Source organism: Leucopleurus acutus (genome assembly GCF_964270905.1).
Source record: "Leucopleurus acutus genome assembly, chromosome: 2".
Taxonomy (NCBI): Eukaryota; Metazoa; Chordata; class Mammalia; order Artiodactyla; family Delphinidae; genus Leucopleurus; species Leucopleurus acutus.
The window spans coordinates 116,927,491-117,215,848 of NC_139143.1; the positions used below are offsets into that span (position 1 = coordinate 116,927,491).

A 288,358-nucleotide genomic window follows, 5' to 3' on the forward strand; every position below is an offset into this window, starting at 1 on the left:
ATTGGCCTCCTTTGTCCGTTAGGCAAAAGCTGGAATTTGTCCTTAGGACAGAGGTTTTCCTCCTTCTGGGGGTTCCCTCTAGTGACTCTCTGGGTTGTACAGGTGTCAGTCAAGTGCCTTCTCTGGTTCTGGCCGTGATGAAGTTCTCTGTATGCAAAGAATGTACTTCAGATCAGGGTGTTAGGAGCAGAAAGTCTTCGTTACTGAATAATTCCAGACAGCCACTTAATAGGAAACTACATAAGGGGCTCTTTTATAATAAATAGGAGGGGGAAAATGTGATTGGTGCTTGAACTTGAAAAAGAAAACTCAAAATTATGAAATTAGACTTTGAAAAAGCTTATATTGAACACAATTTCAATTATAATTACATATACACATTCTTAGGCCGAAAAAAATACGCCCTTTATTTTAGGGAAAAATTTGCAAATATTTGTACAGTAGCACTGCGTCCTTTGCCTTGTATTTTACTTTCATAGCCAATCTTACTTGATGGGCTATTTTTACAAAAGTATAGAAGAGCTTTATGAGTTTTCCCAAAGACTTCTCATAGTGGTTTGATAGATATATTTTTCCTTTTGAGGTGCCTCTGGGGTCACTCTCTCTGCTGACTCTCAATTTTTCCTGTTGTTAACTGGCACACCCCTATTTTTAATGGCTATGATTTGAGCAGTTCTCCAACTTCATTCTCCTCGATCTTTTGCAAGATTTGAAATTTGACTCTGAAATAGATTTGCTTAGCTTGCATTGTCCTATCAGATGTTTATAACAACCCACAGACATCAGGAGACTACGCCGAAAAGGGCTTCGTGAGACGGGTGGGGGATAGGCCGTGGTGGCTGTCCATGAATAAATATTGTTGTGTTATCATGACTTTCATTTCCCTACACAACCTTGTAACTACAGGGACTCCAATAATGAATATTTGAATAACCTCTCTAATTCTGTTTATTAAAAGAATGGGAAAAGCACGACATCTCTACAGGAAGAGATGCTATTTTGTGGTTTGAACTCTTCCCTTTCCCCACTCCTTCGTCTCCTGGCCTTTTAGAGGAGGACATCCAGTGACGTCAGCCTCTAGTCTAGTCTAGGCCTTAAATCGGCAGTTTGGAATAATTCCCAAGTGTTTGCATGAGGTTCATGGAAGTTCACCAAGGAGGAGCTTGAACAATGATGGGAGGCTGAGGCTCTAGCTGAAAAGAGTGTTTGCTTGCCTGGGTGTCCGTGGAGCCAGAAATGAAAACAGTGAGAATGACAACAGAAATAACATAATCGGTGTCTTTAACAAGTAAGAAATAAAGGGTGTCATTAGAAAATACTTGTATTTGTTCCCTGCCCCACTGCCCATTTAGGCCAACCCTGTGAGCTATTGTGCCCTGCATCCCTGTGAAATCTCAGGCGCCCTGTCCTTTCAGTTGAGATAATTACGTCTCTGGTCACTTCTAATCACAGGAACAGACACAGTTCAGGAACTAACATGTCCAGTTCCACCTAACAATTCAAAAGACCAACTCACTTCTCCCTCCTGCTTCCAGCGTGGGAGGCAGAGGATGGAGGTCGAGCTCCAGGGGATGGAACGTAAGGGCTCTTTGAGACTGAAGGCGGGGGTGTGCGAATGACTGCCCCTGGGTTGGGCGTGGTTATCTTTGACCTTGGCAGAGCGAGGCTCTGTAATTTCTTGTCGAAGCCCGGACAGCTTAGAGAGTGGAAGTAGAAAGAGGAGATCTGGAAAATCCCCTGGCAGTCCAGTGATTAAGACTCTGTTCTTTCACTGCCAAGGGCCCCGGTTCAATCCCTGGTCAGGGAACTAAGATCCCACAAGCTGCGTGGCGTGGCAAAAAAAAAAAAAAAAAAAAGGAATATGTATATATATTTTTAAAAGGGTAGTTTAAAAAAAAAAAGAAAGAGGGGCTCTTATGTCCTCCTCCACCCAGATGCTTATACCCCCCTTCAGCCTCTGGAGCTCTGCAGACCATTCCCCACCCATTTTGGGGTCCCACTGCCCCTACAGAAAGTCCTCTTCGACCTGGAAGACAACTCCAGGCCTCCTTCCCATTGGAACCCTCAGGTCCTTGGGAAACGTGCTCACGGACTGCTGGTGAGGGAGGGGTGCCATTGAACACACAAAAAATTCTTTTGAAAGAAATTTTCTCTCCAATCTTTACCAATGTTTTGGCCTCTGAATCTTCTGATGGTCAGTCAGCTAATGGTTGGAACACCAGCTCTAGGCCAGCTCCTCTGCACATCCTGCTGTGGTGGCCAGCATCAGACTACAAAAAAGGGAAGAAATTGGCACTTGTCTTAAGCTGAAACTACAACAGAAAGGGTCCGTTTTACCATCCTTTCATAACAACAAAAATAACGATAGCAATAGTAGTTGTCCTCCCCTCCTGTCCCTATAAACTACTGACTATGCTAAGGGCTTATAGGATCATCTCATTTAATGCTTACAACGATTCCATGAGGTAGGTACTATTATTAGCCGTATTTTAGAGATGAAGAAAATGAGAGAGAAGTTAATTTGCTGCACATCACACAGGTGGTAAGAGGAGAGATTCACACTCATATATCTCTCACCACAGAGGATTTTGGAATTCAGAACTTTGACTCTGTCAAGGAGACTCTACTCATGAAAACTGTTGGGGCCAATTAATCGCACACTCACTCCGTGTGGTAAGTTTGGGACCAGCTGAGGGATCAAAGCATCCGCTCTGTTGCTGGAAAAGCTGGGTGGGGGGGATGCAACTGAACTTATAACCAAACAAGACTTCCTGCCCCTTCTCCTCTGACTTGATCTTACTGCCCTTCACACCATCCACGCCCACCAGTCAGATGCTCACTAATGGAGCCCCCCCAGGTGCACTTGCCATGGGGGGTGGGGGGATGCATGCACAGAGGGGTGGGCAGTCCCCCTGGGGTTCAGCAGATCTCAAAGGCAGACACGTGTTCCATTGCCCGTCCAATAGAAATCATGTTCCAGGCTTTCCGGGTTGTCAGGCCAGCCAGTCACATCACCTGCTCTGGGAGGACAAAGGGAGGGGCTGAGAGACATGAGGAGTTCCAAGAGGGTTGGTGTCCTAGAACCAGGTCTCTGCTTAGCGAGGAGGATTCTGAGGTCAGAATGGGCCTAGAAACAAGGGAAGAAGCCGGAATTGTTCACGTATGTGCCATTGGCTGTAAGGGGCTGGCCTACAAATAGGAAGTCACCTGGAAGAGAAGAGTCAGCAGCAGCAGAAGGAAGTCTAGGACTTTTCCTTGCTTATGTGACATGTAGGATGATGCAAGGTGTCAACAGCAAACTAGCACTCGCCGTTGGCACTTGCCAACTACCTCTATAAGGATTAAATCATGTGCTGCTGCAGCTGGTGATTTTCAACACCCCCTGAAAGGAGTTCAGGGTGGAGAGCAGAAATGAGGCCCTCTGTGCTCTGGGAAAACTGGCAGAATGTGTCTTCAGATAGTTAGATATTTTCAGGAGCCGATATCGTCCGCCCAATTCTTGTATCTCCTCAGATCTAGAAAAGCACTAAAATCCTTCATGGTGATGACTGCTCCTCGTGACTTAGCAGAAACCTTCTGCAAAAAAATGTGTGCTTGATTTTATGTACTCCCCCTTCACCAAAATCACCTATACACCGGCCTTCGCCCCTGTCTCTTAGGAGCAGTTTCTCAGAACTCTCTGAAATGCTGCCTCCCGGGCTATAGTCCTCATTTTGCCCCAAATAAAACTTGACTCACAACTCTCACGTTGTATATTTTTTTTAAGTCGACAAAGGGTCAGGCCACAGTGTTCCCATTTTCCACTGCCCCTTACCTCTTGGTTAGAATGTGGTACGTGGCACAGGGACTGGTAGCCATAGAATGTGAAGTTGTGTCCACGTTCACGGAAGCACTCAGAGGTTTTGCGCATCTCCTGCCTCTTCAGCAGAGGCCCAGTGAGCTAGAGAATCGCCGCACCCTCAACCCCAGCCCTGTACGGCTGCTGCAACCAACTGCCACAAACGTAGTGACATAACACAGATTAATCATGTTATAGTCCTTGAGGTCAGATAGCCAAAATGAGTCTCACTGGGCTAAAATCAAGGTGTCATCAGAGCTGTGTTCCTTTCTGGAATCCATTTTCTTACTCTTTCAGCTTCTAGAAGCTGCCCATATTCCTCGGCTCATGGCCCCCTTCTGACTTCAAAGGCAGAAACAAGTCAAATCTTTTTCGCATTGCATCACCTGACACTGATTTTTCTTCCTCTTCCATCTTTTAAGAACCCTTGTGATTACACTGGGCCCCCCCTGGATAATCCAGGCTACTTTCCTGATTTTAAGGTCAGCTAATTAGTAAACTTGATTCCATCTGCAACCTTAATTCTCCCTTGCTGTGTAGCATCACACACTCACAGGTTCTGGGGATTAGGGCAGGGACATCTTTGGGAGGTCATTATTCCCACTAGCGCACTCCCCTCAACCTTGCCAAGCAGCAGCTGGCGTGCACGCGCGCACACACACGCGCGCACACACACACGCGCGCGCACACACACACACACAACATACCTAAATACTCCTAAAGAGGAAATTTGAACAATGAGCTCATTCATATCTACTGGCTTCTGCATCTGTTACATATGGTCCCTCCTCTAAATAAGGCTGATTTTTACTTTTTCAGACATTAAAGATTCACTGCTTGGTGATTTTTAATCTTATGTTAAGTTGGAAAGGCTTTAACCCAATTAGGAACAGCACGTCGCATTCAGATGTGATCTCAAGCCAGTTCTTTCTTTATTCCCATCGATGTCAGCCGAGCAGAGCCCATCCTGCCTGCTCTCTCCTGGAGCTGTACTCCGGAGGGTCTGCCCCAACTCCCCGCAGCCACATCTACAGTGTTCAGAGCTGCTTCCTAGCAGTGGAAGTGTTAACTGCATGATTAAAGATCATGAGAAGAAAGAAATATTTTATATTTTTAAAACCGCACAGTTATCAATCTTTATTATAAAAAACATATGTGCCTCCCCTTCTGCAGTAGACGTGTTCCTCGCTGGGTATATGTAAATCAAATTCTTTATAAATTGAGTCATATTTTAAATGCACTAGGGGAGCTGCCTATTTAAAGGGATCCTGCTGTGAATCTTTTTGTCAAGCCAAGAGGCTGTTTGTGATGCTAATTTTCACCCCTTAATTTGTCTGCTTGTAGGTGCAGATTTTCATAAAATCCCCCCAATTCACAAACCGAAGCAAGGCACACCTGTATCCTATATTTCAAGGATATCTTTTTCATAAGAGCTCGGAAAGCTGTCAGGTGGATTACCTCATTTATCTTCCAACATTCTTCCAAAGGAGTGGAGGGCCGTCATTATTATCCTCGGAGGAGGTGTAACTCTCTCTAGCAGCCACTGCCTTGCGGGAGGCCCCATGAAAGGCGAAGGCTGCTCAGCTGAGAGCCATTTATTTTCCAATTAACAACAGGCTCTGGTCTTGGGAGGAGCGCTTGGGGAGGTTTTCTTTAGAGCCCAGAATGTTCCTTTCGCTACTCTTTGTCACTACTGTCCAGAGAGAGAAACTGAGGAACAAAGAAATTAAGTGCTTTACAAATGTCTGAAATGTCTGTTGAATGCCCGCTCTGCACAAGACACGGTGTTGGAGTTGGGTGGGGTAAGCGTTCAAGATGGCCAGCAGGGCCTGACCTAGAGCTGACCACACAGTGTGGGAGTCAGGCAGGTGCTAATGACGGCACCCAGAATGCAGCATTGGGAAACGTCGAGGCCTTCAGCTTGCCCACAGTTTTCTTCTCCCAAGGATTTTATAGATATGACCTCATTTAATCCTCACAACACTATAAGGTAATGTAGGCTTTGGTTTTACTCTCTGTAGCACGGGAAAACTTAAGAGATTGGTGATTTTCCGAAAGTCAAACGGCAGGTAACTGGCAGAGCCAGGGCTTGGATTCAGGTCTGTCTCATTCCAAAGCATGTGCTTCACACGTCACTGTTATTGAACATAGGCGCAAGCAGTGGGTTGTGTGGGTATAGTGGCAGGAACAATAGATTCTGACCCTCCGGATTAAAGAAACTGTCCCAGAGAAATGCTGTTTGATCCAGGCCTTGAATGGTGAGAAGGATTTCCATAGAGAATTGGGAAAAGAAACTGGGCAAAGGCATGAATGTATATGTGAGTGGTCTGGTGTCCCCAGGTTACAAGAGAGCTACAATAGGGCTAAAGAAGGCTGAGAAAGAGGTAGGGGTATATCATAGAAGGTTTTGAATGCTTCTTTAAAGGAGCTGAAACCCTTTCCCACAGTGGCGGGAAGCCACTGAGACTTTTTGAGGGAGGGAACAGATTCTCTATGGGAGACAATTCTGTCATCAGTGTGAAGAATAAGTTTGAACCAGAAGATCAAATCTTGATAGATAGTATTCTCTCCTCCAACAGAGAGAAAACAAAACCTGGTAGACACTGCCCGAACCCCTGGTGAGAAAAGGGGCGGTCAGAACTGGACGCGATGTTGTCCAACTCCTCGTTTCTTGCCTGTCCTAAGCTGTATGGCAATAAGCTGGGCTCCGGAGGCACCTCTGAGGCATGAGAGGCAAACGTAATCATACTGAACTTCATCTCTTCTTCCAAGACACAAGTCTGTTAGACTACCCACATAGAGTTCCAAGGTCTTGGAGCTGCCAAACCAGAGAAAGAAGATGGAAAAGCTGGTGGGGTCTGAGGCCATAAGAAGCCTCAGGTCCCCTTTCCCCATCCATACCCACCCAAATTTATAAATCTTTTTTTTTTTTTTTTTTCGGTACGCGGACCTCTCACTGTTGTGGCCTCTCCCGTTGCGGAGCACAGGCTCCGGACGCACAGGCTCAGCGGCCATGGCTCACGGGCCCAGCCGCTCCGCGGCATGTGGGATCCTCCCGGACCGGGGCAGGAACCCGCGTCCCCTGCATCGGCAGGCGGGCTCTCAACCACTGCGCCACCAGGGAAGCCCGATAAGTCTTTAACATCCACCCTTCAAAGCATCCGTGCAAGGTCGTGAAGGAGGAGTAGAATTGGAATAAGGTGTATGTTTTCTGTTTCTATTTTTTGGCCTGCAGCATAATTCTTCCGTTTGTTAAAGACCTTGGGGCTCCTGGAAGAGAGGAAATTTAAGAATAAAAGCCATTATAATAATATTGCTATTAGCAGCCGTGGGTTTGGCATGAGGCCTGGGCCACCCAGACTCCAGAGGCCTAAGTGACTAAATGGGAGGCCCCATCTGACTCGGGTGGGTCTGATGTATCAGCGAGGGAGGTGCTGAGAAACCTCCCCGACACACACAGGGAATGCTGGTGCCAGGGGAGGTGTGTTGCCGGGGGTCGGTAGGGAGAGGCGGTAACAGGGGATATAACCAGCTTCATAGGTCTCTGGACAGTTCAGAGCAGGTACCACCTACAAAGTGAACTCTGGGGGCAGGAGGCCCTCCTACTCACTTGCCAAGGTGCCGCCCCTCCCTGCCCCAGGGTGCCGGACTCCCACCCCATGAGGCAGAGGTTTTAGTCCTTTGGCTTCAGGCCATGTATACACTGCAAATTTCCAGCTCTGCATCCCCACCCTGGGGGGCAGGTGGTGGTTAAATTCACTAGCCCTGGATATCTCCAAACCCTTCTTTGCAGAAAGGCCCTCGGTATGGTACATAGAGGAAGAGAGTGTGGGAGAGCGCACAGACGCTGGGAGACTAGACTTTCCTGGGTCCCCACTTTGGATTGAGGCCAAGTCTGCTCCAAGCAGCACGTGGAGGGAGGCTTTGCACCTTCCACCTCCCCAGAGCAGCCTGGACCACCTCCTGCCATGATGTCTGCTGTGCAAAGGCAAGGTTTGTACCTGGTGTCCCTACCATAACTGGAGTGCCCTGGGAGAACTCCTAAGATGCCCTTGCTGGCCCAGGAACCCAGGACTCAGACTGGCCTGCACATTGAAAGCAGACCCAAAGCACCTACAGTGATTTTCCAAACACTGAATCTGGTTACTCTTTAGACAGTAACAACAACAAACTACTGTTTATCTACTGGGGTACGAGGTATGAAGTAAGAAATAGAGACTTGGAGGAAGCATTTCAAAAAACCAAAATGGCCTAAGCATGCCCCTCCCAACTTCTAGTTGCAAGCCTTCCCAGTGGAGGCCTTTGCTGAGTTACAACCACAGCTGTGGCCCACATGGATGAGTGCCATAGCTCCAGGGTCCCACTTCTCCTGTTGCCAAGCCCTGTGGGGCTGGAGGAAAGAGGCTGAAATAGAATGTGGCAAGACTTTCAAAACAGACCTTCTCCCCCAGCATCACAGCTGTCAGAGCCTGTGTCCCACAATGGTCGAGAGCTAGAAATTTGCACTCAGACATGGATTTGAATCCTACTTCACCACTTCCCAGCCATGCGATTGTGGGAAAGCGACTGGACCTCTGAGAGCCTCATTTTCCTCATCTGTACAATGGGGCTAATAGTAGTATCTTCCTTGGAGTTTTAATAGGATGAAATAACATATGCAAAGCACTTAGCACAGTGCCAGCGTATAGGAAGTGTTCTGTACATGGACAGCACTTTCCTTCTCTCAAAAAGAATGTGTTGAAGAGAACAAACACATTGTACCCAAGGGCTCAGTCTGCTGCTTTGCTGATCTCTAGAGCCTGTGGAAGGAAGGTTTTGCTACGCAGGATGGGGACCAGTTCTGATTTCCCTGGAAGACCTCTGAGCTATGGACTAAACCTTGGTTTGGGCTCTTGCTTCAAGGAGGAAAGAAAAAAAAAAACGCAGACGAAATTCATGAGAAACAGGTGGGCACTTTTGTTTACTCCACACCGCTGGAAGAGTCCACGTGTGACCACAGGCTATGGATCTCGCCCAGTGAAGAGAGCACTAGGGATTTCCAAGGAGCTGCAGGTATTCCCACTCTGCCTCAAGCCATGGCTGCACGAGTATCGCAAGGCAGGGAACAAGGAGCCCCCCTGCCATTAACTCCATCACAGTGAAATATCAAGAGCGAACAAAGAACTTGGGCCAGGAACGATCCGGGTGCCACGTGCTTACTCTGGATAGCTATTTTGGACCCTCAGCTGTATTCCCGGATTTCCTGACTTGGACATTCTAGAGGCCACTTTGAGGACCATCCCTCCTGTTCATCTCACCCAGAAAGCAGAAACTCGTTAGATGGGGCAGAATTTGTGCCTTTCTCCAGAAGAACACATCCAGAGACCTTTGTCTTCTTAGTGGCCACCTCTCCCCTCCCCCAAAGGGTATTTCAGAAAGGAATTTACCAACATGGAAAATCTAAGACTATAGTAAGGAAGCCCAAATAGGAAGCAGGTGATGTTGGAGCCAGACAGGCCTGGGTTCAAACCTTAGCTCACAACTTCTTTATTATGAGAGGCCTTTCACAGGTTACTGAACCTAGGTGAGCTCGTCCTCTCATCTTTAGACCAGTGCTCTAGTCCGGTGGGTCTTGAAATTTAGTCTGTGTCAGAACCACCTGGGGGACTTGTTAACACGCAGATTGCTGACCCTACTCAGAAGGTCTGGCGCCTAAGCGTCAGCCTTTCAACAAGTTCCCAGGTGACGCTGATGCTATGGTCCAGAGACAGGAGTACACTTTGAGAACCACTGCGACTAACTGTTAATCTGTATCGGAGCCTTTGCTCACTTGGGAGAGACAGGAACATAGCAGGAAAGACATCAGAGTCTGGTGGGCAAGAATCATGAGGGCTGGGTTAGCCCCTCTTCCTCTCACTAGCTGTGTCAGTTTTCTCAGTTGTAAAATGAGGGCAATGACACCCACCTTTCAGGTGAGAGTATAACGGGAAGATAAATATGCAAGTGCCTCGTAAAGTATAACATGCTATACAATTGTAAAGTATTAATTAAATATGAGGATTATTCTAAGGGTTAAAGCTCATAGCGCACGGAGAGGTCTGTAGTGCAGTGACCGGCACATAGTGGGGCTCAATAAATATCAATTAAATGAAAGAAAACCCAGTACCTAAAAATAGCCACTGACTCCATGCCAGAGATTTAGGTCTCTGTCATACGTTAAACAAAAAATGGTAATAAAGTTACAACACATGAAATTCATATTCCAGTCGTGGGTGGCGGAGACCTCCTTCTTGGCTTCTGATCCAATTCATTATTCAAATCCTTTTACCATCGAGTGCTCCACTGCTTAATGTGGAACCAACTGTGGATCTTGATAAGAGGAAAAGACTGGGCTCTGTTTCCACTTTGCTCTTGGCAGTCCTCAGGCCTCCAGGATAACTTTCTTACAAAATGAATAGGGTTGGCTCCCAGAGAGACCAATCTAATCTCATCTTGTCCACTCAGAAGATCCGTATCAAACCTTACAGACTGTCTGACTGCAGTAAGGGGCACCTAATTCCATCTGGATTTGGACCAGTGTTTAAATAATCAAGTAGGGGACCATCAGCATGGTAGAAATAGAGAAGCAAAACTATAACTGGCCCACTTTTTAAACACTGTTCTCGTCTAAAGTTTTCTTTGAGAAGCCCCCGTATGAGAGACAGAAACAGAGCACGAGTGAGAAAGCAAGAAGGGAGTTTAAAAGTCCACCGCCTCCTTTAAAAACACATACGAAAGAATCAACATCTTGCGTTTTCACTGTTTTACGGGCATGACGGTCTGATCAGATAACCGTGCTCTGCCGAGAGACCTAATTACCAGTACTCTGGAGAATTTAAATTACTTTTCAAGGAAAAAAAGAAAAAGTCTCTGGTTACTCTTGGTTGAATAAAATGTTACTTATTTCCCCTCAGCCATTTTCAGAAAGGCTCTGCTCACTTCAAATGGAATTACTGGTGAGCTCTGTTACCCAGACAAGGTACACTTCAGCCAGTCAGTTTCGAGAGATGCTTAAAAAATATCGGTTTCTAACACGTAAGACTCTGAAAACACGCTGCATTGTTTTTTTATATCTCAGTCTGGCTGTGTTATTAAGGGAACACCCAGAGTCAGTAAAACAGATACAAATTGAATGTTATTGCCACAAACACTATAAATAAATCTCTAGGGATGCTATGTGAAATACCCTGATGTAGGCCAAATTGGTTCATATTTGCGAAGTAAAACCAAAGGTCGGATGTCAGATCACTTGGGTACTGGAGGTCTACCTAGGCCAGATTCTAACACTCAATTAGATACAGGTTAAAGCTTTCATTTGCTACTTTTTGCTTTAATTTGCTACTAAAGAAGGTACAATCTTTTCAAAAATCACAAATTGAGTGTTTAGGTGTCAAGAAATTCTTTGATGTCAAGTTTCTACTAAGAGACTGAATGCTTTAAATTGGAAAAAAGGAAGAAAGAAGGAGAGGGAGAGGGAGAAAGGGAAAGAACTGAACTGTGGTTCTAGAATCCCAGGATAATCAGTCTTGGATCTGCCTGACTCCAGCCTCTCAGTGGACTGCTCAGGGAGAGGAATTTCTTAACATTCTTATAGTTCAAACTATGTGTCATTATGTTTCCTGTTTATTGGCAGGGAGGAGGGGTAGTACTTAGCAAAAAATCTGGACAGAGTCAGTCTTACTGTACTTAGAGCTCATCCTGTTTCTTTTCCAGCATCACTGTTAGGCTGACAGCTCTAGTAATCTAGTTGCCCAAACCTTTGACTGAAACCCTAAAATGAAAATCAATCCAACCAGGTTTTCTCTATTTCCCTATAAACTCTCTCAGTGATAATGATGTGAAACATTTCCAGGCATGACATTCATTTTGAAGCTTCAGCTTCAGGGAAGTCACACAGATAAGGGAGAGGCTAAAGTTGATTGGTGTGTTTCACTAGATGCCTTTGACATCAAACCACAGGGCGATACGGGTGCTTTTAGGGAAATTCTTTGCCAAACCCTAACCCAGGTCACAAGATCTGAATGAGCAAAAAGAGGCATGGGAATGAAGCATTTAACAGTGAGACAGTGAATCCTGTCTTTGTGGTGCAAGGTTCTCCGGGCAGACACTGGTCTGTTTTATAAACTTTCACCTGGAAAACAATCACCATTGCATAATTGGGGCAAAGGCAAAGGATGTTGAGCATCTGTATAGATGCTGTTTTGCAAACCCAAATATTGCCCCCATTCTCCATTTACTGATCACATCCCATCTGTCACCAAATGTTGGGGTTTCTGGCACTGAGATGCATCTGCTTCTCCCCAACCTTTCACCACTTCCTTGACAACTGCAGTAAACTCCTTAGAGGTTCTCATGTCCCCAGCTTTCAGCCCGAGAGCACGTTCTCTACACTGCTGCAACGATCTTTCAAAACTCAATAGTCGGGCTTCGCTGGTGGCACAGTGGTTAGGAATCCGCCTGCCAATGCAGGCGATACGGGTTTGAGCCCTGGTCCGGGAAGATCCCACATGCCGCGGAGCAACTAAGCCCGTGCACCACAACTGCTGAGCCTGTGCTCTAGAGCTTGCAAGCCACAACTACTGAGCCTGTGCACCACAACCACCAAAGCCCGCACACCTAGAGCCAGTGCTCCGCAACAAGAGAAGCCACCGCAGTGAGAAGCCCGTGCACCGCAACAAAGAGTAGCCCCCGGTCGCTGCAACTAGAGAAAGCCCGCACACAGCAACAAAGACCCAACACAGCCAAAAATAAATAAGTAAAATAAATAAATTTATATTAAAAAAAACAAAACAAAACTCAAAAGTGACTACCTCATCCTCTGCTTTCAACCCACACAGGTTAAAATATGAACTACTTATCTTTAGCACTCAAGACTGAAAAATCTCCTTGGGGAAAACGGCAGAAAAACACAGTAAGCTCCCCAAAGGACACAGCCCTCAGGTTCCTCCGCTCTAAGGAAGGGATAAATCCTAGAATGTTTAGATTAAACTAACTTTTGTGGGTTAGGCTGGCCCACATGTATGTTGGTTCCACATGGATTTCAAACAACCAGCTTATAATGGATTCTGAGAATACAACCCATTTGTTAGATTGGGACCACAAATAAAGCATTGTTTTATTTGTCTTTCTCATTGTTTAAATGACTTTGGAATTAAAATGTAATAGAATTAAAAATTATGTCTGAAGATCAACAATGTCTCTCACAGTAAAACCTTATCATTTTAACCTACGAACCCAATTAGGCGTCTAGAGAAGTGTGAGGACAGATTCATTTGTCATGAAATGAAGCCTGTCGTAGAGATGAAGATGGAAATCTACATTTTAGAGCAAAGTAATAGGTACTAGGTGTCTAGAACTTGATTACCCGAGTGAGGCTGGTTCTTCTGCTATTTCAAGGTTATAACTAAGAGATGAAGCTCTTAAGTGTTTTACAAGGTCCAGGGCACTGGGGGCTGGTGCAGGTCATGTATCCTCAACCACAAAAAGAGGTGGTTTATCAGTAAGAATGAGATTTTTGCACGATGCTTTGTATTTCTTCTTTACACCCTCTCTTCTCAACAAAGGCCATGCCTCTTTTGTTCATCTTTCCTATTCCTCACGCCTGGCATATGTTAATGAGTGACTGAGTGGATACACACTGCAACACAGTAGGTCCAAATAGGTGGTTCCTCATCTTTTGCTTTCTTGTTTAAATGTTAGCACTTCTTTAACACTTACTATATAACAGGAACCAAGTAAGTACTACGTTTACATATACATTATCTCAGTCCTCAAACTAACTGTTGATATGAGTTATTCCCATTTTGCAGATGAGACAGTTCAGACGTGGGGAGGGTTAATTTGCTCAAGATCAAATAGCTAGTAAGTGGTGGTGCTCCAGAGCCCATATTCTAACCACCATACAAACTGCCTGTTTCTCACAGCCAGTCATAGAACTCTCTATACCTTGTGATTGCATCTTTCAAGTGACTTTCAGTTGTCCAGTTACGAGAATCTCCAGAAGCGATATGTATATGGTGAAGGACTGGGGGAAAAGGAGGCAAGTACTGACTCTTATGGAAATACGGGAAATCAAATAAAGTCTGAGACCTGTTTTCAAGGTAAAACGCAAAGATAACAAAGGTTTACAAAAATGGATATGGTGATCTCACCAAGCTGGTCATCTGGTTTTGAATAAACATAGGACCAAAAGGTGGGAAGAAAGGAGTAACAACTAGCCAACTCTTAGGGATGATCTTTTCATGAAATCCCATTGTCCTTGTTTTCAGACCAAAACATAATCTATTCAAGGGACTTAGTATTCTCTCTCATAGAATGAAACAGGTGAAAGGAAAAAAAAAAATCTTTGGACATTTTTCCTTTTGCTTCCCCCTCACAGGTCTTATGAACTAAATATATTATCAAGAAATCCAGGGCTTCCCTGGTGGCGCAGTGGTTGAGAGTCCGCCTGCCGATGCAGGGGACACGGGTTCGTGCCCCGGTCCGGGAAGATCCCACATGCCACGGAGCGGCTGGGCCCGTGAGCCATGGCCGCTGAGCCTGTGCGTCCTGAGCCTGTACTCCTCAACTGGAGAGGCCACAACGGTGAGAGGCCCTGCAAGAGCTAGTGATGATAAGAGTACAGGGAAAATATGCAGGTTCAGGCAACAATGATTATGTACTAAGTTTATTTTTCAGATATTCCAAAACCTTGGAATTCTAACATGATTAATTAATTTATAACTAAGGCAAATGTCCTCTTTTCTCACAGAGTTGAAAGAATGCAAATCATTCTACTCCAGGTATCCTGATTTTATTATGTGTGTGCTACTTTGCAGTCCACAGTGTCCAAGTATAATAATATGTGGACACAGCGACTTCTGGAACAAGCAAGCTTTCCTTTAGAACAATCAGCCACCCCCCTTTTCTCATAGAAAATTTGTAGGTGGAAACAACAGCAGGTATCAGAATGAAGAATAGCTATGCTATTCTTGACGTAAGTAAAAGGCATTGGTAGGTTATCAGTAAAAAAGTAAAATTCAGGGGCTTCCCTGGTGGCGCAGTGGTTGAGAGTCCACCTGCCGATGCAGGGGACACAGGTTCGTGCCCCGGTCCGGGAAGATCCCACATGCCGCGGAGCGGCTGGGCCCGTGAGCCATGGCCGCTGAGCCTGTGCGTCCGGAGCCTGTGCTCCGCAACCGGTGAGGCCACAGCAGTGAGAGGCCCGCGTACCGCAAAAAAAAAAAAAAAAAAAAAAAGTAAAATTCAGTGGTATTCAAAAATATTTATAAAAACATCTTCTCTAAAGTGACAACCAGTATTCAGCAGGGTCAGAAGGGCAGGTCACCTTCCTGACAATAGTCTAACCCAGCCTATAAAAGCTACCAGTTATTAGTCTACCCTGGGCCAGCACTCTGCATCTACCTTGTCCAACCTTTACAAGGATACTGTTCTCTCCACTGACTGAAGTCACACTGCTAAATGCAGGTCCATTTGACTCTCAAATCCATGCTCTCTGTTCTGCCTCTGTGGGTACAGACCAAATTCCCTGTTTAGACATTGTACCACTGAACTGGTATTTTATTCAACCCAATATCATACGATGCTTGCTTAGAACAATGAGTCAGTGGCTGAGAACTGGAAATCTATGTTAATTGAGAGTTTCTTCTTTAAGGGTGAAAAGCATAATTATCAGAAATGTGTATTCTCAAAGAAATATTATGGACGTGTCTAAACTGTGCAATAAATGTTAATCAGATTAACTTTTTTCTTTCAAATTTCCTTTTTATTCTAAGTTGATAGCCCTTTCCTCATTTCCTTTTTAATTCTAATTAAGAGTATATCCTAAGTATACCTTGTAAATCTTCTATCTGAAATTTCACTGCCAATGGTGAAGTACAAAGCAAAAAGCAGCAAAGGCCTGTCAGTCTGCAAGTCACAAATATGCCAGAAAACCATGACAGACCAGTGATGATGCGTACCTTTCTGGTGGCAGTGATATCTGAGGGTTGAGTTGATGACGCTGAACACTGAGTCCACTTGGAAAACATCCTTCAGCGTCAAGGCTGTGGAAGAAAATATTAAAACAGGACACCAAACCATTTTTGCCCTTCCCACTGAGTGTTTATTTTATAGCTTTTGCATCAGGTAATCAATTGAAACACTTCAACAACAGAAAGCTGGCAGAATGTTAAGGAAAAGGAGTGATTATCTCTCCAACAGATGTGACAAAATGGTTTCAAGTTGGAAACAGTATTGCATAAATGAATCAACTGAACAGCGGAAGGGGAGAGAAGAGAAAGCAGAGACACAGAAAGGAGTGAGCATCTTCCAACATGGATTATGAGGAAAAAAGGCACTCTTCAGCTGTCTGTGTACTTATAAAATAAAAGTCAAAATATACAATCCATGTTTGTCAAAATTCCATTTGACACTGCTTTAGAGATGCTCATACACCTGACTCTCAATAGAAAGCTAAAGAAGCTGTCTGAAAAATAAGACAGCACCAGTGTGTCTAAACCATAGGCTTACCAGTGATGTGTTTTAAAGAGATCATCACCATCAGGGTCCTTTTATAAATAGTACTGGAAAGGTCACAAAGCTGCATGAACTTAAACTGTAGAATAAATCTAACTGATCGCCCATTTCATTCTTTAAAATTCCCACTCCAGGAAATCAGAAAGCGAGCTCCACTCCAGAGGAGCTGAATTGGCAGTGCATCTGAAACAGGGTTGCTTTTTCCCTCAAAAGGCTGCCTGAGCAGCAGTTTAGTTGGCATCATCCAGCAGCTTTGCATAGCATAAATGGATGCAAAAATTTAACAGCAATTGCCTTGCTTCCTCTCAAAGCAAATAGCACTAATTTATGAAGAGTCAAATTGTCAACTCATGAAGTAGAAGCACCTGGGCCTCTTAAAGACAAACTTCATAAAAGGTTACAATACCGGGTGCTTCTCATAATAAAGGATTCTAGGACCGTAGGTGTGTTTGAGAATGATCAATGGGAAAACCCAGAGATGGTTTACACAGATGTTCTCTATGTAGAATTTGAATGTAAATTAAAATACCAGCTATGCATTTGGGAACCAGCCTTTAGTTAAATTCTTTAGAGCTTTTAGAATTTTTATTTCATTTTATTAGAAAAAGAGAATCATTGTCTACAAACTATCTTCTTTCTAACTATGCAAATACAATGAGCAAATCATCTGCAATATCAAAATACTGTTTGTAAATCACTGATGGCACAAACAATTTTAGGAATCTCTGATAGGACATAATATTGAGAAAGAGCAACAGTGGACTTCAAATTATAGGCATTAATTGAATTTTACGAATAAAATGCAAAGTTTAAAAGTCAGTAAGTTTTTCTCTGATTTTCAGTAATTGAAATCCAATCATCAGGAATTCAGAATCACCCAATATGTTCAAAGTTGCACAAATGCGTATGGATGATAGAAAAGTAATCCCCATGCAATATTTTAAGTGTTGCTATCAGATATATTTAAGTGATACTTTACAGATTAAAGTTGGGTAAAATCAAAATATATCCTCCCCATTACATTTTAAAACAGTCACAATAATTTATCAACAGTTGCCATTTCACAGCAATTAGAAAATAGGAGTTGATACAAGTTGAACAAAAAGGTACTTTTTCCTCTTTTAGGAAATAAACATATATAGATATATATATGTACACATACACATATAACATTATCTTTTAAAATTCAAAGTGGTTAATTTGCTTTTGTATTATAAAAAAAAATTTTTTCCCTATGTTCAAAATACTGAAAAAGCACAAAGGCTGAAAAAAGAAAACCACATTTGCCACTTTAAAAAAATACATTATTGTCTCAGTGGTTCTATTTATTTGATTATAAAGTTAGGTATTATAAGGACTCTGCACTTGTCAGATTCCTAGGACTGTACTGGACCACATGGAATTAAATCTAACCCTTCCTCAGTCTCCAGGAAGGATACTTTTAACCCACCCTAAAAGATGAGAGCATAAATGCCCCTATTCTGAACTGTTAAACCGGGAAAGAAAACACACCCACCTGGAAACAATCGAAGTCGTAAAAGTTTATGAAACCGTGGGAGAGACTGCCTGAATCAGAAAGCTATTCTTTGGATAGAAGTTAGTTTTTGGAAGTATATAAACTCTTTTAGGCCACTAGAGTACAGATTCAAAAGTGATTTCTCCATAAATAATAATCTGTTACAGAGGTTTGTAAAGTACAACCCATGGTCCATATCTGGCATGTCACCTGTTTCAGTAATAAAGTTTTATTGGGACACAGCCATGCTCATTCATTTATGTGTTGTCTATGACTGCTTTTGTACTAGTATGGCAGAGTTGAGTAATTGTGATGGAGACCAATGGTGTGCAAAGCCTAAAATAGTATTTACTCTCTGAACCTTTATAGGAAAAGTTCACTGACCCCAGATCTAGTGCACTATGTGCTACTCTAGTTACCTAAAAGAGTTGATGCACCTCAAGGGGATTTTAGCTGGACTCCAAGAATAACCGCATACTAGGGTTCCTTAGCAGACAAACGTCAGATGCCCCATCCTGAGGTGGTGCTTTACTTTGGGCAAGGAAATCATTTGTATATATTCTCAACAAATACCTATAAAAGGTATTAAATACACCAAAAAGAAAGCCAAGTAAGAAAAGTATGCCTGTTGATATTCCCTTAATATTGTCCTATTATTGGGGGGAAAGGGTGCTACAATGACTCTTTCTGTCAACTTCCTTCAGCTTTTCTTTAAATTTGTCTACAAATGTCTTTTGATAAGTAGCGCTCCCTCCTCCTTCTATGCAATTAATAACCTTTAAAGCCACCTGACTAAAATGCTTACCTAGTTTGGTGAGGCCTTGTTCGGGGATATTTATTTAAACTAAACATATTAAAGATTATCCTTTTAGAAAATGTTTCTAAAATTCTTTATCTCTGCTCCTCTAAGAAGTGGAAGAAGGTAAAGAATGCACGGGGAGATCAAACTCTGCAAAGTATACCTTAAAAACCAGAGGTATAAAATAGCTACCCTTTCTGAACGATAATGTAAAATAAAAACAGAAAAATCTTCCAAATTTGAAGAGCAAATTTTCCCTTGCCCTGAGTCAGCTAATGAAATCTTTTTTCAAACAGGGAACCTCCTGAACTCAAGCAGCTGCTCAGGAAACTGTAAGAGTTCACAGGTGTTTCAATATTTCAATAGTTGTTGAAACAGGGAAGATAAAACACTGAGAAGAGATTTATTAGACACAAATTTATATCAAGAGATTAACTGTTTTTTCAACCAGCTTATAGGTGGACTCTTCTCCTTCTTTGTTAAAAAATGAATGGTATGAAACTATGTGTTAAAGATGTTTCCATAATACCTTACGTTTATATAGCGCCTTACAGTTTCAAAGTGCTTTCACATGCCATCTCATTTAATCCTCACAACACCCCTGTGAGGTAGGTAGGACAGGTATTATCATCCTTACTGCAGGATGAGGAAACTGAGGCAGAGAGCGATTAAGTGACTTGCCCAAGATCACACAGCTGGTAAGTGGCAGAGCCAGGACAAGAAATCAAGTTTTCTGACTCCTCATCCAGTACTCTTTCCACTATAACTACTGCCCCCAATTATGAATAATGTACTGTGTATCAAAATTGAAAGGTTATTGAAGTTCACTGTAGTGATGTCTTAACAGTAAAGTTAAATGAAAAATACAAGAACAGTAGGTCTGATGGTTTTACTTGACATAATAAAATTGGTGCAAAACCACTTTTTGTCTAATTACTTATAATCTTTTGGTCCAAATACATAAAATATGCAATATTTACAGCATTTTCCAATTTTTTTCGTAAATGCAATGCTTTAAAACACATTATAAAGCACCTTAGTAAAAATAGTCTACAAGTAAAAGTACAGAAGAAGTAGGAAAATCCTACCCATACCACAGCTCACTAAATGGAGTTATAATATGGACTCACCAATACCTCAGTTTACACCTTTACAAATAACCCATGGAGAAACAAATACTAAACTTACTTTTTTGATATTAATGTGTGGAAGCCTTAACCAAAACTTCAGGCAATGTTAACATTCTTTGAAGTGTTTCCCCAATCTTAGATACTGGGGAGACAGGAATGAGAAATACTGCTTTGATTCTTTTTACAGTATTAATAATGGTTTAAATTGATTTTTAACACTAATCATCATTTTTTTTAAGAAAATTAAAATGACCTACATAAATATGGGCAGTTCCAACTACAGCAGATACAGTCTTCGCAAACGTGATCAAACATTTCAGTAAATTTCATGGGACGTGATTCACAGAAACAAAGTACACACCGCCAAACAGTTAATAACACTATCCAGTAGAGGTGTATAACCCAAACCTCCAGGTGAAGGTGGAAGTAGCAAATGGATTCATCTTCATTCATGGTTAGTTGAAAAAAAATGCTTTATCAAAAACAGAGTATCAGAACTTTTTCTGAAATTGTATTTCATTATTTAGCCATCAATTAGACCTGCTATGTGTTTATTTTAGATGATGTGTAGGTTTTGTTCAGGCAGGAGGTTATAACTCCCACCAAAATTTAACCAGAAAAAAAAAAAAAAAAAAAGGCTGAAACTTAAACTTCCTAGACCACTGACATGCCAGCCAGAATCTACTTCCTTGACGTCACTGTCTGTATCCTAACTCAGTTCAATACAAATTATCTTACACACCCATCAGCAATCCAAGTTGTGGAGCTGAGAACTAAGGTGAAGACAGGGTCAAAGTTGTAGTTCAAGAATCTAACTGCCACACTTTGTACTCAGTTCGATTTAGGGTAAATCTTTTCATAGAAAAAGTTCTGTGCAAGGATGTAGAGGTCTCCATCTTTTTCTCGTACAGCATGGGCTCTGATGAATTGGAACTGCTCTAGTGCAAACTCATAGAACTCATTCTCCATTTTCCAAATGTCAGATTGCTGTAGTTTTGCAATGGTTTGTTTAGTAGGGAGTTTCTTCTCTGTGGTTTTCCTAAGATGAGATTTCTTTCCTACTTACAAAGGAAAAAGAGAAAAGGTAAATAAATTCTGAGAACACACAAAAGATCAATGCCTGTTTATTTGAAGAGACGGTTTAAGTTAGTATGACACATGGAAGAGCATAATTGTTTTGTCTTAATATCATTCAGGCAAAAACAGTGCCCTAATCATACTAGAACTGTGATTTATTCCTTTGTAATGCAAATCCTTACCCTTGTTAAAGACTTAATGAGATGTCAAATAATAAAAGTAAGAATCGTGGACTTCCCTGGTGGCGCAGCGGTTGGGAATCCGCCTGCCAATGGAGGGGACACGGGTTTGAGCCCTGCTCCGGGAAGATCCCACATGCTGCAGAGCAACTAAGCCCATGCTCCACAATTACTGAAGCCCGCGCATCTACAGCCCGTGCTCCGCAAATGAGAAGCCCGCGCACAGCAACGGATGAGCACAACGAAGAGCAGCCACCGCTCGCCGCAACTAGAGAAAGCCTGCGCACAGCAAAGAACACCCAATGCAGCCAAAAATAAATAAATTTATTTTTAAAAAAAGTAAGAATGGCCACTCGGTAAAGTGTAGGCTGTCACCTTACATGCTGTATTCTCAAATGCTTGGTGCTCTGACTAGTTTGTTTTTAAAGACATGATAAAATACCTATTTTCAAACTTAGTGCTGATTTCTCATAACCTATTCTCTATACCTATGTGTTAAAAGCTAGGGCACATGCATACTCTAGGAAGAGTTCCTCTGATTGTATCTTACCAACTAACAGAAAAAAAAAATCAGAATTAGATTGGACCAGCACGGTCACTTTCAGACATGTAATACTGTCACAGCTGCTGAAGCATTCTTTTAGGAGCACTGTGACATAGCACAGGATCATTACCAATGTGACTCAGTCTCTCCATCCTACCCCTACCTAAATAGCACTAGACATGTCTAAAGGGTGGAATGTATGGCTGGCACTACTGAATATCACACATTTCTAAGGCTGGCCCTGTAGTTTGTATCTTTCCATTATACCTACAATGCCTTTTAATTATAATCTCGTGCATGTTTATTCATTAAACAAATATTTAATGAATACCATCTGTGTGCCATGTACTGTTTTTGTATTGAAAATGGTGAATAGAAACAGACAATATACTTGCCTTTCTGGAGTTTTATTCAACAAACTTCAAATCACACATATTTTGCAAGTGGCAAACAAAGTTAAGGACAGCTTGAAAAAGAAACCCATCCTTATATACCTGTACGATAGAGCTCTGTAGCACCCCTGAAGAACCGGGGCAAAGCTGCCTCCAATAACATGATAAAATCTTCAAGCTCTTCAGTAACTCCCACCAGAAAGTACTCATTAACTAGGTTATATTTGGCTTGATCCATAGCCCACCTGCTTCCTACATTCCTAAAACCAAAAAAAAGGAATAAAAAAATTGATTGTGAAATCTGCTAAATACTTTTGATGCCTTTGACACTGTATATTATGGAAAAAACAGATAAACACATGTCCATCCAAAGCCTTAATGCCCTTTTATTAATGTCCTTTGGGAGGCACACCTGTTTCTAATTTCCTTTGCCTCTGTCCCCAGTTTCTGCTCAACTACACAGGGCTAACTCAGATTTTAGTAGAGCACACTTAATTTGAACAGTTAAGAAATGTGTATACATATCCTCCCATCTGATTTAGTATGAGTGCATTTAATTTTTGTTAACTACAGTTGTCCCTTGAACAACATGGGTTTGACCTGCACAAATATCTTTCAGTAGTAGATACTACAACACTACATGGACCATGGTTGGTTGAATCTGCAGATCGAAGGAACCGTGGATACAAAGGACTAACTATAAATTATACCGGGATTAACCCCCACCTTGTTCCAGGGTCAACTGTACTCTAAACTTCGTTCATTTTAAGAGCTCTCTAGGAAGGTCTGATCAATTTTGTGTAGCGATTATTTTCATTTAATTTATGAGTTTAGGTTTTTTTTTTGATATTTCTTATAAACAGAAATAGGATAAGAAATGGCTCTGCTAAGAATCTTTTATTTTTATTTTTCACGTTTTTAGCTAATGGCTGTTAATAGAGGTTTGGCCCTAAATAAACTATGCCTTTGGGTTCTTTTTAGCACTGACATTCCCTAACCCTAATGCCAAGTTCTGCCTTTAAGCAGTGTGATATTGAGCTGATGACTTCACCTTTCTGAGCTTGTTTTCTCAGCCATTAAAAAGCTGGCGTGGGTGGTGGGAAGCTGGGGAAGCAAACGAGTTGATTTCCCAGGTGCCTCCCAGTTCTATGAATCGAGGAGGCATACTAAAGAAGTTGATTAAAATCTCCTCAGTAATGTCCAATGGAGAGATATACTCTCTATTGCTCTAAGGTAGGGGTGGCAACCTTTCCTCTAAAGAGCCAGAGAGTAAAGCCGGAGATGGGTCTGCGGGTCATATGGTCTCGGTCACTTGGTTACTTAACCCTGCTCTTGCAGTGTGAAAACAGCTACAGACACTAAGTAAATAAATAGATGTGGTTGTCTTCCAGTAAAATTATTTATAAAAACAGGTAATGGGCCAAATTTGGTGTCCGGGTTGTAATCTACTGATCCCTGTTGTAAGGAAATGATTAAACATTGAGAAGACATTCTTTCTAAGCTTCCAATTCTTACATTATTACAGTTGACCTTTGAACAACACGAGCGTTTAGGGGTGCCAACCAGACCCGATCCCCCATTCCCCACTTGAAAATCTGCATATAACTTTACAGTCAGCCCGCCATATCCCCAGCTCCACATCCGAGGATTCAGCCAACCACGGATCATGTAGTACTGTAATACCTCTTTATTTTAAAAAATCTGCATTTCAGTGGACCCGCGAAGTTCAAAGCTGTGCTGTTCAAAGGGTCAACTGTATTATGCGTTGATACAATCTATTGAGTAGGGCCTTAAGGTTCTCAGTAATCTAATACTATATCTCAAATAATGATGGAAAGAACAGAAGGCATTCCTTATATCGCTCATGGTTTTAAGGAAGCTACTAACTTTGAATGTGTTCCTGTTTTTTTCTACTTTTCCTATTAAAATGATTGATTAGAACAAATACGTACCATTATTTTTTTAAACTGAAAACTCAGCACATTCTGAGGAAATAAACTCTATTAAAGATAAAATATCGTTATTTTACCTTGGCTTCTCTCAAAGTCAAATCAGTTTAACAGTAAATCCAGGTGAATAATTTACCCACTAAACCTCTTCTTGATCTAAAATGGATGGCTCAAACAATAAGCTTAGGAGAAAATGAGGTTTATGAAAGGAACCCTGACCTCTAATTAAGACCACTGCTAGAACATAGCAAGACACATAACACCAAAAACAAAAAAGAATTAAAAACCAGCATCTGAGAAATCATTGCAAGCATGTTTTACATGAAGAATCTTTTTAATGCACTTAAAGGTAACTAAAAACTAGGTATTACTTAATTACATGTTATTTTTGGTCTGGTCTTTCACGAACTTCCTTACACCTAGTCCTTGACTAACACACTCACCCTTGTGAAAGACAGATTATAGACATAATAAATAGATTACTGATTGAAGCTAGCTTTATCTCCCTACCAGCATTCCGAGCTGTGGCCACAGAAGAATGGGATTTGAAGCCAGAGCTTCTCCGGAGCACAGTCTGAGCCGCCCTCAGCTACACATTCATCAAAGGTCTGGAAAAAAGACAAAGCAGCACATGTAAGCCATAAACCCGAGCCTCACCTACCAAGTATCTTAATGTGGTAAGTTATTAAATAAATGGCAGTGGATGGGACGAGTAGTGAATTAAAGTGATAGGTTACAAAAACATACTTGAGATACTGAGCAAAGTCAAACATGGGTTGTTCTCATGTCGTTGTTTTATACCAGTGTTTATAAGAATTCTTCTACTATATGAATGGAACATCCCCCAGATAACAACTTATCCTTGAAATTAAGTACTGGTTTATGTTGAATTTGTGTATTTATATTTTCTATCCCCTTACCGAAGTAAATTAAATAAAAACAAGGTTAAAGATACTCTTTGTGAAACAATTATTTGAAAAGAATATAAAGTAGGACTACACTTAAGTCTTTTCCCCTTTTCTCATTAAAACAAACAAAAAAATCATTGTACAAAGCAAAAGTGACCCTGGATACTTATGACTTGCATGCCCTCCTCTCCAAATGCGTCTGACTAAATTAATTAAAAGGGCAGGAGACTCACAGGTTATGGATCTAAAATTAAATCAACTTCACTTTCTTTAGTACTTACTGTCTGTCACAGGCATTTTTACAGTAGGCGTTATCTATTTGAAATGATATTAAGATGCCAGAGAACAAACTTAAGAGCTCAGGCTGTTGGAGTAGACATCTATAAATACCACCTGTTATTTCTGAGAAGAGGGGGTATGTAAAAGTAGAAAGAGAACGCATCCAGAGTCCAGACTCCTGAGTTTCTAGAACCAGGTGTGACTCTATCTTGAGTAAGTCTTTATGGCCTCCAAACCTCACTTTCTAATCTATAAAATTAGATAAATTCAAAGGTCCCTTTCAACCAAAAATCTAGTAAGAATAGGACCCCAAACCCTTAGATCTGACTATGGCTAGAGGTATAGTGGAATAATTATCTTTATTCTGGCAACATGTAAGAGGCAACAGCAAACTGCAGCCCACAATTGATTTGCCCATTTCTTTTACAGATGACCTTCACCATGATATAGGAAAAAGATTTATGACTTGGGTTTGAATCTTGAACCCAGAAAAACTTAAGTTCTGTGTTAGTTTCCTCATATGAAAAAGGAGGACATAATCTTACTTTGAGGAAGAAATAAAATCATGGATCTAAAAGAATCTACCACAAAGAGTGGTTCACTGTAGGCACTCAATAAATGGGATGTGTCTACGTCTGTCTTTCTCTCCCCACCTCTCCTCCCTAATAGTCAAATACAATGTTCTGTTGGTTCTTGTTCTCCTTGACCTCCACAGCATTGTCTACTTCTTTGAACACTCCCCTTTTTGGCTTTTTGTTGGTTCTCTGTACCTTTCTGAATGTACTATCACTATCTTCTTTTAAGGCATGTTTTGGTCCTTCTACCAAGTATGGAAACTCAGCTGTCTTCTCTTTACCCACTCCCTTCCTTAGCTTATTCACACTTCCTTGGCTTCATTTATAATTTCTAGGCAAAAGACTTCCAAATTTGTACCCCCAGATCCATCACCTCTTACCTATCTTCTGATACCTAGTATGCCTTTTCATTTGAATTTCCACTATTACCTCATATTCAATATTTCTGGCAATAGGATGACATTGCCCCTTGTAATTCAGACTCAAGATCTCAGCACGTTTCTTTATTTTTCCTCTCCCTCACTTAACATCCTTGAGGTAATGTCTTTCCAATGCATCTTTTTTTTTTTTTTCCCCAATCTTCCATCAGGATCTTGCCATGTCATGTCTCCATTCTTACAATCACTTCCTAATTGGGCTCCCTTCCCTCCCTTCCTTCAATCTGCTCTTAGACTACCAGATTACTCTAAGTAGTCACTTCTAACATCCTCTACTCAGAAAACTTCAATAGCTTCCAATATCTTTTTAAAAAGAGAAATACAAACTCTTTATCCTGGCTTTAAAGAATGCTTCATAATCTGACCTCAGTGTGCAAGTCTAGCCTTATCTCCATGTATAACTTCCATCTTTACCAGATTAACCTGTTTTACAGTTTCTCAAGCATGTCATATGTACCTGCAAATCCATATATTTTGCTGACTACATTTTCTTCCTCTGAAGGTGCTTCCCTCCACCAATCTAGTTTACATGAAGACTATCTTTCCAATGACTACTCTGGCCTAAAGTCACTCATTTTTTTTTAACTCATATAAATGAATTAAATACTGCCTTGTAATAGCCAGCTCTTAGGATCCAAGTATGTTATTTATATATACATCTTTATTTAAAGAACTTGCTCCATGTACTTTGGAAAAAAAATTGTATTATGTTCTCTCCTGAACTATAGAAAACACTTATTGGAGGGATCATTGCAGTATAGTATGCATTTGTGTCCTCCACAGCATACAATATCTTGCTATACCAACTGTTTGCACAATCACTGTGTCCTCCATAGCATACAATACATTGTTATACCAACTGTCTGCATAATCAATATTTGTAAATGGCTGGAAAGACTGCACTTTGGAGATTTTGCATGAGCATTAAAGGTACAATTCTAGTTGAGATGAAGACAGGGGCAGTAAAATTTTTTCATGAAGCATTTTGACAGCTCCTTAGAGTTCTGTCAAATTCTCTTAGGATTTCTCCCCCACCCCCCAATACACACACACACACACACACACACACACACACACACACACACATCCACATCAATCTATCTATTTTTTTAAGTGAAAACATCTCAGTTTACACTTAACACTCAATCAACCCCATTTCAATGGCCATTACGGTATGTCTGAAATTTACTAGATGGTCTGATTTAGATTTGCTGGTCTAAGTCACTTTCTAAAAAGTGGTTTTACTATCATTTATGCCACCTCGCAGCTCATAAAAAGAAAACAACCTATGTATCTATCTCTACCGTATCTCAGGTTCCAATAAACCCAGTGGTGATATATCAGAAGGTTTCTGATTTCACACCTAATCAGTTTCAAACAAATCCTAAATCACAGTACAGTGCTTCTGAAGTTCAGAAGAGGTGCTCTGCTTCATTATACCTTCATCTGAATAGAGTATCAGATGAAAAAGAAATGAATTACTAAGGTGATTGTGAGTGAACTCATAAACTGTACCACCACTGTGTGTGTGTATGTGTGCGTGTAAGATTCAAAGACAAAAAGATTTTGCTTAAATGTGTTGGGTTGGCCAAAAGGTTTGTTCGTTTTTTTCCGTAAGATGGCTCTAGTAGTGCTTAGTTGTCTTTAACTTCATTCGAAACAATTTTGTCAAATTGTATTGTGACAGCTGTCATATCAGCGTGCATTTTTAAAAAACATCAAAATTGGTGAATTTTTGTGTGGTCATTTTAATATTGAAGATGGAAGAAAAAAGCAACATTTTCGGCATATTATGCTTTATTATTTCAAGAAAGGTAAAAACGCAACTGAAATGCAAAAAAAAAGATTTGTGCAGTGTATGGAGAAGGTGCTGTGACTGATCGAATGTGTCCAAAGTGGTTTGCGAAGTTTCATGCTGGAGATTTCTCGCTGGACAGTGCTCCACGGTCAGGTAGACCAGTTGAAGTTGATAGTGATCAAATCGAGACATTAATTGAGAACAATCAAGGTTATACCACGTGGGAGATAGTCGACATATTCAAAATATCCAAATCAAGCGCTGAAAATCATTTGCACCAGCTTGGTTATGTGAATCGCTTTGATGTTTGGGTTCCACATAAATTAAGCGAAAAAAACCTTCTTGACTATATTTCCTCATGCTATTCGGTACTTAAACGTAACAAAGATGTTCTGTTTTTAAAACAAATTGTGGTGGGCGATGAAAAGTGAATACTGTACAATAATATGGAACGGAAGAGTTCGTGGGGCAAGTGAAATGAACCACCATCCACCTCACCAAAGGCCGGTCTTCATCCAAAGAAGGTGATGTGTATATGGTGAGATGGAAGGGAGTCCTTTATTATGAGCTCCTTTCGGAACACCAAACAATTAATTCCAACAAGTACTGCTCCCAATTAGACCAACTGAAAGCAGCGCTCGACGAAAAGCGTCTGGAATTAGTCAACAGAAGACACATAATCTTCCATCAGAATACCGCAAGGCCACATATTTCTTTGATGACCAGGCAAAAAACTGTTACAGCTTGGCTGGGAAGTTCTGATTCATCCACCGTATTCACTACACATTGCACCTTTGGATTCCCATTTATTCCGGTCTTTACAAAATTCTCTTAATGCAAAAAATTTCAATTCCCTGGAAGACTGTAAAAGGCACCTAGAACGGTTCTTTAAAAAGTTTTGGGAAGATGGAATTATGAAGTTGCCTGAAAAATGGCAGAAGGTAGTGGAACAAAATGGTGAATACGTTGTTCAATAAAGTTCTCAGTGAAAATGAAAAATGTGTCTAATATTTTTACTTAAAAACCGAAGGAATTTTTTGGCCAATCCAATAAGAAAATAGGACAGTGAAAGAGGCTGCAGTATTAAAAGTTCCCATAGAGTCACTATATGGAAAATTTTGGAAATTTAAATATCCACTATTGGAATTAAAACTGGTTAATGAATGAGCATGCAGGATGGCTATTTTGACCCAAGTTCTCTAGTTAGCCAACTCCTTCTTCCTGTGTTCTAAAATACTGAAAGTATTTTAGTATTTCAAACAAAATCTGTAGATAATCTTCAAGTTTATTTTTGGCCAGTAGTTTAAAATCTGCTGGCCTACTCTGGCAGTATAAGGGCTACCACCAAAATCCGTTCTTCCCTTCTTCCACAGTCACAGAGTTTAGCTTCTCTTGCAGTTAGGTATGGCCATATGACCAAGTTCTTGCCAGGAGACTGGGGGCAGAAGTGATGTGAGCAAGTTCTGGGTCACTTGGTTAAAAGGAAATTGGTGGGCCTCTAACTTCCCTCCTTCCCATGAGCTGGAAGGCAGATGTCGTGGTGACCCAAATTAAACCGAGCACATAAGGGCAAGCCACTGAAGGGCAGCAGAGTAACAATATGGCAGGAACCCAGCTCCCTGAATGACTGTGTGCAGCAAAGCTGCTCTAAAATCCTGGGCCCCTCACCTTTAGGCTTTTATGTATGACAGAAAAAAATCTACCTAAGCATTTTAATTTCTTTGTTTCAGAAGCATCTACCCTAATTCACCTGCCAAATATTTTATTAGATAATATAAAAGTGGAAAAATAGTTTGGGTTTTGCCTCCTTTGTAGTTCCTTCTTATCATTTGGCAAAGGTGTTTCACTCCTATCAACTTAAAAGAAACAACCCAAAGACAGGCCATAGCAAGGAAGATGTAAAGAAAAAAAAAAACAAATACAAATAATCAAAAATTGGCGAACATACATGATTGTGCTAGATCTTAATGTAAAACAGAAATTCTCCTTTTTCTATCTTTTTAAAAATTTTTTTCATACTTTATTTTTTATTTTATTTATTATTATTTTTGGCTGCATTGGGTCTTTGTTGCTGCACGCGGGCCTTCTCTAGTTGCAGCAAGCGGGGGCTACTCTTCATTGCGGTGGGCGGGCTTCTCTCATCGCGGTGGCTTCTCTTGTTGCAGAGCACAGGCTCTAGGCGCAAGGGCTTCAGTAGTTGTGGCACACTTCTGTGGCTCAGAAGTTGTGGCACACGGGCTCAGTAGTTGTGGCTCGCGGGCTCTATAGAGTGCAGGCTCAGTAGTTGTGGTGCACGGGCTTAGCTGCTCCGCAGCATCCTTCCTGGACCAGGGCTCAAACCCGTGTTCCCTGCGTTGGCAGGCAGATCCTTAACCACTGTGCCACCAGGGAAATCCCTCCTTTTTCTTTATAAATATGTGATGCATAAAGTAAACCAAGCATTTCCTAGTGAGTGAAATCAAGTTAACGAAACTCAATACCATCTTGACCACATACAGCTCAATGAATCAATCCACTGGCGTCTTAATCAAGATGAACTTCTCCACTGACTCCAACAGTGACATCAGCGCTTGGGCTTCTCTACTCACAGCACAGGAGACGATTGTCAATCAAATGCTGCCCACCAGAACTTTCCCACTCATTTGCTAACTTCTATTCACTTTCTCCTGAACATTCTGACCACATTTCAGAAATAGAATTTTCTATAAATAAATGTTTTACTCTTATAAAATTTCTTCTTAAAATAAAAAGCAAAAACAAAACTCAGTTCAGTACACCACAGAAACAAAAAGTTATGATGAGCTTTTTCACTTAAACACCATCTATGCTTAGAAAGAGCAATTCTTGGTGAACTACATACAAATGTTTTTAAAAGCAGGAAATATCAAAATATTCTTTAGACTATTTAGATTATTAGTTTAAATTCCTAGAATTGTAGGTTACAATAAACAAAATTTGATGCTTGATAGTGATGGCAATTATATTTACATTCCAAACCTTTTCTACAAATGACCTTGCTTCATATTTTATACAGAAAACTGAAGCTGAGAGTGAGCTCCCTTGATTCCTGCTTAGATAAAACCTTATCTGCAGCCCCTACTGCCCTTATCTGTAAAAAAGTATTTCCTCCTATCTTTAAATACTCTTTCTCACTCCCTTCTGAGACCCTGCTTCACCAATTTTTCTCCAGTTTTTCCATCATAACCCCTTGCTCTCTTCAGGTACATTAATATGCCCAAGTATCTGTCGCCTTTAGTAAAACATTTCTCATATTTTTTGCTCCCTTCAAAGCCAAACTTCTATCTCAAGAGTAGTCTTTCCTCTCAGTCTTAACTTCTCACGGTTACTCCTCAACCCTTTGGATTCCACATAAACACCTTCTCTGACCTCCCCATTGACAAGTCTAAGGGAAAGTTTTAAATTCTCAATTCACTAACCTCTTGGTGATTGAAATGATTTTTCCATGCATTTCAAGGACTCGCCAGGTTTGTCTTCTGATTCTCCAACCTCAGTCTTCTTGGTGTGCTTCCCTCCCTTTGCCTACTCCTTAAATGTTGTCATTCCCCAGAGCTACATATATGCACCCCCTTTTCTTCTTCTTCCTTTTTCGTTTGGTCCTGTCTTCATACTCTGTATGTCTCCCAAGTGCAATTTCATTCAATCCCTTGTTTCAACTCCCACCTAATGCTGATGACTCCCAAATCTATGATTAAGTTCAGATTTATTTCTTGAGACACAAATACATTTCTAGTGGATATTTCCATCTGCTTATACATGACTAAAAATAATGTCCAATTTGAACTCATCATCTCTTTCTTCAACTTCATTACAACGGACTTTTCTTTCCATTTTCTCTCTTTTGAACCACATATATAGTAGTTCGATCAGAAGCCTGGGAAGATGACAGGTCAAGGCTGACTCTGGATTGTACCTTTTACTGAGATAGAGAAACTGGTCTACAACAAAGAGTTATCAAACCTTTAAATATGAACTGCAAAGATATTATATTGCTTTCCTGTGGTGCTTTATTTTTTTTTTTTGCGGTACGTGGGCCTCTCACCGTTGTGGCCTCTCCCGCTGCGGAGCACAGGCTCCGGACGCGCAGGCTCAGCGGCCATGGCCCACAGGCCCAGCTGCTCTGCGGCATGTGGGATCTTCCTGGACCGGGGCACGAACCCGTGTCCCCTGCATCGGCAGGCGGACTCTCAACCACTGCACCTCCAGGGAAGCCCTCCTGTGGTGCATTGTACATATAAAACACTTTCTAAGCAAACAGTAATAAGTTCTCAAATGCTTTTGTGTAAAATCCATGTTCAATAAGCAAACCACAGTCAGGGGATTATGAATTGCTAAGGACTACGGAAGCAGTATTTTGTAAGCCAGTAGTAGGATCAGGTAGTAGCTAAGTATGGAATTCTTCTAACCTCATTAATATCTTTTATAAACTAATACGTATTTTTAGGTATAATATTCTGAATTCATTATAATTCCTACAGCTGTCAATAAGGCTAGTTAATTTAGAGTAAGAAATACGAAAAGCAAATTGGGGTAGGAATTGTGATCTCTGAGATCAATGAGTACTTCTTAAGCAAAAACTGATTCTCCTTTAGATTGTTATTTACAGCATGTAACTATACACTCTTTCCATAAGTATAACCCCCTTGGTGTTCTGCTAATAAAACAATAATTAATAAAAATGATTAATAACCTACAGGATAGTACAAAACTGAAATATTCATAAGATAAATATTTACATATTTAGAAAACGTGAGTGATGAGAATTAGATGTAGTTATTTGGAAGCTGTAAGAAGGCCTATGCTGAAAGAAGTCCTGAGAGACAAACTATTCAAACGTGGGTATTTGGTTAATGTTTTCTCAAAATGAACAAAGTGGGTCTGCCACTTGAAAGAAAACAACTGACAGTCTTAGTAGCCCAGCGGTTCTCAACTGGCGCTGTTTTGACCTCCAGGTGACATCCGGCAATGTTTGGAGACCTTCTTCGTTCTCACACCTGGAGGGTGTAGGGGAGATGCTACTAGGTAGAGGTCAGAGATGCTGCTAAACGCCCTATAACGTGTAAGGCAGCCCTCACAACAAGGAATTCTCTGGCCAAAAGCAACAATAGTGTCAAGGTGGAGAAATCCTGTGGGTGCCAGTGATAAAAGCTAAGCTTTCAAACTAAAAAATATAAAAATTTAAATTTATTTTTACTTCATCTGTCACCATAAGCCTGACAGTTTCCCAATACTTACAGACTTTTCTGATGAGATAAGTGGTGACGTTAACGAATGTGAATTTTTGATATTGTATAATAAAATGTGCCAACACTTGGAAGATCCACGTAACTCAGTGAACTAATGTGTTCCAAATGACCAATACATGAGGTTAAAAAATTATGCTTGGTTAAAAAATCCATTCAAAGTATAAAATATATCAGTGGATTTTAATGCAGCAGAACATAAAAGGTTAACTGCTATGGTTTCAGATTCCACACTTCAATAACTTTAAGAAACTACTACTAGTTAAGTTTTAGTGTAATATTAGAGAAGAATTTCCACAATTTTCTGGAAAGGCTATTAAAATACTGCCTTTTCTAGTTACATATCTGTGTAAAGCTGAATTTTCTTCATACACTTCACCAAAAGAATGTATTAAATAGACTGATTCAGCAGCAGATATGAAAATCCAGCTGTCTATATTATATTAAATCAGGTGTTTTAAAAATTTGCAAAAATGTAAAATGCCACTATTTATACCTTTTTCTGAAAATGGTTATTTGCATTAAAATATATTATTTATGTTACCATATTATGGTCTCCTACTGTTACTATTAAATTAGTTATTATTTTAAAAGTTTCTCAGTCAATTGGCAAATTTACTGATATTGGTAAATATGAACAGAAATAGATATAACCCACATAGATAAAAGCTCCTTGGCGGTCCTCAATAAAAAGAGTAAAAGGAGTTCTGAGACTAAAAAGTTTGAGAACCACTGATTTATATATTGTAGTTCTTGAATGCTGACCTTTGGATTACTAAATATCCCTATTTTCCAGGTATTGGGACAGAGATTAAATTATGCAAAACTCTAGGTATAAAGTTTGAAAAACAGAGTATTTGAAATCTCCCAAATAAAGCAAATCGTATGTTCCTTACAAGATCAACTGAAAGCTATCACAGGCATATACATAGGACTAAAATGGCTTTGAAATTATTGACAGTGTAACCAGAAACTGGAAATGAAGCCATTGTACGGTATTTCCAACCTTAGCCTTTGCCATCATAGCCACTTTTTAATCCCAGTTATCTTCAAATACCCTGCCATCTTCCAAAGTGCTATATGCCACGAAGTCTTACCAACTTTACAGATATGAGTTTATTAAAGAAAACTCTTGCCAGTTAAAGATATTAAGGAACTATTTGCAATATAACAATTTTATTTAACTCAATAGGTGCCAGAATGTTACCAACATTTATGTCATGAGAAACAAACCAAATTATTAAAAACGTGTGTTTCAATATGTTTCAAGACTGAAAAGGTCTATTTTGCCTATCACAAGACAAAGTAATTCTTTACTTTGATAAAGCATTTGAAGATGGCCCTGTCCCCGTGAGAATTAAGGTAATACAAAAGTATTTTGCTGATGTTACTAATATTACATCTAAATAAACAGGTGTATTAATATGTATTTTATAATGACATAAAAAAAACAGACCAAGACCTATCATCATTAGGGTGAAGAATGGTTAAATCTCCAGGCTGGAGAGGGCATACCTACCTAAAGCTTTCAAAGATGAAAGGGAGACTACGTTAAAATATCTGCCTAGGTTTTTCTGTGAGCATTGAATATACAACTTTGGAACATCTCTTATACAAAAATATCGAGTGACATGTTGCTTTCCCTCCCTCCTTTTTCAAGGGTATAGAGAGGTTAAGACTGTGAGCTCTGGAACTGGAGTGCTTGGGTTTAAATTCCTGCACCACCATTTACTGGTAGTATAACACTGGGCAAGGTACTTAACCTTTCTGTGCCCCAGTTTCCTTATCTGTAAAATGGACACAACAACAGCAACTATCCCATAAAATTGTTGTACAGGCCACCTGAAAAAATACATAATATGTGACTTAAAACAGAGCTTGATAAACAAGAAGCACTCAATAGATGTGAGCTATTATTGTTGTTATATTAAGTATTATTGTTACCTAATTCCCTAAACTACATAGGATAGCAACCACAAAACCACGGTATCCAGGGCTGATGTAACATGACAGATGTAGGAACCTACGTGACTGTGAATCTTTTCCTTACCAACACTAACATTCCTTTAGTTGAAGGAGGGAGATGGATACTAACAATTACTGAGTAAGAGCTAGTATAAATGATAGGGCTAAAATTTAAAAAGAAAGTAGTTAGCATTGAAGTGAATTTAGAAATAACTAACAATAAATTTTAAAGTACTAGGTCACAAAAGGGTTATATTACAGATTTTACAAAATTTTACAGACTCTCCATAATAATATAATTATATATATTTTTTCTAGAAGATTATATAATACTAAGAGATGAGTGGACGCTGAAAAAAAAGGGTACTGTTTGGATCAGTACCTTCTGTCTAAAGCCTTGAGACTAAGGAAAGAAATAGCAATTTCTAGGAAACATAAACAGGTAAATAAAACAAAAGAACCATTGCCTTCTCATGTGACAGAGGGCACATCCAACTTAGAAAAAAATTAATTGTTGGGTGTTAATTACTATAATACAGCAAGTATCTAGCATCACCATTATGCAACACTTTAGGTTTAAAAGGTGCAGAATTCCCTCACTGAGCCATTTGCTGAACGCTTACAGATGAACTAGGCACCGTACTCGTACTGGATATGGAGGAGACAAAGGTGAAGGAAATACAGCGCCTGCTTCAGGACGTTCACAGCCTTTTGGAGAAGACATATATGTAAACAAATAATTCAAGTACCACAAAATAAATATTTAAAAAATAGCGATTTGAATGGAGTGCTCTGGGAACTTTGAAAGGGACACGGCTCACTGCCAGAAAAGACTTTATGAAAGAGGTAACATTTGACCTGGATCTTAAAGGTGAACAAAGAGTTTTCAGATTGAAGGAGAGACATTGTAAACATAGGGAACAACACGTGTGCAAAAAGTATGAAGTAATAAGTCTGGAGGACGGTGACATTTCAGGTAAGGCACCCAGTGATGCACTGGGTGCCTGAGGCGAAAATGAGGCAGGAGAAGGAGGTCTCAGGCTATGTCAGACTGCGTCTCCCGTGCCTTGGGCAATCCTGTGAGCAATGAGGTCCCCGTAAAGGTATTCCACCAGAAAATTGACACAGTTTGGTTTCTTAGAAAAACAAGTCTGGGGCTACTCTGGAGGACGCACTTAAATAGAAGACAACTCAAATCTGAACCTGCTAAGTAAGAGCCCTGTTAAGCTATTATTCTCATCTTGCCTGAAAAAATAAGCTGCTTTAACAAAATAGTGTCCCTAAACAGATGATCAAAAATCAACGTAAACGGGCTTCCCTGGTGGCGCAGTGGCTGAGAGTCCACCTGCTGATGCAGGGGACGTGGGTTCGTGCCCTGGTCCGGGAAGATCCCACATGCCGCGGAGCGGCTGGGCCCGTGAGCCATGGCCGCTGAGCCTGCGCGTCTGGAGCCTGTGCTCCGCAACGGGAGAGGCCACAACAGTGAGAGGCCCGCGTACCGCAAAAAAAAAAAAAAAAAAAAAAAAAAATCAACGTAAACTGCCATCATCAAGGTTAAGAGAACCAAACTATGTACACAAATGTATAATATTAATGAGTTATTATAGTGATCTCATAGAAAATTATTAATAGGGCTATAATAAAACAAATATTCAGCTCCAGAACACAAGTCAAATATTTTTTAAAAGGACAAAATATTACATATACTCCAAAATATCAACTACAAAGTAGTTTTATTTTTACTTCTTCATACTTTTGGGCTCTTTTGAAATTTTCCACAATAAGCAAGGAATACATTTATAATCATTAATAAATTTTAAAAGTATTCACTGTTTATTGCATTTCATAAACAATTATCTTTATAAAAATTCTAAAACTAAAATATTACCTTTTTGTCCCCTTGTTTTCGTCTTCTTAACCCTGGTCTATAATCATCTCCAAATCTCAGAAAGTAATAGTAAGAAACTAGCCTCTCAATAGGATCCCTTATAACATTAATGTAAATTGGCTTCTTCTTCACACCAAATCTGAAATAGAGAAAAAGGTGACATCAACCCTTTCATTCTGTTTGGGGTGTCCTGAAATTGAAATTTGAGGTATTAATTCTATATGGAAAAAAACATGAGTTAATTAAATAAAATACAGTATGTGGAGATTAGAAAATATTTTAGGATTATACTACAATAAAGTAAATAAGAAATAAGAATTTTAAAATTACAGCTGAAGATAAAGGAGAGAAGGGAAAATTGAGTGACAAATAATTTTAAATTTTACTAGCAAGAATTACATAAAACATTTCAATTTCACATAGCAATGATTTCTCACTTCTGACCCACCAAACTAGATAAACATTGTCAATGGATATAGCAGAAGTCCACACAAGTGCGATCATTTGAGCCTAACGTCTGTGATGCTAATTTTAAAGACAAGATAGAAGTGAAAAACATTAAGTCTTCAGCATTATTTCCTTAGGGAATGATGGAGAGCTGGAGGAACACAGAAGGAGTATACTTTAGCCACCCTTGCAGATCCTCAAATTGTCTAGCTGATTCCTGTTCTAATATCCTCACTTATCCCAGCCTTAAACCTTAGTGTTATCCTGACTCTCCTTTATTCTTCTTTAGCACGGTTACCAAGTCCTTCTGATATTTTCTTTTGTAGGCTTTCTCAGAGATTTGATCTGTCTTCCTCACTTCCTTTCTTGTCACAACTGCCCTCTTTGTAGGCCTCTTGCTTGGATTACTGCAATAATTGATGGTTTTCTAATAATAAGAATTGGTTTTCTTGCATCCAGTCTCTCTCCCTTTCAGTCTACCTTCATACCAATTCTCAACTGATATTTCCTCATTTATTAGATCACTCTTCTTAGAAACCTGAAATACCCCTACTGTTTATGTTGACGTCAAACCCAAACTCCTTTGCTTGGTTGTTAATGTCTGCTTGCCTTATGTCTTGGGTTCCACCTTACTTATCTAACTTTATTTTCAACTCTCCTCAAACAAGAAACATCTATCTGTTACAGTTAGGCCCACCTCTTCTGCTTCCCAACAACTCCTATTTCTCCTTACATGCCTTTGCTCATTCTATCTTCCTTAACTAGTCCTATTCTTTCTATTACATTCATTCATTCAAAAAGTACCTTTTCGTGTATCCAATATATTCCAGGAACTATTCTAATATTAGGAAGACAGCAGTGAAAAAAAAGGAAAAATTCCTCATCCTTCTGGAGTTAACATTCTACTTGGGAGAGACAGAACATAAACCAATAAATAAGTAAATATGTTAGATGGTAAAAATACTAAGGAGAGAAATGATGCAGTGCATGGAATAGGGAGAAGTGGGGAGAGTACAATTCAAAACAGGGTTTTCCAGGGAGGCAGCAGTATTATTATGTGATAAGAAGAGAGCCATGTAGATATCTAGGAGAAAGTGTTCCAGGAAGATAAGACTTCGAAGTATGAAGGCCCCAAAGCAGCTAAGTGCCAGGCATTTTTGAGGACCAGCAAGGAGGTCAATCTGGCTGCAGCAGAATCAGGAAGGGGACAGTAACAGAGAATGGGAGTGGAGAGAGATGGGGGTGGTGGTAGAAGACGTGCAGATCACGTGGGCCTTGTAGAGCACGTTATGTATCAGGAGGGAGGCCTTCCTGAGTCAGCCGAGAAGTGTCATGATATGGAATCTGACGTACAGCATGGCGACTATAATGAACAATACTGTACATACTGTATACTTGAAAGTTGCTATGTCAGTAGGTTTTAAATGTTCTCATCACGACAGCAGCGACAACAACAAGATGGTAATCATGTGAGGTGAGGATGTGTTAACTAACCTTATTGTGGTAAACATCTCACAATACATGTGTATAGCAAATCATCACATGGTACACCTTAAACTTACACCATGTTATACGTCAATTATGTGTCAATGAAGCTGGGGGAAAAAAGGTTATTGGCTGTTGTTTTGGAACAAACTGAAGCGGGCAATAACAAAATCTTGTGAAGTCTAGGAAGTCTTCCTGATGACTCCAGCATACAGTGCTATCTGCTCTCATTTGACACCTGCACCCAGGAGCTATTGCTATCAGGCAGTTTTACTCTTGGCTTGTCCTGCTAGTGTTTCTCTTGTAAGTCTTTCCTCCCCAATAGCATTATAAGCCACTTGAGGGTAGGCAGAGTGCTTCACACTTCCTTTATATATTTCACAGGGCCTGGTATACATAAATACTTGCCCGCTGGTTAGTACTATTTGAAAGATTAAAAAAATATTAGCAATCTCTCTAAAACTGGGAATCACAGTGAGAAATGAGAAAGGTAAACTTAAGTTGTATGACTCAATAAGAGATAGTGAAAGTTGCTTATTCTCTTGACAGTCTTGATATGTTCACTCGTCTGTCCACAGAAACCCTCAATTTAGCTAACTGCTTATAACAAATTTCCCTTCTTACTAAAATACTTTTTCAAAGGCACTAAAAAGCACACAGCTAACCTAACTAGTTTCACATTTTCCCCTTACTTCTGCCTGTTACAATAAATGTCTTACACACAGCAGGCATTCTATAAATGTTTTACACTAAATGCTTAAGCAAATGAGTAGTGAAAAGAGATCACAGAAGAGAAAAAAGCAAGGTGCCTGGATATAACTCGATTCTTTTAGCTTCTGAATTATTGTAAATTAACTGAACAGAAGTCCTAACTTACAAACAGGCTGTATTCTATAAAATTGCTTTGTGTGTAAAAAGGGGTCAACTCTCCTGAATTCTAGTCCTTTTCTCATCATTAAGTAAGTGTAAGTCTAAGTCACTAAAATCCTTTGTACATATGGAAATACTGAAAACTACACAGAACTTTTTGGTAAAACATTATTATATTAAATTCGTGAGTTGGTTTATTAGAACTTGGGACATATTTTTTTCACTGAACAACTCATAAACCTATAAAACCAACAATTCAGTAAAAAAAATTTTTCACAAATTTTTAAAGGAAGAAACAGTATTGTTGCAAATATACGGCACTGTCAAATTAGGTATCAGGGTAGAAGCTCCATGAGGGCAGAGGATTGTTTCTCTCTTGTTCATGGCTTTATCATTAGTGTTCAGTGTCAGAAACATAGGTGTTGGATATTAAAATTAGGTTGAATAGAACGTTGTGAATTGGCCACTTACAAAAGCCTTTTTGTGGGACAGTGCACCCACTAGTGAGAAGAGGGTAGGTAGGGAGGTGTACACAGTTGCTACCTTAACTGCTAGAGCTGTCTAGTAAGAGGAATCTAAAAGGGGGAAGCACAGGGCAGCGGGGCAATGACTCCATTCTTAAGACTGTGGGATTCCCTGGGAACCTCCTTTATCACCTCCATTATTAGCCACTGATCCACGTGAACTATTCCCTTGGGAATTACTTCGTCCCAGAACATCTCCTACCAATGCTTCTTCTTTTTTGCTTTCTGCTAGCCCCTGACATGTGGAACAGATAGCAATTCTTACCAAGTAGAAGTGGAAGGGGGACATGGCACTTGAGAAAACTCTTCCTGCTGTCTGGGAAATGACTTTCTGGGGCATGGCTTTGGGCGGTGCTTATACGTATGAAACAGGATTTTAATGAGATAAGCTACGTGAACTTCTTCTGAAAATGGCTAAGAACTATTATTTATGACTTAGGATATGGCTGTATAGACATAAAGGCAAGGAATTATAACTGAAAATAGGCATGATAAAAGAGCATCAGGCCACTCAGCTCAGCTAGTTAGGAAACAAGCATCCTCTTAAGTTTGTATGTTTAAAACTTTGGCCAAACAGGTAGTTTTGTACCAGTGGAAAAATATGTTCTGTAGTTGCAGACTCCAGCTTTAACCCTAGTCAGTCATCTGAGCTGTTCCTCAGGAGGGCTCAGATGGAAGAGTAGAAAACCCATCTTCCCCCCAGGAAACTAAACTATCATTGACCCGTTAGAACATAATCTTCCTAGGAAGAGAAGAGCAGATTTGGTAGGATTCTGCAATGTTATATGGCGATCAAAAGGGAAAAAATATAATCTGAGCAGCAGGTTGGTAAGAAACCTTATTCTTGCCATGTCAGCATGTATGTACGACGGCAAGGGAGACAAACCAGGCACATTTCCTTACACCCACACTCTGTATAGCCTAGGATGAATGAACAGTAAGAATAGCTAAAAGAACAAGTGCATACTCAGAACTTTTGAAAGGAACCTTGTCAACTGGCTAGACAAAGCCTAAATGGAAGATGATGAAGCTGAAGGAGGGCTGAATAGCCTTTGGGAAGCATTAACGCTTTGAGATTTCTGCTTCATACCAGATTTAACACTTCTAGTTAATCAGCAGTCTCACAGGGGGAACAAAGATATCTTATACAGTCAACCTATGGTTGGATGAATCTGTGGATACGGAAATTGCAAATAACAAGGGAGGACTGTACATATTTATTCTGGACTCTCTTATCCCTAAAGTGTTCATAGAAAGCTTCAAATCCTTCTAGGAGTAAGTTCCCATTGTCTTGTTTCAAAAACAGTGAATGACCTGTTGGTATTTATTGGTCCCACTGATAATGATGTTAAGAATAAAAGATTTTTTAAATAATTATTTATCTCTTAAAAAGAACATTCATCTATTAAAATGGCCCAAATTTTAAAAAGGGGGGAGTGTGGTCCAACAATACCGAAGGCTGGTCAGGATACACAGCAACTGGAACTCTCGTGCACTTTTGGTGAGACTGCAAAATAATAAAGCCACTTGGGAAAACAGCTTAGCCGTGTCTTACAGAGCTACCATACAATCCAGCAATCCCACTTCTAGGTCCTCCCCAAGAGAAATGAAGACATTATGTCCACACAAAACCTGTATGCAAATGTTTTGACAACTTTATTCATAATCACCAAAAGCTGGAAACAACCCAAGTATCCAGGAACTGGTAGATGGACAGTAAGGATGGTGGTGCCTCCTTCCTTACTACTCAGTAAGGAACTAACTACTGATACACGCATCAAATTGGATGAATGTCAAAAGCATTATGCTCAGTGAAAGAAGCCAGGTTCAAAAGCCTTGGTGACTGACTAGATATATGTGGCAAAGAAAAGGGTTGTTCAAGATGACTCTGAAGTTTCTTGCTTGGGTGTCTTGATAAATAAAAATGGGTAAACTTCCCAAAAGAGAACATTGGAGGCAAAGAGAGAATCTTGAGCAATGCCTTATTAGGACCTGGGAATAAGGAGGGCCAGCACAGAGTCAGACAGGGAGAAGAAAACACCAGTAAGACAACATGGGAACTGAACGAAGACAGAGTTTTAAAAGAGCTTAACACAGCTCTGTGTGAGTCACAAACTAACTGCTTCACCTACATTATCATATTTAATCCTCACAACCACCCATGGAGTAGTTACTTTAATTATCCTCATTTTACAAATGGGGAAACTGAAGATCTGAAGTCATGTGGCTGAGACTGCTGAGCTGGGAAGGAACTGAGGGGGATTTAACTAGAAATCTGACTTGAGAGATTACTCCTTAGCATCTACAGGATCAATGCTACAGGAAGAGCTAGTAATACAAATCAATAAAAAGCCAACTCTAGCATATTACTTGCAATGATTAAAATAATTTTTAACATGTTTCTACAGTGTTTGTGACATATTTGTTGAAAGTTGTAGAAAGTGGTGCAAACTTCAACTGGTTCAGCAGATACGTACAAGGCAAAAGGGACAATCTCACATGAATCTACATACTACCAAACTTGTCCTGACATATCTGTTTCTTTACTGATTTACCTCAATTGTTCTGAAAAAGACAACAGGGGTGATACAGAGAAACCAAAATGATGGTGATGAAAACCCATACTCATTCCTGAGGATGACCACAAAGGTACACACCTGACGTGGACCTGAATAAAACTGACTGTTGGATCAAGAATAATTTCCAAATATCTTTCTAAGACCGGATGCTGACATATGACCCTAGGTAGCTAGATCATAAAAAATCTCAGCAGAGTCTGATCAAAAACAGCATTAAAATAGTTTTCTTTTAGCTGGACATTATCCTTTATAAAGGAAAATGTTCTGAAAAAGGTTTTTGAAAGAGATGTTCAAATGTTTTTCTTTTGTATAAAATTTGAAGAAAATCAAAATGGGAGTGATAGATGCTGCTGATAAATGAGTGGTATAGATTTAAAAGGGAGAATAATCTATAATATTTTCACTGTTTATAATGAACCATAATGAAGTGATAATAATAGTAAAAAAGGGGGTTTCAGTGAACTCACTGAGGACAAGAACTGCAACTTATTCAACTTTATATTGCCTGCACCCTAGGACAATTTGAAAATGTCTAACCTACACAATGTTTTTCCACTGGAAAATTTCTAAATTTATGATGTTAGCATATCTGCATTATTTTAAAATGGTTTGTTCACCAATTTAAAAAAACCAGTAATTAAACACTGAAGGGAAAAATGGAAGGAAGAACTAGGAAATGTGCTTAAAAAAATAAGGATAGAGTTAAGACAAAAAGGAATAAGACAGGACAGGAATACAAATATGTAACAAGAAGATATTTTTGTTATTATTCTAAAGTTCTGAATAAAAACAGATAAACCAAAACAGATAACTGTAACCAAAACACAGCATGAGCCGATATCAGCTTGCAAATAAAATGTGTGCTTCTTAGTGATCAGTCTAAATTAGAAACCACTTTTAATACTTTATTTAATACTTTATCTTACTGCCTGGGTTTCCTGGGGTATCCTGGGTTTGTACTCTCTTTAGTGTTTCTGCTAAGGCAATTGAAAAGCTATGTGACTAAATATCTCTTTCATCAAATTTGACGGTTTTCTCCTGAAGGCAAGTATTTTAATGGACTCCACAAAGTACTACACCAGTCAAGAATATGTTTTAAACAATAAAATATTTAAAAAATTGGTAAAGTGATGTTCCTTTCCTCTTCCTTACTCATTCGTGGTGAGTATGACAAACTAAAAATTATTTTAAAAGATAGTAGTTACATCTAAAATAGTTGGTGACTATATACATCAAAATACATTTCTGCCTGTTGATTTTTTTAAGGTATTTGTTTAACATCTTGTAAAGGTCTATTAAAGTTTTTCACAATACATATTGCTTCCAAAAAAATGAAACACATTAGGAAAATATTCAAACCCTTAAATGTTCATGTTAATATTTAAAAAATGAGATTAATCTTTCCAAGAACCTTTATATTTTTTTAACTGCAAAAACCCTAGCATACACCAGAACTTCATTCTAAGTGTAAGGCTTTTGCCCAAAGCAAAAGCACTCAATGTATTATTTTAATAATGAAAACCTCAAGTATGAGAAACCAAGCTGTGTGTGCAAAAAAAATAAATCATTTAGGTGAAAAGGTAACAAACATTCAATTGAAGGATAATGCAGCCCTGAGGGAAAATATGCATATGAATGAAGTTTATGAAATTGGTCCAATGCCTCTGTAAAGAAAAAATAATTAGTTTATCTTAAAGCTGCCTATAAAATGTTTTCAATATTGCTGTATGAATTATTTATAGAAAAATGTACATCTAACTTTAAAGCAACCACTTTGCTGTAAGATGTTGAGTGCTGTGGAAGAAACTAGCAATAAGAATATATTGTTCTATGTATGTAATATTTGGGAGACTCCTTTTAATTACGGGCTTTTCAAAAGAGTTCAGATTTATTATCAATGTGAATCAGTAATATTTCATTCAACTCCTTTTCAAATTTGAGAAGTTAAAATGACAGTGGGATATCAATTACAGTTTTGGATTTTACACAGAATGCTCGTTCAAGTGGACAAATACATGAGGGTGTTATTACTTTGAAGTCATGACTGCTACTGCAATGAATGAGCAAACATGTCTAAGCTTCAATAATTTAAAAAACTATTTTTAATGTTTTTGAAGTTAGTGCAGAGTTTTATTAGGGAAAAGATCTGCATTTGAGGTTTTCCTATAATGATACTCAATGTGTTACATAAAACGTTTAAATGGGTTCACCAAGCCACATATGCTTACAGAATATTCCTTTTGACCAGTTTTCTGATTAGTGCTTAAAGCGGCACAGACTCTAGGGGGAGCCCCATAGTGCTTGGATACTATATGTAAGCCTGTTGTTTTATGAACTTTTCTTCAGAGAGTTATGATAGGAATACCTTGATCCCATGCCTCCCCAAAAACATGGAAAATGAGAGTTAGTTATGTCCAGATTCAGGCAAATCATATAAAGGAAAATCACTTAAAAAAAAGTGTCTTTAAGGAAATCAAAAAATACCTAGAAACAAATGACAATGAAAATACAACGACCCAAAACCTACGGGATGGAGCAAAAGCAGTTCTAAGAGGGAAGTTTATAGCAATAGAATCCTACCTCAAAAAACAAGAAACATCTCAAACAACCTAAACCTACACCTAAAGCAATTAGAGAAAGAAGAACAAAAAAACCCCAAAGTTAGCAGAAGGAAAGAAATCATAAAGATCAGATCAGAAATAAATGAAAAAGAAATGAAGGAAACAATAGCAAAGATCAATAAAACTAAAAGCTGGTTCTTTGAGAAGATAAACAAAATTGATAAACCATTAGCCAGACTCATCAAGAACAAAAGGGAGAAGACTCAAATCAATAGAATTAGAAATGAAAAGGGAGAAGTACAACTGACACTGTAGAAATACAAAGGATCATGAGAGATTACTACAAGCAACTACACGCCAATAAAATGGACAACCTGGAAGAAACGGACAAATTCTTAGAAAAGCACAACCTTCCGAGACTGAACCAGGAAGAAATAGAACATTTAAACAGACCAATCACAAGCACTGAAATTGAGACTATGATTAAAAATCTTCCAACAAACAAAAGCCCAGGACCAGATGGCTTCCCAGGCGAATTCTATCAAACATTTAGAGAAGGCCTAACACCTATCCTTCTCAAACTCTTCCAAAATATAGCAGAAGGAGGAACACTCCCAAACTCATTCTATGAGGCCACCATCACCCTGATACCAAAACCAGACAAAGATGTCACAAAGAAAGAAACTACAGGCCAATATCACTGATGAACATAGATGCAAAAATCCTCAACAAAATACCAGCAAACAGAATCCAACAGCACATTAAAAGGATCCTACACCATGACCAAGTGGTGTTTATCCCAAGAATGCAAGGATTCTTCAATATACGAAAATCAATCAATGTGATACACCATATTAACAAATTGAAGAATAAAAACCATATGATCATCTCAATAGATGCAGAAAAAGCTTTTGACAAAATTCAACACCCATTTATGATAAAAACCCTCCAGAAAGTAGGCATAGAGGGAATTTACCTCAACGTAATAAAGGCCATATATGACAAACCCATAGCCAACATCATTCTCAATGGTGAAAAACTGAAAGCATTTCCACTAAGATCAGGAACAAGACAACGGTGTCCACTTTCACCACTATTATTCAACATAGTTTTGGAAGTTTTAGCTACAACAATCAGAGAAGAAAACGAAATAAAAGGAATCCAAATCAGAAAAGAAGTAAAACTGTCACTGTTTGCAGATGACATGACACTATACATAGAGAATCCTAAAACTGCTACCAGAAAACTACTAGAGCTAATCAATGAATTTGGTAAAGTAGCAGGATACAAAATTAATGCACAGAAATCTCTTGCATTCCTAGACACTAAAGATGAAAAGTATGAAACAGAAATTAAGGAAACACTCCCATTTGTCACTGCAACAAAAAGAATAAAATACCTAGGAATAAACCAACCTAAGGAGACAAACTACCTGTATGCAGAAAACTATAAGACACTGATGAAAGAAATTAAACACGACACAAACAGATGGAGAGATATACCATGTTCTTGGATTGGAAGAATCAACATTGTGAAAATGACTATACTACCCAAAACAATCTACAGATTCAATGCAATCCCTATCAAACTACCACTGGCATTTTTCACAGAACTAGAACAAAAAATGTCACAATTTGTGTGGAAACACAAAAGACCCCAAATAGCCAAAGCAATATTGAGAAAGAAAAATGTAGCTGGAGGAAGCAGATTCCCTGACTTCAGACTATACCACAAAGCTACAGTAATCAAGACAGAATGGTACTGGTACCCAAACAGAAATATAGATCAATGGAACAGGATAGAAAGCCCAGAGATAAACCCATGCACATATGGTCACCTTATCTTTGATAAAGGAGGCAAGAGTATACAATGGAGAAAAGACAGCCTCTTCAATAAGTGGTGCTGGGAAAACTGGACAGCTACATGTAAAAGAATGAAATTAGAACACTCCCTAACACTGTATACAAAAATAAACTCAAAATGGATAAAGACCTAAATGTAAGGCCAGGCACTACAAAACTCTTAGAGGAAAACATAGACAGAACACTTTACTACATAAATCACAGCAAGATCCTTTTGACCCACCTCCTAGAGTAATGGAAATAACAACAAAAATAAACAAATGGGACCTAATGAAACATAAAAGCTTTTGCACAGCAAAGGAAACCATAAACAAGACGAAAGGACAACCCTCAGAATGGGAGAAAATATTTGCAAATGAAGCAACTGACAAAGGATTAATCTCCAAAATTTATAAACAGCTCATGCAGCTCAATATCAACAAAACAAACAACCCAATCCAAAAATGGGCAGAAGACCTAAACAGACATTTCTCCAAAGAAGATATACAGATTGCCAACAAACACATGAAAGGATGCTCAACATCACTAATCAGAGAAATACAAATCAAAACTACAATGAGGTATCACCTCACACCAGTCAGAATGGCCATCATCAAAAGATCTACAAACAATAAATGCTGGAGAGGGTGTGAAGAAGAGGGAACCCTCTTGTACTGTTGGTGGGAATGTAAATTGATACAGCCACTATGGAGAACAGTATGGAGGTTACTTACAAGACTAAAAATAGGACTACCATACAAATCAGCAATCCCACTACTGGGCATATACGCTGAGAAAACCATAATTCAAAAATTCATGTACCACAATGTTCATTGCAGCTCTATTTACAATAGCCAGGACATGGTAGTGACCTAAGTGTCCATTGAAAGACAAATGGGTAAAGAAGATGTGGCACATATATACAATGGAATATTACTCGGCCATAAAAAGAGACGAAATTGAGTTATTTGTAGTGAGGTGGATGGACCTACAGACTGTCATACAGAGTTAGTCTGACTGTCATACAGTAAATCAGAAAGAGAAAAATAAAGACTGTATGGTAACACATATATATGGAATCTAAAAATAAAATGGTTCTGAAGAACCTAGGGGCAGGACAGGAATAAAGATGCAGATGTAGAGAATGGACTTGAGGACACGGGGAGGGGGAACAGTAAGCTGGGATGAAGTGAGAGAGTGGCATGGACATATATACACTACCAAATGTAAAATAGATACCTAGTAGGAAGCAGCTGCATAGCACAGGGAGATCAGCTTGGTGCTTTGTGACCACCTAGAGGGATAGGGAGGGTGGGAGGGAGATGCAAGAGGCAGGAGGTATGGGGATATATGTACACGTATAGCTGATTCACTTTGTTATAAAGCAGAAACTAATACACCATTGTAAAGCAATTATACTCCAATAAAGATGTTAAAAAAAACCCAAAAACGCCATTCACTCAGAAAAAGAAAAAAGTCTCCTTAGAATATATCTCATTTTTAAAGCTAAAACAAGGTAGCCCAAGGGGAAATGTGTCTTGGCTGAGAAGCAGACACTTTAGGGCACCAATAACTGAGTAGTGGCTCCTTCGCTTTCTCTGTTCTCAGTCAGTGACGTGGTAAGTCATACTCTGATTGGCCTCTAGCTTAAAACTTGGGGCTCTCCTAAAATAGTGTCATTTGACTGTACAGGAAGCAGAAATATAATAATAAGAAATAACTTTAAAGGGCATTACCTAAATTTAATCTACCTTGAATTTCTAAAATTAGTTTGACAATGATCGATTTATGAACACTAGAGGGCAGTATAATACTAGAAGGTATATTTAAATTACATATCTAAAAGTGGCAAACACAAGCCAGTACGTTTTTTTAACATCAGAATCATAATAATTTAATAAATTGATTCCTTTTTAGGTTGCTAAAGTACAAAGCATTCTTTCGTGTATCATTTTAGATATAACTTACTTTGCAAAATCCAAATAAGAAATGTGCCCATGATAAAACCCTGGTTTCATCTCTTTCCAGGAAGTTATATTCTTTACAAAGCGCACCTAAAAAAGGAGAACATACTCATTATTTAAGTACAATTTAAAGAAAATGAAGTTTGGTGATAGCAAAATACTTTTCATTTAGACATTCAAAAGCAATCACACCACTTTGACGATTATAGAGCTTGAAATACAGGCTTCAACTAAGGAAAGCAGTGACCTGTAATTGCTAATTCATCATAGAGAAGCTACTATCACCACACTCAGAAAAGAGTGAAAGAGGATCCTGAAAACAAAACTGCACAAGGCAACCATTTACGACACAGTAGAGTGAGTACATTTATATGAGGAGGGGAAGGGAGGGGAGGGGAGGGGAGGGGAAGGGAGGGGAGGGGAGGAGAAGGGAGGGGAGGGGAGGAGAAGGGAGGGTGGGTACCAACTCCCAAGCTGAAGCAGGCAGCACTTCAGTATGGGGATAGTCTATGCAAATCTGTTTTCTTCTCAGAGACTTGTTATTCATAAAAATTCTCATTTATTAATGACTCAACAAATATCAACTAATCCTTAATCCAAATGATTAAAGAAAGGATGAGAAACAGAAGCCTTGAAAGAGCTAAGAGCAGATATCATAAGCTTGAGCAGATATCATTAACTTGTTGATAAAAAAGCTTAATGAAATTAGAGGTGTGATACACATAAAATTTTTAAGATATCTAAATATTACTATTTTACTCTATTGGAATTAAAAGTGTACAAAAGATTAGTTAATATAAAAATTATTTAACTGTAAATATATTATTAAAATGTTTAAAACTGGTTAATATAGAACTTTATAAACCAGCTGCAAGGCAGTGATACATAATTTCTCAAAGAAAAATGGTATAAATTTCTAATAGGAAAATCTCTGCATGATCAACAGTAGGTGGTTGAGAATCTCTTCTGGAGACTAGAAACAGGGTGGGGATGGGTGAGGGGTTGGGGGCCCAGTGCCCCCTGCTGCACTGAAAGCATCTGCAAGCTGTGACCTCAGCCTCTAACACACAGGACTGTCAATCACATACTTTTGACAATTTATCAATCTTTCATTTACGTTTTAGAATAGAGTTAGTCACATGGAGATATTCTGGCACACTTCTTACCAGGTCAGTCAATAAGTTAATAGCCATGAATGATGGCTACCTCCTGGATAAGGCCCATTGGTAAGGACAGAGTAGGGAAACAGTGCAGAAGCAACCTTATGTCGGAGGATGTGAACTAAGGAAAAATGGAAGATTCTGGAAGTAGAATTTATTTTTTAGGGGAAGCATCAATAACTCATATACTAAGAGAAATAATGGAGTTTTTAGAAGGGAAATGAAATGAATCTTATGTTATTATCTTACACACACACATCCTTAACATCTGAAAATTGGATGTAGATAACAAAATTATTTTGCATTAGAGAATACACAATTATATTTTTGCAGATATTTGCAGTTTTTCCCCACCAAAACAGAAGAGCCAAACAAATGTGTGATTTGAGATTACCAGGTTCTTTCCTCTCTCTTCTTCAAGTAAGGCATCAAATAGAATAAAAATATCAAGTGACAAGTGAAAAAGAAACAGAAAATAAAAAATTACATAACCCATAAACTGAATCCTTAAAAAAATTTACATGTTGAATATGAAAAATCCTTATACTTTTCACTTAATGGTAAATTAAACAAGCTTTCGATTCTATGAAAATCAGTTTCAGTATTTCAGCACCAAATGAGGGAGAAATAGAAGGCAAAGAGAATAGGAATGGTAGGTGATGGTTCAAGGGTGCTTAAGACATATTTACAACTCAGCTCTATTTTCCAGAAGCTGATTTAATATGGATGTGATGGTGTAAGAGGGAAATGAAAGGAGATGCCAGATTGAAGTCTGACAAAACTGTGCTATATAAGCCAAATGTTAGAGGATCATAGTACACTGTGATGAAAGACTTAGGTGTAAACTTCAAGTATCCTTTTTTCCTCCACCCTTCGAAAGAACAGTCAAGATCAAACTAAATCCTCCTAAAGACACACTTCATCTGCCATGTGTCCTTCGATGTGAGGTGAAGAGCCCAGGAAGCTGGATGAGATCTGGACTGCTGCCGGGCTTCCCAAACTCAACGTGCAAATGAATCATCTGGGACTCTTGTTAAAACACAGATTCTGATTCAGAAGGTCTGGAGTGGGGCCCAAGTTTCTGGACTTCTAACAAGTTTCCACGTGATGGCCAGGTCAATGGGCCACACCAAGGAACACGACTTTAACGTGTGTGGGCCCAGGACCTAGCTCTTGGTTTTATCAACGTGAAGCTTGTTTCCGCAGCACCTGCAAAGGAGGCCTGAGGTCTACAGAAGCTCTTTAGCAAGGATATATTCTCATAGTCACTGCTTTTGTGATATGGAAAAAAGTATACTGAAATAGAACAATTTTTTAAAGAATATCTTATAAGCTACCACAATATATAAAAAAGAATGGGGGACGGGAGCAGAATGACCCTGGTACTCAGTCTTCTCCATCTACCCACACACAGTGATGCCGGAAGCACGTCAGAACCAAAGCATGCCAAGAAACACAGTATAAAAAGTAACAAAATAAGTAAAAGGGTTATGCCTCCAGGTGGACTCAGGGAACAGAACAGAACAAGGCATGAATCTTCTACTGCTGTCACCAAACTCAAACTCTCTTGTTTATAGAATCAGCATTTTAGAGGTGAAAGGGCCAAGGATATCCTGTACTCGTTATTTTATAGATAAAGAAACTGAAGCCCAAGAACTATATACCTCAGATTTTGGTCCAATCATCCTTCTATACCACTAGCTAATTTCGTTAATCTATTATTGTCCAATTTAAACAAGGGAGGGGGGAACCAGAAGGATTTGAAAGAAGAGCAGACAGATATCGTTTGTACTATAATTCTGATCAACAAACTTGAACACTGAGAATTTCAGGCTTTATCCACTGCTCAGGAAACCCCTGAGATCCAGTCATTCAAAACTCCTCAACCTCTAAGATCTCAAAGCTCTGTTGATATATCTCTCTCAATTGTTTATTTTCCTCATTACATTCATTATAATCTCAACTTCCAATCCGCCCTGCTCACTACTCTCATATTGCTCATACTGAATAACCCTTTTTCAACAATGCCCGCTGACTTACTCTTGCCTTTTCATTGTCTTGGGTAACCTCAGGGGTTGAACACTGCTGGTCAAACCTAAGAGATCCAGTCTAAATGACTCTGTAGGACTTTGAATTTTATTTTACTAAATTAATTCTGACATAAATTCAGTGGGTTATTCTCTACACTATATTATTGCTGTCTCCAAAACCCACAGAATCTTTCTCTAATCTCCAGCTGAGAGAATACTGAAGGCTACGTACTTAATATATATGTATATGTATGTTTTTTCTTTCATCTCATCAACATTTAACTCAGGCAATCTGCTAAAGTCTCATTAATAAAGCTGTGGCTGATTTACAATTTGCAATAAATCAAAAAGATGCTGAGCTGAGATTTACTTCACAGGAAAGAAAAAAGTGCTAAGCAAACAAATGTTGTCAATAAGTTAAAGTGGTGGTTCACACTAATCTGGAGAATGGTCTGAGCATTTAGAAGTGTCACTTACATACAACTGAAATTCTACACCATCCTAATCTCCTCTTCAAAAGTGATCTGCAAGGACATAACGATCTAATTAATCCTCTTTGAAGAACAGTATTTTTTTAACATTTTCCTTTCAAAGTATTAATTTAGCCACTTCTCCTTTTAGCCATGTTTAATATTTATCCTCTTAGTTCTCCAGAGTTTTCCCTACCCTCCTCTCTCTTCATCTTCACTTGTTCCCTTTCACCAGTCTAGCTGCAGTTCCTGCCCTGTCATTTTCTGCCTTCTCGCCTCTTCTGTACCACTTGTCTCTCAGTGTTTCTTCTGGTTTTCCTCTACAGTGGCGCATTCTGCCCAAGACCTTGAGATAAAGCTCTGGAATAGAGAGGAGTAGGGGAAAATGCAGATCAGGTGAGCAAGCTTTTACTCAGTTCATTTTATAGATTCTTACTGACTATGATACTTGGCACTAATGAACGATAAAGTGAGAGGCAAAAAGGAACAAAGCTAGTAGTATCAAATGAGGTTGAGTCTGAAGACACGGAAAACTCTTGGGGAAAAGAAATAAAGTCACCATAGTGACCTTATCCAAAGAGAATTTCCATACTCTGATTGCAAAAGGCTATCAAGAAGATGTTTCAGAAGTAGTAGTTAGATATAGTACAGGAAAAGAGATGTTTTTATGGCTAGCCTGGAGCAGATTCTAAACTGTGATTTTTGTCAGATTTTATAACTCAAGCAGAGTCAGGTTAGCAAGTAATCACAAGATGCCTTTAGGGAAAACACAAGCAACAACGTAGGGAGTGGTGTTGTGATTTATTTGCTAGTCGAACCAGACCTGAACCAGTGCTATAAGAAAAGCTGAGAGAGCACCATCGCACTAACACTATATCTAGACTTATATTCTTAATGAGATTAATCTCAACATTATGATTATCTGTGATCACAAAAGAACTTGTTTTCACTATCTAAAAGTAGGAATGTCATCCCGAACATCCTGGCCAAATTCCAACTTTGTAATTACTACCTATTGAGTGAACACTGCTGTTAACTTGGGTAATTATACATACCAAACTCCTACTCATGCATACACTTAAAGTAAACATTCATTGTACAGCTGTGGGTAGTTTTATGAGACTACATTAGACAGAAAGTTTTCTACGCAAACAGAAAAACTGAGGAATGGTTGGATAAAATATAAGAAAGGTTCAGCAGCAATAGAACATAATATACTATCTTCACTAAAATTCAGAACTGTGTTGTTCAATCACTTTTTTTTTTTTTGTGGGAGGGGGCGTATGTGTCCCAAATCACCTGAGGTAAGGAGAGGTCATGCTCATACTGCTATCAATCAGAGGGGCTACCTCTGCCAGCAGTTATCATCACGGCATCATGCTTAGCTAAGAACTGCCTTCAGAATCTAAATGGGTTCATTTGTTCATTCATTCATTCATTCAAAAAAATTTATGTATCTACTATGTCTCAGGCACGGTTCTAAGCACAGGGATACAAGGTGAACAAGGCAAGGTTCCTGCCCTTAAGGAGCTTAAATTATAATAGAGAAAAAGACAGTAAACAAATAAATCAATAAGTAATAGGAAAGATACTGAAAGAAAGATGGTACACAGTAAGTTGGAAGAGGTATTTAATATATAGGATGGTCAAGTAAGGTTTTGCTATGAAGAGGTCATTAAGCTGAAACCTTAAATGGATAACACGAAGCCAATTGTGAGAAGCCAGAAGTGTGTTCTAAGAGGAAATAAGTATAGTGGCCTTGAAGCAGGAAAGGCTTGGTGAATTCAGAGAACCAAAAGGCCAGTGTGGCTAGTAAATGAGAGGTTGAAGCGAGGGACAATGGACAAGGGCTTGATTAAGAAGGACCTGTTGGCCTAGATAAGGAATTTGGATTTTCTTGTGGAGGTAGGAATACGAATCTAAAGATAAGTAACTCACCATCCTGTGAAGATTATAATATGCATCTTCCCATCACTTCACTGAGAATCCTATTCTAGATCTTTGCTACTCAAACTTTGGTTCAAGGACCAGAAGCATCAGTTTTGGCATTAACAGGAAGCTTTTTAGAAATTCAGAATATCAGGCTTTATCTTAGTCCTTCTGAATAGGAATCTGTATTTTAACTGATGTTCAGTATACACATTATAGGTTGAGAGGCATTCATCTAAAGTGTTGTTCTGAAAAATCAGTATCTGCAACTAATATCAAACCATATGTGCTACTGCAAATGACCAGAAGTTGGTTTAACAGTAAGTTAAAAAGAAAAAAAAAAATTACTACACTGTTCTACAGAGAATGCAAATTCTGGATATTTCCAGTTTCTTAGAAAGATCTTAAATATGATCAGAACTAAATATGTGAGAGCAGAAAAGAATTAAGAAAGATCATAAAAGATGCTGCCACTTCACCTATTTGGCATAGTTACTTTAAAGACAAGATGTTCTGTAATACAGAGATATTTTGTGATAGCAGAGTAAACTTCACTTTCCAATTAGAAGAGCTGATTACCTGTCTCCTGCCAATTCCTGTCTATTAACAGAGTAAAGCCCAAATCTCAAAAATATAACTTTCATGACTGAGTCCACCTCATTCTTATCACTTAGTCTTCTCATGCCTTATATTCTCAAATGTTTATCTTCTAATCTCCTTGTTCTAACTGTTCCTCAAACTTCTTAATTTTGAAAAATTCCTAAACTACGGAAAAGTTGAAAGAATAGTAGTCAACATCTGTACACTCTTCACCAAGGGTAACTGTTAACGTTTTGTCACTTCCGTTTATCTTCTTCTTTCCCCCTTTTTCTCTGTGCACACGCACACTTATTTGTTTCTGAATCGAAGTAGCAGACGTTTTTGATCAAGGATCCAATCATGGGTCACAAAATACATTTGGTTTTCATGTCTCTTTAGTCTCCTCTAGTCCATCTCCCCCCACCCCTTTTATTTGGTTGTCATAACATTGACACTTTAGATGAGTTCAGGACAGTTGTTCTAGAGAATGTTCTACAATATAGATTTGCCTGTTTTCTCAAGATGAGGTCCAGGTTAAACATTTTGGTGAGAACACCATAAACTGATGTTGTCTTTGAATAGTCCTCATAGTTCCTGCGATTATGTTTTACATTCCGTAGTAAATTATAAATAAGCTCCTTGAAAGACACAGCCTTGCTTTTTATTTCTTTGGTAATTCCTCAAAGAATGTAGAATAATCTCTGTACACATTATATACGCAATAAATAAATGAAAACTTGCAAGCAGAGTTGAGAACTGTTTCTAAGAATACCCATAACTGTTACACATTGAATACTTTTATACCAGACTAGAAACATTTGGGCTTTGCCTCTAAAATTTTTGTGAGAAATAATTAAGCATGTAAACAGTTTAGCACAGTCCCCAGTACAAAATACATCTAGGAAAGAGCTGGGGCTAAAGGCAGATAGATATTAAGCAGACTGGACTGCTGAGGTTGGAAGGTGAGGGAGAAGGTGAGGGAATAAAGGGTGTAATCACCTATTACATCCCAAAATATTTTTATGAGTAAACTGGGCTTTAAATGGAAGATTGGGACAACAGCAGATTTAATAAAAATCTCATCTTTTAAGTCTCACTTGAGTTAGATACTGATTAGAAACTATTTCTCAGAGAATAAAGAAGAGCAAAATAGGTCATTTATTAATTCCTATATAAATAATAGGGCAGTTGAGAACAGTTCACAAGGACAATAAAAATATGGTATTAAAATCAAGTGTGTTATACAAGATGGGGTTCAGGGGACATTTTAAAAATTATTTTCAAGGCATCTAGTAATTCAAAACTTCACATCTAAATGAAGCTTACTAGATTGAAAGTGCAATTAAAACACTATCTAATATGTCATGCAAAGGGAAGGGAAGCGATACCTATGACTTGTTTGAAGAACTGCTTCTACACAGAACAAGACACCAGTAAGTAATTTAGATATGGTATATTAGAGAACATTTGGTATATAAGCTATTCCTAATTAAGACCAGGTGTTGAACTACCAGCTGACATTCTGAAGTATGCCAGCTAGTGATTAAGACTATTCTTCTACTCCGCCCAAACATGTTTTAAGTGTTGTTCATTATGTAATCCAGTTGCCTTTAAGACAGTGTTTACGCTTCTCTTTTGCTGCATATATTTACACACACACACACACACACACATACACACACACACACATACACACACAACAAGCTACTGAAAGAAACACAGAAGTTTTATCTCATCCAAATGCAACCGGGGAAATGTACCACTACATGATGCCTATAAATGTCTTATGTGGTGAGTTTCTGTAGATTTATATTTCATGAGGAAAAAAAAAAAAGGTCAACGTCATTTTCAGAAATCGCATAGCTGCCAGACAACTTTGTAATGCTGGACAGAAAATTTGGACACAAATTCTAAAAATCTGAACAAACAAGCTGACTTTATTTTTCTAAACAATACTACTGAAGAAATCTAAAATTATTATGTGAGTGCTAAGAAATGTTCCTTTTAAACCAAGATATATTCTGAAAAGCAATCATGCAGATACACTTAAAATCTACTACACACTGTATAAAACCTGATGATTTAAGATACTTGCCCTTGAGATATACAATATTACATAATGAATGGTTTTTATGACCCACTTAGCTAAATAAGCTCATGTTTCTTCTCATTTACAGAAGAGTTATTTGATTTGGCTGATGAATGTAGGTTTTTGGTTTTATAAAAAAGAGTAATTAGGGTTAATTCAGAGAGCCAAGAATTACATGGGCAGATGATATGCCATATACAATTAGCTTTTACAAATAGCCCTCTAGCAAGAAAGTGAGCCTAACCTTGTGTATCAATGTTATTCTCTTGCTTCAGTGTGAGGATTACAGGTATGCTAAATAGTGGGATAACAGTCAATTCTGTGACAATTAAACAGGTTCAGCTATCTTCAGTCAAACAGATAAATACATTCTAACTATATGACTATCACAAATACCTTTCTAATAAGTTACCTCAATAAGGTATTTGATCCTACATAGTATTTTCAAATATTATCTTTTCATCTCATGGGGCCTAATTCCCATTCCCTTCAGTATTTGTAGAGAGAACTTTATAGAAACTATAGAAACTATAGAAATAGAAAGTATAGAAACTATTGCTAAAGAGGGGAGCCAATTTCATTTCATGATAACTTGCTCCACTTTTCTTAAAACCATTTCATAAAAGTATCTATCTACCTGTTATCTAAAGATTCTTAACAACCTGAAAGGCAAGATTATGTTAAAATTATAAGCCGCAATCCCTGTTTGTCAGGAGTTTATAGCTAATATTTACAAAAATTATAGTAAAGATAAGATGAAATGCAGGAGTCTAGTCACAAAACTGAACCATATAGAATATAGGTATTCATCAAACAAAGATTTCTCAATCATAAGTGGAGACAATATAATGATTTTTATTGCAGGGCATCTGCTAAAAATATTTCACATTTTTAAAAGGATACCATACTGAAGAGCATCAATATTCTCTTCAAAAATTCAAGAATGTGAAGAATGTATAATTATAGGTAAGTTCGGTTGGTCCTTTCCCCCAAGAAACTTACAATCCACTGGGCTCATCATATATATCCCTTAAAATGCTTTATCTCTTTGAGATACAAAATTTGAGTTAGGAAGTGTCAGAAAACATTATGCATCCCCTACGTGGTATTTACCTGATCTTGCAGTGACATTACTGGATTATTTTTGGTAGTGTTGATGTGAAGAACATGGTATTTATTCTTTGCACATAGGTCATAGGCAATATTGGTAAAAGAGGTGCTTGCAGTTTTGGGGACTCTGTTATAAATGATCACCATGTCTTCTTCCTCATCTAAAGCTGCATCTTGCCGAGGGCCATCCATCGTATGTCGCTGCTCAATCTCTCGAACTTCATGTCTTGCAATAGCCCTTTCTGCAAAGAAAAACAGATTATGAACTTAGTATTAAAAGACACTATAAGGGGGCTTCCCTGGTGGCACAGTGGTTGAGAGTCCGCCTGCCGATGCAGGGGACGCGGATTCGTGCCTCGGATCCCACGTGCCGCGGAGCGGCTGGGCCCTTGGGCCATGGCCGCTGAGCCTGTGCGTCCGGAGCCTGTGCTCCGCAATGGGAGGGGCCACAGCGGTGAGACGCCTGCGTACCGCAAAAACAAACAAACAAAAAAAGACACTATAAGGAAGTTGTAAACACTGAAAATAATTTCCTATTTCTGGAACATAGTTTTCCTATTCAAGAACTGGGTTAAGAGCAGCTGAAAAAATGTTTTGAGGGCCAAAAGTTCAGAATTACCTCTGAAGGATAATACATATGCATAGGAAGAATGAAAGAATAAACAGTCATCAAGTTTAGAACTCCACAGACCAGAGAGCTCTTCAGTGTAGTTCAAAAGACACTTTTCATTCCAATAGAATTTCTACAGCCTGAACTAATTTTCAAACACATAAAGACAGACTGAATAGAATACTAAACTTCACAGTAAAAAATACACTTAGAAAATAAATTACTTATAATTTAGGCAATGACTTTGAAATTTATTGCTTAGGATGTAGTTATCGCCTGCTTTATCAAAATGTAGCAGGGCAGTGATTATAAATGCTGGTGTGATTTTTAAGTAACAACAGTAGAAATGACACCATAATAAAACTTTTTCTTTTTGGTGTTGCATTACAGATAAGTCCTGGTTATGTTTATTCCTTAAATTCCATGGTTCCTTTAATTCAAATCACTGTCCACCAAGCAGTTTGAAAAGCAGTAACATTTTGCTTTCGAAATCTTCAGCTTCAAATAAAGAAAGAAAAGGGGAAGAAATGAGGGGGGAAATATAACAAGATTGCAAGTTACTTTGCACAAAGACAACTGTTCACACACAGCATGCACCCTCCCACCACCAGATCTCTGTGCAAGCTATCTTACCTGCCTTGAACTCTCATCCATTCTCCCTCAACCTCGACCATACCTAGTGAACTCCTCAAACTTCACATTGAATTTAATCATCACTTGCAAGGGAAGCATCATCTAATCTCCCTAACTAGGTCAAATCACACACACACACACACACACACACACACACAAAGTATGTGTACATACCTCATACTGCACGTCTCATACATAATTGCAATTTTACATTATATTTGTGTTAGCATCTACCTACCATACTGGCGACAATTTAGTAAAGTGACATGAAAAAGCAATGTGGTATAATTACAATAACAAGTTCAGGCTTCAAATATTGTCTGACTATGCATATTAAATTTTGGTTCAGAAGATATGGCCACTATGTTAATACAGTATGCTCTGAGCTGAGGATTCACATTCAGAAGACTTGAATTAAAGTTTCAGGCCTGCTGCTTACTAGCAGTGTGCTTTCCAAAGCAGGAAGAGAAGCACATATATGCATACAAGTGTATCCATTTTCATGGGGGAGAGTTAGTTGGGAATGTGGAGAAAAAGAGATGAGCTTAATGTTGAACATACTGTCCGGGACACACAGGAGATAAAGACAATTGGGCTCATAGGTCAAGGGCTGAGAATAAAGGTTCATGCAGAAGAAAAACATCTGGAAAAACCATAGGAATGGACGAAACTACCTAGATAGTGTAGAATACATAGCATGGAAAGAGACAGTAATCTTAGAACAGAATCTTAGGAAATACCAACATTTAAGGGCCAAGAAAAAAAAGACAATGCATAGAAAAACACTAAGAATAAATAGAAAGAAAAAGAAATCTGGACAGACTTTTAAGAAACATATACCACATGTTTAGAAAGCATACTATTTTTCAAATTGACAGTACTTTGCAAATCTATAATCAAGGTAATGTATGATGCTCAAGCATTTCCATAGGATATGGAAGCTGTCTCATTAAATTCAACATGTATTTATGGAGAGCCTAAGCATATTATATTCAATAATTTTAAAGGAATTTTATCTTCCAAACGACCTCAAATTATCACCACAGTCCAAAACTATTATGGTATTATTATGTCCACACACCCTCCTTTTTCTACTAAGGGAAATAAAACAGTACTGTTGTCATTTAAGGGCTGACAGAAGTGTGAGAGGTTTCCTACAGCAGGCCAGACATACGTGAAATTACCTTTACTTTTAATGGCTACACCAACAACCAACAATGCTAAATTTACTTTCACTAGTTTTTCTGAAATCAAGCATTTGGAAAAGAAACGGATTTTGTTATTTTTTTAAAAGAAGTTATTATTTAGTCTATGGATTTTTTATTTTTTAAGGTGCTAAAACTCTAGCTGGAGCATGAAACTAGCATGTTTTTAAAATTAATCATTGTTTTTCATTCACTATGTGTATTAAAGCATATGAACTGTATATTTCACACAATTTTAAAACATTTCTTAAATTATGAAAAGATGCAAATTCAGGTAACTACTTTCCTCATTCAAATAATTACATTTATATGCATTTTCTATTTTTCAAATGTTTTTACTTTGCTTAAGCAAACAAGATAATTACTAATGTAGTGTTATGCCTAAAACTACATAAAAAGATAAAAATAGTGTGGAGTATTAAGATACTTTTTGCTAGTAATATTAGACTATAAAATCAAATCTCACTTAGTTGAAAAATAACAGTAACTACTGTTGATGGTGAACTACTATCTCTTTTCTCCTGTGACAATACTTAAAACCAGTAAGGATGTTTGCAATATGGCCATTTTCTTTACTTAGTAAGTACTCAATAGTTCCTTTTTTTTTTTTTTTAATCAAAGAAGCTCTGCACCTAGTTAGTATAACTTCTGAGACTCTCTTAAATCAGTGGGGAAGCTTTATTAGTTACAGCACATTTGGAGTACACTTAGATAATGTAGGCAGCATATTTAAAATACTAAAGATGCATTTTGAAGTAATGCTTTTTTCATGTTTGAGTAATGAATTATAGAGAATCTGCTATGCAAGTTATTTCAGAACTACCACAAAATGTACAGCCTGCAAATAACATGGAGTGCAATCTGAGTCATGACATTACAGGCAGGCCAAGCACAACTGGCACTAATATTCCAAACACTGAAGATGGACACTGAACTTCATGGCAATTCTAGTTCTTCTAGGCTCCTATTGAAGGTGGCATACATCTCAGTTCAGTGACCTTTCCACATGGCAGATTACCAACAAACACAAGTCTTTTAAAAGGCCATTCATAATAGCAATAATTACCTATTTCTGCACTGACAGGGCATTAAAGGCTTATTTATTGAAAGAACATAATGATCAAGCTAAGTATAAAGCACTGCATTAAATACACCAACCTAAGTCTTACAAAGGATTAAAGTCACAAGATGTAAATATTAGACTACAGAAAAAAGAAAAATAACTGGAGAAAAGATTTTTTTAAAAATTGCAACATATTCTTTGACTAGTTTTTTTTTTTAACATTAAGGTCATTATTTGGGGAAACACCTTTTCTCTTCGAACATTTAAATAAATGTTCAACGTATTAAATAATTTAGAGAAATGTTTTGTATTCTGTACAAATTAAAGGACCCATGAATATAATCTTCCGCCCCCACCAAAGCTCAATTGTGCAATGGTCTCAGCAGAATATAAACATTTTACAAATGTTCAGAATGTGTAGTATATCTGTAGAGTGGGTAACATTTTAGGATTATAGGGATTAAAAAAAAAAAAAACGCAAACGGAAAGACCAGTAAATTGCCTTGCTTTCAAATACTGAAACTTCTGCATGTTAAAGTAAAAAATATATAGTTAGATATAGGTAAATAAATAATAAATAAAAGGCAAAGAACATTAAGAAAAAAGACCAAATTTTTATTATCTATAATTATATAAAGAAAACATAGAAGTTGACAATAACAATATTAAGATTTCAGTAGATAATAAAGGTGGTTTGTAACAGATTTACACTACATACGTATAATAGAACAGAGCAAAAATATTCATTAGCGGCTCATAATGATTTTTTGGGTCACAGACCCCTTTGAGAATATTATGAAAACTATGGACCCTGTCTCCAGTACAGCTGACTTGTGCATTTCAGGGCTTCCTCTTAGAGCCCAAATATCAGCAGGGGGCTCCATGACCCCAGTTTAATTACTTCTAAAAAAAAAATGGCTCTTGGACAGTAAGGCCTGATAGTAAACTGCCTAGAGGCATTAGTATGTATATTGAAAAAAGAGGTTACTCACAAGTAAGAATTGCAGGCAAAGAGAAATCACCGATGAAACTGGCAGCGTCTACTGAAAAAATGTCTATGGGGAGGGTGCCTTGGCACAAAACTTGACCTGATAGGACTCCCTGGCAAGTGTGCCTCTTGCAGAGCTAGATAATTTGGGCTCTAAGAGCTTGGAGCCATCAAATATCTGAATTAAAGTGGATCCTTAGCACTTTCTAGGGATAAATCCTGAGTTGTGTAAATCCCCAAATACTGTTCTGAAGTATAATTTATTCCCCATAAACTGTGTTTATAATGAGAAGTAGGAAGCAACAAAGTTGCACCAAAAGAAAGCTATTATAAGGTTAAGTGATTCCTTTTGCAGCACCACTTACTGTGAATGTACTGTCTAGCCAGACACTATCTGATCCTCATGGAAGTAGCACTTTGTAATCATTATGAATTAAAAAAATTGGTTGTCTGATTATATACATCACTTTTCTTTTTTTTTTTTTTTTTTGTGGTACACAGGCCTCTCACTGCGTGGCCTCTCCTGTTGCGGAGCACAGGCTCCTCAGTGGCCATGGCTCACGGGCCCAGCCGCTCCGCAGCATGTGGGATCCTCCCGGACCCAGGCACGAACCCGTGTCCCCTGCATCGGCAGGTGGACTCTCAACCACTGCGCCACCAGGGAAGTCCCATCACTTTCTTATGAATATTTTTAGCCTGAGTCAGTCTCCTTGAAGTCAATCACCATGGGGACTGACAAAATAAATTTCTATATGGATGCTTTCTTGTGGGGTTTCCAGGCAGTCAGCAAGGGTGTTATCATTAAAACTTATAAGTATGTTTAAGTGGATCATCCTACAAAAAGGAGTCGAGAGCACCTTCCACTTCAAGGAAGATAGTGTAAACCTATGTTTTGCTATTCCTCCCATGAAGTACAACTAAAAACCCTGGACATTATATATAAGACAAACATAAGACTTAAAAGCTGGAGAGAAGAAAACAGACTACTTAGGGCCCTTGGGACCCAAGGAATGACAACAGTGGTGAGTTCCCTAAGTCTTCTTTAGCCTCATATATCCCAGACTTGGAGCAGTAGAAGCGAGCAACCGAGGAACAGGCATAGACAAAAAGAAACCCAACAAAAGCCTGCTCTCTCTTGCCAAAGCACCAAGAGACAGCATAGTAAGACAGAAAACTTCAGATAATAATCACTCTACTTTAGTCAAACTCCACAGAAAAAGACTGTGGTCCCACTTCCATTTGCACAGGCCCAGTGGGTAGCCTAGACTTCCACCCTCACAAGGGTGTGATCAGATGCCCAATATCCCTGATGGTGTGGTGCCAGGTAAGACCAAGTAGGGAGCCAGGACTTTCATCCCAGGCAGCAGGTAACAAGGCACATCTGCAGTGTCAGGGAAGACCAAGCAAGGAATCAGAAAGCCTGCCTCCACATGGCAGTGATGAGAGGCCCCCCACCCCTCCCCAGTTGGTGGTGTCAGAGGACACCTAGTGGAGAATCGGGACTTTCACCATCCCCCAGCATAAGGAGGCCACTCTCATGCCTGCCTAGCGGTAACAATGAGCTCACCAGGTGTTGATGGAGGCCAACAAGGGAACCAGGACTTCTATCACCACTTGGCAGTAACAAAGCAGCGCCCCTTCCCTTGCCAGAGCAGTACTGGAAAAAGTCAACTAAAACAGAAGGTTTAAATAAAATTCAGAGTCTCCACAGATATAGAGAACAAACTAGTGGTTACCAGTGGAGAGAGGGAAAGGGGGAGGGGCAATATAGGGGTAAGGGGGAAAAAAGAGTTCTTATGGGATTATATGAAATCATGTGTGTGAAACTTTTGAAAACCATAAAGCACTACAAAATTTAAAGAATCTTTCATTCAATTTAAAAGAAAAAAAAAGATCCAGAGTCTCACAACATAATATAAAAACATCCAGGTTTCAATCAAATTGTACTCAACATATCAAGATCCAAGAGGATCTCAAACTCAATGAATAGAGATAATCAAGAAACGACAATATCAAGGATACAGAGATGTTAGAATTATCAAAGATTTAAAGCAGTCATGATAAAAATGCTTTCATGAACAATTACAAATAAGCTTGAACCAAATGAAAAAAGAGAAAGCCTCAGCAAATAAGCTCATTAAATGAAATAGAATACATAAAGAAGAACTAAATAGAAATGTTAGAACTCAAAAACAAAATAATCAAGATGAAAAGCTCAGTGAATAGGATCAATAGTAGAATGGAAAGGAAGGAGAGAAATTTAGTGAACTGGAACATGGAATAAAAGAAATTAGCCAATCAGAATAACAAAGAGAGAATATACTTGGAAGAAAAAAAGCAACAGAGCCTTGGGGAACTGTGGGATATAACAAAGGATCTAACATTGGTGTCAGAGTCCTGGAAGGAAAGGGGAAGGAAAGCAGGGCTGAAAGAGTTCTCAAAGAAATCATGGCTGCAAAACTTGACATTTGACAAGAGACATAAAGATTTAAGATTCTGAACAAACTCCAAGTGAGATAAACCAAAGACATCCATGGCAAGATACATCATAATTAAGCTTCTGAAAACTAAAAATAAAGAAAAAATCTTGAAATCAGCCAGAGAAAATGAAGCCTACTATAGAAAAAACTGGAATAACAGCAGATTTCTCATCAGAAGTCATGGAGCCAGAACGAAGTGGCACAACGTTTTTCAAGTGGTGAAATAAAAGAATCCTATACCCAAAGAAAATCACCTTCAAGAATGAAGGGGAAAATAAGATATTCTTATACCAAAAAAAGCTATAGTAATTTACTGCCACTAGATCTACCCTAAGATTGATTAAAGGAAGTTCTCTAGACAGAAAAAAAAAAAAAAGACAAAAGAAGAAATCTTAAAACACCAGAAAAAAAAAAAGAATAAACACATGGGTAAATACAATAAACTTTCCTTCCCTTCAAGTTTTCAAAAATATGTTTGACAGACAAAGTAAAAATTATAACATGATGTGATATGATTTTAAATGTATGCAGAGTGAATATTTAATACAATTATACCATAAGTGGCAGATAGTAATGGGATGTAAATGAAAGTAAAGTTTCTGTACTTTGCTTGAATTGGTAAACTGATGACACCAGTAAACTGTGACAAGTGATATTTATATGATGTAATACATAAAGCAACCATGAAAAAAGCTATACAAAGACATTAAACTCAAAAACACTATGGATAAATCAAAAGGTAATTTTTAATAAATATAAAAGTAATTCACAGGAATGCAGAAAAAAGAAAACAGAAAACAAAAGAAGTATCAAGGGAAATTTAAAAATACATTGAAGTGAATGAAAATGAAAATAAAGCAAGAGGAATTCCCAAGATGGCAGAGTACAAAGACCCTGAGCTTACCTCCCCTCATGAGCCCATCAAAATTACAACTATTTACAGAACAACTATTGATGAAAAAGACCAGAACCTACCAGAAAAGATCTTCTACAACTACAGGTATAAAGAAGGAACCAAAATGAGATGGACAGGAGAGGTGGAGTCGTGGTATAGTCAAGGCCCATACCCTTGGGTTGGGTGACCCACAAATGGGAGAATTATTACAACTGCAGAGGTTATCCCCAAGGAATGAGGGGTCTGAGCCCCACAATGGGCTTTGCAGCCTAGGGTTCCTGTACCAGGAAGATGAGCCCCCAGAGCATCTGGTTTTTAAGACCAGTGGTGCTTACTTTCCGGAGACCCAGAGGACTGTGGGAAATAGAGACTCCACTCTGAAAGGACACATACAAAATCTCACCTGCCCCGGGCCCCAGGGCAGAAGCAGTAAATTGAAAGGAACCTGGGTCAGACCCACCTGCTGATCTTGGAGAGTCTCCCAGAGAGACAAGAGGCAACTGGAGATCACCCTGGGGCAAAGACACTGGTGGCAGCCATTTTGGGGAGATTGTTCTACCATGTGGACATTGGTGTTAATAAGAGCCATTCTGGAATCCTCCCTCTAGCTTATTAATGTCAGGACCCAGCTCCCCCCACCCCCACCCACCAGTACTGGGACTCCTCAGGCCAAGCAACTAACTAGGCGGGGACACAGCCCCACCCACCAGCAGACAGGGTACCTTAACACCCCTGAGCCCACAGCAGCCCCTGGACATGGCTCTACCCACCAGAGGTCCCAGGACCCAGCTGCACACACCAGTGTGCAGGCACTAGACCCAGAACTCCCAGAGCCCTGCAGCCAGAGACACAGGAACCCAGCTCTGCCCACCAGTAGGCAGATAATAGCCCCAGAATCCCCTGAGACTCAGCCCCATCCACCAGCGAGCCCGCTCTAGCCACTGGACACACCTCATTTATCCGTCTTAAACTATCCCAAGAAACTGCAGAGGAAGGAATGCTTCCAAACTCATTCTATGAGGCCAACATCACCCTGATACCAAAACCAGACAAATATACCACAAAAAAAGAAAATTATAGGCCAATATCACTGATGAACATAGATGCAAAAATCCTCAACAAAATATTGGCAAGCTGAATACAAAAATACATTAAAAGGATCATACATCATGATCAAATGGAATTTATATCAGGGATGCAAGGATGGTTCAATAGCCACAAATCAATTAATGTGATACACAACATTAACAAATTGAAGAACAAAAACCGTCTGATGATCTCAATAGATGCAGAAAAAGCTTTTGACAAAATTCAACATTCATTTATGATTTAAAAAACTCTCCAGAAAGTAGATATAGATGGAACATACCTCAACATAATAAAGGCCATATATGATAAGCCCAAAACTAACATCATAAGCAACAGTGAAAAGCTGAAAGCATTTCCTCTAACAGGAACAAGGCAAGGATGCCCACTCTCTGCACTTTTATTCAACATTGTGTTGAAAGTCCTAGCCACAGCAACCAGACAAGAAAAAGAAATAAAATGAATCTAAATTGGAAAGGAAAAAATAACACTGTCACTCATTGCAGATGACATGATACTATACATAGAAAATCCTAAAGATGCTACCAAAAAACTACTTGAGCTCATTAATGAATTCAGTAAAGTTGCAGAATACAAAATTAATATACAGAAATCTGTTACATTTCTATACAACAATGAACTATCAGAAAGAAAAATTTAAAGAAACAATCCCACTTACAAGTACATTGAAATGAATAAAATACTTAGGAATAACCTTATATAAGGAGGTAAAAGACCTGTGACCCCATGTGCAAGGACTTTTCTAGACCCTTGTAGATACATGTTTTACATATACATTATGTTTGGGCATAAATTATACACTGATTATTAACATTAATGAAAATGTATTACAAAATAGAAATAAAATTTTCTTTCCAAATTTCATCTCACTAATGAATTATTACTAAAAATATATTGGTTAATGCTCTTAAGAGGATCTATTAGGTAAGAATATTAAAGTAGCTGTTAAATATCCCATTGATCCAATAACCACCAATATAATCCTTTTCTTTTTATTTCTAAGGTTACTAAGTTAAAGGAATATGCATTATATTTTACTTAATATACTTTTCAAACTTGATTACAGTTTTGTACAGTTATTGCACAAATTTTAAAACGTGAAATTCTTATAACAGCCTTCCTTTATTACCAATCTGAGAAATGTATTCATCAGCTATATGAAATAATAATATTGCTAATAGCTAACACTGAGTTCTGTGTATTTTAGATGTATCATCTATTATATGCATGCTCTGTGTTCAGCGTTTTATATGCATTATCTCAAGTCTTGATTTTTTTTTTTTTTTTTTGTGGTACGCGGGCCTCTCACCGCTGTGGCCTCTCCCATTGCGGAGCACAGGCTCCGGACGCACAGGCTCAGCGGCCATGGCTCACGGGCCCAGCCGCTCTGCGGCATGTGGGATCTTCCCGGACCGGGGCACGAACCCGTGTTCCCTGCATCGGCAGGCGGACTCTCAACCACTGCGCCACCAGGGAAGCCCTGGTCTTAATTTTTAAAACAACCCTAAGAGGCACTATTATTATTCTCATCTAAATGAGGAAACTGAGTCTCAAAGAAGTTAAATGATCACCAGCTGAATACTAAGGTGAGGATACTGTCCAAGGTCAATCTGACTCCAGAGCCTGTGCTCCACATTATACTTGTCATCTGAGATTTAGTCCACTTCTATATGAGGAAGGAGTAGAGCTGCACAGTTAAATACGGCATGATGATATTATAGAAGTACATTTTTTATTTTTTGCAAGTACCTGTTTTTAAAATACAGAATATTATAGTTAAAAATCATAGGTGAGCTGACTTTAAGACTTCATTCTTTACATATCTCAATCACTTGAAATGAATACTCTGATAGAAAACGGGGATTCCAACCAATATACTTTTCCCTTGTCTCAGGCTTTACCAAGATAAGACATCTCAAAACATCCCTCACACCTTTTTTATCAATACATACTTCTCAAGTAATCTATTCATATTTTAAATTTCCATCTTATACAAAATCAAACAAATGCCATTGTAATAAATGCCATAACAGAGAACAAAACACTTTTGAAACCAAGAATTGGGGTAAAAAACTTATGGAGAAAGATACACTGGATAAACTGAGCCTTGAAAAGATGGGGCTGGGTTTCAAAATATGGAGATGGGTCATTGGGGAAGCCATGAAAGCCTGCAGAGTGACTAAGCTGATAAATAACAAATACACTAGTATAATTTGATTATAAAATTATTTAACAACAGTAGTGTGAAACAGCTAAAAAAATCTATGACAATTGTAGCTATACTGATAAGCATATAATTACCATAGTAATAACTGTTCCACTTATTGAGCCTTTATTATGGGCCAGAAGCAATGCTGCTGTGTGTTTAAACATATATTATTTCATTTAATTCCTAGAGTAATCCTATACCTATTACCTTAAGGTAATAATATGGAAATGTAGACTCAGATTAGTTACAGAGTTTTTAGGAACAAAGTCAGAATCCAAACCGTCAATCTGATACCAAAATGTATATTCCTAACCAAAACATAGTAATTACTGTTTTAAACCACTGGAAGGCACAGTTCCTAGGAAATCTATATTTGTCACACAGGGAATATTATGTATCATTTCTGGCATACACACAGAATAGAATACATTCAGAATGGGAAGGGGCTGGATGGACCATGCCACACAAAGAACTGCTTTAAAAAACCCAGTGCACTTAGCTAGAGGAGAGATTCCATAAAAGTACTAAAAGTTATCTTGAAATATTTGAAAAGTTATTGTGAAAAGAAGGCACCCTTTCTACAGAATTACTCCAGAAGACAAGATAGACTATGGCTCAAGAGAGAACGGGCTTTTAAATAATTAGTAGTGCGAAGAAAAGATATATGCAGTTTAGGGGGAGGTAAGCTATCAGTCTCTATATAGATACTCATCTAGAGGCTGCATGAGGACCCACCAAAAGATGATGTAGAAAGGATTTCTGCACTGATGTGAGCTGAAGCCACAGGACTTCTGGGGTCAGTTACCACTAGGTAAATTCTGTAAAGCTATGATATCAATTTCTCTGCTAGTGTATAGATTGTTTTGAAAGATTCTCTCCACCTAGCCTCTAACAATGTAGGAAAGAGCAGAAATAAAGACAGAAGCAGGCCAGTGACAATTAAGCAAGAACAGGGAGTGGAATGCTTACATACTCTTCCCATAATCCTGCTTTATTCAGTGACACACAGGTATATCTTGTTTACCTTGAGAAAGACAAAGAATATATCTCTTATGATTACAGCAAAAATTCAAATGAGCAGATTCATACTGTACTATGTAGCTTTAAGTAATGAGAACGTTGTGATAATTTATAGTGAAGTTCTTCACACTAGATTCATTAACTAATTCCATAAACACTTACTGAGAATCTATTAAGTTATAGTTATTGCACCATGTCCTGGAGATAAGCCTAATCTTGGAGAGTCTGGTGGCATGGCATTATAATAAAATTTTATAAGATGCAGTGGAGGTCCCGTAATGGGATAGTTAGGAAAGGACTCATAGAGATGATTGAGAAAGAAAGTATCTTCTGAGTAGAAAAAGAAAGTTATTCTAGGCAGAGGGGAAAGCTTGAGCAAAACCCTTAGAGGCATAATACTGCATGGTGCATTTATTTATTTATTTATTATTTTTTAACATCTTTATTGGAGTATAATTGCTTCACAATAACGTGTTAGTTTCTGCTTTATAACAAAGTGAATCAGATATACATATATCTCCATATCTCTTCCTTCTTGAGTCTCCCTCCCTCCCACTCTCCCTATCCCACCCCTCTAGGTGGTCACAAAGCACCGAGCTATCTCCCTGTGCTTGCATGGTGCATTTAGACTCTAAAAGTGGTTCTTGATAAACTCAGAATATGAGAGAATGGGTAAGAGCAAAATAAAACATGAGGCAGACAAGTGGGTAGAGGCCGAGACACAGCGTCTTAATCATCATACTGGGATATGAACTGTATCTTGTAAGTCAGCAGTTCTCAAACTTATTAGTCTCAGAACCTCTCTCTTTATACACTTAAAAATTAGGGACTCCAAAGAGTTTTCATTCATGTGGGTTATATCTACCAATGTCATATTAGAAATGAAAACTGTAACACTTAAAAAATATTTAATTGATTCAAAAATAATAATATAATAAAACATGTTAGCATAAATGACAGTTTTGTGAAAATACTATTTTCACAAAGAAAATTTAGTAAAAAGAATGACTTTTTAACATTTTTGCATATATTTCTAAATGTCTTGCTTAATGGAAGATAACTGGATTCTCATAACTGTTTTCCATTCAAAATGTTACCATATATTATTTGGGTTGGAGTCTATGAAGAAATCAGACTTACACAGATTTTATACAGATGCACAGTTGGAGAAAGGAATAGTTTAATAATCTTTTCAGATAAGTTTTTGACACCACACTAAAACTCAACAAGTGTTATTTCTTAAAGGCTAGTTGTAATATGATATATAATATAAAACGATATTAGTAAACTTTTTATACATTGTTATATTGATCTACCTTGTACCGTCATTTGAAAAATACTAGTTTATGGAGTTTAGCAGATCCTCCAAATGTTAACATGTTTAATTATACAATTCCAAAAAAAACCACGTTCATTATATCATCACCAATCTCATCAAAATAGTCTTTTCAATATTGGTAACAAATACAAGTTTTCTCAGATTCTCTAATTGGCAACACATATTATCAGTTGTTTTCCTCTATGTGACATATTCACTTTGTTTATTTCTGAGAAAATGTATGCAAACTACCCAAGACTGAATAAATGGAACAGTTTATCTGTTGGCCATTCTCTCAAGTTAAAACAGTGTTCTATGTGGAAAAGTGGCTTGTTGGGCTTGCAACTCAAACAACACAAGTGCTTTTCCTCAAAACAACCGTTGTACTTTGGTTTGCAGAAGCACTTGATGTACTTTCCATTTTTTCACAGAATATTAAAAAGACATCACTAAATAGTCAAGACTTAATAAAGCTAACTGATTTGCCTGCTTTATAAAGGACATTCTCATATGAAAATAGTGTTTTTGTTTTCTTTTGCTTTTTGGTAACTGTTAGCGCAAGGTGGTAAAGTATATAATGATACAATGATACAAATATCAGAATGGCATTAATGGAGAATGAGGTACTGGGCGAACATATGGGATCAAGACCAAGTGAAAAAGAGATTATGTAACTCTGATTCCATATACATCCACAGGTTTGTTGTGAGAGAAACTTGGATTATCAGTTTTTGGACATAGTGAGTTTTAAGATGCCTGTGGAACATCCAGGTAGTAATATATAAGTTGCTGAAGACATACATCTCAGGAAAAAGTCCTGAACTAAAGATAGAAATTTAGGAATCATAACACAAAGGCAGCAGCTGATGTCAAAGGAGTGAATGAAATCATGAAGGCAAACTACAGAGTTAAAAATCAAGAACATCGAAACAGGATTTTGAGACCACCATCCTTTGATCTAAAGATCTCTTTTACCTATAATACATGTGCAATAGAACCAAAAACAATTCTGCAATACACTGCAAGATCATGAACTTACCTACTCATGAACACTTTAGGTGTTTTTTTTTGGCCACATTGTCCATTTTTAAATACCCATATTTAGTATACTTCAACATGTAAAGCAGTTGTAAGACATATATCCTTCCTTCACATCTTACTGATATGCCTTTGGAATGCTTTTTTTTTAAGTTAATTTTTATTGGAGTATAGTTGATTTACAATGTTGTGTCAGTTTCAGGTATACAGCAAAGTGAATCATTTATACATATACATGTATCTACTCTTTTTTAGATTCTTTTCCCATATAGATCATTAAAGAGTATTGAGTAGAATTCCCTGTACTATACGGTAGGTTTTACTAGTTATCTATTTTATATATAGTAGTGTGTATATGTTAATCCCAGTTTCCCAATTTATCCCTCTCCCGCTTTCCTCCTTTGGAATGCTTCTTGAGAGCTTGATGAGTTTTGTAATTTACAAAGCACATATTTGAGCCTTACTACTATAGAATACATTTAACTAAAATAAATCTGTGCTAGAATTCTTTTTTAAAGTAAAAATGAAGATGTGTTAATGTAGAAGATGTGAAGAAGGTAGAAGGTTATTCACAGAAGAGATTTAAAAATTTTTCTTAAAATGTAAACACCAGAGGAAAAATACAGGACTAAAAAAAAAAAGGACTCATTATACATAAGCTTTGTAATCCAGCTAAGCATTAATTTTGATATTAAACTGGCAGGAAGATTCAGAGACTTCCTCAACTTTTAGCAGAGGTTCAAACTGCCATTAAAATAGATGTGCTTTGATTGTTGAAATAAATACCATACCAAAAAGATTAAAGCATTTTCAAAATCAAAAAAGAAATGCCAATATTGTCTGCAAAGCTGAATTATTTTCACACTTCAACAACTGCACCTAGTGCTCCATTGACTAGTAAGCAAAAAGAATATGGAGTAACTATGAATCAACTCCAGCTGCGTTTGAAGATCATTAACTAAAACCTATGCAGCAGCTGTTTGAAAATGAGAATTAGTGATGCTGAAAACTTGCCATTACTTCACTGGAGCTTGACATATGCCATATTCTAGAGCAGTGGTTTTCAATTTGAGCATGCATCAGAATGACTTGCAGAGTTTGTTGAAATACAGATTCCTGACTTACCACCTTCTCCAGTTGTTAATTCAGGGTCCAATAATTTTCTATCAAGTTCCCAGGTGATGCTGACATGATAGTCCAGGAACACTTTGAGAATGAGTATTCTAGAGAATATTTCTATTGGTTTATTAACAAGATAGGCAGAGAATATTCTCTTTTCTAGGTAACTAATTAATTAGTATCCCTATTAATTTGGAATTTACAGTAATTTTAAATATAGTTTAGATAGGTAGAAAACAATGCTACTCAATTTCTTGATATAAACTAGTTGTGAGAGGGTTCTACTCAAGACATACATTACCCTTCAACTCATGGCACTGATTCTGCTGGGCTAGGTGGGTGTGCCATTGCCTTCATGGCTCTCCACCAACCATTAGGTCTCCTAAGGGTGGCAGTTCCTCCTTCAAGGATGCTATAACCATCACTATAGATGCACAAAAGAAATGTTTAAATTGTTCTTGAGAATAAACTGTTATGAAACTCTTTGATATGCAGCATTTATTAATTCTGACTGACCTTCACTGCTTCCTACCCTTTAAGTCTGATACCATTACTTTTGGATACAATCACTAATTCAAGAACCATAGGTATTCATTTTGCAGCCATTCTACTGTGCATGAAGAAATTCTGATCAGACTACAATTTCCAGTATTAACTTGCAAAAATATTAAGTTCAGGTAGAATACACATTACCCATTGTCAAGACTGAAAAAAATTTAACAGTAATTTTTGTATTTTGGAGTTTTATATCCTCTGAGAAACTGTGTTACATTATAGCTTTTTAGTTGGATTCATGCTTTTCATGGGTCTTTAAAAATTAGTTACAGGTTTTAAGATTCTAGAGAAGTTCATCTTTAAATGCCAATTTCCAAAATTCTTCTTTTTTTGCATTATGTCTTAAGTAACAAAAAACAGTCATTATCCAGCATCCTGTTAACTACAATTCTTTTTTTTCCATTTATACACTCATTTATTTATTTACTTGTTTATTTAAACATCTTTATTGGAGTATAATTGCTTTACAATGTTGTGTTAGTTTCTGCTGTATTCCACGTGCCCACAGTGTAATGATGATTGGTATTCTCAGTAATGATCTGAGATACAGGACAGTTCTAGACAGTAATATCAATCGATGAAGACTAACATTTGATCACTTGGATCTTAAGTGTGTTTTACTGTATTTTAATTATATGAAACACTGATAATCCAAGTATCGTATAGATAAAATTCTCAATTAAGTAGAACATTCTTTACCTTGCCAACAACTAAACATTTACCACACAATACTGTTAATGGTCATTTTAATATGTACTTTAAAATAAGTTATTGTAAAACAATCTGCACCTATCCCATATTAGTTTTCCAATTCACTAATGTGGGGGAGGGGCTTATTTTCCTATGCCAATAATAAAATTATTATGTAAAGGTATGAGCTGATGAAATTAATGGAGATGAGGCAACACACACAAGTACTGAAAACTGTTTATTCTATAACCTTGTTAATCTATTTCAAACAGGTAACATAAATAAGTACATTCTAATTCCACACTGGGATCAGTGAAATTGTAGAAAACTGAAAAATCAAAGAAGATTTAATGTGACTTTTTTTAAATGGGGAAAGGGGGTAGCAAAAGTTTTTAAAAAGCTACCTTCTTTCTCAAAAAGAATGGTGATGACCATTACCCAGCAAAGAGTAGGTATGAAATTAATTTGCTTAATGAAAACAATATGGTATTACTAAATTAATGCATACAGAAGATAGAGTTCCTCACTGAGCAATCCAAGAAAGACCTATTTTAAAAAAGAAATGAATGTGTGATATGATTTGAGCCCTACTAACCTAGGAATCAGTGTCACACATGGCATGGTCAAAGCTTACCCTCAGAGTTTTTTTCCTCTAATGGTGCCAAGACTGTGTGAGAGAAGATAAGGAGCAGAGAAGCTGAAGATTAAAGGAGTCAAATAACAGGCAGAACCATGATTTCCAAGTTGAGATGAATCCAAAAGTCATAAGGAGAGTTATGTTATCTTAAAATAGATTCTAGGGACTTCCCTGGTGCAGTGGTTAAGAATCTGCTTGCCAATGCAGGGGACACGGGTTCAAGCCCTGGTCCGGGAAGATCCCACATGCCGCGGAGCAACTAAGCCCGTGCACCACAACTACTGAGCCTGCGCTCTAGAGTCCGCTAGCCACAACTACTGAGACCGTGTGTCACAACTATTGAAGTCTACGCAGCTAGAGCCTGTGCTCTGCAGCAAGAGAAGCCACTGCAGTGAGAAGCCCGTGCACCACAACAAAGAGTAGCCCCTGCTCGTCCCAACTAGAGAAAGCCCGCACGCAGCAATGAAGACCCAACGCAGCCAAAAATAAATACATCAAAAAGAAAAAAAAAAGATTCTAGAGCATAATAGATTCTGAAGGTCTGGGAAAGTACTATGAATTAGTATTTTTCAAAAGCTCCCAAGGTGATATGAGTCTGAGTGACCTGAAAACTGTACCAACTGGAGACATTACAAGGCATACTAGAACAACACTGGAACCTAGCAAATACATTTTTGTTAACTCTGGTTTATGACCCTATAGGTATCATTCTTCATTTCATACATAACTAAGATATTATGGAAGAATTCTCCATATCATAATTTCTCATTTTTGGAGGCCACTGTATTTCTTATTGAGTTCCAGTTTGTTTCTTCATTTTGGCTTTTTTTTTTTTTTTTTTTTGGTGGCTTAAGATAAACTGGAAATAATAAGTCTAAATAAAACAAAGCGCTTTTAAGGAAAATTAAAATTTAGGAACAAGGTTACCTAATGAGATATAACAATTATTCTAATTCTTAAATCCTTATTTATAATTAAAAAAATTGATATTTGCACATTAAGAGTAAATGTGCACACACCCCAATGAAAAGACAGAGATTGTCAGACTGGACAAAAAAAGTAAGATTCAACTATATCCTGCCTACAAGAAACTCACTTTAAGATGACAGGAATAAATGAGCTAAAAGGATGGAAAAAATGTATCATGTTAACAAAATTCAAAAGAAAGCTAGAGTGACCATGTTAATAACAAAATGGATTTCAGAGCAAAAAATATTTCTAGGGATAAAAAAGGTTATTTCATAATAATAAAGAAGTCAATGGAATAACAATCCTAACTAACTGTGCATCTAAGAGAGTTTCAAACCACACAAAAAACTCAAAAGAAAATAGACAAATCCACAAGTAAAATCAGTGACTTCATCATTATTCTCTCAATAACTAATTGAATACATAGCCAGAAAATAAGTAAAGATATAGAAAACTCGAACAATACTATCAACTAATTGGCCAATTGGCTTTTACAGACTAATAGAGAATACAGATACATACTCTTTTCAAGTGCACCTGAAACGTTATGAATCATAAAACAAGGCTCAATAAATTTGAAAGATTCAAATCATACAAAGTATCTGACTACACCAGAATTAAATGATCAATAACAGAAAAGACATTTTAAAAGCCCACAAATATTTGGAATAAATAATACGCTTCAAGTAACCCAAAGGACAAAGGAAAAACCTAAAAGGAAATTAGAAAAGCATTTTGAACCTAACAAAAATGAAACATACCAAAATTTGTAAGACGTACCTAAAGCAGTGCTTAGAGGAAAACTAATACCATGATATGATTATATTAGAAAAGAAGGAAGGTCTAATATCAATGGACTAAGCTCTACCATAAGAAAACAGAAAAAGAGTAAACAGAAGCAGAAATCATTGAAATGGAAAACAGAAAAACAACACAGAAAAATCAATAAAACCAAAGCTGGGTCATACTGAGTAAATCTATTGATTGAATAAATACAATAAAAATTGATAAACCTCTAGTTAGACTAATACAGAAAAAAGAGAAAAGACACAAATTATGAATATCAGGAATAAGGAGAAGGCACTACAGAAAATTAGGGAATATTATATAAACAACTCTATGCCAACACATTTGACAACTTAGAAAAATGGCTAAATCCCTTGAAAATCAAAAATTAACAAAGCTCACTCAACAACAGATAACTAAACTGAATAACCTTTTATCTACTAAAGAAATTAAATTCATAGATAAAAACCTTCTCACAAAACAAAGTAACAAAACTTCCCACAGATAAAACAATAGGCCCAGGTGGCTTCACTAGGAAACTTTACCAAACATTAAAGAAAAACACCAATTGACATACACTCTTAAAGAAAACTGAAGAGAACACTTCCCAGCCCATTCTATGAAGCCAGCATTACTCTGATATCAAAATGAGACATATTACAACACTAGAGACCAAATCCCTTATGAACATAGAGGCAAAAATGAACAAAATTTAGTGAAGTGAACACAATATATAAAAGGATAATTATCATCCATATAGTTTATCCCAGAAGCATATGGTCGGTTTAACATTCAAGTCAATGAAATTCACCATATTAACCAGCTATAAAAGAAAAACCATGTAATCATCTTAATATATGTAGAGAAAGCATTCGACAAAATCCAACATCCATTCATGATAAAAATCTCATCAAACTAGGAATAGGAGAAAATTCCTCAAACTGATAAAAGAGTATCTTTAAAAAAAAACACAGCTAACATCATACTTTATTGAAAGACTGCATGTTTTCACCTGAAGATTGGAAATCAGGTGATGATTTGTGCAACATCTCTCACCACTTTTGTGCAACACTGTCCTAGAAACTCCAGTCAGTTCAGTAAGGTAAGAAAAAGTAAACTAATGAATAAAGGCATACAGATTAGGGAGCAAGAAGTAAAACTGTCTTTTATCACAGACAGCATGATTGTGTAGAAATTCCTAAGTCTACAGAAAAGCTACTGGAGTTAATAAGTGAGTTTAAGCAAGATTGCAGAATACAAAAATCAATATACACAAATTAACTTATTTCTATATACTAATAATCAGAAATTTTAGAAATTTAAATACCATTTGAAATAGTATTTTAACAAGGATTAATTCTCAAAAAGATATGTAAGACCTCTACGGTAAAAATTATAAACCATTACTGAGAAAAATTAATTAAGACCTAGAGAAGTATACATACCGTGTTCACAGTTTAAAGACTATTGTTAAGATGTCAATTCTCCCCAAATGTATACATAAATGTCATGCAATTCCAATCAAAACCCAGCAGACTTTTTGGTATAAATATCTGGTATAATTCTAAAACCTATCTACAAATGCAAATGATCTAAAATAGCCAAAACAATTTTAATAAAGAACAGAACTGGAGGACCTATACTACTTCATCTCAAGACTTATTACCAAGTTACAGTAATCAAGATAGTGTGGTATTGGTATAAAGACAGACATCAAAGTCAAAGGAACAGAATAGTGAATCCAGAAATACAACCACACATATATGATCAATTGATTTTTAACAAAGTTTACATGGCAATCTAATAGAAGAACTGATCATTTTTTCAAAAAAGGTATAGGAAGAACTTGATAGCCATATATTTTTTAAAATTAAAAAGAACCTTCCTTCTTACTCTATATCATATACAAAAATGAATTCAAAATGGATCATAGACCTAAGTGTAGGAACTAAAATAATAAAACTTCTAGAAGAAACAATTCTAGTAATCCTGGGTTTGGCAAAGATTTCTTGAAAACAACACAAGAACTACAAAAGCAAAAATCAATACATTCAACTTCACTGAAATGGAAAGACACAAAAATCAAAAAGAAAGCCACAGAATGGGAGATCATATTTGCAAAACATATGGCCAAGAAAAGATCTGCACCTAGTATATAGAGAAAATCAATATAATTTTTTTAATGGACAAAAGATTTGGACACTTTCCCAAAAAAGAGATACAGAAGGCAGATAAGAATGTGAAAAGATGTTCAAAATTCTTAGTCATTAGGGAAAAGAAAATTAAAAGCACAATGAGATACCACACATACTTATAGAATGGCAAAAATTAAAGACTGACCATATGACACTTCCACAAGGATGTGAAGGAAATGGAATTCTCATGAACTGCTGGTGGGAATATAAAAGAGGACCACCACTCTAGAAAAGTTTGACAGTTTCTTAAATGGTTAAACATACATCTAATAATAAAACCCAGTCATTCCACTCCTGGGTATTTACCCAAGAAAAATAAATAAGACACATATCCACTTAAGTCTTGTGCCCAAACATTCACCTTTATTTTTAACAGCCCCAAATGGGAAACACCATCAGCAAGTAAATGACTAAATAAATGGAGGTATAGTTATACAATGGATTACAATGGATTACTACTCAATAAAAGGAAAGACCTGTTCATATATATATATATGACCTGTTCATATATATATATATACCATGTATGATGGTATGATGATGGTATATATGGTATATATGTATGAATGTATACATTTTGAGATTCATGTATGAATCTCAAAATGTATACATTTTGAGATTCATGTATGACTCTCAAAATCATTACACCAAGAAACCAGACTCTGCCTCTCTCCCCCTCAAAGAGTATACAACGTGTAATATAATATATAGAGTAATGAACCACAAAGGTGCTAGTTTCATAAAGTTCAGCCAACTGTTTGTTCCCAAACTAGTTTACACCAGTTATATTTAATAGTGTAATTGCATAAACCAATGATACATGAATACCAAAAGTAAGAGGGTTGTTGCTTTTGTAAAAATCAAATTGGAAGATTGGGAAGACCCGGTAAAAATTGTTCTTGGATCAGATATTGACAAAACAACCCAAAAGACTTGAAGAAAAAAATATGGAGACCTAGATTGCTTTGCAAAGGTCTTAGTTTTCTTTGTTACATTTTAAAGAAGTCCAAAGTGGATACAGGTTAAGTATTATGGGTGGGCTTTCTAAAACTCTTATAGGTAGACCCACACTTAAGGAAAAGAATTATTGTACACTTTTGATATGTGCATGAATGAATGCACACATATATTTTGACTTAAAATATTTAAGGTACAATTCCCACATGCATCAAACAACAAAACAGAAGCTTAATCCCACTGAAGAAGAAGGATTCCTAGGGTCTTTTGAATTCACTTTCTTTTTTTCTAATGTAAAAGCTAATAAACTCCTGGAAAAGATGGATTTACAGAACCAGAAAGAAGAGGAAAAATAACATTTAATCTCACCATCCAAATGTAACCACTGGGAATATCTGGGAACATTTCTTTACTGTTTTGTTTTTTTTTTCCCCTACACTTTTTAAGAATAGTAATCATAATGAGAACACTTTTGTATATTGCCTTTTCCCCTTAACTTTACAAACTTGCTAGTTCTCCCATATTATTGAAAACATTTTTATTTGGAATAGTTGCAGCTGGTACAGGCTTTTAAAAGTACAAAAGCCAAGCATATACATATTGATGCCTATACTGAGTTACAAAAAATGTCATTCATTTCCCTTCTTGAATTGAAAAGTAGGAATCAAAGATAATATGGATTAAGAAGAGCTAAAAACTGGATTCTCGATGAAGACATCATAGGCAATAAATAATTGCTACCTTCCTTAAAAAAAAGGCCCGAACTATTACTTCTCCCCTTTAGTCTCATTTATTATCTCAGTTTATTCAAATCTTTAAGAATAGCTTCTCAGAGAGACTAAGACAACCAGAAAATTGCTGCTAACTCAAATAACAACCTGTAGTAATTATCAAAGTACTTCACACTTCAAAGGAGAACAGTAAAAACAATTACCTATGTGGAGTTTTTTATATGGAGTTTCAAAAACATCATTCGCTTGCGTACGACAGAAGTATATCCTGACATTTCATGCCTGGCATCTAGCTGCTGCTTTCCTATGTTTTCATTCTAGGGAATCAATAAAATATATATAATAAAGATGACAGGAGTAATAATGGTGTCAACTAGGAAGCTAAGAACAAGTAGAGCTGTAATGTCCAAAAATGTGGGCACTGACTGTAACTGCTGTTTTCTTGTTGGCCTTTATCTTATTTTCTAGTTCCACATAATAAAAGTAATGCCACATTTCAAAATTATATGACTGAATAGTGCTATTAATGCCACAGAACGCTTCTCCTGCTGAGTGTTTTTGCCTGTTGATTATTTACCAAAGATTTGTTCTAAGCCCAACTTTCAATGGTTCTACATATAAAGCATTTTACCTTAATTGCTCTGAGACTTAAAAATACAAGGGTGCTTTTCAGTTATCTCCAAGTCTTCTAAAATAAATATTACTTTTGGAATCCAAAGAAAATTTAGTCTTACAGAATGTATTATAGCACAAATATAGTCACCCAACTAAAATTTAAAAAAATACATTTCTATACATGCATTTTGTGGCTACATATACACATTTGTTGATAAATACTAAAGCTGATATATAGAAACAAAGACTTGATGCATTTAGTAAAGTCCTATTTTAAAAGCAGTTTTTATGCACATAAAAACATACACATCCACTTTTTTTCAATGAGAAAGATATCATTTTGGTTCCAAGTGACCACACTCAAAGCAGAGCACAGACGATCAATGCAGAATATGTCTTTATTTACTCATATGTCTAACAACTTTAGGATATAGTAAACACCAAATTGCCATCAGTTGGTTCTTTGAGATAGGAAAAAAAAGAAATGATAGGAAAAAAAATCAATCCAGTACCTGTTTTGCTTTACAATATATTTAGAATGAAATTTTTTGTTGATTAAGTCAGTTATTTAAACAGTTTTATTTGATCTCATAAAATAGTTCAAGCTAAAGGCTTAACTTAGAGCCACCTATAACATAACCACATAGACCATATACAATGCTAAACTTAAAAGTTTAACAGCTCTTAGATTTTTCAAAATTTCTTGCTTTCTACCCAGAATCATCAATGGGAAATAGGATTAATTCTGAGGATAAAGATCTAGGTTATTAACCCTTCCCATCAGCCCCTCTCCCCACAAAAGAGTACTTAAATTATCTTGGAGATCCTGCCTTCCAACACTTCTTTCCCCTTTAACATAGTTTGAATTGAAGGTATAATTAATGGAACTGTTTTCTGTATGGAAAGATTTGTTATATGCATCCCCTATATAAATGTGTGTTATTCCATGGGCAAAATTTAATCTTGAAAGGGCGAAAAAGAGGGAGAATAAAATAATAACATGATGCTTCTTCACCTTTTTTTTTTTTTTTGGCCACGCCATGCAGCTTGTGGGATCTTAGTTCCCTGACCAGGTACGGAATCCCCCACTCTCCACCTGGCAGTGGAAGCTTGAAGGCCTAACCACTGGACCGCCAGGGAATTCCTTCACCTTCATTTTAAATGGCCACAGTGAAGACAGCAGGGTTTTGGACTTGCTTTTAGCAAACATGTAGTCATTTAATTTTCCGTGTGACATTAAGCTTTAAAAAAAATCTGAGAAGGAAATTCCTATGAATCATATACTTTTTACACAGTATTTTATTTAACATATTCTCAAACATATAGTATTATGAAATATAGCCCATTAGAATCTATTCAATGATGACTATGTAAATACATAATCTCCAAGGATATATTTATCATCTTGATTCTCTGGCAAAACTAAATACTATGTAGGCTCTCTTTATCAGGAAGTTAATTTGTTTTGAAGGAAAAAGGCTTATGTGTTTAGGCATGTTTTGTGGGCAGTGCAAGAGAGCACTTCCTCTCTATTTAACACAGCTAAAATCTATCTATCTAAAAATATTAAGAAAAGCATAAATTGAAAATGGGCTTTCCATGTTTATTTTTAAAATAAGTGCTATAAAAATAAATAGCAACTCAAAATGGATTAAAGACTTCAGGAATTAAAACCATAGAACTCCTAGAAATAAACAGAGGGGAAAATCTTCATGACATTGATCTTGGCAATGACTTCTTGGATATAACATCAAAAGCTCAGGCAACAAAAACAAAAATAGACAAGTAGGACTACATCAAGTTAAAAAGCTTTCACACAGCAAAGGAAACCACACATCCTATGGAATCGGGGGAAGTATGTGCCAATCATCTATCTGATAAGGAATTATTATCCATAATATATAAGGGATTCCTATAACTCAAAACCAAAAATACAAAAGCCCATTTAAAAATGGGCAAAGAACTTGAATAGACACTTCTCCAAAAAAGACATACAAGTAAACAGCAGGTATAGGAAAAGATGCACAACATTACTCATCATCAGGGAAATGCAAATCAAAGCCACAATGAGGTATCACCTCACACCTGTTAGGATGAACATTATGGAAAACAAACAAACAAACAAAACCATAAAATAACAAGTGTTGATGAGGATGTGGAGAAAATGGAACCCTTGTGCTCTGTTGCTGGGAATGCAGAACGGTACAGTCACTATGGAAAACAGTACTGAGGTTCCTCAAAAAATTAAATATAGAAGCACCATATGATACAGCAATCCCACTTCTGGGTATTTATCCAAAGGAATTGAAGTCAGGATCAAAAAAAGATATCTGCACTCCCATGATCATTATAGCGTGATTCACAATACCCAAGAGGTGGAAACAACCTGAATGCCCAACGACAGAAAAATGGATAATGTGTTATATACACCACACACACACACACACACACACACACACACAAATATTACTTAGCCTTGAACAAAAAGAAATCTTGTCATATGTGACAATATGGATGAACCTGGAGGATATTACGCTAAATAAAAGGACAAATACTGCATGATTCCACTCATATGAGGTATCTACAGTAGCCAAACTGATAGAAACAGAAAATAGAATGGTGGTTGCCAGGGAACCGGAGGGAGGGGAAATGGGGAGCTGCGGTTCAATGGGTCCAGAGTTTCAGTTATGCAAGATAAAAAAGTCCTGGACATGAGATGTACAACAATTATGCTTATAGTTAACAATAATATACTGCATACTTTTTCACTATGAGGGTTAAAAAAAGGTTCATGATTATTTTTACCAATTTACTTTTTCCATCAGAAAATTAAAAGCAATTTACAGCTGTATGTAACTGAGATTATGTTAAATTTACAGATTACTTTGAAAGGAAAAAAGCAATATATTCAAGTGGTTCAAACATGAAGAACTACTTTTATGGACTATGCAACAAAAAGTCTTAAAAGGTCCTATATCCATCTACCCAATTTCCACCCTTCACAATATGTAACCACTATTATTAGTTATCCCTTCTGAGATCATTTTATGCATATATGAGCTAAAACAACTAAATACCTCTTTTTTGACACTAATATTCGGATAACATATACTTTCTTCAACTTGCCTTTATTTCTTTTTAAAGTAAATATATCTTAAAGGTTTTTCCTTATCGAAACATAAAGACCTTCCTCGTTCCTTTTTTTCTTTTTAAGCAGCAAGGCAATTCGCAATGTAGATGTACCATAATTTATTTAATCAATCTTACTGATGGACATTTAGCTGGTTTCTTTTCTTTGGCCATAAAAATATATTCTGATAAACCTGGTACGTACATTGAGCCATGGGACTTTTTGGATCCTCAAGAACAAGAGTGCTGAAGTCTTCACTGAAACCCTTTTTTCTGACAGGTTTGGCTGACAGCCTTCAACAGAATTTTTCCTTACCTATAAAATGGAGGGTTACGGTTGGATTATCTCTATGGTCTCTTCTAACCATAATTTTTACCGGATTTTCCAGAAAACATCACATACAATATTCTTAGCTTTAGTCTTGTAACCTTCCCATTACCTTTATTGAACTTATGTTTTTCATTTGACATTTAATTTTGAAACACTTTCATGACAGTAACCCTAAAGGTAGATGTTCAACTAATAAATAAGAGTAGTAAATTACATACATGTATGTTGAGATTCCAGGATGGGACTCCAAACTCAAAAGAAAATGCATGGACTATTAAATATCTCATGTACTTAAAATAATTATTTCATTGATAGTGATGGACTTTGCTCATCTGTACATTCGTTGATATATTTCACTATTTTCCGTAGTAGTAAAAGACTCAATATGAGATAACTGCTGAGTGTTAAGAACATAGCATATTGTCAAAGCACAGACCAAAGCCATCTTGATCAAATGGATGACCATGACCTAACCAAACATAATCTCACAATTTTTTAAACTGTAATTATTAAGAGGGAGTATAGTTAAGTCTATGGCTATTTACAACTAAAATTCCATTGGTTAAAATAAAGTATATTAATCACTAATTCTATAAAGCTTTTCATTGCATTCTTCTCCCATTAAAAGCATCCCAAGTCAAATGCTACTAGATGAATGAATACAACACTGACCAAGAAACAAGTTCCCAATAAAATGTTCAATGAGAAAAGGAGCCACAAAAGTATACAGATAGTAGGATCTCAATTTTACTCAAAATAAAAATTATACACATAGACACAAACACATACAACATGTTGTAAGTGAAAACTGGTACAATCACTGAGGGCAATTTGGCAACATAAAGACGCGTGTCCTGTGGGAAGCAATTTTATTTCTAGGCACCTACTAGAAAAGCCTTTGCTCGTGCATACAAAGAAACACGAACAATAATGTTGACAGGTGAATTGCTTAGAATTTGTTCTTTTAAAAAAACTGGATAGAAAGTAAAAGTTCATCAGCAGAATAAATAAATGAAAGTGCATATATATAACATAGTTAAAAGAACTAGATTTATAAATATCAACATGGCTAGCTGTTAAAATTATTGAGTGAAATATGTAAACTATAGAATCACACATACATTATGATAAACATCTCTGCAAATAAATAAAAATATTTTCCTATGGTTACATACATGTGAATAAAAATATTTACCAAAAAATACTAGATAAATACACATCCAATATATAATAGTTATGTTACTTCTGAAAGAGACAAAGGAGATCTCTATAAGAGAGATTGGGATGGTGCCAAAAGGAACGTTAGCTTTATTTGAAATTATCTGTATTTTAAGAAATAATTTTTTAAAATGTAGCTATGTCTAAAAGTCTGGAAGTAAACATGCCTGAGTGTTAATATTTGATAATTCTGACAGGAGTGATTTAACTCCTTCTTTGTACTTTCCTGTATTCTTTTAATTTCTAAAATGTCTTTAAGAGAAAAATATTGAGAACAACTTATGCAGACTTATTGAGCTACAGAATTTTATTTTGTATTATAATTACAAACATGCAGAATAAATGGAATGAATAGAACATATTTTAACTTGTACTTTGCAACGGCAAGATACACTGAGTAATTATAACAGTTACCCAACTCAAACCAACTTAGCAACCTTCAACGGCTATCTCACATCACAGGGAGATATTTTTCATTTTTGAAGCAAAAGAGAATTATCTACAAGATATTCACAATTCACAATATTATATAATTAGTAAACATTCAGGTACTTCTGTTACAACCAGAAAATGAGCACATTCAAATGACAAAAAAGCAAAAGTTTGGAGCACATAAAGAAAATGTCAGTATCCATGAATGTGATATATTAGACAATCAGGGAAACAAATGCATTTATAGTATTCATTTCATTGGAACAAGAAAAAACACTTCAATTACCAAATGAGTAATACTTCATTTAACAAATATTGTTGGGAAATGAAGTGACATATACAAGTGAATTTTCTAGATAACTGGAGCTTATCTTTTTAAAATCAAAACCTTTTAATTTAACCATTCCGATGAAAATCTCTCAAAAATCACATACGCCGCTGTGGTTTAAAACACATGTCGAACATATCCAAGGTTTTCCTTGAAAACTCTAGGCCAGCATTCATTCATTCACTCACTCATTCAGCAAATTAGACTTGTCTTCAAAGAGCTTGCAATCCAGATATTGTAGATTAAATAGTCTGATTAAAGATAATTTTACAATTAGTTCATCAACTGAATTAAAAATAAAATTCTACCAAAAAATGAAAATATCTAAGCACTTTATCCCTGTATTATCTCCCACTTTCTCCCTAAATAAATCTTCTAGCCAAACTATTTTGTCTCCATAACCTAGTCTATGTTTTCACATCCATGAGCCTTTGCTCAGTATTCACTCCACTTGGAATATCCTCCCTCCAACTGCTGTCAGAAACCTACTCATCCTTCAAAGCCCATCTCAAATCTCAACTATATTGTGAATGGTATTTATTATCTTCCCATTTAAATCAACTGTGCTAAAAATGTAAGATATTCACTTTCCTGAACAACCTGTTTTACAATAGTACTGGAAGTTGAATTTTAAATCCTGCTGGGAGGTGAAGATTTACACAACAAATATTGATTCCAAATTAATGAGTAACAGGGTCATACTCATGATACTCACTCATAAAATACAGATAGCATCAAACTTGCAAAGTTATTGTGGAACTTAAGAGTAGTATATAAGGTATCTACAGCAATGATAGATACAGAGTGGATGCATGAAAAATTAATAAATATTATGATCTACACTAAAAGTAGACCAAGCCAAGAAGCCACTTGACAAATTATCACGATAATATCATCCTTTCACGGTCATGTAGGAACGAACATCAGAAAATCTTCTGGGCCATGGAACTCAAATGTGTGCTACCCCTAAGAGAAAAAAATAATTTAGAACAGGACTCATTTATTTTCCTTGAGTACATGAAAAGTCTGAATCTCAAAGGAGAATATGTTTTTTAAGGAAAGATATTTTTTAAAAAGTTTTAGAAGAATGTTTATAATACCAAGAAGTCAGTGTCACTGTTGAAAACTGTTCATGGGTATATTAGTCTGCTATTGCTCCTGTAACAAATTACCACAAAACTTACTGGCTCATAAGAACACAAACTTATTATCTTATAATTCTGGATATGAGAAGTCCTAAAATTAAGATGTTAGCAAAGCTGCATTCCTTCTGGAGGCTCTATGGTAAAATCCATTCCCTAGAAGCATCTTCCACCTTCGAAGGGCTGTATGCATTCCTTGGCTCATGGCCTCTACTTCTACCTTCAAAGCCAGTATCATAGCATCTACAAATCTCCTTCTGATTATGACCCCTGATTCTATCATCACATCTCCTTTTCTGACTCTGACACTCCTTCGTCCCTCTTACAAAGACCCCTGAGATCACACTGGGACTACCTAGATAATCCAGGTTAATCCCCCCATCTCAAGATCCTTAACTTAATCGCATCTGCAAAGTCCCTTCTGTCTCATAAAGTCACATATTCTCTGGTTCTGAGAGACCATTATTCAGCTTACCACAATGGGTATTTTTATCTCTTTAATTTTGCAAAGATTACTGACACTTGAACTCTCTGATCCAATTTTTAATAATCTTTTAAAAGGAAAAGCTTACCATAAATACAAAGTAAAATAAGTAATAGTTTCTCAACTGATAGGATTTCAAAGGTTTTGAAACTTCAAGATTTTTTCAAAATGAGATTTTGATTTCTTAGAGCCTCGTTCTACTGGCCTAACACACTGTATTTGCATTTTTGAAAACTAGTTCATTAAATGGTCACATTTAGCACATTTACAAATTGAGGATAATTTTAGTGAGTAATTTAAAACCTCTTAAGGAAAAGAATTACCATAGCTTGAAGAATAAAATTATCAAACCATTATTAATTTATTTTCTCCCTTTCAGAATCTGGGAAAACCATAATAGTTACCCTGGGGAACACAGATCACAGAAACTGAAGGAAAAAAGTGCCCAATTGCTCCTGAATAATGATTCTCCCAATATATACTGTATATTGGCTATTTTCTTGTAATACTAATATTTGCAATCGAAAGAGTTCGTATTTTCATTTATCATGGCATAACTTACTATGACCTTCACTGATACCTCATTAAGCTGTTCTTACCACAAATTCAATCTTTTTTCAACACTTAGAAACAAATTAAAGGGTAGGTGGTCTACTCAATTTTCAGCTTTGATCAAGATTAAGAACTATTTTTTTTATCTTTGAAAGTTAATCCTTTCATATTTGCCAAATATTACTTACTAGATAGGTAATACAATCTTTCAACTACCACTTTTCCATTCCTTTGTCATGATTAAGCTCATAATTGCTCACTGTGGTACTGAATATTGTTATTCACTATAAGGAATTTGAAGTCCACTCAACACAGTAATGGCATTATACAAACTAAAAAATTTACCATTTTAAATTAAAATTTGCACTGAAGAATCAGAGAAAGAAGATAATTTCAGAGGTTTACTATGGAGCTGCTGTGAGGGCATTTCATACTCACACTGAAGAGTCTTAGTAGTTACCATGTGACAAAGTCTTTGAACTCCAGCAGAAAATTCGTATTTCCTTCTAGCAAAGATTTTGCATTACTTATTACTTCTGAGTATCTAGTGGGGTTCTTGGACTTTCATCCATTCTAGTTCACCAATTATGTGTCAGGCATCAGAGGAATATTTATGGTCAAAATGATATGAGGTCTAGAGACTTGCTACAGTGGGGGGGAGGTATAGATGAAGTAAAATTGTATGTGAGCTGATTAGCTGCTGTAGCTTGGTGGTATAGGGGTTCATTTTACTACCCTAGCTATGTATATGGTCCCTAGTTGCTCAAAAATATATATAATCTCAGGTTCCACAATTTATTAAAACTTTGAAATAATGGCATTTATCATTATTTTTCAACCCAGAGGCTCATCATGATTAGAAGACTGGGTTTACAACACACTAAATGGATTAGAAAAAAACAAAGATTGGGAATGAAGAAAGGAAGGAAATTATTTTTATAAAGGGCAGTAATCACAGACAGTCAAATTGAACCAGCTGTTCATCCAGAAAATCTGTGGGAGTTAATATGGAGCCTATTCAAAACTTTTTAATTACACTGGTCTTTCATATATACATTTCATAGCGCTTTAGGCCAAGAATATGTTATTGAGACTACTTTCACTGTCAAAATAATTGAAAAAAAGGCAATGGCAATAAAAGGAAAAGAAAAGCCAAATGCATTTTTATTAAAAACAAGGACTCAGAGTAGATAAGTAGTAAGCAGGACCATGGATAAAAAGAATCCTGATTACTTTGGAAATTAACCCCTGCCACTAAAAAACTGTCACTACCAATATAGAATAATCTATGAATATTTGCTCTGAGATAAAATAACTTATTATAATAATCTATAAATGAATCAAAACAACAAAAAAAGAAAGTCTCAAATGTATCAATAATGGAAATAAATATGACCTTAACTTTGTCTTAAAATTAATGGTTCAAATTAGACCTTCAATTAAATTAGCATTTCAATATTCAGACCCATTTTTGACCTTTAACGTACAAAATTATGCAGGGCTGGGGAAGAGAACTGACATACCACAGTTATTCCAAAATAGATTGATTTTCATCCAATACTGTTTATTAAACTATCTTCAAATACAAAGAAGTTTATAAATTTATAAGCTTCACATCATACAATCAATTTAAAGGTTTCTTTATAATACTGAAAACTTTCTCATGAGCCTGGTATTCTCAGTCCACTCACGAACAATCCATTTGGTATGAGCTATTTGTAGAACAATGTTTATTGATTAATACATTTAAGAGCAATTGTTTTCTTAATTTTCTCCAGCTATCATTATTGGAATCCTATTTAAATATGTCACATAATTTTTTACATTTTAAAACTGCTTTGCAATCATTTTTAATAATTAACCACATGAAATTCAATAATCTCTTGTGACCATGAAGAAAAAATGGTGCATTGAAGCAGTAAATTATGCCATAAAATATTAGAATTATAATATCATGGTCATAGAATGGAACACTCTCCATCTTAAAAGGCGGACACCTAAACTTTCTCATTTCTTCTTTCAAAAATGGTCACACAACATTTTTAGCCTTTCAAACTTTGCCATTTCCACTAAGTAACATTCTTCTGTTCATTATCATCTTAAATAATATTGCAATAACAATTTAAATCAGTAAATTTTAAACAAATTTATACTAAGTGTTCAGTCACAGAATTAAGAACTAGAAAAGATCTTAGAGAAGTGCTACTCAAAGTGCTCATTTGAGACCGAATAAGGACCTTGTGCATGAGTGTAAATTAAATTCACTACTTCTTTAATCAAGTATTGCTACAAAAAAAAATTCAGCCAAATTAAATAGTGTACTAGTGCTTTAGTTGATTTGCATTCTGGCACAAGCTCCACATATCCTTGTGGACTGGAAATAAATACTTCAAAGATTGGCAGGCAGTCTATGAACCACACTCTGATTAGCACCGTCTTCCAGATCAACTAGTTCAGTAGATCTCAACCCTGGCTCCACATGAGAATCATCTGGGAAGCTTTAGAACGTGTGAACACCTGGGCTTCACCTTCAGAGATTCTGACTTAATGGGTCTTGGTAAGGGCTGGGGCATAAGTATTTCTCCTGATCTAGGCCTATTTCATTCTGCAGGTGAAAACAGAGGCTTAGAGAAACAAACAACTTATTCTCAGTTTATGAGACTTGAGAATCAAAGAACTGACTTCCAATACAATACACTTCCCACTATATGCCACACATAAGATCAGTTACACTTACTACAGCACTATTTTATATTCAGGATACTGGGGAACAAAAACACAAACTTTTTGCTTTCTTATTAATAAACTAAGGAATAGTAAAGTGTAAGTATTGCATGGTTAAATTTAGGTTACTTGAAGGATTAATATCTTCCTTAAGATACAAATAAATTAATTTCTGTTACTTAGGAAAAATTCAGAAAGAGATATTGGTAAGTTAAATACTCTGTGACTTACTTCAAAATATTGATTTATCAATTTTTGAACAATAAGCTATTAGCAAATTAACTTGACTATTTTAATGCCAAGTGGAAAGGTGTGTGTGTGTATACATGTGTGTGTGTGCGTGTGTGTATGTATATATATATATATATTTTTTGTTGTTGTTGTTGTTGTTGTTTTTCTGAATTTGGAAAGATTCTGTGAGCATAAAAGCCAAATGGACTTTTGTGTATTTCTCTCCTGATTTAATGCTCACTGCAAAACAGTTAATCGGTCATCCTGGTTAGTGATAGGGACTTGTTAAATAAGGAGCCCAGGGATTTGTAATTCTTTCTGTAAGTCCTATAAACCAGCAAAAGCAAAAGCATAGATGGGTACAAGGTAGGACTAACATTTGTAACTACCAGAGAGTTTTTCTTCCCCCTCATTTGAAAGAAAAAGTGTGCACTAATTTGTTTTCATTGTTTCTAAAATGAAACCAAAATGTAGAGTGCCTATTATTATAAGTCAAACTCAATTCTATTTATAAGACCAATACATTTAAACCTCATCAATACCCATTTGTATGCATCCTTTGAAATGTGTCTTCACCTTTTGGAGCTTCAGCATTCTCATCTAGATAAATCTTCCAGCCACTTTTCCCTAATATCTTTCTGTCTGTTGTGCCCCAGCTGAATTGGGTCCCTCTCCTTTTTGTTATTTTAGCCTCCAATATACAGAGGGATGTCTCATTTTAATAAGAAGGATACAAGGAATCATTAAAAATATAAGGCAGCATATAACCAAGTATGCAACGTGTGGCTCAGATAATAAAAGCTATACATTTCAGAAGAAAGCGGGATAAATGAGACCTTGGATTGCTTTTATATAGGAGTTAAGATTGAGCTGGGCTTTGAAAAATGAGTAGAATTTTAAGATGGAGGAAAGCAATTCAGCAGGGTTATTAGTCTGCCAAGGATGCTATAACAAAATATTACGGACTGGATGGCTTCAACAACATTTATTTCTCATGGTTCCGGAGGCTAGGAAATCCAAATTCAAGGTGCTGCCAACTTGGTTCCTGGTGAGAGCTCTTTCCTTGGCTTGAAGGTGGCCACCTTCTCACTGTGTCCCCACATGGTGGAGAGAAGGCTCTGGTATCTCTTTCTCTTAAAAAGGCACTAAATCCCATCATGAAGGTGCCACCTCATGACCTCACATAAACCTAATGACCTCATGACCTCATATAAACCTAATCATCCTAAAGGTCCCATCTCTAAATACCAACACACTGGAAGTTAGGGTTTCAGTGTATGAATGTGGGGGCGGGGGCACACAATTCAGTCCATAGCACAGGGCGTTTCAGAACAGAGGAATAACAGTAGTGAAAGCATTGGGGTGGTAATGAATATGGCATGTCAATGGCATTAGGCAGAGACCTGCTTCTTTAGATCCAATAAATCTTGGAATACAATAGAAAATTCAGGGGATAAAAAGAATGGGAAGGATTATGAAAGGTCTAGAAGCATAGCTTAAGATTTGATTAGGCAGGAAATAAGGAAATAGCAAATGTTACAGAGGAGAGCAGTGATAAAAGGAAAACATTCTTTAAGATTAGTGTGGCAAAACTGTGCAGCACGGCTTGCAAAAAGTGTTACCAAAAAAAAAAAAAAAGAAACAAAACCAAAAAAAAACCCAAATAACAATGTTAAACCAACGTGTGCCCATAGTTAACTCTGTATACAGGGACCCTAGAGACCCTAGAGTTCAGGTGGCCTAGGGAAAGGTATGAACTGAGATGTAAAGCACACTATAACCCATAATTTTGTATCAGATGTCAAGGAAGTCATAGAATAATCTCAAGGTAGAAAATCAGGGACAAGAACTCTTTGGATAATTTATTGTTTCACAAGCAAGGCTTGTTTTTGATTGACTTCTCTCAAACATCATCTTTATCCTATCACACCATCAAAACAAAATACAAACAAAAACGACAAGCACCCCCTGCACCACTACTGCCACAACGAATTCAATCTTAAAAAAAAAAAAAAAAACACTTAGGAAGGTTTCTTTCTCATGTCCAAACTACGGATATACGGTTATTTCATCCAGGACTAAAACACTAGGGCAAATTTTGTTTTGTTACTTCTGTATAAAATAGCCTCTGATTTCAGAAGAGGTTAAAAAAAAAACTGTACTTCTTAGAGAAAACATTTTTCAGTAGAAAAATAAACAAATGGTGGCAGTAAACTTCAGAAATGTCAGCTTTCCTGTTTCACTGGTTTGTTTCATATAACCCATTTCAACCACCCAGTGTAAAAATGGTGGGCCAGTATCACCTTTAACCCTGGGGAAAGAACAGCAATAACGGTAGTCATAGTCTGTTCTACTCAAATAGAGTACCCGCTCTTTAGAAATTTTTTTAAGAATATGTTGCTAGTCTCTGCAAGTGTGTGTGTATCCAATATATATATGGCATATATCTATATTAAAATATCAAAAATGAGAGGTTTTATTTCACTTTCTAATTTTCCCACAATTTATTTACAGGATGGTAAATAAAACAATGCTGTCAGTTCCACGTGGAAGAACAGAAAGTGAAAGCTCTTTAGAAAAATAAATTTTCCCAAACTGAGTGTGCTAACCATAAAAGGCAAAATGGTGTTATCTGTGGGGATGCTCATCGGTGGTTACCCAAATTATTATTATTTTTTGAATGATCAAAAAATATATATTTTTTAATACATAACAATGTTGCATATGGTTTTAAGGCCAACATGAAGCAAAATCTACTACTGCCTACAGTGACTTAACAACATGTGGGCTATATCAGGATGACTTTTTTCCCAATTTACAAAACATTGGTGCAGTAGGAAAAAAAAACAATGTTAAGGAAAAGAACAGAAAATAAGCTTAAAGACAGCAACACTGTACAATTTCAGCTATAAACACTTGCTTTATAAAGATAAACTCGGGTTTCCCTGGTGGCGCAGTGGTTGAGAGTCTGCCTGCCAATGCAGGGGACACAGGTTCGTGCCCCGGTCCGGGAAGATCCCACATGCCGCGGAGGGGCTGGGCCCGTGAGCCATGGCCGCTGAGCCTGCGCGTCCGGAGCCTATGCTCCACAACGGGAGAGGCCACAACAGTGAGAGGCCCGCGTAAAAGATAAACTTATACAACATATTAGTTTTTTAAAGACAGTGGAATTATTTTCTTCCCCTAGTAAAGTCTTTTGCAAATAAACCAAGTAAGTAAAAAACAAAAATGTGAAAGTGCTCTGATTTGAAGGGTGATTCAAAGCCCAGTAGGCTTGTCCCCTGGCTCTCAGAGTTGGCCCCAAAGCAGCTTTGTGGGACTCTGAAGTTCCCTGGTGTACTGTTTAGAAATCACTGCCCAGATTTACATCAGCTGGGAGTTTCAATCTGGAGTTCTCCTGACATGAAAATCACTTGCCTAAGAGATATGTCTGAATGTTCTACTTAAAGTAGATATTCTCTGTTGTTATTCTCTATTGTTTGGCCTTTCAAAGGAATCTTACCAGACCTGGCAGAAGTGGGAGGTAACAGTTAATGCCAGAAACATCCAGATATAATCTAAGGCAATATTTCTTAACACTTATGTCCTATTCTGATAAACATTTAAAAATAAAACAAAAAAACAAAACTGATGTCCTATTCTGCTAAACATTAAAAAAATTTTTTTTGCCACCCTTCTCAGTTGAGGATTTATAACATTTTACCACCACCAATTATTGAATATTACTCCTGTGGACTGCATTATAAACAATATCTTTTTTATTTTCATTTTCCCAATATAAAATTATGCTATCATGTTAAATATGCTTTTTCAAACCATATCATCACTTATTTTGATCTATCGCTAGGATATGATTCTAGTTGATAAAGAATGATCTAAGCTTTATATGTTGAGTCCCCATTCATGTTTCCAAAATCATGCCTCTTTCCTATAATTTTCAAACATGTTGTCTACTATATCCTGATCAGTAGTAAAGTGATTTAATTATAGTGTTTATCTTCCAAATCTCCAAGACATTGAGTAAGTTAGTATATAAAACCACAATAATTTAATAATGCAATTATCCTTATTTGATCAAAGAAAGTAGACAGTATACAAAGGGTGTGGAAGCAGCTCATGAGAATAAATACCAGTTAGTTAGAATTCCAGTTGAAGAAAGGGTTAGCATAGGGAGCTATACAGTGCTTGATACTGACACTGGCATTCTGATGGCATTCCATAACCAAGAATCTGCACTGCTCTCAACTAGTGTTACGTAATTGACTTTCCTCATCTTCACCGACGGTAGAAATATGAAGAAAAATGTTTCTATACACATTTCAGTCTGTTTCAGACTATTATCAACATATGTAATGTTGCTGTGGAGGATTCATTATGATTAAATCAGAAAAACAAGTTGACATTATATTTCACTATTAAAATCAACATATTAATGAATGGGTTCCATTAAATTTCAGGATACTTTAATCAAGAATTTTCTGATTTTTATCCCTAATATCTTTTTTTTTCTTTTAAGCTGGTAATTGACGACTCTAGTTTCATGTTGCCATTCATCCAGAGGTTGTAGTGCAGGCTTCACACATCTAAAGCTGCCAAACATCCCCTAAACTCCACACCTGAAATGCCACTGAGGCTATCAGGGAATTCGAAAGGACCATCAAAAAGGACTTCTCAGAAACTCTGTCAATATGTTTTATGTGTGGGTTTTTTTAATTTAATAAGATATTCCTTATTTAATGAAGACTATACATTTTGAATAATTTTGTAAAAAGCTTAGAATATTTGTCTTAATAATGTAACACTTACCTCCTTAAATAAAGGTATTAAGGTATTTAAAAAGTATTAAGACTATTTACGAACATTTACTTAATATCTATAAATCACTACAGTGCTGTGTGTGACCAATCATTCACCCAATGCCGGCCCTCAGGCAAAAGAAAAGGTGTTTTAAAAGTATGGTCCTACCATATTTTTACAAAAGCTGCATGCTAAAGCATGCTTTTAGAACAACTACAAGTATTCCTCTTTAGAAAACAAGAACATATCTCAGTGAAAGCAAGGGCCAACAAACAATCGTGGCTTCAGTGGAAACTGTATAACTAACTGAAATTTAATGGACATGTCTAGTTGTAACAGAGCTGTGTGTCTTAATTATATCAGCACACCTGCTACGGATACCAGTATCTGGAAAAAAAATTACTTTCTTCCAAAATACCAAACTATTCTTAATAAAATTGCAATCGTAATCTATTGGCTCACTTTTGAAAAGGAGGATAAGGACATATCTTTTTTAAACACATTATCTTTTAAATCATAAAGACAGCCTTATCTCTACAAGTCCACCCTGCTCTAACTGCAAGAAACAAAAAAAAAAACACACTAGTAATTTTACTCAAGTCATAAGTTTGTGATTGCAAAAACGAAGTCATATTTCAGGTTATAAATTTTTTTTTTTTTTTTTTTGCGGTACGCGGGCCTCTCACAGTTGTGGCCTCTCCCGTTGTGGAGTACAGGCTCCGACGCGCAGGCTCAGCGGCCATGGCTCACAGTCCCAGCCGCTCAGCGGCATGTGGGATCTTCCCGGACCGGGGCACAAACCCGTGTCCCCTGCATGGGCAGGCGGACTCTCAACCACTGCGCCACCAGGGAAGCCCCAGGTTATAATTTTTAATTCAGGTTACATTCTTCAAATCTTAAATACCTGGAAGAACCCCATTTAATAAAGAAGGGAAAGGTTTTCTAGAGACTCATGAAACTTTACGTCAAATTTTTAACAAAGAGTTGAGGTGGGGGATCGTAAGTTGTGTGGAATTTTTAGTGAACACAGTCATCCTTTCTGAAAAGAACACATCTTAAATCACTGATGAAAAGTACATGTACAGCAAAGTTCCTTCTAGAGACAAAAGAATTTCAAAAATGCAAGTTTCAGCATGAAAGAAATATATAAATGTGGTATTAAAATACAATAATAGAGATATTCTACAGATCTCTGTGCCATTTCTTAGGCTATTGTCTCTTAATTCCAAATTTACCCTTCTATACTCTGCCCTGTGATCCTTGGGCTGGAGATCTGCAAGTGACATTTGCTCATTCAACCCTCCAATACCTATGTAACCAATTACCTATATTAAATTCCGTCTGTTAAAATGCATAGCGACTTTCTGTTTTATTAACGGAACCCTGGCTGATACCATCTCTACTGTGATATTTGTCGCCGTTTAACCTTAGGTAATTACCATAACTGCAAAATATATCTTTTCATTATTAAAATATACATTAAGCATGATTAGCACACTATTGGGACATTTACTAAATAATTTCTCACAATTCAAAATTACATTTTTGCTATGATAATTCAATCAGACATATACAAATGTATACTTAAAATATGTAAAATAAAACTTACAAAATATCAGCTTTAGAATGAAACTTAGAAACCAAATAGTATTATATAACACTGTACTGAAAAAAGTTCCTATTTCAATAGCAACAGTGACCATTAGTTGAGAGTCTAATATAACATGGTGTTCAGTACTTTACCTTTTCTTAATCCTCACAGCAATCTTATAAGATACATTATACTTGTTTCATAGTTAAGGAATTTTTAAGTTGTTTCTTGCCCAAGGTTACAACAGTCCCTAAGTAGCAGAGCATTCAAATCCAGATCTACTTGATTCTAAAAAAGGACTACAAATCTCTCCATTTCACCATTAATCCTGACAGGAATCTCTGTACAAACTATTGCTACCAAATGCCTTTATGACAACACTCTTTCAACTGTTAATAGCTATTAGCATGTTGGGCTGAAATCTGTCTCCCTGTATCTTCTGTATCCATTAGCCTTATTTTTTGTTCTCTAGAGAAACACAGAACTAACTTAAATTAATGCCTCCTAATGACAGCTCTTCAAATATTAAAGACTTAACATGTCTGCCCTTTGTCCTGTTTTCCCCCTCCTCTAATTTCTCCAGTGCCTCTTCATCACTTAGTTTCTCCAAGATGGACACGTTCCTGTAGCATGACCCCAAAAGATATATTTAAATAAAAATCCTGGAAACAGAATAATGTTCTAAGTATAGGAAAAAGCTCACTGCTTGAAGAAAACAGTAACACAAATGAATAACTTTGCGATTCAATCATCCTCAGTCTGTTTTACATCTGGAATTTTGTGTATCAAATTTTCTTACAGACGTGTACGTTAAGAGACGTATTCATTTATCCCATTCAACGTATCCTTAGTTTGCACCTAGTAAGAACTAGGGACTATGTAACCTGTTAAGGAGAGAGATATAATTAAAACAAGTTCTTGCCCTTAAGAAACTCAAAGTCTGGCATTATCAACGTATTAGCATGTGCCTCAGTTTCATTCTGTTCGTTCATGTAAGCATACATATATTATTTTTTATGCAAGTGATAGCACATTATGCATACTGTTCTAAACCCCACTTTTTAAACATAGCTTGAAAACATTACACATCGGTTTGTATAAGTGGTTGTCATTAACAGCAGCACAGTATTCCTCAGAATGCATGAACTATAACTTATTTAACCACTGATCTGTTAATGACATTTAAAGGAGATTAAATGTCATATAATGACATTTATAATCTCTTTTATGACAAACAATTGCTGCAATGAATATCCTTGTAAATAGATCATTTTGCATAAGTATTTATTTATCTCTAGGATAACTAGAATTTGTGGGTACAAGGGTATGTACATTTAAAATTTGATATATATTCTAAAATTACTCTCCATAAAAGTTATACCAATTTATCAGTTCTGCTGTAACATTCACTTTGAAATGTGAGTTTGTTCCAACACAACTGATATACTGGGAACAATCTGAGCACAACACAGATTTTGCATTTGCATATGCCCTTTCATCCCCAAGAAGCTCTAGATAAATGCAGAAAAATACATCCAGCTAAACCAAGCAGGGTAGGAATACACAAATCACACATACCTCAAACAGCAACCAGCTACCTCAGTTTACTGCCTGTGTCTATAAGCCACACCCATCGACATCTGATGTTACAAATTTCCATCCCATTTCAGATAGCCTTCCTTCCACCACTTCACAATGACACACAAGGTGCAACTCTTCCAAGACCCACTTTCACAAGCAAGCGTCATGTCTTTTTCAACATGAAGTACCATATTTATTGTAGTTTAACATGTGCAACGCTGTGTTACAATTTTACTAGAATCTTTTATATTTTATGTGTGCCACTGAAGAAGATTTTGAGCGTTGTGCTTCTAACCTCATTTTTCTTACAAGCCCTTTGTTTGCAGTGCAGTGATTTTTAGGAACACATGTCAAATCATGGCAAAATTGACTGTACTGTCTCATAACAATGTATGAGCATGTCTATTTTCCCAAACCCCTTAAAACTGTGTGTTGGAAATATTTTAAATCTTATTAACATGATAGGTAAAATGTACTTTAGGGTTAGCTTGCATTTAAATTATAATTTCAATATGAAGAAAGATTATCTTCAAAAAAAAAATATCTATTTTTCTACTTTGTGAAACTACTTAATGAATTCTACTCAAGAATTTTGGAAATCCTGTGCCAAAACAGCATACTTGCTCCCTCCATACATATAAATTATCTCAAAGCACAAAACTGTTACTAACAGACAGTTCTGTGATCTCGAACTCCACATAAGAAGCAGGACACCATCTTCTAATTGGTATAAAATAAATGAGAACTTTTGGTTGAAATATACAGAGTTGATGGATCTGTAATATCACCATTTATACAAAAAAAATATGCCAACTACCAACTTTCAGATAAGACTTATTTTGTTTGAAAATTATGAATTTGACAAGCAAGCTGAGTACTCTGGCTTATAAGGCTATAATTCTTCATTATCCCCAAAAAGGGATTCATCAAAGAAGATGGAATCCTTGTAGAGCATGCAATTATTGGCTGAAAGGAGGACTCAGTATCACGTGGTCTCTGAACAAGGTCTAAATTGTGTGCTTCTTGCAAACTCAAAACAAGTATGCCAGGAATGGGGGGAGGGAATATCTGTAAGGCTGGTGGGATGGGCGTACGAGGAATCTATTTGTATGTAATGAAAGAACATGCGACTAAAGGCAAATCAGTGGAATCCTTCAGATAAACTCTCTCCACTGAATCCCTTAAATTACCCCTTAACTAACTTCCTAGCCAGTATCTGGGATAGGGGGAAAAAAGCCACCCTAATTGGGAGGAGAGCTGCAGCTAGGACACGAAGGAACTTAGTATTAAAGCTAGGGGAGAAGACTCTTCGGTGCCTCTTTATAGAATGATGCTCAAAAGTGCTTATGGTCACACTTCATTTGTATGAAGTCTAAAGATCCTGTTATGGGCTGAATTGTGTCCTCCCTGTGACAATGTAATTTAAATATGATAAATTTAAATACAATTGACCCTTGGACAACGTGGGGGTTAGGGGCACTGAACCTTCGTGCAGTTGAAATGCACACATAACTTAAAGTCGGCCTTCCTTATCTGTGTTCCTCTGTATTCACAGTTCTGCATCCACGGGTTCAACCAACCACAAATTGTGTGGTGCTGTATCATTTCCTTTTGAAAACAATTTCCATATAAGTGGACCCGCTCAGTTCAAACCCGTGTTGTTCAAGGGTCAACTGTATATATTTGGTCTTCACCCCAGCTCCTGGTGAGAGCTCCTACAACCCTTAATTTCCTAAGTGAATAGAATGAAAGGAGCATCTTTTGTTATATTTGGTCTTTTGTCCTTTGTTTCTGAAACAGCTCCAGAGCCATAAAGGTGAAAGGAGTGTCTTATGTTATTCATAACAAGGCCTTTTTAACCACATCTGAGTATTTGTTAATGAGGTGATTTTTGGAAAGCCCCTAGACAACCTCAGGATGGATGCCTGGCTAGGGGAATCTGGGGAGGGCTGGGCTGGAGGTAACTGCCAGTGATTTAATCACTCATACTTATGTAATGAAGCCTACATTTTTTGAAAAAAAAAAAAAAAAAAAAAAAAACCCTAACCAAAGGGGTTTTGGACAGCTGGTGCTGGGAGGGTGGCACACCTGGAGAGGGCATGGAAGCTCCATATGCCTTCCCCCATACTGTGTCCTATGTATCTCTTCCATCTGGCTGTTCCTGAATTGTATCTTTTTATAATAAACCAGTAATCTAGTAAGTCAACTTCTTCTGAGTTCTGTGAGCCATTCTAGTAAATTATCAAACCTGAGGAGGGGGTGTGGGAACTCTAATCTATAGCTGTTTGGTCAGAAGCATAGGTGACAAGTGAACTTTTGACTGGCATGGGGGAGGTGGGTGGGAACAGACTTGTGAGACTGATGCTAACTCCAGGAAACTAGTATCATAATTGAATTTTACAACACCCAGTTGGTGTCTGGAGTTAGAAAACTGGTTGGTGTGAACAAACTCACACACCTGGTATCAGTTCTGTAGTGTGGAAGAGCACAGAAAGCCTAAGAGTTGTCTGCTTACAGCCCCCAAATTCATATGTTAAAATTCTAACCTCCAGTAGCTCAGAACGTGACTGGTTTTGGAGATAGCGTCTTTAAAGAGGTGATTAAGGTAAAATGAGGTCATTTGAGTTGGTCCTAATCCAAGGTGACTGGTGTCTCTTTAAAAAGAGATTAGGACACAGACAAGCACTTCATGAATACAGAGGGAGAAGACAGACTTCGTAAAGATGAGGGGAGAGGCCTCAGGAAAAAAAAAAAAAAAAAAATCAATGCTCCTAACACCTTTATCTCAGACTTCTAGGCTCCAGAACTGTAAGAAAATAAATTCATGTTGTTTAAGCCACCCATATTGAGGTAATTTGTCATGGCAGCCCCAGCAAACTAAAACAGGCCTAAAGAAAAGGGACAATAAAAATAATTAATCAGGGCTTCCCTGGTGGCGCAGTGGTTGAGAGTCCGCCTGCCGATGCAGGGGACACGAGTTCGTGCCCCGGTCCGGGAAGATCCCACATGCCGTGGAGCGGCTGGGCCCGTGAGCCATGGCCGCTGAGCCTGCGCGTCCGGAGCCTATGCTCCGCAACGGGAGAGGCCACAACAGTGAGAGGCCCGCATACGGCAAAAAAAGAAAATAATAATAATAATAATTAATCAAATTAAGAACTGCAGTATCTAAAATCTGTTCGAAACTCAGGAAACATAGTGCTGCTTTGAGATTAAGAGTGCTGTAGCGCATTGATTCACTTTAGCACTGCATCTACTGGAGTAGGAAAAAAATACATAAATGACCAGATTGCGGCTGATCAGACCTGAGAAGGAGAGACACATTTGTAACAGTGGAATAGAGGCAAACACACATTGTGAGAACTAAAAACGATGGAATTATTCAACACTTTATGACACTCCAAGGACCATCATTTTTATCTCCTTTCTTCTATCCCTCAACTTTAGAGTCAAAGAGATTTGAAATGGCTAGAATTCCATGTGATAAGGAAAATTATTTCTATTTAGTAAATGTGAACATACTCTTAGAATAAAATTTAGCAAAAACTATATTGTTATACAATAAGAAACTCAAAATCACAGCCCCATCCCACCCCCATAGTTAAGCCACACAAAGTAATGGATGACTCCATCGTAATAGAAAAAAAATTTTCTTAAGATATTCAAATGGACTTAACACAATCTCCCTGACTGCTCAGCTTCCATTATTAGTATACATGTGAGTAAACTGATCAATTTCTATGGGAGTCCGAAAAAAAGGTTTTATTGTTGACAGCAAAGACACACACTGAAGAGCAGATGCTGTCATCAAATTGTAGCATTCAGTTACTCTGCTTTGAAATTAAGTGAAATACTTGTTTAAAAATGTTTTCTCATTAGAATATACAATGATCATTTTAAATTCTCTCTGCTATAATAGGACATTTCTATCACACTGCAATCTGGACTGTGCTATAAACACTATTGTACTTGAACAGATGGAAATCATAAAGTGATATTTAGCTACTGATTTCCTGTCATATAGTTTTGCAAACTGCAAAAAGAGAAATCAACATTTGCAATCAACTAAAAACAAAATACTATCTAGTAAGCTAAAGTGATACTAATGTGACATAGGAATATAAATGCCTTCAACTTAACTTAACTTACGGTGGTTTTCAATGATACCTCACAAAGTTAGTCAAGATAGTGAGGTGTGGGAGCAGGGCTCGGGCAAGGGATAATATGCAAGATATCTATGAAAGATATGCCTGGCGTTGTGCATAACAGTTTCAACAGATCAAGTGATATATGTGCTAGTGAACCTACCACTGAGTTAAGAAATAGCCAAAGGTATTAAGGAATATTCTTTGAACTTTAGAGCTTTAATTTCTTCCTATAGAAAATAGGGTGATGATACTTACAAACTACTTCATAAAATTACTAAAGAAATTAATAAATTTATGCCCAGTACTATATACTGCAAAGTGACTTTGATTCCACGGAGGGTTTTTTAAAACTCATTATTAGTAGAAGGACATCTGATCTATTAACCACACGACATAAGATCACAGAAGAGACTGATTATTGAGAAGTAAAGAAAACACTAATGAATATAAAAATAGCAGATATAAGGAGCAACCACTAACCCTAGGACTGAAATAGAGTGACCAAAAAAGAACCCAACATCCCATGCCTCGCTAAGATCCAGATATTCTTGGAAAGGTCACATGGCTCGCTGGATGGTAAAGAAGCTTCCTGTGGTGCTGCACCAGCACAGCTTGCTGAAGATCTATTCTCTAGGGTGTTAAGGAAAGCCATTCACGGGGAGGTGCCTTACAGCAAGTAGTCCATTATGAAACCACCCAGAAGCTGCCGGTTGCCATATACTGCAGAAGCCAAACACTGCTGCTGCAACAGTGGTAGCAGCAGAGGCACTCTGCTACAAAACTGTCAGGTGTGTGGAGGTGGGAGGGGTACAGGATGTAGAAGGAAGCTCCTGGTTATTAGGTGTTGCTGGCCATCATGCACGGCAGGAGCCAGGGAAGCTGCAAGCACTCCAGGACCTTGGAAGAAGACCCCTTCCTCCTTCAGTGAGACTGTGCCAGCACCCTCACCTGACAAAACCTGACGCTGTGCCAGTAGGCAAAGGAAAAACATTTAAAGGGTTCACCTCCGTTTGTCCAGATCAGCCAATGAAGGGTAACTACAGAGTTGAGACGTAATAAAATGATGAGTGGAACACTCAGCTAGAATTCCAAACCACTGTACATTTTACCTTGAAAACTAAAAATAAAGGTGTAAGTGAAAGAGTCAAGGATGGAAAAACCTTAGATAAAATTCATTCCTTGAACCTCAGTCTCCCTAATAATGAAGGAACAACCATTCATATTTGACTCATTTGAGTGGGACAGATTAATAAAATACAAAATCTGAAGTTTCAGATTTGGGGCCTGATTTCCCTCTGAAACTTAGGATAAGACAGGGGAAAGGATACACTGGCTAAAAAAACAAAAACAAAAACATGTACCTTATACGGTAATACGCAAAGAACTATTTTCACCAAGTCTACTCTCACTGAAACCTCTTGTTGACCTAATGACTGTTTCCATTCCCTTTTGCTGTCATGCTTGCCAAGCACTGTCAAGCAAGAGTAGTTAATATTTAGAATAGTCTCCTTGCCAAGTAGGTATAACATATTGGTTATAATGGTTAAACTATAGGATACAATAAAAGTGAAGAAAACGGTAATTTAAAAGAGAGAAAGACATTGAAGCTACTAATGCAAATTTTGTTCTTGGTTCCCCCTTCACTCTTAATTTTAGAGTCTTGGCCTAGAAACTTTATTCACTCCCACACTGATGACTAAATCCTTATCTCCAGGCTAACTTTCCTAAATTCCAGACTCTCTGACACCTTAAACAAAACATACCATGTGAAATGACCAAGTACCAAGAAAATATGTGATAAAAACTGACATCCCCACCTCCCCTGTCAAAGAAAGAAAACCTGAAAAAAGAAAAACAAAACCCAATAACCATGAAAGAAACTTAACTGGTAGTCAAAAATCTCCACCATCTTTACATCAACACATACCTTGTCTCAAAAGTCATCCAATCCAGATCGTTCTCCAGTGAGTTTTACAAACTCTATCTTTTAAAAAGAGTCAAATTATAGAAGAAAGAAGAAATGCCATGAAGCATTTGATACCTTTATACCAATTTTAATAATAAAACTGGACACATGCAGTACAATAAAAGATCTTATAGACCAATATACCTTATAAGCACAGATGTAAAAAATTAGAAGCATTAGAAGATTTTAAATGTAATGTTGATAGTAGTAGCACTAGTACAGACTAAGAAGGGTTACAGTAGTTAGAAACAATATGCTTTTTCAAACCATAACACCACTTATTTTGATCTACCTGTAGGATATGATTCTAGCTGATAAAGAATGATACTTAAGGAACAAATTTCCACTTATAAGATGAATCAGCTCTGGGGATGTAATATACAGCATGGTGACTAGCGTTAACAATACTGTATATCTGAAAGTTGCTGAGAGAGTAAATCTTAGTTCTCATAACTTGTAAGTTAAGGAAAAAAACTGTAACTGTGATATGATGAACGTTAACTAAACTTACTGTGGTGATCATTTCACAAGATATACATACATCAAATCATTATGCTACAATGTAAATTAATACAATGTTATATGTCAATTATATCTCAATAAGGCTGGAAAAAAAGACTAGGAAGGGTTTATCCTAGAAATAATGGGATAGTTTATTAATTGGAAAACGTCTCAGTATAATTTATTACATGAACAGACTAAAGGAAAAAACCAAGTTACCATTTCAATGCATGCCAAAAGCTTAGTTTATCTAAAACCAAATTTAGTAGTTTTGTCTTCAATTTTATTCCTCCTCCTGTGTTTCAGGTAATCAGATATATACATGTAAACTTCTATATAGATCTTTGTGATCTTCCCCCTTTTCCTCACTTTTCTGTCATCCAATTCCTCTTGATCATAGCTCCACAGTGCTTCTATTACTAGAATAGAAATACAATGGCTCTCTATTTGATTCCTTGCCCCCAAACAGACCCTTGTCATCTCATGCCCAGATTATTAAAGAGTCTAAAAATAAGTCTCTCTGTCTCCAACGCCTTTACTTTTAGGTACTGAATGTTTTTATACACTTCCTCTCTTCCCAAAGAGAAAGCTTATTTAAAAAGACATCTGCAGGGCTTCCCTGGTGGCACAGTGGTTAAGAATCTGCCTGCCAATGCAGGGGACAGGGGTTCGATCCCTGGCCCAGGAAGATCCCACATGCCGCAGAGCAACTAAGCCCGTGCTCCACAACTACTGAGCCTGCGCTCTAGAGCCTGCGAGCCACAACTACTGAAGGCCGTGCACCTAGAGCCCGTGCTCCGCAACAAGAGAAAGCACAACAATGAGAAGCCCGTGCACCGCAACAAAGAGTAGTCCCCACTCACCAAAACTAGAGAAAGCCCGTGCACAGCAACGAAGACCCAACACAGCCAAAAATAAAAACAAATAAATTTAAATAAATAAATAAATACAGGCATTTCAGTTATAAGGTATTACAGTTTTCCCTCAATATTCTCGGCAGATTGGTTCCAGGACTCCCACAGATATCAAAATCCTAGGATGTTCAAGTCCATCATGGAAAACCGCATAGCATTTGCATATAACCTATGTACATCCTCCTATATACCTTAAATCATCTTTAGATTACTTATAATACCTAGTACAATGTAAATACCATGTAAATAGTTGCCAGCATGCTGCAAATTCAAGTTTGCTTTTTGGAACTTTCTGGATTTTTTTTTTTTCTGAAAATTTTCCATCCTTGGTTGGTTGAATGCACAGATGCAGAACCCACAGATAAGGAGGGCCGATTGTATTTCCTACAAACAAGCCTTGCGTTCTGCAAAGTCACACACTATAAATATATTTAGTAAATATAGAGCATTGTTTTTCAAATAGAAGAGAGCTTGACAGAAGGGGATATAAGAAACAGCTGGATTATGGAAAAAAGGGCAAAGTGAATGAAAATTGTGAAGCACAGAGAATAAATACTTCTAAGATACAGTGTGTAGTCGAAGAGAACCAAAAGGCAGGATGTGCAGTGAATGGGCTGCAGGCATTCAGGCTCAATGGTCAGTCTGTTCTGTAACCAACTGCTACAATTTGGAGGTGCTGGGAAATACCACTATAAACCAATTCTACTTCCATATTGTACTGACATCATTCCCTTAAGTGCCAATAATGTGTAAGCCAAATTATTCTCTGAAATGGACGCTGTAATAGAATACATTGTGCTGTGTTTCTGTGTTTTATTTGAAAAAGAATTCTACTGAAAAGAGGGAAGTGGGAAGGAGGAAAGAAAAAAAAGAGAGGAAGTGACGGGGACCGGAAAGAAGAAAAAGAGGGTAAGAATGATGAATTGGCTAATGAATTAACTGACTGACTGATTAATTTGGAAAACAACTGCATTATACCACCTTCCCTAAAACTGACTTCTCCCATCCAGGTTTCTAATGGGAGAGGAAAGGTAATGACCTTAAGATTAAATATCACCAATGAGAAGCTAAGATTTCCAAAAGCTGTGCCTTCTGTTTTTAACTGGGTCTATCCAGAGTGGGTTGGCACATTTGGCTTTAAATTCTGAATTAAATGAAGATATAATAACTAGAAAAACCTGCATTCTCACTGAGCAAAAGAGCTAAATCACTTTTCATGGGTTTGAATTTTTGAATTCAAAACTGTATCACTCTAAACCAGGCAGTAAGTAAGATGGGCCACCTTACGGCATTTTCTTCTGAATGTCCTTCTAGAAAATACCTAACAAAAATGTGATACCACAGGAAGGTATTGCTGAGTTAAAGCATGTTGACAATGATAGAAAAATTTATGATTTGAATACAAGTGCCAATAAAAAGGTAGAATACTGATGGGGAAGAAATTCCCAAATGAAGAAATGTGGGAAACTTCCAAACATTACTGGCAGTTTCTATTCCCTGAAAACACTGCAAGACAACATTGTGCAGAGGTGTGAATCAATTAGTTATGAATAAATGCATTGCACATATACTGAAGAAACACTTTGATAATTATGTTACTATGCAGATACAAAACATGAACTGAGTAAGAATTCAAGTCAACCTTCCTCAGCCACAAAAAAATATAAATAAATTCATATGTCCTAGGTATGTTAGGTGCACCTACAAAATCAGGTGTAAAGAGGAAAGTTACAGCATCAGCTCCTCCAACCACATACCTGAGACCTAAATCTGTCATTCTGACAATCTACTTTTGGCTTTGGACGGTCCTGTTATCAAATAAGAAAATTCTTGTCTACCCTGATACAGGTGCTCAATATCATATTAAGATTTAAATTATGCTGATTTTGCTAGATAAGACAGATGGCTGTCCTATAAATTAATGTCCTAATTCTATTATTGTTGAACGAATTGAGGAATGAAAAGAAACAAGACCACGTTTACAGAATTAAACCTTTCAAATGGTATTAAAAATACTAGGGGTACAATTTTTGTAAAAAGTAAATGTTAATAACTAACTGAACAAAAATATAATGGAACTGGTGCCCTGCTGACTTGACAGAAAAGAAGTTCAGGATCTCTATTTTATGGTCAGAATGATTTGCTGTTCATTAATATTTCTCTATAACAGATTTGAAGAAGCCTGAAAATATATCTAGATTATCATACTGTCACTATTCCCACACATCCTAATATATTTTTATGCAGGGTAATTTTTTATTTCACTTGGTTATCACCAGGACAGTATCCTGCCTAAAAATTTGCTCAAAGATATTAACAATAACACTACAAAGTAGGTACTGTTCTTATAGATGGGGAAATTATACCATGGAGAGGTTTAGAAAGTTGTTCAAGATGACAAAGCTGGTAAGGAACAGAGCTAAGATATAAGCCTAAGATAAAAAGTGTCTGGTTTCTATCTATGCCATGTAATTAATGTCAACAGCAGTTAGTTTTCTGGATGAGTTGATATCGTTCATTAAATGTAATTTCCACATGAAAACAAACTCTGAAATACAAATAAATAACGAATTTCACAGAACAAAACCTTTTTTTGTAATTTGGAAACTCGTTCTGTATTTCATCACATCTACTGTCTTAGATGCATAATTGTGGGGAGTGAAACACAGGTAGATGTCTGCAGGAACTTTAAAGAGCAGGGCCAGGCAGGATGGATTGTAGTAAAATAAATGCGTTTGAGCTTAGCAGGCACATAATTCAATTAAGTTTGGCTCAAATACTAATTCACAATTCACTTCTGTTTTCTTTCACTCTGAAGACTCTACAAAATTTGAGAATTAGAGTAAGCAACAAAACTTTGAGTTTTTTTTAATGTGTCTATCTCTGATATTTTAAAATCTTTTACTTTGTTGCTTTCTTATCCTGCATTTTCCTGCCTCTACTAATTGCCTGTGACCCTATAAGATACCTTTTTAATACCTCTCTTGCTTCCTACTTTCATTTGACTATTAATTCTTGGCTTCATCCCAGAAATCTCTGTGAAAGCCTGTCTTTGCATCTATAAGGCCAATGTCATGGTCTCACTTTTTTTTCATCTCTAACTTGGATGCTGCAACTGGTTCCCCTAAACGCAGTATGCATTAACTGTTAATTGTTGTTCACGTTCCACAAGGGAGACAGAATTTTATGAACAGAGAGAGTGAGGGAGGTTATTATTATTATTATTATTTTTTTTTTTTTTTTTGCGGTACGCGGGACTCTCACTGTTGTGGCCTCTCCCGTTGCGGAGCACAGGCTCTGGACGCGCAGGCTCAGCGGCCATGGCTCATGGGCCCAGCCACTCCGCGGCATGTGGGATCTTCCTGGACCGGGGTATGAACCCGTGTCCCCTGCATCGGCAGGCGGACTCTCAACCACTGTGCCACCAGGGAAGCCCGGGAGGTTATTATTTTATCCTATTTTTTTTTTTAATTTCTCAATGCCCTGAGTCCAAACTCCTTAGGTTCACAAACAAAGCTCTTAGTAATCAAGCCACAAACAACCACTTCCAGTTTTCTAGGCCCATTTCCTTCTCCTTGGTGGATTTCTCCCTTATTCTCTGTTTAACACAGTCATATACGGTTCCCGCTACTCTTAACTACAGTTCCTTCTCCTTGGAATGCCTTTCTAAACTTCCTGCTCAAATTTCAAGGTCCAGTTCAAATCCCACCTTCCTTGAAGACATCCTTCCTCTAGACATTAAGTTACATCTAGTTTTCTGCTAGATGATAGCAGAAAACATTTTACAGTTATTCACTATTTACATGTCTGTCTTCCAAACCAGAGGTGGTCCTTAAGGATAACAAGCACACCTAGTTCATCTTTATAACCCAAACTCTAAACGAGAGCCTGGCATATAGTCGGTACTTGATTAGTGTTCATTGTTTATAAGGTTAAGAGTACAATGTTGGAGTGACATTAGCCAGGCAGTAGAACAAGATATCCCAGCTCTCATTTCCCCATGGAAACACCAATTTAACAACAACATAAAGACCAAAATACCTTTAAAATATTTCCAGATTCCAGTTAAGAAGTTGCAGTACCCCAGGCAGCACAAAGCCAAGAAGAGTTAGAGCGAAATGGTTAAGAAGAAAGTTTCACTATACCAGCAACAGTTCCTCCACCAACGCAGAACAGATCAGCCCCAGGAGAACACCCTGTCTTGGAACTTCTCCTGGTCAGGGGCAGGGGTGGGAGATGGAGGTGCATCCAAGGTTCTAGCTTTTTGGAAAGAACACCTGAGGGACTCATTTCTGTCTTGCCTAACTCTTAACCGAGAAGGAAAAAGACTTGTACATTGCCAACTACAAAACAGTGTTGAAAAAAATTAAAGAAGACACAAATAAATGAAGAGACATCCCACATTCATGGATCGGAAAATTTAATATTGTTAAAATCACTCAAAGTGATTTACAGATTCAAGGCAATCCCTGTCAAAATCTCAATGGCATTTTTTACAGAAATAGAAAAAACAATCCTAAAATTCATATGGAATCTCAAAGGGCCCCCAATAGCCAAAACAACCATGAGAAAGAAGAACAAAGCTGGAGGCCTCACACCTCCCAAGTTCAAAACATATTATAAAACTACAGTAATTAGAACAGTATGGTATTGGCATAAAGACAGACATATAGACCAATGAAACAGAACAGAGAGCCCAGAAATAAATGTGCACATATAGAGCCAAATGATCTAAGAGTGCCAGAATTACAGAATAGGGAAAGGATAGTTTCTTTAACAAATTGTGCCAGGAAAACTGGATATCCACATGCAAAAGAATGAAATTGGACCTTTACTTTACACATACACAAAACTCAATTCAAAATGTATTAAAGACTTAAATGTGAAACATGAAACTATAAAACTCCTAGAAGAAAACATAGGGGAAAAAGTTTCATGACAATGATCTTGGCAATGATTTCCTGGATATGGCAATGATTTCCTGGATATTTCCTTTTTCCAAAAGCACAGGCAACAAAAGCAAAAATAGACAAGGGCTACACCAAACTAAAAAGAATCTGCATAGCATAAGGAAAATTAACAAAGTGAAAGGCAACCTACAGAATGGAAGAAGATATTTACAAATCATATGTCTGATAAGGGGTCAATACCCGAAATATATAAGAATATCCTATAACTCAATGCAAAAATATAACTCAATTTAAAAATAGGCAAGAGACATGAATACAACACTTCTCCATAAAAGACATGCAAATGGCATACAAAAGACATACATGTATTGGAAAACATATTCAACATCACCCATCATCAGGGAAATGCAAATCAAAAACCACAATAAGATGTTACCTCACACCTGTTTGTATGGCTATTATTTTCTTTTAAATGCTGGTGAAGATGTGGAGAAATTGGAACCCCTTTGCACTGTTGGTGAGAATGTAAAATGGTGCAACTGCTATGTAAAACAGTATGAAGATTCCTCAGAAAATTAAATACAGAAGTATCATATGATCCAGCAATCCTACTTCTGAGTATTTATCCAAAAGAAATGAAATAAGGATCTCAAAGAGATATTAGCACTCCCATGTTCATTGTAGTACGATTCACAATATCCAAGAGGTGGAAACAACCTAAATATCCGTTGATTCCACTAATGGATGAATAGACAAAGGAAATGTGATATATATATATAATGAAATATTATTTAGCCTTTAAAAAAAAAAAAAGGAAATCCTGCATATACAACAAAATGGCTGAACTTGGAGGACATTATGCTCTATGAAATAAGCCAGTCACAGGACAAATACTTCATGATTCCACTCATATGAGGTATCTAAAGTAGTAAAACTCATAAAAGCATAAAGTAGAATGGTGGATGCCAGGGACTGTGGGGAGGAGGAAATGGGGAGCTGCTGTTCAATTGGGTACAGAATTTCAGTTATGCAAGATAAAAAAGTTCTAGAGCTCTACTATACAACATTGTCTTTATAGTTATAAATATTGTACTGCACATTTAAAAGTTTGTTAAGAGAGCAGCTCTCATGTTATGTTTTTTATCACAAAAACAAACAGAAAAACCAACTACAATGTTCATGACGTCTCTGTTGGAGTACCTACAGACTATCTCAGGAAAAGGCAAAGAGCTTGCTCTAGGTCTGCCAGTAACAGGTGGTTCAAGGTTGCTGGAACTGAAGTGTATAATTTTACCGGAAGAAAAATTGTAAGCAGACACAACTTCCAGAGTAGGAATACTAACCAGAGTGAAGACTTTGTCAAGTTACTATTAAGGTAAGTTAGGATATGTAAACATAAGGAAGCATACTTAAAATCTGAGCAGACAGAAACTAGAAAGGAAAATTTATTTTGATTGATAGACCTATCCACTTGAGAGGAGCCTGAGGCTCATTTTCACTGTGCAGTAACCACAAAGAAAGAAACCATATATAAGGCAGGGGTGAGGGGAGGGTGGGAGGCAGGGGATAGGAACTAAAATCCCAGATTCTGGAGGGTATTTAAGTGAGAAGAGTCAAAGTCCTCGTGGAATTTTTAGAAACAAACCCTATTTTAGTATCTAAGCCAAAAATTACTAAGAAATTTGATTTAGTGAGAACAGTGTAACCATCATCAAGCTTGAGGACATCAATTCTTTAGCGCTGGCGTGGATTCTCTCACTAAGAGAGAAGAATAAGTAAGTTGGGACTATACACAAACTATCAAACTCTATCCTAAATCCAACATTCTCTTAAATAAAATAGCACATATAAAAGTGCACTGTAAAGACAGATGTTAGTTACAGTTATATAGATTTATATAGTCACACATTATTAATAGTTTAGTAATATTCATATAGCAATATTCATATATTGTTAATTTCTGGTGTAATCTGTGAGTTCCATTATTTTATGACACAGATAATCTCAGCCACGTGGATAGCTTTAGTATCACGCCAACAAATGGTAATACAATTATAGTTATTTTTTGTTTACTTAATAGAAAAGGTGAAAATTCAGTCTTTAGAATATGTTCTAGTTGAACTAACATTGTATTTAGCTAGCATTTCATTATTTCTTCCTACCTAGCACCAATCTTCTGTACCAATCCTCCCCAAAGTAGCTAACACTAGACACATGATACTAGACAGACACACACATGAACACACACACACATACACACACACACATCCTGTCACTGTCTCAATATCATTTTGTAATTCCACATCCTGGCATCCAAAGTCCCTTACATTCATTAGGTGGCAAATATTTGTTAATGATAGGTTTCTAATTCTAAGCAGAAAATCCAGCATTGTTAATAATAGAGCATATAACACTTAACATATTAATACAAAAGCAATTTTAAAATTGCTAGACCCCCCTTTTTAATTTTCTTAAAAGCTCTATATAATAAATAATGTGGCCTTTATGGTTTACATACACGTTCAGTCTTTTCTTTTCCCTTTATCTCTTACACTAATTAATGCTTTTTTATAGTCCAGAATGTTTTACCCACTGTAAGCTGCCTCAAATTCTGTATATTTGGGGAAGTTATAAATAACTGTTTAAAAATAGCAGTTAAAAAGCAAAACAAATTAAATACAATTACTCAAAACTTTTTTTAATTTCCACAAATATTTTGGATTAATTGGATGATATTCTGCAGTGATGCAAAATGAGAGTTGGAATTTAATGATTTAATTTTAGAGAGAAGACTGCATAGAGTAAACTAACAATTCTGTTTCAATCACTCTAGCAACTAAACACAGCATTTATTATTACAATCATAACATCTGAAATGTGCTGACAACTTAACAGAAATCATCAAGGATTTTTTTAAAAAGGAAAAAAAGCCATCTATTTTTTTTTAGCATCTTTATTGGAGTATGATTGCTTCACCATGGTGTGTTAGTTTCTGATTTATAACAAAGTGAATCAGCTATACATATACATATATCCCCATATCTCCTCCCTCTTGTGTCTCCTCCCTCCCACCCTCCCTATCCCACCCCTCTAGGTGGTCACAAAGCACCGAGCTGATCTCCCTGTGCTATTTGGCTGCTTCCCACTAGCTATCTATTTTACATTTGGTAGTGTATATATGTCCATGCCACTCTCTCACTTCGTCCCAGCTTACCTTTCCCCATCCCCGTGTCCTCAAGTCCATTCTCTACGTCTGCATCTTTATTCCTGTCCTGCCCCTAGGTGCTTCAGAACCATTTTTTTTTTTAGATTCCACATACATGTGTTAGCATATGGTATTTGTTTTTCTCTTTCTGACTTACTTCACTCTGTATGACAGACTCTAGGTCCATCCACCTCACTGCAAATAACTTAATTTCGTTTCTTTTTGTGGCGGAGTAATATTCTATTGTATATATGTACCACATCTTCTTTATCCATTCATCTGTCGATGGACACTTAGGTTGCTTCCATGTCCTGGCTATTGTAAATAGAGCACAGCCACTATGAAGCCATCTATTTAATATGTGGCTTAATAAGGTTCACTCGGACAACCCCAAATTTCCCACCTTGTCTTCTGTCTATACCTAGTATCTAGAGACCAATTTTCTAATCTTAGTAAACTGCCTGAAAAACTAATTAAGCACTGTTTTCTATCTGTTTTAGTAAAGGATGAGCAGGAGAGGAGCCTAAAAAGTCTGAAAAAATATCAATACCAAGTCCCAGTCACTGTATAAGGAAGGAGTACCCTTTAGGCTTTGTTGGACTTTGTTCCAATGAGATAATGTTCAGCTCAACAATCCCATTAATCTGTATGGATAAAAGAAGCACTTTTTCCATTTACAGTGGGGAGGGAAATGTACTGAAAACTTGTATGCAAGAATACTGTTTCAGATCTGGTGTTGGTAAGTTCTTAATGAGTTAGTCTAAAGACCGGGTCTCAAGAAGCCCATGCAGAAGTATAAGACCATTATAATGTTACCAAATCCCCCAAAACAGTTTAATAACTGAAACGGAACCTGGCTTTATAACATATAAAATCACTAGTACAAACTTCCACTCTAGCACCTATATTGTATATTTATTATCAGTCTTTCTCAAGAGAACATCCCATGACCTAAAAGACTGTAATCAGTCAGTAGTCTGCTGAATGAATGAATGGTTTTGCCTTTTAAAACAGTTTTGAAAGGGTCTACTTTCCAAAATGTACTAGTTGGTTTTAAACCAAATAAATGCAAACCAAGCAAAATTCAAAAATAATTTTTAAATTAAAAATAAATTCAACATAGACAAACCAGGTGCAGGAAATGACTGAACAAACAATGCAGAGAACTATTCTAGTATACCAAAAAACAAAACTCCACAATCGACAAATGAAATGGGATCCAAAATATATTAAGATGTACCATAAGGTATGCTTTTTTAAAAAAGGCAATAGGACTTATAATTAACCTTGACAATTTCCAGGATACAGTGATTTGTATTTTAGACAGTTGGTTGCTAAATTTGTGTGACAGATAATACATGTAGCCACTAAAATTACAGTACTGTCCTTTCCAAATGCTACAACAAATGCTTGATTAGCATTATGTAAATATACCTCCTTTCTGATCAGGACCAGGCAGAATATTTCATTAAAATATGCACGCAAGGGGCTTCCCTGGTGGCGCAGTGATTGAGAGTCCGCCTGGCATTGCAGGGGACGCGGGTTTGTGCCCCGGTCCGGGAAGATCCCACATGCCACGGAGTGGCTGGGCCCGTGAGCCATGGCCGCTGAGCCTGCGCGTCCGGAGCCTGTGTTCCGCAATAGGAGAGGCCACAACAGTGAGAGGTCCGCGTACAGCAAAAAAAAAAAAAAAAAAAAAAATGCACGCAATACACTGAAGTCAGTTCACATCACCACAATAACATTCTACAGTAATAAATAAGTATTAAGCAGAATGCAAGTTGGCTTATGGAGGGCAATACAAAAACCAAATACCTAACAGTAAAAATAAGAAAATGTATATTACTTTTACCAAAGTGAAAGCATGGAAGTCTATTTTCATTTTTATGTGCTTTCATTTCATTTTAAATAGCAAATAAGAAACCTTACTTTAAAAGCTTTGGAACTTCAAAATATTTCAAATTTATATCCATATGAATACAAAAGCAGAACATCTACTTTTAGTCTACTTATGAAAATATCTAACATGAGATATAAAAATGTATAATACAAAGTAATTTGTTCATCTATATTTCTCTACTGGTTCCTTAATCTCCTGAAAGGTACTCTATCAAAAAGAGGAGGAAAAGGTAATTTTTTCTGCATTACTGTCAACTTTTTATTTTTGTAGTAACTCAGAAGAGATCACCAGTATGAATATGAATAACAGGATATGCTCTCTAAACTAATCTCTCTACATTCACCAGTGTCACTGATTTTACTGTTATTTCCTAATTTTGGTTCTGTAATATATAAATAGTAATTAAGAAAAACAATCAATCTATAAAAGCTAAAAAAAATTCTGTACCTCTCTACCATAAACAGTAGGGATAGGGACAGTGGTTGGTGAGGGTAGGGAGACAGGAATGTTAACGCCTATATGATAGATTTTATTACCAGCCTAATATTAGCTGTCCCTCCTTTACCAGGCCTATCTCTAGAGAAGAGTTATATTTCCTGCTTCCATTTGAGCTGTTTCTACCAATGAAATGTGAAAGTGGCATGTGCCAGTTCCAAGCAGAAGTTTTAGGAGCCATCATACAAGTTCCATCACTGTTTCTCCCTCTCCTTCATACATCTCAGGAAGAGGGCATAGAGCAAAGCCACAGCAGATCTGCAAAGTATAAATGAGAATAGAATAAATAAGCCACTGAGCTTCTGGAGTTTTTTGCTGTTACAGTTTAACAAAAGCCATCCAATACACCCTATCTATGGCGTGAGAGAGGTACCCAATATTATAAATATAGACATTAAATTGACAAATGGTACCTATTCATGGCAACATAGAGCCCTTTTGTGACCATAAGTACTAGCCTAATTGAATGTCAGGAGACTAGCATAACAAGGCCAGTTGCTCCCATGTTCTTGGATAGCCCTCTGATGCCTGTGATTGCATTTAATTTGAGTCTGCTTACCTTTTCTTTCCACTACTTTCCAAAGACTACAGGAGGGCAACAATCACACTTATTATACTAGATACACAGTAAGAGGATGGGGAAAGGTAGACACATAATACACATTGTACACAACTGGCTGGTAGTACCAGTCAGCTGGACATCAGCAATATTGAACACAGTTGTTGTCTAATCTCAAACTCCTTCTGCATTTTGCATTTGGGTAGTTATAGAATTAGCACCTAGATTAATATTAGTTATGAGGAATTTTTAATATAATGTGAGTTGCCTAACCTTCTTCAGGCAGAGCCAGCCAAATATAAATTACACCTATTCAAAATCTTTTTAATTTTACTCTGCATTGTTTCCTAATAAATTCACATACTTGCCTTTTTAAAAGGCTTGTCAAAACATTACTTTATGCACTGGGCTAAAAAGGTTACTAACTGATGAATTTAGAAAGTTCACTGAAGAACTGTGTTGAAGTTTATAGATAACTGATAGTGGAGTAAATGCACTTAAATAAGGCATTCACGTGTCATTCTTGCTCAGCAATTGTATTTCAAAATATTACAGTGAATAAATGCTTTGCCAAAACATGGCATAAGCAATCGTATTCTTTTTTTTTTTTTTTTTTTCCCGGTACGCGGGCCTCTCACTGTTGTGGCCTCTCCCGTTGTGGAGCACAGGCTCCGGACGCACAGGCTCAGCGGCCATGGCTCACGGGCCCAGCCGCTCCGCGGCACGTGGGATCTTCCCGGACCGGGGCATGAACCCGTGTCCCCTGCATCGGCAGGCGCACTCTCAACCACTGCGCCACCAGGGAAGCCCCGTATTCATTTTTAAAGTGCTAGATATGACTTAATTATCAATTTTCAAATACGAGCCATTAACAAATGGTATACGTCCTATAATGTGTCATCATTATTTTGTCCTAAGAACATGAGTTATGAAAAGAAAAATAATGAAACAGATTTCCCTGTAAGACGTGAACTTTAACTATTTTTTAGTCACCCCGTATATGTTGATTCTACCTAGGGACGATTTTAGGTAAGTGGACTTGGCTTCTCTGAGATTTAATGCAGGAGACCTTTGATTTAAACCACTTGTCAGGAAGACTAGACTTAAAGCAGTGCCCAAGAATGCCTGATTTAAGTAACCCTCTTTCTGATACAGTATTATTTTCCTCTCTCCACAATTCAGAAATCTGAGTACTTTTTTTAGTCATTACATGCTACAATTTAAAGAAGCAACTTTTACTTTCAGATAAATTTTGCAAATAAGGTTAGGAGGTAGAATGATTTATACCATTTTATGTTACCGAAAATAAAGATAACATAGTTAAGATTGTTGGCAGTTTTAAAAATGGATGCACAGGAGTACACAAAAAATCCTAAGTATAGCATTTAAAGAAGAATTCTATGCCATTACGTTTAAATGAAAGAGAAGCAAGAACGTGGGCACCAAGAGCATGGTATTATGTGTTAACATTGTGCATAAATGATAAACTATGCCACACTATAACATACTGCTCAAAAAACACTAAAAAGCCATGTATTGTGCAGTAGGCTTAGAATGGAAAAAATACTGTACAGTTGCATGTCACTGGAGATGTCAGATGAGTGCCAAGTATTTTGAGGTGAAAAAAATTTTGAATAAAAAATAACAGGCGAGAAGTCAAACAGAAGAGATGGTTTCTTCTATCACATACTAACCAGCCTTGCTATGATAGCAGTGCAGAGTACCAGTAACACTGTCTCATACTTCTTGAGTTCATGTCCTTCTGTTTATTCTCTATAATACCCAGAGGCACAAGTCAATCATTGTGGGAATCTTGGCAGGATCTGCAAATTAAACATTTGGTAGACCTCTTTATCATGTGCTAGGAAACCAAGGACCACAAAATCTGGAGTAGATGGAAAGATCCACCTACATACATTTGTATCTCTTAGGATTTTACATGAAATACGTGTGTGTAAGGGTATGTGTATGAAACTGAATTCGAGAATATAGCTTTTTTTTTTAAACTAGAACAAAATAGTCTCAAACTCTGATAAATCCGAGTTCCTAAATGATTTCCATCAGCTTCTGGTGTGACCGTGGCGCTGAAGGAAAGAGATTAAGAGATTATTTAGGTACAATCCATACAGAATTTTTGTTGACCAACAAGCTCTTATGTTATTGTTAGAAAAGAATTTAACCCTCCTAACTGCAATGGACAGCATTACTCACTTAGCTGAAAAGCCCTACTGTAAAATGCTTTCTCTTTTATAAGAATGCTATTTCATTGTAGAGGGGAAAAAAGTTTTAAGTTAAAAAATACTAGTAACAACATAATAAAAAGACTAGAGAAATTATAGAACAGAATGTTAATTTTGACTCGTCTTTAACTCAGCAGTTGCTAGTGAGCAAAAATTTTGCTTATGAAGACATTAAGCCAATATCTTATGTTAGCAAATATCTGAAAATTCATTTCAGATTAATCATGTTAATATTAGAACTAACTAAAATCATTCAAACTTTACTTGGAACATTCATAGCATGACTTAACTTTAAGTAGTAATTTTAAGCTTTAATAATTTCAAGTAGAATAAGCCAATATAATGAGATGATTCTATTTCATTCAGAATTTTCATCTTGACCTTTCTAATTAACTAAAATCAATAATCATTTAGCTATTAATCATTTGTGCATAGAATTACTGAAGTGTTGTCTTTAATAAATACAGTCTCATGGTAATAGGCCTCATCAATCAGTAGGCAGGCATTGCCTATATATGCAAACCAGCCTCTGCTGACCACTGATCGCTCTGTGTGCATTAGTTACCTTGATGCCCTTTGTTTAAGGATTCCCTGCATAGTTGGGTAGTGCCATAACAGTGAACTACCTCAGCAACTCCTATGGCTCATAGCATTACTAAATGTCTTCTCTTGGATATTTTGGCAGCAAAAACTAAGCTGAGTGGGTTAGGTCAATGCTAAAATTTTTCATTAATTCACTATTATCCCTAGGCATTAGTGGTGCATTTTAATGTAATGGAAAACATTATGAGGAAGACAGTAAACATTTCCCCAAATCTCACTGGGACACTGAATAGCCTATTACAAAACTTGCCAGCATTTTCAAGAATTTTATAAAAATATTTATCTAAAATTTTGTTTTAATAACAGATTAGACAAAAATTTCTGTTTTACCTAATATTTAAAATATTATGAAAAAACATATTTTTATACAAAAATAATATAACTCTAGAAATACATCTTTCCCTTCCCTCAATTAAAAATGGAAGAGGATATTTTCTTTACATGGAAAGAAATAGAGGCAAAGTTCATGTAATTTTCCAGTGCTCACAAAGTTCCTATTAGAAATCCACCCTTTTCTGCAGTTATACTCATTCTACTGTATTATTATAAAAATGTATTTCGTTAGAGGAGAATTCTTACAAATACACTAAATTTCGGTAATCTGATTAGAGGAGAACAAAGATTGTCATGTGATGTCATTCACTAAATTTTAGGAGTGTCTCGGTTCTTCTAGCAAAAGAGAATCTCTTAAACACGCAACAAAAATAATCTAAATCTCACATACCCAACAAGTAATAATATATAATATAATGGAAGAACATTAAAAATATTTATCTCACTCCTGTTGTACAACCTATGATTGAGTGGGCTGGAAAAACATCAAAAGCAAATGTACAGAACTTTGCCATTAATGCCTCAACACAATTAATTTTGTTACTATTTTTTTCTTAAGATTCTTCTCTTTATAGCTACTCTGCATCTTCCTAGAATCTTTTTTCTCCCTAGTTTTCTCCATTAATGAACGGTAACAAAAACATTCTTTCATTTAATCTTTAATTATTGAATATAATGACTGCTACAGAGAGTTATTTTGCCAATTGGTATAAATCACTGACATCTATTTAAACAGAGCTAATATCATTCAATTCTGACTTTTATTGTAGCTAATTTTTTAAAGATTATACCTTATTATTCACTGTATCATTAAATGTAATAGCTCTTAAGAGTCAGTTTTTTTAAATACATGAAAAGAGATTAAAATATCTTGTTTACCTAAAAAGTTATCAGGATTGATTTATTTGAACATTGAGAAAAATTATAGGATCAGATACCCCCTAAAAGTTCTCAAACTATGAAGGCATAAAACATGAAAAGCTCAAGAAAAATGACAAAGCCAACATATACAGAAGAGGATTCTGCCTCTAAGTGGGCAAAAGAGAATTCATACATGATAAATGATTCTTCTGAACTTGAGTTTTACAGCAAAAGACATACACTTAGGTATTTTTTTGAAAAAGCTTACTTGAAGGAACATGATAACTATCTTTAAACATTATCAACTGCCATGTATGGAAGGACAGATTAGATTAGGCTTAAACTGCTAACTCCAGAGGTCAAAACTGAGACAGAAGAATGGAAAATAAGAGGCACCTTTAGTTCAACTGACAAGGAATTTTCCAATCATGAGAGTTATTAAACAATGAAATTGATTATCCTTTGCTTATGTTACTGTTTCTAGAAATTTTAAGTAGAAGACTGATGTTGGCCTATCAGAAACAATATGGAGTCGATTTCTACACTGATTGAGAGGGTAAACTATATGTGACTTTTAACTCTCATTCCAACTCTTGATATTCTTTGAAAAACTTGAAGCTCTACAGCACCTTAGTGTTCATCATGAATTCCCTGCTATGGGGATTCCTAGATAGGATATTGTCTTCTTGTATGTTCTCATGTCAAACTATGTATAAATTAGTTCAGGGAACATACTCAAACTGGTACATAAAATTTTATTTTGTCATTCTTCAGATGATAGTGACTCCAATGCAGAAGTAAATATTCCTTTATAAAAGCTTGTAAACAATATTTTCTATAAGATGTACTACTCTGACAGAGAAGCATCTCCTCAGTCAATAATGACATATAACCATAGTTTAGATTCTAAAGTTAAACGTTTGAGATATACGGCTGACACTCAATAAATATTTTTTGAATCAATAAATGAACAGCAAGGGGCTTCCCTGGTGGCGCAGTGGTTGAGAGTCTGCCTGCCGATGCAGGGGACACGGGTTCATGCCCTGGTCTGGGACGCGCTGAGGCTGCGCGTCCGGAGCCTGTGTTCCACAATGGGAGAGGTCACAACAGTGAGAGGCCCGTGTACCGCAAAAATAAATAAATAAATAAATAAATAAACAGCAAGGAAGATTTATAAAACAACCACTAAACAGACTATTTTTCCCAAAAGGAAATAAAGATTTGAATCTCATGATACTAACAAAATTTAACTCAGATTTTATGGATATGTTTTAGAGATAGGAACTTGGTTGAAAAAAGATGAACAGATTATGAGAAACAGCCTATTTACTCTAAATCCAAAGGTATTCGTATACAGCACCACTCTTCTCCTGACTGTCCTCTCTAAACATTTTAGCATTTCAAGAAAATAAGTTTTTAAAAAATATTTTTGCTCTAGCTTTTCATCTATTTTTCCTATTCCCCAAATTAATATAGTTAAGATTATCAGGGTTATGCTCATTTGAACAAAAACAAAAATTTCCCCCCACTATAATTGAAACCAAGCTTCTATCGTACCTGCTCCACTGGGTACCTCTCACTACCCCGGCCCTCCATATGCCTAGGTGGTGGAGGGTCTGGATGACCATCTCCAAGTGGAGTTACTGTGACTCAGGCCTTTGCTCATGTCGACTACAGAAACCCCCTCCCCAGATGGGACTGAGGCTTCTCTTCCTCTTCACAGTGTCCTAGGCTCATATGGGGACTGCCCCCCCCCCCCCCACTAATAAAGACTGACCCACCTCGTCAAAAAAACAGCAATAACAAAGGAAACAAACCCTGGAAACCAATATATTGAAGACATTAATTTTGATTCTGAGTTAGTGGTAATATCTTTACCACTAATATCTTTAAAATAGTAGTAATATGTGGCTAATCTTCAATAAAAACAACTGAGGGTAAAATTGCTAAACTGTTTCAGCAGCTGTAACCCAGAAAACAGGGGAGTATTTTCTCAAGGCAAAATTGAATACATTCCCACTGTGCTACATAGCTGAGGTATACAAAAGCTATAAAAGGTACAATGCTTGCCATACATAAAGAAAAAGACAATTGAAAAAATGCGTAGAGTCAAACTTGGCAAAATCTTACGAGCTTTTAAACACACAATTTTTAGATGTCCCCAGTAATCCATTAACCTCAAACTACTAAATATCTCCTACCCTTGGATCATTTTTTAGAACATGAAGTCTTTGCGTTAAAACTAGTCATATGCACAGTCTGATGCCAAAGGCTGTCATTTGATCCAAGAGCTGACCTTTTATTCCAAATTGAAAGTGAACATAATTTGGAAACTTTATATCTTCAAGCTTCTGGACTTTAGACTGAAACCCAAAAGCTGAGAGATGGGCTCTGCATACTATTTTGGCATGAAGTAGAAGCAAACATTTAAGTCCTGTCTCAGTTTCCTTTAATACAAAATAAGGGGGTCAGGATCTTTAACTTTCTTCCATCCTAAAATTGTGTTTAAGTTAGTATCTATTAGTTTCTAATTTCTGTATAATCTAATTCAGCTTTAATAACTGCCTGTCCACTTTATGCTAAGAAATCATACGTAAATATTAATTACTCTTCTTATGTATTTAAGGGTGATGACACTGATTATTTGCTTCATAAGAACCATTCCATTTTGGGGGTTTTCAGTTAGTTTTGATTTTTGATGAGTCAAAATTTGTTGAGTTGGTTACCACATAACATGGAAACCTTGTTAACTGTAAAACACAGAAACTTAAAAACTAATATCCACAGTCAACCAATTGGCAAGATGGACTTGCTGGCATGCTATTTTCAACTTAATGTTCTAGAGTAATTTTTTTAATTTAAAAAGGTGCATTCCAAATACTGCTTTCTGCCAGAAACTTTATTTACAGAAGAAGTAATACAGAAATAGGGAGTTGTGTTGAAGACATGAATTCCATCTCCATCTCTTATAGAAGGGATAAAAGGGGTTACAGGAATAAAGCAAGGGGAAAATCACTGTATACAAGAAAAACTGTGAAAAGATTCAGAAGATATGAGACTTTACTGGATCTACAACAGATATATAATTAACAAAAGGAAGTTAGGAAAGAAAGCATAGTTTGAAAAGGGTGATGATATAACTATCTGGGACATGATGAATGTCAGAAATGTAAGATAAAAGCCCAGGTGAAGAAGTTAGGGCTGATATTAGTTTAAAAAGTACAGCAAAGAGCTGAGAGCTAAAGATGTCAGACTAGATTAGACAAGCAAAAAGAAAGAAAGGGGGTATAATAAATGACATGGTACAATCACTAGGAACAAAATAAACATTATTATTTTCTAAAAAGTACAGATTACATGAGCCTCTGAGATATCCCCTGAAAGCTTTTAAAACACCTTGATTTTTTATTGGGCTTTGTACAGGGGTCTTTCCCTTTAAGGGTTAGGTAGATTAAATATAAACACTAGGAAACAAGCTTTTAGATCAGTGCTTCTCAAACTTTGATGTGTACAGGAATCACTTGAGCTTATTAAAATACAGATTATAAATGGGTAAATCTAGGATAAGGCCCCAGATTCTGCATTTCTAATAAGCTCCCAGGTGATGGCCACAACATGCTATTCCAAGGACCGCAGTTTAAGTAGCAAAGTTTTAGGTAAATTTCCAAAAATTGGCTATTAGATTTTTGAGAAAGTAACAAAATACTCAGTGAACTTCACTTTAAAGTTCAATACAAGATGCTTGAAACATGGCAAAAATAAATTCTGATGGAAAGAACACTTTTTAAAAGCTGTATTAAATTTGTGAGTGTATGTATGGAAAAAGAAACCTAAGAAAATTCAAGACCCAATTAATTAAATCAATCTTATAAAAAAAACCCAACAAATTAATAATTCCCACTCAGAAGAAAACAGGAATGACTTTTGTGCTTCTGTGGTAAAATTATTGTGAACAGTAAGTAAAATAGAGACATTATGTCACTTGGGAGAATAACAATTTATTTAGTGTTTTGCTTTATGTATAGCCTGGAAACTTTCTAGTACAATAGGCTTATTGACTTAGACAAGCATACTTGAGAAGGTACTTTCAAAATAATTCTCAGCAATAGCTCTGTAGAAAATTCATTGACCTACAAAAAGCATGCTCCTGAGGGCTGTATGTTCCTGTGAACACTGAATGCATTTGGTCATGCATTAACTGCGCTGTTCAATCCCGAGGACATTTTAATGCTCACATCAAATTTCCCTAAGCATTTAAAAGTAGGTTGTATACAAGAAGCAAAGATAAATTGGAAACTTAACTAGATTTAAAAAACAAAATGACTTCAAGATTTATGTATAGACCAACACAATGGTATTCTTGACCTCTAATTACTTCTTACCTCCTGTAGCAATCGCATATAGCAAGGCAATTTAGTAAGAATCATACATTGATAGTACTGTTGAGATAATGTACAGTTAGGACCCAAAGATCTATTGTTTCATAGTCTAAATACTCAAAGCAGTATTTATATTTGGGACACAGCCTAACTCTTCCATATTTTATAAGATAAAAGATCATAGTGTCTGGCCTATTACTGCATTACTTTAAACAGATTCTTTCATTGTTAGCTCTTAAAAACAAAGAAACTACTAATATACACAGGTGAATATATCCTGGAGGTGTGTGTGTGTGTGCGTGTGTATTTTTTTAAGCTAATGGCTTAAGTATGCTTCTTACTACTTTTTGACGTACTTGAACTCAAATATGTCTCGCCCAAAGTTGCTGAAACTTCTGCTCAGCTCTTTATCCTCACAGTCAATGTTGCCTGATGTCTGAAGTCCTGCTCTAGGTCTGGTTGTTATTAAAGACTACACTTGAGGGAGAGTTTATATGTGGACATTATATGTAGCATGTTCAATTCTCTGTACTTCTCTCATATCCAGGATTTGGCCTCAGTCCCCAGCTTCTTTGTGGCAGTAAAACTGCCACTTTCTGCTTGAGCTCTATCCGGCACTGAGAATTGGAAAACTCCCCAAGGAAAAAAACAAGAATAAATACGGAGATCACTTCATGAGCTTCCCTTTTCTCAAGAATCATAGTCCCACAAGTCCAGCTTACACTGGTTGCTCTCCAAGGCCTTCGACTGGTAGTTTTATATACATGGCCCAACTTTTATAATGGTATTGGTAGCAGGGTTCACTTGATACAAACTGATCAACAAAGCCTGAACCAGAAGGCTCACTGACTTTGTTTTTGTGTTTTTCATTTCTAAAAACTGAGTCTGGTTCCTTTACAAATATGCTGTGTTGCTTTTTATGGTTTCCTTGCAGACATTTTCACGTGTGTCATAACTTGTAAGCACAGTTGTTTTAAATCTGTGTCTAACAATTTCAATATCTGAAGTCTATGGACTTCTGATTCTGCTGTTTATACTCACTGGTTCTGTTCAGTTGTCTGTTTCTTCGTGTGCCTTATCTTTGGCTACTTGCTTGACAATGTATTTGCAGGGGTTCACTGTAAGATAACGTGCTTCAGCTACAGAAGTGGCTATATTTTTAGAGCTCAAGTATTTCTAAAGCATTTAAAAATATTTTTTATCCAGCATATTTCTTTAATTTCGGTGAAAAAGTTGATCTAAATAATTTAGCTTACCATTTTAAGAAACCAGACATCATTGATATCCTCTCATCATCTTAATTATCATCTTTTCAGTGAGACCATCCATGAGCACTGAATCTAAAATAGCTCCCCCAATCATTCTTTATCACTCCATCCTCTACTGTTTCCTTCATAGTGCTTATTACTCTATGAAATTACCTCGTTTACTTTTTTTTTTTGCTACCCTTGAATAGAATGTAAGCTCCAACGAAGCAGTAAACTTGTTATTCTGTTTAGTACTGTATCTCCAGAATTTATCTAGCACAGTTACTGATATAATATAGTTGTTCTAATATTCATTAGAGGAACATGTTAAATCAATCATCTAGATTAGGGAAACCATTTCACTTCTCTCTTTAGACAAACTAATTTCTAACAGCTTGGTCTCTAGTGGCCAAACCTAATCCTCTCTATCTTACTCTCCATGTCATCTCTATGTTTGCCAAGGAACTGCTAAATACAGAGAGAAATAAAATATAATATTGGTGTTTTTAAAAGCTTTCAAGTATCAGACTGTGAATAACTGTAGATCATATCCTGCTAAATAGATTAATACTCACTGGAACTCTTAAACACTAAGGTAATCACACATGCAATAAGAGTAGCAATTTTTATATAGAGATGTTAATGCTTAGGGTAAAAGGTTTACAATGGATTTAAATTTTTATATTTAAATGTATACTTTTAAAAACTAACAGGTCAATTATAAAATCAACTATATATATATTTTTTTAATTTCCAATCAAGAAACAAGAACTCCAACAGTTAAATACCCATACAGGTTTGGACTCTTTCATCTCCAAGAGTAATAATAAGATGCCAGAATTAACAAGAAAAACTTCCTACAACTGTTTGTTTGAGTGAGTTTCAAATTGAAACTTACTATTTTTAACACATATAGCACCTTTTATGTTTAAAAAAATGTAAGCAATAACTAGCTTTATTCTTTATTCTAATTAGTATGGTTAATGCTACAAAGAAAGTTTTGTCCGAAAAAAGAAAAAAAGTTAGAAATCTGAAATATTCACATTCCTATTCTAAGCACCCTTACTCAGTTAACAGAATTCCAGAAAACTTTATAATTTAACAGAAGTATGTACTTTACATTATTTGAAGATATTTGAGCAAAATATTGCAAATCAGAGTGTTAAGAATTCTTAAGCATGCATTTTTAGTTTAATTCTTCAAGAAACAGTACAGCTTCCATTTTGTAATAAAAGACAGAGCCTAAAATATTAGCTTTACTTGTCCTAGCATTAGGCTTAATCACTGCAACCCCACTGCAAACTCTTACATCTCACAGTCAAAGATTACAGTGCACTTTCACACTTTTCCTTTGAAACCACCACTATTATTAAATTATTTTTAAAGAAACTGAATCCCCAAAGAAGGGTGTGGGGGAAACTTTGTCTTGAAAATTTCAATCTCACATTATAGTTCTACTCATCATAGGTACTTTAGTACTCTAGAACAGAGGTTCCCAACCCCTGGGCCATGGACCACTACTGGTCTGTGGCCTGGTAGGAACCGGGCTGCACAGCAGGAGGTCAGCAGCGGGCGAGCGAGCGAACCTTCATCTGTATTTACAGCCGCTCCCCATTGCTCGCATTACTTGCCTGAGCTCCACCTCCTGTCAGATCAGCGGCAGCGTTAGATTGTCATACAAGTGCGAACCCTACTGTGAACTGCGCATGCGAGGGATCTAGGTTGCACGCTCCTTATGAGAATCTAATGCCTGAGGATCTGAAGTGGAGCTGAGGCAGTGATGCTACTAGCGCTGAGGAGTGGCTGTAAATACAGATTATCATTAGCAGAGAGGTCTGACTGAACAGAGACCATAATAAACCAACTGCTTGCAGACTCATATCAAAACCCTATCAGTGAGTGGCAAGTGAAAACGAGCTCAGGGCTCCCACTGATTCTGCATTATGGTGAGTTGTATTACTATTTCATTATACATTACAATGTAATAATAATAGAAACTATCCCTCCCCCGACTGGTCTGTGGAAAAACTGTCTTCCATAAAACCGGTCCCTGGTGCCAAAAAGGTTGCGGACCGCTGCTCTAGAATTAGCCAAAAGTCAACTTGGAGCTGTTGTCACTATGGGACCTATTAAGATGTAATAAAGCAAAGGAATTTTGTTGCCCATATTGAAGAGAAAACATGTACCTCATCCAATTTCTCTACACACCATTCACACACACACAACTGAAAAGCACTGAAAAACAAAATGTTTTGAAACTGCATATTCTGTGAAACATTACTTTGTATCTATACAAACACCAGTTTACCAAATTGCATCAAGAGAAAATGCAATCATATTGAATAGATTATATGATTATGAAATGATATTACGTTTTCCCACTTGGTGTAATTTGGCAAATGTGCATTTATGTAAATGTGCAATGATGTTTCACAGGTAATGTAATTCAGACATAAATGGGACTAAGGTCCCATAAATTGTCCCTTCTTTAACATACTTCTTAAAACACTACATTTATAAACTATAAGTGTCAATGTGGTTGCGTGTGTGTGTTTAAGTACTGTTAAGATACATGGACATCTACATAGAATATAGATGGGTCAAACAGTAAGCATATATATCTTAGTGGTAAAACTGCATTTATAAGCCCCTAAGAAGAGGGTATGTAACCAACTTTTAAATTATCTAGAAATAAAGACAACAAAACTTTAAAATAACATGTCTAGCAGATATATAAACAGAAGCAAAACAAAAAACAAAAAAACACTGCTGTATTTTTGCCAAGGGAAAATAATTTTGGTCTAAGTACTAGATATGCACGTATAGTAGGTACAGGGGTGAACATCAATCCCCCCGTTCCCCATCCCTCAGACTCTTGTTGGTTACTAAATTTCTAAGTATGGTTGCATAAATTACCAACAGGACCTTTTATCACAGAGGTTAATCTATGGACTGCAAGTAATATGAAGTAGGTCTACCAATTTGAATACATATTGTATGAATAATGCCTGAGATCGCCCATGATCCCTCACAGGAGCCTTGATGCAGTCAAATCATGATCCAAGCTTTCTAAACAATGTATCCACCATTAGCCATATCCACAAAGGAGATAATCTTCAGGTTAATATTATCTAGCCTTGGAAACAGTGATGGGAACAAGGGAAAGAACACTTGGTGCTCTTTCCTTTTCTTACTAGTATGGGAAATACAAAGCTCTTGATATTGAATACTTAATTATTTGGTCCATGTAGGTGGTTTAGGGAGAAGTGGAATAAACCTGTTCCCTACCATTAATTCTCCTGGTTTATAAAAATCAACATCACTTACAGGGCAGACAACATTTAGCAAAACAAATAGGATAAACCAGACTGCTCCTTCTACCAGAGAATACATAAAGGACAAAAAGTTGAATTTTTTAAAAAAATTTAAGTATAGTTGACTAACAATTTAGTTTCAGGTGTATAGCAAAGTGATTCAGTTATTGATATTTTCTATTCTTTTACAGATTCTTTTCCATTATAGGTTATTACAAGATATTGAATATACTTCCCTGTACTATATAGTAGGTCCTTATTGTTTATTTTATATATAGTAGTGTGTATATGTCAATCCCAAACTCCTAATTTATCCCCCCACTTTCTCTTTTGGTAACCATAAGTTTATTTTCTAAGTCTGTGAGTCTACTTCTGTTTTGTAAATAAATTCATTTGTATCATTTTTTTTAAATTCCACATATAAGTGATATATGATATTTTTCTGTCTTACTTCACTATTATGATAATCTCTAGGTCCATTCAAGCTGCTGCAGATGGCCTTATTTCATTCTTTTTTATGGCTGAGTAGTATTCCATTGTATGTATGTATGTGTGTGTGTATACACATACATACATACATACCACATCTTCTTTATCATCTGTTGATGGACATTTAGGTTGCTTCCATGTCTTGGTTGCTGTAAATACTACTGCAATAAACATTGGGGGGGGGTGTCTTTTCCAGATATATACCTAAGAGGGGGATTGCTGGATCAAACAGCAACTCTATTTTTAGTTTTTTAAAGAACCTCCATACTGTTCTCTATAGTGGCGGCACCAATTTACATTCCCACCAACAGTGCAAGAGGGTTCCCTTTTCTCCACACCCTCTCCAGCATTTATTATTTGTTGACTTTTGGATGATGGCCATTCTGACTGGTGCAAAGTGATACCTCATTGTAGTTCTGATTTGCATTTCTCCAATAATTAGCAGTGTTGAGCATTTTTTATTTTTTTTATAAATTTATTTATTTATTTTTGGCTGCATTGGGTCTTCATTGCTGTGCGTGGGCTTTCTCTAGTTGTGGCGAGTGGGGGCTACTCTTCGTTGCAGTGCACAGGCTTCTCATTGCAGTGGCTTCTCTTGTTGCAGAGCACAGGCTCTAGGTGCACAGGCTCAGTAGTTGTGGCACGCAGGCTCAGTAGTTGTGGCTCACAGGCTAGAGCTCAGGCTCAGTAGTTGTGGCACACGGGCTTAGTTGCTCCACGGCATGTGGGATCTTCCCAGACCAGGGCTTGAAGCCATGTCCCCTTCATTGGCAGGCAGATTCTTAACCACTGTGCCACCAGGGAAGTCCCGAGCATTTTTTCATGTGCCTATTGGCTATCTGTATGTCTTATTTGGAGAAATGTCTATTTAAGTCTTCTGGTCATTTTTTGATTGGGTTGTTTGTTTTTTTGATATTGAGCTGTATAAGCATTTGCATCTTTTGGAAATTAAGCCCTTGTCAATCACATCATTTGCAAATATTTTCTCCCAGTTTGTAGGTTGTCTTTTCGTTTTGTTTATGGCTTCCTTTGCTGTGCAAAAGGTTTTAAGTTTAATTAGGCCCCATTTGTTTATTTTCGCTTTTATTTCCATTTCTCTAGGAGACAGATCCAAAAAAAATATTCCTGCAATTTATGTCAGAGTGTTCTATGTTTTCCTCTATGACTTCTATAGTATCCAATCTTACATTTAGGTCTTTAATCCATTCTGAATTTATTTTTGTATATGGTGCTAGCAAATGTTCTAATTTCATTCTTTTACACGTAGCTGTCCAGTTTTCCCAGTACCACTTATTGAAGAGACTGTCTTTTCTCCATTGTATATTCTTGCCTCCTTTGTCATAGATTAATTGACCATAAGTGCATGGGTTTATTTCTGGCTTTCTATACTGTTTCACTGATCTATGTGTCTGTTTTTGTGCCAGTACCATACTGTTTTGATTACTGTAGCTTTGTAGTATAGTCTCAGGTCAGGGCACATGAGTCTTCCAGTTCCATTCTTCTTTCTCAGGATTGTTTTGGCCATTCGGAGTCTTTTGTGTTTCCATATCAATTTAAACATTTTTTTGTTCTAGTTCTGTGAAAAACGCCATTGGTAATTTAATAGTGATTGCACTGAATCTGAAGAAGTGCCTTGGGTAGTATGGTAATTTTAACAATATTGATTCTTCCAATCCAAGAACATGGTATATCTCTCTATGTGTGTCCACTCCAATTTCTTTCATCAGTGTCTTATACTTTTCAGAGTACAGGACTTTTGCCTCCTTAGGTAAGTTTATTCCTAGGTATTTTATTCTTTTTGATGCGATGGTAAGTGGGATTGTTTCCGTAATTTCTCTTTCTGATATTTCGTTTTTAGTGTATAGAAATGCAACAGATTTCTATATATTAATTTTGTATCCTGCAACTTTACTGAATTCATTAATGAGCCCTAGTAGTTTTCTGGTGGCATCTTTAGGATTGTCTACATATAGAATCATGCCATCTACAAACAACTGACAATTTTACTTCTACAAAAAAGTGACAATTTTACTTCTTCCTTTCCAATATGTATTCCTTTTATTTCTTTTTCTTCTTTGATTGCTGTGGCTAGGACAGCCAATATCACTGATGACCACAGATGCAAAAAATTCTCAATAAAGTACTAGCTAACCAAATCCAACAATACATCGAAAGGATCTTACACCATGATCAAGTGGGATTATCCCAAGAGATGCAAGGATTTTTCAATATCCACCTATCAATCAATGTGATACACCACACTAATAAATTGAAGAATAAAAACCATGTGATCATCTCAGGAAAGCTTCTGATAAAATTCAACATCCACTTATGATAAAAACTCTCCAGAAAGTGGTCATAGATACTCAATGGTGAAAAGCGGAAAGCACTCCCTCTAAGATCAGGAGCAAGACAAGGATGCCCACTTTTGTCACTTTTATTCAAGAGTTGTATTTTAATATGGAACTAAGGAGAAAGCATTAGTAAGGATTCTTAACATCTACTCAATTAATTATACGTGAGAATACAGTATAATCGAAAAGTTGAAATATACAAACAAAACCATCTAATCTTGACCATTATCTTCTAATTTAGCACTCACAAACTTTTCTTCAGTTTCTAAGAAGTTCTAAGATTGATCTAAGTCTTACTACCTCTCATTGCTAACCTCTGAAATGCTGACAAGCACGTAAAGCCAGGTAGCCAGGAATATGAAAGAGAGGTTCTGTGTTTTAAAATATCTACATCTGGATAATCAATCTTTGAGTAAACAATGAGTTCACTTCACATGTCTACTATGAAATAAGTGTCAGTAGTGTTTATTTTTTTCCTCTGGGCTAAGCAAAACAATTTTTTAAAATATCTGCATCTAATAATAATGGTCCCTTTGCAAAAATCGAAAAAGGTATCTTTCGAAATTTATGTTCAACTGTTCTAAGATGTTTTTGAACAAATCATGTCAGTAAAAAGATTCCTATTCTATCATAAATGAACATCAGAATTTATACAATACTAATGAGTAGCTGTGTACAAAGATTGAGAAGTTACCTCATATTCTGTTAAACCGAAAGATTTAGATGTGCATTAAACATGCATGTGACAGTAACTATAGTAGTATAAGTAAAATTGAAAGTAATTCCTGTAGCAAAGGAACACTCCAGTAAGCTATATTTCACAATAATAATCATTTAATCTAGAGATTAAAGATTATTAAAGCTACATTCAGTAGAAGTCTTATTTAGAATCCAAGAAACACAAGGGACAAAAAAGGACATAATGGATCCTCTAGTCTTTCCAGTTCCTGCAAAACCAAAAGCATTTTCAGGAACGTGTACTCATTTCTTCAACAAATATTTAAGCACCCATAATGTTTCAGCACTGTTACAGACACTCTTAGAGATATATCAACAAAGAAAAATAATTTCTCTAGTGGGATGAAACATAATTTTTTAAAAAATCCAAGTGAGTAAATTACATAGTATAGTAAAAGGTGATAAATACTAAGAAGAAAAACATAGCTAAGAGGATTGGATATACTCAGATGGGTTAGGATTGTAATTTTAAACTGGACAGGAAGGGAAGGCCTTACTACAATAGTGTCATTTAACCGAAGAGGTGAAGGTGAAGAAGTAAATCATCCAGGTTTCAGAGGAAAGGTTTCCAGGTGGAACGAACAGCAAATGTCCCACAGCAGGAGCATGCCTGATATGGTCTATGAACAGCAAGATGACAATGTTCCTAGACCAAAATGAATGGGGACAAAGGAACAGGGGATGAGGTCAGAAAGGTAATGGCAGGGTCAGATGGTTGATGGCAATGTGCGTTACAATAAGATTTAGGTCATGATATGTGGAACCTAGAAAAATGGTACAGATGAACTGGTTTGCAGGGCAGAAAATGAGACACAGATGTAGAGAACAAACGTATGGACCCCAAGGGGGGAAAGCCGCGGGGTGTGTGTGTGTGTGTGTGTGTGTGATGAAATGGGCGATTGGGATTGACATGTATACACTGATGTGTATAAAATGGATGAGTAATAAGAACCTGCTGTATAAAAAAATATATAAAATTAAATTTAAAAAAAAAGATTTAGGTCACGGCACAGGCAAAATGCCACAGTTGTGCTAGCAGCCTCCCAATTCTGGGGCTTCTAGATCAAACAGAGGTAGCAGCTCCTTAGGCTGTCTAGTTCTGCAGTGTGCATTTGAGAACCCTTCCTGGAAGCTCAGCCTGTTCCTTTAGCCCTCCAACAATTACCTATATTATAAAGTCTTTTAAAAATCTGTCTGTGCTAAAATTGGCTACAGTGGATTCTCTTGTCTGAGACTAAGTACCCCGGCCCATATAACCCTAATAACAGAGGAGAACCGCAGGACTGTTGCTCTGAAGTTGACAGGAAAAAAAGCAGTCCCAGGCAGAAGAGGGAGTATCTAACTAGGCCTAGTGTGAATAACAAAAAGCAAAAGTCATTGGAGTTCGACTGTATTATTTTTCTATAGATGCCATAAGAAATTACCATAAATTTAGTGGCATAAGACAACACAAATTTATTATCTTATAGTTCTGAAGATAAGAAGTCCAAAACGGGTCTCACTGGGTGAAAAATCAAGCTTTCAGCAGGGCTGCATTTCTTCCTAGAGCCTCCAGGCTCCAGAGGATTTATTTTCTTGCCTTTTCCACTTTATAGAACTTTCTCTCAGTCCTTGGCTCATGCCCCAGCTTTATCTTCAAAGCCAGCAATAGACGTTAAGTCTTTCCTCACATGGCACCATTCTGACATTGACACTTCTGCCTCCCTCTTCCACATTTAAGGATCTTTGTGTTTATACTAGGCCCACCTGGATAATCAAGGATACTCTCACTATTTTAAAGTCAGTTGATAACAACCTTAATTTCACCTGCTACCTTAATTCTCCTAGGCCATGTAAACAATTGCAGAGATTAGGACATAAACATCCTTGAGGGACCATTATTATGCTTACCACAGGCAAGAGAATCAAAAGACCGGCTGGATAACAGTGTATTTAGGATGAAAAACTGTTTAGCAGTAAGACAACAACTTGGTGAAACTAATTCAACTCTAAGATTGACAAAGTATGTAGCTAAGATAACTGTAACAAACATGGGCCAAGAATGCTTTTTGTTTTGTGAATTTACATACATAAATATTTACATAAGTTATCTTTAAAACCCACTAAATGACATAAACCCTCAATCACATATTTAAAGAACCACTCTTAATGAAATAAATTTAGAAGTGAAATAATATTTAGCCAATATGTCAGAGAAAATAATCCTTGATTGTACGAAATTAGGACTGTTCTGAAAAATCTGGGAGGGGGCTTTAATTTTTGAAGAAATAAAGCCAAGCTCAATAATGCATTGCAAACAAGTAAACACCTCAACATGCCAGGCAAAGTCCATCAACTTAAGATGATTTCATTGAAGTAGAATAAATTGTGTTACTTTCTTTAAAAAAAACAAAAACAAAAAGAAAAATAAAAACAAACAAAAATAGATGTCAATTCCTGCCTTAAAATGGTTGGTTTCCTTTGTATGGTTGCTGTAGATCAAAATTATTAGGTCAGGGTGGGGTGTTCGCGAAACGCGTGAAGGTAATCTAAAGGTACAAACTTTCAGTTGTAAAATAAAGAAGTCCTGGGGAAGTAACGTTGACTATAGTTAATAATACTTTATTGCACATTTGAAAGCTGCTAACAGTAGATCTTATCACATAGGAAAATAAAGTATCACTATGTGTGATGATGGATGTTAAAAAAAAATTAGTAGTAGTATGAATTAAGGTAGAAGGGGAAACAAACATGCAGTAAAATATTATAAAACATTTTAGAAGCTTTGACCCTATAAAATTTCCCTAAGCTAACGTGACTGAGAGCATCAGATATTTTGTCAAGTAAACAACATAGGATGTTTTATTTATTTATTTTGAGGAAATTTAACCTCAAACACATTTTAAAAATCAATTGTAAATGTCTACCAAGATTGGAGTTGGGATTACTCGGTGTCAGAAATGTATTTAAAATGTATAAACTTTTAGAAACTATTTGACCGCGAATACCAGAAGCAACATTGTAGAACAGGTTTAAAGGAAGGAACTCCAACACTTTATCTAAAGAACATCAGAGCAAAAACAAAACTGGCTTAAGATGAACCAAGAGCTGGTTTTACACAGATTTATAAACGACTTTGAGGGGCTTCCCTGGTGGCGCAGCGGTTGAGAATCTGCCTGATAGTGCAAGGGACACGGGTTCGAGCCCTGGCCTGGGAGGATCCCACATGCCGCGGAGCAACTAGGCCCATGAGCCACAACTACTGAGCCTGCGCGTCTGGAGCCTGTGCTCCAAAACAAGAGAGGCCGCGATAGTGAGAGGCCCGCGCACTGCGATGAAGAGTGGCCCCCGCTTGCCACAACTAGAGAAAAACCTCACACAGAAACGAAGACCCAACACAGCAAAAATAAATATATAAATTAATAAACAACTTTGAGGAACTAATTCATATTAAGCAAACACAGAGGAACCTGAGTTATACACCAGAATGCCAATTTACAATATTAATTAATGGACAAAGCTAAGACAGGGGAGTCTCTATACCAATCTTTCAATGACCTTTTCAATAACTATATCCACACATAAAATATATAGGTAAAATAATTTAACTGGTAATTAGGGATACTAGTAAGACAGAGTGAATGGACATCAACATGCAGGAAACTGTGGAAGTTTTATACATCTTTTAATTTCCTCCAAATGCCAATAGGATACTTAACAATTTATTGTATTCAAATGGATTAAACTATTATCTATAAGAAATGACATATTTCTTTTAAACATTTAATTCAAATCAAGCTACTAAAATCCCATTAGAAAATAGGATTAAGCTGAGCATATCTTACATCTCTCATTTTCCTTTGTTTTCAAGCTCTAATTAATAACCTAACCTCCATTTCCTCTGATTTCAATGGGAGGGGAGGAGGATGCAGTAACAGGGGACAGTGACTTTTGAGAAAAGCTTCCTCTTAGAGAAAGCTGAGGTAATAAAATCAATTCAAAGCCAGATATCATATAAACTAGGCAAATTAGATCAATATGTAGCTGGTAATTTTGAATCAAATATTCTATGAATGAATCAGAATTCTATGAATACATCCATTTGTAGGCCTTATTGGAAAAAAAATTTTTTTTTTTTTTTTTTGGCCGCATCGGTCTTAGTTGTGGCATGTGGGATCTTTCGTTGCAGCACGCGGGCTCTTCATTGTGTTGCACGGGCTCTTTGTTTTGGCGCACGGGCTTCTCTCTAGCTGTGGCATGCAGGCTTCTCTCTAGTTTGTGGTGTGCAGGTTTTCTCTCTCTAGTTGTGGCACATGGACTCCAGAGCGCGTGGGCTCTGTAGTTGTGGCTCACGGGCTCCAGAGCACTTGGGCTCTGCAGCTATGGTGCACGGGCTTAGTTGCCCCGCAGCATGTGGGATCTTAGTTCCCCGACCAGGGATGGAACCTGTGTCCCCTGCATTGGAAGGTGGATTCTTTACCACTGGGCCACCAGGGAAGTCCTGTAAATTTTATTTTAGGTTTCTTAGTAACTGTTTTTTCAAACCTGAAACATATAATATTCACTGGTGACTTCAGAGAAACTGAATAACATTGCTAGGCCCCCGTTTTCTCATCTGTAATATCTACTTTTACAAATTTCGAGACACTGACTGCTAAATGTTCAAACAGTGCCTGGTAAATTATCAGGTGCCTAATAAATGGTTATTACTCAGTTGAAATCGTATTTCTAAAGAAGGGGCATTTTCTGTGTTGGTCAAGGAAAACTGAGGGGACGGGGCCACTGAAAAGTTCTCTAGCAGTGGTGGTCTTCAACAGTCAGAATGCCAGATCCAGGATGAAAGGGAGCAAGAAGGCGAGGGTCAGGGCTGACCGGTTGGCTCTCCTTTCTTCCTTGAAAGGCATCTGAAGCTTAAATTCTTGCCATAGCTTCAATTTCTGCTCCTCTGCCATAGCAACACCCTGCTCCCTCTCCAGGGCCCCTTCCTGAAGCACTACTTTATTACTAGGCAAACACTATACCAGTTATGCTGAGAGGTACTCTTCAAATCAAAATGTGACATCAATTCAGAAAAATAGGGTTATTCAAAATTCAGTAATATCTTATGGTCATATATATTACTAACGTCTTTTTTTAAGCCAGAAAGAACGGCCTACAGTGAATTTTCCACTATTTCGTTCCCTACGGATAAAATGACAAGTTTTCATTAATAAAAATTAAGCTGTTTTTAAAATGGTACTTCTTATTTAGGCTAAGATATTCTGATAGTGCTGGATGGAAATGACCTGAAGATAAAAACTACTTTCATTGAGCTAAAATTAACATTTTTCTTTGATCACAATAAACTTTGAATTTACTTGGCGTAAGTTCAAGGTAAACAAAATGTTCACTAATTGGTCACCACTGACATTAGAGAAAGTAGAATTAAACAGCATCCCTCTCCTTTATGTAATTATTACAATTTCTAAGGTAAAAATATACACACACTGTAGAAATTTTAGGAAATTGAGGGAAAAAAAGCAATGAAATGGCTCATCATCCTAGAATCACTGCTTCCACTTTTTGACATTATCTAAGTCTCTTTTCAAAAGCATTTTTAAAAATGAGATTATAACTGGTAGACGTACAACATATAATATGCATGCTTTATTTACAAGTAGCACCAATTTTCCCTAAATACTGTATACATTGTATTTGGAATCACAATGTTTTATAGATATATTCCAGACAGTTATTATATTTTGTTTGTTCATTAATTTATTGTCTGTCTCTCCCATTAGACTGCAAGTAACCTCAGGGAAACAGCCATGATTTTCTTACTTATCACTGCATATTCACTGCCCAGCACGGACTAAGTAGGTATCCAATACATATTTTTGAATAAGTGAATGAGTGAATGAATGAACTTATTTAGCAATTCTCCTATTGTTAGAGATAGTTCTTCTCCTTTAAAGCAACAATATATTAGAGTTTTCATGCCATAGCTTATATAGTGTAGTAATTTGCCTTTTATATTGAAAGATTTTCTAAGGAAAACAATAAATCCTGCAAAAAGGAATAATCTGAAGCAGAATAAAGACAAACATGGACACACCTGACACCCATTAGAATGGCTACTATCAAAACAAACAAAAACAAGTGTTAGGATGTGGAGAAACTGTAACACCTGTGCATTGCTGGTGGGAATGTAAAATGGGGCAACTGCTATGAAAAATGGTACGGTGGTTCCTCAAAAGTTAAACACAGAATTACCATATCACCCAGCAATTCCACTTCTGGGTATATAATCAAAAGAAGTAAAAGCAGGGACCTGAACAGATATTTGTACACCCATGTTCATAGCAGCAGTATTCACAATAGCCAAAAGGTGGGAGCAACCCAAGTGTCCACTGATGGATGAATGGATAAACAAAACGTAGTACATACATAACAGTGGTATAATGTTCAGCCTTAAAAAGCAATGAAATTCTGACACATGTTGTAAGTATGAACCTTGAGACATTACGTTAAATGAAATAAATCAGGCACAAAACCACAAATACAGTTAAGATTCCACTTATATGAGATACCTGGAATAGTCAAATTCATAGAGACAGAGAGTAAAACAGAGGTTACCAGGGACTAGCGGGAAGTGGGAAATGGTAAATTATTGTTTAATGGGTGTAGAGTTTCAGTTTGGGAATGAAAAAGTTCTGGTGGTAGTGGTGATGTGTGAATGTACTTAATGCCACTGAAATGTACACTTAAAAATGGCTAAAATGATAAACTTTTATATTATATATATTTTATCACAATAAAAAATAAAAATATAAAACCAAATAAGGATATAGACTCATTAAAAAAAATAACTAGGAATCAGTGTTTTCCAATTAGAATATTTTAAGTAAAGCACTGTTGAAATGAACTGAGATATGATTCAATATCTATTTTACCACTATCAATATATTATATTCTCAATTAAAAACAATTCCATCTCTATTGTTATACATGAATAATTATTCAGTTAGGAAAGTAATTATGACAAAATACATAGTCTCAATGTTCAGGTCTTCTGCAACATGCCAAATTATATAACCAGAGATTTATTAAACATTCAACTACAATAGCATCTGATAATTGAGATGCCAGTGTATTTAAATACAGTGATTCTGACTCTTAGCCACTGTTAAATAACAAAAATTCAACGAGTAAATCTGAAGATCTAATTGGCTTTATTGAACAATTCGTGAATTGGGCAGCATCCCATCTAGCAAGCAGAAAGGTGCTCCAAGGAGGTGTACAAAAGGCAGAAGAGGGAAAGAGTGGATTATTTCAGGCTTACGTAATCTACCTATGGGGAAAAAAAGAGGGCTATGTGGCAGATTATCTCATTGGTGCTGATCAGAAGATTCAGACTAAACAGCTAAGAATACCTTCCTGGGGGAGGTTATAACTGCAATTAGGTTAGGTGGTAAGTCTTGGTTTGCTGACATGGGGCTTAACAGAAGTGACTCCATTTGGGGCCTGTCATTTCTTTTTAACACCAGATATGGATATAGGATGTAAGGAAAAGAAAATTTCTCAAGGATTTCAAAATTGATATTCTAGACCTAAAAAAAACAGAATAGAAAATTGCCTTTTAATATTAGGTATTCCCTACCTTTCAGAGTAAAATCTAGTACGGATACATTTGAATTTGCTCCATCTTTTGACACGCACCAATATTATTTATTGATTAAAACATACAACGTATATAATAGTTGAAAAATTCTTAAAATTCTCTAAAAACTTTAAAATATAGAGTTCTCAAAGATTTTTATTAGCTTTTATATGTATATGAACACACAAATCAACTCTGAACTTTTCTTCAGTTACTTTTTAATTTCTGAGGTACACCTCTACATTTCCACGTGTCTCAAAAACAGAAAATAAAGTGTTACCTTCAGGTAATGTATTCATTCTCTCAAGTAATTATCCTTTAAAACATTACCAAATAGCTAAGAGAATACAGAGACAAGCTTTGATAAATTGATGACACTGTCTTGGCTTTCTTTTGGCCTTGAGATTAAAGGCCTTTCCTATTTGAAAGGTTTTTTAAGTATTAAGTGAGTAACCTCATTTAAATACAAGACTTTTGATATTTTATTAGATGGTCTTTCACATGCTCAGATGATCAAGGAATCATAATTCTGTCTCAGTAAATGTCATCACAACAGCGGCAATATGTAGTATGTCTTAAAGCTGCTATGCCAATATGATGCAAAATACTTCAAATTAATCAAAGACATGTCTGTTAGCCTCACAATGCACTCAGACACTGCACACAGCTCAATGTGTATACTGAGTCAAAATCATACAAATTGAAGGTAATGGCAAATGGCAAACAGTCGTTTGCCAACAAAGGCCTCCTGAATAAAAGAATGTGATTTTCAAAGGCGCACAATGAAGTGAGACTGTCCAGCAATTCTACATTGTCTGATGAGAAGAACAAGGAAAGAAAAAGACTAGGTTTTGGTTTGGGTAGATAATTATTAGTCTGGCAAGAGCTGAATTACTATTCTTCCTATAAGAAATAAGTTAATGTAAAACAAAATATTCAGTTGGTCTTCAAAAATCACTTATGCCAGCCAGATTGTGATGCCACAGTTTTCAAGAGAACAGGTGGAAAAATAAGCGGCCATGGGGCATAGGAGGCATTATCACTTTCTTTTAAAAAAATATGGATATACAACTGTATATAGAAAAGAGCAATTTACACATTGTCTCATGCTCTAAAAATAACACTCATTCAAATAGAAGAAAACCCTTTTCATAACATATAATTTGGATATGTTATTCATTGAACTAGTCAAAAGTAATGTTAAATTAGACTCACATTTTTCTCCTTTAAAAATGTTCTAGCTTTATCTTGCCTGTTTGTTGTTTTTTTTTTTGCTGTACGCGGGCCTCTCACTGCTGTGGCCTCTCCCGTTGCGGAGCACAGGCTCCGGACGCGCAGGCTCAGCGGCCATGGCTCACGGGCCCAGCCACTCCGCGGCATGTGGGATCTTCCCGGACCGGAGCACGAACCCGTGTCCCCTGCATCGGCAGGCGGACTCTCAACCACTGCGCCACCAGGGAAGCCCCATATCTTGCCTGTTTTTAATTGAGAAGAATAAATTCTAATTATACCTAACAAAGCCAATGGTTTCAGAAAACTTTAGTCTCTCTAACTTATATCCCATTCGGAAGCATTCAGAATTGTCCTAATGAAAGCTTTCCCACACAACAGTTCATCCTTTCCACTCCTGGGAATGAGCAGCCAGAGAGATCACTTCAATGGCAAAGATAAAAGATGAGATAGCAAGTTACTTTGCCATGGCAACAACTTTTAAAACCCTAAACAGGTCACTTTCTCCTATTTAAATACAAATGCAGTCAAAAGCAGCTGCTACTATGACTGACAAGTTCTCAATCAAAATCTATCACCATGAGGGTTTCCAACTTAGAATGTATAACAATTATTCATTACTGAACAGAAACAGAAGCTTAAAATATATCGTTCCAAACTATGTTTCAACTACAGATATTTAAATTGCAGCATTAGAGTCTAATTTTAATCATGTGTTGAATAAAAGTGTATTTTGGTTTTATTCTAGTGAATTAGGACAACACAAAAAATTTGCCATCACATTTTAATTTGGGGTTTGTAAAGCTGGATCTCATGGGAGCTATTTAAATCCTCCAAAGTATTTGATCAAAATGTATAGCCTGTAGAAACAGTTAGTGAAGGATGGGATTTTCATTTATTAGCCCTTTTGTATCACATCCTAAAATAGTCAGGTTCCAGGGCTTCCCTGGTGGCGCAGTGGTTAAGAATCCGCCTGCCAATGCAGGGGACACAGGTTCGAGCCCTGGTCCGGGAGGATCCCACATGCCACGGAGCAACTAAGCCCGTGAGCCACAACTACTGAGCCCATGTGCCACAACTACTGAAGTCTGCACGTCTAGAGCCCTAGAGCCCGCACACCAAAAGAAGCCACCGCAATGAGAAGCCTGTGCACCGCAATAAAGAGTAGCCCCTGCTCACTGCAACTAGACAAAGTCCGCACGCAGCAAGGAAGACCCAACGCAGCCATACATATACATACATACATACATACATACGTACATAATAAAAAATAGGGCTTCCCTGGTGGTGCAGTGGTTGAGAGTCCGCCTGCTGATGCAGGGGACACAGGTTCGTGCCCCGGTCCGGGAAGATCCCACATGCCACGGAGCGGCAGGGCCCGTGAGCCATGGCCACTGAGCCTGCACATCCGGAGCCTGTGCTGCGCAACGGGAGAGGCCACAACGGTGAGAGGCCCACGTACCACAAAAAAATAAAATAAAATAAAAAATAAATAAAGTATCCAGCTCAATGGCTTTAAAAAAAATAAATAAATAAATAAAATGAAGTTTGACTTACAATATTATATTAGTTTCAGGGTTACAACACAGTGATTCAGTATTTTTATACATTACAAAATGATCACCAAGATAAGTCTAGTTACCTCTGTCACCATACAAAGTTATTACAATATTGATTATATTCCCTTTGCTGTACATTACATGTCCATAACTAAACACTTAATTAAAAGATTTTATGTCAGTCTTATCAATGAACAAGTTTAATAATCATTACAGTTAAAACTCAAAAGCGAACTAAACAAAGAACAATTTATCAAATTGTGCTTATAGATTTATAAAATTAGCTCCTCTACTTCACATGATCATAATTCTAAATTTTGGTAATACCTATAAAAGTAATGTATCTGTTTACAATATGTTTTAAAATATAACCTTATTATAAAAGTCTAGTATTTAGAAAAAACACCATTAAATCATCCCAACCTTGGAATTGAGAAGAAGAATATGAAATTAGCTGAGAAGGAATGACTTGCAGCTGCAATCTTCCCTCAACCTACAATCTTTGTACACACACACAGTTGTTTATAAAGCTACTACAGCAAGTCAGAATTAGAGAAATGGGCTCCATTAGACAAATTAAGATGTTTGCTTCAGAAAGAAAATGCACAGAAGGAAAATTCATTCTTAAGAGAAATCCTAAATAAGGTTTCAGAAGAAACCGAGATACTTATAACTGGGTATAGAATTAAGAAATAGAATTTTAAACCTGACAGATAAATGTAACTCTGTTTATGAACAGGCTTTTAAGAGAAAAACCTCATAGATAGATCAAAATAAAATTGTTGTGAGTCAAGTAAGAAAAGTCCCTCTTCATACTTGTGATTTTGGAGCACAAAATGTGAAATCAAACTGCCTTTAGGTCCTGGTTGACCTTGTTATCAGCTGTATAATCTAGAAGAAAATTATTTCACTTCTCTATACCTCAGTTTCCTCCTCTATAAACACTTCTTAGGTTTGTTGTAAATATCAATGTAATAACACATGCAAAAGGCTTAGAACTGTGTTTGGCACATGGTCTTCAATACAGGCTAGTGATTTTTTTTTTAATTGGTAGATAAAGTAAGGGGAATTTTTTTACATTATTTAAAGACACTGCTGTGGCATTTTTCTAAGGACCAATTAGTTGTCCCCACATAAAGCTCAAACCTGGATTAACAATAACCACATCAACTTAACAAGATAATTCTCATGAGAGGTAGTTCTAAGAATCTCCTTTTAATGCTTACTCCCAACCCTAATTTTTCAAATAAGATTGATGAACTAATACTACTCCTAGGAATTGGAGAGGTTTATAAAAATTTATGAAGATGAAGCAAAGGCTATAAAGAAAGATAAAGAAGAACACTATATAATGATAAAAGGATCAATACAAGAAGAGGATTTTACACTCATCAACATATATGCACCTAATACGGGAGCACCAAATACATAAAGCAAATACTAATAGACATGAAGGGAAAAATCAATAGGAATATAATAAGAGTAGGAGACTTTAACACCCCACTCACATCAATGGACAGATCTTCCAGACAGAGAATCAGTAAGGCAACAGAGGTTCTAAATGATACAATAGCAGTTACACTTAATTGATATTTCAGGACACTACATCGGAAAAAAAACAGAATATACATTCTTTTCAAGTGCACACGGAACATTCTCTAGGACTGACCGCATCCTAGGGCACAAAACTAACCTCAACAAATTTAAGAGTACAGAAATTATTTCAAGCATCTTCTCTGACCAGAATGGCATGAAACCAGAAAATAAGAACAGGAAAAGAAATGAGAAAAAAATGATGACATGGAAACAAAATAACATGCTACTGAAAGACCAATGGGTCAACAAGGAAATCAAAAAGGAAAATTAAAAAACACCTTGAAACAAACAGCAATGAAAACACAACCATACAAAATCTATGGGACACAGCAAAAGCAGTTCTTAGAGGGAAGTTCATAGCAATACATGCCTTCAACAAAGAACAAGAAAAATCTCAACTAAACAACCTAACCTACCACCTATAAGAATTAGAAAAAGAAGAACAAACAAAACCTAAAGTTAGCAGAAGGAAGAAAATAATAAAGACCAGAAGGAAATAAATACAATAGAGATTAAAAAACAATAAAAAATCAACAAAACCAAGAGGTAAAACAGGCAAAACATTCTCTGACATAAATCATACCAATGTCTTCTTAGGTCAATATCCCAAGGCAATAGAAGTAAACACAAAAATAAAGAAATGGGACCTAATTTTTGCACAGCAAAGGAAACCATAAAAAAATTTAAAATAAATAAATAAATGACAGCCTACAAAATGGGAGAAAATATTTGCAAATGATGCAACAAGGGTTTAATCTCCAAAATATATAAACAGCTCATACAACACAACAACAAAAACCAAACAACCTAACTGAAAAACGGGCAGAAGACCTTAATAGACATTTCTGTAAAGAAGACATACAGATGGCCAGTAGGCATATGAAAAGATGCTCAACACTGCTAATTATTAGAGAAATGCAAATCAAAACTACAATAAGGTACCACCTCACACCAGTCAGAATGGCCATCATTAAAAAGTCTACAAATAACAAATGCTGGAGAGAATGTGGAGAAAAGGGAACTCTCCTACACTGTTGGTGGGAATGTAAGTTGGTATAGCCACTATAGAAAACAGTATGGAGGTTCCATAGAAAACTGAAACTAGAATTACCATATGATCCAGCAATCCCACTCCTGGGAATATACCCAGACAAAACCATAATTCAAAAAAGATACATGCACCCCTGTGTTCATAGCAGCACTGTTCACAATAGCCAAAACATGGAAACAACCTAAATGTCCACTGACAAATGAATGGATAAAGAAGATGTGGTACATATGTACAATGGAATACTACTCAGCCATAAAAAGAACAAAATAATGTCATTTGCAGCAACATGGATGCAACTAGAGATTATCATACTAAGTGAAGTAAGTCAGAAAGAGAAAGACAAATACTACATGATATCACTTATATGTGGAATAAAATATGGCACAAAATGAACTTATCTACAAAACAAATAGACTCATAAAGAACAGACTTGTGGTTGCCAAGGGGGAGATGGGGAGAGAGAGGGATGGTCTGGGAGTTTCAGGTGGGTAGATGCAAACTATTGCATTTAGAATGGATAAACAACAAGGTCCTAATGTATAGCATGGGAAACTATATTCAATATCCTGTGATAAACCATAATGGAAAAGAATATTTAAAAAAGAATGTATAAGAATGTATACATGTGTATAACAGAGTCACTTTGCTGTACAGCAGAGATTGGTACACAACACTGTAAATCAATTATACTTCAATAAATAAATAAATAAATAAATAATTTATGAAAATTGTTTTATCATAGCATTATTTACAATTTTTAAAAACTGGAAATAAAAAAACTGTCTAATAATAAGGACTGGTTAAAACTGTAATCAAAACTAATAATTATCACCATCACTACCACCACAATCACCATGGGTAATAATTTTCAAATGCTTACTAAGTTCTAGGCACTGTTCTAATTGCTTCACATATTTCAATTCATTTAATCCACAACTCTATAATGGAGATAGGTTTATTTTCTCCATTTTAGAGATGAAGTAATAAAATATCTTACCCTAAATCAAATGGCTAGAAAGGGAAGGAACCAAGATTTAAGCCCATGTGGTTCCAGGACCAAAGCTCTTAACCATTAGGCTATGCAACTAACAATGCAAAAAACTTAGGTTCTATTTGGATTGGATTGGACTATATAGTCAATATTTTGGAGAGCTTGTACTTTGTTTTTAATCTTTGCCTGCAACATCTATTCCAAATGTTCACTCAAAACAAAGAAAGGTAATATACAGAGGTCTTACATAGAACTTTGATATGGCCAGCAAAGGCTATAACAATCTTTAAGTCAATAGCTCTTAATCTTGGCTGAATAGTAAAAATCATCTGGAAAGCTTTTAAAAATACCAATGCCCAAGTCCCAACCCCAGAATTCTAGTTTAAAAACCATCCTTATCCTAGTCCAATTAAATGAGAATATCTGAGAATGGGGCTTAGGCATTTTTTTTTTTTCCAATTTCTTAGGTTATCCTAGGCGGAAATAGGGTTGAGAATCACAGCTTTAAATAGTGAGGGTCTGGTGGAGGAAATAATTTACGTGAGTTTTCAGCATTTCCTGCCAGCAACTATGAGAAATGAGAAATAGACATTCCTACCTAAAGGATAAACATACGTCAAGAAATCATATATGTGGAACAAACTCAGTTATGTGAAATTGGTACAAAGAAGAATTTGATAATATCTTTATTCAATTTCTTTTGGAAAAAAACCAGTTTTCTACACTACTCAGCTAAAAGTTAATAATGACTTTGTATTCATACCTCTATGCAATCAAGATATTAAAATCAGTTTACACCTATTTTTAACAGGGTTGAAATTAAATTTCCAAATATATGATTTCTTAACATCTTAAATCTTAACGTGTAGCAGCATGAAGTTCGTTTTTTTTGTTTTTTGTTTTAAGCAAACGAAAGACATTTAAACAGCCCACAGAGAGACTGGTTCAAGATGGCGGAGTGGAAGGACATGCGCTCGCTCCCTCTTATGAGACCACTGGATTCATAACTAACTGCTGAACAATCATCGACAGGAAGGCACTGGAACTCACCAAAAAAGATAACCCACATCCAAAGACAAAGGAGAAGCTGCAATGAGATGGTAGGAGGGGCCCAATCACAATAAAATCAAATCCCATAACCACTGGGTGGGTGGGTGACTCACAAACTGGAAAACACTTATACCACTGGAGTGAAGGTTCTGAGCCCCACGTCAGGCTTCCCAACCTGGGGGTCCGGAAACAGGAGGAGGAATTCCCAGAGAATCAGATTTTGAAGGCTAGTGGGATTTCATTGCACAGCCTAGACAGGGCTGGGGAAAATAGAGACTCTACTCTTGGAGGGCACACACAAAGTAGTGTGCACATCAGGACCTAGGGGGAAGGAGCAGTGACGCCAGAGGAGACTGAAGCAGACCTACCGGCTAGTGTTGGAGGGTCTCCTGCAGAGGCGGGGGGTAGCTGTGGCTTACTGCAGGGACAAGGACACTGGCATCAGAAGTTCTGGGAAGTACTCCTTGGCATGAGCCATCCCAGAGTCCGCCATTAGCCCACCAAAGAGCCTGTAGCCTCCAGTGCTGGGTCACCTCAGGCCAAACAACCAAATACTAAATAACCAAGAGATCACTGAAGAAATCAAAGAGGAAATCAAAAAATACCTAGAGACAAATGACAATGAAAACACGACGATCTGCATCTGGGATGCAGCAGAAGCAGTTCTGAGAGGGAAGTTTATAGCAATACAACATTACCTCAATAAACAGGAAAAAACTTAAACAATCTAACCTTACACCTAAAGGAACTAGAGAAAGAAGAACAAAAGAAACCCAAAGATAGTAGAAGGAAAAAAATCATAAAGATCAGAGCAAAATAAACGAAATAGAAACAAAGAAAACAATAGCAAATATCAATAAACTAAAAGCTGGTTCTTTGAGAAGAGAGACAAAATTGATAAACCTTTAGGCAGACTCATCAAGAAACAGAGGGAGAGGGCCCAAATCAATAAAATTATAAATGAAAAAGAAGAAGTTACCACAGACACTGCAAAAATACAAAGCATCATAAGAGACTAGTACAAGCAACTCTATGCCAATAAAATGGACAACCTGGAAGAAATGGACAAATTCTTAGAGAGGTATAACCTTCTAAGACTGAACCAGGAAGAAATAGAAAATATGAACAGACCAATCACAAGTAATGAAATTGAAACTGTGATTAAAAATCTTCCAACAAACAGAAGTCCAGGACTTCACAGGTGAATTCTAACAAACATTTAGAGAAGAGCTAACACCCATCCTTCTCAAACTCTTCCAAAAGAGTTTGAGGCCACCATCACCCTAATACCAAAACCAGACAAAAAATACTACAAAAAAACTACAGACCAATATTACTGATGAATATAGATGCAAAAATCCTCAACAAAATACTAGCAAACAGAATCCAACAACTCATTAAAAGGTTCATACACTATGATCAAGTGGGATTTGTCCCAGGGATGCAAGGATTCTTCAATATACGTAAATCAATCAAAGTGATACACCACATTAACAAACTGAAGAATAGAAGCCATGTGATCATCTCAACAGATGTAGAAAAAGCTTTTGACAAAATTCAACAACCATTTATGATAAAAAAAAAAAAAACTCTCCAGAAAGTGGGCATAGAGGGAACTTACCTCAACATAATAAAGGCCACATATGACAAACTCACAGCAAACATCATTCTCAATGGTGAAAAACTGAAACCATTTCCTCTAAGATCAGGGACAAGACAAAGATGTCCACACTTGCCACTATTATTCAATATAGTTTTGGAAGTTCTAGCCATGGCAATCAGAAAAGAAAAAGAAATAAAAAGAATACAAATTGGAAAAGAAGAAATAAAACTGTCATTGTTTGAAGATGACATGATACTATACATAGAAAATCATAAAGATGCCACCAGAAAACTACTAGAGCTAATCAATGAATTTGGTAAAGTAGCAGGATACAGAATTAATGCACAGAAATCTCTTGCATTCCTATACACTAACAACAAAATATCAGAAAGGGAAATTAAGGAAACAATTTCATTCGTACCATTGCAACAAACAGAATAAAATACCTAGGAATAAACCTACCAAAGGAAGTAAAAGAACCGTACTCAGAGAACTATAAGACCCTGATGAAAGAAATCAAAGATGACACAGATGGAGAGATATACCATGTTCCTGGATTGGAAGATTCAATACAGTGAATAGTATATGACTATACTACCCAAAGCAATCTACAGATTCAATGCAATCCCTATCAAATTACCAATGGCATTTTTTATAGAACTAGAACAAAATATATTAAAATTTGTAGGGAGACACAAAAGACCCCGAATAGCCAAAGCAATCTTGAGGGAAAAGAATTGAGCTGGAGGAATCAGACTCTATGGCTTGAGACTATACTACAAAGCTACAGTAATCAAGACAGTATGGTACTGGCATAAAAACAGAAATACAGATCAATGGAACAGGTGAGAAAGCCCAGAGATAAACCCACGCACCTATGGTCAACTAAACTATGACAAAGGAGGCAAGGATATAGAATGGAGAAAAGACAGTCTCTTCAATAAGTGGTGCTGGGAAAACTGGACAGCTACATGTAAAAGAATGAAATCAGAACACTCCCTAACACCACACACAAAAATAAACTCTAAATGGATTAAAGACCTAAATGTGAGAGCAGACACTATAAAACTCTTAGAGGAAAACACTCTTTGACATAAATCACAGCAAGATCTTTTTTGACCCATCTCCTAGAGTAATGAAAATAAAAACAAAAATAAACTAATGGGACCTAATGAAACTTAAAAGCTTTTGCATAGCAAAGGAAACCATAAACAAGACGAAAGGACATCCCTCAGAACAGGAGAAAATATTTGCAAACACATCAACGGACAAAGGATTAATCTCCAAAATATATAAACAGCTCATACAGCTCAATATCAAAAAAACAAACAACCCAATCCAAAAATGGGCAGAAGACCTAAATAGACATTTCTCCAAAGAAGACATACAGATGGCCAAGAGACAATGAAAAGATGCTCAACATCACTAATTATTAGAGAAATGCAAATCAAAACTACAGTGAGGTATCATCTCACACCAGTTAGAATGGGAATCATCAGAAAATCTACAAACAACAAATGCTGAAGAGGGTGTGGAGAAGAGGGAACCCTCTGTACTGTTGGTGGGAATGTAAATTGATACAGCCACTATTGAGAACAGTATGGAGGTTCCTTAAAACACTAAAAATAGAATTATCATATGACCCAGCAATCCCACTACTGGGCATATACCCAGAGAAAACCATAATTCAAAAAGACACATGCACCCCAATGTTCACTGCAGCACTATTAACAACACCCAGGTCATGGAAGCAACCTAAATGCCCAACGACAGATGAATGGATAAAGAAGATGTGGTATATATATACAATGGAATATTACTCAGCCATAAGAAGGAATGAAATTGGGTCATTTGTAGTGACATGGATGGACCCAGAGACTGTCATACAGAGTGAAGTAATTCAGAAAGAGAAAAACAAATATCTTATATTAATGCATATATGTGGAACCTAGAAAAATGGTACAGATGAGCCAGTTTGCAAGGCAGAAATAGAGACACAGATGTAGAGAACAAACGTATGGTCACCAAGGGGGGAAAGTGGGGGGCGGGAGGAATGATCTTAGGAGATTGGGATTGACATGTATATACCAATATGTATAAAATAGATAACTAATAAGAACCTGATGTATAAAAAATAAATAAAATTCAAAAAAAAAAAGCAGCCCACAGAAATAGAGGAGGTTAGAGAAACCACATATGTTTCAAAGACTAAAGAAATAGGTAATCTGAAGATGACCTAAGCCAAAACCATATAAATACCTAGTGTTTTTGCCAGGACTTCAAGAACTCTGCTACCAAATGCATATATTTGCTTTGGATATCATGCAAAGCCTACATCTGAATAAATGAATCCCACAGCAAAAGAAATACGTGAAATGGCCATGTATTTATGAACTAGTTAATATGCGACTTAAAAAAACTAAAACTCCTAAAACTCATTCGAGGACTAAGTTAAGAACTATGATTATGTTAATAAACTTAGCAAATGTCACAAGTGTTCGCTGTTTTAGTATTGTATTTTCAAGAACCCTAATGGTTTTTTAAAAAAATCAAGAGAATCAGTTAAATTCTCAGTAATACGCTTTAACTAATAAGCCAATATAATTTACTTTAACCTTCCTTCCGAAAGAAAAACAGAGGCTCTTGTTCAAATAACTCCCTTTTACACTAGAGTTCTAATCCTAAATCCCTAAAAATGAAATATATTCTATTAATTTAAAAAATAATCCAAATTTAAGTTTAGTAAGAGAGATTTGTACCATGGGTTAAAATGTAAAAACAAAAGAGATATCAAAAGTATTCTTAACAAAATAATTACCAGACAAGACATAATATGATGCTAATTACAAATGGTATTTAACAACACATTTTATTAAAGTCATTATAAATATATATTTCCCATCAGGTTCCCCCACTTTTCTTTTTTTGGGCCACGTTGTGTGGCATGCGGGATCCTAGTTCGCTGACCAGGGATTGAACCCATGCTCCCTGCAGTGGAAGCACAGAATCTTAACCACTGAACTGCCGAGGAAGTCCCTCCCATCAGGTTTCTAACCCAACTATACTATTATAAGAAATAATTATACTTATACTATTTCTTATACTATTATAAGAAATAATTATACTATTTCTTATACTATTATAAGAAATAATAGTATAAAGGATCCCTCCATACTCATTAGTATGAGTATCTTCCAATGGCCAAATCCCTGCAGAAGTCTATGGGCTAAGCCCCTGAGACAGAAAGAAGGAAGTGAAAATTGAGAGATGAAGCTAAAAGCAAATAGGAAAATGATAAAACAGAGTATACCCAAAAATCTCTTCTGGTATTAGTAGATATTATACAGACCCTATATTTTATAATGTCTTATCCACATCATATCCTTGTCTAAATCATGCCTTTCCAGAAGAGGGTGGAAATAGTTTTGTATTCCTCAATTTAAATGTTTTAATCCATTATGATACATAAAAACATAAGGACTATATCTAAGTAGTTCAAGCCATACAGGATTCCAAGGGTCATCTAACCCAGTGGTTAGATTTTAATCACTAGCTGGAGATTTTAATCACCTAGAGAGTTAAAAACAAAAATGAAAAACACTAATACCCAACCCCACCAAACCCCACACCAGACCAATTAAATCACAATCTCCAAAAGTGGAGCCCAGGCACTGGTAGTTTTTTCTAAAAACTTCCTTAAATGATTCTAATGTGCAGCTAATCTTGAGAACCACTAGTCTATCCAAGATATTGCTAGCATTCTAAGGATTAAAAACTAAAATATGCTCAATGACACACTAAAGGCACAGCCATAAGAGGGCAGCAAGGAGCTATTCTGGAAAGCCACATATAGAAAAACAAGAAGCCTTCCTCAGGGAAAGACCCACAGAGATTCACGTGTTCTGGGAGAAATGCCATGCCTCAAGTGGGAACTAATGAATGGGAAGGAACCAAGCAGAGATAAGCCAGCAAACAGAGTGATTTGAAGGAACAAGAGAAAGCCTGAAAATGTTAAAGAAGCACCTGGCACAAAAAAGACCACTCAGTGAATGAAGAGGCTGAGGTTAGAGTCACTGGCAAGCAGAAGGAAATTCTCCAAAATACGAAGGCAGAAGTTAGAACAGTTTCTTGAAGCCTCCTTCTTCAACAATAACAATCCCAGTTGAACTGAAAAATAGTGTGAATCTTGAGAGGTGGTTTTGGCATTCACAAAAATATAATAGCTTTAGCATAAAACAAGTAACTTAAAAACAATTGTGGACAGCATAATATAAAAAAACCAATATGAGATGTCAGAGTGACCCACAATAAAAATATATTCTCATTTTAAAATTGAAACTACAAAACTTATGACCTTTAGCAATGGGTATATGACTTCATAATCCCCTTCTACGGGATGCTTGGAAATAAACAACTAGCTGTTCTAATTTATGCACTAATCTACAGCTATTTAAAACCCTAATACATTTTGGCAAAAAGCCAAAAAAAGACACACACACACACACACACACACACACACACACGCACGCACACGCACACACATACACACATACACACACACACACACACACACCACCACCACCACCACCACCACCACTTCTCTTTTAAACACTAATCCCTCTTTTCATTTGCCATTAGGAAACTCAGGGTACGCGGGCCTCTCATCGTTGGGGCCTCTCCCGTTGCGGAGCACACAGGCTCCGCACGCGCAGGCTCAGCGACCATGGCTCACGGGCCCAGCCGCTCCGCGGCATGTGGGATCTTCCCGGACCGGGGCACGAACCTGTGTCCCCTGCATCAGCAGGTGGACTCTCAACCACTGCGCCACCAGGGAAGCCCATGGCATACATTTTTGAGGATTCATATCATTAGCAAACCAAATTCAACAATACAGTAAAAGAATCATATACCATGATCAAGTGGGATTTATTCCAGGGATGCAAGGATGGCTCAACATCCTCAAGTCAATCAATGTGATACACCACATTAACAAAACAAGGGAAAAAATTCATATTATCATCTTGATAGGTGCAAAAAAAAAAATCTTCTGACAAAATTCAACATCCATTCATGATAAAAATTCTCAACAAAGTAGGTATGGAGGAAACATACCTCATAATAAAACATAAAACATAATAAAAGCCATATATGACAAACTCACAGCTAACTTCATACTCAATGTTGAAAAGGTGAAAGCATTTCCTCTAAGACTGAGGACAAGAGAAGGAAGGATGGCCACTCCTGCCACTTCTTTTCAACATAGAACTGGTAGTTTAGCCATAGCAATTAAGCAAGAAGAAGAAATAAAAGGCATCCAAATTGGAAATGAAGAGGTAAAACTGTCTCTATTTGCAGATGACATAATACAATACATTGATATAAAGAAAACCCTAAAAACTCCAACAAAAAACTATTAAACTAATAAATGAATTCAGTAAAGCTTCAGGATACAAAGTTAATATACAGAAATCAGTTGCATTTCTACACACTAATAACAAGTTATCACAAAGAGAAATTAAGAAAAGAATCACACGTACAACTGCATCAAAAAGAATAAAATACCTAGGAATGAATTTAACTAAGGAGGTGAAAGACCTGTACTCAGAAAACTATAAGACACTGATGAAGGAAACTGAAAGTTACACAAATAAATAGAATGATATACCAGGCTCATGACTGGAAGAATTAATATTGTTAAAATGCCCATTCTACCCAAAGCAAACTACAGATTCAATGAAATCCCTATCAAAATAGCAATGGCATTTTTCACAGAACTAGAATGAAGAATCTTAAAATTTGTATGGAACCACAAAAGATCCTGAATAGCCAAAGTGATCTTGAGAAACAAAAACTGGAAGTACCATACTCTGATTTCAAACTATACTAACCAAAACATCATAGTACTGGCACAAAAAAGACACAAAGATCAGTGGAATATAACAGAGAGACCAGAAATAAATCAACACATATACAATTAATCTATGACAAAGAAGGCCAGAATATACAATGGGGAAAAGACAACCTCTTCAACAGATGGTGTTGAGAAAACTGGGCAGATACATGCAAAAAAATAAAACTGGACCACTATCTTACACCATATACAAAAATAAAGTAAAAATGGATTAAAGACTTGAATGCAAGACCTGAAACCACAATACTTCTAGATGAAAACATAGGCGTTAAGTTCTTTGACATCTATCTTAATGATATAGTTTTGGACTATCTCTTCAGGCAAGGGAAACAAAAGCAAAAATAAACAAATTGGACTACATTAAACTAAAAAGCTTTCTTTGCACTCCAAAGGAAATAATCAACAAAACAAAAAGGCAACTTACTGAATACAAGAGAAAATTTGCAAATCAGATATCAAATAAGGGGTTAATATCCAAAATATATATAGATCTAATACAAGTTAATATCCAAAAAACAATCTGATTAAAAAATAAGCAGAAAACCTGAAGAGACATTTTTCCAAAGACAACACACAGATGGCCAACAGGAACATGAAAAAAATGCTCAACATCACTAATTATCATGGAAATGTAAATCAAACCCACAATGAGATAGGACTTCACATCTGTCAGAATGGCTATCATCAAAAAGACAACAAATAACAGGTTTAGGCAAGGATGTGGAGAAAAGGGAACCCTGTGCACTGTTGATGGAATCAAAAATTGGCAGCCACTATGGAAAACAACATGGAAGTTCCTCAAAAAATTAAAAATAGAACTACCATACGATCAGCAATCCCACTTCTAAGTATTTATCTGAAGAAAACAAAAACACTAACTCAAAAAGATATATGCACCCCTACGTTCACTGCAGCAATTATTATTATTATCATTATTATTATTTACAATAGCCAAGATATGAAGACAATCTAAGTGTCCATTGATAAATGTGTAAAGAAAATGTGGTATATATACAATGAAATATTCAGCCATAAAAATAAAAGAATGAAACCCTGCCATCTGCGACAACATGGATGGACCTAGAGGATATTACACTAACTGAAATAAGTGAAATAAGTCAGACAAAGACAATTAGTGAATGATTTCACTTACATGTGTAATCTAAAAAACAAAACAAACAAAACCAAACTGAAACAGACTCATAGAGACAGAAAACAAACTGCTGGTTACCAGAGCAGAGGGAGGTGAGGAAGGGGTGAAATAGATGAAGGGGATTAAGAAGTATAAAGCTGCAGTTATAAAACAAATAAATTAGTGAAATACGGTGTACACCATAAGGAATACAGTCAATAATATTGTAATAACTTTGTATTGTGACAGGTGGGAACTAGATTTATCATGGTGACCATTTTGAAAGGTATATAAATATCAAATCACTATGAGGTACATCTGAAACTAATATGATATTGTATGTCATTTATACTTCAATAAAAAAGGTAAAAGAAATTGAACTCAGTATATACCTTTAACACTCACACTGGCACTGAACAAATGGTCACTTTTTCATTATTAAAAAAATACAAAGAATTATTGAAGAGTATTTTAAAAGATATTTTAGCTTTAGGATTTAATTAACACAATTTTTCTGAAGTTCTGACAGAAAAAAAAATATAGAAGGGTATTCAAAGTTTCTCAGAACTTATTATTTTAAGCTAAAAACTTAGCCTCTACACAACCCTGTAAAGCAACTATACTCCAATAAAAATTAATAAAAAAAGAAACTTAGTCTCTACCCTTTAGTTTGTTCAAAAATAAATACAACAAAATCACCTTTTTCTATACCACCTCATTCTTCTACAGGTTGTGGAGTAGAGGAGAACCACAACCTTGGAAGAGAAGAAATCATTATCACAGATTTTCATTTGTAATTCACTTAAAATCACAAATGCCTAGCTGACTACAGCATCCAGGTGAGCTTAATATCAATCACCTGTGTGTAAATTTCATATTTTATAACTGTATTAACTCAATCTCTACTACCTTAAAATTACTCCATGGGGAGCCTCAACTCTTCACAATAAAATGCCAAAGGCTTAATTATGTTTAAATTTCTTGGAAGTAAATTTCATTCTTAATTCATCTTTGCATCTCTTAATATTTATAATGCCATTGGTGATACAGCACATATGATCCAGCGAGATCTTTTTCCTTCCCTTACTTTTTCATTGTAATATATACTTTACATACATTATAGTGCATAAAACTAAACGTTCCAAATGTTTATGTGAGAATTATAAACTTAATAAAATATATGTATTAAATATAATATTATCTGGGTGGAAACCCAGATGTTCCTCGATGAATAAATGGATGAACAAATTGTGGTATATGTATATAATGGAATATTACTCAGCTATAAAAAGGAACGAAGTGTGGATAAATGTCACAACTTGGATGAATCTCAAAACATGATATGTGAAAGAAATCAGACAGAAAAGGTCACATACTGTGTGATTCCTTTTATATGATATATTCAGAATGGGCATATCCACAGAGACAAAAATCAGATCACCTAATGGATATGAGTGTCTTTATGGGATGATAAAAAAAAATTTGAAACTAGAGAGAGCTGTTGGTTACACAACATTATGAATACACTAAATACCATTGAATTGTATACTTTAAAATGGTTAACTGTATGCTATGTGAATTTCACTTCAATAAAAATACATATTTCAAGAAAAACTATATGTATAGAGTTATAAAATGAACACCTGTATAACCCATCAGCAAAGTGGGAAATAGAACTCTTCAGTACTGAAGAATCCTCTCAAGTGTTCTTCCTTAAACCTCCCTTCTCTAGAGATAAAAAGTATCCTGATTTTTAATAATCATTTCCTAGCTCTTCTTTATAGTTTTACCATCTACATACCCACCCTTAAACAAAACAGTACAATTTCATCATACTTTATGAATCCTTTTCCCTTGCTTTCTTACAATCAACATTATATTTTTAAGATTCATTTACATTGCTGGATTTACACCATAGTTCATTGTATTGCTTGTATAGTCTAGGGAGATTATTTTTAATTAATAGATTTTATGCATATAAAATTCCTCCACATCTTCTCATGGCTTGATAGCTGATTTCTTTTTTTACTGTATAATGGAATATTATACAATATTGCATTGTGTAGCTGCACCAGTTTGTTTTTCCATTCACCTACTAAAGGACATCTTGGTTGCTTCTAAGTTTTGACTATTATGAATAAAGTTGCTATAAACATTCATGTGCAGGTTTTTGTGTAGACATAAGTTTTCAACACATGTGAGTAAATATCAAAGAGTGTGATTACTGGATTATATGGTAAGAGTATGTGACTGTGTTTAATTTTGAAAGAAAGTGCCAAAGTGCCCTTCAAAATGTCTGTACCATATTGCATTCCCACCAGCGATAAATGAGAGTTCCTGTTGCTCCATACCCTCATCAGCATTTGGTGCTGTCAGTGTTCTGGATTTTCACAATTCTAATATGTGTACAGTGGTAAATTTTTGTTTTAACTTGCAATTCCCTAATGACATATGATGTTGAGCATCTTTTCATATGCTTATTTGTCATCTGAATGTCTTCTTTGGTGAGATGTCCATTCAGATATTTGGTTCATTTTTAATTGGGTTGTTCATTTTCTTATTGTTGAGTTTTAAGGGTTCTTTGTATATTTTGGGTACCAGTCCTTTATCATATACGTGTTTTGCAAAAACTTTCTTGTTTTTTCAATCTCTTAACAGTATCTTTCACAGACCATTAGTTTTTCATTTTAATTAAGTCCAATTTATCAATTTTTTCTTTCATAGATTATGCTTTTGGTGTTTCTAAAAAGGCATCACCAAACCTATGTTAATCTAGATTTTCTCCTATATCATCTTCTGGGAGCTTTATAGTTTTTTGCTTAACATTTAGGTCAACATTGAGGTAATTTTTGTGAAAGATGTAAGACTTGTGTATAGATTTTTTTTTTTTTTTTTTGCATGAGGATGTCCTGTTGTTTCAACACCATTTGTTGAAAAGACTATCCTTTTCTCTTTGAAATGTCTCAGCTCCTTTCTCAAAGATCAACTGACTATATTTATGTGAGTCTGTTTCTGGGCTATTTTGTTTCATTGATCTACTTGTCTATTTTTTCACCATATACCACACTGTCTTGGTTTCTGTAGCTTTACAGTAAGTCTTGAAGTCCCATAGTGTCAGTCCTCCAGCTTTGTTCATCTTTAATACTGTGTTCACTATTTTGGGTCTTTTACCTGTCCACATAAACTTAGAATCAGTTTGTCAATATCCACAAAAGAAACTTCATGGGATTTAGATTGGGGTTATACTGAATCTAAAGATCAAGTTGGGAAGAAATGATATCTTAACCATACCGAGTCTTCCTATCCATGAACATGGAATATCTTTATTTAAACCTTGCATTTTCTTCATCAGAATTTTGTCATTTGGTATTTAAACCCAAGTGTATTTAACTCTTGACATTTCTTCTATTTCCTCTAGATTTTATTACTATTAAAACAAGAGAAAATTTGGGGTTAAAAGTAAAAAGGGAAGTAAAGTTAATGAAAGAGCAGATACCTTGGCAATTCAGCCTCAGGAGAAAGGTGGGAGACAACATATCACCATACTGTTAACTCTACTCACTTTGAGAAGCATATCATAGTGGTTAAGAGTAAGACTGCCCAGGTTTAAATCTTGATTCCATCACTTGCTAGATATGTGACTGTGAGCCATTTATGCTATGGGAGCCATGTTTTCTTCTGTGTAAAATGGGCTGATTAATTAATTACTTACCCATATAAGGTTTTTGTGGGGATTAAGTCATCAAATTAAATAATCTAATCCATGGAAAGAATTTAAATAAAAGTCAGGAATTTTTTTCTTTCACAGTTGTCTCTGATTTTTATGATAATAAATTTTATTCAAAAAATTTAGACTCTAAATATTCACAAATTTGCTCATTACCTAAAAATTCACTTTGCACATACTGACAACTTGTAGTCCACAACTCTTGCTAATTTAGGTTAATATCCCCCCCCATAACATAACAGAATGTGGCAGATTTTTTCACAGCATTACTCATCTGTAATTTCAAATGACAATATCATAAATGATTTCAGTGTTAAATATAATTCATTTTTACTGTCCAAAGATTCAGGGATGAGAAGAAAAGTTCTATTCTACAGTTTCTAAATACATTCTCTAATTCCTTAAATTCAACTAGCAAGGACCTGTGTGTAACTAACAAGAAAATGTTATTCAAAGCAGAAAGAGAAAAAATCATGCAGCAGTTTAAACCTCTCTAAATGCAGGATAATTTACAATGGAGATGATTACCACAGAGTAAGGTGGTATTTTTCCTGGTGGGAAAATCTTCTTAGTGGCACCCTGTAAAGACACCAGTCCTTTCCACCTAACGGATAGGTTTGTTTGTTTTTTTAATTATAACTCAAGATGGCAGAGCAAAAAGTCAGATCATAGAAACTGACTGGAAGTAAAGGCATCACAAGGAGATAATCTGAAGGGAGAAAAAAAGTTCCTTTTACCATCAGTTCCTTTTCAGCAGGTTCACACTGCTCAAAACCAGATTTTTATGGGAGCATTACTGATATTTTTCTACAGCCATGATGGCCAACTGGGAATATTTGTTTGAAACTATCTTCCAGCTAAAAGTATCTAGGCCATCTATGTTTTAAAGAACTTTGAGGACTTGACTGATTCCTTTTCAACTTTAAATCAGACAAAGAATTGTCCCTTCAGAAGAATCCTGGCTTAACCTGCAGATTCTCTAACGGCCTACTTTCCTCTGAATGTGGGACAACTTTGGATTCAAAAGGAAAATGTTTTAATTCTGAATTTCCAGAAAAGGAAATTATCACTTGCATATTTATTTCTTAAAGCAATAAATCCACTCCTAGTTGATAACCCAAAATAACTGCACTCAAGCCCTTTCCTTGCCCAATTCTTATCAACAGAGATTTAAAGAAATTATATATATATGCATATATATTATATAAACCTTTATACATATATGTATCTTTATACATATACATACATACATATTTTATGTGAAAGAATATATATATATATATATACAGAGAGAGAGAGAGAGAGAGAGGGAGAAAGAGAGAGAGAGACACAGAGAGAGAGAGAGAGAGAGATCAACCATTTCTTGATACACTCTAGGTTTTATTTTCAGATAAAGATTACTTATTTAGCTCCCCAACATTCACCCCCAATAAAAATTACACCTAAGCATCATGACATTAGCTTTCACCTAGAATGATGTAAGAAAAGAGCTTTGTGAAACGCACTACATCATTCAATACTCCCTTCATGAGACCCCATTCAAGTGAACTTTCTTCAGAAATAGGCACTAGGTGGGCTTCCCTGGTGGCGCAGTGGTTAAGAGACTGCCTGCCAATGCAGGGGACATGGGTTCAGGCCCTGGCCCGGAAGGATCCTACATGCCGCAGAGCGGCTGGGCCTGTGCGCCACAACTACTGAGCCTGCACTCTGGAATCCACAAGCCACAACTGCTGAGCCCATGTGCCTGGAGCCTATGCTCCACAGCAAAGGCCACGACAATGAGAAGCCCGCACGCCACAGCGAGGAGTAGCCTCCACTTGCTGCAACTAGAGAGGGCCTGCGCACAGCAATGAAGACCCAACACAGCCAAAAATAAAAACAAATAAATAAATTTATTGGAAAACAAAAGAAATATGCACTAGGAAAAGTTTTGCCGCCCCCAAGGAACTTGTGCATTTTATTTTTGGCTTTAGACAGAAGGAAATTCTCAGAATCAAATTCCCAGCCCCAAATCATCAAGCTATACACTTAAGATTTATACATTTTACTGTAGGTAAATTATAACTCAAAAAATTTTTCCAGCTCAACTTTAGTAAATGATCAAGAATTCTAACATAACGTGTGTTCTAACTGTTCCTGTAGTCTTGACTTTCTAATTTATATTTTTCCCTGATCCTAAAACTTTATTCCTTTTTTCATCTATTTTATTTTCCATTAAGATACTCACAAAGGAAGCCTGAAAACACCTTGCAACACACATGAGAAGAAAGCAGAACAAAACAGACGGGGTCTTTGACACTGGTAACCAATCCTACCAGTGAATTATCATCAATTTCCTAGAGAAGGGGAATAAAATTCATACTGTTTGCTTAAAGTGTACAAGATATTTATAATTAATTTATAATATTAGTTGAATAATGTATAACTAAACAATTTGGTAAGCCCTGTGTAAAGAGAGAAAGCAAATATGGCAAAATATTAATTTTATTAATAAATTTAATGTTAATATTAAATGAATAAATTAATCATTTATTCATGGAGACATTATTCTGAAATAAATGTCTTTTGATCTTAAAATCCCAATTCAAGAACCTTAACCAGATATTATTTGTTACAAATTATAACAAATATCTGAATCTAGGTGGTCACCAAAATGTTAAAAAGACGGAAACAGGCAACCCCTAATTGATTCTACCTGTAGTTACCTACCTATTGAGACTCAGAGCATGTGTGTCACTGGAAAGCGCTGCTAAGTGAATTGATGTGCAAATACTTCTTATATGCAATGCAATTTTCCATAAAAGGAAAGAACAAATCTGAATAATCTACTGTGAATAAATTCTGGTGAAACAAACACTGAAACATATAAACTACATATAAACATATATGTTACATATAAAGTAAGATGCTTTTATGTACATTGTTTCCTTGCCTGAAATGCCTGTCTTCCTACTAATCGGTTGAATCAACTTCATCAGAGATTCAGCTCAATACCACCTTCCCCTGAAGGACTATTGAGAAACCTCACAAAGCCATTCCATTGCTATCATAAAGCAGAAAAGATGGAGGGACATTTCCTGGAATTGTCTGCTAAGCATACAGAATAAGAAGCAACTTTTTACTCCAACTTTTTATTTTGAAAAAATTCAAACCTAAAAAGATGTTGTAAGAAAGTACAACAAGCACCCTTACATCCTTTATCTAGATCATTCAGTCTCAGTGGGGGAAATATTGCCTCCAAAAGGGCAAAATTGGTTCATAGGTCAGGGGTGGTAGTGAAAAAAATCCTTGAACATTACAAAAAGGTTGAGAAATGTAGACTGACCAACTGTTAATATTTTGCCACATTTGCTTTCTCTCTTTATACATACACACTTTTTTTTTTTTGGTTGAACCATTTGAAAGTTACTTGCACCATTATGACATTTCACTCCTAAATATGTCAATACATACTCCCCTAAGAGCACAGGTATTTTCTTCCATAATCACAATATAATTACCTATAAAAATCTATTATTACTATTATTATTATTAATACCATTCATTCTCAAATTTCTCCAATCATTCCAATAATGTCCTATATGGCTTACCCTCCAATCCAAGATCCAATGAAGGATCCAGCACACAGTTAATTGCCATGTCTCTTTAGTCTCCTTTAATTTCCCTATTTACTTAGTCTTTCATATTACCAATATTTTTTCAAGAGTCTAAGCCAACTGTTCTGTAGAAGATCCCCTACTTGGAGTCATCTGATTTTTTTCCTCATTAAATTATCATTTTTTTAAACTTGGCTGAAATACCACACAGGTGAAGTTTTATTCTTGCTGCATCACATCAAGATGCATATAATACCAGTTCATGCTACAATGTTAAGTTTGATCATTTGGGTAACTAAGTTTCTCCATATCCTGTCCCAAAAATCTTTCAGCCAATGGTTTCAGCATCTTATCTCAATCAATTATTTCTGTAGTGCTTATTCTGTTTACAGACTTTTCTATTTCTAGAATTCTTTCCATATTTATTAGTTGGATTAAAAGGGCAAATGACCACTTTCTAACTCTGTACCTAAGGGCCCTGTGTTGTGAGGGCCATGGGGAGGTTAAGTGGAGTAGTGGAGTGATTCTTGGATCTCCTGAAGAGCAAGCATCTCTGCATCTTACCTTTTGTATGGGATTCTGGTTAAAATCTCATGAATAAAGTGTTCTACTGATTGGGAGAAAAAAATACTAAAAACCACTAGGTTAGAACAGCACTATCCAGCACAACTTTCTGCAACAATGAAAATGTTCTACACCATCAAGAGTGGCTACCAGCCACATGCAGCTACCAAGCACTTGAAATGTGGCTAGTAGGACCAAACAACAGGAGTTTTAATTAAATTTAGATTAAAATGGCCACATGTGGCTAGTGGTACTGTATTAGCATAGGCTTAGACAATCTCCACTCTAAACTTTTTATATTTGCCACTTAAATGCAAATGCATGCAACACCAACTTAATCAGCTTTTAAAAACAATAACATGGTAAGAGGAATAGTAACTATCATTTGAGAACTTTTTATATGCCAAGTTTTATATAAGATACTTCACATATATTTTCATTTAATCCTCACTATGACCCTCTGATCAAGAGTATACCTTTTTGAGAAATGTTTTGTGATGAAATTAACCACGTAATTAGAGCAGCAAAATTTATTTAGAAAAACTAGGGTTAAACTGTTAATTGAATCAATATTTTAATATGCTAAAAATTTTAATACTAGAGTTAAAGCATTTGTTGGAAGAAACCAAGAGCTAATGAAAACCTCTAATAGCTAGAGGTTTGTTTCAAAGTAACCAACACCTTTACTATCCTGATTAAAAATAAATAGATGGGGAAACTTCATTTAATTTCTAATGTCATGGATAACTTAAGAATATGAACCATATTGTGCCTGGAGCAAGTGATAAGCTTTTCAAATGAAAAACAAACCACAATTCTGGTCAACAGACAAATATAGAGATTTGGTTAAATAAAGCTATTTTGAAAATTGTGTTACTGATATACAACTATATCAGAATGAAAACTATGCTTTCAACAGCAAACTCATAAGCCATCTCCTCCAAAAACTGCTACCTTTAATACAGTAGCATTCTAACACTAAAAGATATATAGTGAAATATCTCTCCCCCTCCTCCACCCTCCCCTCCCAAAAAAGATATTTTGAAAGTCTGCATGGAAGGTTTCATACATGATAAGCACAACTACCAAGATCCATAAAAGCAGAACTTCACTCCCTGATAGAATACAATCTGCAAAGACCTCAACAGGTTTAAATCTGAAACTTTACTTAAAAAAAAAAAAAAGGTGAGTATCAGTATCATGAAGTACTCACAATTCTGCCTTCTTTCTCTCTTCTGGACCTTCACGTATACTGCTCTTCTTGAAATATCCTTTGCTGCCTATCATTATCTGTCTTCTGCAAACCCTTTGTAAATGTTTTTCACTCTCCCAGGAAAACCCTTCTAACCTTTAGCCTATGCTGTCTCCTTCTCTCAAGTGGCACACGATTGGTGTGAGGATGAAATAAAAATAAAAATGCCTGGCCTATAACAATAAAGGACACACAATCATATGTATATACCCTACTAGTATACAGTATCTGGCCCATGACAGGCACATTCTAGGCATTTGCTGAAATAAAACAACGCAGAGGAAAATCGTTTCGAGATAAAAAGAGGGAGGAGAGATAAAGGAATAGGGTGTGTTCTTTTGGCATAAAGGAATTTGAATATTTTAAAAGAAAATCCAGTTGACCAGAACACCCTTCATCAAAACTAAGCAAGTTAACTTTCAAGTTACTTTAGTTACAGGGACATGTAACATGCAAACAAAAAAGTTTCTCTCCAAATAAAAACAAAGTGCACAGAGGTCACACTTCTGAAACCCTGTTTATTTTTTAACATATTTCATTTATATTGAGAATAGACAATAAGCTAGTTTGTCTCATATAATATGATGTCTTTGGGGAGACAATTCTCCATTGTTCGCTCATATTTCTGCATGCCCTGCAAGCAGAGGCACTGACTGCTCTTTGCTCCAGACTATCTTTTCAAGGGTGGTTGTAAAGCAATAGCCTTGGAAGATAGAGATTGTGCCTCCTTCTAGAGCAAAAATTTGTGCTCCCTAAACTCAAGGCTGCTCTCCAGTAATGCACCCCACTCTATGTGCAGATGTCATCCAGCCCACTTCATGTCACCTATGGTAGGTGGAGCCCAGGAAACCGGTGCAAAAATGCTGATACTCATGTCTTCTTACCAGCTTCCATCAAACTACAGCAGGCTAATTTGTTGGTATGCAATAAAATCTCATAATCTGTATAACCATAAACATAATCATGTTGAAATATCAGAGGTCTCACAAGTCAAATTTTTTACTTAGTTTTTCAGAACATATGATAATCCAATCAAATGTCTTTGTGAGCACTGGAAAGGATAACCTTATGGTATCCGTCTGCAATGCAATCATTAGTTAGATTATCAAGCTACCTGTTTTCTAGACACCTATTTCCAAAACACAAGAATATTCTGCATGTTTCTAGCCACAGGGTCTATGCTTAATGATTAAAGGTGCTCTTGATACGATGGGCTCTCTAGCCAAGTGGCCGTCAATGTATGTATTTGTGAAAGATGCCCAAGAAATTCTGATACACAGCTACCTATATCTCACCCAGGTAAGACCACTGCTTTAGGACTCCAGCCTCATAAACAGTAAGAGACTTCTACTATTAGGGTGACAGTCTACCTAACACCCTCTTATAAACACTGGAGGTAGTGCAGTTTGGTAAAAAGAGTTCTAGTCCTAGTTCTAGTTCTAACAGCCTTAAATGAATAAGCAACTACAGCCACATCCTCTTGTTCCATGCTTCATTTGCCTTACCTGTACAAGAAGACCACTGGACGATTACTAAGATCCCTTCACGTCTAAATTTCTTTAATTCATAGGCTACCAGTTACTAAAATTGCTGTGATTCAATGGAAGATATTCACCCACTACAACAATAACAAAAATACTTCAGTTCGACATTCCATTAAGATACAATGCTACCTCTGGGTTAGAATACAATTAAAACAAACACATATGAATCAGCTTCTAAATTCAAGGAGCCAAGAGGCAGGTAGCCATATTATCAATATTATTAAAACCAGATGCTTTTCACCAGACCTAAACTGTCAAATATTTATGGCCTAGATAGAGTAATGAGGGTCTCCCTGAACATACCAGTTTGAGCATTTGTCCCAGAGACTTTCTAGTATTTTTGTTTTTTTACAGAGCCTTGGATACCAAGAGGGTGTTTTGTTATCCAAAATATTAATAAATTCAGTCTTCTTTTGTGGGCCATCAGTTCATGTTCCTGTAGCAGTGTATTTATATTTGAAGTTCTTCTGAAACTTGGCACATTAATAATCATGGTTCTTCCCTCAGGCCAATATAACAGCGATCACCTAGTCTATAAGAATCTGTTCAAGATTGTTGCAAATTTCTTGTCTAAAATATACAGGTCACTGCAAAGCAACTCCAAATAGCTAAAGAGGACTAATATGGCAGCATATTTTAAGAGAGATGTGGATTCAAAGCTAACTTATTAGCTGTTTGAGTCTTTTCCACCTATTTAACCTCCCTAAGCCCCAGTTTCTTCAGAGGATAATATCTACAACACAGCACTGTTTGTAAGAATTAAATGAGACTATTTCATAAGGGGCCTAACACAGACTTGGACACATAGTAAACGTTCAATAAATGATAGATAATATTATTAACCGACCAGGAATTCATGACGTTCCATGATCTTTTTCTATCTTCCCAATGGTATCCCACTATTTCCTAACAATATTGTACATTTTTAACATGCCATATCACATCTCATATATTGAATACACCTTACGTGCCCCATGTTCATGCCTTTGATCATATCATACTCTCTGCCTGAATTTTCCCTGGCAAATTCTTATCCATTCTTAGAAACCTTGATCAAATCCCATTCTCCTTCAAGAGAACTTCAAATACCTACTCCTTTCAGAAAGTCAGTCAGACCCCTGGGCTTGCAGCTGGTGCTCAAAAGGAAACAAATTATTAACCCTCAAGAAAATTTAGAAGACTGTAAGAGATAACAGGTGTTGGTTTTGTAGAAAGTAGAAACTAGCAGCTTGAACATTAGAAATAGGCCAAAAGAATAAATCTTCATTGTGAAGCTAAACTTATAACGAAAGCACGGCAAAGACAGCAGAATGTCCAGTATACACAGGAGTTGCTTCATGGCTATCTGAGTTAATGAATGTAAGAAAAAAGCCTGGGAAATTGAAAATATTATTTTTCATGGTTCCTGATAGCTATGTTAGAGAAAAAGACTCACTATAGCCTTCAAGCAAATATGCTCTCCACATTAAAAAAAATCCTAAATATCAAGGTACCATTTAGAAAAACGTGTCAATTTTTACTGAAGTTTCATTTTTTAAATCACTAGGTCATAAGTTATTATGTCATTCTGGCACTTAATATTTTCTGATTTATATACTCAAATTTACCTCCTACTCTACCTCAAAAGTCAAATCCTCAAAAGCTACCTGTCCTCAAAACTTTGTTTATGTTTACTATCCTCTCTCCCAGACATCTCCTTCCACTATCAAATTTTTTCTCAATTTTATAGTATTTGCATTAAGGCCAACCAACAGAGTCTCTTTTCATAATTTAGGATTCCCCCAAAGAAATGACAGACATTAAATCTTTCCAAGTGACTTCTGAAGTCGTTTGTAAGAAGCCTTCAGAAATAAAAAATTTAAATTAAAATTTTTATTATTGGGGACACACCAGGTTCTCTCAGTGTCTGTGGCTGGAAAGTCTAGTCCCACCTGCCCAGATGCTGACTGATTAAGATACTAGAGTAAATTTACTCTTATTTCTTCAATAAGAACTATGCTTTTTCTTCAGCAAAAGTTAGATGTAAAGCTCAATATTAGACACAAGCCATATTAATAAATATTCAATGATTCATATGTAATATTAATACTAAGACTTCACACTAAGTACAAATTTCTAAATGTCTTATTCTGAACTTTTAGGATACTTTTGAAAGAATCTGATCTAAAATCTGTACTTTTTGTTCAGTTTATTATTAATATTCCTTCCACAAGGTTTCAATATTACATTCCAACATTTAATTTTAGATCTTAAAGGTCATAATAGTATTTTAAAGCTGGAAGAAACCTTGAACATCTCGTACTTGTTATGAAATGTAAGGCTCAAAGTAAGCCTAGAAAAGACAGAGGTAGAATCCATAAAGTTTGGTGACTGACTATATATAAAGGGAAAAAGAATCAAGGATGACTCCTAGTTTTCAAGTCAAAGAGATATGGAAATATTAAGGAATTGCTCAGTAGACTTTAGAAGGGAAACTAATTTGGGGGGCAGGAAGAGTGGAATAAGATAAAGGTTGTTTTGCTGTTGATGAAATAAACAGAGTATGACACTAATCTTACCTTATGAATGAAGAAAAGGTCACTCTTCCTAGATGAACGGGAGGGCTGGGGAGGGGTAGAAGGAGTGGAAGCTAATCACTGCCCCAGCTTAAAATAGGAAATCTCTGCCTCTAGCCCATACATTGATCCTTTTTCATTTCCCACAAAATAAATACCTAAATTAGTGACAAGTCCTCCCAAAAGGACTTGATCTTCTTATGAATGATACTAAATATTTGTATTATTTCTGAAATAATTTTACTCATATTTTTGAACTCTAAAAAGATTTATGATCTTTGTTCGACCCTCTTCAGCTTTACTTCAGCCCTTTTCATGTGAACCAAACAGAACAGCATGTAGAACCAAGATAATCTAATCAACAATAACCTATTAACTGTGCACTGTGAATTAAAGTCTAAATGAATTCTATTCATTATCTAAAATTTAAAGGGGTTGATCTCTTATTGGACAGAGAATTTACTAAAGAAAAAAGAGTTGGCTGGTTTTGGTGTGCAGGCACTGTTAACTGTGCCTGCCAACAATCTAGTACCATAAACACTGGATTCTGTTCATCCAATGGTTCTTTGTCAACAAGCCATAATCACATTTAGACACACATTAGTAAATTTTAACAAAGTAGAATTAATCCTTTGTGTCTCCCTATAGCCTAGGTTCTCAAGCTTCTACAATTTTTTAACAGGAAAGTTTTTAAACAATTAGAACTGAACATGCATATACAGAAAGATGAAAAAGGCTAGATGCAGAATTGGTTCCATCGCTAAATATAATCATCTCTAGTGGGGTATCAACTTTCTGCTCACAAACATTTCCCTCCTAAATTTCACTCCTTTTGATTTATTACTTAAGAGATTGATTTGGTTTATGAAAATATTTCTGAAAAAGATAAACCCCACACACTGGTTACCTGTGCAGAAGAAGACAGGGAAATTGGTTCAGTGAGAAGTACCAGAGGCTTTGACATACCTGTAGTGTTTTATTATGAATGTGAAAATATATTACTATTTAATAAATCCAAGTAGTGGGTACACAGGCCATAAATTAAGTATATGGTTGGGGGTAAAATGATAAAAATTGCTTTGTCTCTCAACCCAACTGCCTAACTTCCCCTGCTCCTCACCACCCATCCCCCACCAAGGAAAACTCTATAGCTAAGAGCAATTGTGGTCAAGGGGAAAGAAGAAATGGTTTGGAAATGTTATACATTTCATAGGAAGACAAATCCACGGCATACCGAGTAGGAGAGACTCCAGAAAACAGGCAAGTACTAAAAACAAATTATAATTTTGGCAAGAAGTACCTGTATCAGTAACTATCCTTGAAGAGGCTTCTAAAATTATCCTTAATATTTTTCCAGTTCTATAGCAAATTACACATGTTTGGGCAACACACTTTTGATTAGTGTGGGAGCAGCTTCTCTACCTTTCAATGTATTTTTTTGTTGAATTTTTGTATTTATTTTTTTATACAGCAGGTTCTTATTACTCATCCATTTTATACACATCAGTGTATACATGTCAATCCCAACAGACCAATTCAGCACACCACCATCCCCACACCCCCGCCGCTTTCCCCCCTAGGTGTCCATATGTTTGTTCTCTACATCTGTGTCTCAATTTCTGCCCTGCAAATCGGTTTCATCTGTACCATTTCTCTAGGTTTCACATATATGCGTTAATATATGATATTTGTTTTTCTCTGACTTACTTCACTCAGTATGACAGTCTCTAGAACCATCCACATCTCTACAAATGACCCAATTTCGTTCCTTTTTATGGCTTAGTAATATTCCATTGTATATATGTACCACACATCTTCTTTATCCATTCATCTGTCGATGGGCATTTAGGTTGCTTCCATGACCTGGCTATTGTAAATAGTGTTGCAATGAACATTGGGGTACATGTGCCTTTTTGAATTATGGTTTTCTCTAGGTATAAGCCCAGGAGTGGGATTGCTGGGTCATGTGGTAATTCTATTTTTAGTTTTATAAGGAACCTCCATATTGTTCTCAATAGTGGCTATATCAATTTACATTCCCACCAACAGTGTAAGAGGGTTCCCGTTTCTCCACACCCTCTCCAGCATTTGTTGTTTGTAGATTTTTTGACGATGCCCATTCTAACTGGTGTGAGGTGGTATCTCATTGTGGTTTTGATTTGCATTTCTCTAATTAGTGATGTTGATCAGCTTTTCATGTGCTTCTTGGACATCTGTGTATCTTCTTTGGAGAAATGTCTATTTAGGTCTTCTGCCCATTTTTGGATTGGGTTGTTTGTTTTTTTTAATATTGAACTGCATGAGCTGTTTATATATTTTGGAGATTAATCCTTTGTCCGTTGATTCCTTTGCAACTATTTTCTCCCATTTTGAGAGTTGGCTTTTCGTCTTGTTTATAATTTCCTTTGCTATGCAAAAGCTTTTAAGTTTCACTAGGTCCCATTTGTTTATCTTTGGTTTTATTTCCATTACTGTAGGAGGTGGATCAAAAAAGATCTTGCTGTGATTTATGTCATAGAGTGTTCTGCCTATGTTTTCCTCTCAGAGTTTTAGAGTGTCCAGTCTTACATTTAGGTCTCTAATCCATTTTGAGCTTATTTTTGTGTATGGTGTTAGGGACTGTTCTAATTTCATTCTTTTACATGTAGCTGTCCAGTTTTCCCAGCACCACTTATTGAAGAGACAGTCTTTTCTCCATTGTATATCCTTGCCTCCTTTGTCATAGATTAGTTGACCACAGGTGAATGGATTTATCTCTGGGCTTTCTATCTTCTTCCATTGATCTATATTTCTGTTTTGGTGCCAGTACCATATTGTCTTGATTACTGTAGCTTTGTAGTATAGTCTGAAGTCAGGGAGTCTGATTGCTCCAGCTCTGTTTTTTTCCCCAAGACTTCTTTGGCTATTCGGGGTCTTCTGTATGTCCATACAAATTTTAAGATATTTTGTTCTAGTTCTGTAAAAATGCTATTGGTAATTTGATAGGGATTTCATTTAATCTGTAGATTGCTTTGGGTAGAACTGTCATTTTCACAATACTGATTTTTCCAATCCAAGAACATGATATATCTCTCCATCTGTTGGTATCATCTTTAATTTCTTTCATCAGTGTCTCATAGTTTTCTGCATACAGGTCTTTTGTCTCCCTAGGTAGGTTTATTCCTAGGTATTTTATTCTTTTTATTGTAGTGGTAGATGGGAGTGTTTCCTTAATTTCTCTTTCAGATTTTTCATCATTAGTGTATGGGAATGCAAGAGATTTCTGTGCATTAATTTTGTATCCTGGTACTTTACCAAATTCATTGATTAGCTCTAGTAGTTTTCTGGTAGCATCTTTAGGATTCTCTATGTATAGTATCATGTCATCTGCAAACAGTGACAGTTTTACTTCTTGTTTTCCAATTTGTATTCCTTTTATTTCTTTTTCTTCTCTGATTGCCGTGGCTAGGACTTCCAAAACTATGTTGAATAATAGTGGTGAGAGTGGACATCCTTGTCTGGTTCCTGATCTTAGAGGAAATGCTTTCAGTTTCTCACCATTCAGAATGATGTTGGCTGTGGGTTTGTCGTATATGGCCTTTATTATGTTGAGGTAGGTTCCCTCTATGCCCACTTTCTGGAGAGTTTTTATCGTAAAAAGGTGTTGAATTTTGTCAAAAGCTTTTTCTGCATCTATTGAGATGATCATATGGTTTTTCTTCTTCAATTTATTCATATGGTGTATCACATTGATTGATTTGCATATGTTGAAGAATCCTTGCATCCCTGGGATAAATCCCACTTGATCATGGTGTATGATCCATTTGATGTGTTGTTGGATTCTGTTTGCTAGTATTTTGTTGAGGATTTTTGCATCTGTATTCATCAGTGTTATTGGTCTGTAATTTTCTTTTTTTGTAGTGTCTTTGTCTGGTTTGGGTATCAGGGTGATGGTGGCCTCATAGAATGAGTTTGGGAGTGTTCCTTCCTCTGCAATTTTTTGGAAGAGTTAGAGAAGGATAGGTGTTAGCTCTTCTCTAAATATTTGATACAATTCACCTGAGAAGCCATCTGGGCCTGGACTTTTGTTTCTTGGAAGATTTTTAATCACAGCTTCAATTTCATTACTTGTGATTGGTCTGTTCATATTTTCTATTTCTTCCTGGTTCAGTCTTAGAAGACTATACCTTTCTAAGAATTTGTCCATTTCTTCCAGGTTGTCCATTTTATTGGCATAGAGTTGCTTGTAGTAGTCTCTTAGGATGCTTTGTATTTCTGCGGTGTCTGTTGTAACTTCTCCTTTTTCATTTCTAATTTTATTGATTTGAGTCCTCTCCCTCTGTTTCTGGATGAGTCTGGCTAATGGTTTATCAATTTTGTTTATCTTCTCAAAGAACCAGCTTTTAGTTTTATTGACCTTTGTTACTGTTTTCTTTGTTTCTATTTCATTTATTTCTGCTCTGATCTTTATGATTTCTTTCCTTCTGCTAACTTTGGGTTTTGTTTGTTCTTTCTCTAGTTCCTTTAGGTGTAAGGTTAGATTGTTTATTTGAGATTTTTCTTGTTTCTTGAGGTAGGCTTGTATAGCTATAAACTTCCCTCTTAGAGCTGCTTTTGCCACATTCCATAGGTTTTGGATCGTTGTGTTTTCATTGTCATTTGTTTCTAGGTATTTTCTGATTTCCTCCTTGATTTCTTCAGTGATCTTGGTTATTTAGTAACGTATTGTTTAGCCTCCATGTGTTTGTGTTTTTTATGTTTTTTTCCCTGTAATTTATTTCTAATCTCATAGCATTGTGGTCAGAAAAGATGTTTCATATGCTTTCAATTTTCTTAAGTTAACTGAGGCTTGATTTGTGACCCAAGATGTGATCTATCCTGGAGAATGTTCCATGTGCACTTTAGAAGAAAGTGTAATCTGCTGTTTTGGGATGCAATGTCCTATAAATATCAATTAAATCTATCTGGTCTACTGTGTCATTTAACGCTTGTGTTTCCTTATTAATTTTCTGTTTGGATGATCTGTCCATTGGTGTTAGTGAGGTGTAAAGTTCCCGACTATTATTGTGTTTCTGTCAATTTCCTCTTTTATAGCTGTTAGCAGTTGCCTTATGTATTGAGATGCTCCTATGTTGGGTGCATATATATTTATAATTGTTATATCTTCTTCTTGGATTGATCCCTTGATCATTATGTAGTGTCCTTCCTTGTCTCTTGTAACATTCTTTATTTAAAGTCTATTTTATCTGAGTATTGCTACTCCAGCTTTCTTTTCCACTTGCATGGAATATCTTTTTCCATCCCCTCACTTTTGGTCTATATGTGTCCCAATGTCTGAAGTGGGTCTCTTGTAGACAGAATATAGATGGGTCTTGTTTTTGTAACCATTCAGCAAGCCTGTGTCCTTTGGTTGGAGCATTTTTTCCATTCACGTTTAAGGTAATTATCAATATGTATATTCCCATTACCATTTTCTTAATTGTTTTGGGTTTGTTTTTGTAGGTCCTTTTCTTCTCTTGTGTTTCCCACTTAGAGAAGTTCCTTTAGCATTTGTTTTAGAGCTGGTTTACTGGTGCTGAATTCGCTTAGCTTTTGCTTGTCTGTAAAGCTTTTGATTTCTCTATCGAATCTGAATGAGATCCTTGCCTGGTACAGTAATCTTGGTTGTAGTTTCTTCCCTTTCATCACTTTAAGTATATCATGCCACTCCCTTCTGGATTGTAGAGTTTCTGCTGAGAAATCAGCTGTTAACCTTATGGGAGTTCCCCTGTATGTTATTTGTCATTTTTCCCTTGCTGCTTTCAATAATTTTTCTTTGTCTTTAATTTTTGCCAATTTGATTACTGTGTGTCTAGGCATTTTTCTCCTTGGGTTTATCCTGTATGGGACTCTCTGCGCTTCCTGGACTTAGGTGGCTATTTCCTATCCCATGTTACGGAAGTTTTCGACTATAATCTCTTCAAATATTTTCTTGGGTCCTTTCTCTCTCTCTTCTCCTTCTGGGACCCCTATAATGTGAATGTTGTTGCGTTTAATGTTGTCCCAGAGGTCTCTTAGGTTGTCTTCATCTTTTCATTCTTTTTTCTTTATTCTGTTCTGCAGCAGTGAATTCCAACATTGTGTCTTCCAGGTGACTTATCCATTCTTCTGCCTCAGTTATTCTGCTATTGATTCCTTCTAGTGTGGTTTTCATTTCAGTTATTGTACTGTTCATCTGTTTGTTCTTTTTTTTAAATTTATTTATTATTTATTTTTGGCTGTGGTGGGTCTTCGTTTCTGTGTAAGGGCTTTCTCTAGTTGCCGCAAGCAGGGGCCACACTTCATCACAATGCGCAGGCCTCTCACTATCGCGGACTCTCTTGTTCCGGAGCACAGGATCCAGACGTGCAGGCTCAGTAGTTGTGGCTCACGGGCCTAGTTGCTCCGCGGCACGTGGGATCTTCCCAGCCCAGGGCTCGAATCTATGTCCCATGCATTGGCAGGCAGATTCTGAACTGCTGCGCCACCAGGGAAACCCTGTTTGTTCTTTACTTCTTCTACATCTTTGTTAAACATTTCTTGCATCATCTCGATCTTTGCCTCCATTCTTTATCGAGGTTCTCGATCATCTTCACTATCATTATTCTGAATTCTTTTTCGAGAAAGTTGTCTCTCTCCACTTCATTTAGTTGTTTTTCTGGGGTTTTATCTTGTTCCTTCATCTGGTATGTAGCCCTCTGCCTTTTCATCTTGTCTATCTTGCTGTGAATGTGGCTTTTGGTCCACAGGCTGCAGGACTGTTGTCTCAATGTGTGTTTTTTTTTTTTTTTTTTTTTTTGTGGTATGCGGGCCTCTCACTGCTGTGGCCTCTCCCGTTGTGGAGCACAGGCTCCAGACGCGCAGGCTCAGCGGCCATGGCTCACGGGCCCAGCCGCTCCGCAGCATGTGGAATCTTCCCGGACCGGGGCAAGAACCCGTGTCCCCTGCATCGGCAGGCGGACTCTCAACCACTGCGCCACCAGGGAAGCCCCTTAATAATTATTTTTTATTTTAATAACTTAATTTTTTTATCTTACTTTATTTTATCTTTCTTTCTTTCCTTCCTTCCCTCCTTCCTACCTTCCTCTCTCTCTCTCTCTCTCTCTCTCTCTCTCTCTCTCTCTCTCTCTCTCTCTCCTTTCTCTCCCTTTTATTATGAGCCGTGTAGATGAAAGGCTCTTGGTGCTCCAGCCAGGAGTCAAAGCTGTGCCTCTGAGGTGGGAGAGCCAACTTCAGGACACCGGTCCACAAGAGACCTCCCAGCTCCAAATAATATCAAACGGTGAAAATCTCCCAGAGATCTCCATCTCAACACCAGCACCCAGTTTCACTCAACAACCAGCAAGCTACAGTGCTGGACACACTATGCCAAACAACTAGCAAGACAGGAACACAACCCCACCCATTAGCAAAGAGGCTGCCTAAAATCATAAGTCCACAGACACCCCAAAATACACCACCAGACGTGGACCTGCCCACCAGAAAGACAAGATACAGCCTCATCCACCAGAACACAGGCACTAGTCCCCTCCACCAGGAAGCCTACCCAACCCACTGACCCAACTTTAGCCACTGGTGACAGACACCAAAAACAACGGGAACTACGAACCTGCAGCCTGCAAAAAGGAGACCCCAAACACAGTAATATAAGCAAAACGAGAAGACAGAAAAACACACAGCAGATGAAGGAGCAAGATAAAATCCCACCAGACCTAACAAATGAAGAGGAAATAGGCAGTCTACCTGAAAAAGAATTCAGAATAATGATAGTAAAGATGATGCAAAATCTTGGAAATAGAATAGAAAAAATGCAAGAAACATTTAACAAGGACCTAGAAGACCTAAACATGAAACAAACAATGATGAACAAAACAATAAATGAAATGAAAAATGCTCTAGATGGGATCAATAGCAGAATAACTGAGGCAGAAGAACGGATAAGTGACCTAGAAGATAAAATAGTGGAAATAATTACTGCAGAGCAGAATAAAGAAAAAAAAATGAAAAGAACAGAGGACAGGGCTTCCCTGGTGGCGCAGTGGTTGAGAGTCTGCCTGCCGATGCAGGGGACACGGGTTCGTGCACCGGTCTGGGAAGATCCCACATGCCGTGGAGCGGCTGGGCCCATGAGCCATGGCCACTGAGCCTGTGCGTCCAGAGACTGTGCTCCGCAATGGGAGAGGCCACAACAGTGAGAGGCCCGCGTACCGCAAAAAAAAAAAAAAAGAACTGAGGACAGTCTCAGAGACCTCTGGGACAACATTAAACACACCAACATTCGAATTATAGGGGTTCCAGAAGAAGAAGAGAAAAAGAAAGGGACTGAGAAAATATCTGAAGAGACTATAGTTGAAAACTTCCCTAATATGGGAAAGGAAAGAGTTAATCAAGTCCAGGAAGCACAGAGAGTCCAATACAGGATAAATCCAAGGAGAAATACGCCAAGACACATATCAAACTGTCAAAAATTAAATACAAAGAAAACATATTAAAAGCAGCAAGGGAAAAACAAAAAATAACAAACAAGGGAATCCCCATAAGGTTAACAGCTGATCTTTCAGCAGAAACTCTGCAAGCCAGAAGGGACTGGCAGGACATATTTAAAGTGATGAAGGAGGAAAAAAAAAAAAAAGTGATGAAGGAGAAAAACCTGCAACCAAGATTACTGTACTCAGCAAGGATCTCATTCAGATTTGATGGAGAAATTAAAACCTTTACAGACAAGCAAAAGCTGACAGAGTTCAGCACCACCAAACCAGCTTACAACAAATGCTAAAGGAACTTCTCTAGGCAAGAAACATAAGAGAAGGAAAAGACCTACAATAACGAACTCAAAACAATTAAGAAAATGGGAATACGAACATACATATCAATAATTACCTTAAATGTATATGGACTAAATGCTCCCACCAAAAGACACAGATGGGCTAAATGGATACAAAAACAAGATCCATATATATGCTGTCTACAAGGGACCCACATCAGATCTAGAGACACATACAGCCTGAAAGTAAGGGGAGAGAAAAAGATATTCCATGCAAATGGAAACCAAAAGAAAGCTGGAGTAGCAATTCTCATATCAGACAAAATAGACTTTAAAATAAAGACTATTAGAAGAGACAAAGGACACTACATAATGAACAAGGGATCGATCCAAGTGAAGATATAACAATTGTAAATATTTATGCACCCAACATAGGAGCACCTCAAAACATAAGGCAAATACTAACAGCCATAAAAGGGAAAATCGACAGTAACACATTCATAGTAGGGGACTTTAACACCCCACTTTCACCAATGGACAGATCATCCAAAATGAAAATAAATAAGGAAACACAAGCTTTAAATGATACATTAAACAAGACAGATTTAACTGATAGTGATAGGACATTCCATCCAAAAACAACAGAATACACATTTTTCTCAAGTGCACATGGAACATTCTCCAGGATAGATCATACCTTGCGTCATAAATCAAGCCTTGGTAAATTTAAGAAAATTGAAATTGTATCAAATATCTTTTCTAACCACAACGCTATGATACTAGATATCAATTACAGGAAAAGATTTGTAAAAAATACAAACACACGGAGGCTAAACAATACACTACTTAAAAACGAAGTGTTCATTGAAGAAATCAAAGAGGAAATCGAAAAATACCTAGAAACAAATGACAATGTAGACCCGATGATCCAAAACCTACGGGATGCAGCAAAAGCAGTTCTAAGAGGGAAGTTTATAGCAATACAATCCTACCTTAAGAAACAGGAAACATCTCGAATAAACAACCTAACCTTGCACCTAAAGCAATTAGAGAAAGAAGAACAAAAAAAAACCAAAGTTAGCAGAAGGAAAGAAATCATAAAGATCAGATCAGAAATAAATGAAAAAGAAATGAAGGAAATGATAGCAAAGATCAATAAAACTAAAAGCTGGTTCTTTGAGAAGATAAACAAAATTGATAAACCATTAGCCAGACTCATCAAGAAAAAAAGGGAGAAGACTCAAATCAATAGAACTAGAAATGAAAAAGAAGTAACAACTGACAATGCAGAAATACAAAAGATCATGAGAGATTACTACAAGCAACTCTATGACAATAAAATGGACAACGTGGAAGAAATGGACAAATTCTTAGAAAAGCACAACCAGCCAAGAATGAATCAGGAAGAAATAGAAAATATGAACAGACCAATCACAAGCACTGAAATTGAAACTGTGATTAAAAATCTTCCAACAAACAAAAGCCCAGGACCAGATGCCTTCACAGGTGAATTCTAGCAAACATTTAGAGAAGAGCTAACACCTATTCCTTCTCAAACTCTTCCAAAATATAGCAGAGGGAGGAACACTCCCAAACTCATTCTACGAGGCCACCATCACCCTGATACCAAAACCAGACAAGGATGTCACAAAGAAAGAAAACTACAGGCCAATATCACTGATGAACATAGATGCAAAAATCCTCAACAAAATACTAGCAAACAGAATCCAACAGCACATAAAAAGAATAGTACACCATGATCAAGTGGGGTTTATTCCAGGAATGCAAGGATTCTTCAATATAAGCAAATCAATCAACATGATACACCATATTAACAAACTGAAGGAGAAAAACCATATGATCAGCTCAATAGATGCAGAGAAAGCTTTCAACAAAATTCAATACCCATTTATGATAAAAACCCTGCAGAAAGTAGGCATAGAGGGAACTTTCCTCAACATAATAAAGGCCATATATGACAAACCCACAGCCAACATCGTCCTCAATGGTGAAAAACTGAAAGCATTTCCACTAAGATCAGGAACAAGACAAAGTTGCCCACTCTCACCACTCTTATTCAACATCATTTTGGAAGTTTTAGCCAGAGCAATCAGAGAAGAAAAGGAAATAAAAGGAATCCAAATCGGAAAAGAAGTAAAGCTGTCACTGTTTGCAGATGACATGATACTATACATAGAGAATCCTAAAGATGCTACCAGAAAACTACTAGAGCTAATCAATGAATTTGGTAAAGTACCAGGATACAAAATTAATGCACAGAAATCTCTGGCATTCCTATACACTAATGTTGAAAAATCTAAAAGTGAAATCAAGAAAACACTCCCATTTACCACTGCAACAAAAAGAATAAAATATCTTGGAAAAAACCTACCTAAGGAGACAAAAGACCTGTATGCAGAAAATTATAATACACTGATGAAAGAAATTAAAGATGATACAAATAGATGGAGAGATATACTGTGTTCTTGGATTCGAAGAATCCACATTGTGAAAATGACTCTACTACCCAAAGCAATCTACAGATTCAATGCAATCCCTATCAAACTACCACTGGCATTTTTCACAGAACTAGAACAAAAAATTTCAAAATTTGTATGGAAACACAAAAGACCCCGAGTAGCCAAAGCAATCTTGAGAAAGAAAAACAGAGCTGGAGGAATCAGGCTCCCTGACTTCAGACTATACTACAAAGCCACAGTAATCAAGACAGTATGGTACTGGCACAAAAACAGAAAGATAGATCAATGGAACAGGATAGAAAGCCCAGAGATAAACCCACGCACATATGGTCACCTTATCTTTGATAAAGGAGGCAGGAATGTACAGTGGAGAAAGGACAGCCTCTTCAATAAGTGGTGCTGGGTAAACTGGACAGGTACATGTAAAAGTATGAGATTAGATCACTCCCTAACACCATACACAAAAATAAGCTCAAAATGGATTAAAGACCTAAATGTAAGGCCAGAAACTATCAAACTCTTAGAGGAAAACATAGGCAGGACACTCTATGACATAAATCACAGCAAGATCCTTTTTGACCCACCTCCTAGAGAAATGGAAATAAAAACAAAAATAAACAAATGGGACCTAATGAAACTTAAAAGCTTTTGCACAGCAAAGGAAAGCATAAACAAGACCAAAAGACAACCCTCAGAATGGGAGAAAATATTTGCAAACGAAACAACTGACAAAGGATTAATCTCCAAAATTTATCAGCAGCTCATGCAGCTCAATAACAAAAAAACAAACAACCCAATCCAAAAATGGGCAGAAGACCTAAATAGACATTTCTCCAAAGAAGATATATGGGCTGTCAACAAACACATGAAAGAATGCTCAACATCATTAATCATTAGAGAAATGCAAATCAAAACTACAATGAGATATCATCTCACACCAGTCAGAATGGCCATCATCAAAAGATCTAGAAACAATAAATGCTGGAGAGGGTGTGGAGAAAAGGGAACACTCTTGCATTGCTGGTGGGAATGTGAATTGGTACAGCCACTATGGAGAACAGTATGGAGGTTCCTTAAAAAACTACAAATAGGGCTTCCCTGGTGGCGCAGTGGTTGAGAGTCTGCCTGTCTATGCAGGGGACACGGGTTCGTGCCCCAGTCCGGGAAGATCCCACATGCCACGGAGCGGCTGGGACCGTGAGCCATGGCTGCTGAGCCTGCATGTCTGGAGCCTGTGCTCCGCAACAGGAGAGGCCACAGTAGTGAGAGGCCCGCGTACGGCAAAAAAAAAAAAAAAAAACTACAAATAGAACTACCATATGACCCAGCAATCCCACTACTGGCCATATACCCTGAGAGAACCATAATTCAAAAAGAGTCATGTACCAAAATGTTCATTGCAGCTCTATTTACAATAGCCCAGAGATGGAAACAACCTAAGTGTCCATCATCGGATGAATGGATAAAGAAGATGTGGCACCTATATACAATGGAATATTACTCAGCCATAAAAAGAAACGAAATTGAGCTATTTGTAATGAGGTGGATGGACCTAGAGTCTGTCATACAGAGTGAAGTAAGTCAGAAAGAGAAAGACAAATACTGTATGCTAACACATATATATGGAATTTAAGGAAAAAAATGTCATGAAGAACCTAGGGGTAAGACAGGAATAAAGACACAGACCTACTAGAGAATGGACTTGATGATATGGGGAGGGGGAAGGGTAAGCTGTGACAAAGCAAGAGAGTGGCATGGACATATATACCCTACAAAACGTAAAACAGATAGCTAGTGGGAAGTAGCTGCATAGCACAGAGAGATCAGCTCGGTGCTTTGTGACCACCTAGAGGGGTGGGATAGGGAGGGTTGGAGGGAGGGAGACGCAAGAGGGAAGAGATATGGGAACATATGTATATGTATAACTGATTCACTTTGTTGTAAGGCAGAGGCTAACAAACCATTGTGAAGCAATTGTACTCCAATAAAGATATAAAAAAAAAAAAGACATATAACCAAAGGCAAAAAACCTAAAGGATAAATGACTTTGACTATATCAAAATCAAAATCTATTGCACACATAAAAATACCATGAACCAAATTAAAAAGCCAATTACTATCTAAGGAAAATTATGAAAATAGTCTTAATACATTTTGTTTTAAACAAAGCATCCACAGTTTGGAAAGGGAGAGAATAAAGGATCAATTACTTTGAATATAAAATAAATGGGTATATTACATTAACCATGTGAAATTTTATGTACTATACCATGGACAACCAGAGGAATGTTTAAGCAAAAAAAAAGGGCAAAAGCTCTCCTCAAAACTATCTTTAATTTAAGCTTTGGCAATTTCATATTGGCCTTTAATGTTAATCTAACAGCACTTATTTTGAATCATATATGAATACTGTAGCTTAGAAATGTCAACTGAATCCATATTTTTCTTATATTAATCAGCCATAAACTACTTTATCAGATTTTCTTAAAAACCATCAAAGAAAAAGATTACTTACATATCATAAATTCTTTTTCAAATTACAACTTTGAAATTATAAACTGCATGATCTTAAATTCTCTGTCAAAATGTAATTAATAAACAATATATAAAATTCTACCTTGATGGATTTCACATTGAAAACAACCTTAAATCACAATCAGTGCCTCCGGTATCCCAGTAAGAACAGCATCATCACAAATCATTTATGCTAAAATATCCCAGACTCAATTCTTGTAATTAGTTTCCTGATCTTCCCAAACTATCCTTGTTATTACTAAATTAATAAGACTTTCCCACTTTTATTCTGTGACCAAAATGCAAGTATGGAATATGCTTTTCCTGGCTCCTTAAATAAAAAGGCAGCAGACACGCTATTACTCCAAAATTTACCTCAGAGTCTGAAGTAAGGATTATATTTCATTGTTGTTGAAAAGACAATCTATAGAAAACTTCCTTGTATTTTAATACCTCAATGTCCAACAGAAAATGGGCTAAAAAACCTAAAATGGCAGTTAATATTTACACAAATACTTCTTTTCCTACTTCAATCTGCCTTCTTCTCTCTTTCTATATTACATGTACATCTGTAAATTTCCTCAACAATTTTTCAGCACAAGATAAATTAATAATAAATGTGGAAAAAAAAAGACAGTAACTTCATACGAGGATAGGGGAAGGTTAGGTGAAATGCAAAAGGTTTACAGAGTTCTTTAATTCCATCATCCTCAATTCTGGATTGGCAAACTCACTAAGAAATAAATTAAGAAAAGTCTCAAATGTGCAGCTAAAATGTAAGTAAATAGAGCTCCTAACAAATTCAGCACCTTGGTCAAAATGTTTTCACTGCTAATTAGGAAAATTAAAAGTTTTATGTTTCATAAACATAAAAGTTACTATAATATGCAAATCAAATCACTGCTTATTCATGAAATTGTGTATAGCAATTTTATGTTAAACCTTCAACATGGCTGACCAGTACTTAAGAATAATGTTCTAATGCCAGAAAAAACAAATAGCAATAATATATGATGAAAGAGGTGATCACACCACAGTTTATTTCTCAAAACCTCTATTACTCTGGCCTACCAAATCTTCTGATTGCAGAATGGCAAATAATTGTTGACCTGAATTAAAAAAAAAACAAAAAAAACAAAAAACCTTTGAAGCTCTGTATAAGCCAAGAATTCTGGTCTTTGGGATTCTCATGAGCCCAGCAATTAATATAAAAGTACAACCTACTGTATTCTATATCTGAGTGAAAAAATAAGAAAAAGTTGAAATTCGTAAATTAAAACTAAGGATACAAAGCACATGTTTTCCCTCTATTCGAGAATATGACAATGAATCACTGTAGGTAAACTGACAATAAAGGAACTACCACGTAAAACTTTTTCCATAGTGGAGAAACAGGCTTTTTTCCTTCACTAATTTGACCATCATTCATGCTTTTTTTTAAAAAAGTACTTAGAATCTAAGGAGTTATTTTATACATATACGTGCATACACACACACACTGAAATTCCTTTCACAAACCAAATTTAATCTGCCTTTTTTAAAAAATGTATCCTCAAACGGTCAAACTGGCGAGGATTAGTAGGAAAGAGGAAAGAAAGTTTGGTCATGTTAAAAGGCCAGGGCAAAGGCCAGGGCTGGAACTTCCCTGGTGGCACAGTGATTAAGAATCCACCTGACAATGCAGGAGACACAAGTTCGATCCCTGGTCCGGGAAGATCCCACATGCCACGGAGCAAATAAGTCCATGTACCACAACTACGGAAGCCCACGCGCCTAGAGCCTGTGCTCTGCAACAAGAGAAGCCACCGCAATGAGAAGCCCACGCACTGCAACTAAGAGTAGCCCCCACTCGCCACAGCTATAGAAAGTCCGCATGCAGCAAAGAAGACCCAACACAGCCAAAAATTTTAAAAATAAAAAGTAAAAAAATAAATAAATAAAAGGCAAGGGCTATTCTATAATTTACATGAAAGTAAATAGATGTCTATCTTTAAAAGCAAATAATAATATGAATTCACAGTGATTATTACTCCTTCCTAAGAGAGGAAAGAAATGAATAGCTAATCTGAATGTCAAATCTATAACTCATGTAACATTGTCATTTGATTTATCTGAACACTTACCAGACAACTGTGATCCTATGAGGTAGGGCACTGCGGAAAGCCTACAGCAGGAAGAAATGTAAAGTCTAAACTACGTTAAACCAAAAGACAACAATATCAAAGAGAAAGCAGGTGTATTATTATCACTATTAACAACAACTTAAAATTGTAGTTTTTTATACTTTACAAACATTTTCACATTCTTTATACCATTTGAAGATTATGTGATCTTCCCAGTAACTCTCTGAGGACAGCAGAATAAGCATTCTTCATATTAAATAAGTTACAAATTTATAAAATACCTAAAATATGCCCAGTACATAATTAGTATTCAACAACTGTTGGGTATTACTGCCTGTTACAGTAGAAGGTTTAGAGGTCATGATGGCTTGCCATTGGTGGGAAAGGCAGAAAACCATTTAAGAAACATGGGTCCAAGGGCAAAGTAGGGAAAGATTCTAAACAAGTAAAAAAAAGACCAAAAGGAAGTCAAAGTGGTCATGAGGAAGACTAGATTATAACTAGTCACAGGCTTAATTAGTCACAGAGTTCCAACAAAGCACAAAAGCAAAAAAGGCACATAATGACATCTCATTGATCAGACATTCCTGGACAGGCTCATCCCAAGTCAAACAGAAACTAAGTTCACTAACTATACCCAGGTTCAGAAGCAAAAAGTCATACATACCCCTAATTTTCCTCATATTCTGAGACACTTAAAATAGCATCACAAGTTTGCCTTTTTTCTTTGTTTTAACCTTCAAAACATGAAGGGAAGATATTTATAGTCTAGAGGACAAAAATGAATGGTTTTTATTCTATCCTCTTCAACAAAATGAAGAAGCTGTCTATTAAAACATACCGTAGATCATGTCAAGTCAGTCTTTCTAATCAGCTCTTCTATGCAGGAAACAACAGAGCTAAGTTGGTTTTCTGCCAGATGTATAACACACTGGGAACATGTAACACTTTATTAAAGAGCTGGGTGCATTTTGTTCAAAAGCAATAGAACTATGGTGAAATAAAAAACGCTGGCAACTGAAAGCAGCTTCCTAACATCCAAATACAAACTAATCATAAATTTCTCAGTCATATTTGATCAAGAATCTTAGTGTCAAATCTGATTGCTGAACTAGTTTCAGTGTGACATGGACAAAGCTGAAATAACTAACAAATGCAAGGCTGAAGGAGGATTTTATTGATTTTATTTAAATCCAACAACTCAATTTGCTCAAAGCTCCAATATTCCTCCAAATATTCAAAATATTCTTATCACTAAATTCTTAAGATATTGTCCTTTTCCATCATACCTTAGAAATGTAAAGAACCATAAACAGCCCTAGTTAATCACCAAGCTCTTTGAAAAAACAGCAATATGGAGAATTTACAACTCTCTTTATTGAAGACCAAATAAAAAGTCATTTTTTTGCAGTAGGATTTTAGTTATGTTTATGCTGTGCAGCTAGTTTTTTTTTAACTTTATATATATTTTTAATTTACTATTAACTAAAATAAAAGTATACGATAACAAGGCATTATTTTGAAAGCACAACAGTAACAGAGAACTCAAAACAGAATTCATTGTTTAAAGACAGCTATGGAGAGCCGGATACCAACACTTACTGACTTATTTATCAGGAAAAAAATCAACTAGATTGATCAGGCCATTTCCCATACTGTTTTGCTTCAAAGCATAAAGGGAATATATATACCAGGAGCATGTTATCAATGAACCAATAATATCTCTAAATTATATTCATTAATCAACTCAAGCATAATTTATGATTAGAAATAAATATGCCAAGAGCTAGTCTGTACCTGCATAACCCCTTAGCCTCATTCCATAACAATGCTGAGCAAAATTTTAAGGTATTTTCCAACTCAGACACCATCTAATGAATCTCTAAACTCATTTTTGTGTGCTTTACTGTACAAATCACTTATTTTTTTTTTTTGTGCTGTACGCGGGCCTCTCACTGTTGTGGCCTCTCCCATTGCGGAGCACAGGCTCCGGACGCGCAGGCTCAGCGGCCATGGCTCACGGGCCCAGCCGCTCCGCGGCATGTGGGATCTTCCCGGACTGGGGCACGAACCTGTGTCCCCTGCATCGGCAGGCGGACTCCCAACCACTGCACCACCAGGGAAGCCCAATCACTTATTTTTAGCTATGTCACAAACTTAGGAATAAAGAATAGAAACATGTAAGGTGATATGTGATAAGGTGACAATGGATGATTCCTAAATTCTACTGGAATTTAGCAAAATGGGCATTTCTTTCCCTCTAAATCCAGTTTTAAATTCTTATATAAGTACCAAATCAATTTGCAATTTTTCACATCACTATCTCCCAAAAGGAAAATCCAACAATTTCAATTAAAAATGGTTGTCCCTGACACTTTATAGTACCCATAGGGATTCAGTACAACATAACTATCTTTAGCAAGAATTATATCATGCAAAGTTGAAGATCTGGTAACTATAATAAAATTGTTCACCTTAAGGTAAACTAGGTACGCTTTCTGTTGATGCAACATAATGATCACAACTACTACTGGTACCAAAATCCCTTATGATTTCCTTCTCTATTACTTTGCTTGCAACAGGGGTATTACAAAAGGAATACAGGAAAGAAAAGGACTATGCATCCACCCATCCCAGCAAGGATGTGATCAATTAGCTCAAGAACCATACTGACAGGAAAAGCAGAAACCTCTTCTAGAGCCAGAGACTTCATTGCCCAGTTTGAAAGAGCCTTCACTTGGCTCAGCTGCATCTAAAGGGATGAAATAAGAACTGGTTTCTTGAAGTTAGAGTAAAATTGGTAACAGGCAAAAGAATTAACTAAAGTCCTCTTGAAGCTTCAATGGGGAAGGAAGGAGATACGGCTATTGTGGGTAAGACTTGCCTCTAGCTTTGAGTAAACAATTTACTAAGGGCCTGTGTGCAACACCATGCTAGAAATTATATGGAAACAGAGAAGGATAAAACATTATTTTGCCCCTAAGTTTATAATATTAGTTTTAGTTGTCAATTGTAATTCAAATTATCCAACTTCACTACTTTCCCCTAAGTCAACCTAGGGACACACAATCAAAGATAACTAGGCCACCTGGCTTCCATTTCCAGCCAAGATGGAGCAACAGGGGATTTATCCTCCCACCTGAAACAACTGAAAAAGAACAGATAAAATATGTAACAACAGTTTTCAGGCACTGAACTTTAGACAGGAAATCAGTACAGGATGGTGATCCTTAAGAGAGAGAAAAGAAATGAGGTGAGTCATATGACTGTTTTAAGACAGTTTCCAGGCTACAGCACAGAGAAGGGGAACTCAGAGCCCAACAGTCTCCCTAACTTAAGGAGCCAGAATTGGGAGTTCAGGGAGGCCAAGGTAGCTGGAGTTTGCTGGGCAGAGTAATAAAGAAGACAAAGCTGCAAAAAGAGAATTTTCAGCACGGTACCAATCAGTGCATATGTGTGAAGAAACGGACACTGCAAGAGACACAAGTTCGATCCCAGGTCCCGGTAGGGGCAGGTGGAAAACTTTCTGGGATTCACTCAACCACCATTCCCACTAGCCAGGGTGGGGAAACCTTGTAATACACAGGGCCCTGGGTAGAGTACTCTGAAACGAACTGCAAGGGTACTGCCTCAGCAGTGGGACAAAATTAATCATAGACTAAAGGCTATCCTGATCCCATCTAACAAACTTAAAAGCAAACCTAGAAGGATCCAACTGCTTCAAGGTAAGTTGAATGTGTCCCAAAACAAAGCCTAAGAATATGTTTAGGAATCTGAAAATATTCAGCACCTAAAAGGGTACAATTCATAATGTCTGGCATCAAATTAAAACTTACCAGGCATGTAAAAAAAAGCAGGAAAATGTGTTCCATAATAAAGAAAAAAATAAATCAATAAAAAGCAATCCCAAAACGACACAGATAGCAGAATTAGTAGACAAGAACATCAAAAGAGTCATTATAATAACATTCCATTTGTTCAACAAAATAAAGTAAAAGCATGTTAAGGAGAGAAACAGAAGTCTTTTTTTGTTTCTGTTTTTTAAGGTCCAAAATGAACTTCTAGAAATGGAAAAGAAATGCCTAAGATGAAAAATACACTGAATGGAATTAAAAGCAGATTACATACCACAGAAGAAAGCATTGGTGAATTGAAGGCATAGCAGTAAAAAACTATTTAAAACAATACAAAAAGAAAAAAGACTGGGAAAAATCAGTAAAACATCACTGAACTGTTATGACAGCTAATGTAGCCTATATACGTGTTATCTGAGTTCCTGAAGAAGAGAAAAGGTACATAAAAACTATATGAAGTAATAATGTTCAAAGCTTTCCAAATTTAATGAAAACTATAAACCCACAAATCCAAGAAGCTCAACAAACCCCAGGCACAAAAAAGTGAAAAAACTACAGCAAGGCTCATTATAATTACTTAAAACCTAGTGAAAATCTTAAAGGCAGTCAAAGGGAAAAAAGGCATTATGTACAGCTTAACAAAGGTAAGAACAATGGCAGTCTTCTCATCTCATAGTGCAGGCCAAAAGACAAGGGAGCAACATCTTTAAAGTACTGAAAGAAAAAATGTCAACCTAGAATTCTATACCCAACAAAAATTTCTTACAAACAGTAAGACAAAGACTTTCTTAGACATACAAAAGTGAAAATAATTCATCACCAAGTAGATTTTCAGTACAAGTAATTTTAAAAGATATCCTTGAGGATGACGGAAAAGAGTACCAGATGGAAATCTGCATCTCCACAAAGAAATGAAAAGCATTGGGAATGGTACATGTATGAGTAAATATAAAATACTATAAAATTTGTTTAATCTTTTTAAAAGATAACTGATTGCTTGAAACAAAAATAATAACAATGTATCACAGGACTTATATGTACAAGTAAAATATATAACAATAGTGAAAAACCGGAAGAGAAAATGGAAGTACAATGACTAAGGTTCTTATACTATACCTTAAGTAGTATAATGTATACCATAAACTCTTAAGCAACCATTAAAAAAACACAACAAACAGCACTGCTAATAGGTCATCAAATGAGATGAAATAGAATCAAAATCCTAATTCTATAGAAGGCAGAAAAACAGAAAAAGGGGAACAGATGGAACAAAACGAAAACAAACAGTAAGTCAGACTCAAACCACATCAATAATTATATTAAAAGTAAATGCTCTAAACACCCTCGTTTATAAGAGAGATTGTGAAATTGGATACAAGCCCCAACTACTTGCTGCCTACAAGAAATCCACTTTAAATAGATTAATACTAAAAGAATGGGAAAGATACACCACGCTAACACTAATCAAAACTGAAGTGACTATATTAATAACAGACCAGGTAGGTTTCAAGCAAAGAATATTACCAAGGACAAACACCTTCATCTCATAATGAAAAAGGGGTTAATTAATCAAGAAGACATGACAGCCCTAGACATTCATACAGCTAATCACAGTACTTCAAAAAAACATGAAGCAAAAAGTAACAGAACTCTAAAGAGAAATAGACAAACCCACAATCATAACCAGAGACTTCAAAACCCCTCTCTCTATAACTGATGGAACAAGTAGGTAGAAAGAAAATCAAGGATACAGAAGACTGGAACAACTCGACCGGACAGTTACAGCATACTCTACCCTGTAACAACAGAATATACATTTTTCATGTTCACACAGAACATTAATCAAGACAGTTTATATTCTGAGTCACAAAACAAGTCTAAATAAATTTTAAGATTTATTCAAAAGGATTCAAAAAATTCAAATGTATGCCCCCACCTTCCATAGGACACAGCTGCAACTAAGTCATTGCCAGCTAAAAAACCCATTTCCGGGCTTCCCTGCACAGTGGTTGAGAGTCCGCCTGCCGATGCAGGGGACACGGGTTCGTGCCCCGGTCCGGGAAGATCCTACATGCCGCGGAGCAGCTGGGCCCGTGAGCCATGGCCACTGAGCCTGCGCGTCCGAAGCCTGTGCTCCACAATGGGAGAGGCCACAACAGTGAGAGGCCCGCGCACCTCAAAAAAAAAAAAAATTTAATAAAATAAAAAACCCATTTCCCAGCCTCCCCCCTTGCATATATTGATAGATGGTAACTAGTCCTCATCAAGAGACTGAGGGTAAAAGAAGTCAAAGAAGTTGAGAAAGGGGTACACACCTCCTCACCCTTCTCTTGCTTCTTCCTCAGGCTGACAGCACAGAGCTCCAAAGCATAACTATATGACAGAAAGTACCCAAGACCCTGAATAACTCGTGAAGAGGAAAACCATCCACCAAAATGATCACCTAAAACATCATGGGGAAAAAAGGGTCATTTATTGTGTTAGCCAATAAAATTGTGCACTTTGCTTTAAAAGAAGCTAGCATTACTCTAATTCTTAAGGAAGCTTCTAAAGTGTTTTATGCAGAGGAGTGACATGATTTTTTTACATTTTAAAAGGACCACCCGAACTGTCATATTAAGAATAGTCTGTAGGGAGGCAAGTGTGGAATCAAACAGACTAGACATGGCAGTAATCCAGGGAAGAGATGATGGTATCTTGAATTAGGGTGGTAAGAGTAGAAGTGTTGAGTAGTAGTCATATTCTAGGAATATTCTGAAGATAAAGCTAACAAGATATTTCTAACATACTAGATGCAGAGCATGAGAAAAAGGAAAGTAAAACCCTAGCAAATGGAAGGATAGAGCTGTTATCAACTGAGATAAAGAAGGTCAGAGATAAAATGAGTTTGAGGGGTGGAGGTGTTGAGGCAGTGTACAGAGATATCAGAAGGTTTGTTTTGGCCATACTGAGTTTGAGAAGTCTATTAATTACTCAAAGAAAATTTCAAGTAGGCAGCTCAGTTACATGAATCTACATGAATCTAATGTTTAGGAAATAGGTCTCAATTAGAAATACATATTTAGAAGTTGTCAGCACATAAGTCACCAACTAAGGAAGAGTAAATAGAGAAGAGTTCCAAGGACTGAGCCCTGGGGTATTCTTATGTTAAGGGGTTGAAGAGGAAAAAAAAAAATCTTACACAGGAGATAGAGAAATGACCAGTGATGGGGGAAGAAAACCAAGAGTATGATATATTGGAAACCAAGTAAAGAAGGTCTACCAAAAAGGAGGAAGTGATCAACTGTGTCAAGTTCTGCTGATTGGTCAAGTTAAGACGAAGACCAAAAATTGACCGTAGGATTTAGGGAAGTTACTGGTGATTGTGGTAATCAACAACAGTGAGAATAGACAATTTTTTAAAGTTTTACTGCTAAAGGAAGCTGAAATATGAGACAGAGGTTGGCTGAGAAAGAGGAGTCAAGAGAAAAATACCATTTTGTTTCTGGTTGGGAGAAATAATAGCATGTTCACATGCTAATGAGAAGAATCCAGCAGAAAGGGAGGAAATGATAACTATAGGAGAATGAGGGAAAACTTCTGGAACCACGTCTCTAAGTAGGTGAGGAACAGAATCAGGTGCACAAGTGGTCTAACAGGCGGTTAATCTATAATTAACAGGCAGAAAGGCAAAATACAGAAACGCAGCTACTAGTAGGTGGGCAGATAATTATAAATAATTAGGCTATAGTGAACCATTGATTATAAAGTCCATCTATAAGTACACCCTTCAAAAGTGGTCATTTTGGAGAGCAGTGTTTGAATATTCATTACTATTTCAATTTCACTAAGTGCCAAAATCTCTTAGAACGCTTAACAGAGTGGTAGAGAGATATCCTAGGATTACTTTAATTGAGATCAACTGTAGCAGTTGACTACTCCATGGCACTAGATAACCTATCTAGGACTCATAAGTGAGACACCAATTAGCAATTCTAGAATAACTGCATTCCAATTAAATCATAAGTCCTCTAAACAGTAACTACTGTAAGGTTTGCAAACAATTTCATAAGTAGAGAAATCTATCATTCTTGGGAACATTTTACAGGTATGTATGGTTTCAGGCACTTGTAAAAACTACCAAATTCCAAACAGCAGTCTCAACCTTGGCCCTGGAGTTAGTTCATTAGTTTAGGAGGGTTTTAAGAACATAGGGATTAACATAATTTTGACCAATGAAGTTGCCTACATATCCATTCTGAGTTACTGTCCTCATTTAAAACATTATGTCCTAATGCATTCATAAATTTATTTAGTTGTGTTATAAGCATATGAACAACAAATATTATTTTAAATGCTTAGGCCGTATAGAAAATAAAGTTATCAGGCACATAATTCTTACATTTATACAACAAAGGTTTCATTGACTGTTCCACCAGTCAGCATTAGCAACAGTGTGTTCTCAAGATTCAGAAAGAACTACTTTGTAAAAGCAACAAATTCTGACATGCAGAGTTCTAAGTATAGCTAAGCAACTAAGTAGTAACCTAAGTGACAGTGTTCATTTTGACTCCACGTTATAGACTGTACCTCATTAGAAAAATTAAGTTTGTATACATTTTAACAAAGATTTTTCAGTATAACATCCCAGAGAAATTGTTCATAACTAATGTGCTCGTATCCTAAATTTAACTCACAAGTTGCATGTTGTAGTATGTTAATATTAAAAACAAAAAATGCACTTACTCCATTAAATATAAACCATCTACTACAAATCAGTGATTCTTACCATTAAGGAGACTGCATACTCCTTTGCAAATCTGATGAAAGCTATGTATATAATTTCAGGGAATTCATGGAGGCCTTGAAGCCTATATATGGGTCCCTAAGATCTAAAGAATCTCTGATTAGTGGAAAAAAATGGGAGTCCAAAATTAATCCAAGAACATATGAAAACGTAATATACGACTAAAAGAAGAACTGTAGCATACAGTGGGGAAAAAAGATAAGTTATTAATATAATATTTGCCATAAGTGGCCATTCACTGAGAGAAATTACAATAAACATATGACTGCTTTAAAGAGCTAAATGTAAAACATAAAAGTTATAAAATACTAACAAAATATAGAGAATGAACATAATCTTGGTTGGGGGAAGTCTTCTCAAGCAATGTAAGGCACCTACTTGCCTAAATTCATAGATTTGACTGCATAAATTTTTTAACTTCTGTATAAGCAAAATATACCATAAAATCAAGGGACAAATGACAGACCGGGAGAAAAACAGATACAAGACATAAAACAGATAAAAGATTAGTACTTCTAATATATTTTTAAAACCCTAAAAATCGGTAAGATAAACTACTACCCAACAGACAAATGAAAATGAACAAGTAAATGTTCAACCTAATTAGAAGTTGAGGAAATGTAAACCAATGCAACAACATACCATTTCACAGCTTCAGAGTGGCAAAAATTTAAAGCTGACAGCATCCCATCCAGGGCTTGTTATGTGTTGACAGTGCAGATTATTGTAACCCTTGGGAAATAAATTTTTTGGAAAGTAACAGATTTTAAGATCTGTTAAATTATAAAATACATACATCTTTTGTCCCAGTAATCCCTTAACAGGAGAATTTATCCTACTGAAAACAGTACCAACAAATAAGGAGTTAAATAAACTTATATAAGGATGTTTCTTGTAACATTGTTTTTAATACCAAGAAAGAAAATGGTAAAAAAAATTTTTTTTAAGTGGTGGGGGGAGAGATAAACTGAATGTTCATTATTGGCATAATGGCTGGAGAATTTATGATTCATGCATACTATGGAATATTATACAGCTATTAGAATGAGTAAGTCAAATTTATATTTATTGACCTGGAAAGATATTCTATGATATTAAATGAAAAAAGCAAGATGCAAAGTAACGTGTATACTGCCATCCAATATTCGTTGAAAAAAAAAAGATAAAAGAAAACTCTATTATGTGACATTGGTTTTTAGGAATTCCTGTTTATATACTTAATGTCCCAAGTGGTCAATGAATACACCTAAGTTTTGAATACAACTATCGCTCTATTAGAGATCTCACTATCAAAATATTCTGAAACCAAGGTGCATACCAAAGCATTATCAGAAAATGCAATCCTTTGGAATCTTCTATAACAGAAAAGATAAACAATGAAAACTTTTAAGAGTAAAATGTTTAACTTTTTCTTTTTCTTTAAGCCATAAATGCAAAGTTTAATAAATTTGACTACACTGTAAGTCAAAATTCTGTGACAGATGACACCACAAAAGTTTCTGAAAAGTGATAAATGTGTGTTTAAGTTTTTCTGGTGCCAAAACAAAAATGCTTTTAATGTTGTGATTTTACCACTTACAGAAAACCACCACAGAGTTTTTTTGTCCCCTGTAGCAGAAATAAGCTATTTCAGTCCTTTCATTGAGTAATATAATTATGTCCGTTACACGGGTATAAACAAGCAACATACATTACACTAAACTAATTCCTTTGTGTCAGAAATTGAATTTTCTAAGAATGACATTCATTCTTAGCAATAAATGCAATTAAACATTGGTATTACAGTTTAAAAATTCTATTCAAACTGCTACATCTTAGTGTAATGTCAATATAAAGTCCCAAGCAGCCTGGTATAATTAAAGGGGAACTTGATGTGGAATCAGACATACCTGGGTTCCAGTCCTGGCTCTGCCACTTACTAGCTATGTGGTCAAGTTATATAACCTTTGAACCTGTTCCCGCATCTGTAAAAATGGCTTTCTATGGTGTTCTTGGAAGATTAAATAAGAATATCAAATATGAAAGTGTCTAGTACAGAGTCTGATTGTCAAAATATGCCTCCTTCTGTGTTCCTTTCCTAAGGAAGATTACTAACTGACAACATCTGTTTTAGTACTGCCTGTTTCATAAGACTTTTTTTTTAGTCAAAAGACTGCTGATACGAAGTTATATATTTTATTTGCCATAATTTTGAATCTCCATTATTAGCTCCTTCTAGTGTTTTGTATCTGAGGCTCCTTTTCGAGAATTATTTAGTTTAATCCATATTTACTATTTCTAATGGAATATAAAGGTTCCTTTCCTGTAAAAAAATCATGAAAAAACACTACTACCTGTGGCTTTCTACATCCTCAGATAACTGTTTCTAAAATCATTACGGTTGTGCCTACAGAAAACACTTTCAAGCATTATGGAAAAAAAATGTTAGGCAACAAAGGAAAATTAAAATTTGAATTATCCCAACCTATTGTAATGTGTCTAAGAAATTCAAAGAGCAACACAACGAAGAATTAATACAAATTTTAATTTAATAGAACTTTCAACTTTAAGAGGAGTCATTTTTTTCTCTGTAAAGCTGGATCATTAATCAGGCCACAATATGACGCTCAAAGCTGCTAAATAGATACAAACAAAAAGAGTATATTGGCCAACCTTCAATATTTAAAGTGAATATTTTTCCATCATACAAGACTCATATTAATAAAATCATAGTAAATAAATTTGATATCTGTTCGAAACTGTACAGGGCAAGTTCTACCCTAGAGTTGAGGAGTGGAATTATTCCTAGCTCCTCTTCAAATTTATTTGCACTTCAGCTAGATTTATTTGATGCTCTTTGATACACTGCTCTTTAAAATGTCTCCAAGGCTTTTCACAAAGTCTATCAAAACTGCAAATAGTCAGCTACTATTTGTAATATTTCAATTATTTTCTGATACATTTTTCCTAAATATTAATCATCACCCACAGCAGCATCTGTTACTTCTTAGTCTAAATTATAGTGCTGCTGGTATTTTATTATTTGCATTTTGAAAAGTATTTTAAATGATTTTGAGGTGAAAGTGTACGCATAAAAATACTTCACATTACTTTTCCACATTCAAATTACAGCCTCCTGAGCTGATTTTTCAGTGCCATGTACGTTTTTAAATCAAAATGTACTGCTGACATTCTTTTAATATTCCCTCCCCACCCCGAGCTCTTCCCAAACGCCGAAGTTCCCTACTAATCTGAAAGTACCTATTATCTGTGCATTCTTCGGGTCCTTCACAACATCACACTCCAACTTTTTGTACTTCAGACCTCTTCCGTAATTAAAGTAAGCACTGTTAACTCTTTAAGGTACTTAACCTATGGTAAACTTTTTGCACTCTTCCTTTCACAAACTTAAATCTCACTAAAGCAATTCCCCTTCAACCTTTCCTTCTAAATTCACTACACCAACATCGCCGCGAAGTAACGTACACACACATCCCTATTCTTAAGCTCAAAATATGGCAGTTTAGCGCCGCTAAAAAAGAATTTAAATGCTTGGATGCCTCGTTTCAGTACCTCACGGAAGCTTTATAGTTGCTTTCCTGTCCTACCTGGGGACAGCCTATTTCTCTCGTCAGTTGTGCGGTCCCTTGCTGCCCCCAGCACAAGAGTGCAACTCACTACAGTGTATTTCTTTTACTCACCGTCATTCCAGCATCTCCCTCCATTTCTGCGCATCTATCCCTTCGCGAACCTCCCCATCCCCAAAAGATTCCGTAACCAGGTGCCCACATCTCAAATTAGAATACCCCTCGCCTGACACTGCCGAGGCTTTCTGTACGACTTCTAAGAGAACACGTAAGCCTGGGCGTTTCTGTCTCCTCCAACAGTCAGTACCCGCTCCCCAATGAGTTCGCTCTTATCTTGCTCTTGATCCCCATGGAATGCCTACTTCAGGGTAACCCTTTGGCTCCGGGAAGCCCAACCTTGCAACCTCTGCCCCGTGACCTCGCGAGCCCAGCATACCACCCAAGCTTAATTCACACCATTCTTGGAGCTTGTGTTCTCGATGCCCCTAGTCCCATCTCTCTTTGCAACCTCTTTCAGCCTCCTGCCGAGGAGCCAGATCTCAGGTTAGACAAACGCCCACTTGCTCGGGTAGCACTGCCTCCCTGGCCCAGCCGCTTCCACACACCACTCAGCCCAGAGTGGCACGGCTCCTCACCTAGCTTCGACCGGGACTCCTCCAGTTTCTGGATCTGGTTCTCCAAGAAGAGCATTGCCACTGCGAAGGCCACCACCGCCAGCAGCTGCAACTTGGGCGGCATCATAATCCTGAGGAGCCCCATGAAACCCGCTGCTCGGGATCAAGACATACCGCGGGGGGCGGGGATCGGGGCCCCGGAGGCAAAGGAGACGCCGGGAGGAGCCCACCGAGCCGGGAGAAAGGCAAGGAGAGCGCGACAGCGAGAGAAGCACCGCAGCGACCCCCCCTTCTCGCCTCCCCAGTCCCCCGCCCCCAGGCGCCAACACGAACGCCGCCGGTGTCCGCTTCTCCTCGGCCGACTCCACGGCCGCCCCTCCAAAAGCCCGCGCAGCAAACACAGCGCGAAGCGGCTGCCGGGCTCTCGCTTCCCTCTACCGCCTCAGTCCCCGAGCCCCGCGCCCGCCTGCCTGCCTGCCTCCCTCTCTTCCTTCCTTCCCTCCCTCCTTTGCTCGCAGCCGCGCGCTCCTACGTTGCGGCTGCGGCTGCGCCGCCCTCGACCCCGCCCCCTTCCCATCCCCCTCGGCCACCACGCGCACGCATCCACGTACGCTGCTCAGCAACCAGAGGCTCCGCCCACTGCTCCCGTTCACTTGTGCTTATTGGACCGAAGAACCCCAGGGCTTAGCTCTTGGCCCGTGTCATGGTTGGTTTCCTTTGCCTAAGGTGTCAACCAAAGCGGCATTCGATTGGGTAAACTTGGAGAAGGAGGCAGTCCGAAACTGGCGAAGGCGGGGCTTCTTGGCTGCTTGAGGAAATGTCGTGAATGAAAGGAAAGAGCCCGGGGAAGCACAGATTTGGGGAGTCTAGGAAAATGCCTGACATGGTTTATCGAAAGGACCCAGCGACTTCATATTTATATCAAATGTAAAGGTATTTATTCATCTTTAAGCTTTTATATGCCCTTAGTTAACACCCGTCCCTGCAGAATAAGAGACTTGATGTTAACCGCCTTTAGCAGCTTGTTTTGGATTAGGCTCTGGAGTAGACGCCCCGAGCAGAGGGGTCCTCGGGGCAGCCGGAGACCTACGGAAGATGGCACCTATGGCGGCCGGGCTGGATGGGTGCCTTTTGCCGGCTTTTGGGCTGCGGCTGCTGCTGGCGACTGTGCTTCAAACGGTGAGTGGAGGTCACGTCCGCTGCAGCCCCAGGGCGAGTGGGAGGGATTGCGCCGAGGAAAACCGAACATTCGGTCCCGTTTGGGAGCCACAGTTGAAAAGGGTGGGAGGATAGGGCTTCCTCAGCGACTGCTGCGGCCAGAGTGCGACGTGGCTTAATACCTCGTTTGATACTTATCTTTCCCCGTTCCGGGTTTCTAGCGGTTTTTTCTCCTGACTTTAGACTATCTGGAGTACAATTTGTAAGACACACCGTGAACGGAAAAAAAGGCACTAAGTTTTGCACAGGAATGAAGATTGTTTTTAAATTGGCAGAAATGCAAGGAACTATCGTTCCTTATGGCAAGGCTCCCAAATCTTAAAGCCCTGAGGTCTTTGGTCCAGGGTACACTTCCTTTTTACTTCTTTCTGTCAGTTGTTTGTGGTCTCTGTACGTCACTTTTAGACAGCCTTTAACCTCTGTTCTGTGGAATTCATGTGCTGCTGGGTACACTTCAGTGCCATTTGTGATTTTAAACAACATTGTTGCAATAAAAGAAGCTATTCCATACTAAAGCATAATTTATTTTTGACATTGATTTTCTAAAATGATAGCTTTCATCTCGTTTAAAATCGGACGGTGTTTAACCAAGTTTTTTTTATTTCGTTTTTATCCATTAACAGAACAGATGCGTTCTTTATCTTTCAATGGGGAAAGGCTAAATTCTACTTATCTTCCTATTCACTCACAAACAACTTACTGTTTGTTAATTTCTCCTTAGAAGTTTTTAGTCCATGTTTATGTGAATAATAAAACTGTTTAATATACACTATGGTTGGAGTTTTTACAAGTGTCTTTTATCAGCCTAATTTTTCAGGAGTTCTCTATTGAGCCTGCTGAGAAGTATTCTCCTAGAGACCTGGTTTAATTAATTTATCCAAGGTTTGGAGGAGTGAGGGTCTATACCAAAGGCCCCTACAAACACCTGGGCTTTTCTTTCATCAAGCAGTTTAAAGATCCTGCCTGTCCTTTTGTAACCTTGCCTAAAAGGTGGATTCTTTACTTCTCTAATTAGCTTTACAGTACTCCATTATTCAGTCATTTGGTGCCTTAGAAATTACTGGAAGACCCCTTTCTAAACTTCGTACTCAAGAATTTATTGTCAGTCTTAGGTAATTTGAGTTCACCACCTTGAAAAGATAAAAGAATAACATTTCAAGTTGCCTTCTCCTGATTTCACTCTCTTTAACTGTTTCATTATCTGTGGCTGTGTAACCACCCCCAAAGCTTAAAATAACGATTTCTTGTAATTCTGTGTGTCTGCTGAGCAGTTCCTCTGTTGATTTCCTCTCGCCTCATTTACGCAGCTGTGCTGAGCCAGTAGGTCAGCTGAACTGAAGGGTACAGGATGGCTTCATTCTTAGTGGTGCTGTCTGTCAGCTAAGTTCCCATCCATGTGACATCTCATTCTCCAGTAGGCCAGACCAACTTCTTTTCGTGGCAGTCTCAGGGCAGCACTCCTACAGAGCAAAAGCTGCAATGCCTCCTAAAGCCTAGCCTCAGAAATCACATACGTCACTTTCACATCGCAGTGTTTGTCAAAGCAAGTCACAAGACCAGCCTGGATTTCAGGGGTGGGGATATGGACTCCATCTCAGCGTGAGAAGAGTGACATAGTCACATTGCAAAGAAGTGTACATATCAAGGTAGGAGGAATTTATTATGCCCATTAAACAGTCTACCAAAGTGACCATCCACAGAATTCAAGCCAGAAACTTGGGTCTCATCTTCAACTCCTGCCTTTTCTTACATACCTCACATCCAGGTAATTACCAAGTCTTGTTGATTTTACTTCCTAAATATCTCTCAGATTCATCCACTTATTATTAATCCCTTATTTAGGCCATCAACCTCTCTCTCCTTAGAAATAACAGCCTCCTAGTTCGCCCTTTAATTATCAGAATCTAAGCTGTTGTTTTTGTCAGCTTCCCAATTGCCCAAGCTGGAAATTATTCATTTTAAATTCTTTCCTTTCACTCTCCGACCCCAGTTAGTCATTAAACCCTTAAAAATCTCCAAGCCAGTTCATTTAATTTTACCTCCACAGGTAGTACCTAAATTCAGGCCCCATCTTTGCCTGGGATTGGCACAACAGCTTCTGTAACTGGTCTCCTGATCTCATTTTCCCCCGTTTCCTAATTCAGTCTCTGCAGTGCATCCAAGTCATCTTTCTCAAACTTAGGTCGGTCATTGTTAAAACTCCTCAATGGCTCTCAGTTGCTTTTAAGTTGAAGTCTATCTTCAGTGTGCCTTAACAGGACCTCTTTGACCTAATACTTGTTTGTCTCTCCAGGCTTAATTCCCAGCATTTACCTCTACTGGGAGAGCAAAATGGTAGAGGTGGAAAATTGGGGTCATTTTAGTACCTCTCACATACCATGTTCTCTCACCAGACCTAAAGTAAGGTGTTTAGATAAAATGCAAGGCTTAACTTACATCCCATTTCCAGATTTGCAGTCTTATATACCCTCTCCCTTACATGTTCTGTCGTCATACATAATGCTGTATTACAGATTCACAACTGCACCAAAGCTCTGTGTGTGGTTTGTATCCCTCCATTCCCATGCCGAGTGTAGCCAAAGAGAATACAGGGGCCACTTTTCTTTTATATATTGTTTTATTTTGCCTCACGTGTACATTTAAATCCCTCAGAGGTTTGAAAGGCCTTCTAGTTCATTAGTGTTTGTTCCTTGCTATCAAAGTCATTAAGATATCTGTAGTAGGTTATGTAGAACAGTGATGAACCCCACCCACTCCAACAAATACATAATGACCCTGAAAATATTTAGAAAGGGTGGTCTGAGCAATTCACCTTTTTGTTGAACTGTTTTAACTTCTCTAAAGCTTATTCCTGTCTCTTTCTTCTGTAATGACTAGTGTTTTTAAGAAAAGAAGGCAATAAAATCTTGAAAGTGAAAAGAGAAGTAGAGAGGACTGTTGGAAGAACTCTTAAGAAATTAGAAAAACTGCATTTCACAGTTAGCCTGAGGGGGAAGAAAGGCCAGGTGGAATAAGTAGCTGGCAGTAATAAAAATAAGCCAAAGCTTTGGAACCTGACAAATGAATAAAAAGGGAATGAAGGAAGACTTTCTTGGTGTCCTGAGGTTGAGCTAGTGGTATCGGCAGAAGACTTAGCTCCTACTTTGTTAATTCACACCTCTGAGTCCTCAGACTAGACAGGTTGAGCTTTTATTACTGTCTGTGCCTCTGAATAGCTCTAATTAAAAGTTAGTAGCAACACATAGTTATCAATATTCCAGTGAGGTGACAACGGGGAGGATATAAAATGATTTAATTAAAAATACATTCTGAGTATGCTTAAGCATTAGAAAAAAATATTTTTGTATGGCCTAAGGGAGCTGTTTTCTAGAGTGTCCCAGAACTAAGTGATACTCAATTCTTCATTTAGCTCATACATATTACTTCTTTCAGAAAGACACTGTAGGGATTTCCCTGGTGGCCCAGTGGTTAAGAATCCACCTGCCAGTGCAGGGGACACAGGTTCAGTCCCTGGTCCGGGAAGATCCTACATACCACGGAGCAACTAAGCCTGTGCGCCACAACTCCTGAGCCTGCACTCTAGAGCCCGCGAGCCACAACTACTGAAGCCCATGGGCCTAGAGCCCATGGTCCACCAGAAGAGAGTCCACCGCAATGAGAATCCTATGCACTGTGACAAAGAGTAGCCCCCACTCACCACAACTAGAGAAAGCCCGCGTGTAGCAACAAAGACCCAATGCAACCAAAAATAAACAAATTAATTAATTTAAAAAGAAGGGCACTGTACTGGAAGCAGTATAAAATGATTTTATGTGTTATTGATTCTGAGACACCACACCCCATCCCCTACGCCTACCCCCTTTTCTTCACAAGTTAACATCTGGATTGGTCTTATTTCAATGGGTGGCACAAGTGTCAGCATTTTTGTTATTTTTAGTGGTACATACAATAATAGTGTATCATGGATTCTGTGAAAGGTGGTAGTTAATAACAGCGGTTAAGGGTTTTGAGGGCAGGCCAGGATTAGAATCTTGATGCTGCCATCTAATGTTCGTTGTATTGTCTTAAGATAGATTACCTCAACTGTCCTAAGCCTCTGTTTCCTTCTCTATAAAATGAGGATAATACCCCTTTCATAGGGGGATAAGATTAAATAGAATAATGATGTAAAGTGTTTAGCAAAGTATCTGGTGCTTTGTAAGGGCTTGCCATAAAGGCTATGTTTCTGGTATTGTTTTCATGGGGTTCGTCTATAAACCCATGTATTTTGTCTCAGATTTGAAATCCGTTCAGAATTATTACATGAGAAACCTATGAGTTTTCTGAGTAAAGACTGGTTAAGAGACAGATAATCATGTGAATGTATAAGTGTAATAAAATGTATAGCTATACCAGGCTTTTGCCTGAAAGGGTGATGTTACATAATAGTTATTACAGCTTCCCAGCCAACAACCCTTATGTTTATAAAGAACTCAGTAATATCAGAAAAATAAATCAGTGACTAATGCAAAGGACTCTCTTAGCCTGTCAATCCTACTTTGAATTGGAGAAGTCATAAACTGTTAAGTGGTTATCCCAATCAGGGTTATCTCACCCAGCCCTTAAAATCTATGTCTTTCTTAGAAGGGTGGCTAATTATTTTAAAATTTAGGAGAATTTCCTGGCGGTCTAGTGGTTAGGACTCCAAGCTTTCACTGCTGAGGGCGCAGGTGCAGTCACTGGTCGGGGAACTAAGATCCCACAAGCCACATGGTGTGGCCAAAAATAATAATAAAACAACAATAAAATTTAATATTTGGCCTTACTGTGCGCATTTAAATGCTGTTCATTACTTTCTGATAGTAAAAAGGTGGGTGGGCATAATTTATAATTTTGAACTCTTCTATATTATTTAGAATTTGGTACTTACCTATGAAGTGCTTAAAAATATGTTCTGATGTTCTTAGATTTAACGCCTTAAGTCTGCAAAACCAATGATATAAGAGAAAAATGTAGTTCACTCATGGAACTCAAGATACATTCTAGGGCTTTCCTGGTGGCGCAGTGGATAAGAGTCCGCCTGCCAATGCAGGGGACACGGGTTCGATCCCTGGTCTGGGAAGATCCCACATGCCGCGGAGCAACTAAGCCCGTGCTCCACAACTACTGAGCCTGCGCTCTAGAGCCCGTGAGCCACAACTACTGAAGCCTGCATGCCTAGAGCCTGTACTCCGCAACAAGAGAAGTCACAACAATGAGAAGCCTGTGCACCACAACAAAGAGTAGCCCCCTCTCACTGCAGCTAGAGAAAGCCGGCGCACAGCAACGAAGACCCAACACAGCCAAAAATTAAAAAAACATAAATAATAAATTTATTTTAAAAAATTTAAAAGATACATTATATCTCCCCTACGCTTATCTCTATCCCATATCTAATATAATGACTTAAAAATAAGTAGTGTTTTGTAGTTTTTAAGTGTGCTTTCACAGTGGAAGGTGGGAATAATTCTAAAATTTATTAAGTACTCACTGTGTACTGGGCAGGATACAAGATGCTTTCTGTACTTTTTCTCCTTTAATCCCCAAAACTTTGTGAAGTGGTCATTATTCCTATTCAGAAATTAAGAAGTAAGGTTACTCTGTGCTGATATTTGAATCAAGATGTCATCAGACTCAAATACATGTTTTGCATGTTCATGCTACCTGTCAGTAGGTGCTCAGTAAATGCCAGAATAAAACCAAGTATTATGATCCCATGATTATTCATTTGAGATTCTTGTTTTGTAAAACATGCTTTGGTAACAATTTCTTATGTTTGTTAAGCAGTTCACAGTTTCAAAGTTATTTCATTTTTATTGCCTGTTTTAGTTACCATGGCTACGAAACAAATCACCCTAAAATTTAGTGGTGTAAAACCATTGTTTATTTTGCTTTCAAATTTCTATGGGTCAGCAATTCAGACAGGGCACAGCAGGATGGCTGTGTGTTCCATGGTGTCTCAGACCTCCGCCTGAGACTGAAAGACTAAAATGTGAAGGCTTTTTACTCACATGGCTAGTAGTTGATGCTGGTTGTCAGCTGGAGGCCTCAGGTGCTCTCTACATGGGCCTCTCTACATTCTCTCTGTAGTTTAGGCTACCTTACAGCATGGTGGCTAAATTCCAAAGTCGAGTATTATAGAGAAACAGATAACAGCACCTGCAAGCACTAGCCAAGCAGAAATTGTTTCCTTTTTTATGGCCTACCCTCAGAAATCATGTAGTATCCCTTCCTTTACACTCTGTTGGTCAGAGCAGTCACAAGCCCCTGCCCAGGTTGAAGGGGAGGGAACATAGACTCCCACTCCTCAGTGGAGGACTGCCAGTCACACATGGGATGATGTGTATATATTGGTGTGGCCCTCTTTGGAAAAAAATAGAAATTAACCTGTGAAATTGATCAAGCAGATCACTTTACTAGTAAATAAATTACTCAAAGTGCTAGTATAGTAGCAAGAGTCTTAAGTCCCTCCCACTAGACTGGGATACTTGATCTATTTTGATATATTATGATATACAGTCCACATTTTTACTGAGATAAGGTAAAAGATGTATGTATATGGTATCAAATTAGGATGTTGACTTACTGTTAGGTCAATGGGATGATCAGCATTTTGGAAGAGTATGCCAGCAGTACTTAAAGTTTTTCACATTGGGATATGCCTTTGGGTTTTAATCTGCATGATTAGTCAGCTGGTGGGCCAAATCCAGCAAGCCTTGTTTTTGTAAATAAAGTGTTACCGGAACACAGACACCCATTCATTTATTATTGTCTGTGACTGCTTTTGTGCTGCAGTAGCTGAGTTGAGTAGTTCCAACAGAAACTATATAGCCACCCAAGACTGACATAATTACTACGGGGCCCTTTACATAAAATTTGCAGGCCCTTGGTCTAGAAGATCAACCAGTCACAGTCAAACAATCTGAAATTCCCCCTACTTGAGGCTGTGGTTTTGACCAATTCATTTGCTTAACACACAGGAAAATTAGCACAAGTGCTGGAAATACAGAGAAATAACTTAATGCTTGCCCTTGAAAGGGTTCACAATATTACCGGGAAATCAGACAATCCTAGATTTACATAGTACAGTGTCATGAGTGGTGCTATTTTACAGCTGTGCATAAATTTCGTTCTCAGAAAAGACAATGGCTAAATACTGGGATCTGATTTTTTTCAGAGAAGGCTTCCTAAGAAGACTGATATACCAATCGGGTTCTTAGAAATAAGTAGAATTTAACAAGGTGGAAAAGTGTAAAAGAGCCTTAGAGTAGAAAAGTATGAGCAAATGTCCATTTGAGTAGGGGTTTTATATTCTCAGGTACTATAGGAATTCATTATAGCTGAAAAGTAGAATGGAATTGGAGACATAATGAGAGATAGGAGTAGCTGACCATTTAATCCACTGAGGCAGGAAAAGATTTGAGAGCTCTTTAAGAGACAGAATTGTCAAAACTTGTTTTTTTAACAAACAAGTTAATTGACTGATTGTAAGAATGGTGAAGAATGTGGAGTCTAGGATGAACTGACCGGGGCAACTAGGTGGTCAGGGAAAATGGTGTCATTTTGCCAAGATACTGAATACATGGGAAGGAATAGATTTAAGGAGAAAAGATGTTTCACTGTTGGAGAGTTTGAATTTGCAGTGCCTGTGCAACATCTAAATGAGATCTCAGGTAGGCTGTTGGCTTTGGAAGCTTGGCACTTAAAAAGACTTGGGAGTTTTCAATAACTGAGTATTTGAAGCCATGGAAAAGATGCAATTCTCTATAGATAAAGTATGCAAAGCAAAGAGAGAGCCAAGAATAGAAATGGGAAACAACATCATTTAAGAGATAAATAGCAGAAGGAGGAGAGGGAAAGCCATGGAAGAAGCAGCTGGAGCAGAAAAGTTTTGAATGCCATTGCATTTAGTGATTTTTGGCATGTTTAGCTGAGTGGTGTGGTGGGATCAGAAACCAGACTGTAGTAACAATTCAGAAATAACAGAATGTGGGGAGAGCAGTTAGAACTATGGGTCTTGGGTACACTGAAGGTATGAGTTATCAATGAAAGTAAATCCCTGTGGAGATGGCAGAAGACAGAAATTAAAGCAGAGGTACAGGTATTGACCTTAGACAGATGTAGGTATACCACACTCACTGAGACATGAGAGGAGAATGGATAAAGGAAGAGAATAGTTTTGGAAGCCTGCTTTTGCTAGTCATTCTGTTTGGTTACTTTACATAAGTCATTTCATTTAATCTTTACTGAACTCTATTTTATGTGGGATGCTTCTTGCTTTATCAGTGAGGAAATTAAAACTCAGGGAGGTCATCTTGCCCAGAGTCACACATCTTGTAAGTGGTGGAACTGGCACCTAAACCCCGAAGTTTTATTTTTGATGTGCTCCCGCTCTCCCCAACTTCATCCCTTTCTGTACTCTTCCCCTGCTAGTTGTGAATGAAGATAAGTTTGTAGGGTGTAGTAGAGACCTAGAAGTTAATGTTACTCCATACATCATATGAACAGGTGCTAAGTTCTTAAAATAAAATGGAAATTCATTTTTCTTCAAAAGATATGTAATATATATATCATAAAGAAATAATATATGATCTTTTTTGTTAATCCGTGTTTTAGCCAAGCTGTAATATGACAAATTTTTAAGAAAAAAATTTGTTGGGGATGTGGGAAGAACCAAAGCCTCATATAAAGTTATAAAGTATAAAAATAATTAAGAATTTGTCTCCAAATGAGGCATTTCACTAACTGTCTTTAGTGTATTAGATTTTGACAATCCTAGTTTCTCCTTTTTTGGAAGCTTTGTAATGTAAACATGAAGTTAAGGGGTTTTTTTCCCCCTCATTTTTTGTTTTCAGGTCTCTGCGTTTGGGGCAGAGTTTTCATCAGAGTCTTGCAGAGAGTTAGGCTTCTCCAGCAACTTGCTCTGCAGCTCCTGTGATCTGCTTGGACAGTTCAACCTTCTTCAACTGGATCCTGACTGTAGAGGATGCTGTCAGGAAGAAGCACAATTTGAAACCAAAAAGGTATTGTTTTATAGTATCTCTCTTCCATTATATGGTTTAGTTTAGATAAGGTAAAATGTTAAATTGCTTAATCAACTTAAATGTAAAGAAGTCTTTAGCTTTTACATTTTGTAGTTTTAGAAACTCAACTGATTTCTTGCAGACCCATTAGATCAATCAAAGCAAATAGGGAGGAAAAGTATGGTTACAGATTGATAATACCATCCTACCATGGTTGTCCAACAGAAGGGAAGCAGAATTACTATAGCATGCCTAGATTGTAAATCTATCCAGTCTTCCTAACTTCCGGCCGCATAAAGCCAAAGAATAATTAATTAGATGCTTTTATTCATTTGTAATAAGAACCCAGTCTTATAGTGAAATTTGAGATGAAAATAAAGCACCTATTATCTGGCACATAATTGTCAACAATAAATTATAACTTCCTTTTTTTAATAAATTTATTTAATTTATTTATTTTTGGCTGCGTTGGGTCTTTGCTGCTACACGCGGGCCCTCCAATTGCGGCGAGTGGGGGCCACTCCTCACCGCGGTGCGCAGGCCTCCCATTGCGGTGACCTCTCCCACTGCAGAGCACAGGTTCTAGGCGCACGGGCTTCAGCAGTTGTGGCACGTGGGCTCAGTAGTTGTGGCCCACAGGCTTTAGAGTGCAGGCTCAGTATCAGTGGTGCACAGGCTTAGTTGCTCTGCGGCATGTGGGATCCTCCCGGACCAGGGCTCGAACCTGTGTCCCCTGTGTTGGCAGGCGGATTCCCAACCACTGCGCCACCAGGGAAGCCCTAAATTATAACTTTTAATCTGGTTAACAAAGAATATGGTCTGTTAACAATTTGCACATCTATAACTAATGTTTCCTGGTACCTAATCTCACCTTTAACACCTGAACACAGCCAGGAATAGGTAGTTCTAACAGTCCAATAAAATCTGCTACTGTTTTACCCACTGTTCAGAATAATGGTAAACTTGCTCAATTTTTAAATCTTTTCATTAAACCCTTAGACTTTTTTAATTTATAAAGTAGACTGAAAAGGTCATTTATATCATCCAAATAAAGCTGAATTAATGAGGTCCTTGTGTTTGAGAAAAAAAATATTAGCATCTCTCTGCTTTGTTTCCTTTTAATATTCTCTTTCAGTTGTACTTACTGAATCCTGTTTGAGGCATTATGGTTTGTAAAGCTTTCAAACAGTAATTGTATCTTCTCATTATTAGGTAGTAAAGGTTTACTTCTAACACTGAGTACAGTTTTCTAGTTCTGTAAGAAAAACAAGCTGACAAGCTTTCACCATGTTAGTGTTCAACCAGAATTTACACTTGATTTCTCAGTTGTAAACCTGAAATTCCTGTGTCCCACAAATGGCTTCCAAGTCTTCCATGTTTTTCATTTTCTTGGTTCACATATACCAATGATATATTTTAATGTTTAGAAAATTTCCATACATATAAGTTAGTCTTTATTGCAAGTAAATAAAATCTAAACAAGTTTTTAAAACTTGATTTTATATAAATAGATTTAAGACCTAGACCTAACTAGTTTAGTAGGACCCTTCCCTCTTGTTTCTTGTTTCTTTTTATCAATGACATATTCACATGGGACAAATTGCTGAAGTGTGATTCATCCTCTCATCTTTAAGCTATTATTCTATGGTCTGTACGATTACTCAACTAACAATGATTATTTGTGAGACACCAAACTTACAAGGATTGAATAACAAAGGGTGTTTTATAATAAATTATCACACACCCGCTTTGTAATTAAGGGTAAGTTGAGAAAGTCTGCCCTTTGACTGATACCAGATGTGCCTAAACTGTAAACCAAGTGCATATAAAAGCTTTTACTAATTGCCCCTTTAGTAATTCTTTATAATATTACCAGTTTTATGGTATAATTTTTTTGTTTTTTTGCCATGCCGTGTAGCATGAGGGATCTTAGTTCCCCAACCAGGGATGGAACCCGAGCCCTCTGCAGTGGAAGCACGGAGTCTTAACCACTGGACCGCCAGGGAAGTCCCTGTGGTATAACTTTAGTGGAACCAAACTTCAGTCACACACTTCGCAAATTCATTATATTCCTGTTCAGTTTTCATTATTAACTGAGCTATGTATTGCTTCTTCAGCAATAATAGTAGGCAAGTAGTCCATCATTTAATATATGCCTAACTAATTACAAACTGAAATAATTATTATATCTCACTGCAAGTGAGCCTGTATCCTAATGTACCTTTTATACTGTACCCATTGTTTTTTTCTTAAGTCCTTGCCCATAATCTGTTAAGATGTACTTCTCATTAAGCATTTGCTAGCACAGTGTTGTACAAAATAAATGAATGTTTGTTTTTTTAAATAAGCCTAGTGGAACTAGAACACTTAAAATAGTACTGGAAATAGAAAAGTAAGGCATGTCAGGCAAGCCTCCATTTAGATGCAAAATGCATTCAAGTATAGAAGTGGTACTTGATTTAATCTGTACAGTATTGCTCTCTGGATTATTGGTACATAATTATAGGTAACAATATATATAATAGTTTTTCTGTCTCATTCAACTCTGGCTTAAGGCTTAATTTTGAAATTATAGTTTAATTTAGTCCTACTTTAATAAAAGTAAAAATATGCAGTATGTAGACTAGTGCCTTACATCAAAAATATTAAAAATACTTAAACATGGCCGTGTGTGTGTAAGTCATTGGGAATATAAATTCTTTAGAAGAGAAAAATTGTAGTTTATATGCAGGAATGTTTTGGCAATTTATAATAAAGAAATGTTACCTGAATACTCATTTTAGTTCTTGCTTAGTTGCATGCTTTATAGGTCTGTCCAGGGATGAGGCTAATCATTTTTCGAATGTTTACTCATTCAACAGGCTGAATTTAGCCTTTGATAGGCAGAAGCATAAAATTTGCTGTTAAAAAAAAAAAAAAAAAACCTTATCATAATAAATGCAGAAAATGTCTTCAAAATCCCTTATTCTGCAAATAGATATTCCTTTATTATTTTTATTTGGTCTTATTTCTCTCCCCCCACCCCCCATTTTGATCATAAAGGACCTAAGTAAGCATCACAAATACTACCTAGAAGGAGATTTTTTTGTAAGCTATTTTACTACTGTTTTAACTAGTTTTGCTCATAAATACATACCTAGATACAGTTTACAAACATTAGTAAGGATGTTGACTGAATTATGAGGAGCGTTCTAATTTGTAGCTTAAAGTAAAAAAAGGTAAACTAATGAAAGAAAAAAATATTTAATTCTTGGTGCTATTAATATTTACTAAGTAGGATAAGTGACTTCAGCTTTTTTTTTTTTTTTTTTTTTGCGGTACACGGGCCTCTCACTGTTGTGGCCTCTCCCGTTGCGGAGCACAGGACCCGGACGCGCAGGCTCAGCAGCCATGGCTCACGTGCCCAGCAGCTCCGCGGCATGTGGGATCCTCCCAGACTGGGGCACGAACCCGTGTCCCCTGCATTGGCAGGCGGACTCTCAACCACTGTGCCACCAGGGAAGCCCGACTTCAGCTTTTTATATATAGAATCTTAAGATGGAATGGGAGGGACCATTCTTCTTTTCACTACTGACTGACTTATTCCTTGTGGTGAGAAAACATAGTATTGATAACAGCCAGTTCCTTATAGCTTTTCCCACCAGAAAAGGACTAATTCTTCCCCATTTACAATTTTGAAGTATTTTAGACAAGGACTGTTACTAGTTCAAGTTGGGTCACTAACCAGTTATTAGCTAGGATTATGGAATAATGTAAGAACCTTTAGCTGCCACACTAGCTATGTGGGAAGTTGCACTAGGGAGCAGGTGGATGAAGTAGCTCTTAGGTAAGAACAGCCTATTTTTTTTTTCCTCAATTACTAGAGTAAATCACTTCTCCTTGAGCTATTTTAAAGATTTAGCTCAAGTGTCCCCTATTCTGGGAACTCTTCCCCAATTTCTCCTCCTTACTCACTACCCTTGGCCCTTCCAAGTTATGTTAGCTATACCTCTGTATTCCCAAAGCACCTGAGGATACCCTTGATTTGCACTTACCACCACTATATTGTATCTGTTGTTTGGCTTTTTTTCTCTCCCAGTGTTTCATGCTCTTTGAAGTCTGGAACTATGTTTTATGTTTCTGAATCCCCAGCCTTTAGCTTACAGTATTTCATAAGTTTTTGTCCTTGAATAAGGCTGTTTTTACTAAGAACAAGTTAAAAAAGGTCATTTTTTAAATTATGTTGAAAATATACTTGAACTTTGTAGATGCTTGTTAAATACCTTTGTCATGTATTTCACTTATATATCCTAAATATAAAAAATAAGAAAGTTTGTCTTCATGATTTCAGTCATCTGTTAGTAACACTAATTGTTCATCTAACTATAAATATAGAATTTTCATTTCTGTATTTTACTTATAAGGATACCATAAGCTTCCCAAATCTATCTAAAAAAAGAGATGTTAATAGCACAAATTTTAGTGTTCCCAGTCTGATCACAAACATTAATAGATACTTTTTCAAGGAGTACATGACCATCCAGTTAAAAGAGTTTCCTGGGATTTTCCTGTGAGAACAATCAATCAAATCATTTTGATTCTGTTAAGAATTTCTTAACTTCTATTTCCTAAGGGTTATAAGATTAAATGTAGTATTTCAATAAATGGGTTATTTTTCTCATATTTTTATAATCTTCCCAGTTCTGTGAATTTGAACTTAATGTTGTCAGCTAGGTGCTTTTTTTTTCCTGTCTCATTTAACTTTTCATATCTTAATGATTTCAGCTTCTTCCAGACATTGTTACTGTAGAACTTCTGTATTTCTCCTTAGTTATATGCCCCTATTTCCTTAGCTAGTACCTGTTCTTTTTAATATCTTATAGTCCCAATGCTTTTTTCTTCTTTCAGATTATTTTTATTTAATTGGTTTTTAGTACTTTCTATTCTTTTGCGTTCACACCTACTTTATCTCTGAACTACTATTCTGAAAGTTTGGCTACTTACCGAACCAGAGTACCTTTTGGGAGAAAAGAATCCAGTTAGCTGAATTACTTATATATATGAACCAATAGGCAACTTATTTCAACTTAATTTACTGTTCATTCAGTCTTGATTGTATTGGGAGGTGGAGGGGGGAGTTTAGAGTAGTGCTTAAGAGCACAGGCTCTGAAACCAAACTACCTAGGTTCAGATCCCCTGCTACTCAAGCTGGTAACTTGGACTAATTACTTATCCCTCTGTGCCTGTTTCCTCATTTATAAATAGGGGGTAATAATAGTTCCTATATCCTAAGGTGGTTTGAGGATTAAATAAGTTAATATACATACACTGCTTAAAATAGTGCCTGGCATATAATAATTACCAGGTAAATACTTGGGGCTGGTGGTGATGACAGTAATAGTAGTAGTATCTGATTTGCTGATGAAGAAAAAACAAGAAAGAAACAGCGAATTTGGAGAACTCAGAGGATAGCGTAATAATTATTGCTATTGGAAAAATAGGGTAAAAGAAAATAGATAAGAGATATAACATGAACTATTAGATGTACCAGTAATAAAAATTTGGAACAAAATTTTCTATTATTCCACTTTCAAGCTCTTGGATCAGTTGAATCAAGAAGAAATATCTTATGATAAAATAATTAGTAGTATGAAGACTTTGACCATTTGTAATTACTTGCTTATGTGCAGCAAAATACAGAATTATGTCAAACATAACCCTAGATTTCAACTTTTTGAGTCCTTGGTTGACACATTTTTAATAAGGAAAATACTGCAAATTTGTACTTTAAAAATGTGTAGCATTTTGATCATTTTTAAATGCCAAATCAAAGATTGCATTTGAAGAGAAAAGGTTTTGCTACTAAAAAATATTCAAAACCATTGATAAAGTGGAGCTCAATTTTTAATCTAATACTTAGTAACAGATATCAAAGGTTTAAGAAAATTTCGAAGAGAAAAACTTAGAAGTGAATTTTTTTTTTTTAAACTCTACAGATTGAGAAGAGATTTCTTTCGTTTGAATTTTGGAACATCTTGGTCTTATTCACAGAATATCAGTAGAAACCTAGGCTGCAGATCACCAAATTATACCATTACTGGTTCTGTAAAATACCTCAAAAGTTCAGGTATTTGATAAAAGGATTTTATTTACCTTAAAAATCTTCAGTTTTGTTTTAATAATTACATTGGCTCAGCTTTAAGTGTTTATTTTACCTCGGTTATGTACTAAAGTGGTTTACCTATGTTATCTATTTAATCCTGACAACAGTTCTATAAGGTAAATACTATTACCCCTGTTTAACAGAAGAGGAAACTAGGGTGTAGTATGCCCGACGTTACCCAGCAAACTGGTGCCAGAACCTGGCTTCATCTCAAGTCTCTCTGACTCCAGAGCCCCAAGTTTTTAAACATCGACACTGTTTTGCCTCTCATCTTGAAAATCTTAACAGTAATACCTACTTCACAGAGTAGGAAAATGAATGAGTTAAATGTAAAACACCAGACAGGCTTTCTGAAGGTCTGCCCCTTTTGCATTTATATTTAACAAATTTAATAACACAGTCCCATTACTAGTTTCTGTTTAAAATTACCAAATCTTTACTCCTCAGTTTACCACAGACTTTAATGGCTTCCATTACTTGGTGTTTTTGAAGAATATGTTAATGAGTTTGGCTTTATTGAAGGCCCAACCAAACATTTTAAGTAAATCACATAATTTTTCTTATTTCTGATAAAAGAGCATTGAAACATTTTGTTATTTTCAATTTACATGGAAATTCTGTAGCCAGCTTTAGAGTAATTTAAGTCAGCTTAAACAGCATTATGCAAAACAGTGGCAAATTTTAAGCTTTAGCCTATCAAAAGCAGAATGCTACTGTGTCTAAAACATAGAAGGATGAAATGGAGGTTAAGCTAACTGCGTGAAATTGTAGTTGCTAAAGATATTTCACAGTTGCTTAAAATAGCTTCAGTTTTGTAGTGTCGGTAGCATCAAATACGTGAATTGATTTCTTCAAAGGAAACAAATATAATTCAACAGATTATTCTAATTATAATATAAAAACATTGTCCAGAAAGAAGCTTTAAAAAAAAACAAATCTGAGTAATGTTTGGCAACAGTTCAAATTCAGTGTGAGAATCACTAAGTAAGACTCCTGAGTAGCAACAGTAGTAAATAATGACACAAATATTTACTTAATAGCTACTAACATTCATTAAGTTCTTATAATATGAAGGTGCTGTTCCAAGACTTTACATGAATTAACTTGTATAATCCTCACAACAGCTCTATGAGGTAACTACCATTATCATCTCCATTTCATAGCTGAGTCTGGGGCATGGAGATCTTGCCTAAAGTCATACAGCTAACAAGTAGCAATAAACATATGTGTCATATATTTGTGTAACAAAAGTTTTAAAGTTTCTTTTGTGCAGTTTATTCAGTGGACTGAAAATATTATTTAAATTTATTTTTTATATTTTCTAGATGTGGCATTTCTCTGCCTTTGATATGAAAACTAAATGTAGTCAATTTTTTTAGGTATTTACAAATCAGGATCAGCTTCTATGTAAGCATGTTAAAACATTGTCACCTTTGCAGGTTGTAATATTTAAAAGGGAAATAAATCCTTAAAGTAATAAATAATCTATCTCCAGGCTGTCTTACAACTGCATTTCCTAGACATACCTACCTCAGAGTCAAAATAAACTTTCTGTTTATATATTGAATATTACTTCTTACTATAGGTTCTGAGAATGCCAAAATAAGACAATAGTCACTGTCCTGGAGGAGATGAAGAAATAGACATGGAAATTGGACTACTAGAATGCAGTTGGCAGGATATTCTGTTGGGCTAAAGCATATCCAATGTTATAGCTGCTTAAAAAAATTAGAAATAAAAAATAAATAAAAGTTGGAAGGAGGAAGGAATCAGTAAATCTCTTAAAGTTGGCATAATCAAGGACTATAGATAGAACCATATTAATCACTATGGAAGTGACCAGTAGAAGAACTAAAAACAGTTTAAAAGTTATTGAATGAGATAGGAGGCAAAGGAAAATTTTTACTTCTTCTTTTATACCCTTCTGTACTGTTTCCTTTTATTATTTTTCCAGATGCATTGATTCTTTCAAAGATTCAGTGAGATGTGTGCTGTAAACAAAATATGTGGTATGAAAGCACATAAAAGGAAGGGTATAACCATTTGACAGGCCAGGTAAATATTACCACTTGCTTATGTAGACGTTGATGCTTATAATAAGTTGGAAAATAATTAGGAGAAGGTCGTCTCTGGCAGAAGAAAAAGTAAATGCAAAGATACAGGGTCATCATGAGAGAGATGGCTGTCTAAAATAAATCAGATAGCTTATTATGAGGAGAGAGAACGATAGGTAATTAAGTAGGTCCAGAGTGCCTTGTTAAGAAGTTTGGGCCCTATCCTGTAGTCAGGGGACAAAATATAAGGATTATAAACGGTGAATTGACATCAGATTTGTATTTTAATAACTTTTGTTGGTGTTGTGAATGATAGTTGACAGGGCAGAGGGGAATACTGTTGCCAGAAAAAGAACTTCGATTGCCAGTTTCCAGAGGCAAGATACAGGGGCTTAAGCTAACACACTGGTAGTAAAAATGGAGAAGGGACAGATCTGAAATAGATTTAGGCAATAAAACTTACAGGATTTATTGACTGACTGGATTGGAATGGGGAAGGGATATGTGAGGATGCTTTCCAGTGTTCTTATTTGAGAAACTGCTAACCCCAACATAAGTCTGCAAAGAACTTCCATCTAACTACAAGGTAGCCCCTTAAGGCGATGGTGGTGGATGGGAAAAGGGACAGCAACAGAGGATAATTTTTAATATAGCATACAACGCTTAGCTCCAAACTGCCTTTTCAGTTTTCTTTTTGAAGAAATAAGTGTTAAGTTTTAATTTAGCAGGCCATGAATTTTATCTGGTACCATAGTCAATTATAAAATAGATAGTATACTTGTCAAAGAGTACACAAAAAATAAAAATGTGTGGAATGGCCTAGTTCTTTTGTTCTAATTTCATATTGTTGCTCTTAATTTTTGTGTACTGTTTAACTTTGGGATTATTATGGCTTTTTTTGTATCTGTTCTTAAAGTTAAAATATATTAGGTGATTAATTTTAATAGAATAAAATCATTTGAGCCAACTCTTGTTTTTTATTTCAGATATTTGTAACCTTTCTTAAAGATAGTAATAATTGCCCCTTTTTTTATGACTAACAGTGTTCAGTATTGGAGTGGTAGTGGGAACACTAACACAAAGAATTGAATTCTCTTTTGAAAAGCAGGTTTTCCTGCCATATATGGCACTTTCATGCACATTTTTTGAGGCTATTGAACGGTTGGATATTGAACTGTATTTTAACAGGCTCTCAGTTTTCCAAGTTAACAGGGATATACGTTATAATTTTCAAACATTTAGGAGCAAAAATACATTGAATTTTTTTACCGTTTTCTTTACTTACACATGTTACCAAGGGGCTAATTCGTTTTATTTTCAAAACTGCTTACTAAGATAGTCAAGCTTAGGGTCATTTTTACTATTCTTTGGATATTTTGGCCTCAGGAAATATAGTGGCATTGTGTCAAGTTATTTCTTTATATTGTGTGATATTCCCTAGGTATTAGTAGGATTGAATACATTGTTCCCAAATGATACCCTGAATTATTCATACTTGTAGCTGAAGTATGTATAGGAATGTGTGTGTGTCTGTATCTGTGGGTGTATTTGTTTCCAGGTGAAATCCTAATAGTTACAGTCTTAACCTCTTGCTGATGAAATTCTCTTTGTTTTAGGTATATATACAAATTCTACTTCTTATCACAGTATTGAAAGAAGCCTCGTTCTTTTTTTTTCTCAAATTTCATAGTTGAAATGGTCTAATTTAGATTGTGGTGATGTCAGAGAAACATTTTTATTTTATTTTATTTTTGTACATTTTCATTGAGCTTTTTAGTGGAACAGTAATTGTATCTTTATGGAAATATTCCCCCAGTGTACTCCTTCCTTCTTTAGAGCCTAATTTAAATTAAGGTAGATATTACCTTGCTTGTTTCTAGTTTTCTCAATCTCAAGTCAGACATGAGATTCAAAGAAGAATAGCAATTTAATAGTGTAGTAGAATAAGTTTTAAACTTAGGGATCTTCCTTAGGCACAGTTGTTTTATATTTTTTCAGAATTTGGTAGAAAGTACCTAAAAATGAATAGTTTAATCTCAGGGGTATAATATTAGAGCATTATTTACCAGCTTGGTTTGCTAAAATTGTAAAACCCAACTTATTTCCCTATTCCTCCATATTCATTCATCGTTCCTATGTAAGAATGCCATCAGTCAGTGTGTGTATGAAAATGTTAATAAATACACTATTTGCTTTATACACTTAAGGTGACAAACTAAAATCTTGGCAAAAGCTTACTGTAAGATTACAAACTATTTGGTACCCTGGTTATTTGTCCATGTGTAATTGTAGCTTTTTGTTTCTATCACTATAGGCACTTTACAAAATAAAAATCACAGGGCTTCCCTGGTGACGCAGTGGTTGGGGGTCCGCCTGCCGATGCAGGGGACATGGGTTCGTGCCCCGGTCTGGGAGGATCCCACATGCCGCGGAGCGGCTGGGCCCGTAAGCCATGGCCGCTGAGCCTGTGTGTCCGGGGCCTGTGCTCCGCAACGGGAGAGGCCACAGCAGTGAGAGGCCCGTGTACCGCAGAAAATAAATAAATAGATAGATAGATAGATAGATAGATAGATAGATAGATAGATAGATAGATAGATAGATAGATAGATAAATAAATCACAAAATACAGGAATGACCTTGATAAATAATGAATTAAAATTTAAAACATCAGCAGGTCACTAGACGTAGTTTTAGATGGAAACATTTTCCCTGAGAATTAACTGACTAAATTTTACTAAAAAAAAATAGCTTCTGCATGATGTGTTGATATTTTTCCTCTACCCAGATGTATGTGAAAGGAGTAAAGTTGACTTTAAGAAATTACACTGGATATAATTAATGTTTAAAGAGTGGTTCACATATACTTGAACATATCATAATAGGTTTTCATTTAAGATCTCTAAATAATACCTAGCTTTTATCATGTTATAGCCATACTTACTTATTTTTAAATTCCTACATTTTATTTAAGAGCAAGCCTTCAGAAGACCTATAAAATAGTTACTCCTCAGATCTGAATTAGTTCAGCAGTCAAAATTTTTCCTTTTTTTCACCTAGCATTAGATCATTTTCATCATATTGCTACTTAATATTCAAAGTTTTTTCAGTCTTTTTGTAAAGTTTTGCTTTAAATAAAAGAGGATTTCAAAAATAAGAATGTATGGATGCAAGCAATACTTCATATGAGAAGAAAAAGAGTATTGCAGCATTTGTCTTGCTCTGGTCAGTGTTTACCTGGTTTACCTTTTAGAATTAATTTGGTTAGTCTCTTGAGCAAAAACCTCTATTGTTTTGTAATTTTTGCCTCATTAATAGTTGAGTATAGTCCAAGGCACCCCTGGCTGCCCTTTACAATCACTTGGGTAGCTTTAAAAGTAGTAATATTAATTAAAATACTGATGCCTAGATCTCAACCCAACTATCCTGATTTACTTGGACTGGGATGGGTTCCAGGGATCAGTTAGTTTCAAAATCTTCTCAGGTAATCCAAGTATACAATAAGGGTTGAAAACACTGCTCTAAGGTCATTTGAATTTGAAAGCTTGAGAAATTTTGAAGTGGCTATTCTAGTAACAGAGGAACAATGAATGATAGCCCTGAATAGGCTATCAGGGCTACCTAAAGCTCTATGAAAATGGGTGCACACCTTAAACATAGCCAATAGTGTGAAAGAAAATATTATAATATTCACTATTCTTACTTATTGAGCATCTAAAGAATCCAGGCGTTTTGCATGTTTTTGTCTTTTTTTTTTTAAACTCCATTTAGCAACTCTGGAAGGTAGGGAATATTTCTTGTTCAGACAGTAAACTGAAGCTCAAAGAGAATGACTTGCTGCCTTTAAGTCACAGAACCAGAATTGGACCTGCATACACATTTGATTTTATAACTTAAGCTCTTTTCACTGTACCTTAAAAGATAAACTGAGGTATATGAACATTTTTAATAGTTTGAGCAAAAATCAATTCAAATTGGGTAACACCAAACTAGAAGTGGTTAGGAGCGCCCCACCAACAGGAATTAGGGACAAAACTTATGGAGAAGATGCAGAAACAAAGCAAGGAAATTTTTTGATTGGCTATAGCTTAAGTGGTTGCCTTTTTTGGGAAAGCCTAGTTGGCTGTTTGTGATTGTTTATTTTAGTTTTTATTTCTTAACTTTGAAGCATTTATAGGCTTAGGTTTGGGTTTGGTTGCATAGGCTGCTAATGCCCTAGAACCACCTCAGTGTGGTGGCCTCCTTGTTTAATTTAACAATACCATGCTGTATGAAAATTTGATATTTAGTGTGACTTAGTTTAAATAATTAGCTATTTCAAGGTTTTCTTACTGTCATGCTTCTTCAGAGCCATGGATGTCATCACCAACAGAAATATATTAAGTGCTCAGTATTGGAAAGTAGTAGAATATTTCTGACTTGGACCAGGTTTACAGATTTGTTGTGATGGTGATGGTATGATGGTGGCAGTAAAAGTTAACAAATACAACACTTTTAAAAAATTCTTTAGAAAATTCATGTAACTCACATGTGTTACCTTCGTTTGGTGTTATAAATTAACTTATCTAGGAATCTATCTGGTAGAAAACAGCATAGACCAATTTTTTTGTCTTGCTGTTAGTCTGATCCATTTTATAGCAACACAGTTAGACTTACAGCAAAGTTATCACCACAAAGTAAAGGTTTTGGCCTTTTTCTATATGGGAGAACCTCATTATAAGCCTTACTAAAATTTTATAACAAGAGGTTGGTCAGGTGGTAAAAAATCATTATATTCCAAAAGTAAATTATCAGGGAAGTCTTTCAACAATGAAGGGAGTACATTGTCCCAAAGTATTAGGAAAATATATGAATTGTACAGAATTTAAAATTAAGATAGGTATAAATAATAATCTTGGTAATGCTTAAAATATATTTTTTAATTGCAAAATATTAGCTAACTACAAAGCTGAAATTTATTTTAAGAATAATAAATTTAAAATCACTTATTTTTAAATGAGAGGGAAATAAGCATATTCAAAAACCCTGTTACAAATAAGGTAAATTAGTTATAGAGCTGAAGTAGTTAGATATTTCTACTTCCCACCCAGAGGACACTATGAGAACGTTTAGGAAAACTAGCAGTAATGAGTAATATGGAAATAGGTGTGAATTCCCAAGGGGCAAATTCAGTTTTGTGCATCATTTTCATATTTTTCTAAAGGTGTCCGTATATTTCCATTATTATGTTCCAATACCATAAAGGTATTCCAATATTTCCAATGGAAATAATTCCATTTCCATAAATTATTTGGGCTAATATAATATGATCCTAATGGAATAGTGCCTAGAGTTAGATTGTCTATACAAATAAGGCTTCTCTAATGCATATATATAGAAAAGAGGCCTACCAACTTGGTATCAAAAATATAAGCTTGGGCTTCCCTGGTGGCGCAGTGGTTGAGAGTCCGCCTGCCGATGCATGGGACACAGGTTGGTGCCCCGGTCCGGGAAGATCCCACATGCCGCGGAGCAGCTGGGTCCATGAGCCATGGCCGCTGAACCTGCGCATCCGGAGCCTGTGCTCCGCAACGGGAGAGGCCACAACAGTGAGAGGCCTGCATACTGCCAAAAATATATATATATATATATAAGCTTGCTATATAAAAGTTATATAACTTGTTCTTTGATTTTTCTTCTATTGTTATTTTTCCGCAAATGTTTGAAGGTCAGCATTTTTGTATGATGTTACTTTAAAAAGTAAAAATGCTAAAGGTGAAATTCAAGGAAATTTCAAGTTTTAACCTTTTTTAATCCTTTCATACTTCATGCCCTTGATAAATTCTAAATAGCATATATTTTCTTGTGTATGAATGTATGTGTTGCCAAAGATGCTTATGATTACTTTGTAAGACATTGAAAATTTACCACAATTTGTAGTTAATTTACCATATTTATTCACCATGAAAAACAAATGTTTTCCTATGAACACTACAGATCATAAATAAAATGCCAAACTAGCATCACAAATTAATGCTTTTAGAATTCGATTTTAATAATGTTAGGCAGCTTTGAGTTACATTTTCTTTTTGTTTACCCTGGACTGGAACTAAGCATAATCTACAAAGTATGTGAAAGGAACTTGAAATATTTTTAAAGTTACACGATGAAAAAAGAGTCATTTAATTCCGTTAAGTGAACAGTTCTGTCCATTCAGCACACACATATTGAACAACAGCTTTGTGTCCAGTTCTGGGGGGAATTACAAGACATTTCCTGTCCACAGTCAAGTTATAGGATATTTATAGTACATTATGATAAGAGCAGAATTCTGTGGAAGTTTCCTAGGAAAGTCCCTAACAGAGAGCAGGAGGTCAACAAAAATTTTCCTTGAGAAGCTCACATCTGAGCTGCCTATTCATTAAAGAATAGGTTTCTAATATTTTTAATTAATCAGTTCGTGTTTTGTGGTGCAGAGAATGGGTTACAAGTGTGCTAGGATACTGAATCCTTCAGTCCTTGGGACAACCAAATGGAGACTGGGGTGAGCAAGGGCCCCAGGCTAGTCATCTCCAGTTATAAGCAGCCACTTCCTTTTACCCCAGTGCTCCAATTATTACTGTTTTCAGTGTGTCATGATATGAAGAATTTGGGGAAACAGTGGTGTAGAGAAATGCCATCGTACTTCCAGGAAATGGAATCTCCACTTAGAGTTTCCAAGGGATCATAAACTTGGAAATAAAAGATAAATCTAATAACCAAATTTTAATATGGCCTTATATTTTTTATTTTTTTAATTCTGGTAAAATATACATAAAATTAAATATTTTAACTGTTTTTGAGTGTTCAATTCAGTGACATTAAGTACATTCACATTGTTGTCCAACCTTCATCACCATCTATCTCCAGAACTTTTTCATCTTCCCAAGCTGAAACACAGTTATTAAACAATAACTCCCCACTCCTCGCCCCCCAATGCCTGACAACCATCATTCTACTTTCTGTCTCTGAATTTGACTGCTCGAAGTACCTCAATAAGTGGAATCAAAAAGTATTTACCCTTTTGTGGCTGCCTTATTTCTCAGCATAATGTTTTCAAGGGTCATCCTTGTTATAGCATGTGTCATAATTTCCTTCCTTTTTAAGGTTGAATAATACTATTCCATTGTATGTATATACCACATTTTGTTTAGCCATTCATCTGTCAGTAGACATTTGGGTTGCTTCCACCTTTTGGCTATTGGGAATAATAATTGGTATACGAATAACTATTCCAGTCCCTGGAATAGTTCTTTTGGGCATATACCTAGAAGTGGAATTGCTGTATCATATAATTCTATTTTTAATTTTTTAAGGAACCACCATTCTGTTTTCCACAGCGGCTGCACCGCTTTACATTCCCAACAGCAGTGCACAAGGATTCAATTTTCTGTACATCCTTGCCAATCGCTTGTTGTTTTCTGTTTTTTTGATAATTTTTTGATAATAGCCTCTAGTGAGTGTGAAGTAGTATGTCATTGTGGTTTTGATTTAATTTCCCTAATGATTAGAGATGTGAAACATCTTTTTATGAGCTCATTGGTAATATGGCCTTATACTTTTAAAGATTTGGCGGGGGAGGGGGGATGTCTAACCAAGATAAACCAAATCTTATTTAAAAATCTTAGAGATCATCAGAGTTCTTAATCTGAAATCCATCAGTGGTTTCAGAGTCCATGAGTAGCCTGAATTAAAGCAAATTCCATTAGACTGTCAGTATCTGTGCCCCTCAAAAACTTAAGAAATTTATTGACCTACCCACAATCACCAAAATGTTTTTTAAAAGTCATTATTTGGAGAGGAGTTAGAATTAAGTGATTTTTAAATTTCTATTTTGTGCTTTTCTGTGTTTTCCAAAGTATCTAAAATAAACATGCATAGTGCATGTGATTTTTTGTGTTATTTTAGAACTTGGAAAGTAAAATCCATCTTTAGCTCTTGGACCTACAAGTTAAAAAAAGTCTAAAAGCTAAGAAGAAATAAAATGGATATAGTATGTTCTTATGATTTCCTGCCTTCTCAGAGTCACAGCATTCCCAAGTCACTACCAGAAGAATGAGCAAGGCTCCTACCTCCACCAAAAAAGTGATGTTTACTACTGAATCTGTTTCAGCTAAATTCATAGCAATAAAATAATTGCGTTTGAGTTTTTTATAATGAGCTTTTACTATAAAGAGAACATGCAGGTTCTATAGCTAGAGAAGCAGTGTTTACCATTTCAGCTGAATTTCATTAAGGGAAATATTTGCATTTATGTTCTTTATAATGAGATTTTACTGGCTTTTCTGTAATATCTTTACATAGTACTCTAATTACTTTTTAAAGGTACTGGGTTTTTGTATTGTTTAATTTTAAAACATTGATCACTTAATTTTAAAAGCAACCAAAAAGAATTCTCATTATTTATGTTGAATAGATGGATACATACCTGGGTTCAGCTTAGCATCCTAAAAAAACTGTGGGAAGTCTTTAAAATTTTGTGAAGAACTTCCTAGGACAGCTTACCTGTTCAAGTTCATCATCAAGTCTCCATATCTTCTTCAGTCTTTTTGGCTAAGTTTGAGAATATTCCATGTAGGGCTTGAACTCAACTATTTAATACCCTCAGGCCTCCATTTTCTCTTCTGACATTTGTTTGATCTATATATCTGCTTAACTGTAATGTTTGTGCTATGAAATTTTATTTTATAACTACATTTTTTAAATTTTAACCAGTTTTTTAAACTCCTGTTTTTCCTTTTGCAGCTGTATGCAGGAGCTATTCTTGAAGTCTGTGGATGAAAATTGGGGAGGTTCCCTCAAGTCCAAGGTATATAAAATCAACTCTAGTAAAATTTCAGTTAATAATTTAAAATCAACATTTCACAAAAATAATTTCCTTAAATACTCCCAAGAATAAGAATATTTAAGGTTATACTTTCTCAACAGTATATGAATTTTCTCTACATTTGTCTTCATGGGAGTGGAGTTTTATAATAATTGTTGAATACTAAGTTACTTGACTCTAAGCAAGCATAAAATATGAAATTTAGATTTAAATACAGCACATGATGAGGATTATTTTCTTAAAAGAAGAGACTTTCCTAAGTACAAATTTTATGAGAGCCTTTCTTTTACCAGGTGGAAGTGTAATCCTTCTAAATAATATTTTTAATGTAAACTGATTTATATAACACTCCTAAGGAACAATTGCATTAAGTGAGAGTAGACATGTACAAAATAACAAACCATCAAGAAGAAAATTAATTACCATAGAACTTGAGGTGTAGAAGAGAGGAGGTCATACAGGTGTATCTTCACAGGAATTAAAGATAAATTATATGAAAGGATAATTGTGAAAGTGTATTCTTTTGGTTGACAACAAACAGTAATGGAGCTCTGTATCTCCAAAAAGACTTGGACTAAAGCTTTTCTATTCCATCCTTGCATGTCAGCTGAAAATCAGTTTTATGAAGGTAATGAACTTGTTTTTTTGGTTTTTGGGGTTTGTTTGTTTTTTTTAACTAAAATACGTAAGTGCTCTATTTATATACCTTATTTTGTTTTTGTTTCTGCTGCTTTTCCATGATTTCTTGCCTTGTTTACTTAATGGCAAAGGAATTTTTTGGATTTAGTATTTTATAAAATTGCCTGTATTAGCACATTCCCTTTATTTCTGACCTAGAATTGTTTATAATAAAATATTGCTCATTTGGCATGGAAATTAATCCTTGGATTGCAACTTGGGGACTTGGGAACATTTTATATGAGACCCAGAGCAGATGCACATCTAATTAAATACATTCTTTGTCAGAATAAGCGCATAGTCTGATGTAGCACAGAATATAACATCCACTTCTGCTTAGGGAGAAAATTATTTACTCTGTATGATTTATTTTGCCTCAAACACTTAAACTCAGTATTGTACCAGAGTTGTTTTGGCTTTTTTTATATCAGTTCTCTGAATGATAATGTGATCATTCTTATTCCTAAAAAGTTTTGGCATTTGCTTTTTAATTATATTCATTATTCATATTTACTGACTTGTCTTATTAATAATCTTTTGTGACTCAGATTTTCATGAGGTCAAGAATAGCTTGCAATTAGCCCTCCTGTTTGTGATATCAGGTTTTCTTATGTCCATGGTAATAATTTCTGTAGTTACTAGTTCAGTCTTTAAAAGATTGAGTGTAGTTTATTAATCCTTAGATTGCAACTTAACTATATGTATATTTCTTATGTATAGTTAAATTATCAAACTGGTGGGTATTTGTAGTCATACTGTCTTTTCCTTTTGAAACATTGGATTTTAATTCTATGTATAAATATTTAATTAGTACAAGCTTATTTAAATTAAGAAGATTGTTTAATTCCACAGTCTATAACCATATTTATTATAATTATGTATAATACCAGTATTTTTGGAGCCCATGAGAAAATAATACATTTTTTTAAGTTTACTTAATTTAAATTAGACACGTCATAAAACAGAAGAAAAAATTAATGTTAAATTATTCCAGAAGAGAGGAGGATTTAAAATTTGAAATGTCTTATCCACATTAAATAACTCAGGGTTTATGGAAAAAAAAAAGTCCCAGATCATATGCCTTAGCTAATTCCAGGTGTACCTCCTAAAATACTTTTGTTTTCCATGTTATGGTTAAGTAGGAAAGTCAGTATGTATAAAAACGTCTCATTGTATATTGGACCTAGTGTTTTATCACTTGTGGTGACATCAAAAGTAATGATGTTAAGTAAGTATGTTTTCCTTCTCAAGCATGAGTCTTACCATGATAAGGATATGTCTGTAGTCTGTCTATCAAAAAATGTAAATTTTCCATAATTTTGTAGGTCTTGGCAAACTTTTTCTGTAAAAGTCCAAATAGTAAAGATTTTCAGCTTTATAGGCAACAAGGTCTCCATTGCAGTGATTGATCTTTGTTTTTATAGTATGGAAGCAGCCATAGAAAATATTTAAATGAATACATGTGTCTGTGTTCCAATAAAACTTTATTTATAAAATCAGGGAGGCCCAATATGGCCTATGGACCATAGTTTGCCAACCTCTGTATTAGAATCATAAACCTTCGGACACAGAAAGGAAATTTAAAATAATGTAGAACTTGAGAGCAAATAGCTTTTTGCCTCTCGTACCCACTTTGGTTGACTGGTAGTGATGCTTAGGATTATGATGCTACCTTGGAGTTTTGCTGGAAGGAATACTGATTCGTTAGCACTATCTTCATCAATTTTCTCATTTATAAAATGGATTAATAGGTGGTGTAAAATCGGTTAATATCTACCCTATAGGACTGTTTTGAGGATTAAATGAGATAACATGACTCTCTAGCATTTGAAACTCTTCCCTTCACTTGTGTGAACAGGTCATTTTATTCTCCTTTCCTGGCATCTCATCTACCACCCACACTTCAAATATTGGTGTTAGTCGGGGTCTGTGTTATTTTCTTACTCTCTTGAATGATGTCCCACTCCCTCAGTTTCAACTGCAGTGTTCACCTGATGACTCCCGATCTGTATCTTTAAATTAAATCTTTCTTTTTTTAGATACCATATTTCTGACTGCAAATTGATGTTTCCACTTGCATGGTCTCATAGTATCTTAAACCAATGTACATATAAGTCACCTGGGGATCTTGTTAAAATGCAGAGTGTAATTCTGTAAATTTGGTTTGCATCCTGAGATTCTACATTTCTAACAGTCCTGTAGATTGTGGCCTACATTTTTAGTAGATAGGCGTTAAACCCAGCATGTTCAAAAACTAAATTAATCCTCTTCTCTGATAAAAGTATACCATCTTCTTCCCTGTTTCCACAAATGGCAGTATCATCAAGCAAAGTATAAGCATGAAACCCGAGAGTCATGATCAATATTTCTTTCACACTTTATGCCCTGTTAGTCACCAAGTTGTGTCTCTTCCCCCTCCTTAATAAACCTTCATATCTTTGGCCTTCTCTATGATTTTAATCAGCCCCTTAGCATCTTTATCTGGAAGGATTAATTACTTATTATCTGGCCTGCCTGTCTCTTTTCCCTTTTCTTCTATTCTCTCCTACCCAACTACCAAAAAAAAAACCCAAAAAAACCTTTTCCATAAGACAGATTTGATTATGTGACCCTCTTATTTTAAATTACCTGAAGTTCCCCATCACATATAAATGTCAAATTCAGCATCATATACAAGACCTATCATGACCTGGATTCTCTTTTCTAGGTTCACATATCTAGTTTATGTGCAGAACTATTTGCAGTTCTCTGAACTCTGACCTCTAAGTCTTTGCACACACTGCATGTTCTTCCTGACTTATGCCTTTACCCATTTTTGTGACGAACCCCTATTCATTCCAAATTTAGTTCAAGCATTATTTTGGGATTGCCTTTGGACAGAATTTTACACCCTCCCCTTTGTGTTCCATAGCAGTTCCCACATAATATTGTAATGTATTTATTTAATTTACTGGTCTTCTGCCTCTACCAAACTAGGAACTCCATAAAGCCCAGAAGTTTTTAAATTTTTTTATCACTGATGTATCCCAGATCTTTCTAACACTGCATCTCACATTAAGAGGAATTCAAATATTTATTGAATGAATGAATGGATTTGCTAAATTTATCTAATTCAAAGGTGGCTCCACTTTTGACAAATGGGAAACTGGTGAAAAGCCTGTGTTTATTGGTTATATAGCCTTTATGGATTTATAGTCTTCAAATAGTCCTTTTCTGACTTTATTATTCTGAAAAGTCATAATCTTTTTAGTTTGTCTTGTCTTCATTATTGTACCTCCAGTCTCCCCAAATTTTCTTATTTAAATTGCTGTTCTCTGAACGTTTTTAAGTGCTTTTAAATTGTCTTGTTGGGAGGACCCAAATGACTCATGATTTTGCACTCCAGATAGTTTGTGAGTAAATATTCTTGTTTTAGAAATACTCTTCGATACCCAGTAGTTTTCACTGAGCACAATTGAGAATTCAGTTCTGTTGTTTGTTGTTGCTGCTGCTCTTCTCTTTGTATTGTTGTTTCTGGGTATGATATGACATTTTTGTTTATATTCTGATACAAATATACTTATTTCTACTCAAGGGGAAAACATCTAATTATCATTCCATGTAATTTTACATGGCAATTCACAAATCTTAATTGTACCTGCCATAAGCGCTTATTTATTAAATCTTAAAACCAATAGAGTACATTGTATGACTACTTGTAATGTGACCAAAGGTACATTGTTAGATCTAGCCAAGTGTATTTTGCCTCTATATTTTCACTTGTTTATGATTTTGAAAATAACATAGTTCAAACATTTTTCTTTGACCTCAAGACATATCCTTCCTGTTATCCCTCATCCCCACTTATCCTCTTTTTGGAATGAGGAAGAAGATAGATTTTTATTTTTTAATACTCTTCATAGTTAACTTTGAAGAGCCTCTGATTTATAAGAAGAGTACCATGACTTTCTAAGCAGTGTATATAGCAAAACTTGGCTCTAAGGTCTCCTAGGCAGCTACACAAATGACATGCTGATAAGATTCTTGAGGACAAAACTGAAACATTCAACGTTACCACTTAATGTTTTCTAATCATTTCTGCATATTTGATCGTTTTGAAGTGTTATTTACAAATCTGCCTTAGTAATTGACAAATAATTAAATTAGCATAGGAACATTTTCTTGAAATAGTCACTGAATTAAGCTCTTTAGGGATTTCCAAACTGATATCACTTAGTTATTTTTAAAACAGCAGAAAGAAAACTAGTAAAATAAGTTACTCTGAGGTCTTTTTTGCAAGTCTCTTATATGCTCTTATAGCCTCTCCTAGTGCCATGTGTATATAGTAAGTATTCAAATATATTTTAAAAGATTAATTTACTGCCTGTAAAATGTGATTTGCTACCGCAGGGTATTTAATAGATACTCCCCTCAGTCAAAATTAGAAGCTTGTGGATTTATACATAGCAGAGAGAAGAGAAAAGAACTGATGAAAATAGTCATTAGTGACTCATCTTAATATTTCTTTTCAATTTATTCCCTCATTCCGGCCTGTTAAAAAAATCTTCTGGGGCTTCCCTGGTGGCGCAGTGGTTGAGAATCTGCCTACCAATGCAGGGGACACGGGTTCGAGCCCTGGTCTGGGAAGATCCCACATGCCGCGGAGCAACTAGGCCCGTGAGCCACAATTACTGAGCCTGCACGTCTGGAGCCTGTGCTCCGCAACAAGAGAGGCCGCGATAGTGAGAGGCCCACGCACTGCAATGAAGAGTGGCCCCCACTTGCCGCAACTAGAGAAAGCCCTCACACAGAAACGAAGACCCAACACAGCCATAAATAAATAAACAAACAAATAAATAAACTTCTGAATGACAGAAAGTTATAGGTTCTGTTATAGATACAAAAAAAATACTTAAGAATAGTTCTTTTCTCCAGAGAAGTTTCTTATGTAGTAGTGACCACACTGTGTATTAAATTATGCTTTGCACAGATGTGCATATAGCATTTGCCAAAGGAATGGTTATAAAATGCAACAGCATATTATAAGCTCATTTTTGTTTGGAGATTCAGGAGTATTGGACAACTCTTAAAGGATGAAGTTAATAGAGAAGATATTCTAATAAACCAGAATAATATAATCAGTTTTATTTTGAACTAAATTTAGTAGGGGAAGTTTAGATGGGATATCTGAGTGTCTTCCAAAAAGCCTGCAAAACCTTAAAAAGAAAAAGCATTTACTAATCTTTGTTTAGTTGTCCTAGATGCACATATATAAAGATCTTCATGGTGAAACATGTCTATAGTGCTATTGCTAGTTAATTCTAAGTTTAAAAAATAAGTTCTCAAAAGCATGTGTGTCACTATAAAATCTAATCAGAGGCTGTTACAAATGATAACAGAACTGGAATTAAGCACTGTCCTCATTTAGGTATCCAAATGAAACATCCCTCTTGTATTTATCTTTTTTAATGTATTCTAAAATATTTTAATTTGGACAGTTGGACGTGATCATTACTAAAAACTTGGTCGGGGCTTCCCTGGTGGCGCAGTGGTTGAGAGTCCGCCTGCCAATGCAGGGGACATGGGTTCGTGCCCCGGTCCGGGAAGATCCCACATGCCGCGGAGCGGCTGCGCCCGTGGGCCATGGCTGCTGAGCCTGCGCGTCCGGAGCCTGTGCTCCACAACGGGAGAGGCCACAACAGTGAGAGGCCCGCGTACCGCAGAAAAAAAAAAAAACTTGGTAAAATGTAGATCAACAACAACCTAAAAAGGAAAACATTCATTTAAAACTTCCCCAAACCCTGTGCTCCAGATATAACCCCTATTAAAATAATAGTTATTGTTTTGAACTGTTAGGTATATTGTGCTAAGTATTTTATATTTTCTCACTTAATATTTTTAAAGATTTCGTTCAATGCTTCTAGGCTTTTTCCTTTGCAAATATATATTTATGAATAAATATATAAAAACATTAGTGTAAATATATAAAAACAATATATCCATCTTTTTATAACAACCATGGGCAACAAACTGATCTATAAACCTTTATATATGAGTTTGCATCTATATCACTAAATACAGATTAATATAATTTTTAAATTATTGGATGCACTTCATAGTGGTCCATGTTAGTTTATTTAACCAATAGCCTTTTACACACTTAGATTATTTTCAAATCTCCAGACTTGGTTAGCAGGATCTTATATATCTTTGCATTATAGTGTAATTATTTCCTCAGAATAAAGAAGTTCCTAGAAAGAGACTTGCAGATCTAAAGAGTATGCACGTTTTAAGACTTTTGGTTCATTTTGCTAAATACCTTTCAGGAAGGATGTGTCCATTTATATTTCTCCCACAACTAAGCCCCGGCAAAATCTTCTCTACCCCCCTCTCTAACCTTAAGTATTCTTTTTAATTTTTGCCACTCCAAATGAGGTTACCTCATTGTTTTGACAGTTCTTTGATTATTTGTGAGGTTGAACATTTATTTCAAACGTTTAGTGACCATTTGTTTATTTGTATATTACATGTTCCTGTCCTTAGTTCATTTCTCTAGTACCTAGTATTTATTTTTTTCTTATTAGTAGAAGCTCTTTTGCATACTGTGTAAGAGATAATTTTCCCCAGTATGTTATTTTTACTTTTAACTTTGTTTATAGTAATGTTTTGCTGTACTGAGTGTCCATTTTTATATAGGCACATCTATAAAGCATTTTCTTTAGGATCATTCATAAGAGAAGAATTTTATATTCCATATTCCAAGTTGTCTGTGTTAAATGCTGTGGTAGTATTCTGAATCTTTTTTTTTAAACACTTATCACAACTGAAATTATCAGTGGTGTGATTGCTTGTTTAGCATCTTTCTTCCTCATCAGACTATAAGCTATATAAGAGCAGGAATTCTGTTTTATATAGCTTTATATCTGCTATCTGGTATACAATAGATATTCAAAAGTATTTATTGAATAACACACACACACACACACACACAGATGCACGCACACATAATCTCTCTCTCTCTTTCTCTCTTTGGTTTGCTAGCTTTACCATATTAAAAAATCCAGGTATTTTTCTCTCTCTAGATTTCCTAATCGGTTTCTTTGTTTTATCATTCTGGTATAAGTATCACATAGTATATTATTAAACAATTGAACAAATTCTCCCATATTTTACTTTTTCTAAACTGTCCTGTTCTCCAACATTTACTCTTTTATTATTATTTTTTAATTTATTTATTATTGTCTGCATCGGGTCTTCGTTGCTGCGCGCGGGCTTTCTCTAGTTGCGGCGAAAGGGGGCTACTCTTTGTTGTGGGGCATGGGCTTCTCACTGCGGTGGCTTCTCGTTGCAGAGCACGGGCTTCAGTAGTTGTGGCTCGTGGGCTCTAGAACGCAGGCTTAGTAGTTGTGGCGCATGGGCTTAGTTGCTCCGCGGCATGTGGGATCTTCCCAGACCAGGGCTCAAACCGCCGTCCCCTGCATTGGCAGGCAGATTCTTAACCACTGCACCATCACGGAAGCCCTCAAACATTTACTTGTATAGCTGAGTTTTACTGTCATTTTGTCAAGCCCTCAAAATCCCATTGTAATTTGGGATTTTTATTAATTTGAAAAAATTAACATCTTAAAATATTTAGTCTTCCCATTGAAGAATATGGGATATCTTTCCATTTTATATGTGTTTTAGTTTCCTTGATTTTTCCATATAGGATCTAATTTTTTATTTATTGAGTTTATTTCTACTTTTTGTGTTGATCTTTGTAGCTAGCTTGGATTTGGAAGTAAACAATTTGAATATTTTTTTTCTTTTAAGCTTTCGTCAGGAGTGATAAACCCAGACTATTCAGAGGACTACAAATCAAGGTAACACAATTTTAATGTGATCCTTTTTTCCAGCATTTTCTTCTTTTAATTAAAAATTATTCAGATATTTTAATTGACTTTATTTTTTAGTGCAGTTTTAGGTTTACAGAGAAATTGATTCGAGAGTTCCCATGTACTCCCACCCCCACCTTCCAGTTCCCTTATTAACATCTTGCATTGATGTACATTTGTTACAATTGATGAACCAATATTGATACATTAACTAAATTTCATAGTTTGCATTAGAGCTTATACTTTGTACAGTTCTAGGAGTTTTACCAAATGTCATGTATCTACCATTACAGTATCATACAGAAGTTTCACTGCCCCCAAAATTCCCTGTGCTCCACACCCCACCAAACTCCTGGGACCCACTGATCTTATTACTGTCTCTATAGTTTTGCCTCTTCCAGATTGTCATATAGTTGGAATCATACAGTACATAGCCTTTTCAGATTTCAGATTTTTAACTTAATATGCGTTTACAGTTCCTTTGTGTCTTTTCTGTAGCTGGATAGCTCATTTCTTTCTAATGCTGAATAATATGAATAGTATTCTGTTATACCATGGTTTGCTTTTCTGTTCATCTGTGGAAGGACATGTTGGTCGCTTCCAGTTTTTAGCAATTATGAGCAACAGTGCTGTATACATTTTTGTGTAGACAAACGTTTAACTTATTTGGGTAATTACCTAGGAGCACGATTACTGAATCATATAGTAAGAGTGTTGGGCAGTTTCTTACAAAGCTAACCTGTTTTCCAAAGCGCTTATATCATGTTGCATTCCCACTAATAATGAATGAGAGTTATTGCTCCACATTCATCAGCATTCATTATTGTCAGTGTTTTAGATTTTAGCCATTCTAATAAGTGTGTGATGTTATCTCATTGTTGTTTTCATTTGCAGTTCCCTAATTGAGAATCTTTCCACATGCTTATTTGCCATCTGTATATCTTTGGTGTATCTGAGATCTTTTGCTCACTTTTAAAAATTTTAATTATGGTTAAAAAAAAACTTAAAAATAGTTAAGATGGTAAGTTAAATGTTAAGGGTGAAGTTCAGTACTGGTAAGTTAAATGTTATGGGTACAGTTCAGTAGTGTTAAGTATATTCACACTGTTGTGCAACAGATGTAGAATTTTTTTGTCTCGCAAAGCTGGAACTCTATACCCATTAAACAGTAATTCCCCCTCCCTCCTGCCTCCAGCCCGTGGCAGCCACCCATCTACTTTATTTCTATGATTTTGACTACTTTAGATACTTCATATGAGCAGAATCGTACAGTATCTGTCCTTTCATGACTGGCTTATTTCACTTTAGCATGATGTCCTCAAGGTTCATCCATGTTGTAGCATGTGACAGGATGCTTTTTCTGCATCTACTGGTATAAGATTTCTTGTTTAGCCTGTTGGTAGTAATAGATTACATTAATTCATTTTCAAATTTTGCACCAGCTTTGCATACTTGGAGTAAATCCAAATGGGCCATGGTATATAATTCTTTATACACTGTTGGATTTGATTTAATATTTTGAACATTTTTGCAACTATGGGCTATGTAGTTTCTAATTTTTGGACTAAAATGAGTTTTTGAATAAAAAATTGAATTTTTAAGAATAATTTATGTAGATAACCTGACCCAAAAGATTTTAGTAGTAATGTTATTGGTTTATTAGCTTAGGGGGCCAATTTCTAAATTCCAGAAATGGGTTGAGAATATACCAAATGCAAATAATCACATCAGAGCTTGTCTCCATCTCTGAAGTTCACAACTCTAGAAGACCTAGTAAAACTGAAGCATAATTGCTGAGTTTCTCAGCTCCCTCCATCATCACTGCTGCATTTTTAGTTACATGGTCCTTAATTTAGCATTGAAGACTGATCACTTAATGAATGGGATCAGGTTTGTTATCACATTTACCCAGAGTCAGAATTCCTCAGAGCTCTCTGGTGAAATACTGGAACCCACTAGTAGGTCTGAAGTTTCAGGAATCCAGCCAAATTATAAACTAATTACAACAGAATAAATTTTCTTTGGTTTAAGAAATCTAATGAAAGTCCAATACAGAATTGTCTGATAGTTTGTATGCACAGCCTATTTCAACATGGCTCTTAAGAGTCATTCTCATTCAGTATTTTGAACTTGTCTGCCTCCTTCATTAGATTTTCAACTCATTTGAGAGTTGGAGTGTGTCATGTATGCAGTAAATACTTGTTACATTCAAGAATAAGCTTAAATCCCAAGTAAACTGCTTAATACCAACAGGTGTTTCTCTTCAGAAGTAAAATGTGATTTTTGTTTTGTCATTTTTGATGAAATCCCATTACACTCTTTTCTAAAAGACTTCCTTTAAGAGCTGTTGTGATGTTATGTCTAAAAGCTTATTACTATTAAATTTAATTAAGCTGGATTGAATTGATTTGGACTTTGGTTGAAACTGAAAAGGCTCTTTCTAAGCAGAAAATGATATTCCTCTTTTTTGTAGTATGTTCGTGGTTCAGACCCTGTGCTAAAGCTTTTGGACGACAATGGGAACATTGCTGAAGAACTAAGCATCCTCAAATGGAACACAGACAGTGTAGAAGAATTCCTGAGTGAAAAGTTGGAACGCATATAAATCTTGCTTAAATTTTGTCCTATCCTTTTGTTACCTTGTCAAATGAAATGTCACAGCACCTAGAAAATAATTTAGTTTTGCTTTCTTCCATTGATCAGTCTTTTACTGTGAGGCATTAAACATCTAATTAAAAGTTGAAGTGGCAGCACAACCCATGTTATGTAAGGAGTTGGCAAGCTTAACAAAACCCATATTTTATAAGTTTCCATCCTCCATTTGTTGATACCACTAACAAAATGCTTTGTAATAGTCTTGTGGTTAATTATGCAAATGATAATTTGTGATAATTGGTCCAGTTTTACGAACAACAGATTTTTTAATTAGGGAGGTTAATAAGGGAGATGATTACTGTGCCTCATGTGCTGTGTGCTTTTTGAAAGTGAAGACAGAAAACTACAAAGCAAATAAGATATACCGAGCCTCAACAGATTGCCTGCTTCTCAGATCCTCTCATATTTTTGTATTACCCAGCTTTCCTTTTAATAGAAACGTTATAGCTTATAATGAATGCACTGCATAAAAACTGTATGGCTTCATTCTTGTAAAACAGATTCAAGATCTACGGTAAGAGTGAAACATTCACACAGAGATTCGCATTAATGAAGACTACACAGAAAACCTTTTTGTGGATTTGTGTGGATCTGATATTTAGCAAATTTTTGTGCTTTACATTCTTACAGAAGAGTAAAGTTAAAAATTATCATTTGTAAGACCAGAATATAAATAAAACGTTTCAAAAATCTTTCTGAATTTGAAATCTATTTGTTCTTTCATTTTTAAAAATGACATATTTCTCAGTGCATTTTCTTTTCATATAAGCCTTTTTTTTTAAGCTAAAAACACTAAAATATCTACATTGTTTAAAACTTCTAACTTACTGTGGGTAATAGTATTTTGTCTATGATTTTTTTATTTGTCAAAGTGCTTTCATTTGTGAACACATTTTCATTTATATCATGTAAGGAATTTCTCTTAAAATATAGTTTTTTAGGAGCTATTAAAAATGATTTTTCCACTTCCCTGATGGCGCAGTGGTTATGAATCCGCCTGCCAATTCAGGGGACACAGGTTCGATCCCTGGTCCGGGAGGATCCCACATGCCGCAGAGCAACTAAGTCCATTCGCCACAACCACTGAGCCTGCGCTCTAGAGCCCACGAGCCACAACTACGGAGCCCATGTGCCACAACTACGGAAGCCTGTGTGCCTAGAGCCTGTGCTCTGCAACAGGAGTAGCCACCACAATGAGAAGCCCACGTACGGCACCACAATGAAGAGTAGCCCCTGCTCGCCACAACTAGAGAAAGCCTGTACACAGCAATGAAGACCCATCACAGCCAAAGATAAATAAATAAAAATAAATTTAAAAAATAAATTTTAAAAAAATGATTTTTCTTTGCTTAACTTTCTGTGTGATGAAAGTGACTTCTTAAAGGGTGGTTCACTAAGAGCAGCATTCATCCAAATGACTTTAGGTCATTTAAACCTTACTAACTTAACAAATTGGTCTAATATCCTATTATGTCAGCTCATTCTTAGGATAAATTCTTATAATCTGGAAACTTTTATTTTGAATTAAACTATCTTAATGAAGGATATTTGAAAGCCTTAAAGACAACTCTACCAGAAAATGTTTGTAGAATATTTAACAAAAGTCCGTTATTAATCTTTACTGGCATTTTATGTCATGTCATTTTAAATTTTAAGACATTTTTTAAGCCAGCTTGAGAATGAAAAAATACTATGAGAAGTCCTGGCAAACAAACTGTGGTCTATTTTTGGTCATCCATAGTAATGGAGAGGGCCATCACTTTGATAGTACAAGGCCCTGGATAATGTACTAATCCCTAATGGTGGTTATTACTTCAGAGAAAAAGGGAGGTGAAGCCAATCACGAACAGTGGGAAAAAAACAGCACGAGAGGAGTTGCTGCCACATACAGAAAAATAGTTGGATAGAAGGCATGAAACTTCAGAACTTCTGGGATTGGCATAGAAAACTAATTGGACTATTCTCTGAGCAGGAAGAGCCAATCAAATGAGTATCTGGCACTGGGATTTAAAGCGAGAAGCCTGAAAAGTCTATTATATTCAAGTTATTATTAGAGATCAAAAGAGGCTGAAGAACCTTAAACTTTGAAGAACTTGAAGCTTTAAGTTCTTGAGTTGATGAATAAATGTGTTATCTACCAAGCTCCACTATTTTAATTGGGAGGTTTGAGTTAATTAGCCAATCCAACTGTTTTTCACCAATTCCAATCAACAGCTAAAACCTTTTTAAAGAAACAAATCTTGATTACTAAGAAAGGGGTGTATAAATACTGAGGCAAAAAAGTACCATTTTATAGCCGAATTTTGACATTTGATTAAGCTTATTCAAGTTCACAAATATGGATATGTAATAGTTGATATTTATAAATTTGCTCCCCCTGCCAAAATTATGTTACTTACAACGTAAAACAGTTAACGAGTCTCTAAATTCCTGAATTTGGCAAAAGCCTCTTACAAGGAGCTATGAGCAAGAACTGACATTTCCTGTTTTAAGAGGATTTGAGACTTGAAAGCCAGTCTAAAATTAAAGTTAATAAAATGCATAAAATATTTTTGAAAGCAAAACTGCAAAACTTTGGAAATTAAAATTGGCAGTAGCTAGCATGTGAAAGCATGTCTACAAATATGGGAAGTAGGAGTACAGATTACACATAATGAGCACAGCTAGGTATTTCTTTTACTTGAAAATTAAAGTAGCTTTTAATTATATCTTGTGATGACGAGAACTTTTTCTGGGAGGAGAGGGTCTGCGTTTATGATCCAGAATTCAAATTAGACTTTTGCTGATTAAAATAAACATTTTACCTTCAAACTGGTCCTTAGCCCAGGAATCAGTAACATGAAACATTACCTAGAAATACTAAAGGAATAAAACTAAGAATTGTCTGAGACCTCTAAAACTAATTCTTTCCTGTTAGCCACTCTTGAAATAGACTATGAATATGTACAGCATTTTATTTACCATTATGAAGAGATTGAAGTTTAGACCTTAAAATTCAAAACTTTTTCAAAAAACCATTTTGGTAGAAAAACTAAGAGTTGATCCTTATTCACAAATTCTATATTTGCAAATTCACCTGCTCATTCAAATTTAATTGTAACCCCACAGTCACAATACTCTTGGCACTTTTGAAGTCATCCACGGATATGCGCAAGGCAGTGAAAAATTTGAGTGCCCCAGTGCACACATTCCCAGCCAAGGTCAGACAAAGTGACACTGCCTTGCTTCAGCTCATGCTGTGAACAAGCGTCCTTTTCACAGTCTATTTAATGCCACATTTTTTGCATTTTTGTGCTTTTTGTTGGTGATTTCGCTCTTTAGAATGGCCCCCAAGCATAGTACTAAAGTGCTGTCTAGTGTTACTAATAAGTGCAAGAAAGCTGCTATGTGCCTTATGGGAAAAATACATGTTTTAGATAAGTTTTGTTCAGGCGTGAGTTACAGTGCTGTTGGCCATGAGTTCATTGTTAGTAAATCAGCAGTTATTTTTAAAAAGGTGCCTTTAAACAGAAACACGTAAAACAAGGTTATATATCGATAGGTTGGCAAAAATGTGACCAGAGGCTTCCAGGAATCTAACCCTTTGTATCCTCTAAGAGCAATGGTTCTGTGTTCGCCAATTCAGTGTTTGCAGTGACTTTATAGAACATAATAACTACTGTAAGTAATGAGGATTGACTAATTTACCATTTTTATTGAGACATAATTCACATTTGAAATTCACCTACTTGGAGTATGCAATTCAGTGGCTTTTTAGTATATTCACACAGTTATCCAACCATCACTACAATCTGAATTTAGAATATTTTCATCACTCCAAAAAGAAATCCTACATGCATCGGCAGTCAGTCCCACACCCACCTACCCTCGGTCCTCGACAGCCTGTCTAGGTTGTCTCTCTGGATTTCTGTCTGTGGATTTGCCTATTCTGGACATTTCATATAAACAGGATCACAATATGTGCCTTTTGTGTCTGGTTTCTTTCACTTAGCATGTCTTCAGGGTTCAACCATATTATAGCATGTATCAGTCCTTCATTTCTTTTTTGTGGCTGAATAATTTTCCTTTATACAAATATACCACATTTTATCCATTATTTGGTAGACATTTGGGTTTCCACTTTTTGGCAACTGTGAATAACACAGCTATATACGTTGATGTACAAGTTTTTGTGTGCAAATGTTTTCATTTCTCTTGGATACATAACCTAGGAGTGGAATTGCTGAGTAATATACTATCGATGTTTAACTTTTTGAGGAACTGCCAAACTTTTCCAAAGTGGCTAAACCATTTTACATTCCCATCAGCAGTGTACAAGAATTCTAATTTCTGCACATCCTGTATTCATCTCTCATTAAGGGTACTCATTTTACAGTCTTATCATCAGGGGCCATTGAGATGTGTTAATAAGCACTGTGCCCTCCACTAAATAGTCTTAAGACTGCAATTCTTTTAATTCTTTAGATGGTATGTTTTATTCTCTCAATTTTTCCTGCCTCTTCTGCCTTCTGTCACTTTACTGGATTTTAATTCATTTTTCTCTTCCCCAGCTTCAGTCATGAAAAAAACTTTAATGTTCCCATATCTAATAGAGGTCACATTAAACAAATGAGAGGCAACCATTAAACAAATACAGCATTGCAATTATGGTAAAAGCAATGAGGAAAAAGTTACTAGAAGAGAGTTACAAAGGGGCCTAGTGAGTTCAGAGATTTCTGAAGGATGTGACATTTAAACCAAGGCCTGAAATATGAACAGAAGCTATTCAGGAAAAGAGTAAATTGAAATGCCTTCCAATTAGAAGGTAGAGCACATGAAAAGACCCAGCCTCGGTAGAAAGTCGGGCATTTCCACACACCTGAAAGAAGCCAATGCATCTGGAAACTAGCGAGCCTGAGGAGAGAATAGTAGAAAATGAGGTTGGGAAGGTAGGCCAGGAGGACCCAGTTGGTGCTGTCTTAAGAATTTAGCTGCATTCTAAGTTGCTTTTAGAATAAAACCAGAAAAGGAAAAAACCTCAAGCAGGGGAGGGACAAAATCCAGTAAGTTCAACTCTAAATGTCACAGTCAGCAACTATTGTTATGCCTACGTAAACACGTAAGTGCTTTATCTAGTGCACTGATAGCCTCTTTAGGAGCATCTAGTATACAATTTACTCTTTAAAACTTGCTTTGAGAACAAAAAGTCAAGCCTAAGCTAAAATGTTAAGTTTTATGAGATTCCAGTGTTCATTTGTATCTATGCTCAAAGGATTCTTAGAATATTCACTAGTTACGTGGACTCATAGGAGGTGCCTATTAATCCACACCACACTCGGGCAGTCCTCCTCACCCCGCCTTTAAGCTGAGCACTAATCTCAATTCTAGCTCCAAGGAAAGAACATGAAGCTCCAGCCTTGGAACTATGTGACTCAATATCTATGACAGTCTTTCTGTCGCCACCTCTATTATAACTAGTACCAGAGTTCTTGGGTCTGGTTTTACCTCCTTCCTACATTCAGGCTTTTGACCCAAGTCCCTGGCTCCTCTTACCTGATCTCCCACATCATGAATACCTATATGACCCAACTAGACAGTTCTATCTGCCATTCCAGATTTTGAAATCTATTCTGGCCTGAATTGTGTTTCCATTTCTTCCTTCCTGGCTTGAACAGCTGGACCTATAGCCCAGACTCTCTGATCTGATTTCAGATCCTAACCTAGTCCTATGAGCAATGACTAATTCATCTACTATTAAACTCACGTATCTCTACATCTTAGCCCAACGATACAGGACTCTTTCGTTTTTCCCCATATAGAGTGAAATTGTTGTCCAGCCTTACCCCTTGCATATCCACTCAGAATCAGCTAGATCTTATCCCAAAGGCCCAGCCCCAGATCCCAGCCAAGCTCTTCTGGTCTAGTTTCCATTGCTGGATAACAAACCATCCTGAAACTTAATGGTTTAAATATTTGTATATCTCTGTATAAACAAATAGAGAGGGAAAAAGGGATTCTATTGATTCTGTTTCTCTAGAGAACTCTAATATACATCTTGCAATACTCTGTGCATTAATGATTAACTTTCACTTATAAAGATTTGCAAGGAAAGGCTCAACTAAGTCTAGACTATTATAGGCTCTTTATACAACTAAGTCTAGACTATTATAGGCTCTTTATACAACCTATGTTCAGAGATTGTCAGACTGACAGTTTTTCAATGAGGCTCCTCCTCATAGCCACCTAAGCCAAAATGTCTTTGTCAAGGTGGTGGTGTTTTCCTCATTAGCAGTAACACATGAGACTGTGTTTATGTTTGACTGTACACAGTATATACCATCAAAGCTGATTAAATGAGTCATTTAACACTGTTTACAGGAAAAGACTTAACAGATGTCACAAAGAAGAAAGTCATCTTTTGAGTGTACACAGTGATGTCAGTTGGTTCAGAAGTTTCTGAAAGGCAAAACAATACTGAGAAAAAAATGTTTTGTAACCGATTTGTAAACGGAAGGGGAAAAGTTACTGGGTAGTAAACTGTCATGCTCTGGAAGAAAAAATCTCTTGTCAAATCAATGTAATCTTTTTTGGCAGAGTTACTGGCCTGCTAGGACAGAGGGGAACAATGGGTGTAATCTGCCCTCAATGTAGCCAGGTGTTTTATCCTGTCTGACATTACATAGTTATTTGTAAACTAGGAAAAAATATGATCTAACGCCTCAGTTTTTGAGTGGGTGCATTTAAGAATGCTGAGGTATTTGTTCTCAGTTATTTTCAATAGATCATATCACCATAGAGCGAAGCAAGTGACATCTTCAGGTTTCCATCACGTATGACTTGCTAGAATCACGGCACTTGTTGGTGAGTAGCCAAGAGGGGAAAAGGTACCGACAACTGGGGATTCTCTTACTCCCTGTCATTTTTTCCCATCGGTGTCTGACTTTTGTTTCCCCTTCATGAGATGTCTCTTGGAATAGATGATACATTTGCTTCAGTCTCACACTCCCTGATGCCAACTGTCTGTGCAGGTAGCCCCTCTGCCCTCTCTTTTTAGTATTTTGACTCATGTTGATTTCTCATGATCACTGGGTGCATTAGAGCTTTGTCTCTTCTGTGCCCTCATCACATGCTGAGGCAATGAGGGTTAGGAATTCAACATATGAATTTGGGGGGACTCAATTCAGCCCATAACACTGCCCGAAACCAAATTTCAGGGCAGTGAGGGGAGAAGTGAGCTGAAGAGAAATTGGGAGGTAGGAAGTAGAGACAACTGTTTGGAAAAACTTGAATAGGAGAGGAAGGAACTAGACTGGATTTGAGAGTCAAAGGAGAGAAACTTGAGTGTGTTATAAACAGGGGAAGGTGCCAATGAAGAAGTTAAATGAAGGAGAAAGGCATTGGGTCAAATACATGTGTGGAGAGACTTGGCTTCAATCAGCAGGGAGAGTGTAGAGGACAAGCATGAGAATGGGCAAGGGCTTAACATGGTAAGAGGACAATATGGGCAGTTTAGAGACCTCTGCTTTCTCAGTGACACAGGAGGCAAGGTTATTCATCAGGACTGGAGAAAGCAAAGGCGTGAGTAATGGATTTGTAGAGAAGGTTTGGAATAGTTGCTGAGGAATGCAGAAGAGGAAGTAGATGGAGGACAGATCTAGAGAGGCACTGATCCTCCTAGTTGGAATCTAGCCCTGGATCTTCGCTAACCTACTGTGTGAGTTTGGCTCAATTTTCTAATTATTCTTTTTCATGTTATTCTCATCTGTGAAATAGGGTTAATAATAGCTACAGTGAACACTCTATTATGAGGATTAAATAAGAAAGTGGTTAAATTTTCAGTGACACTATTAGTAGCATTCCAGTTCTTGCGTTACTCAACACTGGCACCCTGGTTTAGCAAACTGATTGTAACGTCTCATTTTCTTTATTCAATTGTTGCCTGGGCCATTTATCAAGGCAATCGTTGTCTGATTGCATAGATTTGATGATGGTATCCCCATTTCCCGTTCAAAAGTTAAGCCAGAAGGTGTTCCCTTGCCCATTTAGTCTTAACTATTGCCAGAACATCCCAAATAAAGCCTGTTTTTTCCCCAAAGAAAATAAAACATACACATACCAAGACACTTTCAAATTAAAATAGGCACTAAACAGACAGATTTCTGCCAAGAATAACCTCTGCTCTACTCAAAGCTGGTTTACAGGATTGTAAAGTGAGACCAGCCTTTGCTTCTTACTCTACAGGGGCAATGAGTCAGGATTTCCTGAAATTAAGCAATCATGTAAAATGCGTTAGCGGCTTCTAGAAGACCTCATGCGCTTCCCTGTGCCAAGAAATTAACCTGTTTAGTTCTTGGCATCTCTTTCGTTTTCCCCAATGACTTAGTTAAGATCCTTCCATCAGTCTCAGAGTCAGTATGACAATGTAGCTAAGATTCAATGAAAGATTGTTTTTTCCTAGAAACATAAGTCTGGTGATGATAGCTGCATATCAGTGAGAAGGTTGGATTCTAAGTCTGAATCATTATTTTCTTAGTCAAAACTACACTGGCTACTAGTCCTAGTTCAATTCCTTGCATTGCTTAACCCAACTACAATCTAGTTTTGTCCCACCTCGAACAGTAATCTAATTGCTAACTCCTTGTTCTCATTCTATTTGAACTTTCTGTACCGATTTCACTTCCATCTTGGAACACCTTTTGCTTTCAAAACACCATTTTTTCCTAGTTCTCTTCTAACCTTCATTGTTACCTCTCCTCTGCCTACCCCACAGATACTGCAAGTTGTCCCTCATTGCCCCTCCTCTCTGTCAAGTGTTAGGAATTCAAATGGCAGCAGGGGCCAGGCAGGTAACAACAAGGTCAGATATAATTAATAGGGAGTGATAAGAACTCTGGCACAGAGACAAGGCATACTCCATGTCAAAGCAACCGCAGTGGAAAAATTTTTAAACACCATCTTAGCCAAAAACGCTTTCATGGACTGGACTATACAGCTGTTTCATGACAGCTGTTCTCAGAACCCAGGTCTTCCTGTCCAGGACTCTGAGGACAGGACCCATTTACAGGATGCTTTGTGTGCCACTTAACCCCTGCATAATAAAACAACAGTCCCTCCTGACTTTGAGTTCAGGGTCCCTAGGTAAGTCACCCAACCTGATTTACTTTTAATCTGTAAAACAGGCTTCCTGGGGCTTCCCTGGTGGCGCAGTGGTTGAGAGTCCGCCTGCCGATGCAGGGGACATGGGTTCGTGCCCCAGTCCGGAAGATCCCACATGCCGCAGAGCGGCTAGGCCCGTGAGCCATGGCCGCTGAGCCTGTGCGTCCAGAGCCTGTGCTCCGCAACGGGAGAGGCCCGCGTACCGCAAAAAAAAAAAAAAAAAAACAAAACAGGCTTCCTTAGAGGCTCACTTAAATTTCAACATGTTGCAAACATTTTACTAAGTGGCAGTGACATCATTTATATCTTAAGTTTTCCAAGGGGCCCTTCTCTATTTCTCTAACTTAGAAGTGTCACCTCCACACCTCCTGAGGTTCTCTCCCAACTGTGTCACCCACCCAGATTTTACACTGTCACACCTGACACTTGTGTAGAACTCATGAGGGAACGTGATAGTCCATCTGAAGGGAAGACCTCATCTTCTCCACCCAGAGATCTTAGTTTTTTATGCTCTGCCTGTAAAGTGTTGGAAGACTCTATACTCTTGGGCTTAGCACAACAAATAGGTATTTCGTTAACATGCTTTCTCACTGAAGTTCAAGTTTCTATGAGAAAACTTGTTTTAAAGAAGAATCTGAATGAAAACCATACATCTGAAGGTACTTTTTCTTGCACACTCAGAATAAACAGTTTTAAAAAGACAGTGTTTTCTTAAGAACGAAATAATGCCATTTGCAGCAACATGGATGGACCTAGAGATTGTCATACTGAGTGAAGTAAATCAGAGAAAGACAAATATGATATCACTTACATGTGGAATCTAAAAAAAAAGGTTACAAATGAATTTATCTACAAAACAGAAATAGAGTTACAGATGTAGAAAACAAACTTATGGTTACCAGGGGGTAAGGGTGGAGGGGGAGGGATACATTGGGAGATTGGAATTAACATATACACACTACTATATATAAAATAGATAACTAATAAGAACCTACTGTATAGCACAGGGAACTCTACTCAGTACTCTGTAATGGCCTATATGGGAAAAGAATATTAAAGAGTGGATAGGTCACTCTCACCTTCTGAGACAGCCCACACTCTGTCTGTGGAGTGTGTTTCTCTCTAAATAAATCCACTTCTTACCTATCACTTTGTCTCTCACTGAATTCTTTCTGTGACGAGACATCAAGAACCTGAGCTTCATTAAGTCCTGAGATCAGGTGTGTGATCTCAGTTAAAAGACTGTGGGTTCAAGTCCCAATCTGGGTTTTGGCTGGGTTCGAATCCTGACCCATGGGTTCAAGTCCCAATCTGAGTGGCATGGTTTCACTTCTGCCCCTTTCAGTTGATGCACTGATCATTGGTTCTTTCTGCCTAATACTGGGATTCAATATTAGTAAGTCCACTTGGCTAACTAACCCAAAGCATCATCTAACAGCTGCACCTCTATCAGTAATAAAGCTGACGTGTTGGCTTCCATCAAAAAAAAAATTTTTTAAATTAAAAATAAAAGAGTGGATATCTGTGTATGCATAACTGATTCACTTTGCTGTACACCTGAAACTAACACAACATTATAAATCAACTATAAAAATTTTTTAAAAATGAAAATAAAATAAAAATACGGTATTTTCTTGAGAATGTTCTTAACATGATGCATAATCTTACACAGTAGTTTTCATGTTTGCTGAAGCTGCTACAAAGACACCAGAGGAATTACTCTTGCGGGCAGAAACTAAAAATACACAACTGCTTCTCCATAATATGTTATCACCAGCTCAGCAGGGCCAGTTTAATTTCGCTCAGGCATAACTGGTCCTCATTTTGCAAGGTTCTGAACAAGTGAAACAGTCCCTACCCTCAGTATGAAATGAAAGAGGATCCAGGTTGTCAAGGTATCAGACAAAAAGAGACACAGGAAGAAGCCCAAGGCCAAAGTTCAGGCTTCCCACCACCATCCCACACTTGGCCGCCATTCCCCCACCTTAATCCCCTCTGCATACTATATATTAATATACCATGCAGTTTCGTCAAGTTCTCTCTTGAAACAGGCATTTCATTTCCATCTTCCTCCAGCTAATCTGGCCTGCTCTTTCCTTCCAACTTTGTCTCTAATAATTGATACAAATGAATTCTGTCTCCTTACACCGGTATTCCCTGCATACCCCACTAGAGTGTAAGTGCCACAAGAACAGGGACCCTGTTCCTCTTATTACTATTATATTCATGGAGCTGAGTCCAGTGTCTAGCACAAAGGAGGTGCTTCATAAATGCTTGTTAAAGTAAATGGAATGTTCATTCACAGTGCCAGTTCTTTGTCCCAGTAATCCTCTCTACCCTGAATGTCCTCTTCATCTCCAAAATTCTGAAACCCACATTCATCTCTGTTATGGACTGAATGTTTGGTTCTCCCCACCCCAAATTCATATGTTGAGATTCTAACCCTGAATATAATAGTATTAAGAGGTGAAGGCTTTGGAAGGCGTTTAGGTCATGAGGGTGGAGCCCTAATGAATGGGATTAGTGCCCTTATAAAAGAGCCCCAAGAGAGTTCTCAACCCTTCATCCATGTGAGGACACAAGAAGACATCATCCGTGAACCAGGAAGCCAGCTCTCTCTAACCAGACACCAAATCTGGTGATCCTGGACTTCTCAGCCTCCAGACTGTGAGAAATAAACTTATGTTTTTTGGCCACCCAGGCTGGATGCTTTGTTACAGCCACCCAAACTAACTAAGGTAATCTCGTTCTTCTAACAGGGATGGCATTTCAAGTTTGCTCTGTACAATTTAGTGTTTGAATATATCCCACACTGGTGATATCCATTCAGTGTTCAGGAAAAGACATAGTCGACTGTTAGGTTCTTTGCTGCTCCTAACACATTTGGTTGCTCAGTGAACACTGAAACTCAAGTGGACACTTATAATATCTGCAACTTGCCAGAAGGAGCTCCACTTAATGTTTTGAGATCAGGACTGTGGTGTTCAGCTTTCAAATAAGTTGGCTTAATCCCAGGAAGGTCTGACTAACTGCAAAAAATTAGTCAGAAAATATAGAGTAAGTAGTCCTGATCCAAGGAACGTAAGATCCTCCTTAGAGCAAAGTCATTTCCGAAGAAGGGCGATAAATTCCCTCAGTAGGAACGTTTGGACCTGACTTTTCTAAACATCCAATTCTTCCCCTCCACACAACAAACCCTCACTCCCATTTTTACACAGACTGAATAAGAGCTCATCTATAGGGTTGTAAGCATTTGTGGATGACAGCCTCTGGGATCATTTTGTCCTGCAGTCACTCAAATGAGTGTTTTAGTCTCTTGTGGACCACTTGCTCTAAGGCAAAGACTCGTGGGAGTACTTGCTTCTCCTCCGTGACAAGAAGGAGATAAACACCAGTTAAAAGCCAACTTCTGGGCTTCGCTGGTGGCACAGCGGTTAAGAATCCGCCTGTCAATGCAGGGGACACGGGTTCGAGCCCTGGTCTGGGAAGATTCCACATGCCGCAGAGCAACTAAGCCCGTGCAACCCAACTACTGAGCCTGCGCTCTAGAGCCCGCGAGCCACAACTACTGAGACCATGTGCCACAACTACTGGAGCCTGCGTGCCTAGAGCCCATGCTCCGCAACAAGAGAAGCCCTACAATGAGAAGCCCATGCACTGCAACGAAGAGTAGCCTCTGCTTACCGCAACTAGAGAAAGCCCTCGTGCAGCAACGAAGACCCAACACAGCCAATAATAAATAAATAAATAAAATAAATTTATTAAAAAAAAAATAATCCAACTTCTGTGGCAACACATGACTCCAAACAACCAGCAGTTGTAGAATAGACCTAGAAAGAGGACTTTTTTTCCCCTAAAATTTCTATTTAGTGACAGAAATGACCAGTTTTTCCACCATTAGGCAATCTGTGACCTACTAGATTAATTAAGATCATATTTTATCAAATGGAAACTTGTATCAGGACTCTTGCCATTGTAAATAACTCAAACTAAGCCAAAAGGGGAATTTAATGGCAAACCTAAATGAAAAGTCCTAAGGTTGTCTGGCTTTAGGTATGGTCTAGGGTAGGAGCAGTCAAACTATAGCTCATTGCCTGTTTTTGTAAATAAAGTTTTATTGGCACACAGACATGCTTGTTCTTTCAAGTATTGTCTATGGCTACTTTCAAGCTACAACAGCAGTACTGAGTACTTGCAAGATAGACCTTATAACCAGCAAAACCTAAAGTATTTGTTGTGTGGCTCTTTCTAGAAAAAGTTTGCTAGCTCCTAACTTAGGGGCTCAGGTGATGTCATCAGGATTCTCTAAGCTCTTGCCTTTGGATCCTCCTCTGAGATGGCTTCACTTTGGGGTGTCACATGTATCTCCAGCATCTCCATGCTGATTTCATTCCTTTCTGCTAACAGTCTTAGTAGAGAAGAACACTTCTTTTCCAGTAACTCTTGACAAAATCCTAGGGTTTACTCTAAACTGACGAGTTGGATGAGGTACCCATCTTTGGGTTGATGCTTTATGGGTAGGAAGATGGACTTTTCACTGATTGGCTTAGGTCTGGGTCACACCATCCTGTTGCTGGGGTTGGATCAGTCACCACAAGCAACAGGGACTAGGAATAAGGGAGAGGTTCTCCAAGGGGGAAGAATGCTAGCTTCCTAGCAAAATCTACAAATGTCCGTTATGAGACTTTTCCCTGGTTGGTCACATTCTGGTCTTGGACATTTCTCAAAGTATGTCAATGAGTTACTTGTATAATTTTAGAGATCCTTAAACAGAGTTACTATTAATAACATCCAGCTGTTATTGATGAGGTTTCAGTGCCAGATACAATACTAAGTACTTAATAAATATTATCTTATTTATCCTTCCAACAGCTATAAACACTAGGCATTTTTATTTCCAATTTACTAATGAGGCAAATAAGGATGAGACATTTAACAATAAATTGGCCTAAAAGTCCCACAGTCAGGATTGGAACCTAGAGCTGTCTAACTGTGAACTTGAACTGTGCTGCCCTGTCTCCCCACCATTATAGCCTCCCATGTCTGGGAATTCCCTACTACACCCTCTGTGCCTAAATAGTGCTTGAGCACTGAACTGGTGACCAACAGGCCTGAGTTCTAGTGAACTCAACTCTGCCATTAACTCACTGGGTGACTTTTAGCAAGTTACTTAATCAGTTTTTGGAATCTCGGTTTCCTCATCTGTAAAATGAAGAGTTTAAACTACCAGTGACATTCAAACTATGTTCTACTAGCAGAGGGGCTTCTGTGGCAGTGCCTTAGAGTTTGCCATAGAGACTGAGGGACACTCAACAAGTGCTCTCTCCACACTCATCCAATTTCATCATCTCCATTGCTGTCCATCGGGCTCCTTCTTAAGTCTAATATATAAAGAATAAACATTTCTGTTGCAAAAAGAAATTAACCATGGAACTAGAAGGCCTCCAAGATCCGTCACTATTCTCTGCTTGTTCTTGCACTACCCTCTCCCTGTTTGTGTCCTGGCAGGCTGACCTGTGTGGATGGACTACATCAACAGGTTTCCTGTGCTCTGGCTTCCTGTTGGGTTCAGCCAATAGGAAAGTAGCAGAAAAGAGATGAAAGGAGAGAGAGGTTAGGGTTTTGATTCCGCTGGATCAGTGACTAGGTTCAAAGACCACAGCTACTGTTGGCGGCCCCCTCCATCAGCTCTGTTTGGGTTTGGAAAACTGCTCCATTCTCTGCCCCAATCCCATCTAGGAGTAGTAATGGTTCATTGCTCTCGCTAGCCCTGGGGTACACTGCCATTCCTTGGAAGCTTGCTGCAATGATAGTGTGTCTGGTTTATGTAGCTACTGTTGTAAATACTCTCTTCTTTAAGTACTCCTCACTGGAGAAGGTGGCAAAGTAGGAGGACCCAGAACTCATTTCTACCCATGGACACACCAAGACTACAACTACTTACAGAGTAACTATCTATGAGAACCACCTGAAGACTAGCATAAAAGATTTTCCACAACTAAAGACATAAAGGAAAAAACCACAATGAAACAGGTAGGAGGAGCAGAGATGTGGTACAGTCAGGAGTCCCACCCCTGGGTCACTGACCCACAAATGGGAGGAAATCACAATCAAAGATGTTCTCTCCAGGGAGCAAAGGGAGTGAACTCCACTTCATGCTCCCCAGCCCAGGGGGCCCAAATGGGAAAAATGAGAATGCCTGGCTTCAAAAACCAGTGGGGCTTACATTTGGAAGACCCAGAAGTCTACAGGAAACAGATTCTTCTCTGAAAAGGCTCATTCAAACTCTCACACACTCTGAGTCCCAGGGCAGAGGCAGTAGTTTGAAAGGAGTCTGAGTCAGACCCACTTGCTGATCTTGGAGAGCTTCCCAGAGAGACAGGAGGTAACTGGGACACCCCCTGGGGATGGAGATGTTAGCAGGCCTTTTGAAGTGGTGTTTAACTGCAATAACACTGGCACATGAAAGAGGCATTTTGGAACACTCCCTCTAGCCTGTTAGTACCAGGGACCTGGCCCCTCCCACCAGTGGGCTGACACCAGTGCCCCTCCTATGCAGCCAACAGAGCAGGAAGCCTATCCCTCCCTCCGGTGTACCCACAGCCACCACACAAGGCATAGCCTCACAGCCAACCAGGCCAGAGGCCAGCCCCACCTACCAGCACACTCACAGTAGTTGGTCGACCAAAACAGAAGGGTGCACACAGCCCACATAGGGACACGCCTAGAACACAGAACTATGGTGACCAGAGGGGAGCATGCTGCTGGGTCCCATAGAATGTTTTCTACATATGGCCACTTCTCCAAATTGGGAAATGTAACCAACCTATTTAACACATACAAAGAAACACAGATAATTGGGCAAAATGAGACAGAGGAATATGTTCCAAATAAAGGAACCAGACGTAACCTCAGAAAAGGAACTAAATGAAGTAGAGATAGCAATCTACTTGATAAAGAGTTCAAGGTAAAGATGCTCCATGAAGCTGATAAGGATGCTCAACAAACTTCATAAAGATAAAGGTGCTCTTATCTTTAAAGATAAAGAATCTCAGTGAACTTGAAAGAATGAATAAACACAGAATTTCAAGAGAGTTAGAAAATATAAAGGACCAAACAGAGTTGAAGAATACAATAACTGAAATAAAAAGTACACCAGACAGAATCAGCAGTAGATTGGATGCTACAGAGGAATGAATCAGCAATGTGGAAGACAAAGTAGTGGAAATCACCCAAGCTGAATAGAAGAAAGAATTTTTTAAAATGATAGTTTAAGAAACCTCTGGACAACATAAAGTGTACTAACATTCACATTATAGGGGTCCCAGGAAAAGAAGAGAGAACAAAAGGGGCAGAAAACTTCTTATTTAAAGAAATAATAGCTGAAAAATTTCCTCACCTGTGGGGGAAGAAAAAAAACAGACATCCAAGTCCAGGAATTACAGAGAGTCCCAAATAAGATGAATCCAAAGAGGTCCACATCAAGGCACATTCTAATTAAAATGGCAAAAATTAAAGATAAAGATAATCTTAAAAACAGTAAGATAAAAACAACTAGTTATGCACAAGGGAATGCCCATAAGACTTTCAGCTGGCTTTTCAGCAGAAATTTTACAGTCCAGAAGGGAGTGGCATGGTATAGTCAAAGTGTCAAAAGGAAAACAAAAACAAAAACCTATAACTAAGAATACTCTACCTGGCAAGGTTCTCATTCAGATTTGAAGGAGAGATAGTCCTTCAGACAAGCAAAAGCTAAAAGAGTTCAGCACCACTAAGATAGCATATAAGAAATGTTAAAGAGATTTCTCTAAGAGGAAAAGAAAAGGCCACAACTAGAAATATAAAAATTATGAAAGGAAAAAAAATCTCACTGGCAAAAACAAACATACAGCAAAGGTAGTAGATCAACCACTTACAAACCTAGTAGGAAGTTTAAAAAACAAAAGTAGTAAAATCACCTATATCCATTATGAGTAGTTAAGGGGTACACAAAACAAAAAAAGATGTAAACTATGAGAGAAAACACTAATGTTGAGGGAGAAAAGAGTGAAAATGTAGGATGGTTTGACTGTGTTTGAACTTGAGATCAACTTGAAAAAAATCAACATAATCATTATATATGAACCTCAGCTATTCACAAACCTAAAACCTATAATAGATACATACAAAAAAAAAAAAGAGAGAGAGAGAGAGAGAGAAGGGAATCCAAAAGAAAGCAAAAGGAGAAACACAAAAGAACTACAAAAACAACCATTAACAAAATTAACAAAATGGCAATATGTACCTACCTATCAATAATTACTTTAAATATAATGGGCTAAATTCTCCAATCAAAAGACACAAGGTGGCTGAATGGATAAAAAGAAAAAAGACCCATATATATGCAACTACCGTAGACTCACTTCAGGGGCTTCCCTGGTGGCGCAGTGGTTGAGAGTCTGCCTGCTGATGCAGAGGACACGGGTTCGTGCCCCAATCTGGGAAGATCCCACATGCCACGGAGTGGCTAGGCCCGTGAGCCATGGCCGCTGAGCCTGTGCGTCCGGAGCCTGTGCTCCACAACAGAAGAGGCCACAACAGTGAGAGGCCTGCGTACCACCAAAAAAAAAAAAAAAAAAAAATGAACAAACATGAAGGGAGAAACTGGCAGTAATACAATAATTTTAGGTGACTTCAACACCCCACTTACATTAATGGACAGATCGTCCAAACAGAAAAATCAATAAGGGAATTCTGGCCTTAAATGACACATTAGATTATCCATATAATGGATATATACAAAATAGATATATACAAAACATTTCACCCCAAATCAGAAGACTACAAATTCTTTTCAAGTGCACATGGAACATTCTCCAGGATAGATCACATGCTAGGCTACAAATCTCAAATTTAGGAAGACTGAAATCATATCAAGCATCTTTTCTGACAACACCAAAATGAGACTAGAAATCAACTGCAAGGAAAAACTGCAAAAAACACAAACACATGGAGGCTAAACAACATGCTACTAAACATCCAATAGATCACTGAAGAAATAAATCAAAGAGGAAATCAAAAAATACCTAGAGACAAATGAAAACAAAAACATGATGATCCAAAACCTACAGGACACAGCAAAAGCAGTTCTAAGAGGGAAATTTATAACAATACAAGCTTATCTCAGGAAACAAGAAAAATCTCAACCTAACCCTACACCTAAAGTAACTAGAGAAAGAACAACAAACAAAACCCAAAGTTAGTAGAAAGAAAGAAAGCATAAAGATCAGAGCAGAAATAAATAGGACTAAAAGAAATTGAAAAGATCAATGAAACTAAGATCTGGTTCTTTGAAAAGATAAATTGATAAAATTTATTGATTGATAAATCAATTGATAAAATTTAGCTAGACTCCTTAAGAAAAAAAAGGGAAGCTGTTGCATAGCACAGGGAGATCAGCTCGGTGCTTTGTGATGACCTAGAGGGATGGGATAGGGAGGGTGGGAGGGAGGCTCAAGAAGGAGGGGATATGGAGATATATGTATACATATAGCTGATTCACTCTGTTGTACTGTAGAAACTAACACAATATTGTAAAGCATTTATACTCCAATAAAACGCTGAAAAAAAATAGAAAAAAGATCACCAAAAAATAAAAAGAAAGAGAGAGAGAGGGCCCAAATAAAGAAAATCAGAAATAAAAGAGGAGAAGTTACAACTGGTACCACAGGAATACTAAGGATCATAAGAGATTACAACAATTATATGCCAATAAAAGAGACAACCCAGAAAAAATCAATAATTTCTTAGAAATGTACAGTCATCCAAGACTGAATCAGGAAGAAACAGAAAATATGAACAGGCTGATTTCCAGTAATGAAATTGAACCAGTAAAAAAAAAAAAAACTCCCAACAAAAGTCATGGACTAAATGACTTCACTGGTGAATTCTACCAAACATTTAGAAGAGTTAACACCTACCCTTCTGAAGTTATTCCAAAAAAATCAAAGAGGAAGAAACACTTTCGAACTCATTCAAAGATATCACACAAAAAAGAAAATTACAGGCCAATGTCACTGATGAAATAGAGGCAAAAATCCTCAACAAATTTTTAGCAAACTGAATTCAATAATACATTAGAAGGACCATACACCATGAACAAGTGTATCCCTGGGATTTATCGCAGGGATGCAAGGGTGGTTCAATCCCCGCAAATCAATGTGATAAACTCATTAAACAAATTGAATAATATTACATGATCTAAAAAGGTGCAGAAAATATTTTGAAAAATTTCAACATCTATTTATGATAAAAACTCTCAGAGTGGGTATAGAGGAAACATACCGCAACATAATAAAGGCCATATATAACAAACCCACAGCCAACATCATACTCAATGGTGAAAATCTGAAATCATTTCCCCTAAGATCAGAACAAGAGAAGGATGGCCACTCTTGCCACTTTTATTCAACAGAGTTGGAATCCTATCTACAGCAATCAGAAAAAAATAAAAGGAATCCAAAGTAGAAAGAAGTAAAACTCTCATTGTTTGCTGAGGACCTGATACTATGTATGGAAATTTCTAAAGACCTACCAAAAAACTATTCAAATAAATGAATTCAGTAAATTTGTAGGATACAAAATTAATATACAGAAATCTGTTGTATTTCCATACACTACTAACAAACTATCAGAAAGAGAAATTAAGAAAACACCTCCATTTACTATTGCATCAAAAATAATACCTAGGAATAAATCTAACCAAAGAAGCCAAAGACTTGTACTCTGAGAACTATAAGACATTGATGAAAGAAATTGAAGATGACACAAATGAAGGAAAGATATGTTGTGCTCATGACTGGAAGAATTAATATTGCTAAAATAACCACATTACCCATGGCAATCTATAGATTCAATGTTATTTCTATCAAAATACCAAGGACACTTTTCACAGAAAATCCTAAAATTTGTATGGAAACACAAAAGTCCCTGAAGAGTCAAAACAATCTTGAGAAAGAAGAACAAACCTGATGGTATCACATGCCCTGATTTTAAACTATACTACAAAGCTACAGTAATTAAAACAGTATGGCACTGGCACAAAAACAGACACATAGATCAATGGAACAGATTAAAGAGTCCCCATATAAACCCATGCTTATGTGGTCAATTATTCCATACAAAGGTGGCATGAATACACAATTGGGAAGAGATAGCCTCTTAAATAATGCTGGGAAAACTGGACAGCTACATGCAAATGAGTCAAATTTAACTACTTTCTCACACCATATACAAAAATAAGCTCAAAATGAATTAAAAACTTAAATGTAAATTCTGAAACCATAAAAATCCTAAAACATATGCTCTTTGACATTGGTCTTAGCAATATTTTTTTGGTTCTGTCTCCTCAGGTAAGAGCAACAAAAGCAAAAATTAACAAGTGGGACTATATCAAACTAAAACATTTTGCACAGCAAAGGAAACTATCAACAAAACAAAAATGTTGCCTACTAATGGGAGAAGACTTCTGCAAGTTATATATTTGATAAGGGGGTAATATCCAAAATATACAAAAAACTCACAAAACAACATTAAAAAAACCAAATAACTTGATTTAAAAATGGGTAGACAATTTGAATAAACATTTTTCCAAAGAAAACAGACAGATGGCCAAGAGACATATGAAAAAATGCTCAACAGCACTAATCATCAAGGAAGTGCAAACCAAAACCACAATAAAATACCACCTCACACCTGTCATAATGGCTATCATCAATAAGACAATAATAAGTTTTGATGAGGATGTGGAGAAAAGGGATCCCTCATGCACTGTTTGTGGAATTGTAAATTGATGCAGCCACTATGGAAAATAGCATGGAGGTTCCTCAAATTAAAAATAGAACTGCCATGTGAACCAGCAATTTCACTTCTGGGTATTTACCCAAAGAAGTGAAATTGGGTAAATTCTAACAAACACTAATTGGAAAAGACATATGCACACCAATGTTTATTGCAGCATTATTTACAACACCCAACATATGGGAGCAACCTAAGTGTCCATTGATAAATGAACCGATGAAAGAAGTGTGGTACATGTACAATGGAATATCATTCAGCCATAAAAAATGAAATCCTGTCATTTGTGACAACGTGGTTGGATCTAGAGTGTATTATTCTAATTGAAATAAGTCAGACAGAGACAAATGCCATATGAACTCACTTATATGTAGCATCTGAAAAACAAAACAAACAAAATGAAAACAGACTCAGATACAGAGAACAAACGAGTGGTTGCCAGACTGGGGGTGGGGGGTACAAAACTCCAGTTATAAAATAAATAAGCCACAGGGATGTAATATACAGCATAAGGAATATGGTCAATAATATTGTAATAACTTTGTATGGGGACAGATGGTTACATTTATCACAGTGATCATTTCATAATGTACGCAAATGTCAAATCACTACGTAGAACACCTGAAACTAACATAATATTGTATGTTAACTATATTTTAATTTAAAAAGTATAAAAGTTAAAGAAATTTTTAAAACCCTCATTTACCCATTTTGAGTGGACTATCAGAATTCTGACTGTATAACCTTTTAGACTTCAGGATCTAACTCTGTGCATAGTAAACTTATGTTCACCTATGCCACTTTTATATCCATTTCCACACCACTTGAATGCCTGCTAAATGGCAGGCACATTTGACAGTGGATAGTTCCTTTAGTGCTAACATTCTTCTGGCTTATGACTCAAAACCATACATCAGAAATTATTTTCATGCCCTTTCTTAAAGCAGAAGTAGGCGAAAGCAAAAAAACAAAACAAAAAACAAACAGAATAAAACAAAACAAAAAACCCTGATGTTTGGGCATTTCTTTCAAAATATTTAAAAAGAGGGCTTCCCTGGTGGTGCAGTGGTTGAGCGTCCACCTGCCAATGCAGGGGACACAGGTTCGTGCCCCGGTCCGGGAAGATCCCACATGCCGTGGAGTGGCTGGGCCCATGAGCCATGGCCGCTGAGCCTGCGCGTCTGGAGCCTGTGCTCTGCAACGGGAGAGGCCACAGCAGTGAGAGGCCCGAGTACCTCAAAAAAAAAAAAAAAAATTTAAAAAGATAAGCACATACTTTTCCCAATCACTATTGCTCTTATTCCTTCACTTTTCCATTTAAACATTTATGGAGTACTAGTATCCTGGACACTGTCTTGGTCCTGGAAATACCAAACCAGCTAAAGTGTCAAGATTTCACAGAAAGACAATAAAAGGGGGAATTTATCTATCACAGTTTACTCAGAGGGGAATACCCATTCCTGGAATGATTCACTTTCAAGCACTGAGATATCCTGCAGCATTCAAGATGGCTCAGTATCTTTCAATAAGGGTTGCAATGAAAATGTGTCTGGTTAACTTCAGTTAATCTGAAAATAAATTTTACTTGAAATGTAATCTGTCTCTAAATATAATAAATTCTCATTCATTTAGATTCTACTGACTCAGGTTTATAAGTAATTCATTAAAATATTCATCTTCACTATTTCTAAGTATGGTAATTCCTCTGCAGATCATCAGAGTCTTTTGCATTAACATAAGGAATTCAATCTAAAATTTAGGGTTAGTTAAGACAAATATACAAATAATTAAATTATAATGGGAAGATAAGAGAACAATGAGAAGTACTGATGCTCAGTTTAAAAAAAAGGTTGAGGGCTTCCCTGGTGGCGCAGTGGTTGAGAGTCCACCTGCCGATGCAGGGGACACGGGTTCGTGCCCTGGTCTGGGAAGATCCCACATGCCGCGGAGTGGCTGGGCCCATGAGCCATGGCTGCTGAGCCTGCGCGTCCAGAGCCTGTGCTCCACAATGGGAGAGGCCACAACAGTGAGAGGCCCGCGTACTGCAAAAAAAAAAAAAAAGTTGAGGAGTAAGATCATATTTGAATTGTGAGGGCCAAGGAGAACTGGTTGGTAGAGCTTGGAAGAATGTTCCAGATGAAGAGAACAACATGACCACAGGCCTGTTAACAGGAAATTACAGGATGTGCTTCAGCTACTATGTAATATTGATAGTTCAATTTGGCTAATGTAGGTGTGGGAGACTTCTGTTTTTGCCTCTCAACCACAGTCACTCATCCTTCTTCTACTGGAATCATATTCCATATTGTACTTTGAGAATAACCCCTCCCTGCAGTTATCCCATTAGTTGTGAGAGATTGACAACCTTCAGCTTCAAGTGTGGGCCCAACTGGGCTCAGTTAATCAGCATAATCTAGCCCTGTGTCCAAAGTGATTGGTTCAATGATGGGCATGTAACTCAGTTTGAACCAATGAGAATCAGACACAGGACTTGTTTGTGAATATGGCAGAGTTCTATCCAGATTCAACTGTGAGTTCTCTTTCCACTGATTTGAAATTAAGAGGACATAGAGGCAGGAGCTGCTGCAGCCAGCTTGTGACCATGAAGGGAAAGCCCGACTAAGAACAGAGCCAGCACAGAGGAAAGGCATCTTAAAGGTAGAAAGATAAAACCTAGTTTCTGATCAGTCTACTCCTGAAGCTGAAATAATCCTTGAGTATTTCATTAACCAACCAACTATTACATCAATGAATTCCCTTCATTTCCTAAGCCAGTTTTAACTAGGATTTCTATGTCTACTTAAAAACATAAGAAAAGAATTAAGACTGGGAAGATAGTTTGAAACCAGAGTAAAAAAGACTTTGAATACCAGATTTTGAACTAGATTCAATAGCAAAAATTTTTAGCAAAGATTGACATAATTCTTAGATTTCCCTTTAGGCTGTACAAAGCAGTTTTACGTACATTATCTTATTGAATTTTTAGTTTCCCAGTGTAAGGAAATGGAGTCCGAGACAGGCTAAATGCCTTGCTTTAAAATCATGCAGCTCATGAAAGAGCAGAGTGTCAATCCTGGATTTTTCGATTCTGAATCCATGCTGCTAAGACTAAAGCTGTCTCACCAACTTGCAAAAACAAACAGCCAACCAAGAAAACAAACAAAAAAGACACTGAATCTGAAGATCTGAGGATCCTTACCACCAAGATACCTTTCTGATTTCATGACCTGTCAGTGTTGGAATTCATGTTTGGACAGAATGAGGTGATGCTGGTATAGATCTCTTCTGATCCTAGGAATCAGTAGAGTGTATTGCCATGGAAAGATGGGCTTCAGGTACATAAAATACTTTACTCCTTATCAGTATGGCCACTGGGCAATTCACTTAATATTTCTTCATTTGTAAAATGGTAATGACAATTGCTACCTCACTGGGTCTATATGAAAACTGAATATGTAAACCTCCTGGCACAAGATAGGCATCAGAAAAAGTTAGGTCTCTTTATTATGGAAGGTAATAGAAGCAGGTTTTTGAATCAGACAGTCTTGGGTTTAACTCTTGACTCTGTTCCTAACTAGCTATATGCACCCAGCTGGACACTAGCTTCCTGGAGGGTAGAGGCCGTGTCTGTCCTTATCTCTGCTTAATCTGCAGTGGCCCTAGGAGGCTGTCAGCAAATGCTTAAACAAATTTAAGTGACAAGTTTCCTAAGCTTTAAACAGTTGAGATAAAATATATAGTACAAGACTATCGTAAGAAATAAAGGATACAACTCAACACTTAGTTCAATGCCTGGCCCATAGTAAGTGCTCAATTAATAGTTGCAGCTAATTTCTATTGAATGCTTACCATGTACCAGTCCCTGTTCTAAACACTACAGATATTCAAACAATTCTCAAGCCCCCATCCCTGTTTTACAGATAAAAACCAAAGCCCTATTTTTATTATTATCTAAATACTTGATGCCACTTTAGGCCCCATGATTTGAGTCCAACTCTTTCTTTTTAAAGTTTGGGACCCTCAAGACGTCTGATTCAAGGTCCTTAAATGATGGCTTCTCTTTTTTCTCTTTTGCATTATTAGGAAGAAATAAAACCTTCTTTCTTTAAAAACACAATGAAGACTTTCTTTTGGTTTTCCTCCTTCTTCCCTCATTATTTCCAGAGAGTGAGGTTGGACTGCCTGAGGTTTTGTCTGGCAGGAGCGTTTTAATTCAGAGACAGCCAACAACTCAATGAGCCAGCGGGCCTTTGCCCTCTCCTGGCTGACGCTGAAGCAGCCTAGTCGGACCTCCCAATTCGAGTTGTCTCTCGTTCTTTCCCCGAATTGCCTGCTGCCATCTGCTGGCCAAATTAAGTCATCACATCCATGTTTTCCAAGTTTCCAAGTGAGGCTCCAACTGTCTCTCATAACTGTTTCCCAAGGCACCTTCAGGGGCTGCCCAGAGGCGGTATTAGCAGACAGACCAACCTGGCAAGTCTGTGGACCTTGGTTCAAAGCTAAGGTGCTCAGGCAAAGACGGCTGTTGGCTGATTTCCATTCAGTAACATGGAAGTGAATTTCCATTTCCCTGCACTGGTGAAATCCCTACACGAATCCTCCTCCCATCCTACAAACGTGCCATCTTGTCCAGAGCCACACGTTTCATACCCACCTCCATCTTCCACCAACCTCCCTGACATTCTTCCATCCACAAGACTTGAATTACCATAACAATCATTTACAGAATGTTTGGTAAAACAGTCACACTCGGAAAAGCTACAAGGATAGTACAAAGTCCCCTATATCCTTCTCCCAGAGACCCCATTCAAGTTTTCCCAGTTGCCTCAGTGGCTCCTTTATAGTGATGGATTCAATCCAAGAGCACATATTGCTCCACCTGTCATGTTCTTTTAGTATCTTTCAATCTAGAACATTCCTCACTCTTTGACTTTCATAACCTTGGCATTTGTTGGGCTGCACCCTGCAGGCCTGCAAGCCTTGTTGCCCAGCGTCGAGACCGAAGAAAGAGCCTGGAGATAGTGACAGAGGCATCAGTGGCTTATTGGGTAGGGGATAGGGGGTCTTACACATCCAAAACAAAGGGTCCACCACGTCCGGCAGATGGCAGGCAGGACATGGCGGCGATCTTCGCTTCTTGGGGGAGAAGGAGGCTACCATTTATAGGGGGAATTGACGTCAGGTTGGCTCATCACTTACCTGGGAAACCAGCAGCTGGGGCAGGGGGCAAGCATGTAGGCAGTTACTGATTAAGCCCTATGATTCATAGGATTGGATGGTCACGGGAGTGAAGCAGGGACTGGCTGAGCAGGGGACACACAGAGAGCAAGAGAACAGCCATCTGGAGGGGCTGACCACACGCTCCATCCCCACGCACCCTGCATGGCCCTAACCATCTGGGTCTGCCCCTCTTCTGCAGTACCCCTGGGGTCAGGTGTGTAGAGGTGCGCTGCAACCAGATGCCGCAAATGCAGCACACACGCCAGCAGCTAAGGAGTATCCACAGGAAGCCCGGCGCTTATGTCAGGTGTCCCTGAAGTCCAGAGGAGGACGACAACAGCGTCTCACTGTCGACCCAGAAATCAGACTCGTTTTCAGTGAGGCCACCACTGCTGCCCAGTAGGAACAGATTCCCTCTGCTCAGACTAGGGACGAAATGTGAGATGCTTAACAGGCACGATACCGGGAAGATCATGACCGTTAAGCGACCTACAAGCAGTAACAGCGTTCTAGATGACACCGCCCCTGCCTGTGCTCTTGTCCTGGCCGGCAGCGCCATCCCGTCTGTCTGCCCTCAGTGCCCACAGCCGGTGCCGAGGCCGGGAGGGGCGGTGTAACAGCAGACCACAGGGTTAACACAGCGGTGCCTTTCTCAGTAGGGCCCGGGTTACTTACCTCAGTAGTCTCGGCTGGGGCCAGGCAGAAGACAGGGGAAACCGGCAAGTCCTTCCTAATCCTGTTGCCCACAGGGTGGCAAACTCAAACCACCAGGGGCTTACCTGCCAGTCCCAGGGCCTTTCCGTGGTGGGCTCCCCTGGGCATAGATCCTGTGGCCAGGGCAGAAGCGAGTTATTGTCCTGACCAATAGCTGGCGGTGGTCCTTCCATGATCATCAGTTGAACTTGGATGATGTGGACTAACTGCCTCTGGGTTAACATGGCGGAGGCACTGGGACAATTGCTCCTGGGGTGTGTCCCTGTGTTGGGAGCCTCAATTGTTGTTGAAGTCGCCCATTCCTCCTTTCGATTAGCCCGGCAGCGGTGGGGCCTTAAGGCAGGTGGAAATGCCAGTGTATGGCGTTTTTATCAGCCCATTTCTGAACTTCATGGCCAGTAAAGTGGGTTCCTTGGTCACTCTCAGTGTCCATGGGCATCCTGTATAGGGTGCATAGCTGTTTTAGACCACAAAAAGTGGTTTTTCTCGTTGATGACTTGGGTAGGCCTTTTGTAACGTCTCCCACCTGTTGTAAGGCACCGTAGGCCGCATATGGCTGCCGTTCCATCTGCTGTATCCTGGCTCTGCCCCCTTCCAGAGCTGGGGCCGGAAGTCCAAGGGCACCTATTGTTTTGCCGTTGCCACAAGCCCCAACCAAACCCTTCCAGGTAACTGGCCACGTCCATTTCACAAGCCTGTCCCCGAGTAAAGCCTCTGTCTGTAACTGTTTAGGAGTGGTGGGTCGGGGGTTTGCTTGTGTTTTGTAGATAATCCAGGTCATTGCATTTTGTCTGTGTTCACCAGCCACCCCCATGCAGTCAGATGAGCCATGAGCACGGGGCTGGAAGTATCGTCAATGTAATGGAAGAGAAAGACATCTCTCATGGTGGTCGGCTGCTACAGGGCCCCGCATGCTAGCGGACGACCACCTCCGGGGTACCCCCTCAACTTTCCGTTTCCTGTCCTTAGTTCCTGACATCTTGGCACTCACAGGAGTCTCCTTGGCCTCTTGGCTGGCTCACCAATTGTTGGGCTGCACCAGCAGGACTGCAAGCCTTGTAGTTGCCCAGCCTCAAGACTGAAGATAGAGCCCAGAGACAGCGACTGAGACATCAGTGGTTTAATAGATGGGGTATCTTACACGTCTGAAGCAAGGTCCTGGAATGACACCCCATCGTGCGCGGCTGACAACAGGCAGTACATGGCAGGAATCTTCGCTACCTGGGAGGAAAGGAGGCTACAATTTACCAAGGGAACTGACGTCAGGTTAGCTCATCAGTTTCCAGGGAAACCAGCAGCTGGGGCACATTCCTCATAGCCCCTCAAGTTAACAACCATTACAAGGGCAGATGGTTCCCTTTAATAAACTAGCAGGTGGAGCTGTTCTGGCCTAAAGGGCAAGGGGCAAGCTCGTTCATGTGAGTAGGATGTAGGTGAAGCAGGAACCGGTCAAGCAGGGGTTACACAGACAACAAGAAAACAACGATCTTGAATGGCCTGACCATGCAGCATTTTGAAAAATGACAGACCAGTCGTTTTGTAAAATGTCCCTCAGTTTGGGTTGTCTGATGCTGTCTCATGATAAAACCCAGATTATGCATTTTGAGCTAAAATATACCACATGCTATGTTTTTTCATTGTATCATATCTGATGGTACACACGTGGTATACACTATTTGTCTGTTTATGATGGTGTTAATTTTAATCACTTTCATTCAGATAGTATCTGTCAGATTTCTCTATTGTGAAGTTACTTTATTTCCTTTTGTGACTGTGTGTGTTTCCTATTGCTTCACAAACTTAGTGATTTAAAACAACACACACTTATTATCTTACAGCTCTGGAAGTCAAAAGGCTGATAGGCCTCACTGATCTAAAATCAGTGTCACACGGCTGTGTTACTTTTGGAAGCTTTAAGGGAGGATCTGTTTCCTTGATTTTTTCCAAATTTTATAGGCCGCCTGCATTCCTTGGCTTGTGGTCCTTCTTCCCATCATCAAAGCCAGCAGGGCAGCATCTTCAAATCTTTCTCTGGCTCTGACCCCTGCTTCTGTCATCACATCTCATTCTCTGACTCTCCTGCCTTTCTCCTGCACTTACAGGGACCCTTGGGATTCCACTGGGCCCACCTGGATAAACTCCCCAGATCAAGAGCATTACCTTAATCACACCAGCAAAGTCCCTTTCACCATGTAAGGAAATGTACCCGCAGGTTCCAGGATAGTATCTGAACATCTTTGAGAACTTTTATGCTGCCTTCCACAGTTATTAGTTATATTTTGTGGAAAGATACTTTGAGACTTCTGTTACGTGTCCTACTTCCACCCATTAGTTTTAGCATCCATTGATGTTTCTTGCCTGATTAATGGTTGCCAAATGGTGATTTTCTAATTCTATCATTCCGTCTACATTTATTAATTGGCTTTCTACCTTAAGGGGGAGCTTTCCCTTCTCTCCATTTATTTATCCATTCGTTCATTTATTTATATCAATGTGGACTCATAGGTAACTTATTTTGTTCAATAGATCATGATCCATTACTCTTGGTATTTATTTTGGTGTTGAATTGTCCCCTATTTGGCCAATAGAAGCCCCTTCAAGTCCCCTTTTATGCCTTTTTAATATTCTTCGTCATTCTTTAAGCATTTCCTTACTTTGTGTCATAAAAGATAGTTCAGGCTCATCTTGTCATTTCTCTGCTCAACACTGGAGTCAGCCATTTCTCCAAGGAACACTGGCTCCTTTTAGTAGAGAGAGGAGTTGGGAAACCAAGATCTGGCAGTATGTGTGCTCACTGCTATCAGGGTATCGCTGCTCCCTGTTCCTTTCAATTGACAGAGGTAGGACATATATGTATGTACACAAACACACACACGCGCACACACACACATATCTCTATTCCTCTACCCGTGTATACTGAAAACCAGGAATTCATAGTGATACCTACAATTCTAATTTACTACCACAGGTTCATTTTAGGTTTTCTTTTTCCCATATTCCTGCTACCTTTGTGAGAAAACCAACTCAGAGTTACCCTCTGGGGAACCCTCACTTACCCTCAATCTATTTACTTCTTTGCTCAATCTTCCTGTATGTAAGTGGTCTCTCGACCCTGCTGTAGTGCTGTCCCTGTCTTGCGCAGCCTGCAATCCCTGCTCAGACTGCCTCTTGCACTCGGGCTGACTGCCTTGTTTGGGCCTATTGAATGGCTTTTTAAGGAAGAAAGGCAGACAGGCAGGCAATATGTATTTTTTTAAAGGGAAGAGAGGGAAATGAAATGAAAAAGGAAAAATCATGTACATTTTTAATAGACTTATTTACCACTGTTGTAATTATTTATTTGTTTAATGGTCATTTTCTCCACTAAAATGTAAACTCCATGAAGACAATGACCATGTCTGCCTCACTCACTGTGGATTGAATCCCCAGGGCCTTCCACAATGCCCAGCACATAATAGGTACTTAATATGCTTTTGAATAAATGATTAAGTCATATAAAGCAACAATAGCAAAATTATAACTATCGAACAATTTATAATACAACCAAGGGTCCACAACCTAAACAATTACCAGTGTCTACATTGCTCAAATTATCTACGACTTTTCTCAACTAAAAACCAAATTTTGACACCTTAAATAAACTTGCTGTTGTTGTTTTTTTTTTTCTTTTTTTCCTCCAAGGCTGAGTTCCTTGGGGTAAAGAGATCTTCTCTTTTTTTGAGCTTTTGTTATTAAACATTTCTTTAGTTTTAGAGTCTAATGTTATTTCAAACATATTTTTAAAAGTAAGAATTTCAATACAAAGTTGTATTTCAGGACAATTTCAAACATCAGTGTCCCGAAGTATTTGGTAGAATGGACGTTGGCTGCATAGGCAAGACAATGGAATGTCCCAGAGTCTTATTGTGAGAAATAACTGCTGTCATACCTAGCAGTGAGCCAACATAATACGTGAGTTCCTTTATGCCAGACCTATCCCTTCATTCTCCTACAAGCACTTTTTAAATGGCTGTAATTATTTGCCGCCAGCTTCTACCAGCAAATGTCAAAGACAGTCTTAACTATATAGTGCTTCCCTCTCCCCTCTCTGTTTGCCTCTCAGACATGAAGTCCTAATGCATTTGTGCTTTCCTCAAGTTAAAGGCATCCTTTTCAGTGACTGATGGAAATAAACAGCTGGACCCTTTCAGAGGGCACCTAGGAAGTCAGGATGTGTGCTGAAACACAGCTGCTGTAAGCGCTCAACGTCGTTGCTCAGCACAAAGGGCTACAACTTCGGGCATAAAGAGCCATACTTTTCCCCCTCTCTCAGGAAACCTGCCTCTCAGGGGTCACTTTGGTTCAGTGGAAAATAAGCATAAGTGGTGCTGCCTCCCAGAAGTTACAGCATCAGCCAGGAGAGCAGGAAGGGAGCTGAGCGCAAGAATTCAGGAATTTTTTGGGGCCAGGACCTCCCAGCCACACACTGGTCTCTGTGATAAGCCCACCCCCACCCCAGCCCCCAACATCCCAGCTTCAGCCACGGCTGCCTGGCTGTGTAGATGCAAAGAAAGTAAAATATTTGAATCCCAGCGGCTGCTTCTGACTACAGGCCCCGGGGAAAGCAATGAACCTACCTCCTCATTATTAATTGTGTCATCTGCAACCAGACTTTCTAACCCAGTGGTTCTCAACCCTGGCTACTAAGAATCATTTTATTAAAACCCTAGTGCCCAGGAATCACCACCATAGATCCTGATTTAATTGGTTCAGGTGGGGGCCAGGTACAAGTCCATTCAAAAATGGCCCAGTGATTCCTCCGTGCATCCAGGGCTGAGAACACCCCTCCCCACCTTTGGTCCTCCTGTAGGCTTATAAGAGTGAAACCAAGAACACCAGGGAGGCTAACCTCAGTGACTCTACCTTGGTGCACATTAGAATCACCTAGGGATCTTTCTAAAATCCCAGCACCCAGTCTGCTCCCTAGATGAATTACGTCATATCTCTGGGAGTGGGATCCAAGATCTGTATTTTTTTAAACACCTCAGGAGATTAAAATGGGGAGCTGAATTGGAGAGCCACGGAGCTCCTCTGTGTTTCCCAGCGTCCTCTGAGATGTTGCTTCTCAAACTACTTGTGGTAAAAGATTGGATTTGGGTTTTGTTTTTGTTTTTTAACTTTTCATCCTTTGCTGACCGGTACTTTTATAAAATACAGTAAAAATAAATCACTAGAAAAATGAGATTTAAAAAGCAGACATAGGTCTTCCCTGGTGGCGCAGTGGTTGAAAGTCTGCCTGCCGATGCAGGGGACACGGGTTCGTGCCCTGGTCTGGGAAGATCCTACATGCCGCAGAGCGGCTTGGCCCGTGAGCCATGGCCGCTGAGCCTGCGTGTTTGGAGCCTGTGCTCCGCAGTGGGAGAGGCCACAACAGTGAGAGGCCCCTGTACCGCAAAAAAAAAAAAAAAAAAAGCAGACATAGAAAATACAAGCCCAGATATTTTAGTTATTAGATTAAAAAACACAGTATTGCTATTGAAAGTTTCTAAATGGTCTTGATTTCTGTACTTTACTGAGCTGGTCCGTGGGCCACACTTTGAGAAACAGTGCTCTGAGGAACACGATTACAGGAAGTATAGATAGAGGTTGTATGGCAGGAGGAGGGATCGGGTAGATTTGATAAATACAGTAGGTTATATCCCAAGTTTAGGACATCAAGGACCCTAGGCTATTAAAGGCTCTGACGAGTTCTGAGGTGACAGACTGTTTAGCTTTGTTTCCCAGTCTTATAGAATGGGGACAGTGTCTCCTCACCTCCCCAGCAACCCTATTACACACATATGAAGTATAATCTGTTGAACAATTTAGTCTCAGTCTTATGAAGCGTGCAGATTCACCAAAGAGAGAGACACATTTTTGCAGAATTATTTCCCTGCATTGCTTTGTACCCAGCTGTGCCTCATTCATCTGCAGCGCCAATGTCAGTGACTGGCATTAGCAGCCACCCAATGACATCCAGACAGTCATCCAGTCCCTCCAGCTCTTCCCTAAATGGACTGGGGTCCGTCCACCCCTGCCCACTGGCTCTACCTGAACACCTGCTCTTTACCCTGAAACGAGAATGATCCTGCTGAAATTAAAATCTGATCGTGTCGCTCTCCTGCCTATGACTCTTCTCTGGCTGCCATTGTCATCAGTGTCTTCACCCTGACAAACAGTGTCCTCTGCCTACCCCTCATCGTCCATCACTCCCCACCTTGTCCACACTGAGTTAGTAGCAATTCCCTACATACACAGAACTTCCTCTAGCTGTCCCCACCTCTCCCTCTCACCCTGTCCTCTCTGGCTACTTCAGTCTTCAGAGTCAGCCTAGATGTCCCCTCCCTGGGACGCTTTCCCCACCCACTCAGCTTAGGGTGGGTATCCCTCTTCTCTGATCCCTCAGGACCAGTTATCATACATACTGTGCTGTGATTGGCTGTTGACCCCACTAGACTTGAGTTCCTTCAGAACAGGGTTTGTGTCTTACTCATTGTTTTGTCCTCAGCACCTGGCACCCTGCCTAGCACACACAAGCTAATCAATACATACTTATTGAAAAAATGGATTAATGAATAAGCAAATGAATCGCATGCCATCCAGTCCTGAACTATAGGGACCCTGGAGGAGCCCTGAATATTGCATTTCAACATCTCAGAAAGTTTCCAGTCCCAGCAAGTACCTCCGTTCCAAACTTCATCATCAATCCAGTCACTCAAGGGCTCTCCTTTTTCCTTTTCCCAGCATTCTGACTCTCTACTCAGCTCCTTCAGGCTGACACCTCTGTTGGACCATCAGCCTTGTCTGTAGTTTGGGCTTTTCTTTTGTGAAGCTGCCTCTCAGATCATTCTCAGAGTCACAGTCTCCAGCCCATTTGGGGTCCTCATTTCCTGACTCTAGACCAGTGATTTGGATTCTCACTTTTCCTGGCGGAGTTAAGGCATTTATCACTAGACCACTGCACCTACTTAACACAGTCTTCCAGTCCAGGTTGATCTGGCCAGGGTAGAGGGGGGCTTTCTGAGACTTGTGGAATTATAAACCTGCTGGGCTGGTTATTCTCTGCACCTCTGTACTCTGTTCGCCCCTCTGCACTCTGTTCGCCCCTCTGCACTTATTCTCCATCCTCCTCTGTCCTGCTCCGTGCATCACGTTGGATTCCACACCCTGTGGGTTCCTGTTGGATTTAGCTAACACAGGGTACCAGCAGGAGATTGGAGGTAGGGAGGAGGGAGAAGTCTGGAATATATTCCTTGGTTCTGTCCTGCTGGGCAGGGGTTTGGTAGTGCCTGGATTCTTCCATGACCACAGCTCCTGTGGGCTGGCCTCTCTTCCAGGGCTCCAGCTCTTACCAGCTTCTAGTCACTTCATTTGTTACCCTTGTCCTTTTCACGTTGCGGATGGAAACAGCTTCCTGCTGCTGTGAGTCCGTGGCTGCTTCATAGTCTCTTGTTGGTTCACTTCACCCTGCTCCATACCTCTGTTAATACTCCCTCCATGAAACTCTCTTTAATTCATGCTTTGAGCGTACCATCTGTGTCTTGCCAGGACCCTGTCTGGTGAGATTCTCTCCTCATACAGCAACTAGAACCGACATCTCTTGGGCTAGTCCAGGCTCTTTTCCACCCCACTGTCATCACCTCCCTTCCTCTGGAATCTAGAACCTAAATATTAAATATAATAGTAATAAGTAACAACAATAATAATAGCTATCATTAAAGGTTTTCTTATATGCCTAGAATTGTGCTAAGTGTTCTACATGAATGAGCTCTTTCTTTGTATCCTTACCTCAAGACTATGAGGCAGGTACTATTTATTATCCTCATTTTAAAAATAAAAAAACCCCTGAATATTAGAGAGATTAAGTAATCTGGCAGAAGTCTTGCAGCAAGTAAATAGCAGAGCAGTGATTTTTGTCTGACTTCTTGACTCCAAAGCTAGTGCTTTTATAACTATGAGGCGTTTGCTCTTGGGATGACCCTATCTCACTGTTGACTCTTTGAGCCCACTGTCAATTTACACTCCATCAGATGATAGATGTGGTCTGGCTGGGGCCTGCTGGGGAGTCAGGATGAGGGGAAAACCAGCCCTGGAAACAGCATTGAGATGAGATAGTTCTGCTTCAACAAAGAGGTTGGCAAAGAGTCAGAGTTTAAAAGGCAACGGTGGCGTCTCAGCAAAAGAAAGGACAGAACAGGCTTCAGGTGGGAAAAGCTGCAGGCAGTTTACACCACACCCTGAAAGTGACCACCCTCCATGCCCACGGCTTGTTACCCACGGCTTGTTACTCACGGCTGGGTAACAAGAGCCCCGGAGTTCCCAGAGAGAACTCAGACTTGTGCTTGGATTTTTAACAGTGGAGAGCAGAGTTTGCCACTGTATCTGCTGGGAGCCATTGCAGGGCATCCAGGCCAGAGTCAAAGTAATCCTTGTCGATTTACCACTGACATCTCCAGGGGAAGAAAAAGAAAACATGAGCTTTTGAGCATGGAAAGATGAAATTTCTCTCTTGTAGTTCTCTGTACTCAAGTGGCCCAAAAGTGATTAAAATGAGTCCTTTATTTTGTCCTTTACTTGTCTCCCAGTAAGAGTCAGAGACTTGAGTTCTATACTTTTTTGAGCTTCCTTATATGTGTGTGCTTAAAAACATTAAATGTTATTTTTTTCTCTTTATAAAAATACATTTTTGTGGAAATTTTTAAAAATGTGGACCAAAAAACTGAAATAAATAAAATCACTTTTAATCTCACTATCCATAGATAATGATTAATCACATTTCTATATGTAATGTGGTTTTCAAACTGTTCCAGAGAACTCCTTGGAATAGGAAAGTGTCTGGTCCACAACACCCAAGAGAACACATGGATAATGTTCCAGGTGCCCCACTTGGATCACACCAGAGCTCGTCCTTTTAATTTGCTCTAGGATGTAGGGTTTGGCATAAGATTTTTTTTGTGTGTGTGTGGTATGCGGGCTTCTCACTGTTGTGGCCTCTCCCGCTGCGGAGCACAGGCTCCGGACGCACAGGCTCAGCGGCCATGGCTCACAGGCCCAGCCACTCCGCGGCATGTGGGATCTTCCCGGACCGGGGCACGAACCTGTGTCCCCGGCATCAGCAGGCGGAATCTCAACCACTGTGCCAGCAGGGAAGCCCCTAGGCATAAGATTTTTGAGTGGGGCAAACAAAGCTGCTCTAAAAAGGCATGGAAACTACTTATATACATCTTCAGTTTTAATGGCTTCATAGTACATAGACCTATGTACTACATAGTACATAGGTCATAATTTATTAAAACACCCACCCAAAATTGTACAAGCTCTATCTTCAGAGAGAGAAGACAATACGAGATAATCATTTTGAGAGATTTTCACTCTCCCAATCACAATGGCATTTATCTTACTAGAATTAAATCCAAAACTCTCCAGTTCCCAAAGATTCCTTAAGATTGTCAGACCTGTTAACACCTCAGTTTCCTTCTCCATCAAATATTTGATTAAATTCAACTCCGTGGTGAATAACCATTTGACGAATGAAAAATAAAAATATTTAATAAATATCTGCATTTTTTGCTCCTCCCAATGAGTTCAGAACTGTGGATTAATCCTTATATTCTTCCCCCAAATAGAGAGTAAACTACTCTGAGATGTTTTCCTATGAAACATGGGTAGTTGGAAGGATTTATTTTTCTGTTCTAAATCACAGAACGAAGTTCTTGATGCTTGTAGTGTTTCTACATTGTAGGGTTTGCTACAGATGAAGAAAATGGACACCTTGTGTTATAACCATTTTCCCACTCCATTATATGTTCTCTGAAGAGTGAAGTTATCATCAAGTACTTACCATCACGAGTATTTTTCAATGGAAAACTATGATTTCAAAAGCACTACATTTATAAGGCAGTAATTTTGGAAAACAGTATTAAGTATATGATGAAGGAGTCATTATGCTGGTGAGAAGCAGTGAGTGCTCTCAGCAGCTCAGCAGAAAGTGTACTTCCAGAAGGAAGAGAGAGGCTGAAGGGCCAGGGGAGGAGAAAAAGGCAGAGGAGATCATGATGGCTGGTCAAGACACTGTTCCCTTCCCTTTGCACAAGTCCCAGAGCCTGTTTTTTTTTTTTTTTTTTTTTTTGGCTGCGTTGGGTTTTCATTGCTGTGCCCTGGCTTTCTCTAGTTGTGGCGAGCGGAGGCTACTCTACGTTGTGGTGTGTGGGCTTCTCATCAAGGTGGCTTCTCTTGTTGCGGAGCATGGGCTCTAGGCGTGCGGGCTCCATAGTCGTGGCTCACGGGCTCTAGAGCGCAGGCTCAGTAGTTGTGGCGCAAGGGCTTAGTTGCTCCGCGGCATGTGGGATCTTCCCGGACCAGGGCTCAAACCCGTGTCCCCTGCATTAGCAGGCAGATTCTTAGCCACTGCGACACCAGGGAAGCCCCCCAGAGCCTTTTTAGAGGCTCAGGCTGCATTATCTCTCAATGCCTTGTGCTACGGTTTAAGCCCTGCCTTCCAGGCCTAGCCCAGTTAAGAGGATTTTCTTTGCGGAGGGCTGACTTTCAGATCTTTCTCATTCTTTTCTGAAGTAGCAATTTCCCAATTCACTATTCCAATTTTAGCAGTTTTGCTTCTACTCATAATTGCGTAGAGACATTTAAAGCTTTCATTCATTTTGTAACACTAAATAGCTCCCCTTTCATCGTTCATGTCAGACACCTATTAACATTTCTTAAAAATTTATAAAACAATTTGGAGCTGTCAGAAGAAAAGCCTCTTTGTGATTCAGATTATTAATTTGCTGTCTGTTCTCCATGTTAATGTATTTTCTATCAGTCACTGGTGTCACAAAACTATTTGTACAAGTCTTAATATTCAGAAAGTAATTTTATATTTTACACCTGGGAAATGTTTTCCTACACTCCCACCGTCTTAAATATGCTGTCTGTCAACCTCTCCTATTTGTTACATTTTGCTTTATCTTTGACCCTTCGCAATGTCTTTCCTCTGAAGGGGCTGAAATGAGGCAGCCATACACACAGTGGTTAAGAGCATGGCTTTGGAATGGGACAGGCCTGGGTTTGAATCTCAGTGTGGCCTCTTCCTAGCTATGTGATCCTGAGTAAGTTAAAATCTTCTGAGCCTCAGGTTTTGCAACTGGTAAATTGAGCAATAGTGCCTACCTCAGAGGTGAAGGTCAGGAGACGCCCCTAGCATGGCTCATAGTAACTGCTTCACATATTGTAGCTACACACACACACACACACACACACACACACACACGCACACATACATACACAGTATATGTCTGTTGACATTGTGACAGTTACTGTCTGTCCTTCGTTTTCACGGTAGGATAGTTGAGAACCATTTCTATCCCTCACAGAAACAGCTGGAAAAAAGGCATAAGAGAAGGCAGAGACTGGGGGTGGAAGATATCAAAGTTTGTTATTTTCAGCTATGGCATCAGAAAAGGCTAGGTTGGTAGGAATCGTGGGCAGGAATAAAAACTTACGTAGACAAGTAAGTAATGTGAAATGTGGTACAAAATATCACTAGCCATTGAAAAGATTATGTCTTATCCTCTACCATTTATAAATACTCTTGGATAATTACCAATCAGGGATTGCAAATAGCATGCTACATGTGAAGTTAATAAGCAATGATTACGTATTATTCCGTATCTATCACAAGCTAAAGAGAATATAAAAATATGAGACTATTCCTGCTGACATAGTAGAGAGAGAGGTCCTAGAGGCTGGGTAAAAATCCTGGCTCTATACCCATTCACTCTAGGATTTGGGGTGAGCAACTTATCTGTTCCTCATCTGGGAAACAGGCTAAACATCACACAGAGCTGTGTGGATGTACAAGTACCCAGCCCTATGCTTGGTCCATAGACAGCACTCAATAAATATCAGCCCTTCCCTCCAGGTTTTGGGAGGAGAAATAATGGTTCAGATGCTAAGGTGCTAAATACGATCGAGGGCAGAGAGAGAAAACTAGGTGCATGTAGAATGGTAAGTGAAGGTTCACGGAGGAGGGGTCTTAAACAAGTCAAGGTGTGCTGATGAGAAAGGTATCACTGATAAACTCAGAAATCCTCCAAGTTTCTACTCTTAAGAGAAGGAGGGGCTCAGTTTGGGCACGAGTGCTTCCCAAAGAGCATGAGTCCATCCAGAGCCCTGTCGCTGTTTGCTTCAACATAGAACAATTTGGGTTATGAAGCCCAAGCAGTATGCTGACATTCCTCAGTGTCCCCTTCACAAAGCCAGTGTAAGCAGAAGATGCTTAGGACCAAGAGGGAAGGCCCCATTCCATCGCTTTCCAGGCTGTGAAAATGGGAGGCCCCTGCCTGCTGCTGCCCAGTTTTTGTTTTTTTGGGTTTTTTTTTTTTGCGGTACGCGGGCCTCTCACCGCCGTGGCCTCTCCCGTTGCAGAGCACAGGCTCTGGACGCATAGGCTCAGCGGCCATGGCTCACGGGCCCAGCCGCTCCACAGCATGTGGGATCTTCCTGGACCGGGGCACGAACCCGTGTCCCCTGCATCGGCAGGCGGGCTCTCAACCACCGCGCCACCAGGGAAGCCCTGCTGCCCAGTTTTTAAACTAGAACCTTGCTCTTGTCTTCAACAGCCATATTTCAGTGTTTTAAAAGCAGAGAAGGAGTGAGGGCGCTTCAAACCAAACAAACCTCCTCTGCTGTCTCCTTTCATGTGATAAAGTGCCCATTTTCCCTCTTCTTGCCTGCTTTGGAACAGAAAGAAGTTCAGCACCCCGCAGCGGACTCTCACTGGCATGTCACAGTGGCCCCGATGCACAGAGCAAAGCTGTCCCTCTCCTGGTGATCTGGTGCTTTCCCTGCACTGCACTGCACTCACATCTGTGCTTTCATTTTCCCCTTCTCTCCACCGGCAGCCAAGGAAAAGCTCATGGGAGGGGAGACAGTCCTGAGAAGCAAATTCAGGACCACATTGGGCTTTTGAACCTAAGCCATGTGTGTTTACACTCATGCCTTCTGCAAATGGCTCTTAAAGCTGTAAATGGATTTACTTCCTCAGATTACGCTCCCTAACAGCTAAACATTTCTGTTCTTTCCTGGATACCCACTGAAGAGAGAACTGTGGCCACATCTTCCCTTTCCTCCAGAGAGCAAAAATAGAGGGGGAAAATAACCACAGATATGCTTTTGAAAATTTGACACCTGCCACTCCTAGTATGTTTTGTTAGGAATACCAGCAACCCCAATCAAGTCATCAATGGGCTACAGCAACAATAAACAATCTCCCTGCTGCCCACAAGAGCTGGACCCAGAGCAGTAGGAGAGGAAAGCTCACTCCCAACATAAAGGCTTCCTGCGGGCTGAGCAAACCAAACAGGTGGTGAAGGATCATAAAACCCTGCTACTTGGAACAGCTGAAGGGAAGCAGTAGAGTGGTCTTCAAATAGGAAAAGTGTTGCTAAGAAGAAAAGAGATTAGGTTTGTTCTAAATGAACTTGGACCAGGTTGTGGACCTACCACCAGGGTCTAGATCCAGATACCTGTATCCTCAAAGGCTGAATTGTCCAAAGAAAAGGACTGTTTCAGGAAGTAGAAGCATCATAAGAGAGGCTGTATTGGTCAATTTTCAAAGTCCCTTCCAATCCTGAGATTCTCTGAGGAGCAATGGAGAGAGGAGCTGCAGACCTAGTCCCTGCCTTTCTCTTCTCAACAACCCCCAGTTTGGTTTGGACAGCCCACATCATTCTAGGAGCTCATTTCATGTGACCCAGTGGGTGACCAAGGCTAAACCATTTAGCTCTCTCTTGCGCGCTCTCTCTCTCTCTCTCTCTCTCACACACACACACACACACACACTGATTGATTCAGTGATTATTGGGCATGTCCCTTTAGATTAAATTACAAGAATTTGTTAGGGATATTAAAACAAATAATGCTTTCTCTTTTCTGCTAGATACGAGTAAGGAAACAAGAAGTCCTAGTTGCTGTTGGCAGATATTTGGGGCCACTACAGAAGCCATCTTTCAGAGAAGAGCAGATGACAGAAGTAAAGGGACCTTGGTGACGTTGATGAATCTTGGATCAAGCCTTAACTGAGGTCAGACCTACCTTTGGACCTTTCAATGTTGAGAATAAATAAAATCCCTTGGTTGTTTAAACCAGTTTTTGTTAGGTTTTTCTCTTCTTTGCAAATAAAAGTGTCTTAACCAAAGTGAGGGCAATAGTAAGAAGTTGAATCTCAGTCCCTGCCATCAGAGAACTTCCTATATAGTTGAGGAGATGAGACATTTACGGGATAAGTAGAACAATACAGGAGAGGAATGTAAAAGATAGCAGATTGACCACATAGGATAAGGTACAACATGGGTATCACCAAAAAACATGAAAAACCATGGGAAAGACTGAAAACTATTCTCTAAGCTACTCAAGCACAGACACTGTACCCTGTGTCCCTCCTGCCTTATTTCTGGTAATCTTTGTGACCCAGTGATTGAAAGCATGGTCTCTGGAGCCGGATTGTGTAGACTTGATTCCCTGTTAGCCACTTAGCACCTGTGTGATATGGGGCTAGTAACTTAACCTTTTTGTACCTTAATTTTCTAATCTGTAAAATGGGTATAAAAACAGTAATTACCTCTTAGGGTATGCAATGCACAATAAGTATTAGTTATTACCATGATTCCAAAAAAAATGGTTTTGAATACCTATGATATATCAAGCTCTCTGTCTGGAGTATAACAACAATGAATAAAACATAGTCTTCAGCTCTAAGGGGGTTACACATTTGATGATGTGTACAGAATAGTGAGCAGGCAATTGGGGAATATGATAAATAAGCACAGGGAGGATAGATTAGCTAATACTCTTTGGTTATGAGAAGCAAAAAACAACTGAGCACTTTCTTAAGCAAAAGAAGAATTCTTTAATAAGGATGTAGAGGTATGTCAGATGGTTGTAGGAACAGGAACTGGAAATCCATTGGGAGCCCCAGAAGTACTCTTACTTTGGAGCTTGGCTGCATTCTTCTCTCTTTTTCTCTCTGCAGCCTGGCCTCCTGCTTCTCTGTCCCCACAGAGAAATATAACCACCTCACAGTTCGCTCCTATGAGCAAACTGACAGGTTCCAGCCTTACCAGGAGGCTGGATGGCTGTCTCTAAGTCCCTATTGCAAAGTCCTGTGGCAGAGAATTTTACTCTCCCACTTGGGTGAGGGGTTCAATCCTGGTCTAATTTGGCAGGGTCATGGTAGAAACACGGCTCCTGGGAGCCACTAACTATAAATTCTGGGGGAGTGGGCAAGTGGGTGTCAGTGCTCAGAGAAGAAAGCATGGCTCATGGGTTGATCAGATACTTTCAAAGGAGTCAACCCCAGCAGGAATCTAACCCAGCCTTGAGTCAGAGGAAGCTTCCAAGAGGACCAAATGTATAGGCTGAAAAATTTAAAACTAGTGGGAATGGGTAAAAGAGGAAGGGGATAGGAAAACAGTATTCCTGTAACACAGAGAATCTTCTTTTTTTAAAATTTATTTTATTTTTGGCTGTGTTGTGTCCTCACTGCTGCGCATGGGCTTTTCTCTAGCTGTGGAGAGCAGGGGCTACTCTTCATTGCGGTTTGCGGGCTTCTCAGTGCAGTGGCTTCTCTTGTTGCTGAGCACGGGCTCTAGGCATGCGGGCTCAGTAGTTGTGGCTCACAGGGTCAGTAGTTGTGGCTCATGGGCTCTAGAGCGCAGGCTCAGTAGTTGTGGTGCATGGACTTAGTTGCTCCGCGGCATGTGGGATCTTCCCGGATCAGGGCTTGAACCCGTGTCCCCTGCATTGGCAGGCAGATTCTTAACCCCTGCGCCACCAAGGAAGCCCCAGAGAGAATCTTGAACAGAGAGAATCTAGCATGTCCGGGGAGTTTCAGGGAGGCCAGTGACAGGAGATGAGCATGGAAAAATGAGCAGAAGTTAGATCGTAAAGAGTGTTGTAAGCTTTTTTACTGTGTTTGGACTTTGCTGTGAGTTCAGAGGGACATCATTACAGATTTTTAAAGAGACGTGAGGAACATGATCAAATATTTATGTTGGAAAATTATCCTAGCTACAATATGGAGAATATATTGGGGTTGGGCGAGACTGGTAATTAGGTGAATGGGATGACGGTAGTCTGAACTGAGGTAGCAATAGGGAGGATGAAGAACAAAGTTGTGTGGACCTCAGGACACCACAATAACACAGTGCCTGGTTTATATTAGGATGTTTGCTGAGTAATAGCAACACAGAAATCAGATAAACTAGAGCTGCCCCCTCTAGTTCAGATATTTCTTGTTTCTCTGGTAATCGATGGTGCTAGACTGGAGGATGGGTTAGTAAATTCTGGCTGCAGGTCAGCACCAGGAGAGATAGATTTCTCCCATCATCATTTGTATTTGTATTCCTTGATGTGCCCGGAAACTTGAGCTTTGTAACTCAGGAAGGAGAGAAGAGTTATGGATGACGACAAGGCTGAGAGGAGGGGGAGGTGGGGAAGGAGGAGGGATGGATGGTGTGAATCTCCATCCCAACTGGTCTCTGGTTGAAAGAAACAGAAAGGATTATTTTCCTTTGTGAGTCTTTGTGAGGCATGGGAGGGGGATGAAGACCAGATCACAGCTGTTCACAGGAAGTGGTGTGGGAGCCGAACAAGAAGAGAACATGGTGGCTGCCGTGGGTGATGCAGCTGTCAGAGTGTTTCAGGGACTCACATGGAATCCCCTTTTAGGAATACCTGGGAAGAGGAGGGGACCTAAGGGGAAGGCTGAGTTCCTGCTTCCGTGTGTGTGTGTGTGTGTGTGTGTGTGTGTGTGTGTGTGTGTGTGTGAATGCAAGGAAGGTGGGGTGGAAGTTCATGTGTGCCCTTGTAATTTGGGCAGAACTGTAAAGAAACCTCATATTCTACTGGAGGCAGGGTGACTGAACCAGACAATCTGGGGTCAAGGAAACAAATAGAAAACATACGGGGCAAGTATTTATTACTTTGCTCCTGCATGTCTGTTGTGGGGTTATTTTGCTCACTCTCTGGATCCACAGGACACACTACTTGCCAGTGTGGCCTCAGTGTGGATCTTCCTTATGTCTGAGCTGAACCACAGATAAAGTTCCCCAAGTTCACAAGGACATTTTCTACTAATCAGGCTACATAGAATATTTCCTTTTATAAATCTGATGGTGGGGTCCATAGTCTCCTTCTTTTTTTTGTATCTAGAAGTCTCTTTTAAGGTAAATAATATTTATTAGTTTTTTTTTAAAAAGCTACACTAAATCAATAATTTTAAAAAGTAATTTAGGATAACACTTTGTAACAGTCTTTGTTTAATTACGAAAAATTCTTTATACTTTGTAAAAAAACTGATAATAAGATATTTGATCAGAAATGTCCATTCAGGTTACAAAAAAATTATTTACCATCTTATGTAGTTAAATTTACTTCTGATGGCAAATGTTCTACACGAGAGCCCTCAATGGTCTGGAAATAGATGTTTCTTTTAGAAAATCAACTCTATTGTGCTCTGAGTGCTTTGAATTTGACTGATCTTGAGGAAAGTTCCTTTGATGAAAAGATTCAAATCTGGATATGCCATAGGTATTTTGCCTTTGTTTTATGAAGAAGTTGTTGCATTTAACTTGTGTTTTATTACCTTGAGGATGATACTATTCCCTGATAAGTGGAAATCCTTTTTCTATAAATTAAGAAGAAGTCCTTGAGCACCCTGCCCACATCCTTTGGACTCTACTATTTCAATAAACTTCAAGATTTCCAGCTGCCTGTGTCTATCTCTTCGTGCCTGAGAATTTTCTCCAAAACTGATAAAAGCAGCCACTTAGCAGGCAGAAAGTACTGGAGAAGTAATACTACTCAGGAACAGTCCTCAATAAATGACTGATAGGGATTGGTGGGTAAATACCCCAGCTCCATTCTCCTTGGTAGGGATAATTCTGACACTTGTGTTTTACACAGTTTCCTTGTGGGATTTAGCTCCAACATCACCCACAATGGTAGTAGACTTAATGACCCACTCTCAAATTAATTAAACAAGTAGGCCATTAGCCTGAGGTGGTTCTAAGGCCTTAGAAGCCTTAGTAAGCAGACCAAAACCTAAGCTTGTAATGTCTCAAAGCTACGAATATGAAACTAAGGACAACTAATCACAAACATTTAATTAGACTTTCCCAAATAATGCAACCACGTAAGCTATACCAAATCAAATAACTTCTTTGCTTTGCTTTCGACTTTTCTCTGTAAAAGTCTTTCCCGTATCTCCTGTCAGTGCAGCACTCCTAACCATTTCTGTTTTGGCGCTGCCGAGTTCAAATCAATTTTTGTCCAAATAAGACCTTGAAATTTTTAATATGCCTCTGTTTATCTTTCAACAACCCTTTGTTAGCTGCCTTCTGTAGGAATTCTCCCTTCTAATCTTCTAGGCTCTGTGGCTGGTCTAAGGATTTAAAAGACGGATTAACAGGGGAACGTTTTAAAATTACCTACCCACACATCGGAGTTTCATGTCTTATTTAGTATCCTGAGATAAGGAAAGGAATAGGGGTTTGGACTTCTGGAGGTACTGGAGGAGAAGGCAATTCACTGGAAGGTAAGAGGAGGAAATGTATGGTAAATAAAGTTTGCCTTGCTTTGCAGATAAGTCTGTTAGGTGAAAAAAAAACGTTACCTCTGGCAGTAGCTCTCTTCCTGGAACAAGTACTCTTTCTAATGGAAATTTCTTTTATAAATGTAGAATTCCCTCACAAATGGGAAAATGTATACTTTTAGGCAGTTGAAGAGAAGATAAAACACTTCTACTGAGTCTGCTGGGTCTTGACTGCCTTCAGCTCAAAATAATCCCCCGGCCAAAGGGGCATATTTTGGGGTGGCGTGTTCTGAGGCCCTTCCCTTCAATTACCTCTGTCATTTCCCCACTTCCCTTGAGTGGTCCTTGTACCTCCAAGATAAGCTACTGTGCTCAAATCCTTGTCTTAGGGTCTACTTCTGGGAAACCCGAACCTAGACAGTTCTGTTTGTTAAAAACGGGATCATTCCACTATTGTAAATTCTGTTAAATGCTGGTAGAGTATCAAAGCATAATTTTCAAACTGTTAAAAAGGTAATTCTCATACGATAGATAACATGGGTCAAGGTTTTATTTAATTCATTTATGAGGGAATGGGCAGAAAAACAAAGCTGATTCAATGTATCCTGGCAGTAGAAAAAGGAATGCTGATTAAGATTGCTAAATTAGATGTAAAGTTAGTTATGTCCTGCTGCAGGGCAATAACATCATAACCTTTGAGTTATACTATCACTTAGAGGAACAAATAACATCATAGCGTCAGCTTTTCTACAGAGATAAACTTCTAAGAGGTCTGAGCCCCCAGCTGATTGGTTGTTTAGGGGGGAGCAAAATTTGTCATCCCAAATTGTGTCTCTTTGGTATGAGGATTAATTTTGGCTGATTATTTTTAAGGCCCCAAAGACTCAAGAATCTTTGATCTTCCCCCTAATTGCCTAAAAGAAGGTAGATAGAGTACCTGTTCCATGAAGGGAGCTATCCCCATAGATAACTACAGTGTGAACTAGTTTCTATGTCTATAGTGTGAACTGTAGGGAGGAATCCAGCAGGTCTGTTTGTTGAAACCTCTTTCAGCATCCCATTGTCTCTGCATGACCTAGCAAACATTTGTTTGCCAAACATATGCTTTTCCATCTCCATGTAAATTGCCTTTCTCCCCTCTGAAGTCCCAAACCACTACCTCCAACATCCCCTTTTGTCTTTAGCTGAAGACGGTATTTAAGGTGAGGGCTTTGGCCATTTTGGTGAGTTACTAGGTTCTCCTGGGTCTCTCCCATATGTACATGTGATTAAACTTTTGCTTGATTTTCTCATGTTAATCTGTCTCATGTCAATTTAATTCTTAGACCAGCCAGAAGAACCTAGGAGGGTAGAGGAAAATGTCTTCCTCCCCAGCAATAAATCAAATAATGTTACACATAAGATGGGCTTATTAGAAAATGCTTGAGTATGATCAAAAGGTCACCCAATTATCTTTTTACTTATTTCCAAGTTTAGAATCATTTTTTCTGAACAACAGGAGAATTTTAAGGTGGTTCGTAAGTAATCTATGGGCTAATGAATGCAACATTCATCTCACAACATCAGTAAGTTGTGAAATGAGATGTTTTTAATGTATTTTAATATATTAATTTTACTTGCTGAAATATATTTTTAAGACATTTTTAAAATAAGAAATGCTGCACATTTTAATATAGATTTTAAAAAATGTAACATAGACTACCAAAAACAAACTTCTATCTTGTAGGTGTTTGGTCTTTTCTGTTTTAATTTTTATTAAGTGTATCTAATATTTTGGTGAAATTGTCTGTAAATCCTAGATCTGGAAATTGGTTACAGATGTATTGTCTCCAGATTTCCCTCACTGGCAAAGGATCTTTGTGAAAACATCAATTATACTAGTTTTAAAAACAAGATAACAGACGCAAAATGGAGTCAGTTATACTAAACTCCATGTCACCAAACTGAAATCTAACTTAATTACGGTCTCCCAGAAATGGAATCTTAAACTGGTCAATCAGGAATCACCTGGTCAGTGCACTAGTTAATTTGCCTGATAGACTCCTGCCATCCCCTAATGGTAAGTAAGTTCTCAATAACCAATCCACTTTTTTTTTTTTTGGCTAGTATAACTTCCTTGTTCCTACTCCCTTCAGTCTATAAGAGTCTTTCATTTTCTACAGCTCCTTGGAGCTCCTTTCTATCTGCTACACTGGATGCTATTCCATTCATGAATCACTGAATAAAGTCAATAAGATCTCTACAGAGGCCTAAAAGTAAATAAATAAAACAGGACATATATCACCATCCTCTGAAAATTGTACTTTTTTTGGTTTTATCTTAAAAGAATCTGAATGGACTTCTTTAAGGTCACAGTATTTTTTTTCCTTCCCATGTCAAACCGTGATTAATGATGTAAAAAGATGAAGATAATCTTCTTCCTTCCACCCTATTGTTAGAGAGCCTGGACAGACCTACCTGCAACACT

At 37.3% G+C, this 288,358-nt stretch overlaps 2 protein-coding genes across 3 annotated transcripts; one reads left to right on the plus strand and one right to left on the minus strand.

The window, feature by feature from the left end:
• Positions 1-15,995: 15,995 nt before the first annotated feature.
• HS2ST1 (heparan sulfate 2-O-sulfotransferase 1) lies at positions 15,996-202,255 on the minus strand. Its single transcript, XM_082834721.1, has 7 exons — positions 201,919-202,255; positions 58,711-58,949; positions 49,345-49,430; positions 37,070-37,208; positions 24,469-24,566; positions 22,112-22,269; positions 15,996-20,875 (listed from the first exon to the last, which is right to left on the minus strand). Exons 1-7 carry the CDS (start codon positions 202,040-202,042, stop codon positions 20,649-20,651), a joined length of 1,071 nt encoding a protein of 356 aa, XP_082690847.1. The 5' UTR covers positions 202,043-202,255; the 3' UTR covers positions 15,996-20,648.
• A 502-nt stretch (positions 202,256-202,757) lies between these two features.
• Positions 202,758-241,059, plus strand: SELENOF (selenoprotein F). 2 transcript variants are annotated; one of them, XM_082834725.1, is made up of 6 exons: positions 202,758-202,830; positions 202,919-203,076; positions 211,989-212,156; positions 229,113-229,176; positions 237,664-237,713; positions 240,199-241,059. In XM_082834725.1, exons 2-6 carry the CDS (start codon positions 202,993-202,995, stop codon positions 240,328-240,330), a joined length of 498 nt encoding a protein of 165 aa, XP_082690851.1. In that variant the 5' UTR covers positions 202,758-202,830; positions 202,919-202,992; the 3' UTR covers positions 240,331-241,059. The 2 variants fall into 2 exon arrangements, with proteins under 2 accessions (XP_082690851.1, XP_082690852.1); XM_082834726.1 differs by lacking the exons at positions 202,758-202,830; positions 237,664-237,713 and having other exon boundaries at positions 202,918-203,076.
• Positions 241,060-288,358: the final 47,299 nt, after the last annotated feature.

Bases quoted from the DNA above. Each gene is read 5' to 3' on its own strand.
- HS2ST1 (XM_082834721.1), bottom strand. From the start codon at position 202,042: ATGGGGCTCCTCAGGATTATGATGCCGCCCAAGTTGCAGCTGCTGGCG. The intron at 58,950-201,918 runs GTGAGGAGCCGT...TTTTCTTTGCAG, and splicing joins GGAGTCCCGGTCGAAGCTAG to AAAGGGCTATTGCAAGACAT. The intron at 20,876-22,111 runs GTATATAAGGAT...CTTTGTAAGTAG, and splicing joins TACAGAGCTCTATCGTACAG to GAAAGAAATCTCATCTTAGG.